Source organism: Cinclus cinclus, chromosome 4 (assembly GCF_963662255.1).
Source record: "Cinclus cinclus chromosome 4, bCinCin1.1, whole genome shotgun sequence".
NCBI lineage: Eukaryota > Metazoa > Chordata > Aves > Passeriformes > Cinclidae > Cinclus > Cinclus cinclus.
In genome coordinates this window covers 43,144,307-43,398,446 of record NC_085049.1, presented here as the reverse complement: position 1 = coordinate 43,398,446, position 254,140 = coordinate 43,144,307, and the positions used below count along the sequence as shown (strand labels likewise).

Here is a 254,140-nt window from a genome sequence, read left to right as displayed (position 1 = left end):
CTGTCTCTGAGTCCTGTCCCTGTGGGTCTCCTTGTGAGATCTCAGCCTTAAATTAATATAACATGGGGAGCGGAAAACTCAGGCCGTAGGAAGTGGCTTGGATGAAGACGGGTGAAGCTGAAGAGAAGTTACATACAATCAACATGAAACAGTGTTGCAGAGTTGAGGTGTGCTGTAACCAAAAAAAAGTGTGGAGAGTGTGAGCATGTGGAAAGAATGAATATAGATTTCTCAGATCTGTGAAAACTCACAGCATAATTTCTTATTTGATGCTTTATGGAGTAACATTTTCAATTACAAATGACGTGATGGGGAGACTGCATGCGGTTCAAACTGGGAGATTAGATATGTGGAAGAAATTCTTTGCTACGAGCATGGTGAGACATTGGAACAGGCTGTCCAGAGAAGCTGTGATTGCCCCATCCCTGGCCAGGTTGGATGGGGCTTGGAGCAACCTGGTCTAGTGGAATGTGTCTCCATTCCTGGCAGGGGCTTGAATGTAGATGGTCTTTAAGATCCCTGTCAGCCCCAATTGTTCTGTCATTCTGTATCTATGGTGCAAAGCTGGCTATCTGTTTGAATGTTAACACTTATTGTTCATCTAATTCACTTTAAAAAAATATTTTCACTACAGCAGAAAGTAATTTTATGGCACCAACACAGTTCATCGCTGCTCTGGTCCACTCTTCATATATAAGCCTTTTGAGATATTTGTGATCATTCCTTTCGTAGCTCTTTGACATAATTTATCTGAGGCTTATTCTTTTTATATGTGCAGGTTGGCCTGCTGCTGCCTTTGACTGCACTGTTTCCCGGTCTTCTCATAACCAAGCTTTGCTTTAGAAAATCAGCAGTGTGCTATACTTCATTCCTAAAGTCCTGTTTAATTGGCCCACTGCCTACAACCCCTCATCTTGCAGAAAGTAGGATGTCACACAGTGTGGTTGCTCCTGGGCTTCTGGTGAGCTCTGTGGTTGCTTCCAGAAGTGCTGGCACTAAGCTGACTTAGTTGGCTGAAAAGCTTGGTGTTTCCGCCCTGTTTGCTCCTTTTTGCTCCTGTTTTCAGACTTGCAGAGCTGTAAGCTAGCCATGCCCAGGTGGGTGCAGCAGAGGCCAAGCACTGCTTGTTTGCAGTAGGTCAGTGTTGTGCCCACAGGAATAGGTATTGAGTGGCACAGCAGGGATTTGGGCTGTAATTGTGCTAAGGTGGGAGCTATTTATTGGGAAAAGCAGAAGAGGCTCTGGCAATGACAATGCTGACAAAGTACAGCAATAATATAATGCTTTGAATTATATTGGCAAATTGTTAGACCTGGGAAAAACAATTACAAGTCAAATGCAAGATGGAACTAGACTCTGATTTAATGTTAGCAAAGGATTGATTTAAACATTGTCTCCTTTGGAGGATAGTGGTAACAGCTTTTTGTCATGAAATTGCTTTAAGCACTCAATAATTTTCCCTAGGAACTGCTTCTTTCCCTCTCCAGTGCATGCATGCACTCCACACATGGCCTGACTTAATTTGGTCATTGCTATGGAGCTTTTCTGGGGGAGTTTTTCTGTTTGAATAGTTCTCTTAACTTTCAATCTGGTGTTATAGCCTCTGGGTTTGTGATAGGGTAGCAGAGTTCTCCACCTTGCAGCTGGGACCTGGCTGTGCCCCAGGTGCACAGGACAGTGGCAAGAAGAGCAAAATGCAGGAGAAGGGGAGACAAGTCAGTACAAGATGGGCTTGGGCAGATGACAGCTCTGGAAAAGAGAGGCAGGGAGAAAAGAGATGCAGAGGGCTGCATTGCAGATGGACCGTGAGCAGAAGATATTTGTTGGCCTCGCTGTATTGCTGGCCTAATTTGACAAGAATCTATATAAATTTTATGTGATGAAAAAGCTGTGCTAGACCCCACCTGTAGTTGCAGCTGCTCGTTTTATGTGACTACTATAAAATAACTATACATTTTCCAGGAGGGTGGTGTTCCATCTTTAGGCACCAGCAGTCTTGACAAACAGCTGATTTTGGGCAGATTATGAAGACAAGTTTTGTGGTATCCTGTTATTAGCTGGGATGTGCTGCTACAATGCTACAAGCTAACATCTGAAGCTTCAGAGCAGTGAAATGCTGTGCTTCATTTGTGCAGCTCGCTGCTGATAAAATATTTAGTGGCACTAAGTTTTTGGCTCTGATGTACGCATCATTTTCTGTAAAGGCATTGAGAGGTTTTTTTAGTGTGTGCACGTTGAATTCTTCAGATCAAAGCCATAAGGAGCCAACGTCACCTGGTCCTCTACTGGGATGCACAAACTTGAACCAAGAATTGTAAGGTTCCTATGGGGAGGATGATTTACCCTCATTGGGTAAATGAGGGCCAATAAGAGAAGCTGAGTTTAGGCTGCCTTTGATTTTGTCTTGGAGTTAGTTCTCTCAGGGAACTCAGGCAGAGTGAATTGCCTCCCATAGTATGGAACAGCCTGATGGTCTCTTAAACATTTATTTAGTAAAATGTCATTCCCAATATCAATGTTGGCTTTGACCAGGGGAATCCAAGTCAACCTCTCCCTCTTCTGGATGGTTATGCAGATGTTCAGCAGAGACTCCAGGTACTTCCTCTGCTTCCTCTCCCCAGCTCTGGATAATTCTCTTGGCAAATGGGGGAGGAGGAGTTAAATTGTCTGAAGAGGAGAAGCTCATCTGCTTTCTGGGTGGGTGCAGCCCAGAACAGGTTCACAGCCATTCATCACTGTGAACAGTGAACAGTAGCCAAAGGGCCACGCTGCTTTCAGCAGGTCAGTGGTGGCTGCTGCAGCCTGAAGCTACAGGTTCTCCCAGTGCAGTTACTGGGTCTGGTTCTTCAGGGACTGGGAGTGATGCTTCACCAAGGACTGCCTGTGACTGCCTGAGACCTCCATATCACCTAGAGATAGAAGTCTAGGAAGACAAGACTTGAAGAGTGAAACCCTGGGTTGTAATACCATGCCTTTGATGTGAGGGTTCTGCATCAGACTTGTAGTGGGAGAGCTGAAGCTGATTTTGCCTCCAGCAGTCTGAGAGGTGTCAGCACTTGTCAGAGGGAATGGGGTGAGAGATTGGGAGTATACTAACAGGTTTAGCTTTCTGCTTTTAATCCCATGATGCAAATCTGCCCAAACTATTTTGAAAAATTGACAGATTAAGTCCCATTCTAGGTGTAGAGCTCATCTCTGAGTAAAGTGCCCGGAGCTCTGCTGAAAGCAAGATGTGTAATCCAAATAAAAGCTGCCTTTCCTTTCTCATCATGCATCCCTGCCTGCAAAGAGCAAGACCAAGTTACTTTAAAGTGTCATTGGATAGTAGCTTTTTAAGGGAAAACCTGATCCTCATTTATTGTTACAGAAGCAGGGAATTAGTACAAGATATCAAGTCTCCACCTCACCCTGTTATGCAATTTATCTACAATTTTGCCTGCAAATGCAATAGAATTGGATATGGCCCATCAGTGATCTCCACAATGAAGTTACACTGTGTGCTCAGGCTGGCTTTGCTTGCAGGACTTCAAAATTTTGTATGCTTAATTTTCCCAGCATAGGAGTTGCCTCAAGCTTCCTGACCTGCTGACTGTACCTAGTAGTGAGAAAAGCAGGAGGCAAATTTCTGAAGTTGTGTGTTACTCAATCTCTATCAAGTATAAAAATAAATAGATATAAATCCTGCTCCAGCCTAGTGGGATTTGTGTCACTATCTAATTTTTCTTGCTATCTCTGTAGACTGAAATGATATCCCAAATCCTTGTCCCAGAAAATGTAAGGCTCTCAATTTCTAAACATGCTGTGGGTGCCTCAGGCTCACCTTGGCTTAGGACTGATTTGTTAAAATAATGGCTTCTAGGTTAGGAATCACTTATTCTAGTTGTTTCTATCTGAAATTATCAGAGAATAGTTTAAAAATCCCACCACCACCTTATTGATGAATTTTAGTATGTTCAAAAAGGAAGTGAAAGTCAAGAGATGGAGCAGTCACAACCTGTTGCTACATCTACCTTCAAAGCTATCCAGGAAAAATATTTTCGGGAGGCTAAGATAATAATACATTGAAACTTTAAGGCTCATACTTCAAAGTGTAATTTACTCACTAAACACTGAGGAATTAATCTGTCTGGAATATTAGTCTTCAAATTAATATTAAAGGGCCTTTATAATTTTATGCTTTTCATGGTAGCATTTTCTTAAGCACTAATTTTTATAAGCTATGTTTGAAATGAGCCAGATACATCTTTATTTCAAAGCTGTAGAGATTCAGAGACTGCAGAGTGTGGGCTTGAAATTCAGTGCAGATCAACAGGTTCCTATTTGAAATTTTTGTACCATTTCTTAATGCATATGATTGATACATTAAACCACATTTTTGCTTCAGTAAAGCAGAAAGAGTGCCACTAGAGGGTGGTATTATTACAAAAAGAAAAAAGTAGTTAGGAATCTCTTTCCAGAATAAAATAATTTATACTCTCCTCCTACACATTTATAAACATGGGATACATTTTACTATTCTAGTCAGATTTGTTTGAGTCTTGCTGGCTTTTTTCCCCACATAGTGATTTGTAGTTCTGTTTTAGCTGTAAACAGCAATAGCAGGTATCTAGTTTCATATCTTAATGTATATATGAATACTAAAATGATGTTGTTTCATCTTTTCTGCAAGAAGCTTTTTTATCGATTGCCAAAAAAAGTTGTAAAAGTGCTTTTATGATATTTTTCTCTTGAAAATTACCCATTCACTTAAACTTGCATTCCAGTTTAGAAAAGATGGAGTAGATTTTTTCTTTACTTTTTTTTTTCTTCTTAGACAGTCAAAAATTGAAAAAAATATTGTTTACCAAGGCTGTGCAGTATGATCTGTTGAAGGGCTCTTAGGGAGCATCAGGTTAGTGTTTAAGCCTAACGTAAAGTAATAGGATTTTGACAGTCTTCTGTGGGAAGAGCCACTGTGGGATATAAGTATAAATACATACAGCATAACAGCGTGTGTATATATGTATGTGTGTGTGGAGTGTGGTATATGTATGTGTATGGTATCACCATATATGTGATAAATGGTTGTAGTGTCCCAGCTGAAGCATGGCCAGACCACTGGGCAGTGGAGGCTGAGGGGCAGGGACAGGGCAGTGGCTCAGGCCCTGGGACCCCTTGTCCTTGTGCTGCTTTGGGGTGTCATAGAATCACAGAATGGTTTGAGATGTTGGGTTGGGAGGGACATTAAAGATCTTCTAGTTCCAAGCCCCTTCCATGGGCAGAGACACCTTTCACAAGCCCCACAAGATGGGTTTGTGCTTGGGCATGAGGGCTGTGGGCAAGTGCCTGTGCCACCCCACTCCATGCCCTTGGCATGGAGGTGGAGGAGTTTTGCCAGTGCTACAGCCTGCACCAGCCCCAAAGACTGCCTGCAGGAGGCGGAGGAGGAGGAGGGAAAGTGGAAGGAACAGAAGGGTCAAAGGAGAAGCCAGCAGGACGTTCTCCCATCTGTCCTCCAAGAGGAGAGCAAGCCATGGCACTTTCAGTGTGATTGATCCACCTGCAGCACCTGGGGGTGTGGGCTTGCTGTGCTTGGGAGTCAGGTGGGGATGGTGTCCCCGGACAGTGACAAGCTCCTCCTAACCTGTTGCATCCTTTTGTGGTGACAGCCAAGCTTGTGCTTCACCCTCTGCCCCCAGACTGGGTCAAACCCCAGTAATAATTGTATTTATTTTCCTTTCTTTGGTGTTGGAAGGCAGCTGGACGTAAGACATTATCTAGCCACAGCCTTTTGACCTTTGAAGTGATCTGAGAAGCATTAGTGTGTGTTTCCCTGCTGCTGTTTTACATCACTGCACAAGACTATGCTGCTGGGGGGCAACGTTTGCAGCCTGAGCTGGAGTATTAAAATGATGATTGCATGGGGTTTGGTGGTGCAGTAAATGCATTCCTGCACCATGACAATGTTGAAATCCTGGCTCTTTGGGGGATTTCAAACTGATACTGCAACAGCATGCGTAGGATGCAAACACAGCATGCAAAGCCACCCTGTGGTGCGCTGGATTAATAGAACAGATTGTCAATGAATCACTGGGAAGATCAAATTTCCTCCTTGCATTTAATCTTAGCCTGATAAATCACTCGGGGTGGGGGGAAACCATAAGTCCAACAGTAAAATATGTGTAATTAGTGCTTTGATGATGAGACAGACTTGGGTTTGGAGAGCTGGTAGTGGCGGGGAGTTTTTCTGGCAGTGTGGGGCTGGGGGAACATGGAAGGAGGTTGGATTACACTACAAAAAGACAGGTTGGGGTGGGAGCAGCAGCAGGGCAGAGCTAAGTGCCCTCATGGCTCCTCCTCATTTGCAAGCTGGTCATTGAGTGTATAGTTAAAAACTAATAATGTTCAGCCAGTTACTATAGCAATGGTGTGGCACGAGTTGTCATGGTGATGGAGCAGAAATTTTCATCACGTTCCTCCAGGGTGATGGATGTCATTCTGGGAGGCTCTGAACCATTAGTATCATATGCACAGAAACACTTGCACCTGCTGCAGTCAGTGAACATGCCCTTCCAGTGTCATTACCTGGGTTTCCATGTGCTGATGCTACATTTTTCTTTCACAATTATAAAGTTAAGAACACTTTGATAAGGCGTAAATTGCTAAGCCAAACCTAATTATGTGCACTATCATTATACAAAGTATGTTAATAAAACATAGTTCTGGCACTGGGGCTGTTCCCAAGCACTTTGTGTGTGCTTTTCGCCTTTGTGTCTGCCAATGACACAACTCAACTGGGGATTAGGCATTCACTTGAGAAAAGTGATTTTGAACTGATTTGCTTCAAATACTCCCATTTAACACAGGAAAAAAAAAGTATGTTCTTCCTTGGAAATACAGTTTTTGCAGGTTTTTTTAAATTGCCTTTGCTTTCTCCTTGGGTTTTAAGAACAATACACTGTCTTTCTCCCTTACTCATGAGCTAGGCATTAATTCCTCCTTGTCAGGGCTTTTTTCTTATAGGTGATCAACAGAACCAGTTCACTGTATGTAAATGATATTGCTTTCAATGATTCTTTCTTTAGGACATCAGGTGTAATGTCTATTTTACCCCTGTAGGAACCAAGAGCATACTTATCAGCTATGTTTCTGCTGTTGTGTAAGAAAGCAACCTCCTAGACTGCAGAACACATCCAGCAATTTGATTTTGTAAGAATAAATATGCATTCAACTTGACTCAGGCTGATGGCTATTTTAAAAGAACATAATATTCTGTTTATTAACTACTATTAAAAAATCCCTAAACCCTTCACCACATTTAAGTTTCTGTACCATACACTTCAAGATGAAGCCTGATAAATGGCAGTAGTGGTGTTTCATATAAGGGCTTACATGTTGCTTCCATAAACACTGATTTGCAGGTACCAGGAAGTCCAGGAAAGGGAGAATATGAATTTGAGGTGTACAACCTCATAGCACCAATATTTTATAAGTGTCTCCAATTTCATTTTGTCCTGTGCTTTTTTGCAGGTAAGTTTTGGGTGTGCCAGCAGAACTGTATTAACTGCCAGTGAGCATAGGAACAGTATTTACTCAGAAGCATCTTGGGATTTGGACCTGTATAGTGCTGGGTAGGAATCTAGGCTGGGCTGGAAGCTGTGTCACTTTGGATTTAGGAGAGTAATCACAGATGTGTTTTAAGTCCTTTTTTCTTTAAAAAGCTCTGATTACTGTGTGCTTCAGCATTCTACTGACATGAGGAACACCACTGGTACATGTCCTGGAGTACTTGTTCTAGTTCCTCTAAGCAAAGTCCAGCTTTTACTGCACCACTGTTGACATCTACAGAAGCCAGGGTTTGTTTTTTTTGTTTTTTTTTCCTTTTACTTTTACCATTGTTTGGAGCTTTATAATTACTCCAGTAAATTATGTTAAACTACTTAATGGAAAGATCCAAGTTTTCAGAAATTCACTTAGCTGTGTGGTTTCCATGTACTAATTTAAGAAATAGAAAACAACAACAACAACCCCCCCAAAAATAAAAATAATAAAAAAAAAAAAAAAGCAAAAAGAAACCGAGGCATCTCAGTGAAGTAAACTCTAAGGTACAGATTATTGAGCTATCACTGCGTGCTGGTTCTGGTTTTCCAAAATTGCCTTGATATATCTAAGAGTCCCTGTTAATGATTAGGTACAGAGCTACATGGACCTGCACTCAAACCTGGTGCAGCCCTCCTTGATTGACTTCTCAGGCTTCTCAGAGCCATTAGTTTTACAAGGGGCTGTGTAAAATATTGGGAAAATGTTGTTCCATCTCATTAAAAATCTGACAAGTGTGGTCTGTTGTATCATCTCATTGTACTACCATTTGTTTGCTTTTCACACAAAATATTCCAAACTTGTGCTCGCTTGAACCTTTCAAGTGCTGGACTTAAATCCAGCGTGTCCTTGGGTTGTCCCATGGACACTAAAAAATAATCACAAAGTGGGGGGTTGGAGTGTCCATCTTATTCTCCTGATGTTGCATCAGCCCTGGAAGCCTTTCAAAGCCTCTTCAGAGAGTCCCTGCTCTCTGCTAGGATCTACTCAATTTACTTTTGTTTGGGTTAATGCAAGTCTGTGGTCATGGGGCAATTACAAATAAATGAAGTATGAAAGACTTCATAGGATCTTTATTTGGATATCTAGTCAGGCATAAACTGTGATGTCAGTGCAGCTGTGTCCCAGATCTGGGGAAGCCAGTGCATAGAGATTTGTAAGCTGTGCTATTGTTCTCCAGGTATGATATTGTATATGATTTTTGGCAAGTGATCTCAAGAAGTCTCATACCAAGGTGATTTTTTTCTACTTTATCAGTCTTCCTGATGATAAAAGAAAACTGGCTTTCGAAATCATGAGTGACTCTTGCATTACACTGGTACAGATTAGAAGATTTATCCCCAGCCTTGTTGAGTGCTCCCACCCCTCTTCCTCCCAAGTAAGAGACATAGTTTCTGTCACTGTATTTTGAGAGAGGTGGATTTAACTGTGTTCAGCTGCTGAAAACCTTTGAAGCTCGATGAGATGAAAGATACTGCTGGAAGTCACACAACTAGAGACTGCTTACAAGATTAGAGGACGTGCAAGTCCACTAGTGAGTAAATTTGGGTTTTATGAACTCTGAGGAAACTTTTCAGTGATGTTAAACTAATTCTACTATATACTGTTAAACCCCTTGTCTTTGGGGAAAGTGTTTATTTACAGGGACAGCATTGGTTCAGAAAATTGTTTTCTTGCTACAAGGAATATTGCTCCAAATATTTTAATCGGAAGTTCTGATGAGGGAATGTTTGTCCTAGACATTTTTACAAGATGTTCAACAAACTATTGCACTTAGTAAGTTAGTAGAGACAATTTTAAACAGAAGTGAAGTTCCTCTGATATGTACACCAACTGCTTCTTTACATGGCAAAGAGTGTTAATGAGATATTGCAGCCTGCTACAAAGAACTACCAAAAGAAATTGGCCCAGTGTGGCCCACCCTTTTTCCTTCTGTGAACAAAGCCAAGTAAGAGATGACAGGCTCTTGATGCTCTGCCATGAATAGACTGCAGAACACTGCCTGTTAGAATGTAAAGTCTAGGAGGGAGGAGATGTTGGCATCCACGAGAAGGAAACAGGGATGCTCATGAATGGATTTTGATGGTGGAAAACACATGCACTGCATCAAAGATGATTTCAACATGGAATGTTGTCCCCTTTAGTCTTCCTAAATATGAAAATATATGTATATTCATAAAACACTTGAGGAATGTTATCCCTGTTTTGTGGGTCTGTCAGCTTAGGAAAGATATTAGGGAAATTTGCAAAAGCCTTGAAAGTGGGAAACACCCATCCTCCAGATTTGGGGTAGGGGTGTGAAACCTGTTTGCATGTGTGTGTTCACATGTGTGTGTAATGGAGACTGGAAACAGAAAGCAAGAGATATTGATTTTGTCTTTGCAGAGATCCAGAAGTAGTTGGTTGCACAACAAAAGGGAGAAATGAAAAAGTATGTTGTAGCAGTTTAATCAAGTGGCTTCTAAAAAAATAAATATGGGGATTATTTTGCTATAAAACACTCTAAGATCTCACCAAGGGACACTTGATGTTATCAGATATATTTCAAAGGAAGAAGTCTCAAAAAGATAACGTTTCTGAAAAGTCGGTGGCTGCAGGACATTTACAAACCATAAATGATTAACAGATGGAGTTTAAAAGGTGGCAAATTTCCATCCCTTCCTGTGGTGCTCACTACTGAAGGAAGCACATAGGAAGGATCCTTAGGTAGGTAAGAGCTGAGACTCGTGAGTATGGGGAAAGACTTGCCACTTATAAGAGTGTTAGGAAAACCTCAAATTATATGACTTATAAATACACCTGAACTCCTCCTTGGGTCCTGCTAAGCCATGGGCAGCATGCGCTGCTGGAGGGAGGAAGAGCAGTAGGGTTTCAGTGTCCTCAGATTGCTGAGCTGAACTCCTTAAATAAAACACAAGGCTGCTAAATTTTTCATCTGTCTCTCTCAAATAGAAGTTCTTAGTCTCACAGCTTTTCCTTTGCATTCTTAAGTATTACTATTTTTATAGCAGTATTTGGTCCCCAGCACCCTGACTTGTACTTTGGGTTTTCTCTTTGTGCCCTTGGGGGCTTCTCTGCTGAGGGAGCTGAGACATCCCAAAGATGTTTGCCAGAACTGACCTGTAATTTTCCAGTAAGTCATCATGCCATCAGGAAATGCCACTTTGTGAAGCTCAGGGTATTTCCTGAAGACATACTTTACAGCAATGTTTCATTCTAGAAAGAGCAAAGCAAACAAACAGAACATAATTTTTCTTATGTTAAAGCAGAGTTGTTTTATATAAGATTTTACAATGAAATGTATTTATCTTATAAGCATGAAAAATGCAGCAAAACATTTCAATAAAATATTTCTTTATGAACAAGTTACAGAGGTTCTTTTGTCCATTTTTATTATGGAAAATATATTTAAGCTTGCAGAATTCACTGTGAAAAGGGAAATACTTCTAAAGCCAGCTTTGTTTTCTCTCTCTGCTGCTTTGCTTTGGTTTATGTCTTGTATTAACAAGGTGTTCAGCTGTGCAACAAATAACATTTTTCTCAGTTTATGGTTGACTTTTTGATTGTTCAAACTTACTTGCTGTATGATATCTTTGCGGTCCAAGCTTTGTAATCTATAACTTAGATATACCATATTTCACAAAGATGCAATGTAGAGTTAATATCCTACATATGGAATGAGAGATGCAGTTGAATTTAACTCTTGAGTCTCTTAAAAGACAGCAGGACTCTCTGGTTTGGTGTTTGAATCTGGAAGCGAGCATGTCACTTATAAAATAGTCAGATTTAAACAGAAGCTACTCAGGGGATGTTGTATAGTTTGGTTTAGGCCTTTTGGAGGATTTTTCCTTTAAAAAATTCAGACAGTATATTTTGTAGTACAAGCCACAGAAGAAGTCTTATGTTCCTGTATAAGTTAACTTGCTGGTGACTGGGATTTCGCTCGAGGTCGAATGCCAGTGCTCCCACCACAAAATGTGCATTCAGCACCCCTTAAAAGGTAAACCCCATGGAAAGCCCACACAAATTATGAGAAACTGTTATGAACTGAGCCATGAATTTTTAATATTCAGTTGCCCTGAGGTACAAGCTAGAGCTTAAAATAAATTGTTTTATATTTCATACTCTGAGTAGTGCGTGCAGCAATATATGAAGGGGAATGAAGTTTCCAAAGGACTCTCTGCCTTGGGTTAAACAGGACAGTTTTACAAACAATCATTCTGGAGACAGAATTGTACCAGGTCTGTGTGTAGGCACAAAATCTGGTGGTGCCTTTCTTTGCCTGTGCAGGTCTAGTGTCTCACCTCCTGCATGATCCGGGCTCCTTGCACAGCCTGGGTGGCCAGGTCAGCGTGGGCTGCCACTCCTGCCTTCAACAACCTGACCCAGAACACAAAATGACTTGTGGTGGATAGGAAGCTTGACAGGAATTCAAGCGTCACTTTTCACCTGAATTATAGTGATTTTTTTTTCCTCCCCAGTCTTCTAAGTGGTGAAATATCTGCAACATCCCCCAGGCCCTGCTGCTTCCTCTCCCTGCACACTCTGTCCTGGCAGACAGGATACCCTGCAGCAAAATATCTCCCAACACTGGGGTACATGAGAGTAAGTTGGACCCAGCTCGTTGCTTCTTTGGCTGAATCTGTTGTCCCCTATTTTTGCCATCCTAGCACAGAATCATCTTCTGCACAGTTTAGGAGCATCCCACACTCGGCTGTCCTGACTCTGTCCTGACCCTGTCAAACTCTGCCCCCAGTGGAGTGGGACACCAGAGGTCCTGGGCAGCATTTCCCAGAGACAGGAGTGAATTACAAAAGCCCTGGAGAGAAGAGCACCGGTCCCACTTCAGCACTATCTCGACAGAAGTTATGAACAAATGTGATTATCCTTCACTCTTACTCAGAGTACTGCAAGGAACCCTGGAAAATATTCTTGCACAAAAGCATAACCTCAAAGTGATTTGTATTTCCTTTTGCAGAATCGCAGTATCTAATTCTACAAGCATTTCTGCCACATACAAATGGGTTTATTTCCCTGCCTGATGTGTTTTATTTGATACTGGAATCTTTCCTTTAGTCAGAGGAGGCATGACTGTTGCTAGTGCTTTGTAAAGTGAATGCAGTGGGGAAACTGAGCCACTGCAGGCAGGCACTGGGGATGTTTGTGTTGGCTTTAGCAGAGGGCAAAGAACCTCAGGGATGATGTGTGGCACTCAGGTGACATATTTACCTCCAGTCCCTGTCCAAGGGAGCAAGGTGTGTTCTGTCTCCTACTGCACTGGAGTGCTGCTTTGCTTTGACCATGACACCTGGGATTCAGAATGTATTAGAGGAGTTGCATGGATTTGAATGCTCTCATGCTTACTCTCATCCAGGTTAGGAGAGGGGACAATGTCCCACTGATGTTGTGATGACCAGGGGTGAGCCCTGGAGGTCACAGTGCAGGGACCAGGGTAGTGCTGCCACTCTGCACTGGCACCCTCAAACAGGCTCCTTCCACAGCTGGTATCTGGGGAAGATGCTGCTAAGTTTGTAAGGCCCAAGCAAAACTCTCTGTTTTTAACTCCAAGAAAAGGAAACATTGGGAAAAGTTAAATTATCTTCAGGAACTGCCTTCCCATTGATTTTATTAACTAAGAATGAAAAGCACATTAAGCATTACTGAATTATTCTATGACTGGTGTTACTGACAGACCTCTAAAAAAATTGAGTTTGCTTTGAGGTAATAATAATTGTACCTGGTACTGGAGATGGAACTGTAGTGCACACAGAAATCACATTGAAATGCTGGAGCCTACTGGCATGCCTATAAATCAGGAAAAAATTTGAACAGTGAAATGGAAAATACACAAACCAATGGCATGTAAACAGAATATCAAATTATTTCTGTAGAGGCCAAGCCAGAGACCAAATATTACAATGTAGGTACAGAAAAAACTCATTTTTGCATAAAAGCTTGTAAATCAGCTGCTGCTTCACTGAAAATGCACATTTTCATGTGCACAGCTCATGGATGTACATGAATACAAATGGCATTTAGGCCTACAGTATGTAAGAAGTTATATTAGTTCTGAACTTCCAAGGTTTGACAAAGTTAAATTTTAATACTGGGAGAATTTTGAAGGTCTGAGGTGCAGTGACAGCATTGCCCAGGGTCTGGTTGGAGAAAGCTGGAAAGAACCTGCTGTGCTGCAGCTTGGGATGCAGGAGAATGGTGGTCCTGTGGGGATGTGAAAATGGGAGCCCCTCCAGTTATGGGTGCCTGGTGTTCCCCACGTGCTGCCCAGGGATGGAGGGCTTTCCCCCTCTAAAACAGACCACATTACCATGTTTTCTTAATGAGAAATAAAACATTCAGCAGGGATTTTGCTATGTATCTGGTCCAATACTTTCAAGAAATGATATATGTATACATATATATTTATTTGTTTTTAATTTGTAATTTTGGGAAGGGTACAGAGGAGAGTTCAGAATTACTATGTGATTTAGCAGCCCCAGATTACCCACATTTCTGTCTCTGATTATAACATTGCATGTAAACTAATTTTGTTCAGAATAACTTTGACTTAAAAATGAAACAAGCCTTGTGATGTGTACGACAAATTAAAAAATAGTCTTCACACTAGGTCTGAAATTAATTTTTGACATATTCTTGTAGTAGCTTTCAGGAAAATAAAAAGTAAATAGCTGAGAAAACTGTCCAGGTGAAATTCAGCTTCAACCTGTGTGTATTGATGGATAACTCTGTTGTATTCACCTTGATGCTGTTTGCCAGGGGTACTGTGGTGCTACTGTAATGTCTGTCTCAGAAAAGACTGTAGGCAGGTAAAAACGTAATTAAAATATGTGTTGCAGTTAGTTGTTTTAAGGTGCTCAGCAGTTCTAAGTTGAAGTCATGAAGGATTTTAGGCATTTTCCACCTTTAACACATTTAAATTCTCTATTCATGACTCTGGTACCAACATCCATGTTAATGCAATTTCTTTGCCATCAAAAACTCACTGCCAGAAGCCTGACCATTTAAATGAGTGTCTCATTCACCTCCAGAGGAGTGCTGGGCTCAGTGATTTGTCCCTCCTGGAGCATAACTCATTCAAATAAATGTAAATCACTATTTTATGTTGCTTGGTCAGGGTTTATAGATGTCAGTGTACACTACTGAAAAGGCACATGGCAGATATTAAGGGAGGAATCAATGCGCTTCACAGAGATGAGAACAGGCAGGGTTTGGTTTTGGTTTATCCATGGTGCTGCACTCAGTGAAGCTGTAATTGATTTTGATCCCGCAAGTGTTTGACCTCCTTTGTACGGCACAACTTGTCTATATTTTATAGCTGAGGTTTTTTTATTTGCTTTGTAATTCATATTCATATTCCATTAGTATGCTACTTGAAAAAAAAAATCAATGCAGTTTGGTAATTAAAAAAAGGTAAATCCTCAACCTCCAACCCTGAATCACTAAGCTGCTCTCATGTGTCTGCCGGTGAACAGTGTGGCCTGACCCTGCTGGTAGATGGCAGTGACACAACTGGGGATCATAGAACGGTTTAGGTTAGAAAAGAATTTTCAGATCATCAAGTCCAGTTTTCAACCCAACACTGCCACGTCCATCCCCAAACCATGTCCACAAGTGCCACATCTGTATGGCTTTTAAGTACCTCCAGGGATGGTGACTCAGCCACTTCCCTGAGCAGCCTTTTCCTGTGCTTGACAACCTTTTCAGTGAAGAAATGTTTCCTAGCATCCCGTCAAAGCCTCCTGTGATTCAGCTTGAGGCCATTTCCTCTTGGCTTATCACTCCTTACTCAGGAGAAGAGACAGACATGGGGCACACTATTTGTGCAGCTGTGGGGCAGAGGCTCAGCTGACCTCAGAGTTACAGTGAAAAGCATATTCCTTGCATTAATTTGCATATATATATTGAGAAATGTAAGAGAAAACTTGCTGACCTGTCCAATTCAGCCAGACCCCTATGATGTCATCTAATTCTATTTAATCTCTCAGTCAGCATCAAATTGTGCGTGTCTCCTTCCAGCCCTTGGGCCTGCCAGCACTCACTGTGCCACTGTGTAAAAAGGTAAGGGAATAGAGAGCTCTTCTCTCTCTTGATTCCAGCTTAGTGCCATGCACAAGTTTTGCTCTTGCATCTGCTGGGGACGATGCGTCAGGTGGGCTGCTCTGAGGTCTGCCATTTTCTGTTTTCCTTTCCATTGCTTTTAGCCTTGCTGATCGGTGGGACGGCCAGATGAGAGGAACCAAAACTGTGCTAGGGCTGCAGCCCTGCTGGGGCCAGGGCGAGGTGGGTATCCAGTGGGGCTGACTGCCAGGAAAGGCCTGGGGGGGGCAGGACCTGGGGTTGAGGTCAAGGCTGCTGCAGTCCAGGTGAGCCGCAGCACTACGGTGGGAGAGTGAGCAACACCTGCGAGCCATAAAGGCTCCCGGCAGGAAAAACTTGCTCTGGTTGGGTCTGCTGGAGCCAGAGTGCTGGCAGAGACTGGTGCTGCCAGCTGTGTGACCTGCAAATGCCCTTGTGGAAAATGCAGAGATGGAGTAGCTGCAGTTACAGTGGCATGTCTAAATGAGCGATTGGTTTGTTTGTTTTATAAACAATAATTGAGCTGGTTCAGCTAAATGTGTTTATAGGATGCTAAATTGTTGATCTGTTTAGGCTTTCATATTATTATAGTGGGAGTTTTTTTCCCTCAAGAGGCAAGTTCATGGAAAAAGCGATATTCCTATGCACAAGAATGGTACCTTCATCTTGCACCATCTCTAGTTAATACTTACCCTTTATCAGTTCCATCCAGACTAATGTCAAGGCTTGTTCCACAGGGTAGCAGTGACTGATCAGAGCAACTGTGGATTCTTCTGGTCAGGGTAAGTCCGTGTGAGCCACAGAGCAAGAAACAAACTGTGTGTCTCTCCCAGAGAGCTTGAAACCTGGCTGGATCCTCTGTGGTTTCCTTACACTGTGTGAGGAGGTGTTTGTGCAGGCTGGGGCAGTGCCACATCCTGGAGCTGCATGTGGCTTAAAACAATGATTTGCAGCAGTGGCCTGAGAGTTAAACACTCTGCTGCCACCACTACTCTTTTTCTGTTCAGCCAATACACTTTTCTCAGTAAAACATCTCATCACCCTTTTGCTTTTCGAGCACCAGTAGAGTCAGCAGTTCCTCCACCACCTGCCAAAAGCTCTGGCTGTCTCCTGTGAGAGCTGGGCTTCTTTCCACTACAAAAACTGGAAGGAAGTTAGGAAGTCAGCACTGTGCAACACTGAAACTTCATATTATAAAACAGGAGGAGACTCCTCTTCTTGTGTTTTCTCCTTTATTTTAAAGCAGATTAAAAGTGACCACATAAGTCCCTCCCTTGACCAGTGAATGATCTGACTGTGGAAATTGGGTTATGCATCCTCTGGGCTGTGTAGGACCTTGAATGAAGAATGACCTCTGCTGTCCTCTCCTGTGTGTCTTAGTCAGCTTTTGTGCAGCAGGGGACAAGTAGAAATGCCTGAAGTAGGTTGCTGGACACTGCGGTGCAGAGGCTGCTGCCGTGGGCTGATTGATGTGCAGTTTTATTGTGGCAGCTTTCTCAGAGAGAGGAGTGACAGCTCTGCTCTAAGATGGGGTGGCTGCTGTGCCCCTTCCCCCACATCACCCCTTGGGGTTGCAAGGCACCTTAAAGACCATCCAGTTCCAACCCTCTGCCACAGGCAGGGACACCTTCCACCTTAAGACCAGATTGCATAAAGCTCCATCCAGCCTGACCTGGAACACTTCCAGGAATGGGGAATTTGTCTTCTTCAGGCACATGGTGGTCCTTAACAACAACCAGAGATGACTGATTTGGGGTCTTTTTAGCAAGGATTGAGAATGCATTTCGAAATAGCTCTTCTGTCCCTAAACATTAAACTTGGGCAGCATGGCAAGCCTATTTGGGCAGCTGTAGTCTGAGCCCAGGAATTGTCCTTGACAGTATCTGACCCATGTATGGCAGAACTCCCTCTCTGCAGCTATCAGCCTGACAATCAGAGATCCCCTGGTTCCTGGAGCCACCTGGGACAGTGTGTATTGCCACCATTTCTCAGATATAAGGTCACTGAAGAGAACTAACCCCACTCCCTCCCAGCCTGACAGCATATCTTCTTTTGTTCGAAGAAATCATCCCCTTTTTGAGAAATGTCCCTTTTAAAAATTATTTTCACTCTGTTTTTTAAATATGCAAACTGGAGTGTTTTCCTCATTTTCCTGTGGGGAGCAGGAGGTGGAGTGACAGGGTATTTGGCCAAGTGGGAGGCAGGGGGTTGCCTCAGCCAGAGTGACCAGACTGACTGCTCTTGATGGGTGCTCAGGTAGAACTACGTGAAATTAGTGGCTCTTCGTGAGGGGTCTTCAGATACAGAGGGACTTTTAAGTTAGGCAAGGAACTTCCCAGGAACAAGTGTTTTTCAGACCAAGAGGGTGATAGCTCTTGGTGCAGTGTGGGGTGTGGGTAGCTGGGGGATGCTGGTGTGCAGGATGCTCCCTTATGTGGGAAGTAGATTGTCAATCCGTGTTGGAAGATACTGTGGTTTCCCCAGCAAAACTACACACACAGACGGAACTATCTTCTTTATTATAAAGATACACTATGAGGAACAAACTTGAATGTATACTGAAGCTTGTAATGGTACATGCCAAAAATGTACAGTACTATACATAAAAGTGCATTGTCACAACAGATTAACAGTACATTTCTCTTCCAGAACTGTGGATTTTCCATGTTTTTATTTGATCTTCAAAAGTGGAAGGAATGCAATGGGAATGCAGCCATACACAAACAGGAAAGGATGCAATGGAAATGCAACAGTACAAGAGCAAAGCTAAAGCTCCTCTAAAATTTAAAGGCACTTTCACATGTACATACTACAGATGTACATTGACACAAGTAGGTAACAGTCAACAAGCAGGAAGCTACCAGTACTGCAATTCATCAAACTTGACAGTAAAGGACAATACTGATTGGATTAGGTGTGCAGGAGTTACCCTTTAGTACGCCTGTAGATTTAGCAGTCTTTCCTGTTACATATCCACTTACTATGCTTTAAAGTATCTATAATAACCATCAAACTACACATTAACTGTGTGAATGCACTAAGTGGATGCATTCACTAAACGCACTGTTTCTAATATTTTCTTTTGCTAACAATTTCTAATAAAAGCATTATGGAGTCCAGTACAGTTATTTAAACATACAAAATTCCCTATGCAATTTAAAGATACAAGTATCCATCTCAATTGTGCCAGGTGGGTTAATTTAAAAATTCTAGACAAAAACTGTATGTAAATGAAAGCTGAAATTCCAGTTTTGTTCCACTGAGTCTAGTAAACTGGGGAACTACTTGAAAATATCTCTGGTCCCAGACAAGTGAGCAGACTCTATAGACCAGCACTGGTCTGCAGCAGGGGCTGGCCTGGCTTGGGCTCTGGCCCTGGCATTAGGACCAGGCACTACAGCTAACAAGGATGGAGGTTTGCTGACCCATGCTGCACAGCCCACTTCGGTGGATTAAGACTTTGCCTCTAATCTAGATGTGTGTGGAGTCTGTGACTGGATTGAAAAGCATTTGCAAATGCCAGCAATAGTTTGGGGCCCAGAGGCAGCTCATGGGATACTTCTCACACCTGGAGCTTCACACTGCATCACCTGTTTAGAAGGTGTAAACCAGAGCAGGAGTAAATTGCTCCTAAATAACCATAGGAAATTACTCCTGCCACCTCAGCAACTATGTCTATCAAATTTTGTCACTACTCTTCTCCTCCCAAACTGAATTTAGTTATACTGTGTTTAGGTGTACTGTGTTGTACAACTTCAAGCTTTCCAAAATTCAGATCTTACAGAGTATGTGGAAAGACAGATCTTAATTACAGCCAGTCATACTTTTATAGGTGGACCACAAGTGATTTTTCCCCCCATGTTATTCACTGAAACCTCTTTTATAGATTGGATGTTTGAAAATATGTTCACAGAAATAATATTATGGCTTACTGTTTCAATGTGCAAAACAGCTGTAGGTTTAGCTCATGCCTAACGAAGTTTAACAACAGAGCACTAAGCAAAGTTGACAGTTGCCACTCGCACAGACATAAGAAAGGACTGATTTCTGTCATTAAAAAAAGGGGAAGTGGAGAGGAAAGGGGTTACGGAAAATTGTAGTCAGCTTGAATCTAGGCAGTAGGAACTCAGCTGCCTGTCCTGTGAGTGACCCCTGCACCACTGGCAGGGGCTAGTCCCTGTTCAGAGTCCCTGTCTTGCTGCCATCAGCACAACTGAGCGCTTGCGCTATGCAAGGCAGTCAGCACAGCTGGGTCAGCTCGAAACTTGGACTACTGCAACCCAAATCACGTCCTTAATTGGGCACTGAGCAATAAAGTCAATGGGATACTTTTCTGAATTACTGTGTAGTTGATCCCTTTAATAGCCCCTCATGCTCCCTAATTGACCAACAGGTTCACGCACTCCCCAGAGCCTGGCTTCTGAACTTCAAACAAATACAGCTTTTGTAAAAAATGTGGTATCAGGGAATGAAGGTCTAGCTTCATGAGAAAAGGTACACTATTACAGAGGGCAGGAAAGGGGTTTCTAGATACTATCCTGGAGATGTGCTTTAGCTGTGTCCTGGAATGCTGCTTTGTATCAGTGAGAGCAATGTGATCTCCAGCTCCATCCAGCACTTGCCTCTAGTGAGACTGCCAACAAGAAAGCTAAAACTTGGTGCCAATTATGAGCTGTGAGGGTTTGGTGATTTTTTTTTTTTTGTGTCTTAAGTAAGAAATGTGGCTTGAGATGACTTAGACATTCCACACAGACACTTAATCCTCACATACTAAACTTCAGTTCTTACTAACCTGCTTGACATTTGGTTTGGTGACCCAGAAATGAGAGACTTCATGTCCCCTGAACCCCCTTCATGAACCCCCTCCCACCCCTTAGTTTTGTGCAGGATCTGTTATTATATAGCTACAGTAAGACTGTGAAGTATGGTAAAATGTGGCAAGCTGTTTGTGATCTGTGTTGGTTTTATTACAAGTGGTGCAGCATCAAGTTTTCAAGTAAGTCTATGTTTGTTTTTTAAAACTATGCACAATTGTCCAGTTTTTCATTTAATCGAAACCATACAAAATACAAATGCCCATGTTAATGTAGCTACTTTCAGACAATACATTCAAAAACACTGAAAAACAAAGCCTCTCCAGTTACAAACATGAACAAATGATGTTACAGAGCCCTGACTTCTATTGTTAATCCATTCCTTTCCCTAGCACACCCCAGCTGGGCACTGTGGGTGGCTGAGCTGCCTACATTGTGCAAGATTTGTCGGCTGGACCCTGGGAAGGAGGAGAAGGCCCTATGCTAGGATTTGTTTTTGGAAGAACAACAGGTTTTGGCCTAAGAGCGGGAGGTTTCATCTGCACTCCCATTCTAGGGGCCACCATGGGCTTGAAAGTACTCATGGTGTCACTGGAAGAACTAGTGCTACGGCGGATCTGAGGCTCGGAGCTCCTTAAAACAACGCTGTGCAGAGGGCTGAGCGACTCTGTCGAGGTGGCAGGGGTGGGGGTGTTTTTCATTTGCTCCAAGGTGTCCAACACGACATCAGGGGCGTGTTTGGCTGAGCTCTGCCGCTCCAGCTCACGGAGCTCGTTCAGCGCTGTGTTCATCGTCTCCTCGATGTCCTGGGTCAGAGCACAGAGAGAGCAGCATGTCATTCGTGTTGAAATTGAATGCCAGAGGAGCAAGGGGAGGGGGAAGGAAATACATTAATTAAATCACCATCCATCCTCTAACAGTTATGACAGTGCTAAAATCAATTTCCACCAGATTTATTTGAAAGACATTACGACTGACAGCACTGGGCAGCTTTGGGTGGACATTACAAACATTTAAACTTGTTCACATGAGAGAATCAAAAAAAGTGTTACACCAAAATCTGCAAGCCAGTTATGAAGTGATTGTCAGGACAAGTGATGTTTGCTTAGCAGTGTTTTAGTAGTGAAGATTTCTATCATCTCTTGGGTACTGACAACTGTCAAGATTTTAGTCCATATGCTCTCTCTTAGCTAACTGCTCTGCTCATCTAAAGACTCAGGTGTTCAGGGTCTGTATTCCCTCACTAGTTTTCTAAGGAATTAAAGTTTGTGTGCCTATCAGTTCTTCTCTCCTCTTGTTTCACTTAGTTAAACAGAAAAAACCTGTAAGATACTGGTAAGTATGCATACCTAAGAAAAACTGTTTTCTTCAGGATTTCAGGCCTGAAGGTTAAAATAGTGCATCAAGATACAAGTTTACTGCTTTGCAGTGGTACTGAGGTACAACTAAGCTTGAAGTATCTTGTGCTCCCTGCCTGCTCACACTGACTTTCACATAGCTTAATCAAACTTAGGGTTCTCTCACTGCCAAATGATCACCAGTCTAGGCACAAAAAAAGAGATAACTTAAGCCAAACAGTGCTGTCTCAGGAAAGCAAATGAATAGCTTAGAATAAAATAAAACAGTAAAAACACTTCTACTTTCTAACCCTAATACATGAGTTCTGACCTTAGCATGCCAGTCTCTCCTATTCCTCACTGGAAGCAGAGTTTGAAAGTGAGCATTATCAGTACATTAAATTTTAAAACATGAGCGCTAGTGTTATTGTAAAATGCATTTGCAATCATAGAGCACCCTCAGGGTGCTCCTAGTAATCATGTTATCCTACCTAGGCAAAATGTGAGTTCTGAAGACAGAAGTATCCATTTACTCAAGAGCTGTTAACAGCTCAGTACAACAGACCAATTTGATGATCAGGGTGCTTCCTACTCCATTCTCTTCACCTTTTCACTGTCAGGAATGAGACTGGTGACTGTTCACACAGGCATAAGATGGCCCACAGTTTATGGAGCTGCAACATCTTGCACATCAGGTTCTAGTATACGCATCAAATCAACACATAGTATGAATTATATGAAAACTATAAAATCCACAAGACACTGGAGTGTAACTCTCTACTTTGAATGGCAATGGTCACTACTAGCCAGTCAGAGCACTTTTCTGCTTACCACAATACTGACTAGGCCATCCTTCAACACACAGCAATCTATGTAGCTGTACTAATACTGTCCTAGTGTTTTGTATGGCAGAGGCAATTTCATTACAGTGTAATGGGAAATAAATTATTTTTACTGCTTCTGCAATGTTTACTCCCCTTTGTGCTTCTTCTATTCAGGATCGCTTAATGCATCTTCCTTCACACACACAATCTGGAAAGCCAAGTAAGATATTCCCCCGCACACACCTTCCCAGCAACGCATGCGCTCTGTGCTGTGCTATTCAATGGGATTTGCTGCTCAAAAAATCAGACAATGCCATAAATAAAAAAGACACAAACCTGAGCTATTGACTCTGGGTCCAGTGGTTTATGGTCATTGAAACCTGTGTACTGCCCAGAAGATGTGGACCTTCTAATGGGAGGGCTATCAATCTTCTTCAGCGAGTCATGTCTGCTGATGTTGGTGAGGCTGCCGTGGCCGGGCCTGCGCCGCCGTTCAGGGCTGTCGGCGTTGAGGTTGCGATTCTGAAGGAGGGCTCTGGGACTGCAGTGAGTTGCCAGGTTGGGAGAGCCCAGCTCCATGGCTGAGTTGGAGAGAGGGTGAGGTGGGTGTACTGGGCAGTGGCCATCACTGCTCCTGCCTGGGCGTCTTAGGGGAGGTGGAGGCTCCGATCTCTTTCTTTGCCTGCACCAGTGGAGAAGTGGTGGTAGAACAAGTTGTAGTGACCCAGCATAAGCACGTGGAGAAGCAATTACTGTGTTAGCTGAGCTGTGAGCAGGACTACTGAAAACATGTTATGCTGAAGCTTACCTTCCTAGATATACATCTGAGTGACGGTCAGTAGGAGAGTTCATATCCTTTGATGATGACTTGTCCTCAGTTATGGGTCCGCTGCTGGCCTCACTGTCGGCTTTTTGGCTCAGTGTATCTGAGAAAGTATCGTCCCTGAACAGAACACAGGTGGTGAGACGAGAAGTCAGTGAGTGAAGTGTGACAGAGCACCTTGGCACGCTCAGATTTTAATCCCCATAGGAAAAGCAGGCATGCTATAAATGCACTGCAGTTCTTGCACATCTCCCAAAACTGTTCATAATCCTTCTGTTTACTGAGCTCTTTGCACTTTGAGTGTATGTAACCTTTCTGTAAAGAACTTTGTCATTCTTGGCAAAGCACATGCCTAATACTGCAAAAAAGAGTTTAGGGCTGCATTTCCCCAGCTCTTGCTATTCTGAAGTTAAAAGTCAGCAACTGCTACAAAGAGATATTCAAATTAAAACAGGTGCAGCAGTATCTGTCTCTTAATGTACTGGGAACATATCCATGGAAGTAGCTTAGCCTGGCCTTAGTTTTTGATGGAGCTTTCAATTCAGGGCAGTAAAGACAGTATCTTGCAGAGAAGGCAAATGTTTAATCTATCTGACCCTTCAAACCACTGACCCATTTGGAAAATACTGCTAAGTGCTTTACACCCTCTCAAGAACCCAGTCACACCAGAAACTGCTTACATATCCTGCACCACTATGTACTGGTGAGGGACAAGGCCATCAATTCCGTTGTGCCTGCCTTCCCACCAGTCTTCAGATGCTCGGTGGTAGAGCAGAAGGGAAGCTCCTTTCTTGAAAGAGAGTTCTCGTGCAGATCTTCCAACATAGTCAAACTTGGCAATAGCTTCTATGGGCTCACACTCTGGGTGGGAAGAACAACAAATATCAGATTCCATATCACTCGTTTTGGTTTCATAAACCCCAATTTTGCATTTTCTCAGTGCTCATTCTGACAGATCAGCTGAAGGAAGGCAGACTTCAGGCAGTGGTTACAATGTGCCCCTTACAAAGAAACATAATCAATCTGTGTTCCAGGTGTGAAACATCTGGGCTGCTTCAGGAGCTGCTGAAAACAACAGCATGCCCAAATGTTACAACTGCCTTTGGGAGAGAGGCCTCTGCCTCCTGCTGGAAGGGCTCCTGCATGGCTGGAGAGTGGGATGGAGGCCAGGCAATAAAGACTTCTGAAAACAAAAAGAACAAACTCAGATGAATAATCAAAGGCCTAGGAACCAGTGTGATAAGAGAAAAGTAAATAGGAGTGCTTTTACCACCTGCAGTGGCAAAGGAAGGAAGACAAGATTAGCCTGAGTAGGGATATGAGTAGTGCATGAATAGGGATACCCTGCCTAACTGGGCCATGGAATTTCTGTCTTTTATGTGACAAGCATGCAGACATCCTAAAACCTAGTGTTTTACACAGCACCAAAGCCTCGTGCTTTATAATCCACTTCCTTAATGCCCTTTTGGAGTGAGACAAGATGGCTCCAGACCACAGCGACAGCTCCTGACTGGCCTCGTCAAGTTGCTTAAAGCAGCTCTGCCTGCTTCAAAATCCCGAGCTGCCCTGGTTTCTGCAGGGGAGGCTGTTTTTTTCTGAAAGCAAACACTGGCTACAGCAGTCCTGGTTAATCCTCTGTCAGAATGCTGGTAAATCAAGCCTTAGGCTGGAAATGGGCTCCATCCTGTAACCTGTGCCAGGATGGAGACCTACTGATACCACCAAAGGGGCCCTGCAGGTATGTCCAGAGCTGTGCTCAGGCATCCTGCAAAAAGTTGTGATTTTAACAAGTTCTTATTTTGTCTGCATAAAACCAAAAGCACCTGAGCTCTAACAGATTAAATTTTGTTATCAAACTCTCAAAAGATAAAGAAAAAGCTGCAAAATACAGGTCTAAAAATGACATACTCTGATGATTCCAGTAACTCAAGAGTCCCTGCAATGACTAATTTCTTTATGTAATTAGAGCAATATTTAGATGGAAATTAACATCTAGGCTAACAACTAGCATAGTAACTTTCTGGCTGGTGCAAATTAAAATTGCTGAGGTTATAATTCCCCAAAGAACCAGGGTGGTAATGAAAGCCACTGTCCCTTTATGACAACATTTTGCACAGGAATGTCTTTTTAAAGTTACATAGAATTAAAAAAACATAATGACAGCACCTTTATTGAGGTAATAGTTTGCAGCTCATTTTTTTAATAAATTGCCCAGCCTGCAGAAGACTGTCTTGTGGTTTTCTGCTTCTGCAGTCATGTTAAGTGTTCCTGTCAGTGACAAACTGCAGTGTGTTTAGAAGTTACTAGCTCAGAAACTTTACAGAGATGGAATAAAGAGATACGGGAAATTCACTGTTACAAACACAAAAGTAATTATGGTGGCAGAAATTATTTCAATTATATAAATACAAATAAGAACCTAGCAATAACAGTATTCATTCCTGAAAATGCATCCGTACTACATGGCTGTAGAGGACCATATTTTCTCTTTTGTTCTTTGTCTTTTTCATCTCCTTTTCTCTTCTGCTTTGTCTTACAGCCCCTGCTCTGGACCATCCACACTGGCAGCAATAATGCGAGATCCAATCACTGGTGTTAGTTTTTGTTTCCTTCTCTTGCCTTGCCTGGGCAAAGCACAGCTATCATATTCTACCCCATACTCTGCTTTGAAGTTTGCTGTGGGAGGTAAGAACTTGTGAGCCAACACGTTTGAATATCAAATGTACTGTGACTTGGGAGTCAGCAGAACTTGTTGTTTGTGTGTTGTGGGAGTTGAGAACCCACTGAACTGTGGTGTACAAAATTAAGGGCTTGCTCACCTCTACTCCTGTGGAAGTCTGCTGTAAGAAATTTAAAGGTGTGTTAGCCAATACCTTTTGAGTCTAAATATTGGGCTGGTGGCCAAAGTTGTGGTGACCGTACAATAAAACGTAAGAGTTTCCTGATATGTGTCCAATGTCTTTGTTCAGCCTGATGTGAACCTCTTGCTCACTGGCATTCCCTGGTGGGTAGGGCTGAAGGGTTTTCTGGTTTTATGTTTTTAAACAAAGAAAATACAAAGTTGACATAGAAAGAAACGTTCTGGAAAACTAGGAAACCTCTAATGGTCGTGTGATATGACATACTACCCTGTTGTCATTCCTACAGTCTCTCTCTAAACAGAAAATGCAGATGCCACAAAACAACTGTAAGGCACAGAAAATGAAAAGAGGTAAAACCAAACATGCCTGTTTTTCTTGCATCGTCTTTAAGAGGGTAACATGAAATGGTAGTATGAAATGGCAATAATAATGTAACACTGACAAAAGAACATAGTTCTTCTTCTCCTATCATATGCATTGCTCATGGAATTTGTTATAAGAAGGATATACTGGAATCAGGTAGGATTGAAAAGGAGCAGCCATTTCTATGAACACTGTTCTCAGATTACAGCTGATTTATGGGTTATGGTAGAGTTGGTCAAAAATACAGAGATAAAAACTCCCAGGCTTTGGAGGGCCAGTCACTCACCAACAGGCAATACTTTAATATGTAAAAAAAAGAAAAAATTAAGTCAACCAAACAAAAAAGTTTTACAGTAAATCATAAAATCCCAAATTTCCTGCACATATTTTCCTTAGACATTCTCTGTAGTAAACTGGTAATGCTCATGAGTACTGGATTGATAGACAAACCCCTACACTGATTAGCTATGGAACTTCCTGTTCTCTGCTAACTTCAACAGACTGTACAGTATCCTGCAGCTGAGTATATAGGCCTTTTTATTTACAAATTAGTGGACTAAACTAGAAATGGTTCTATCTTTCTCAGTGGAATTATGCTCACCTAAGTGTGGTGTGCAATGAGAATCCTGTTTATTGTGTCCTTCTACCACCTGCAAGACTCACATACTTTCTCAGAGGTCTGAATGATGCTGTGCCACTGGAAGCAGCTGTATGAATTGTTGATGTACCCATAATGGATGTGACTTTTTAAACACGTACATCAGATTGCCTGGGTAACAAATTCCACCTCCTCAGGGAGGAGTGCCCAGTAGATCTCATACAGATTTCTTGAAGAGGACAAAAAAATAAGTTCAGACAGGCTTTCCTACTGTGAAAGGGGTGTTTTTGTTTCTTTATACACAGAGATAACTCCTACAGCAAACAGTACTGAGACTGCACTTAAATAGTCATTCACCTTGTTACAGGTCAAGCTTTAACAGTGAAAACCAAAGTACTATGACAGTTACTCCTAGACATAAATGCATTTTGGAAAGTTAAGTCATTTAATATCAAGGTTACTGAATGACAGATGAGTATTTCCAAAGAGCTAAGGCAATGAAAGCTAAATTTGGGATCTGTAACTCAAATTCTGTATGGTACTGAATGTCTAACAGTAAAACTGACAGCTTGGAGGGAAGTGTAATTGCACTGCTCTGTCCATACCTGCAGGCATTCAGCTAAAATACCAAGAAGTACTTGATGGCATACAGGATCTCACCAGCTATCATCTCTAGTGAATGAGGCAATGCTATGGAAGTGAAAAATTAGGACAAATTGAAGAACTGAGATATCTCTGAAGAGTATGGTATTAATTTTACGTATGTTTTCCTAGAACTCCATCTATCTAACTTCCTCAGGAAGTGTTTTCTTCCTTTGCAAACAAATCTAGTCACTCTTTACTATATGACTCCAACAAGAATAAAAAAATCTCCATCAATTTGAAGGTAAAGGAAATATGCTAACAGCTGTTTCAGTAAAACGTGAACAATGTCCTTTGCATCTTTACTGTAGAGACATTTTCAGGTAAAGGTTTGTCTGCAGCAAAATTACAGACAGGTTTTTTTTTGTGTCTCAGCCTGAGTACAAATGTGCTGAACTTCACAAACTGAATTTCATTTCCAGATCTAGGAGAAAGGAAAAACTTCTATGTTTCCCTTATCAGGATACTTTCTGTATATCTAAAAAGCCTGAAAACACCACAGTAAAATGCAGCTCCTTTTCTTTCCTGCTTCCCTTTCCAGTGATCAACTGCAACACATGAACACCTGTAAACTTAGCGAAAAAAACCCACAACAATTTATATGCTTAAAATAAAGCAGTTATTAAGTGTTTATATGCTCATTTATATGTGCTAGCCTTCCTCCCCGCCATCTACTGCATTTTACCTCTGCAGACATAATTAAATTCCAATTCTTAAAGTCTTGTTGTTTTCTAATTGTAATGAACATTTCTAGCACTACTGACACAGCCCCTAGAGATGATTTTTTTCTAATAAGCACAGGAGGAGACACTTGCAGTTTAACTTTATAGCAACAGTAAGTAAAATAAATCCTTTTGATTTTGATCATAGCCTCTGGATTATGTTTCAATGACCCTGTAATTCCTGTGGGTCTTATGTATGTATACAGTATTTTAGCATAAAACTAATCAGATTTCAACATTAAATAAAGCCCTTTAGCATTTACAGAATCTGCTTCTTCCATGTCCTAACAGAAGGAACCATATAAGTACCATGTGTCTGATCAATACAGCAGCAATTTCCCTTTCTTTCTCTCCACATCCAGCTGGCAGTGATGCATCCATCTTATAATCAATGAACTAATCACATTACACTCCCAAAATGCTCCAGACCCTTTGGTAGAAGGGGTTTTGTTATCCACCATGTGTCAATCAGTGACTCTCATAAAGTTCAATAAACAAACTGAAAAATTCTTACCTATTCTCATATCTGGTGTAAATAATATTTTTAAAAGGAATTGTCCAGACCACTAAAACATGAATGTATGTGCAAAGAGAGAGTGCATTTAATTTGAAGTCTGCAACCTACATTAGAAAAATGTGCTATTACAACAGAAGGCCATTTTCATGGAAAAAAATGGATTAGAGCTTGCAGGTTGGGAAGCAAAAACCAACAGTTTCTGTGTGTGATCCAGGCTTGTTGATCTTCAGCTTTGACGCAGTATTTATCTAGCTTACAAATATTTTTGTGCTAACAATTATTTCTCTGTAAACACAAATGTCCGCTTCCTTTTGGCACTGAATTAATTAAAAAGGTGTGATGAGGCAACTAGAATTAAACTACTGGGTGGTCTGGTGAAGAAAAACCCATGTCTCGAGCAGTTAAATCTTTTAACAGAACTTTGTCCTGCTGACAGGTATTCTCTTCAGGGTTTGTCTTCTCCAGTGATGCAGTCACAACACACGTAACACTATGACAGGAATGTAAAACTGGTGTAACAATGCAGTGGTGGGGTAGAGCCCATGATGATTGAGGCGCAAATGATGCATCATGCAATGCCAGAGTCCAGCTTCTCTGTATCCTGCTGCTGTTCTCATCTTTCCTAGGCATGGCTTTGAATGGCTGCTGAAAAGCTGCACTTCTTCTCCACATCCTTTGCCACTCGTGCCTTTGTCTCTTAGTTTGGTCATGGGACCCTGAAGTTGGCCCCAATATATTGAACTGGTGTGTCATCTACACTTCACTTGTTCTCTAAATGAGAGACAGGCAGACTTCCTCAGCTTCCACTCTTGCTTCATACCTCCAATGGAAGGAGCTCTTCTAAAGTATAGCTATACTGCCTTGGAAAAATAAGGTGCAATTATGAGTTTGTTCACACTGTTTAGAAGAGATGTGTTGTAGAAAGATGGCGGGTTTAGTTGTACAGAGCTGGTCAAGAGGAACCCATGCACAGCCTGTCCCATAGAGCTGTTGGTCCACCCTGCTGCACAGGCATAGCTATACACACAGGCAGAAGACCAAGATTTCTCTCCTTCTCTGTTTTTCCCCCTTCTGTAATGCCTGCCCACCCAAATGTCCCTCCTCTCCAAACAGCAGCACCGACAGTCTCTGCCTGCCCCTCCTCACCTTGGCAAAGGGGAAGAGACAGACAATCTGTCACTGACAGCTTGTGTACGTGACAAAGCAGACGGGTACAGCTAGAGTAGAACTATTGTTTACTTTGCTCTGTGTGCAATGGGACCAGTGTAGCCAGGCTTCCTATACATACACCTTCCGGTTTCCCTTCCCTGCAGCAATTGTCCCAGCTCTTAAACAGTATCCTTTATGACATTATTAAAAGAAAAAAAAACAAATCCTTTTCTGTTGTAGCTCTTTTCCTCCCCTTTCCTCTGCTCTGTCTTTTCCTCTTCCTTCCGCCACACATCCTCTGAAAGGGACAATGGGAAGCTTTTGTTTCTATGGCTGCTAAGTGCATGTGCACTGGTTGCTCTGTCTGGGTTGCCTGCTGGCCAGACAGGCAGCAAGCTAACACTGCTGCTCTTCTCTACATGGAGTGACATTCTGAATCCTCCACCTCTAATGGGCTACTAATTCTCACAACAACAGTAGTTATATAACAATTTTGAGATTCTTTTTCTATCTGTTAAATTTGTTTGAAATTTGGCATAAGTTACTGTGAGTGACATCTGAAGGATGGTCAAATTGTCACAATCATAAATGTGTATTTATGACCTGGATAAAACAAATTAATACAATAGAGTTGCATCATTTTTTTCCAGAAGTATATGTGATTGATATTTACAGAAGATTATTACTGTTCAGAAGTTCACTGTGGGGGGTGCACACATGTTTTTCAGTTTTTATAAATACTTTAGAGAGACCAGCTTTTAAATTCATATAAAAATAGAGCATGAATGGCAAATATCCTTTAGATGCAATATTTAAGGACACACTTTTGAAAAGTTTCGTTTTCGTAGACAAAAGCGTAACTAAAAATGTAATGTTATGTCATAAAATAATATGCGCTGACTGAAATAGTTTCTCTCTTGCCCTTCCTGTAACTGAGCAAATCAGGAGAGAACAAGGAAACAGCTGGTCAAACACAGAAGAATCAAGAGTGCAAAAACACACAATCAGAGATTAAAGATTTGCCACAGAACACCAGGACTGAAATTTCCTTCTTTCAAATAAGACACAATTAGGAAAGGCAGAAGGTCTCCTGCCTAGAACACCTGTAGAACTTACCCCATCAAAGGCACAGTAAGGTAATAGACTCACCGTCTTCACTGGTGTGGGGCTCTGTACTGGCATCCTGATCCACCTCCTCTAAGGTACCATGTTCACTGTATGGGCTGTCACTGCAGGCAAGCAGAAGGTTGAGCAGAGAGACGAACCACATACATCAAAAATACACCACCTCCATGAGATTATTTAAAATTATTCTTAAAATGCTACAAAGTTATGTGCAACATAATTATCCTAGTGTGTTATGAACACATAATTAATAAAGAAACCTATATACATTTCCTTGAAACAAAATTCAGACATTAAGAAGACCTCAGAACATTTGATTCCTTTATAAATTAAAAGTCTGTGCATTTGCTGTCAAGGAAGTGTCCTGGATTTGGCTGGGATAGAGTTAATTTTCTTCCAAGTAGCTGGTACAGTGCTGTGTTTTGTGTTTAGGATGAGAATAATGTTGGTAACACACTGATGTTTCAGTTGCTCCTAAGCAGTGTTTACACTGAACACCCCACCACACCTGCAAGTAGACTAGGGGGCACAAGAAGCTGGAAGGAGACACAGCCAGGACATCTGACCCCAAACAAGGAAATGGATGTTCCAGACTATGTGGTGTCACGCTCACTATAAAAACTTGGGACCAAACTGGTCAGGGGCTGCTGCTTGGCCACTAGCTGGGCACCCGTGAGTGATGATGAGCAACTGCACTGTGTATCACTTGTTCTGCATATTCTAATTATTGGTATTTGCCCTTTCTCTTCTGTCTTATTAAACTGTCTTCATTTCAACACACTAATTTTACTTCTTTTCCCCAATTCTCTCCCCCATCCCACAGTGGGGACAGTGAGTGAGTGGCTGTGTGGTATTTAGTTACCTGCACAGTTAAAGCACAACAAAGAAAAGGAGCAGGCATGGTAAAGCTGAAATTTTATAAGGTGGTTCACAGCCAAAGAAACAATTTCCTACCTGCCTGTGTGCTCTGTACACCTGGAATTCTATCTCTGGCTGAACACAAAGCAGCTTCCGCCACAAAATATTCTAGGAAACATCATCATAATTGCCTTTGCTTCACTTTCTTATACTTAACACATTACTGTGTGGACCTAAATGCTCTTCTCATTTATCTTCATACTTCTAACCAGCCTAATGGTTTTGTTTAGGACACAGAAGGATAATATTCTGACTTACCAATAGTCATCTCCAGCCATGCATTTTTCATATACTGGTCCATCAAGTTCTTTCACATCTGGAAAAATAGCCTCATGATGGATGATGATAGTTTTGATTATCTCATTCACATGTGCCTGACAAGACACCTGGTCTTGTATGTCTGGAACAGGCATCAGGGTTGGCCCAAAACAAATAGCCAAGTTGTATGGATCCATCATGTTTTCATCACTGTACTGTGAAAGGCTGTTATAACAGAAAAATCAAGAAAAACTGACTTTTCCATTGTGACTTACCTTATTCTGAAAATCATAGAAAACTTTTTTAATTACAACTTAAGGAATTTCCTGTTGTCATCAACAATCACACATAAAGTAATGGAACAAAACCCCAAGATTTCTTCAATCGGTTATATAGATGATAGTGAGTTTATACCACATATAGATTTATGTATATATAAGTGCTCCCACGCTACCATGTTGAGCGTACGCTGACTTAATGGGCTAACATCAGCTGCTGCTGCTTCTAACTCACCAGTGCTCCAAGTGAACTGGATGCAAAGTGGGTATACATTTCTCATTAGACCTTGGTGCATCTCTTTGAACAGCTGGCTGCACAACTTAGTCACACTGAATTGACTTCTGAAGGCAACTAAGCTCCTAGATGTTGCAAGGGCTCTTGTAACTTTTGGTTTCTGTTTTTACCATACAGCCTAAAATTCCTAAGCACTTTGCCTTCTGCCCACAAACTCCCACAATAGCTTCATTATGGAAATGTCCAAACAAAATTGTTCTTATTAATCAACTCTTGCAAGCTCTCCTTTCTTCCAGAAAATGCAATGTTACTAGTTTTCAATTCTAATGAGAAGATGCTATCTATCCCCTTGTTTAAAAGCATTGGCATTTTTACTGGAAAAGCTGGCTTTTGAATCATTCCATGTGGGGCCAGTCCAGCAGAACCTGAAGTGCAGGGATGCCCTATACTGTGTTGTCCTGCACTCTGACGCAGCACAGGAATTCTGATGTCTGGTTGTGTTCAAATAGAAAACCATGTTCCCTCTAGAAAGGCAAGAGAGAGTTTTCCACATATAAACAATACATATGCATGAGGCAAACCTTCTAAATGACTACCCGCATAACTAGCTTTTAAAATTAATCATGTTCACCCCTTTCTTATGCCATGATTAACTATCCTGTCCTGTGTGTTAATTGGAGACATATTCTGATTTCTGATTCTGATTTTCTGATTCTGATCAGGTGGTTTCAGACTTTATACATACAAAACTCTAAAAAAAGACTGTAATTATCATTGTGAAATGTGAAGCTCTGCTGGTGGCTGCTAATATGCAGTGCTCCTCAGGGCTCAGTAGCAAGGCTGGTACTATTTAGCATCTCCATAAACAACCTAGACAAGGGGATGGAGTGAACACTCAGCCAACTTACAGATGACACCATGCTGGGAAGGGGGTAGTAAATGTGCCAAAGGTCAGACACAGGGCTACCATTTAGAAGGACCTTGACAAGATGGAGGAATGGAAAAATGGGAACTCAATCAAGTTTAACAAGGATGAACACAAAGTCCTGCTCATGGGATAGAAGTCATTCCACAGCATTTGTGGCTGTATTAGGAAGAGAAAAACCACCAAGTTAAGGGAATTAATTATTCCTTTTCCAACTGATGCTTGTGAAGTTGTACATGAGGTTCTGTGGCTAGTTTTGAGATATGATAAACTGGTACAAGCCCAGAAAAGGACAACTATGGAGAAATAGTGGGAGGTGAAGCATATGAATTATAATCTAAAGCAGAGACAACTGGGTTTGTTCAGCCTTTAGATGAGAAGGTTACTGGAGAATTTAGCTGCAGTCTCCTACTACATATAAGATTATTAACAAGAGGAAGACAGACACAGGTGCAAAGAGATGAGAGGAAATAGACACAGCAAGGGAATATTGCAATGAAAGCAGGAAAAAAATTCTTTACTGTAAGTGTGGCCAAGTGCTGGGACTGACTGCCTGGAGAGGCTGTGGAGTTGCTGCCATTTGAGGTTCTTGACTGGCCAAAGCCCTGAGCAACTTGATCGAACTTTGGAGCTTTGACTGGGAGGCTACACCAGGTTAGGTCAGCCATGAGACCTGATGATTTCATGTGGCCAAGCAGGCATAACTGCATATGCAAAAAGCAGAACGGGATTTGCAGGAAGTCAAATAATGGGCATATTTTTCCTATGGATGCACCAGGAGCAATGTGGAGGCAGTAAGGTATTTAATCTGCTTTCCAAACTGCATTCCCGTGGAGAGCACAGATGTAGCTAACATGACCACATAACAAGTACAACCCCATTCAGCTCTGGCTGATCTGTATGTCTCTGCAGAGGAGAAGCTGTGATGTCAGCTTTTAAGATATTTACATGGTGTCATTTTTGGGCAATAGATTCAGTTTCAAATGAATGGTTATTTTTATGAAACTTTATATCTCTGCCCCTCTCTTACATACTGCTTGAAAGTGGTTCAGAAATTGCTAGAATAAGGGAAACAGGAACAGCTGTGACTACAGGCATGAACAAATAATCTGGCTACAAAAGACCCTGTTTCTATAGGAACAGACAGGCTGGATGAAATGGGGAAGGTCACAAAGACAGAATGAATCAGCAAAGGGCAAATTTAGGAAAAAAGAGGAAAAAGGTTATATGAAAACAGATATAACAGGAAATGGACAAATTGACAGTAGAAGGAGAAAAGTTAGAATCAGGGCAAAAAGCACATAAGCAAAATTTTCAGTGAAACCATTGGGGTCAGCAAAACCAGAGAGGGCCATGAAGGACTGGAGGGAGAAATACAGTTCAACTGCCCAACCTGTCTCTAATTTACTCTTACAAAAATAAGTTTTTTTCTGGGATGATGAAGACATGAACACCACTTTCCCTCTCATACAACCTTCCTTCCAGCCTGTGTTTTGCAATGTGAGAACCAAGCTACTCTACATCAAAGCATACACTTTGATGTGTCTTCTCTGTACTCATACTCCTATTATCAGAAAACAGAAGCAGCAAGACAAAGTCTCACTCTGGCAGTTCCTAGCTTCAAGCAGATAGCTTGTAAGCCTATGTTACTTAAATATACTGGGGTTTTTTCCCATCAGGAGAAATCAGCTTGAGATAAGGAAAAGAATTGCATTTTTAAATTGCATAAACTAGTTTTAATGTAGCTATAGTTTGTATTTATTATTTTTCTTATTGGCTTATTTTGTTGCCAGCTTTAATGCTGTAGACTGCACTCCCCATTTCAGGCAACACTTTTTAATCTGTCTTGTTCAAGTTTGGACAAATGGAATTTTAATTTGAATAGAATCCAGTGTTTTCATTCTATTTTCACTGCCAATTAGAAGTTCATCTTTTGTGTTAAATGGAGCTTAAATGTGAGTTCTATATGAGTATGAGCAAACCCAAAGAACTTCAGTAGCAGCAAAGGAAGGCAGAAAAAGATGTGGTACCTGGGGTAAGTACTTACTGATTGAGGAAGGCAAAGAGGTATCTCATCACTATAAGGACCGACCTGGGCAAAGTAAGGAGGAGTTTGCGGATGTGAAGAGCCCTCTCATAGAGATTGTCTATTCCTGCAAACAGAAGAAATTATTTTATGTTCCCTTGTATATGATTGTCTAAAAGAGCATTCAGTCCATTTACTCAGTTTACTTTGAATCTTTATCATCGCATGCCTCTAGTCAGTATTGTCTAATTTTGGCCTGTTAGAAAAACGAGATCTAGAAGTTCTTCTCCCCGTCATTAAAACCACACAGCTTAAAAATAACAGTTTATAAAGAAGATACAAATCTGCCTAAGTCAAAGGCTGGCCACTTGCTGAGCTTGACAGCTCACAAAACCACAAAACCAGTATATAAATAACCTGAAGGAACCAAGGAAAGATGTTAGCCATTCCTTTCAAATGAAGATGCATTTTCTTTATTTGAATGTTCACATCAGATATATAATCCTATCACTAAGCTCCTCTAGCAAGTTTTCCTAATCAAATGTCCAGCTATAACTCTCTTAGTGGCAAAATAGGAGAAAGGCCTTATTTTTTTGGTATGGAGCCAAGAAACCCAAAGATCGTGTTTTTCTCAAATGATTTTATAGCAGTCCATGGAAATTCTTCTCATGCGGAAAAATCATCTGATAAAAGCATCAGTTCCTAATGTCTAGTAACAAGGATGCACTATCTTCTGTGTTGGTCAGAAATACTATGTGGCTGCAAGTGGGGCAATGATGGGACAAAAGCTTGAACTGTTTTTCAGAATAAGCAGTATCTCAGTGTTTTAAGTCAGTGCTTTTCCTGAGTCCACAGTAAATGACACTGTTGGAAACAACCTCAAATTTCAGTAATGCTTATTATGTGAGCCAAGAAAATATGTTGCAATTAACAACTTCTGGGGAAATCTTAGCAGACTGAGAAATCCTGCCCAGTGGCACTAAACATCAGAGTTTCTACAGAAGGACAACAGTCTACCACTGTTTGTATGAAGGAAGCTCATTTGGATTATGGTTTCTACTGCAGGAGCAGAATAGCAAAACTCTGGCAGAAAGTAAAAATGTATTCCCCAGCAGAGACCCTGAAGGCTGGACAGTGTCCCTGGTGAGCTGCTGCAGAGCTGGTAGGAAAAAGGACTGCTGACAGGCTGTATAATTGATGACCTAATGAGTTACTCTGAACCCAAACCAGCTGGAAATCAGTTCAAGCCGTCTCAAGTGGAGCATGGGCCTGAAATTTATTTTTACGTTTCTTGTAAAGACAGACTGCATGAGTCAAGAAGTTTTTCTGGTTACTGGTTAAGAACTGGTGTCCATGGCAGGGACATGCCAAGTCTGGGAGCTGCCTGCACAGTGAGGATCCACAGAGCAACTATAGTTCTCCTTTCCCATTCCAGTATATCTTCCAATACTCCTGCTTCAGCAGCACTTTGTGCTGCATGTGGGAAGCTGGAGGGGAGTTTTGATGCAACACCAGGACTTGCATTACAGCCTTTCTTGGCTAATGCCTTGTACCACAGTCCTGCCTCCTACAGACAATTCTGGAGACTGGCCCTGGGTCAGGTCCAGTCATTGCTGAATTCAAATCAGACCTGAGAAATGCACTGGGCTAGGACCCAAAGTGGGTTTAGCAGCTCCTTTTAGCAGTGTGCTGCCTGGATCACTGCAATAGCTCTATCTAAACCAGTGAGCTAAACCAGGATGGGGCACACTGGCACACAACTACCACTCAGTTGTTATCACACTCTCCAGTGTGCTTGTTGTCTCTGCTGATTACAATTCTTCCAAGCAATTCCTAGACAAGTTTGACAGGCCTAATAGGCAGCAAAAAGATGGCAGAGTGGGTGTAGAGATTCTGGCTGTGTAGTCATGTGTTGAACTATCATGTATTCTACCAGGAGCATGATCAGTACTAAGCACTGGAAATGACCTGAACTCCATGCTGAAGCAGTTACAAGCCATACATGCTTGAATGAGATGTGTGTGCTTCCAGTACTTTCCTGGTAACCCAGACTCAGTTTTCATGAAAATCCCTTTATTGAAAATCCAAACTACTGTCAAGTGGTAAATTTATGTGCTTTCCATATTATTTCAGGAGGCTTTTATTTCCCAGTACTGATTTGATTTAAAGGAGCTAGGTAATAATGTAATGTATTGGCATGCTGCTTTTAAATGTGGAGCTGAACTTCATCATTGCTTGAGTGTATACAGTACATGAGTGTTTGGATACTCTGGAAAGATCTAATGAATACAGAACAGTATTTTTACATGCAGGCAGAAAGAATTTGCAGCTCTGCTGCTTCCCATGCAGAGGAAAGCTAAATCATTGCTTTGCCTCCACCGGCTTTGCTCTTTTAAAGAGACTCTCAGGGCAGATGGGTCATCCAACCTATAATCCGGTTGCTACAAGGAAATACTGGCAAGCTCAATGCTGGAGAACGCTGGACACGTTTCCCCTCTCACAGTACTTCCGTTGGAGACACTTTTTTCATTACTCTGTTTTGTTTTTTTTTACCTGAATGCCTGGTGAGGTATTGCCCATTTCTCAGCTAAGAAAACAGAAGTGCTTGATATTACATGATTTGTCCTAGTAAGGCAATTTAACTGTTGAGCTGAAATAGAGATCAAGGGATTTGAAAACTGGTTCATTACTCTAATGGTATGATGAGACTCATATTCCCGAAGACAAGAAAGAGGACAAGTCTCTGGCAAGGCCAAACACACTGAGAACTAATGTATTTTTTCTGAGTGTGGAGAGATACAGGGAAGTGAGATCTCTATGAAGGACACAGGAATATCAACTACAAATCAAGGCTAATGTAAACAAAATATCACACACTGAAATGGTGATTATTTTCTAGTTCCCAGTTCTCAGAGCAATGCAAAATTTTTGGAGCTCTGGTCTGATACATCTGCCTACCAGAGCCATCTCTGCCATGGGGATCAAACCCACAAGCAGGAGAGCCTCCTGTCAGCAAAATGAGAAGCTGTTTGGTGTGGGAACACTGTGCTTCTGTCAAAGCAGAGCACAGCAGACACTTGTAGAAAACAAGAGGAGGGGAAGGAACCAGATTCTGGAGCTTCATGACTAGAGCACTTTGTGGAAGAGTCAGGCACCTGAGCCCAGAACAATTAATATATTTTCATTAGACAAGAGCAGAACAAAGTATCCTAATAATATAAGGAATTTGATTTTCTGTGTATCCATAACATTACCTAGGCATCTAAGATTCTCAGGTGCTTTGGCTTTAAGAAGCTTCTACCAGTTATCACAAAAAATGAAAAGCAGAGAGCTCAGAGGTCATTTAAATCCACAGTCTTAGCCTCTGACTTCACTTTAATCCCCTCTGAGAGATGTCTGTTCAACTTGTTCATAAAATCCTCCAAAAAGGCAGATCACAAGCTCCACAAAAAATCTGTTGAGGTGCAATCCTGCATTGCTCTCGGAAAATGTTTTATTTACTGATCTCACATGGACTTACTCTGCAAACATTCCATATGCTTGATCTGGATGAACGAATCTAGATGAGATTAATGTCATGAGATGATGAATGTCATGATGAGTCCAGATGAGATTAATTAATTGCATATATTTATCAGCTAGCTGCCTCTCTGTCAGCCACACACTAAGGACTGACTCTCAATCACATGAGATAGACATAAATCCTAGGCACTCAAGTCTTGAAAAGTGTGATCTTCAGTCTCCAAGAACACTGGAAACCTCTTCTGGAGAGGCATGGTCTCTTTCACTTACTGAGAAACAATGAATCTCTACTTTTCCAGTAGAAATAACAGTTTTTACCTCCTGGTCACTCACAATGAGGTTTTTGCAAAGGTAACTCTAAAGTGAAACAGATCAGAAGTGAAAAATCTATCTCAGAAGAATAAAGGAAACCTGAGAGGGGAGAAAACACAATTACTAACAGAAGTCCCCAAACACAAATAAACAAAAACTAAATTAGAAATAAAAATAGAGGTATAAATAGGGGCATATTCATCACAAATAACACTAGGAAAATGTAAATTAAAATTTAATGAAACAATAACTCTTGAGGTAGTGGAGCATGTAAAAGGCAATATACTCAAATATATTGATGCAGTGATGCAGAATACAAGTCTTATGCAAGGGAGCAATTGCTGGTGGTTTCAAAGTATTTTGGGCCAACTGGACAGCTGCATACTACTCTGTTTATTTAATTTAAAGAAGCAAAGGAAGCACTGTACTTGGTCATACACATGGCCTCTCCTGCACTGGAGGTGAGACATGATTATCCACCTGAAAAGGTTCAGCCTGGGAGCAGGCAGAGCTTAGAAACATCAGCTCTGGATTGCAAATGTTCAACCAGCCTTTCTTAAGAGCCAACCTCCAGGGGTCAATCTCAGTATGAAGAACAGGATTGCAAATATTTGGCAAAGGGAAGATATTGATCAAAACATACAGGAGGAGAAACCTGGTGTCAGCAACTAATGAACTGTGTTACAACTAACATCCAGTGCTGTGCAAGGTAAGCATATTTCACAAGCAATGGTAGCACAGAGGAGGAAGGAAACAATGGTAATGTAAGATATCTCTACTTTATAACCACAGCTTTGAAGAATAAAATCCAATGCAGTATCTCTATGTGGGGTTTACTCGCTATTTCCACTTGGTGTGGCACCTACTAGTAACAGAGTGAATGCCTAATGCATATTTTACACACCCTGTGAATGTCAAATGGGACTGAGTTACACTTGCAGATGTAATTTTTACGGTCAATTTGCAGCTGACAAGTTATCTGCATGAATATGTACTAGTGCTGAAGTTAACAATTTTGTGCCTCTTTTCATTCTGGTAGATAAGTCCAATCCAGCTCAAAGATACGTATATATTAACTCAGCAATGCCACTTACAGCTCTTTCAGATCTATTTAAGAAGGCATTACAGGAGGACAATCTCCACTGTCATTCAGGGAAGAAAACACTTTCTATATTGTTGAGATTTCTTCATGGAGAGTTGACAATTCAGGGTAGTTTTCTACTTTTTAAGTAATGGGCACCAGTCTAGAAAAGCAGAAAAATATTTTTCTTTCCATAACATTTATGTCTTTAGGTAAACAGGCACTGCTGGTGGCAAGGGACTAAAATGACAAAAATCAGAAGGAAAAAAGATGTAAGTTTTCATTCATCTTGCCATTTTTGTTCATGAAATTTAAAGCAAGGGAAATGAAACCTAGAAGAACTGTAATGCTCTGTGCAGATGTTAAGCAGTCTGAATAGCTGAGGTGTGTCTGCGGCTGCATGGCACAACTCTCTATGTAAATGTGGACTTAAGTAAGTCATGTGTGTAAGAGCTCACACCAGGAGAGAAACTGCAGTCTCCCAGCAGTGAAGTGAATTACAGCCAGCCTTACTGAGCACAGCATTCTGCTCATTTTCTGCCTCCACATAGCTCCTGGTACAAATACTTTTCTTGTCTTTGGCCCAATCTGTTTCTACAAAGGGGCAGAAAGAAGTGCACTGCAACTCTCCTCCTTCCCACCCCAACCTTGGATTGTCCTCTGGATTAAAGAATGATACTAGGACCAAGAGTAGCCACTCCTTAAGATGAAAATAGACAATTATGGTCCATAATCAGATGGATTCTTTATGTTCTGTTCTACCTTTCATGCTTGCTCTGGCCCAGCACATATAACTTGGCCCAAATTTTATCTAAATTAGATCATAAGTCCAAACAAAAAAACACTGTTCTCATGAGTGTAATTAATACAAATTGCCATAAAAATCACAGTAATTTCACATTGTTTCCACTGTATTGACAACATGGAAAGCATTAACTCACAATGCTCTATTTCATTTGGAAATACATGCATAAATGTAAAGGAATTTCTTGGTGGCTGTACTGAGGAAAGGTTCATTTTGCAGCTGTAGCCTCAATTATGCCTGACATCCATAACTAAGTACTTCAGTTTCAAGGCATTTTTCACTGGCAACACTACAGTTCCATATAAAATGTGTGACATTCTGCCCTTTTACAGTTTTATTTGAACATTAACTTTACAAATTTGCTTTCTCCCTCTCCCCTTCTGTAACAATTTCTGCCAACAACTAAGAAACCACACTGACATTTATCTTGAAAAACTATTTGAAAAGAATGTTTATTCCTTTCCCCACTGTTTTTCAGATCATGAACACAATATGAATTAAGAATATTTAGAAATGCTTAATTAAAGCTGTGAAAGTTTTCTAGACTTTATGTATCAATTGTGATCTAAAGAAATTACAGTAACCTAAATTCACACAGAAAAAGGGAGTCTGGCCGTGCTCCCATTAGCAGGAAGAGCAAGATACATCATATGTGAGGCCACATAAGCACAGAAAAAAGCCTAATGGAACTATGACTGATTCAAAGTCTGAAATGAAGGAGAAATCTTGCTTAGACAATTCTCCTTTTTGAAAGATATCCGGTGTTAAAGTTAGAATGCAGCAGCGGAAATGGTGTTTTAGACTCTCAGTCTATGGACAGTATGTACCATGTAGGTGCTACATATAGTATTTCAAAAGGCTGGTTTGTTTTAGGTTTTTTTTCCCTAACAAAGTATTCTTATTCCTTGGAAGTGGTGCACCATTCAACAAAGCACACAGAATAGTACACAGCTACAAAAAAACTCCACCTAAGGCTTCTCAGATAACCAGAAGATACAGCCACACTCCCCTTGTTCTCAGCATATGGTTCTGGCACTGGCTCTGGATGCAAGGAACAAGAGCTGTTTCTTTCCCCATACTTCATTCACATTCCCCCCACTGTGACAACACAAAGTAAACTCACCCCGGTGTGCTTAAAAGGAAAACCCCCTTTGTCCCACCTTGGTCCACACTTAACTCTCCCCCCCTGTGCTGAAGCCAGCATGCCCCTAATGATAATCTCATGAAAACCAAACCAAGCAACGAAATCATCCCCCCCCATGCTTCTCCCCAAACCTGTAAGAAAACAGATCTCAGAGTCTTACAACATATTATCAGACTAAAATCCCGTTTTCTTGTACAACAGCAATAGCAGAAGCCAAAGCTAGCAAAACTACTCAGTCATTACACCATTTTTGACAAACTGTCACAAAGATGACAATCCAAATTCATGAACACTCAGAGAACACTCAGTCTAAACTAGGATCAGGCAGCAACACCTCTTTCTCAATACACATTTAAAAATGTTGTTGTGAAAAGCAGTGTCTTTGTTGTTAACTGATTTCAGCTCTGCTGGATGATACTATTATTTAAATAAGAGATTGTCAACCCTTTTGCAAGAAAAGAATTCATTGCCTTCTAGGAACATGCAATAGTTGGACATTCTCTATGGAAAAATAAGACCTAGCACTAGGGATCTAGTATTCACAGCCATTTTTCTTGAAGTTCTTAACAACAAAATAAATACTTTTTTCAGGATAACTGAACTAGAACCCTCTTAGACAGTGATGCTCTGAAAGGCTGGTAAATCTCTCCTGTCTATGCAGGTCTGTGCATCTATCTGCTCCATCCACTGAACTTCTACCCCTCTTTCCACATTATCCTACTCCCTCATCAGCACTTTCAACAGTGAATGAGAACTCTGAAATCATCCAGGTTCCTCTTCTTGGAGCACATTTAAAAGGCTGTTTTGGGCAAGTATCTTTGCATCTCCTGAGTATTCACCTGTATAATCTCTGTAAACTGAGCTCTCATTCATGGTATTTTACAATTTAGTTAACAATTGGATTTAAAGCTCTTCAACAGAGCAGACTGCAGTAACATCTTCACATGTAAGAACCACCATTCATATTTTTCTTAATGCTTAGTCAAAATAATGAGGACATAGAGAGATCAAGTGAGCAGAATCTGACAGCAGAAACTTTGAGAAAGAAATCTGGTACAAATGTTTAATGATGAAAGTGATTATTCATTTGAACAACTTATCCAAGAATGCAATAGATTTTCTACCTACCAAAGTCACTAAATCAACAAATTTTTCCAGCAGATATGCTTTGATTCATCCAGAAGTTATGGAAGCCAGTGCAGGATTATTAGGTAAAGTTCTATCATCCCCTGTCATGCAGAAGATCACTCAGTCAAAATGATCCATTTTTAGATTTCAATTCCTATGACTTGCAGAGATTTTCTGGGCTGTGGCACCACAGTCAGTTAAAGCTGAACTGAAGCAAAACCAGCATTATGCTTCCTAAAAAGACTCTGCCCCCTCAGCATCAGGGATCACACTGCTAAACTGTGGTTTTCAGGACTTTTTAAGACTCCTCAGTGCCACCAAGTCTGTAAACAGCAAAAACAGCAACAGCTGCAGAAAATCTTGGAGAAAAAAAAAGAAAAGAAACACAAAATACTGCACATAGATGTGGCCACAGTGATCCACGTATTTGCAACCTCCAGGAGGAATTACTGCAATCCTTCCTGTGTGGGAAGCAAACCACACACATTGTGTCCCCCAAGTAGGGAGCCAAAAACCACACCTGACTGCCAGCCTGGGACACTGTGCACCCATCAGTTGGTGGCCTTGCCTGCTGGGCTGAGACCTCTGCCAAAACAACTGTTTGGAGAGCCTGACCTAATTAATATCCCAAAGGACTGGCTCTCATTACCTGTGAAACTGCCTCTTTCTCCCTTCAGTTGAAGGAGGCAAGTTATCAAGAAAAGGTAGAAAGGAAATTCTTCCTCAAAGAATTCCTCCTCTTCCTCTTCTAGCTCCTCTGACCGCTGTGCCCACAGGGAACAGCAGGTCTACTACTGATGGCTGGCTTGGCCTTGCCCCTCAACATCTGCAGGGGTCAGTGAACTGGAAGAGGTTTTGTGCATGTCAGAGCAATTCACTCATCCACTGACAAATTTCCAAATTACTACAACCTCTCTGTGTCTGGCTAGGAGAACCAGCAGCGCACAGATCATGCGATGCTCTTCAAGGGCATCCCATTACAACTCGTGTGTGGGAAGGCAGACCAGGCTCTCCTGCAGACAACACTCAGCTGCTCCCCTCCATCCCTGCACCCAAGAGTTTTCAGCTGAGTACCATAAAGCTCCAGAATCACACAATGTTGAGCAGTTAGTTACTTATTCACCAGTGCTGACCACAAGCTGTAGGGCATGAAACCTTGGAAAGTAACACAATCCGTCTGCATGTCCATGACTTCATTCACTTCTGTCTGCCTCAGTGCACAGAGGAAAATCATAACGTGTTTAAATTTAACTATCCCTTGTATACCAAAAGATATTCTTCTTGCCCTATTAAAAAAAGAATTGTACTGTACATTAATCCCAATGGAAAAAGGGAACAACCACAGCTGTGAGTATGACTAACAACTGAGCCAGACTGCTACACACAGCAAACAAATAATCTCAGGAAAATCTGTGAAGTTAGCTCTTTTTTCAGGCTACTACTGTGTATCTGAAAGTAAAATTCTATTGAAAAAAACCAGAAATTTCTACTTACTGATACAAGAAATAAGATCATTAAATCTTTCCTTAGGAAAGACAGGATTTTCCAGCCCTCGGAAATAGAGCTTCAGTACTCCAGCAACTGAGTTAATGTCATGGTTACTTTGGTCGTCTGCCAAAGGATTTTCACCTTAAAAAGTAAATAAAGTGAATGAAACACACATCCAGGAGCATTCTTGCATGGAACATTTTTGAGTGACATTTTGGGTGGTTTTTGTTTTAAGTGTGTGGGAGTTGGCAATGCAAGCATTCAAGTAAGATAATAAACACTGATTTAGAAATCCCAGGCTATGATTAAACTAAAAAAAGGCAGCCTAAATAAAGCTTCCTTAAAATTACATAACCAAGTGATCTCTTAGGTCCTGAACTTCCAGCTAGATATTTATGGACATGTTGTGATTTACGGTTAGTAAAACAGAAAAGCCAAATGCTCTTAATTGAACAGAGTTTTGCAGACTTTTCTTTGGAGCCCTACATAAAACAAACGGAGTTTGATCACTCATTGAATTGAAAATGTGTCTTCATTCTTAAAAACATCAGGAATACGTGCAACCATTTGGTTGAAAACCTAACTGAAACCTCAGCCATGACTGCACTATTTTATTGTTGTAATTTTAAAGCCTTAATCTTTATTTTGAAACACTTTATGTATGGATCTTCAAGGGTAACACTGCCTAGAAGGAGGAGTTAAGAATAAGCAGATATAGAAGCTGGAGAATGGAGGGATTTGGCTTCACTTAGCAAGTGAAAACAGCTGCTTTATGTATCTTGTAGAAGAAAAGATCAGGTTTAACAAGATATATATAACTAATACTGGGGAGCAAAATACTTTGCATATCTTTTCATTGTTTTAGTCACAAGACTTCTTGCTTTTCTTTTGTCATTAGGAGATTATCTGCAGAAGTTTTAATATTCTGTAGAAATTAAAACAACCCAGCTTTTAAGACTCGAGAAAAAAAGAATGCAAGATTTAAAAAAATTGTAAAAAGGACTGCTTTAACATAGTTGGAGGATGGCTGGATCCTTGTTTCCCTAGCAGAGCAATCCTAGGCTGGGTGTTACAAGCCACTGATATTGAAAAAGCTGGTTTTACTTCCGGGCATTTTTCATTTAATTGCTCCTCTGGGGCTGAAGTTTCCTTTGGGAATGAAAAATGGAATGACCCTTTTTTTTACCCCCTATTTTCCTGGATCATGATGCAACTTTGGCAGAAGGACCAGAAAGTTGAGCACGTGTATGCTAGTAGATCAAACAACAGAACTTCCAAATTTCATTAAGTAGTCTCGAATCAAATTAGCTTTCTTTTCTGAGGATCTTTGAAATAAAATATACGAAAGCTATTATTTGCAGTTTACCATTAACAAAAAACTAATGTTTATAGTTGATTGAAGAGTCCTAAGTCTTGTCTAAACAAAATGAGAAAAACCCTAAAGCTCCTAGGACATAATGGATGACATGCACATGTCATCATTGTACTTCATGTTTAAGCATGTGATGGTCCAAAGTTTCAGGTGTAGTACACACAGTACAGACAATCTGACTAAACATCAAAGAAAATAAATAGAATTTAAAAGATTTTTGAATGTCAGATATTAAGGTGTTCAAATAAATGAAAATCCAATTACCTCTCTCAAATGAATTTTTAATATCATTGACTTCCACCTGGGAACCAGACACTCTAAAAATTCCCTGATGCTGAAGACCTGGAGAAAAATGGGAGAAAGTGGTGAGAAATTAATTTATTTTTAAAGATACTTTAAATCTGTATTTTAAAAACATAGCTGTGGTGCTAAACGAGTAATGTAAAAGATATATGAAAAAGGACAATAATGAAATGACAATTTCTTTCGGAGCTTACCATATAAATTTATAAATCTGATGCAACTTTCCACAATAAGAGGAATGACTTGCCCAGAATCCTGCAAAAAAAAAAAAAAAAGAGTAGAATGAGTGAGCTGCAGACAAGAAAGAGGAAACCTCCCTGCTATGGGCTCAATGTGAAAATGCACTTTCTTGGTCAATCTACATGGACATACAGTGCTGGCAAAAAAAACACCTAAGGAAAAAAATACCACTAATAACAGAGTTCTCTTCCCATTTAGGGAGGGAGGAAAAATAATAGGCAAAGAAAAGGATTATGGTCCTTAAAATAATTTAATCGGAAAATTCAGTTCTCTACCTCTGTCACCATATCTGGCTAACACTGTATGTAACATCTAAGCTCATGCGTTTTAGATTTTTGAAGCAAAATGAGTAAAAGCAGTAAATTTGCCTCCTAAAAAGATTATTATTTAAAAAAAAATCATGATGAAGATGATCCCTCTGCATCCATTTAAGTGACCTTTCCTTTCCTGATGAAGAAAATCCTATGTGGACCTTAATTATACAGGACCCAATTCCTCAATGTGGGTTTTTTTAGTTGTTTGGTAGGGTTGTTTTTTTTTTCGTAAAAATAAGTTTGTCACAGACAATTTACAAGGCTTTTCTAGATTTGCTGGACTACCAGAAACATTCTTGGAGCAGAGCCACCAAATGACATTGCATAGGATACCACAATGTCTCCCTCCTGACTGAGAGCACTGCTAAGGGCTCTGCTGGTTTGTGTGCCCTACCACGGGGCAGATGATGGCCTGGCAGGTTGTTTCTGGCTACTCTAAATGGTTGGTAATCCCCGGGTGGTGAATTGCAGCTACTTTGAGCTGAGCATGTGGTTCAGCTGCTTCATCTCTATGCACAAGGTTACTGGGAAAGGGAGGTCACAGCCTGTATCTCTCCACCTGCCACTGGCAGAGCTCAGGAATCACAGCTCCTCATCTCAGCAGTGATACAGTATTAAGTCTGTAGCTACATTTTCAGTTACACAAAAGTGTTTTTAAAAATGATAAAAAGCATTTGTCATGGGAGAGGGAGATGACTATACATTAATTTTCAGTGAGTTACTTGTCTTTTTCTTTTAAACTGCTTATTTTCCAAAAGAACCATTGGAAACCTTTTGCTTTTGCACTTTAAAAAATGGTATTTTAACCCAAGCACATTAGTGACCACAAGTTATCAAATATAGATTAAAGACATAAATAATATGATTAAAAATTATTTGGATATATATTTAATTAAAAGTGGGTGCTTATGCTGCAGAAATTACTATTTCATAAATAATCTTAGAATTTCTTGTCTTGGAAGCTGTAATTTTTCTTTCCAAATGAATTTCCAATATATAAGTGCTCAGACAATTGACTAATTCATTTGCAAGTTTAGTATAAAATCAGCCTGAATTATAAGATCATTAATCCAAAAGCACCATGTAATTTAGAATACACACTTCCTCTTATAAATGAGTACTTTGTTTTGATCTAAACTACACTAATGGGAAGTTTATGAAATAAGCTCAAGTAGAAAAAAACAAAAAGTTTGAAAAATAACACACAGTAAAGCAATGAAACATTGCACTTCTGAGGTAAGCTAAGCCCCTAACCATAGCCGTACTCTGTGCTGTTTTAGTGGGGCTTACAAAAGCCTATTATCACTAACTATGCCATTTAAATTGTGGCTTGTTTGTCTTTTAATTTAAAACCTAGCAAAGACTGGCTAGCCAAGAGCCAGCAGTGGCTGGATTAGCATTTCCTCTTTCGCTTGTGTCATGGTTCGGTAGCAGCTAAATAAAATACCCCTTGGAACAGGTCAGCTGCTAAACCCAGAAACACAGTCATCTTCACCAACACCAAGCAGCCTGGCTCTCCAGAAAAGCAGAGTATTAGAAAAAACGCACAACATGCACCCACATCTCCTGTTAGTACACTGGTTCGTGCAAAGAATATAAAGGCTAGGAAAAGACGGTGTTTGCAGTAAGAAATTACAAAAAAACCCCAAAATCCAAATCACTTTCATACCTGGTTTTGGAGAATCTGTTCAGAACTGCACAAAAGTTTGTACTTAAGGAATACCTTGAAATAATCTAAATTTAACAGCTTTGCCCTTTTGGATCTAATCAAAGGAAAATAATTTGAAGTAACAATCTGTGTTGGTGAGTGTCAAGAACAGTGACTCTACTGCTACTGTGAATTTAATCTGATGTGTGTAGTCAGTGAATGTATGTTTGTGACTAGTTACAACTTTTTATGATGCAAAACTCTAACAAAAAGCAGTTTGGCGTGATACTGTATTTCACTAGCTGTGCCTGTCAAAATGTCTCATCCCTATCAGGAATGACATGGTCTTTGGGCAGAGATGCTGCCCTAAGGTAGCTCCCACATCGGCATAAGGCCACCAGCTTTTCTGACCTCTTCCCTTTTGAAAGACTAATTATGTAGGACTCCCCACTTGCAAGTAAGCCCTGTCAGCCACACTGCCATTTATTATAACCCTTTTCTCTGTGAGGGAAAACGATGGGGTACCATTTCTCCTGATTTGCTTTGTCCTTTAGTCTAGGGACTTTGTGAGAATTTCTTCTTCCTTGCTTATTTTCACCCTCAAGCAAGAAACTGCCCATGATACTCATCTATTTTTTCATGTGATGATTTCTCAAAGTCTTTCACTGCATCTACCATGTAACAATAAAAATAATAATAATAACAATTTTCCCTTTAGTTGTACTGAGGATGACTGAAAGCTTGATTCAAATCAGTAAAAACCAAGCTAATTCAGTACAGTGCCACTGAGCACAGAATTTGTTCTGCAAAATGTTTGCCACTAGCTATAGCAAACAAGAAAAAAAATCCCTGTAACATTCAAACCCCATTCACAGAGTCTGCAGTCAAGAATTTTACTACCTGCATTTATAAATATATTTTTACAATTTTTTTAAAGAATTCTTTCCCATAGCTGCGTCAGCTAGCATCCAGATGCACAAACTGTGATATGGGCAAGTCCTTGAAAACGAGGAAGAAAATATCCATCATTTAAGACTATAATCCCTCCAGAGTTCTGCTCTGGTTTAGTTTTGCCTGCTATATTTGCACACTCATTTCTTAATGCAAACTTCTCCCTCCAGGTCTTTGAAAGAACTTATTTTGAGCCAGGCAGGAATGCAACCCGAGAGCAAGGCAGAGCTGTTTCCCTTGTCACCAGAACAATACCTGATGTCTCGTGTGAGAGTTCCTTCGGCCTCGGCTAGAAGCATTATTAGAAATAAAAGTATGAGAAAGAAGATAGTAAATACAGCAAAGATACAAGATCCAGAATAGTGGTAATCACAATTTCACACAATATAATAAATTCCTAAAGTCATAGGAAATCAAAATCTGGATATCAAACCCAGAGAAATACTGCTTCTCCATGGACTTTGAACACTGGATGTTATGAAAACAGCAAGCAGGAAATTGTGGTAAGTTGTGGGATGCACCACTACATCCTATCTTCTACATGAAGCTAAGTTTCCTATTAAAAGCAGACTGACAATACTATTCCTACTTGATTAACACAACTGTAGGGAGGCTAATGTGAGAAATGAATCCCCCTCTTTCCCTTTGACTTCAGGAAGTATTATATTGATCAACCAGGAAAGATGAGTCCCTGGATGGACTTAAACATAATGATCTGCCTCAGCTTTTGTGAGGTGGTGACCATTATAGTAAGAAGTGTTGAGATCAGCCACTGGGGTGGCTGGTGCCAGTACCTTGATGAATGACTCCAAATCACCATTAAACAACTTAGCACTACACTGTGATCGGGGTCTGGGCTTCCTGTGTTTCTGGGGCTTAGGGGGAAGATTTGGAGGCCTAAGGGAAGGGAATATGATTACTGAGCAAGGTAGAATTAAGTCACACAATAAAATATGTCTGTAAGCTCATGGCAAAACAACAGAACATTGTAAAGGGAGCAATAAACACAATACTTATCAAATAAAGACTTTCCATCAAATTTAAGTGCAACACATTAAAGAGTGGAGAATTTCTCTATTAAAAATTACCTGTGGATAAATAATTACATTCTTTATTAATCCCTGTTTTGCAGTTTCACCATATGAATTTATTCCGAATGCTGCACAATCGGAATGGCCTTGTTTGTTGTGGTCATGCATAAAATGTGCATCAACCACTGAAATTCATCCTGCCAGCCACAGCAGAAGACAGGCCACTTGACACACCTCTTATCAAGCAGAAAAGTTGCTTCATATTGGAGAAACTTCGAATGCAAATTAAAGCTGCTCAGCACACTCCTAAGACGCTTCAAAACTAAACTGTCTGCATTTTCAACTAGAGCCAGGAAGGTTAAACAGCTTTAGCCTTGCACATCCAACCATCAACAACTTCACATGTGAAAAGCAACATCTTGCTAATTAGCTAATGGAATTAAAAGTATATCAACTTGAACAAATAAATAAAACCAGTATAACACATAAAGAAGTAAAGGAAGAACACAAAACTTTGGTCTGCAAAATTTTACCTAATGTGTTACATGTGGTGACTACAACTGAAAGAGATTACAGGAAATAAGTACTGTTCTCTAGGCCACAAACTACTTTGTGAATGCCATGCCAACAGCTGCATGCCAACAGTTTCCTTAGTTCCCATGTGCCAGCAGTTTCTATAGGTTTTTTTGGACTTAGCAAAAAATCAAATGTTTTTGGGCAATCAGTGAGAAACAGTAAGGCATAGAGCATTCAGCAGTGGGACTTTGTTTGAGTACTATCTGCTACTTTAAACTCATCTTTAAATATATCCTTTTCCCTTCTACAATTTGACCTTAAAGAACATTTCTGTTTACATGTCTCACAGTCTGGAAACATAACTGGATCTTGGGGCAACAGGCAGGGCACAGCCAAAGCCCAGGAGCTGCTGCTGAGGAACAGATGGGCAGGCCCTACTCCTCAGAATATCTTTCTCTAAATGACCAGCTGTGAGAAGATATGAGGTAAGATGGCTTCACTGCTCTCCTACTTTACTAAGCTAAAATCATTGCCTAAATCCATCATCTCCTTTCAGCAGTTTACGCAGCAGGGAACTTAGGACGATGTGAGCCTGGTGAGTCGCCTGCATTAGAGTCAAGAAAGGATGTTTTTCTCATTAGATATAAACTTCTTGATTTCTATGCATTCCTAGAATGGTAGCACCTGGAGGCAGAGTTAAAGGTACAGTTGTCAGAACTAATGTCAGCAATTGGGAAGAATGCTCTGATTTGCAACCATTTTTCAACTGAGGTCATGTAAGGAAAGCAGTTAAGTCTAACCTTACAGAGTTAGAAAAGAACATGGAGTGGTGGGAAAAAATCTGGTATAAAGTCTGTAGAGATGTCCTGGGAAAATTTGGACCAGGAAAGATGGCTCTTGGAGGCATTGGGCAAGGATGTATTGCATGGAAAGGGAATGGGAGAGTGAGACAAAGAAAACTGGGATGGATGTTTCTGCTTCAGCAGAGCACACTGACTGCAGCAGTGATAAATACAAGTGGCAGCTGCAAATCCAAGCAGTTGCCATTGCCCACTCCTAGTCTGCAGGGGCTGCAGAGCTTATCAGGGTTTATATCTGGAGGCAGCTTCAAAGGTGTGGCATTACAAAACTGAAGAAAAGTACATGCAGCAGAAAGCTGGGAGATCTAACGCTGAATCCCTTCTCTTCTGTGGACATATAGAGCCATTTAAGTATGGAACACATGGATGCTGGGGGAAGCAGGTATTTGTGTCCAGAGCTAGGTTATCAAAGACACTGCCCAAATTGATCTTCCTAACAGGTTCTTTTCACCTGTGTATCCTGACCAAGTAAATCACAAACTGTGAGTCAAGGTATCTCTGACAACTGAAAAAATACTTATTTTCGGGCACTAAAGTGCCCCCTGCAACTTCCAAATTTGATGTGTGATTCACAAATATTTTGAAGGATTTCCCAGCTTGTTCCCACCCTTGACATTGGCCAAAGCACCTCACAAAAATGAGGAAGATGAACGGTGTGATCCTTTACTCATCAGCATGCTGAAACAGAAATGCTGAATGTTAAAACACACAGGGTCTGTACATAATATATACAACAACAGCAACAAGCCTTACAGAGTTGTTCTAAAATTTGTAAAATCTAGGATTTTACCTATTTTTTAATTCTAAACCAAGTCAGATAAAAATATCTTACCTTGTTGTCATGTATTCAGCCCTGTGACCTAGAAAGTTCAATAAACAGGAAACAATGATTTGTAGGTTTTAGGTTGAATTTTTTATATCTGAATTATACTTAGCAAATTATTTTTAGCCCTAACTTTCATACTACCAGCAAAAGATACACAACTATACAACAAACAGGGTACTGTAGTTACCTATTATCTCCACAGTTCCACTTAAAATACAAACACAACCCATGTTATGGAACAACTTTTAAGAAGCCCACCCAAAGACAGAGTGTCCCTTGATACTGTAAATAATTTCAAGTAAAATTTCAAACAATGTCTATTGTTGGTGTCCATATGTTTCAGTGGCTAAATCAGTATGGAAATAGAGCTGTGCCAAGATTAGATTACATCTTCCCCTGTGCCTTGTGCCTAAACTTGTTCAGTGCTGAAAAGGCAGGGCTCTAGACACAAGTAGTTATTAGAAGACTCCCTTCTCTCTTTTCTCTGTGTATTGCAGGGAAAAAGTACAACACTGTCACTGAGAAACACCACAGAGAACTGCAGGGAACTGTAAAGAAGCAAATATCATATTCCAGAAAAGCTCCTTTGCAGATGAACAGACCAGTAAATCAGGCATGACTGACTCATCATAATGAAGAACAAAATAATGAAACAGGAGAAAGATCATAGTATGGTAAGTTCTGATGAGCCCAGCATTGCCAAAGGGAGATTGTGCCCTATTAATTCATTAAAAATCTTTGAACATGTCAGTAAAATACTGGATAACAAAGAATCAGTTCAATTAACTTACTTAAGCTTTCAAAAGCCACGGGTAACTTTCTTCACAGGAGGTGACTAAAGAAACTAAATAGCCATAGATAGAGTGGCAAAATATACTCACTGATCAAAAACCAGCAAAGAAAAGGAAAACCCAGTGGACTTACAATGGTCTTTTTTTCATTATGGCAAAAAATGTAACAGCCATTTACTCAAGCCTTCCCATTAGGACCATTTATGCCATCCATAAAGCATTTCTTAATATATTGAGAGATCACAGCAGCTAAGGAGCCAGAGCACTGTGCAGATGACTGAAATACTTTTGTATCAAATCCTGACAAAACTATGAAGCACTTTGAAGGGTTTAAGTGACACACAGTGGAAACAAAATTCACTATTAACAGGTTCAAGTAAGGTATATTAGGGAAGAATTAAACACTTATACCGTTGAACAGAACGATGGATACAACCTCTGAAAACCACTCTGAGCTTCACTTGGGCTAGGTGAAGCTTCCCAATTGGAAAGTGACACCAAACCAGCTTTTCAGACTCCAGGAAGAATGAATAACAGCGATATGAAAATCACAGTATTATGTGCCAGCACTCAGATGCATGCAAAGTACTTCAAAGTACTGAAGACCCTATTCTGAAAATACATTTTGCAGTACTAGAAGAGGGTGGATACCCTCAAACTGGCACAAAGAAAAAGCTCTGGGAACAATCTCTGACAGTGAGACGTGAATCTTGTTGGCATCTGTTCTAGATAGGTGAAAAAGAGAAATCAAAGAAGACTATGAAAAATAACCTATGACAGAAAAAGAGTAAGCCAGGGACTTCTCCCTGCTCAGGTTACTCAATTCACTGAGACTAAAAATCCCAATAATAAATGTTAGTAAAACAGAAGATGTTACAAATGCTGTACCTGGGGGATTTTAAACACATCTTTGATATTTAACAGTTTAGGGCAAAAGGTGTCTGGGCCTTAGGGCAATTTCTTCTACAACTCCTTCTTTTCTTTCTTGCATTTCCCTTTGCTTTGCTAATTTCTTCTTTCAATAGATAACCTTTGGATTGGGACTAATATGAGCATCAGTGTGCTTCCTCTGTTTAGTATCAATTTCATTTGAGTGTTTCTTATTTACTTTCCAAGTCTGTAGATGCAGGTTCAGCACAGAGCACTTCATCTATCATCCCTGTGCAGATCATGAATATGTATCTGCTGTATTCATAAACAGCAAGACTGTAGTAGGCAGGTGATGAAGCAGAAGAGAAACCAAATGCTGTTAACCTGGTGGACACCAGATTGGAACCTGGATCTATTCAGCCTACATCCTTACACTGTGTAGTTTTGAATAAAAGCAAGAAAGGATGCCAAAGGAAAACTTGCAGTTGAGACAATCCTCTCCTCCCCACATTCTCCCTAGCTTTATTTAACAGACCACACTGTCATTTGTCTGCAGTGTTGCTGACATGGAAGTTTCCAGAAAAGGCAGTTTGAAGGGAGCAAGGGAGCAGTTCATGTCCTACAAATTCATTTCTGTAGTAGCTACAGCAAAAACATTCATAATTCCAGTGCAATTTGATCCTTTCAATCCTCATACAAGAAACCTTCAGAATCCAAGTCCTCCATCCCAGGCACGGGCATCTTAATTCAGGACATGCCTCAAATAAAGGGGCATGTCCTGCAAAAACTAGAACTTTTTAACTTGTAAAAATTACAGGTTTCACTCCAAATACCAGCTCTGAATGTAAATGTGTATGTTTGAGGTACTATTTGTATGTGCCATGCTATGCTGCTGGGACAACAAATAAGTGCAAAACCACTGTGGGCAACACAGATTAACTGCATGGGGGTTACAGATGGCATACAGAAGGGAACTCTTCAAACAAAATAGCCCAAGGACGTCTCGGCATGGCACCAGAGCCTAATAGCAATTTATCAGTTTGGTCATCCTGCTGAGAAGTTTTTCTTTAGGTTTCCTTTCAAACAATTCTTTCCTTACTTTTTTCCAACATGGTTTATGCACCAGATTCTGTTGCCTTTTATCTCCCTCTCTTTCACTGTATTTTTCCAAATACATTTTCAATGAGATTCCAGAAGAAAAACGTCCTCTTTTTATGACTGAAGTCAGCTGCACACTGTTCCATGTGAATAAACTGTTCACCACACACATTCAAAATAAAAATCTATTAAATAAAAACTTCCATGAGAAAGAAAATAACACAGGTATCTGTCTAAAAACAGCTACCATCTTCTACAGTTCAGTTTTGAAAGAAAATGCTGCTTATAACCTACAGCCAACCTCAGTCACTTCCTGGACTGGGGCTTTGTTTGGGTTATAGCCAGTGAACTCCTAACAGCTTTTCAGACACCTCCCAGCGATTTGGGGTCTGGGCTTTTATACTAAAAGCAAGAAGAGATGTGACTAACAACAGATGCCAGGCAGTAAAAAGGAAATAAGTTGACACATCTTTTAGAGTCACTCTTTTAGTGACAAACAGCTTTCCTTTCTTGAGTCTAAACTTTAAATCACAGTCTTTAACCTCCAGGAGAGGATTTTTATTATTTGTGGTGTAATCTCAATTCCTCTCAAATCTGTTCCACTTTGTGGGTCTAGTCCTCAACGTCTGTACTGCAATTCCCCTTTTCCCTTCAGTGCACGAGGAAGTGTTGGGGGGGCTGGTAAGAGACAGGCTGGAGCTGTGCAGAGGGTGTGATTCATTCCTGCCTTAATTTAGCTTTACTTCATTGATCTTTACTTCTGCTGACTTGGTTTAGATTTTAAGACGTACTTTTTAAAAACTGTAGAGAGCGTTCCCAAAAACGGATAATTCTCTGCTATTGTAATTTATAATGGAATAATTTATGTGCAATAATGACAATCAACAGGTATAGAGCTATTAATGAAGTTCTCATTCACTTAAGTTTACAATATGCAAATACTTCATAAAAAACAACACTCAATTAAGACTGTAAGAAACTCATTACTGACATTAGTGAGGTCAGGATTTCACCTTTGACTTTTGATAAATATTCCACTGAGTTATTAGGCTGCCAGAAGGACATTAGTGTTTATGTGTTAGAAATGGTGCACTAGTGAGTTCATTGTATGAGACACATCTTGGATAATTATGTATACTTTAAAAAGATCACTCTATCCCAAGTCTTAAAAAAACCTCAAGTCAACAGAAGTTGTTAGGATGTAGAAACAGTACATTTGTCATAGCTCTAAAATCAACCTGCACTGACTGTGTCGCTCTCCTTTCAGACATGAGATTTTTCATTCAATAGTTCTGTTGCCAAATGGAGTCATATGTCTAAACATATGTGCAGCGGAAATAAATATGTGTTGAAGAAATAAAATCAATTTATTTTGTGTACTCTTACCACTGCACCAAAACTGTGACTGGTAAAAATCAAATCTTGTTTACTGGACAATTAAGTTTTGTAATTTTTTCCTGTGTATCTTTGGCATTTCAGTAGGTTCACTATATAGTTTGGAATCACTTTTGAGTTTATTGTGTGATATTTACCTTCTCCAAGTGTCCTCTGCAGCAAGTCATGTTTTGCTTGAAGTTTTGTGATGAGATTGCTACCTTCCAGATATTCTCTGAATTTCTGTAGAGATGCAGATTAATCTATTACTATGCATGACACATAAATTCCAGGAACTTCTGGATAATGTTTACTTAAGGTGTTTGGTCTGCATCACATGACTGAGGAAGCAACCAACATACCATGAAATAGAATTGCTCTGTTTCCTGCTGGTTAGCTCTTCTTTTTGCAATGCTAGGCTTACTCAGGTATGTCTCAGAGACTGTTGACTTCACAGACTCTGTTGAGCGACTATGCTGGAAACACTCTGACACATCATAATCTTCAATGGTGACCATATCTTGTATTGTCTGCAGGGTAGCCTCTGTTGTTTTCTTAACCTGGTATTAAAAAGCAGAGTTTGCCAAATGCCAGGTAATATATATATAACATACATGTTCATATATACATCTCTTTATATAGGAACAGCTTAGAAAGGAAGCTCATTACTCACAGTAACTCTCTGGAACACTCCCCCAAACTGATGTGTAAATGTGAAAAGTTAGGTGTGCTAGAACAGATATCTATGTAGGTATCCTATCTAGTTCTCTCCTTTATCATGGTCTAACACAAACACAGATATACCCTTGTGCTGGCTTTGTAGTGCACTCAATAAATTGACTGAAATTGGAATTGAAGTGTGACATGATTTGATCAAGGTCCTTAATCTGGGAGGCAATAGAAATGATACAGTACTCTGGAGGGCCAGCTCTCCTAAATGTGGTCAATGTGTTATACTGAATATGTACATCCAGGAGCCTGGATCTGGTCAGAACAATGAGATCTGCTAAGAAAAAAATCTGTGACCCCGTACTGCGCCATGTTATGATGAGGGGCACAGTGATGTTTAGACTGCAGAAGTGGAATACATTGTTGACAGAGAGGGCTCGAGAAGGAACAATTTACACCAGACTGCCAGCCCATCCTATGATCTAAGGAGCACCACTGCTCATAGTGGAAACCCGGGCGTGGATGCTATGGACGAGGGATGCAGTTTCCACAGTGCAATAAAGTGACTGGTAGGATTCTCAAGGATGTCATTTACTTCCCAGTTCTGCTTCAGATAAGAGTCTCTAGTAGGGTCAACCAAATCATGGACACTTCTACACACAACTCCAATACAGACAAATATCCCTCCTGCAGCTGTCAAACATGACTTCTCTCCCTATGCCCTTGCACCTCATTTCACTGAAAGAAATAATCTCTCTTCTTCCATTTCTGTAACCTTCAGAGACTTTTTGAATGCAAGTTTTTTTTGTTTTTTTAAAGACTACTGTACATGTTTCATGGACATTAATACTTTGTTTTAGACGTCCAACATGCAAACTAGAATGAGAAAAACTGGCATCTTGAAAACTTATCAGTTAAGTATATGAAAAAATTAAATTATTTCTATGTTTTCTTTTAGGAACTGATTCTCATGTAAACTGAAAGACTTTAACACTGCCTTGACTGTGATAAACATGCATTTTATTTCCACTGCCAGAGCATGGGAAAGATAATAGCATTTTTTTCCCCCCATATTTTACAAAAAATGCATTTTATTTTGCTAGGTGAGCTGTTCCCATCACAGGCATTAATAAGTCATGTTTGTAAATAGCTGTAGCTGACAGCATAAGAGATCTTGACTCAGCTACCACAAAAGACAATTCAAATTCCTTTGTACTAGAGAAGTAGAAAGTTGAGGACTGGACAGAAGGTGGTCACAGACAATAACTGTTCTCAGTGGCTTTCTATTCACATTAATTTAAAAACATGTGCTCTAACAAGTTTACACTGAAGCATCTGCAAAACATGGAACTCAGTAATGTGACTATATGTACAGGTAAAAGACAAAGTTTCCAAACCTCTGTAAAGAAGGTGAGGATCTACCTTAGCATATATGCCATTATTTGATTTTTAAAATTAAAACCACTTACACAGATTGGAGCCACTTCAGGGTCATTTACATGCTTTTGGCAAGGTAAAAAACACTGTACCTTCCTGCAAATTATGTTCAATGCTTAGCCCTTGTACACATAGGTCTTACCTCCTCATTTTCAATTTTGAGTGTAGCCAATCGTGACTGTAGTTGTTGATACCTAAGCATAAGCTCTGCTTGCACAGTTTGCTGGGCAGTGACCTGGCAAACCTAACAAAGAACCAAAAAGAGCGGTAAGATGCAAGTAATTAAAAAAAAAAAAAAACCAAAACAAACAGTCGAGTCTTTGGTCGCTCTTCTTAAAACTAGGTGAATTCCTACCAAAGCTATTAAAACTTAATAAAGTAGACAACAAAATGTGCCCATCTAAATTTAAAGTCTTTATGTGCTATAAGGTGTGGAAGTATGTACTACAGCTTATGAATAAAGAGCACAGCCTTTTTTGTATGTCTGCTTTTCACTGCTTTTATACTACACAGGAATGCAAACCCCAAAGTTACCCTCAGAAAAAAAAATATGTACATGGGTCATTTTGAATTCCGCTTTGCTACTGGCCTTTGGTGTAGCAGAAAAGGGCACAGCTGGGACACCCAGTATGCTTAAAATCTCCAGATGATAAAATGGGGGAAGAAGAAGGGGAAAAGACTGCATGGCAGCACGAGTAATTTGGAGCGGCTCTGTAGCTGCTGTCAAATAGCACCCACAAACTCTGATGTGAGTGATGCAGGTAGTAAAGGCATAAAGTCACTGCTTACACTGGTGCTGGGCTGAGCACAGGCTGGCCAACAAATTTACAGTCATTATGAGTGACACAATACAGTAACATTTAACAGTTTTTACATGAGAACTTTAAAGCAACAGACAGTGCTGCAAGCTTTGCAAAATGTGACTGCTGGTCCACTGACTTTTGGGTAGCTTTTACCAAACTCTTTGTAGAAGGGTTTGGAAAATGATAAATTCTCTATCCTGGTATACAGAAACAGTCACTGTGGGGATACTTGTCAGTGTACAGACCTCATCACCCATATGAGACTGGAACTCAAATTTCATTGGTGGACAAAAAGCAGTGGGGTACATTTCCATGAATCTCTGCTTGTCACTGCGTGGCTCCAAGCTGTCAACTGCATTTTCAATGATGTCTAATCCCTCATGCCTGGAAGTTTCAAGGTTATACTCTGCAGAAAGGTATGTTCTTAGGGCTCTGTTCAGACTAGCATGGTATCCAAGATCACAACACTAAAAAAACAACAAAGGGAAAAGAAAACAAATTTAAAAGGAAGAACGCCATTCCAATATCACAATCCTGAAACTGTCACTAAAATTTTCTGTCCTGAAATTTTGCTATCTTTGAAGTATTTAACAAAATATCTTCTAAATTAAAATACACTACTGGGGTCAGGACAGTTAAGTATTTAGTATCCTCAATCTGTTGCAAAGATTAATGGACAGTTTTAGAACAGAGATCAAGTGTACATGTGTGACAGTTTGCTTATCAGATACAGAAGTGCAGGCACTGTATTTACATCAGTAAAGTCTAGGACTCCACACACAACTGGGCTTTTCAGTATCAATAGCATCTGTAAGCCCTGAATCACCTATTTAAATCCACTCTATCATCTAAGTTAATGACAGCAGCAAAGTGGACCTGAAGCAATTCCTGCTTACCATGCCTGTGCCCAAAGAAAAACCTCCACAAAGACTGTGAGCATAAGCAATCCACCTAAAATGCTTTTTGATACAACAGGAAGGGTTTAACATCTTTTCCCAATTGTGAAAATGTATTTAACGTAAACACTTATTTCCCATGTTCATAAAGAGCCAGCAATGTACATCATGTTACTAAATGCACAAAGTCATAATTTATGTCTTTTTTTCTTGGATAAAATGGAATGTAATTGAAACTTAATTGGTAAAACATAAAGTTGTGTTTGTTCTTGAATTTTAAATACTCCCAGCTGCATTATTCATGTTCCATTAATATTTTAGAGAACTGCTGAATATATTTTAAAAATGTCATAGCAGTACCATACCAACTGATTGTTTCCTTACACTGTAAATACCTCAGTTCCTGCTCAACGAGCCTCCAGGTAAGGGGAGATGTCACCTCATCAGTGGTACATCAGATTGCTAACAGCTGCATACAAAGCAGCACTTTATTCAAACGGCTGAGATCTGCCCCAAGCAGATGAGATCTGCCTGGCCAGAGCAGTCACAGCACTCTGCTTTAGGGACTCTCTGAGTCCCCAGCCACTCCTCGGTGCCCACCCACAGCCTGAAGTCATCCCTCCCTGCAGGACTCCAAGGTAACTATGGGAGCTAGGTAAAGAAGCGGTTTGGATTCAGTCCTCTGTAGCCTATATGCATACATGCATTGTTATTATCTGAGTACCTCCCTCACAGCTATTACAAACCCCACAGGACTCATGGGATCACATTCCTCTCCCTTTCCTCTTACTTGAAAAAGGAGAGAAGTGGACAAGGGAGGGAGACAGACCTACAGCTGTAAACATTACAGGAAAAGAGCTTTTAACCTATTTCCCATACCAAAACCTTAGTGTAGAAGGGAATGAAACACTTGACACCTTGACTTAGGTAGGGTAATTACTAGTGATGGAGCTGCTCTCTGAAATCTAACAGAGAGCTGTTTTATTCTCAAAAATGCTTCCAGAAAGACTGTTTTCACTCCTAGCAAGTACTCCAGGTAGTGACTGCAGATGGGACAGTGGCTTTCCGAAAAAACAGATGCTGAACCATTCAAAGAAAATGAAAAAGATGTCATGTTCAATCAAACAGACGTATGTTAACCTCGCTCTTTTTCATTTATAAAATGGAATATTGTGTTACTAAAACAGCCATACGTTTATACTAAAGTGCATCCATATTTCAAAGAACACCAGCCTCAAAAATACTGTTTCTAAAAGGAAAAGTCTCTTGGTGTTTTTCTCTTGTTCTATGTCAAATCAAATCTCATATTTAATTTGCTATCTTGGATGAAAAAGACAGATTAAAAGTGCTGATAAGAAAGTGAATTGGGACAGCTGTTTTATTTCATGTGCATTAGTTTCAGAGAGACCTCATGGAAGATTAAACTGAAAAGGAATTAGGAATAGAGGGCATTGCCAGGTTTAGCATTGCCAACTACCCATGTGTTACAAAACTACAGCCTGAATTTTGGCTCTAGTGGATTAATCTGAGTATTACTAGAAATCTTACTGATTTACAATTACAGCTGTGTGAGTTTCTGATGCACCTTTTTTGCAAGCTGGAATATAAGAAAGATTGCAGCCTTTATGCTGTGACACAACTTCATTGTTTAACCCTTAATCTACTCACTGTCACCACGATCATCTCTGGCAAGTGATGACAGCTGAACAAGGTAACAAATACAGTGTCTCAGACGAGAAGAGGATTTTTCAAATGAAGCAGAGTATCCTGCCAGGCTAAGGCATTTGCTTGCAATGCCAATGCCAGCAGAGAAAATAAAAATTAAATGCGGATCCTGAACTAATGCCTTATCACAAGTATCTCTTTGAATGGAATTAAAAACATCTGAATTTGAAATTTTGCTTCAATTACTTATGTAAAAATATAATTTGTATGAGGGAAGTTATTTTTTAAAAGCAAAACTAAACACTCAGTCATCACAACTCTTACTTCTGCCAGACCATAGCCCACTTTCCCCAAAATCTGGAGACTCATAACTGGGACACAGCTCTGTCATAGTATCAACTCTTGGCTACCCAAAAAGAAATGTCCTGGTTTAATCTGCTGTAAAGATGGTTTAGATAAGACAGTTGTCTTTAATGGGGACAGCGCTTCTGGTATTTGCTCATTACTTAGGTCAGAAGTTTAAGGTATTTCCACTAGACTGCCATGCCACCAGGACCACATTGCCTCTGACCACACTTGGAAAAATTAATCATCAACCTTTCTGATGTTGCAAAAAAGTATATATGTATGCAGTCAGACACACAAGCGCATGTATTTGCATGATTTTCAGGAAAAATCAGTAGATTTGTGGAAAGACTTCTACAGTTCAAATAAGCAACCTCACTGTTAGCCAAAACAAACATGAGTGTTAAAGGTTCACTTGCCAACACACCGAGCGTACAGCCAAGGTGGTCATCTACCTATGGATCTGCTACTGGTCAATGGGCAAGAGAGATGAGATGGCACTTCGTGCAGTAAGACATGAAGATGAAAAATAACAGAATGAAGTCAGAGACCACGAATTTGTTTGCCTTCCTGGATTCATAAAGACTTTTGGTTGGGCAAAATGAAGGGAGATGAGTGATGCATTTGGGATATGTGTGAAAAATTAATTTTGTAATTTGCATTTTATTCTTATTTGAAATGAAATCTGAAGCAGTCTCAAGAGCATTTACTGCCTTTATTGTACCCCAGAGTATATTTAGGCTTGAACAAAACAAACTGCAGTGCTTAGCACAGAGCTTCAAACAAACCAAGCTGCTCTTATTTCATTTAATTTTGTTTCAGGAATAGTAATGAAATTCTAATGTCAATGGAGAGAGGAATTAATAAAAAAGGCCTTAATCTCTGAATAAGGCACTTTCTAAGTATTCTGTTACACAGACATCTACATTCAAATCAAAGGTATCTAAGGGTACATACCATATTTATGAGGACTTATGTAATAGACTGTGAGCTGCACACACTTTACCCTAGTTTTAAACTTGGGTTTATGAATGATTAATAAAGAACCTTTACAGAATAAATCAAGTTCACAACAGCTAAATGTTCCTTAACTTTTTAACGATCCAAAGCATGCATACTGCAAATACAGATTCAGAAACTCCATTTCAAGAAAGACCAACACATTAATATTTTATTTATTTCAGCAGCAGAACTACAGTAAAGTTGTTTTGATCACTATTTCCTAGTATTTATCTTCAGATCAGAAAAATGTGCAGTAAATCTGAAAAAGGGTCCTTACCTTCCTCTTAGACAAATTTAATGAATATAAATGAGTAAAAGCATGTGCCATATGGACAGAGGCTGGCACAAACAGCAAGATTAGCCGCAGTATAGTCTGTTGTTCCTCTGAAACTCAAAATCTTAAAAAAATTCTACATATTAGGTGAAGCTTATTTAATTCAGCTAATCTTCACTGTTTTTACAGGTACAAATAAAGAAAATAACTAATTCTATCCTCCACCTTAATTAGATCCCACTCTAGTCAGCAGAGAAGAAATCTTTAACAGAAAATTCAAACTCCTCTAGTACAATACAATATGCAAAGGACAGAAATAAATTGTGCATATCAAATCCTGTTTACCTCTCTGCTTCTTTGCAAATGTTGGTCTCACCCCTCAGCTCACTAAATGCATTAAATCATCCAGCTAAGACTCCAGCAATATCACATATTATAGACATCCAGCTTTTATCACATGAGCTTAAAATGAGCTATATCATAATTTTAAGTCAGAAGCATTGATCTCTGTTAATGAAATGACAGTGTTGAACAGTAATTTAGGATTTTCCATATAAACCTCCTATATGGAAAATGCAGCGAAAAATAGTTGGTTTTTTTTTTTTTTTTAAATGAGTGGTTCCATCATCCTCCCCAGCCTTGCTAGAAAAAAATTTATGGAGCATTTTATTACGTTATTGCATGTATTTATCCCATTTTCATTAGACATATTTTTCACTAACACAGGAGAACATTCAATTTCATTTATGGGAAACACCAACAGCTTGGTGAGTTCTAAATTATTCCATGTTAACTGGAATTCAAACACAGAGTAATTCCCTTCTGTACAGGTAATGAGAGAGAGCTCAAGGAAGCACAGAAGACAGGCTAGCAAAGCAGGACAAAATAGAAAGGGCAATGAACGAAATTGCCACCACTGCTCTGAGAAGTCCAAACTGCACCATGACGTGAACAGATTTACAGAATGAGGTAGTCTTAACTGTTGTAACATATGGCCAATGGGAAGCTTGTCTCACATTCCAATGATGTAACTTCAATGCCCTGCCAAGACTCTTACATTTACAGAAAGAGTTTCCTTTGTCAAGTGGCAAACACTCGTGTCTAAATACCAATGCTTTCACAGCATATTCTGATTAAATACAAACGTCTGAAAGACACTTCATTTAAACAAGCTCACAACTGGATTATATTAGCTCTGAAGCAAATTCTGGTTGCACATGTTTACAGCCTACTCTTACGAAACAGCGATGCAAAGGGCAGCTAGACTTTCCATTTAAATTCCTTAGGGAAGAGTAATTTCTCAAGCCATTTTGCCAAAAGAACGTTATTGTGTACATTGGTCCATGGGCTTCAAAAGGATAGGCAGAGTAGATAAAATTTTCCTTTGTTACTAAATATGGTAGAATGCCTATTTTTATTAAAGACCAGTAGTTAGGAAGCTCTAGTCTTCATGGCTGTGTAAATACCTTTACATACACTAACTCCAATGAGTGTTGGCTCTGTGTGTGCATGGACAGAAAGCTTCACTTCTCTTCCCCTCACAATTCTTTGTAAAACTCCAGGCTTGTGGTTCCTCCCCTCAGTTTTCATTGCTACAGAATCCTTTGTGGACATCACTGAAGTGGATAAGAATCAGATGCATTTTCCAACTTGATAAAGTTTTGACCAAGCAGAAACACACACTAGAGACAATTCTCTGAGAAATGTGAACTCTGAAAGGGAAGGCAGGAGAGGTGAGAAAATGAGCATCTATCCAGCTTCTGAAGAGGTGAGGGTGCTGGAAACAAAAAGAAAGGGACCTTTCCTTCCTTCCTGGATCCAAAAAGAATTCATGAAGTTTAATTGTATGAGACATGCCCTAACTACTGACCAAAAATCTGTCATCCTTCAAGCTATAGCAGAAAATCATCCGTTAGGTAGGGTCAACTTCTCACTTGCGGGGCACCCCAGCAGGTACACGGGTTGTCCTTTATTATCTGCCCTAATCATCCACATATAGGTCCTGGTTAGTGCTTTCACTGCCTGGGTAGCCTAGATGGGTGGAGCAGGTTGTGCAAGTGGATGGATACAGATTAGACAAGGACAGGCCACAGAATAAACCAGAAAAAATCAGGAGTAAACATGCAGAATCAACTAGGAAAGGAATAAAAGAGATACTGAAATAGAGACGGAAAGAAATACTGATAACGCAAAAAAGATTAATTCCCATCTTTTATAGGAAAGAAAGAAATTGAACAAAACCATTTGAAAGGGAAAGGTTTTAGCAAAATCAGGCAAGATTTCATAAATGATAGAAAAACTAGAAATGACAAAAAAACCTGACTATTAGTATTTAGATGACAGATAATAAAACAGGTATATGCAGCTATTTTAGTCCATTAATCTCAAGAAAGCATTTTTCCCTTTCTCTGTGAAGCTTTGCTTCTCCAGTCAGTAGAAATGAGACACTTGTCAAGTTCTGTATTAATTTATTCTACTGGAATCCAGAGCTGTATATGAATGTTGTTTACTACAGTAAGTAACATACGCTACTGTTGCAGGAGCAAGCATATTCAAATATCTAAAATTTCAAATGGGCCACAGAGGTGGACCCACCAAGCTATTTAACCCTACACTGCAAGGGAATGAATGTTCTGGGGTTTGTGTTCACTGTCTCTGTATTTCCTCTATTACATATGAAGTCAGCTTACAAAGAGGGTGAGATGTGATAAGGGTGCAGGCTGCTCCCTTTCCATCATGTAAAAATGTCAGTAAAACAGGAGTCTAAATGCTGGCACAAGTCAACATTAGTGTATAACCTCATTCTTCTAGGATGTTCTCATACAAACAACTTACTGAAAATAAGTAATAAGTTTGTTGACAGTATAGAGTACAGGATTGATTGTGTCTGTTCTTCAAACTGCATGAAGTAAGAAGCTACTACATGTATGATACAATGACTAAATGAATGAAACAAAAATTTTGAAAACATGGAAGAAATTGCTTCTTTTGAATTAAATACAATTAGATGACTACTTAAGAAATTTATCTTGTAAAAAATATTTAGATCCCAGAGATCCTACATAACAGAAACGTTGTATTTTCTAGTGACACATGGGGAGCAAACACAATGTTCAAAATTTAAAGGAATGGGTTCAGCATCTCACTGGCACTTTATTTTGTGGAAATAAGGGAAAAACTGGTTGTATCATACAATATTACAAATAACAAGTGTACTGTAGGCAATCCATACCACTAATATATTCCCTTTAAAACTGAAAAAAAGTATTACTCCTGAACAAAATAAATGTAAGTACAAATGTGCCAATACTTACATCAATTAAATCCGAAAGGTCGTGAATATAATACTTGAAAACAGAAGCGTTAGTTGCTTCAAGGGTGAGCAGGTATTCATTACGGGCCTTAATAGATTTCAGCTTGTTTTCAGAATATTTAGCTTGACGCTAGGAAAGACATTGTATATTAATGTATTTTAATTAAGTCATTTTTGGTATGCAGCAGAAATCGTAACAATTCAAGCACGCATTCCTAGTAACAAGAAGGCATCTTAATTTAGAGCCTGTTAGATATACAACAAATATAAAACAAAGTGAAAACTTAGTATTTTGTTTCAAATGCGACAAACTTTATAGCAAGAATTATATTGGGAATGAAGTCTTCCCCTCTCTGAACTGAAGCTATGTCAAGTTATCTATAACCCACTGCTAGTTTATTATGTGTACCTTGCTTACTTTTATTTCCCAGCTGGATTTCTCTGTCTAATATCATGCCAAAGAATGTCAGAAATGCACTGAATTTATTTCAAATGAAGCTAAATAAAAGGATTATTTACTTTTTCCTTCATTTTTTCAATCTTTTTCACAGAGCTCCGTCTCTGGTGCCTTTCTTCTAGTCGAATATGAAAAACAGGGTCTCCTGACCTCCCAATCTGTTTTTCTTCTTGCTTCTCTGCCTCCTTCAGTTTGCTTTCTGCACTGATGCTTTCTGCATGATACATGTGGTATGTTTTCATGACCTGCAAAAGGCAAGAGTCAAAGGAGAATTGGAGAAAATTAAAATCTAATGGTATCTACAGAAAAATCACAGGGTCTTTGAGCAAAATGTTGACTTACAAACATGGATCTTGGGTAAGTTTCTTTGCCAGAGGAGTTTGAGAATTTTGGTTGCATTTTTCTTTTCTAATTTATTTAACAGTATTTCAAATATGGAATTTTTCTTTCATTTCTCTGACAGGAAAGAACAAAAACCATTCTTACTAGATTTCAGTATTCTTGTCTTAAGCAAAAATTAAAATAATGAGCAATAAAACTAAATCTGTGTCAGTACCAAATCTAGCTGATATATAACCATTTTATTGGCTAAGTAACATCTTGGCTGTGGACACTGAATGTTTGAAAGAAGAAGGATCCCTTCAGCAGTGAGGAAAGGGGAAGGAAGGAGAGGGAATGGGAAGCTTTAGCCTGGGAACAAATCCCCAGAGAGCGGGATGCTTGTCCATGGCCTGGAAAGAAGTGTCTGCACACTGCACAGCCAGCAAACTGGGCCCGATGTAAACCCAGAAGAGAAATGAAGAAAGAGCTGCCTGATCCTGAGTTGTGAAAATGTTTTCCCCATAGACCCAAAGGCATCTTTCCTCTACACCCGTGCTGAGTCTGCAGCTGAGAGAGATTGGGTTGCCAGTATGCAAATACACACTTGCACAGGCCACAAAGAGGAAAAGGGACTGGTTTAGCTCAGTCCTCCTCTTCTTCAAGCAAGAAAAACCTCAGCCTGAATGCTGCATAGTGTACGGCAATCACAAAACCCCCACCTCTGCTGGGTAGGGCTGTCTCTGCCCACTTCCACCAAAGGAAGTGTCTTTCTGCCTTCCCCAGTCTTTTGTTGTTTGTTTCTTAGTGTTGCTGTCTTTAGAGCACTGAACAAAGCAGGAAGGCATACTCAGGCAGCCAGAGGCCTCCTCTCTTCTTCTAAAGGGTGCCAGAGCTCTCACCAGCAGATATTATCTTTGGGTGGAGGCCATGCAAACCATTCACATCTCGAAGGACACACAGGCAGGGAAGAATCAAACCAGCTGCTTGTGTGACCCATGGAGGAGACAGTCAGTTTTGGGAGGCTGCCTTGAAATATTCCCTTGAGAGAGTGTTTTTTTTGTAACTGAGTAGTTAGGCCAGCCCAAGGAGTGGCAAAACAAGGAACACTACAGCTAGATATTACAAATTCACTACAGCACATCTTGGCATGGATCGGCACAAACCAACTGCACATCATGCCAGTGGGTGTCTGAACTGATGCTTATTTCAAGTCCTGCACAACAGAAAGACAGACATTTTCAGCAAGATGCAATTTTGCATAACAATGCATGTTATACACCATAACTGTGTATGCCACTACTCAAGACTGATGCCACTGATATTAAAAATAAAACAGGCAACTCTTCTCCAGCTTCCTGTAGTAAGGTAAAACAGCTGGAGACAAGCACAAAAAAGTGGCCGTTTTTATTTTAAGAAACATATGCTTATAGCTCTGTGGTGGAAAAAATCAAGCTGCCTGGAGCGGGACTTAGTGTTATTGCTGCTGCTCCTCTGTAGCACACTGTGCTCCAAAGGCCTGAGCAGAATGCAGAGCTCCTTGCCCAAATACTGCCTACATCCACTGGGAACAGTCGCTGCCCCACCAGCTCACATGTGCACGGATGAGGCAGAAAACAATCCCAGAGACAAACAAAGCTGGGTTAGGAAGAGAAGGCAAGCCCGCAGGGCTGAGGTCTGCAAGGTTCCCAGTTTAACCAAATAGCATATTCAGTCTCCTATATCCTGCACTGCTCCACAGGCACTCTTAAAGTTGTCGATAATCAGTACCCAGGGAGTTTAACTCATACAGCCACACAGAAACAAAAGAATTACTGCAAAGAGAAGTGGACTTGTAAAAGAAATGGTTTTTAAAATAAAATGGAGAAGCACAGAAAGTGATAGGGCTCTTATTAAAATGACAGGGAAAAGAAATTAAAAGCAAGGTCCCTTTTCCCCAAAATTCCCTTTTCTTTTGGCCTTTCTATTCAAATTTTTAAGTGTTTCTTTACATAAGGCTAGAGGTGTTTGCTTTTATTTTTTATCTTTTGCTCTGTGTCATCTCTAGAGACACTGATTTCTTCTCTATGGTGACCAGTGACAGGTCCTGAGGGAATGGCCTGAGGTTGTCAGGGGAAGTTTAAATTGGGTATTAGAAAAAGGTTCTTCAACCTGAGGGTGGCTGGACACTGGAACAGACTTCCCAGAGAAGCAGTCACAGCACCAAGGCTGACATAGTCCAACAAGTGTTTGAACACTCTTGGGCACACAACATCGTTCTTGGGGATGGTCTTATGCAGGGCCAGGAATTGGACTCAATGATCCTTGTGAGTCCATTCCAACTCAGCATATTCTGTGATTCTGTATCAAATATATCTCAAAGTTTTCTTAATCTCAAAGCACCTAAGCTGTGAAAAAAGGATTTGTTCTACTTGCCAAAAGCAGTAAGCATTGAAGTTTTTAAACAGACTAGCAACTAGACATAAATGTCCTTCTGCAGTGGTGGACACTTCAGCTTGCCTCCTTGTTTAAAGAAGCACTCCTTGAAGGAGTACCAGCGTATCACTGCTCTCACCAATGTCTCCACACTGACTCCACTAGCTTCACATGATCGAGGAGTATTTCTTCCTTTCACTTCTTACTTACAGCACATCCTACCAAATCCAGCGTGTCTCACTCCACACTGATTGAATGGCTTTTGTGGGAGAACTACATGAAACTCATAGCCTTTATGGGGAACCAAGACATCTACTTGAAATCCAAGTTCTCACAACAAACTCTGCGCAAATTCTTGGTATAAATGGTTTCCTAAATAACAAAAAAAAATAAAAATAAGTCCTCTCTCTGTATTCACAGGGCTGGAAATAAATCAGTCAGTCAGTCAGTCAGTCCTACCCAAGCCTCACTGGCCTAGGAATCAATACAGACTCAGTAAAGAGCAGTGATCTTTAGAGGTCACTGCTTTAGAGATCACTAAAGAGCTGAGCCTATGCATGTGACTCCTGTCCAGGTTTTTATACTGATAGCGCTGCTTATTTGCTTATGTCATGCACTAGTGACATCATTGTTTTGCAAGCCACCTGGGAAAACTTTTTCATGATTTTTCAGCCTTTTTCATGTTGTGTCAATGCTTTTTTAAGAGCTGATATTGCAGCAGCTGAACTTAATTTGAGAAAGTATTAGAGACATGTATGGAAAAATAAATGGGAACAAGCTAGGGAGTTGGCTTCCAAGTATTTCAGTGCATACTTCTTCAACATTAGCTTAGAATTTGCAGGCTAAGTTGCATATATGATTCTTTCCCTTAACACTATGTCATCATTTTCCCTTGGAGTTTTTAAGACTGTAAGATATTATTAAACACAGAGACAGGCTTTCCTAAATGGACTTATTTGATGAAAAGTTCTGAGATTTGTAGGTTTCTGACCTGTGAACATGCAACAGATTCACAGATATACTATTCAAACTATGAATAATCTCATGAAACAAGTAATGTTTCTCAAATGTCCACCAAACTGTTGAACTGACAGACCATCCTGTGAGAGTATCCATCACTGAACTGACTTTTGTTAGTCTCCAAAGTGCTTATTGATCAGCCATCAAGTATCCACTGAAAAAAGAGAGCAAGGCTGTAATTTTGCAGATGCTGAACTGTCATAATGATATTTGCTGCATTTATCCACTGTAGTGAACCAGCATTGTTAAATGCATACTAGTACCTTTCTAAAATTAAATATTGAGTTTATCTGCTATTAATTTAGCAGGTTTATTCTGCTGACCCAGTGATGTAAAATATGTATTTCTGTCAGATGACTGAGTCAGACTACAAGCAGATGAAAAAGATTATGCAACCCTAACTATGTACTCTCACATTTGTAGGTGACAGACTGTTCACTTAGTAGTGTAAACATCTCAATTTGTGTGCCAAAGATTCAGCATCATCATAAGAGCTCAGCAAATAGACTTAAGGCAGAAGATAGTATTTATCACAAGGAAAGGCACACCAGAGTACATTCTTAGATAATTATTTTATTTAACCCCACAGCTATTATCTAGGGAAATCCATCAACAAGACAGTAATTAGTGCTGTACTTCTATGGGCTGTAAATTAAGAATGTTCCCATAGCAGGGGACTGGCTTTCCTCCTCTACACGCATACTTCTTTTCTAGAAAACTGAAACAAAGGCAAGACTGAAAGCTACAGAGTTAAAAGATATTGAAATTACTGTGTTACCATGTGCTTTATTTTTATAATAAAACTGCATAATTAAGAGCTTTTTCATAGTGTTTCTCAGGAAATAGGAACTTCCTGGAACAGCAGCTTAACCCCCATGCATTTATCATGTTTGAATTTAGAATTGTCTGCTAAGCTGTGAGTTCTTCTCAGAAGGTGAAGTCGCAAGGGCTTCATTAAATTAGGTTAGTTAGTGCTCTGCACAAGAAATAAGTAAAATCTTATGCCAATTTTACCACATCAGTGGCCTCTAGCAGTTAAGCAGGCTTGGTATGAGCTGTTGTCAGCATCCTGTTCGCTCACTTCCAAGCTGAACTCTGATGTAGTTTTAGGAATTACTACTTATATATTACTATCAATACAGGATTTCACCTTCTTAGATCTCTGATGTGCCACAGTGAACTGAACTTAACCTTTCGAAGAGAATTCAGATTCTGTGTTATTTTAGCAAAGAAAATCTGGCAGCAACTACCTAAAGAAATGAAAAGTCCAAGATTTTAAAGAGTAAGATAAGACAATGGAAAATGCAAGTGGCACAGCAACCCTGTCTTTTTTAACATCCAAGTTGCTTTGGACTCTCCCTACGTTTTCCTTTTTCTGAGAGCTTTACATTTGCATTGCTTGTGAAATGTATGATACCAGTAGGATTAATCTGGAAAGCCAAGAGGGAGACATGAAGACACAATTTTATGAAATGCATCGCTTTTCTCCATCATTTGCCGTCAGCCTTACCACTGGAACATCTCTTTATTTTTAGCAAAATTGTGACATTCCTGAGGTCTTTAGAGGAAATTTATGAATATGTCCTGACCCCTAAATAAGTCCAGTGAAGACCTCTCTCCAATACAAGAAAATGACTGCCCACCGTCTCTTTCCTATCGTTCCCCATCACTCATACTACTGCTATATGCCAGTGCTTGATCTGACAAGGCAATGTATTTTAGCTTCCCAGAGAAAGGGAAGAAGAGTTTGATTGGGGAGTTTTCTATATTGCAAAGGTGATCTATTGCAAGGTCAATAATCTGTTGTCTCCTTAACTCAACATGTAAGATTTCTAAATCAATCAGTTCACAAAACACTACAACCCAAACATCTTCCAGCTTTCAACTTTCCTTTCTGTAAATGCCATGAAAAACTCCTAACTGAGCTCCCCTTTCCCCATCCCCCTCACTCAAAAGGTACACCTCACTGTAGTTTCTATAGCTTCTATTCTTATCTAAAACATGGGACTGATTTCTGGCCTGCAGTGGCTGAAGGTGTGATAAGGAGAGGAGTAAGAGAGGAGTGCAGCTGCTGTGCTGCTGTAGGCCTGAAAATACTGACTGTCTGGCACAGCCATGGAGAAATCAGGCATAGTTGTAACTACTTGCCAGTCACAATTTACTGAACTTGCAAAGATACAAAGTGAAGCTTAGTTATTAAATTGTTTTTGGAATAATGTTTTCAGTGGTTTTAAAATCCATGCATAAAATACTGAAAATTGAAAATATAGTTTTAAAATGTGTTCTTATAAGTCATAAAACATTTTGAAAACCTATGTAATGTAGTATTTAAAAAAAAAAAACTTTACATAGGAGATGGAAAATCAGAAACAAATGTTTCCCTTACAAAATTCTGATTATTCCAGCAAATACGCCTGCTTTGTTCTTATAGTATCTTCTGAAGTTGTGGTTCACCTGCTTCTGTTCTTATTTTTTCAACAATCCCGTACATGAGGTGTAGTTTTAATGAGGACACCACAAGCCAAAGGCCTTAATTTACAGACCTTTGTTGTAAGATAAAGCATGATGAAAGAAATAACCAGATCATTAAACCTTCTTCATACACATTAAAGCTCTGCTAGTTGCCTCCCTCTCAAAGGCTTGAGAGGTATTTAAATTCCAATATGACATCACATTTTAAGTTATACTTCATGAAGGCACCTTTCCTTCCAAAGAAACAGAACTAAGCAGTAGGGAGAGACTTCAATATTAGTATATTACTCACAGATTTGAAATTAATTTGCTTTTTTTTTTGGACACAATGATTTATCTCACAGTAGTAAGATTGATTTTTTTTTTAAACTTTTCCCCCCTCTATAAATAAGGATAAATGAGATCTCATTTTTGAGACTAAGAAATGCTGCTGCCGGAGATTAAAACTGTCGATACTTGTTCTGATCACTATGATCTTATTCTATACACAGTAAAAGTCACAAAGAATTAAAAAAATCTGTGCATGAGGTCCCCATCTGTCTAGATACTGTTCTATCTTTATGTACAAGAGCAGATAGAATACACAGATATGATGATGACCATGCTAAACATGCAAGCAGTGAAACAGATGCTACTCTGCACCATATTGTCACTTTATTAGGTGTGGGCTTTATTTAGCTAAATGTGCACATGTACAGCTGGCCAAGCCCTCTGCAATCAATGAAAAGCTGGACAATGAAGTTAACACTACAGATCACTTAATCTGAAGTAGATTCTTGCATCTGATTCAAGGGGTCTCATCTGCCCATATTAGATTTCCTGGGACTTTAACTGGAACCCAGATAGCATGCTAAGATATTTGTATCTACACTGCAGATATCTGAAAATCAGGTGAAGTAAATTCCACCCCAGGAAACCATCTTGCAGCAGTAGCCTGACTCAAAATGTGGACAAATTCAGAATTTTTATAACATTAAAAAATATTCCCATTTAAAAAATAAATCTTAAATTCTGAGAAAGGAATTAGCACACAGAGGTTATTAGCTTATGGTTAGTAACTGATTAAATCTGTTGGTTATCAGTGTGAAGACACAGCACTAACATGAAGAAAAAGTGAAAACACTTAAGTCCAGTCCTGCAAATTTTCACTGGTACTTCAGAAAAGTATTTCAGCACATGCTTCACTGTTTCCCTACCGTGGGAGCACAGGCACTAATCCCAAGCCTCGCCAGACACGGGAGTTATGCAACTGTTTAACTGAAACAAGACTGTATCTTCAGGGTTATTCAGCACTTAAGTCTCAGCTGTGCCATGGCTCCTGCAGTCACTGATCCCCTGCAGCTGTGTGAATTGTCTGTGGCTATCTCTACTTTGCAGAAGCTGATCCCAGAACACTTCACTGACTACGGGCCTCTGCCAATAAGGCTTTGCAGTATTGCATCCTACAAAATCATAGTAGTTTCAGACAGAAAAAACCCTAAGAAAATCCCAAATTTTTTTTAAAAAAAGTGGTGGTTTAGGAAGGCTTTGGGCAACTGTGTCCATAAAAATTCAAAATAACTCAGTTAGTTATCAGGTGGACATTATTTTTGCAGTAACAAGTTGGGTGTCAAACAAGAAAACAGGTTCAGACCTAAGTTCTCTCAGATTTTCCTATGGATTAGCAGAAGCTTGCCAGAATGTTCACAGTGGTTTTTTTCTTGAGCTCTCTAAATGGTATGGAAAGTCTACAAAACCCTCTGTTCTTCTTTTCATTATTTGCTTATCCCAGTCAGGGATCGGGAAGGGCACATAAGTAACATTCAGACAGCAAAGCACTGGATCTGCAAACACCTATGATTTTCTACTGAGTATAGTCCACAAGTCAAACTAAGCAGTTGGCAGCATAGATAAAAACAAGGCAGAAAATAGAGAAGTTTGCTCTGGTAAGCTCTGACTAGAAATATCTCATTAATAAACAACAAAACTTACAATAAGCTGGCTTACCAGAGTCTGTGAGAAAAAAAGGGTTGAAAGTGAATAGTAATCCTGAAAGCATTAGCACATGTATTTTTAAAAAGTGAGTAGTCTTTTCAAAAAGAGAGTTTAGGCTTTATGAAAGACAAAAATAATTAACTCCACTGGGGGTAACTTAGTTGATGAAAGTCCACTTAAAGCTTACAGAAGTAGTCTGATATGGAATTTGTATAAGATAAGTAAGTAACTGTACTTACTGTGTAAAGCTCGTTAAGTACTTTCATTAAGTCTTCATGAAGCTGAAATGAAATCTCTTTACTCTGTAATTAAAAAAAAATCATTAGAAAAGGGCATGTAAAAACTACACCACACATTTACTTCTTTATATTTATACTCATTCTTCATCCCAGAGAGTGCATGCATTGTTGCTCACAAAAACCATTCTGAATTACAATGCACTAAGAAGAGTGACTCAGGGATGCAGAGGCAGATAAGATCTGGACAGAAGACTTCTAAAAAGAAACCCAGAAGTAATTTAAGATATTTTTCCCAAAAAGCATCAGGAAATTAGGTGCCAACAGAAAGAGTGAAGTTCAAGATTAATGTTTTTAATAGAACAAACTGTGTACTGTTTTAAAATTGCTATGACATATACAAAAATGAAACCATACAGAATGTGATATTCTAGAAGGATATCCTGCCCAATTTTACATCTAGGATAGTCTTTGTTTCTCAGCACATGCAACTATCTAAATATTTATGCAAGAAATAATTGTGGCTCCTCTTTGAAACAGACACCCAAATGCATAATATTCCACAGTGTGCTGCTGAACCAGCTTTGTTTAGCTTTTCTGGACTGTGACTTTACTTCCATTCTAACCCAGAAAAAAAAGCAAATGCTTAGCAGTAGTTATTATCAAAACAAATATGCCAAAACAAGAGTATTTAATTGGAGTCTCATTGAAACATATTCCTTTGTTAGTTTTCCACAGTAGTTCAGTCTGATGAAAATGGTGGCAACTGTGCAAGAGCTGAAGGCATTTGTATCACAGCCTTTGGAAAACAGCTACAGAATAGAGCTATTGGACTTGGCAAACAGCCTGGCTACACTTCTGTGATGCTCAGCATTCTAACATCCATGCTGGAAATGTGAGACTTTTTTTTCTGTGAATAAATTGATAATTAGCCTGGCTTCTAAAAACTCCAACTGCATGACAGATAATGACCTTAGCTATGAGAATTACTTTGTATTTGTATGGAAGCCAAAGGAAAATCCTCAGGGACAACTCATCTCTAAAGCTGCTAATGCATACTTGGCCACCACTAAAACACCTGAAGGAATAATGGTTTCTGAATGAGAATTTGCAGCATAATGTCCACATATTAGGTGAAACCACATCATACATCCCACCCACTGTCTTCCAGGAGGATGAAAAAGATATATACAGTAGCTCAAACAGAAAAATTTTGGGTGTTTTCTCTACTGCTCCTACTATCCTACTTTAATTCTGAGCAGCATTTTAAAGAACCTGTCATATCACTTATCAGAATTCACTGTAATCCTTATATGTGAGATGGTTTTACATTGACAAGAAGCTAGGAACATAATTTAAAAAAATACTTCAGTGAAATTCTTGCATTCCCAAGGGCATTAGCTGTAGTAGCTAAAGCACAGTAAGACGGCTGCTCTGAAGCTGAGGTACAAAGAATTACTGTGAAATTTTCCTTATTGCTTATACTTTTCAAAGACTGGTATTTTCATGAGGTATGCATTAGTTCTGAAGTATCTAGAACACAAGGCTTACTACTTCCATTTCTTTGCAAATATCAGATTATTTTAATCTAATAAAAAGGACAAAATTTCATATATGTAACAGCACACAGAGTGCTTATGAAAAACTGGAAAAGGACTGCAGATTTGCAAGCTGCTGTAGGGAAATGCCATAAAATCTTCAGCAAAAATACTGAGCAGCTTTTCACTGCTTTACATTGGCACCCTGCCTTTAAAAGTCAGCAGCACAGCTCTAACACAGCTTACACATCTCCTCAAAGCTCCAAGCGGAGGCCACCAGTTTATTCTTGGATAGCTGCTTCTGTAGCACTCACTATGAGTGTTTTTTTAAATTACTTTAGCAGAAGAAAGGGCAAAACATACAAATAAGATGTCTAACATTAAGATGAGAGCATACCCATGTGGGAGGTAACACTAGATGAACCCCAGCTTCAACCAATTTATCCCTTTCAGCTGCTGCTTGCAGCCATCTTGAGGCTGATGAGAAGAAGTCAAGCCCTAAATATAGCAACAACAACTCTAAGGCAAGATGCCTTAACCTGGTAGTGCAAAACCTAGTTTGAGAAGGTGAGACACAAAACCCCAAACCAATTTTCTCTTTATGCCTTGAGATTTTACTGTAACCAAAGCACACAGCAGTTGATTGAAGGATGTACCCTTCTTTTCTCCTCATAATGCAGTCCCACCTTAATGCAAATAGACACCAGATGAGCTGAGGATTTGGTGAATGATCACTCTTTAGTAGGACCCATTTCTTCCCTTTGCCCCTTTTGAGCTCTGTCCAGCACTGAAATACAAGCAGTCCAGCCCTCAGGATTTACTGGCTAACATGCACACATTATCTTTTCCAGAGCAACTTAGTGATCAATGGTAAATTTGAAAGTGAATGGAAGAGATCACAATAGAGAAATATACTGTTATAAAAGGACAATAAGCTTTAAACTGGAAAGCAAAAGGAGAAGGAGGGAGGTGATCAGCAAAAAGAGTGAAAATGGAGAAGTGACAACCAAGCAATGCCACACAGTCATAAAGGAGTCATCCTTCTACCACTTCATGTACAGACTCCAATTCGCAGAGGATGCCTGCAGTGACAAATAACATTTCAACCGATTTCAATTCTCATGAAAGATTTTGAAGGAATAGTAAAAAAAAAACAAACCAACCCTCCCCTGCCCCCCAAACCAAGAAATTTGGTTAAATTTAGCAGTATAAAAGGGATTTATTTTTCAAAAAGCAACACATTTTTCATTACCATTTAAGATCAAGAAATACTGACTTGAGTGGCAAGTGATACAGCTTTTAGTGTGTAATATATGGCATGTTAGAGCACCAGTTAAGAAGTGAATTTATTTTCAGTGGTTAATTGCTTTCCTATTTCTTGTTTATGCTACCTACTCTCCGCAATAGGGTTCAGCATGTGTGAATGGTGTGCTCCTCTATGAGCCGGTCCTCAGGGTGCCAAACAACAGAATGTAAGATGCAGCACACATTTTCCTGGAGCTGAGTTGATAGCTCTAATCAGGCTATTAAAACCCCACAAACAATCACTGAAGGTGCTTATTTATTCACTATGTCCCTGAGAAATGCACCTATTAACCACTACCTATTAACCAAAAGAATGAAGAATATAATAAAAATGTTAGAGCACATGTAAATTCCTGCTATAAATATTATATATGTTACTAATCTGTTCAAGGCATTAAGAGACAGTAGTGTATTTTTTTCACCTGATAGCAGCATAGATCATACACGTGCAACAGGCAAACAAATGTACCTAAACCCTCCTTTCAGTATGTGCTCAACTTTCAACACAAGTGGTCCTACTGATGTTGTCAAGATTTGTATTTCTGGATTAAAGTTTAAGAAACTTAACATTTTACTCCACATTAATATATTTTCATTGAAGTCTGTTAAAATTTTCCCATCCATTTCAGTTAAAGCATAATTTGTTACTCCAGCTTTACTCTTGTTTATTTTAACTGAAATTTAAGGGTCAGTCTAGTTCTTCCTGGAACTCTTTAGTGTCTGTATTTAGCATACACAATGCTACTCAGTTACATAATTTAAGGAACATATTCTGTGCCTATTGCTTTTAAATAAGTCTGCTGCTGGTCACTGTGGGAAGTGAAGTGCAAACCCTTCTTTTATGGAGGTTTCATGAGCTGCGTGATACCAACATTGCCAACTCAGCAAAATTTTGTCCCAGACTTGCCAGTCTAAAACCAACAAACAGCTTTGTTATCCTTTTAAACATTTAAATGTTTAAGAAAATGATGCAAAAAAAAAATCTATGTGCTACAATCTGTATAACACCAAACAAGATTCAGTAGGTAGTTATATTCCTTGTTAATAGGCAGATTAAAGAACTAAAATATTTATTGTGCTTGGTTTCTCCAGCATCTTTTACTGTAAACATTAGAACATGTTCATCTTGGTTTATGTAGATTTCTGTCCAAGGAAAATACATGTTTATAAATTATAAATATACAAATCTACTTAAAGATTTTGTGGGTATGTGTTTATACAGTTGATTATTACTGCTGGGGTAACCAGAATTACTGCATGAAATATTCTGCATAATACTTTTCCCTTCTGCTTGACATTTCCCCTTATTAGTTTATTCCTTAATTGTCCCCATGAGGCCAGCTACCCCATCTGCCTAAAGAAACGTGCAAGCATGCAAGGTTTGAACTCCACTACTTTATTTTTGTAATTTTATGTGCAGCATGAAGGCCAGGCATCAACAGCAACCTTACTGCTTTTATATGCCAGCAACTAAAAAGAAGAGATTAGGTGCCTATCTGAAAGTACGAGGCCTGACATAATGTCTTCCAATAAATGTTACAAAATCTCTGTACTAGATCCTATCTTTCTCCTGTATTTAGTACATTTGTACAGATGCCAATTCCTGACCCCTGGAAAAACAGAATGACAAACAGCTCCTGGGAGAACAAAATTAATTAATATTGACACGTTAAGGAGGCCAGACTAGACAGCAAAGCCATGTACAATCAGATACCTGAATACAACACATCCAGTCCCATCAGACTATGTAAGGTAGAGCCAGTAGGGATCATTTTCCCAAAACAATCCAAATATCCAGAGAGATGCACACAAAAAGAAAACCAGAATGATGAAGAACAGAGACTGAGACAAGGACAAAGTACAAAGGCTAAGGGGCACAGACAACCTTGCCACTACATTTTACCAGATCATCATTGGCTATTTACACAGTTGGAACACACCTTTTACAGAACAAATAGAAAAAGGGTTGCTACAAATTTATGGCTTGAGCTGTATTGCACATAGGAGGGGTAACAAAACAATACTCCAGTAGTAAGCATGGCCAGAAAAGAAGGAAATTATTCGATCTTTTCTTTAGTACAATTCAAGCTGGAGTCAGTCTTAAGATACAAATTCAAGCCACACTCCTCTAGAAAATGTTGGGCTCACTTAATGGAAAAGTTTTGTTTGAGAAGTAACATGCCTATCAACAAGATGGAAAAAGTCAGTAATGTCTACCATTGAGAAGCAGAATAGGACGTTCCACCCTCTTGAGAAGAGAAAGGGGGAGAAAAAAAAAATAGAGTAGAAAAAGTCAAGAAGTTCAGAGTGATTATGACTTTGCTGTTGTCTCCCCTTATTTTGCTTGGGGCAAGCCACTCTGAAACACTTTCCCTTTCTGCAGCAGGAAGACTGGGGGTTTCAGAGCAGCACAATGAAGATCTGTTCTGGTCATGGACTTGGTGTATGTACTTACTTTCCAGACCTGGAAATGGATAAAGCACCTTGCTGCTGCAAGTCTGGTGGAGAATTAAAACAAGGTAAAAGTAGTGACATGTAACACCATTAGATTAATAAGCTGTAAGATATATAACTGAAAGATATAATCACGGAATGTAGAGAAGCTTAACTAACTAGTATTCGAAAATTATAGAATCACAGAATTGTAGACATTACATGCTCTCACTGTGACAGCCAACAGAGTACAGCTATTTCCTGCTCTTGACCGTGGACTGCAGTAAGACACTAAGCATGTACTTGTACGTCTATTTATAAAATCTTTATATTACTGCTTTTCTTGTTATTTGTATTTATTACGTAGAGAGACAGTATATATTTCACAGAACAGTATGATCAGATTCCAGAGTAAAAGTATGTGCAGGAGATGGTTTGTCTCTGCTTTAATCCAAAACCTGTGAACAGCGAACATATTCCATATGCTTTCATAGGGATATAACACCAATTGAGACTGATTATACTTTTCTCTGACAGTTTTATTCTAAATACATTTTTTTTGAAAGTAATTTGCAGAATCACAGAAATTGACAGAAATTGCTTAAATATGCTATTTGATGTTTAAAAATTTCCAACAAAATCAGTGACATTTTCTTCAGGGAGAATACAATTTTGATGAAAGACACTGCTGGCTGTCACCTTTCCCACTCTAAGTGCACCTTCTCTTTGCCCCGTGACCTCATTCCTTCAAAGAGAACGGTAGCACAGGATATGTCTTTTGCATCTGATTTCTTTGTTGCCCACTAAGCATCCATTATACAGTTCTGTGAGTACCTTAAGTTAGACCACTCACTCACATCTGACACAAATTATCATAGGATAATGGAAGGGCTTGGGCTGGAAGAGCTTCATCATCAGTTCTGTACCTGGGAACTAACAGCAAATAAATCACCGGTACTTTGCAGCAAGCACTACAGCAAGAACTGTGCACACTGGCTCAGTGGAAATACCAGCCTTCTGCAACAAGTACTGAGACTGACAGAATGTCTTAAAAATCTGTGCTCAGAGTTGATACTGGTGAACAAGCACTGCCACATTCAATCCACATGCCCATGAAGCTCTCTTATGCCATGTTGAGGTGCTGCATGTCTTCCTGCCACCCTTCCCCTAACATGATGGGATTGGTTCAGATCCCTGTACACAGCTCTGCTTAGCTCATTCTGCCCATGTTCCGCCTCAGCTAACAGCTGTTTGACACAACACCCCCACACTGAGTGTCAGCAGGCAAACCCTGATAAAAGGTAGGAAAGGGCTGCTGAGGATCAGGGCTCTACTAGTGTGACCTTCAGGTTATGCATGGCAAGACCACCTCCATTTCCCTGCTCATCTTTACCCTTTAGAAAATCCAAGTTAGGAATAAAAAGCAAGAGCAGCTGCTTGCTCTTCTTCAAGAAGCTGTGCTAGAAAGAGAAAATTGGAAATGTTGCACCTGCATGAGTACAACATGGAGGACAGAGACAAGGTTATCAGGCAGATGGGACAATATGCTCCTGCTAACACACTGAAAATATCCACATATTTTCCTCCTTTTGAGAGAGAAGCTGCAGCAATCTCCATTAATACATTATGAGTGAATACAAAAGGACACATGCATCTCCACAGAAAACTTCAACAATATACCACTGTACAGTCAACCTGGACAGAAGGGAAGGAAAAACAAAATTTCTAGTGCCAAAGAACTGAACTATGCTGAAAGCAAACAGGCTTGTCTAATAATACATGCCTGTTGAAGAAGATATTTCTGAGATAAGACACAAAACAACTGGAAAACTAATCCAGATTCAACAAAAAAAAAATTCTTCTGGTTTGCAACTCTGAGATATCCACAGACAATACTGCAGCCTGTTCAAAGCACTATTCTCATTACTGGATCAATTTCTATCTTCCATATTACTAAATGAAGTGGTTAGTTAATTATAGTTTTACATATTATATGAACAACCCATTACTGATTGAGAAACTATAATCTTCAACTCTGTTCCTGTTACAGGTTTTAATGCATACTAGGTAGTTTGATTTAAGTTTTTACTTTTATTTCCTCCAAGTACAACCTATGTACTCCCTAAATGATTCTTCTTCCCACCCCAGTGCTATCTAGGAATTATGGTCAGGTATATGTGAAACCAGTTCCCTGTTTTGAAAACATTACCTTGGGTACTGTTGCTATCACTTCATCCACAATTTATATCTTTTAACCTTTACTCTTCTTGAACTCTTTTTGTATGCTTATTGTATACCAGCATTTCACTGTGACTAACAAATATGCATTTATAATGTATTTTTCTTTTTGGAACATTTTAACAACAATAACTAGAAACACATTATGTAGATCTTGAGCTAAGGTTGCATAGAGGGCTTGCTTAATACATGAGGGATTTCCACATTGAATGTGTTATGAAAATAAGTAACAGTCATGGACAAGGACAAACATGTACAGAGACAACACTTAAAGGATCTAACAGAAATACTTATGGTATCAAAAGTGTATGTTCATATTTAATATTAGGAAGAAAAGGAAACACTTTTAGGAGAACTGCAGCATATGCTACCAACTTTATGTCAAGGGACTTCAAAGCAAACTTTTGCTTTGTCTTCAATCTGTTTCATTCACAATGAAATTCTTTTTTACAAATAATTCATTAATACAGCATTTTGGGAGTCCTAAGAGAAAACTGTTTCCTTTCTGCATGGATAGACAAGTGTGCTTTTTAGAGAAGGACAGGCTTTTTTCCCCTGCTTTTTGGATATTTGTGATTCAGCTCTTAAGGTCACCAGCATTTACAGCAGGATCCCAGGCATTTCAGCACTAAGTATTTGCTTCAAGAGAACAGTCATGAAGAATTCATATGTATGCTAAAACAGATTTTACGCTGTGTCTGCTGAATCTTCTCCTCACATACTATCTACTAGGACACTTTTGCCTCCCTCGTGCATCTTACAAGCCCGGATAGAGGACTGCAAGAGAGGCATTACCTTCTTGAACATTCTGGTGGAGTCTTCACTTATCTGCATGAATCTCATGATCACATTGTTCAGGTAGATCTCACTCAATGTTGCATGGTCTTTGCTTTCCCTTCTCACTTGGTTCAGGAGTAAGTACCAGCAATTCACTGGTGACAAGAGGTTCTGGTCTTTCCTGAGGAATGAGATACACACATGTATAATGTACAGAAATGAAAAGGTTATGTTATGAACTGAAACATCTCACTGACATCTACAGTCATAACTTGTTACATAAAAATAGCTGCTCCTGAGCAGCCTATCCACTCCTGGAATAACTCAGGTTAGGCAAGCCTCAGATGACTTTTAAGACACATTCAAGTTTCATGAGGCATGGATACCACCTGAAAGTACAAAAATATCTTGCCACAAAGCTTAGAGATGGAGTACATGTAAATGTTCAAAATCAATAAAGGTCACTCCTGGAAGAGGAACAGTGATTAATTTCTGACATTAGAAATAAACAAACACTGGAAGCACAACCCAAATCCTTCATGAGCAAAATTGCAGGTGTAGCTGTTTCACTGCACTGGATTTGTATAACTGATGAAGTAGAAGAAAAAGTCTCAAGCATCCATATTCTGTGAGCAGTGTTCGTAAGTTCACAGAATTCATAAATACACTGCTACTGCTAGTCCTAGATGCATCAATTACAAGACAAAGAGCAGGACTGGACTTTTGCCAGTGATCCAATTCTGAATTCTCATGACAGACTTTTTGCAATGTAGGCCCACTCCCAGCTTTAATGTAGCAGAAAGTCAAATCAAAGATGACTTCTCATTTTTTTTTCACAAGGCAAAATAAAAATACATGTAGTTCAGCAACTATTTCACAGACAAAAAAAAATATTTGTAAGATTTGTCTTATGATTTTATTGGCATTTTAGTATAAAATTTGCCTTTCAACTAACTGCTCCAGAAACTTGCCGCTCTTTATTTTTAAAGGATTCTCCTTTAGTTAACAGGATAAAGCACATGAGGATAAAACAGGCAGAAGAGGTGATGAATTGAGGGAGAAACTCTTCCAACTCCTGGCAAACTCTTCTAATAATTAGCTATCCTTTGTTAGAAATATGGCCTTTAATTCCCATCTAATTGTCTACTTTTAGGTCTCACCCTCAAAATCAAAGCCACAAGGAATGATTAACAGACAAAAGTATTTTCTTAATCATCAGTGCTTTGCTTTGCTATGAATCAGGAGTTCAGAAAACTTCCTCCATTTGTTTCAGAGAGTCATCTTAACAGTGTTACTTCACAACAAGGGGTTTTATCAACCAGTTCAGACAACATGAGCACTCTTGAAAGGCCATGCTGATATTACTTGGTCCTCACTGCTTCTGCATTTCCCAAAGCTGATTCCACAGACCTTCCTAATTGCTCTGGGAGCAATGGTGGGATCAGCTCAGGGGACCAACAACTAAAGCTACTTTTGCTATAACCTCTTCTCAAAGCAGAGAACTGCAAAGAACAAGTTCTGCCAAAGGCAGAACTGAAGTTGCAACCCTCATGCACAGCTGCCAATCTGGATTTAACATGTTTAAAAACAAGGAAAGATGTTTGTACGCACAAGGAAAAAATATTTTGCCACAAGCAGAATAAAAGGCAGGGTGCTCTCTGAAGCGGTGACATATGCACAAGTTGGTTATTTCAGAGAATCACTGAGTCACTATAACAAATTTTAAGAAATATATATTAATGCTCTTTGAACTGTGCAAGCTGTATTTGATTAACCTTTCCTTTGCCAGATGTAATTGGAAAAGACTTTTGTTCTGAAACAACAGTTCTGTGTATCTCAAGCACAGCACTGAGTGAACAGTGGGAAGATTATTTTTTAGTTTTACAAACACAAAATACTGTTCTAAATCCCTAAGCATAACAGGGCCAGACACATGCATTCATTAATCAGCTCAAGTCAGGAAAATAACCACATGAGTCTATGTCAGCAAGTGATGCACATGAAGCATTTCAGAAAACACACTGTAAACATTAAGCCCGATACTACCTGACCACGTGTTTTGCACAGAAGATACTATGCCATTAAAGGGATACATTAAATTGTAAACAATGTGTAACATTCACATCATCTTTATTCTTCATAGTGGTGAAGACACAGCAAAGTTCACATACAACAACAAAGCAAAATAGTTTTATTTCTTAAAAGTCTTTTTTGGCCAAAACTGTCTTTTTTGTTGTTGTAATGTTGACTGACCTTCACGCAGATACATCAAAATCCTACCAACTCCACTAGAAATGAGCACACAGATTTTCAAGCTTTGGGGCTCTGCATCTCTTCTAGATACTGGCTGCATTTTGGGTGGTTTAAAAATCCATATGGCAGATTAGGGATAATATTTGTGCAACTTACCTTTTAAGAAACTGAACCTACTTGTCAGAAGCTGACATGAGTAACTGCATAGAGCCACATCAATGCTAGTATTTAGGAACTCATCTACCTTCAGCTTCAGGGAGAACTGCTACACTGCTAAGCAGGAGTGGAAATTTTAAGTAGGCCTTTGAACCAGCAACAGGTTCAACGTGGGGGCGATGGGCAAGCAGGTTTCTCTTACTTGTACTGCTGATGATCCTTTGTACTTCTTGTTTTTGCCATGAACCTCTCTGCCAGTTTTTCCAGGTTTCGGGAATACTCCATCTCTATTTCCGACTTCTTGCGGAAGAAATCCTGCAGATCCTGAAGAAGCTGCACTCTCATTTCAGTCTGCTGCTCCAGGCATTTCTGCTGCTCAACGAGTTGAGCTCGGATCTCTAATGAGAGAAACACATATCCACTCAGGTCAGTGAAAGCAAATTAACTGAGCATTACCAACCAAAATTACAAACGCTGTGGCGTACTTCAGCCTCACAGCTACACCAGCTGGAGCTGGATTTCAGGCCCCGTGGTGGGACAGCAGTGACAGCTCTCACTTCTGCTACCACACACCTAGTGCCAGCATCCTGACACCTGCTGTCTGCCTCACAAACAGCTGTGGCAGGGGCTCAGGTGAGTTTCCATCTTTCTCTCCCATCCTCCTCCTGGCCCCTGGCACTAGCACAGCATTCAGCTTGGAGTGATCTCCTTGCAGAAGGTGGTGCTGCCCTGAAGAAAGGCTGGATAAACAAGCACCCTTTGGGCCAGGATCAGCCTGCTGACTGTCAGGTGTTCTATCATCATGTACACCAGGGAAACAACCTTGTAACAAACCCTGGAGGCATTATCCACTGTAACTGCGCACAGGTGAGCTTCCATATCTGCCTTATCTCTGCCAGGGAGGGAACCAGCATACTATACATGCATTCAACAATGTTTTACAGAAAATACAGAGGAAATCATATTTAGAGACAACTATTTCAAAATCTGGACAAGGTTCCAGAGACTATAGTCTATTTTTAGTATTAAAAAAAGTCAGTTTAAAAGAATCTCAGTTTAGAAGAGAATGTATGCTCACAGTTCTCTTCTAGAGAAATAGGGAAAAGCCCTCAGATTTCCTATCACTTTTTGCCATATGCAAAATTACTATGTAATAGGGGTTTTACTTTAGAGATTTCTGGGGTTTTGATTTTTTTTTTAATTTTTGTTGGTAATTTTTTATCACTTTTATTTCCTGAGTGCCAACCAGTTAAACACATTCAGAGAACACTTAGTCTAAAAAGATCTCTCCAGTTCTTTAGAGTTCATTACAGTTTTGTCAGCTGCCCAGGCACACTGTACTCCAATACTGTGGAGCAAAATGAGGAGTAAACTTTCTGACAATAATGTATGTGTATATTTTTACACAATTTAATGCTGTAACAAGGATTTATCAATAGCAAACACCCAGAAGTGATGTCCATGTAAATGCAAAAATGTTGTGAGATTTTACTTGATTCTTAATGACATAACCATGCTGTGGGCAAAAAGATCCTGGGAATCTTCAAAGCCCACAGCATAGTTTGAAATAGAAGAGCATTCTAAAAGTCATGCTAACATCACATGAAACTGCAAACCACTAAGTAGTAATAACATGGCAAAAAATCAGCTGATGCAACTAGGATCTAATGCATCCTTACTGATCTTAGAGCAGCTATGAAGGCAGAGATCGACTCTGCTGGGACTCAAATGTGTATAGATAAATAAGGAAGTACCAGCACAGAAAACTGTTTAATTTGCTGGAGGAGGGAGACACTGCAGTATTTTCTTCCAGATCTCCTGTGAGCTACCAGCTGCTGTGTTAATTATTAATGAGACCATCCATTTTTATAGTCTGGGAGGTGAACCAAAAAATTCATGGTTTGGTTTTCACTTCATTTCAAATCAGTTTGCTGGAAAAGAAACTGTGCCTCCAGCACGGATGAGCCACTTTAATACAACACTGTATCAATGACATTCATATACACAGAGGAGAAAATCACATCAGAGCTGGAAGGTTAACAACAGCAACAGACACTCAAGACCACTTTTTTGGGTGTCTACTGCTGTTAATATTGCAGTCATGGAAAATTCCTGTGTATGGGAAACCAGCTGTACAGATTCACTGGTTAGAAGCAGCAATTTTGTCTGTAAACTGGAGTTTTCACTATCCAGATGCATGTATGTGGTCCCTATACTTTGGCCATCTCCCTTTCTCACTCAAGATTTTCTAGCAGTTTCTTTGAAAGCAGCATTTTGTATGGAGCAACTATGTTCTGATTATTTAATAGGTCAGTGTATCTTGCTGGTATAATTCTTCTTTTTCAGGTAGGCTTTCACCATAGCAACAGGAATGTGAAAGATTTTAGAAACAGGAATATATTAATAGAAATACATGAAACAATGAACAAGGGACAACAGATAAAATATGAGAAACTGGTGTGGCTTTTTGATGCTGTCTGGATTTCCAGTGGACAATAGTCCACTAATAGTCCACTTTCCTTCAAACTTGAAGTTTAGAAAACAAAACTGAAGCATGATCTATGAAAGCTGATGGAGATGTACAAGCTCTGAGGAAGGCTGATAAAATTTGGGGGTCAGGAGGCTGCAGCTTTATGAAGGAAGATTTTTAATTTCTGGTTATTTGAATCTCAGCAAAGAGAAAGAACATGTTGACTCCAAAAGGCTGAACCTGTGGCCTCCTGCTTGAGGAGAAAAAGGGGAAGATGTACATCCCACTCATGCTATCTGACTACAGTCAGTCCAGAAGTGACATCAGTAGCAGTTCTCCTTCCAGTCTTTCATGTCATTCTGCTCCTCCATTTTTTAATTCTTCTTTTACTAATAACATGTGTAATGCCATACTGGCAGGCTGAGGAGATGGCAATGAATAAGAAATCAGATCAGAAAATGTTGTGATTTCCATTTTCTGACAAGAGCAGTGGATTTAAAAAACAAAACAAAACAAAAACAAACAACAATAAACCCACAGCACAAGTACTGGCAAAACAGGCAGGCAGCCTGAGTGACTTTGTATGACAAAATCACAACTGGCCAGTTACTATTAACTGTAATAGACTACTCATTACCTACTGCTGCAGAAAAATGCACCAAGGCAAAACTATTTTCTTTAACCAGTTCACATGTGTGATTTCCCTAGGGCTAGAAAGAGTGTCATGGAAAATTGCTGAACTGTATTTGAAGAAAAAAAAACAGTATAGTCCAAACTTCATAGATACAGAGACAGGTGCAGCAAGTAAGAGAAGGATGCCTGTCTTTACTCTTATTTTGCTGACACATTTAAATTTGAAGTCGAATTGGTACCAGTTGTAATAGACAACGACATTGTCCTATTCTGCTCTGCTGAGCGGCTGATGTCAAATTGACAGGCTATTTTGTGCCAGGAAAAGACCCATTTAGACCCTGGATGAGTTAGCACCTTCTCCTTCTTTCTCTTGGCAGCTTTGAGCCATGCTCACTGGTTTTCTGGCCAGGGGCTGGCTCAAAAGGAATCCCATCCATTTGTATTGCAGCTTGAACAGACTGAAATCACATCAGTGAGAAAAAAAAAATTAAATCCACCCTACACTTCGTCCAAGATTTGCACGCACGATCAAAGTGAGGAAGCAGTTCATTTGATGGCAATTAAGTCAATAAACCAAATAAAGTTCTATTTCTAAAAATTTTCATGTAAAAAATTATTTTAGCTATGCCCTCACAGATACCCTCCACTAGAATTACTGCATTGACATTACTGCATTACTAACCTTTCAACAGATCTTTATTTCCTTGATAAGTGGGTAAATCTGTGCACCATGAAAAATAAAGAGACAAGATTATAGTTGCTTTGAAAGTTAAGTAATGAAGTGAACTACTGACATCACCCAAATCACAATCAGAAATAACTCATCAATAACTCTTTGCACACAGTACAGTATTACAGTGACTTACACAGCACTGCAGTGCTATAGCACTGTATTACTCTGAAGAACATGCATGTAAAAAGTGACAGGCCAATGCCCCCCCCCCCCCTCCCCCCCCCACCAAGGAACCTGTGGAGATACACACTACAATCATAATGCTGGCCACACACCAGCATGGAAAAAAAGTTCTTCACCTTCACTTCCACACACAAAAGCACCAGACTCCATCAAACATCCCAAAAAAGTCACAGGAAACCCCCCTCCCAACCTTAGTAGCTCACAACTTGTAAACACATGGTATTACCCAAATTAACCCATGGACAGACCAGCACTGCTGCCCTGCTACAGAACTCCCCACAGCAATGCCCAACCCATCCCTGCCTTGCAGTACTGCAGTGCTCCAGCCATGCTGCACTAGGTTATGCCTAGCCTTTCAGATCTTGGAGACCTTTCAGACCACCACCAACTCTCTAAGCAACTCTCCAGCAAAGCAACTCTAAAGAATGCTTCATGGTGCTATCAACACACCTGCCTCAAGATGCTTCCTGCCTGAGCCACTCCAAGAGCTGCTACAGCCTGCCACTCTTAGCTCCCACTTAAGTGGAACTAACTTTTGTGCTTGCAGAGCAGCCCTGACATGGGCTTTGGTTGTTTATTGAAAGCTCTGAAAAATGCCACAGAGCAGGACATGTCTACCCAGTCACCCCCCTCGGCTGCAACACAAGCCTCCCACCTGCTGCCTCACCCTGCCTGGCAAGGAGCTATATTTAAGTCATGATTACGATATACAAACTATGCAGACATATTAATCCAGTGGTATTACTGGATAATCATACCAACAGCCTCGGGGCCTCACCCTTCAAAAGATCACACAAACAAGTAATGCAACAGAACTCTTTGAGAGTACAGAAGGCTATCACAAGACATAGTTATGTTTGCAGGTTTTCTCTCTTGGGGGACCAAGAGAGCCACATCACCTCCCATTTTTCTCCAAATGTCTCCTTCACAACAAACAAACAAACAAACAAACAAACAAACAAACAAAACAAACAAAACAAACATACCAAACAGACTACTTTTAAAACACTCAAAAATGTCTCATCAAATGCAGTAAAACTAACACATGGCATCTTAGACTTTGCATTTCTAAACCATTACACTTAGACTTTTTTTTTACCCCAATAAGCTATCAACACACCTATCCCTCATTGTCATGCCAATGATATCGAGATCATATTTAACAGGAAAAGAGTCAGACCTTAAATTCAGCCTAGCTATAACCTGGCGACCAACATGCACTTGTAATTAAGCAGCTATTGCAGCATTAATCATCTTGCAGTTCCTCCTTGAAGACACTTGAGTCTTATATGCCTCTCATTGTGCCCCAGTTATTGAGCATGAAAAATTGCTCATGTCTACCCCTGCTGCTAGAGGTTGGGGTGCTGCATGAGGGGACTGATAATTTCAGTTTCATTCCAGCCACTGCTTTTGTAAGGACTTGGTTTTGGTTCTTAGTCAAGATGAGCAGAACTTTGGTCCAGCTGTATGCAGCTGGCTAACATCTGCAGTTTAGGTTTCTGTTTGAGGAAAGCACTTATCTCCAGCCCACTGAAGATGCTGCCAACAGAGAAACCACAGCAGGAATTACTGAGAGGAGCCTGGAGGTGTCTCTGGGCACATCCAGTACTCTTTAATGCCATGTCCCATCAGCGCTCCTACACTTCCCACAGGCATTATTGTTCCTCTCAACAGACAAGACGATAAAGATCATGAGAGGCATCAGATCCACGGTGGGTACTCAGAGCCAGCTGCCAATACTCATCTCTGAGATACACAGTCTAAAGATGCTAGTGCTGGAAAGTTTTTATTTCTCAGACACTTGGCTAGAAAACTATTTAAGTATTTCTATGACAAATGGCAAGGGAAGCTCTGTGGTCAGCAGGGAGTCTGGCTCACACTTTTGCCCAGGTCCTTGTTGCCATTTTCTTTGACCACAAGCAGGCAAATCCACTTTGAAAGCCAGGAAATTCCACCAGACTGACAGCTAATGAGAGATACTGGGGTAAAGATCTTGGAGGCTGCTGCAAAAATGCCTTTAAATAGACCATGAGCCTGTACCACAACTTTAACCTTCTATGACAGACTAGGGGAATCACTTCACTGTGTTCAGTGAAAGAAGTGTGGCTGCAGAGGCAGTGATGCCCTTGAGCTTCTATAGGCAGGGCTTTTGTGGATTTTGTACTACCCTGATCCCCACCAATTTCACTTAGTATATTGAGCATACAGCTTTATACATGTCGCCACTTGAAGTGCAACCTCTGTCATGCACACCCCAGCATTAAACTTAATGTTTGACTTTGTGATATTTTCCAGAGAATAAATTTCAGATTGTTTGTTTCAGGATTTTGGGAGATGTGGTTGAGGTTGCCTGTGACAGATCATGGATGGGGAGTGAGAAGCATGCCTGCTGCTATCTGAAGGGCTGTACAAAGAGCCAGCAATCCGAAGCTCCTGTTGACATCTGTCAACCTCTTCAAAAACTGTAAACCACGCTCATTCAAGCACGTTGGCATCCTTAAAGACAAAAACCAATCCTTGTGCAGCCATTAGCAAGAAGGCCGGTGTAGAAGCCATTTGCAGGATGCAGACAATTGTTTATGGGTCACTTCCATTGTCCTGCTCAAACAAAGGGAGCAGACAAACAATGAATCCTCTCCTTGAACCTGCAAATTTCATTCTATACATTCATGCAAACCAACTCCTGTCTACTGCAGTCACAGACTGAGCAACAACATGTGCCTGTGCAGAATCCTGCAAGTGGGGGATACCAGTGGACAGGATTAAAAAAGGGCAGCTGCATTAGGGCACCTTCTACCTTCCAGATCGTTTTGAAATGACAGACATGTCTGGATGAGCCAAAAAAATTTCTAGATGTAGAAGAAGCTTTTCTTCTTGTTGTTCTTGGACTAATGCCCTCCTGCTATTCACAGCCACAGCTGCTGGTCACTTGGCTGCCTACAGTCCAAGTCTAAATGGAGGGCAGTATGCCAGCTCATGACTTGGCAGGACCCTTTTGCCACAGTACTGCTGCCAAGTGACCATGAATTTAAGCAGGCAGTCTGCCTGCACCACATTTTGAGTGCCACTGCTTTTGTGGCAACTGGTCCTTTGAACGCATAACTAAGTCCTGGCACTATGTCCTACCAAACCTTGAGCTTGGCATACTCTGTCCTTGTAGTCATAGGAGCTGGGACTGAGGACAAAAAATTCTGTCCCTCAGAGGAGAAGGAACTTCATTTTGCTCAACAGTAAAAGCTCAGCTCATCTCGAAACACTACCAAAAGAATAGAGAGCAAAGGGCAAGATGCCTCCTCTGCGTCAACAGTCTCATTCAAGGTCTTTCACCAGACTGATCAGCCCTTATCTCCTGCTGTGGGAGCAGATACTCTCCTTAAATCCAACTGCTCCACATCTAGATGAGCAAATCTGCTCTGCAAAGAAAGACACAGAGAGTGAGCGAGAGAGGGAAAGGGAAAGAGAGAGAGGAAAAGAATCTGTGCAACTGTCTGCCAAGCAGACAGGTAATCATAAGGTAGGTGTCTAAAAACCCATTTAGGGCATCTAAAGATGTCAAGATCTATGGGAAAACTTATTCTGAAGCTTCTTAAGGGCTTCAATCATCCTTTTTTAAATGCTTGTTGAAAATACCATGAGCCTTTCCTTGCAGTCTTAAATTTTGGGCACATGAGAAAATTAAAAAGAAATCACTATGCCCAAATCTTTCTTATCTTCTCACCAGTGATATATCTACCAATAGTACAGGGAAACGACTCACAGGTCTCCTTGGAAATATTCTTTGTACAGTGACAGGAAGGCCTGATTGGCATTAGCACTCTATGAGATAAAAACACCATGCAAACCAGGGGGTCCAGCAGTAAAGTAAACCCAGTTTGTCAAGATTCAAACAGTAATGAAAACCTAACACTCTAGCTTCCTTACTTGTCAATTTGGTTATATCAGGTTGAATTCCTGCCTCAGCTGATGCAAGGCTGAGCAGGAGGCTCAAGGCTGAGGATGGAGCTGCCTCTGAATAGTGCAGCAGTATCCACTCTGCAACATCATTTGTCCACCAACACTACCCTGAAATTAAATCCAGTCTTAGTACAGGCACATATCCTTTACCTCCACAGTAGCACAAACCTCTTGACCAATAGAGACATGAGTACAGATTGCATCCAGACCAGCACCATTTCATTTTGTTAAGCTCTACATATTTGTCACAATAAAACCCTTCCTTCCTTCTTAGTATCTCTTATGGAGACCTGACAAGTGAAAACATCTGAAGGCATCTTCTAGAAATGAGATGTTGAGAGATGTGCCTTTTCTTAACAAAAATTAATTCTTCTGAACCTCTGGCAGGTGACATAGCTCTTAAGATGAGAGCTATGCTGGTGGAAGTGCAGGCCAGGAACTCTTAAGTGCAGCAGGATAAGCAAGAAAGCATGAAATCTGCACATCAATCAATCTCCTGTACATTGGTAACTATCACTGTTATAAGACTCAGAAATTAATAACTAGTGAAAATTCCTCCCTATATCCTGTGAAAATGACTCTCCATGCATGGCACATCTTTAGGAGGTCAATAAAACATTTTTAGGATGACACACACCCTGCTGCATGTCATAAATAAGAGCATGCATTTGACCCAGCCATGACTTTCAGTGACAGCTCTTTAAGTTCCAAGGTGAAGTAACAGTGCAGTTAAGCACAAAAAAGGAAACAGTAATCTGTGCTGTGTGCCAGTATTTTACTCACACCACTTTTCAGTCCAGCCTAACACACAGTAAAATACTTTCACTGCTGCTCATTTAGCTTCGATATATTTAACTCCAACCCCCCCAACTTAATACATTGAGCACATTTGCGTTTTTCTTCTAAAATAAATTTGTATTTTTTTTTCTGCAACAGATCTATGATGCTCCTCTTCCTCAGTGAGACAAACAGCTATGCCACTGAGATGCCTCCAAGACCAGTTTTAAAACTTTATGTACATATCCCATGCTAATTACTCACCTGAGTACACCCTGGTAAGTTACTTAAGGCCCAGTGTACCCCAGCCAGCCAAGTGGGGCAAAGGAATTGCCTTAGACAACATGCCAGAGCTGCAGAGTCTGCTTTGGATGCTGGTACACTTCTGGGCAGAGCATTAGCCCCTGCCCATGAACACCCTGCTCACCAGCAGCACAGACCAGGGACGGTCCTGCATTGGTGAGGCAGCAGTGGGATCAGAGCTCCTCACCCACCCACTCAGTGCTGAGGGACGATGGCATCTGCCACCCAGCCAATCCTTGAATGAGATGCTATCACCATGCTTCATACTTCTTGGACATGTTTAACTGTAAAAGTGAAAGTCTGGCTGAGGAGTATGTCTGTCAGACCAGATGGACCTTGATCTGCATAATTTTTTAGTAGAGACTTGGCCTAAGTCTGCAAAACCAAAGCCCTGGTGAGGGATTACTGGTCTTCTGAGCATGACTGTGGTATTATCCAAAAGTAAATTTCAGTGTCTCGTCTCATTTTCACATAACAAATAATACTGCATTTGACTCAACAGAGGATTTAAGAAACAGGACATCACATTTTGGGAATGGAAAAAAAAGTTCTGTATGCCAAACTTTGAACAGAAAATTTGTATTTTTACTAATTAAACAAAAGAACAACCCCTATCATGATGGGAACACTTATTCTGTCTGTTGGAGTACTAATAAATGTAAAATACATAATCAGATAATCACCATGCTGGTTGATTATAGCTATTATATGAGTAGTAGTAACAGACAGGTATTTTTAGAGGTCACCTAACAAGATTAGATAAATTCTGCCACGCTTCAAATATATTTGTCTATGTATTGCTCTGGTTTGGTAGAAGGTGTAATGCCTAAGTGAGAAAATAAAATGCCTACCTCAAAGGATGGTTTTGAACCCAATTACTCAGAGCCTCAAATTCCACTAACAGCAGCTGGGAAAAAACAAATCCTTCAGGGTCACAGAGCAGATCCTTCCTGCTACAGAGAAGTATAAATTGGATTGTGGACCACATTTCATTAAATTTATCTTCAGTCATTACAGTAGCAGGAAAAGAAAACCCCCACCACCCCAGGTTCCTGCTAATGGGAATAGAAAAAAATATTCTGTGAGACTGTAGGCAACTGTTGCTTACTCACTCAACAGTAAAATGAAGAATAGTATCTGCTAGTAAATGAACTTCAGACAAAAATATTTTGCATATTTGCAGGTCCCCTGGAAACAGTCTTCAATCTGTCAGAAGTTAAAGAAACAAGAAAAAAATATCACTCCCTTTTTTTAAATGAGATGAAGTATCAGAACGAACAAAATTTAAAGTTGATGATTTGTAGAACCCAGTATCAGCATTAATTCACTGTTTTGTGTATTCTGCAAATGTTTCTCTCCAACAGAGATATATGGGTGATTAGGGCTTCCAAAGGGCTCTGGTGACTGCTCAATGGAAGCCAAGACACCAAAAACAGCTGTAGGAAACAGATATGCCACATAGGGCACCTTCACTGAATGGCCAAGGGATGAATGTTTCACCTGCTTAGTTCAGAATTCCTTTATTTAAAAAAAGGCTATAAACCCCCTATTATTGCCTATGGTTTTTCCTATCTCCATTTGGAAACAGACAAATTCTGGTAGCAAAAGCTGCCTTGGAGTGAGTAAAGGAGAATTGCAATGGGCAGGGCAGTAGCTGTAGCTCCTAGGCCCTTTCCCTGGCTAAACTGTAATTGAATCTTCATGTTTTGTAAACTAAAGTTGCAGCTCTGAGAAGCACATCAGCAGCTACAGCAGCTGGATGGCAAAGTGGAAACCTGCAAAAATAGTTATCCTTTTTGTTCTGGGAAAAAAAAAAATTGTTTGGAAATTCATAGAAGGCTGTACACAGCTAAGTGAAGAAATTAAAGATGTGACATCTACAATGGAGAAATCTCCATCCTGTAAGAAGATCATCATCCAATCATAAGCAAAATACTAGGGAAACCTTTTCGGAAATAATAAATGCATTAAACACAGACACCAATTGGGGAAAAAAAGCAAGCGTAGTTGGAAGAACAAGCTAGATGTGCCAGAAAGCAATGTGAGTCTCATGAGCTCCTGACAATTTACCAAAGGAAGGCTTATCCTGGGTTAAGTTTCCTTAATCAGGAATACTCTGAATACTCCTGGTACTGGTTCCACAAGGGTGCATAATTTCCAAATGTTTATCTTAGGGACATTTTTTAAAATTTTATTAAAAAAAAAAAACAAACAAAGATCAGTTAGAGTCAGTCAGGAGTACTGGGTGAAGAGTTGAAACAGAAAGATTAAGTAAAGACCAAAAAGTCATACGTGTGGCAGTGCACACCATGAACCCAGGATTGCAATGGCCAAACAGCTGACAAGAATCCTCCCCCTTTGCCTAAAAGTGCCTGCTGTGACCAAAGGGCTGGAAAGCATCTCCTGGAAAGGGCAGGGGAGCAGAGAGAGATGTCAGTGTGTTCTAGGCAAGCAAACTGCTACTTCTGCATTAAATAAGTCACTAAAGTTCTCATCAGAAATATTTATAGAACAAAGACAGGTAGAGAGATAAGGAGAAACCAGGTCAGTTTCTGGAAAAGAAAACTACGGTGACAAGCCATTGGAGTTACTTAAGCTTATCAACAGACAGTGGATAATGTAAACCCAGATGACCTTCAGTTTCAAGTTACCAGCAATCCTTCTCCTCAAGTTACCTGCAGTCCTTTGCTCCAAATTATTCTATTCCTTTTCCATTTAAAATCTATCAACACACCTTAAAGAGCACAAAAATACAGATAAAACAGTAGAAAAACATTTATTTTTTCCAGTTTCTGCAAAATGTGCATTTTCACTGCAACTTCCTTTCTGCACCTAATCTGTCAAAGTACAGCGACAATGCTTACTTACTGAAGCATCAGTCCTGTCCTCTCTGCCTGGATAGACATTTTCTTTTTAGCTCTAATCTACTGCTGTGTCACTTGGGTGATAATCTGTCATAATCCTGTCATGTGAAAAATCACAAAGGAAAGAAGACTACCTTTGCATGGAGTTCAAGTCATCCCAATTGACTCAGTCTAAAACTGTAGATTACTCATGTCCAAGCTAGGTATTATCTAGAAGGCCTCATCTGTGGCTTCTCTGTACAACAAAGATCATTTCACACCTTCCTCAGGACAGTCACCAATAACCCAGCTCCTGCATCAAATTCACCATACACCCGCTGTGCTGAACACAGTGCCAAGTTCAGACAAGACTGCAGGCGACATACATCAAATGCTAATGGTGAAACCACTGCACTCTGGGGGTGACTCCCCACTACACAGGTGCCATGGCCTGTTTCTGGGTATGTCCAGAAATACTGGTCAGCAAGGTACAAGACTACTACTACAAATGTCATTGCACAGGCCTGCAAACTGTATGATCCTGGTGTCCCACGCTTTTTTTCTAAACATGAATAGCAAGGTCCAAATGATGGGAGTCCAAAGGCAAGTTACAAATTCTAAACAAGTGGTGTAATCAAAAAGCTCGGAGATGTATTTTTACTTGTTTACACAAACCTTCAGGCTATGAAGAACAAGAATAAGATAGCCAGCAAGATTAAGATAGTAGCTGTGAAAGGGCTTTGAGTAACATTTACTTTTGTGTACTTTGAAGGAGCAAAATGCTGATAGAAGCAAAAAAAAAAAAAAAAAAAAAAAAAGCCCGAACTCTTTACCTAGAACGGAAAGACAGTAAATGCTCAGTACTTAAATGTCCTGCAAGTTAAGCCTTTCTGATGCACTGTTCCAGGTAATGATTCTTTCCCTATCTGTAAAACCCAGTTTCATTGCAAATTAGTATTGGCTTTAACCAATAAGGTCAAAATCTGAGGAAATAAAGAACTTTAGGCATGAAGAAAGGCTTGTCAGAAGACTCAATAGAACTGTAACACCCAGATGAGTGCAGCTAAACTCAGCAGGAATCCCCTCTTCCAACTTCCAAACAAAATGAATTTGCTTGGAGAACAAACAATCCTGCCCAAAACTGTCAATTATGTGGAAACTGCTTGCAAATACAGAAATCTACCAAAGAGTTACAACTAGATTTCTTTTTCTCCCCTAGAGCTCTATTTACAAAATTGCTTTAGAGACAGGAGTAGTCAAAAGCCTCCCTAGGTCTGGAAGATCACTGCACATGGTACCGAGCCAGGCTGCTGAGCTCAGCCTCCTTCTCCCAAGGAGCCAAGCAAGCTTTTCCTACTTTCCATAGAGTCCCCTAGTCACACAGGTATATGGCACTCTCCAAGGAGAGATTCAGATGAGAAAAGCCAATAGCATGAACAGAAAAAGCTGGTTGTAAGCCAGCTTGCTAGGAAAAAGTTTTCCAGCAGACCTACAAGCAGCTCACACTCAAAGCCAAACAAGCTGCTTGAGCTCCTCAGAGTGGGCGGAAAAGCCACCCAGAATTAGCTCAGTCTCTGACAGAAGCAATGTGATTAGATGGTAACTGAAGACCTATCTCATGTCCTTTGAGTGAGAAGCACATCTGCAACATTTTGATTCTGCTGAATAATAATTTCTTGAACCATTACTAAGGCTAGACATAAAAACAGCATTTTGATAAAAATGCACCAGAGTTCCACTTCAGGGTAGGACACTTAGAACTTTCAAAAAAGATCCTTCCTCTCAGAGCACTCCCTTGTTGCTGTCCTGCATCAAGGGTGTCAGCTTGACTTGCCTCAGGTGTTTTGCTGGGAACACCAAGCTGGAAAGCCTGCCTCTCCTGAGCACTTGCTGCACTCACTCCTGCAGAAGTACCATTGGCAGCGCTGCAGGTCCACCCACATCGTGCAGGAAAAGGAAAGATACTTCCAAAGCATATCTTTACCCACAAGGATGCAAGCACCATTCAGGCAGAAGTGATTTAAAATTAAAAAATCAAAACAAATCAGGAAAGCCCTTAAGCATTCTGATTTAACAAAGAAGAACATATTCCAATTCTAAAACATCTAATGATTTTAATTAAAAACTTCCCTCCTCTGCAAAGTTTCAGTCTTTTAATTTATAAAAACCTGTAATTAAGATGTAAACAAAAGTTCCAAACCTTGCCATTTCCTGCACTAATGAAATCCTGATTATTTTTTTTTACTATGTTATTAGTCAGTTCGATTTTGACAGAAATTGTATCATTTAAATCTCAAGTAAAAAGATCTAAACAAATGCTGCCAAAGGAAATTTAAGGCAAGAAGTAAAAGCTTTCAGTGATATAACAATAGTGGATCCAGGAGAAAAAGCAGCCTTGCAGAGACTGCATCTGGCACAGGAATACTTGAAAAGGCTGTCAGCACTCTCCTCAGTGCCAGACTTCTTCCAATTTGCACCTTCAGACCTATGCATTTGTTCACAAAGATATAATAAGGAAAAGTGCCATCCTTGTTCCTTGTCTGCCACACAGTACATACTCCACCAGCTCAGCGCAGTGACATGTCTCAGACATTTGGTCTTACTAGAAACCTGCACTCATTAGCTATGCAAGAGAACACACTGTCTGGCCACTCACTGCTCCTATAATGTCAAATACATCTGCTTCTGATCTGGGCTGGATTCACTACCACCTGCATCCTTCCTCTGGATTCCTCTGTGCATGGGTGACTTCAGGATGGTGCCCCCAAGCAAATGAATTCAAAATTACCTTGGTATCAGTTTCAGGTCTCCTTTGGAAAATGAGTTTTTGGATGTACTCACGGTATTCCCACTGCCCTATATGGACATCCTGATAAATGCTGCTGTTGCTCAAGAACCTCCGCTGATGTTCTCTGAATGCAGGGAGGGAGGAAGAACCTTAATCGTTTTGGGGGTAAAACAAAATACTTCCAGTATCTTTTTACACAGGCACCAGCCAGCCATGTACAGTACACTGGTTTGAGGAGGCTCCTCTCTATTTACCAGGATGTTTTACTTTGCAGGCATATGTTCCCTCTGTACTCCCCATATGTTTTTGTGGTTTTTAAAAAATAAATTTGAAGGAGCAGAATCATTTGCTCCATTGCAGGCAGCTTACATGGCAAACATTTGGATGAGCATCAGAGGACAGAAGAACCTGCTTTGATGAATAAATGAGATTTTGAACTGAAAGACTGAAAACGTCTTTTGTACAAACACAGAACAAGCCTTTGTGACATTAATGACATTCCTTGTTAAAGACTGTAGACAAACATCTCAATACAGGTGTGCTATTTCTGAAGAAATACAGCAAAGGCCAGGACAGCTTAGATAACTACCTTTTCTGCATAAAAATACAGAATCCTGCACGGTCTTCAATGTGAGACATCCAATGTTAAGGTCTGGTCTAGAAAGCCATTTACAGCTCACAACAGCAGCAGTATTGATAAATGAATGGATGCAGTCGTGCTCATTCTTGTGCAGCACAGAATGGTGACCTTCCTATCAAACATGTCCATCTAAATATCAAACCTCTGTTTGACAAATGCTGCATACAGAGGAACAATGTGGGTTTTGTGTGGCATTAAGCATTCCATGCCAGAACTAATGCAGGAAAGACAGGAGCTGCCTAGGTGAGGGTGAAGACAGTACAAACATAACACCTGGGGAATAGGGATTTCATTCTCAGTTTCTGCTAGATTCTCGTTTGATATAAGAAGATGTTTTACCTTCTTCTGTGATGGAGTTCAGTAAGGCCTTCTTTAGAAGAGAAAAAGAGCAAAGAAGTAGGATGCTTAGTGTTTTTAGAAAGCAACATTCCAGTAGGAAGTTTGATTGTTACAGAGGACTAAAAGTACTTTTTTAAAAAGCACTTTTAAATGAAGGAGTATTATCTCACTGTGAAGCTCTCTAAAAGCAGTTGCTGTGAACAAAAGCAGAACCTTCCAAGTTTGACAGGACTGTATTTGCCACGGTTTCTCTCTCGTAGGCCACTTCTCACTGCCTAAAATCCAGCTGACCTCAGACAACAGCAGGGAAACAAACCCAAACTCTGACATTCAGGTTAAGCAATGAAGAGGGAGGATGAGCACACGTTTGAGTTCTGGAAGCAAGACCTGAGCAGTTCTTTGAGGAAGAAGGAAATACAGCAGAACAAAAACCCAACAGACATCCTGTTTACTGCAGGCACTATCAAAATTAGAATTGTTATTAATAATATAGTAAATTTGGTGTTACAAGAGAGCAGAAAGCTCACTGCTTATCTCTGCACTTGCTGTTAAGCAGTCTCCATCTGACTGCCCTTTGCACACTGCAGAGGTGCAACTTAAGCTGACCTAAGCTGGATCGAGAGCAGTGCACCTGTGCTAACGTGTTATGCATGCTTAGGGTGTTGATCTCACTAAAAATTAGCAAGATAAAAAAGATTATCCTTCATATCAGCTCTCACTGCAACTACACCACTGCCATTGTGAGAGGAGGAAAGCAACATACGATGGGGGGGCTAAGAAAGCTACTGCAAACCAGAATAGTCATGGGATCTAAAGTACAGATGGACTGAAGCTTTGGCTGATCTCTCTTAGCTGATTAGCTGTGGGCTCTTAAGGAAATATATGGGCCCACCTTCCCTCCTCTCCCTGGTTGCTTACCCCCTCATCAGGTAAGATACACGAGGCTGCATGATCTGTCAGATCAAGGCCTGAATCCAATCAGGAAAAAAAAAAATCAGGTGAGGGAATTGCTGGTAACAACGATTGTTTTCCATCCAGGTGGGTTCCCTTATGATAGGTTTACATTATCATTCTGGCCTAGGAGAGTTCATGTTCCACCCTGCTTCTCTTTCAGCCAGTGATTCAGAGCAGCAGCCAAGTGCCTTGCACTCTGCTGCTACTCTCTCCATTGCTGACAGAAGGAAACCAGAGAAACCACCCCCTTGACAAAAGGGCATGATGACTCTAAACCATTAGTTTCCATAGAATCTATTTTTCACACTGGAACACAGCTCTCTAGCACCTCATATGGGAACCAGCAGCCTCCCATACCACAAGTCAGGGAGGGGCAGAAAGAACAACTGCACTCAGGCACAGTGGTGTATGAACAAAAATTCACCTAAATTAGTCAGGTATGTGGTTACACATGAAAGGAAAGAAAGAGTAAGAAAAGTCTTGTTTGCCCTGCATGATACACTGTCATCTGATTATGTGCTGTGCCATTTCTCACAGTGCCAAGCACAGGCACTGTCTTATCTGTCAGCTGTGCATTAGACACCCTGGTGAAATACTTGCAAGGATACATTTCCCTAGAAGTGAAATTCAGACACCTTGGCAAGAGTAATGACACTAATGCCAAGGGTTTGCTGTCTTCCAGTCCAAATCCTACAGCACAGGCACAATTTCTATTACTGTCAACCATAAAGTACAGTGGATATTGTCAAGCACTTAAGCAAAAATGTGTGTGTAAAGCGTTAACAAGAAGGGTGATACAGCTTCCTCCTTGATACATGACTCTCTTGCCTAATGCCTGCAGCAGGAACAGCCACACATTTCACTGTATTTCCTGTGGAAGATTTCCTTTTTGTTTTGTGGATCAAACCATCATTTAACACATCCACCTCACTACTGGAATTGCAAAGGCGCAGAGCACCAATCCACAGGATTCTATGCCTCTGGAAGGCAGGTGTTCATGTTAAGTAACTAAGATACAGGAACTAATTCAGGAACCTAAGACTCCTCATGCAGGCAACCACAAAAGAAATCCTCCTGCAGGGAATTCAGAGCAGCTACAACTCCCAGAGTGAATACCTCATCCACCATCTTTGTGCAGGTTCCCAGTCCTGAGGATCCTGGGACACCTGTGACAAGGGACAGACTAACAAGTGCTGAAAGGACATGGGAATGTGAAACAATTGAATAATGGAGAAAGCTGGGGAGGAAACTGTCATACAATTGCTTCTTCATGTGTGCATTAAGCCTGAAGCACAGAGGTGTCAGCATGCTATTCACTGTGAGGAAAAGGAAATACTTTATCCTGTAGATCTCATTATTTTTATTGGAGAGGGAGAAAACACTCCCATGACATGAAATAGCTCTCTGAAACAGCTAGTCTCAGGGAGGTAGGACATTGATCCATGACATTGCTTGGGGCTTCTCCCTTTAGTGAAAGATTGGATACAACATTAGCCTGTGCATCAATGTGAGGAAGGGATGGATTTGTCAAGTGGGAGCTTGGCCAGGTCACCCGCTGGCTACTACAGATATGCTAGACAGGGACACATACTGCTGCTTTCTGAAGAAGTAGAAACATGCCTCCTTGCTGTGCACCAAATGAGAATAACTTGAGACAACCTCTCCTGTACCAGTGGGATACCTTTTTGACTACAGCAACACTTCCCTTAGTGCTACTGGTCTTTCCAACTCGTTTTTTCTTCTGTTAGGGATAGAATGCAATATATTTGACATTCTAAGTAAACTGCTTAAGAGCTCCATGGAAGATGATAGCCAGCACTTACTATGGATCAGAGGCACTTAGCTGATGTTGGAATGCCAAGTGCAGATGTTGGAATGCAAACAAAAGAAGTTACAAATGCCTACAAACATACAAGTCAGAAAGAGTACAATTATGGCAATTAAATAAGGAACAAAAGCAAATATCCCCTTTGTTCAAACTGACTTAAAACTATAAAACAAATATATCAGAAAGGAAACGTTGTGGTAAAAAAAAAAGCATTCGTAAGAACAAAACAAGGAATTGTCTCAGGAGAAAGGAATTATAATTGTTATGTCACATCAAATGCAACAGATAACTTATTTCCACAAACAAATGCATTTGAGGGGATTCTACAAGGAACTGAATCCTGTGTTAATGCTTTCCAGGTGTAAGATGATAGCTAGAAAACCACAGTAATGACAAGCCCATAACTAAGGCAGAATGAGAAGCTCTAATGGGGTGATAATCTTCCCAGAATTGCCTCTCCACAGAGCTCAGCTGGCCTGGCTTGATTTCCTCTATCATTTTCAATCTTAAAGAAACACCACCAACTTCAGTTCAGTCAATCTCCAAGCCATCAGAGGGGCCACCCTGTGAATTGAACTTTATGGGCTTTGGAGCGTTTTATTGACATTTAAAAATATATTACCCAACAAAAGATTAAAAACTCCAGGGAAATCAATGCTGTAAATGACAAGAGAAAACTAACTAGGAAAGAAATGCACAGGGATCAAAAGCCAAGAGACTGAAAAGCATTTCACTCTCTAATCTTTTGAGCAAAGTGTTTTCCTCAAAGATTCACTGCTGTTGTTTCCAGGTGACTGTCATGACCTCACACTGTCTGCTGCCCATCAAAAGTGGAGCATGTGATGGACCCCCAGCTCAGACCTAGCATATTCCAGGCTCAGATCTAGCATATTCCAAACAGCCAAGTGCCAGGTGGTGTTACACTGCTGATACTGCCTCCCTGTTATTCTTCCTATCCCTCGTATCCTCACCTTTCTGTGCTCCAAAGACGCTGTCTATCTTGGAAGCTCACTTTTCAGTCCTTTATGCCCCCCATAATTTTTTATTCCTTTGGCTTTTCTCAGGCTACTGGGTATGGTGAGAGTTGGGGAGAAGGGTTAGACATGACAATTCATCTCCTCCTGCCTGTCTGCTGTGACTCACAAGTCCGCTCTTATTAAAACACATACAGTTAATACCACAGTGAACTTCTACACTGTCTTTAAGAAAGCACTGTACAAAGTCAGACAGCTACTGGTATGCTGGTGCACTGCCCAGGGAGCTAAGGCAGGCATGGGGAGGAGGACTTGTCTGAGGTCCTACCATAGGAATCACGGGCACAACACTTAAGAAATGACTGAGTAGCAGCAGTAGGAGCTGTCAGAGTGGTTCTGACACCCAAACCAGCTCCTCCTGTGAGCTACAGGCTTGACCCCATGGCATGCTGACAAACACAATGCCTGGTTTTGATGGCAAAAGAAACCCAGGAGGAGTGAACAGTTTGATTAGAGAGAAATCAGGAGCCATGTTTACCTGAAAACTAGTAGTACTTTTGAAACATCTCATTTAAAAGCTGTGCTGTGAGTGTGCATATTAGTAACTTCCTCCTGCTCCTTAAGGAAAATGTTTTGTTCTGTGTGTCAAAAAGCCCATTTCTACAATTCAAATATGCAGACATCTGTAGGATGAAGAGAGGAAATTGTGTGAATGCTGCCTTCAGTGTGGAAACCAAACATCTGTGTTAGTCACTGGCTGTTTACTGTTGAAGTTCACCAGCAGGAGAGCCCTACAGCGCTCTACATCTATTTCCAGCAGCTGGGGCTACTGCACGAGGTTCCATTACAGATGGCAAACAGTCTGAAAACAAAGATGGAGGGAGGCAGGAAGGACACAACTAGACAACAGCCATGTAAAAATACCTGAAGTAAATTGGGAGGCAGTATTTCAACCCAACTACATTTACAGTATAATTTGCTTGTTTGTAACTTTACTCATCTTCAAAGGGTCCAAAGTGAAGCTGTAGCTATTCTGTATTATCTTGGCTGCAAGTCTAAAATTCTAACTAGAAATCTAGATAACACTTTTTAGATATATAAATATATAAAATATTATATATTTATATATACACTTACTACAATAGTAAGAAGTTGCCTTAGCATTTTCTGCTTCCTGTCTGAAAAACGCTGTCTGATCTGGAAAATAGTTTGTGCATATATAAGTGAGATGAAAAGCAGCAGTTAAAGACAATTATTATTTACAAATAAGATTTATTATTAAAACTGTACACCTGAAACTTTTCAAGTTGTCTGAAGAAACTCAACATGGTGATTGCATTTTTCAGAGTGGAGAAAGCATTGTGGAAACGCTGAATCTCAAATCCTCAAGAGTCACAGAAAAAGCCATCTGTGACTCTCGATTAAAAAGTGCCTCTAAAATGTAGGGTGCTACTCTCATTGCCTCCCATAGAGGAAAAGCATATTGCCTTCAAAAGCAAAAGGCCATTTTTGTGATTACAAGCCTGTCTAGTGACTTGCACTGTAGCAGGCAGCAGGGCTAGCTCCTAGGTCATTTGCCATGGTACAAATAAGCTTTCCATTCACTTACTTCCAAGTCCACTGCATCTTTATATCCTAAAACTCCTATGTATTTCTTACAACAATCAGGGTATTAAATATGATTCCATTTTAGAAACACAATTCCCTTTTATAAACTCTTATCTATGTCAAGATATCCAGAACTAAGGCTAGTCAATGCTCAGCAGAAGCATCAGAGCAAATGACAAAAGTGAAAGTGGTTGAAAAGACATTGAAAAAAAATTTCTCTTAGAAAATCTTGATCTCACTAAACATAACACAGGAGAAGACTGATTCAGTCAAGGCTTTTAAAAAGACATTATCAAGATGTTCTATTCTGATTTTAGATCTTTCAAATGTTATGCTGAATTTTGACTGTACATGGATTTTGTTCAATACACTAAAAGGCAGAACTGCCTGATCTTCCTGTACTGTGGACAGTCATTTCTACAGATGCTGATATGATGAAAAAGAAAGCAAAACCATCCAGGATCCCAGGCTCCAGATTTGTAATAAAATTGTGAAAACATCCAGTTTTACTTGTAGTAAAACTAGGATCTCAAATTTTAGAGGCATCATGCTAAATAAATTAAACATCTTTTAAGACTTATATCATCTACAGCTGGATGTGAAATCCAAATCTGTTAGTCTAGCACATCATTATGGGAACAAATGCCTTAACATAAACCGAGACAGAGAAAAGCAGCACTGCTCTAAATCTTGATAGTTTCAAATAGAGAAGCTTCATGTTCACTCCAACTCCTCACAAAGGAAGCTGACCTGAATTTTCAGAAAGAGAATCAATCAGTTAAATACCTTTCACCATATGGCCTAGACACAAGGACATGAAGATTTACCTTTAAATTTCATCTTCGGAAACTAATAATGTTATTCACCATTAGACTGAGGCACTTCTTACCCTTTACTCTTCTTCCTCCACAGAAGAGGTAAAAGCTTTTCTGTAATTTTTTTGCATACACATTAGTGAAGTCACCATAGTGAAAGCTATTATATTGTTCTCTGACACATATCTTCAGGAAAAGTAAAGCCAGAAAGCATTATCAATATTTGATATGGAATCATATGAGTTCTATGGATTTCCAGTGTAAAAAACTAGATGTTTTATTATCTTTATCCAACATATGTTCATATGCCTAGTATACAGAGTGCTGAAAGCAAAAGAAGTAAGACTGTTAACACAGAGTAAGGATTCTGATTTAGCTCATTATCATCACACGAATTTCCTAGGAGGCCAGCTAGGAGAAAGTGGGATGGAAACACATCTAATTAAGAGCCTGAAGAAAATTTAAGTATCTGTCATCTGGGAAGAATTAAATGGCTAACACTATCAGAAAAGAGGTCATAATGGGTGGCACAAGTGCTTTCCAGATAGGCTTGAGAGGATCATTCTGGTGCTTAAACTTCTGTCAGCTTCCCAGTGTACATCAGGTCTGGCTGGAAACCCTGAGGTGCAAAAGATGGCAATTTTTTTTTCTATGAATTCTGCTTCTTTGGTTTTGAATTACTTGAATCACAGAGATAACGCTGCAGAAGGTATTCACTTCTGTAATGCAAACTGGAACCATATAAACTTAAAATGTCACCTCCAGATTTCTTTTTAACTATAACATATTTTGGGAGTGAGGCCACCCAGTACTGACTCATACAGCTGGGCCAAATGTCCTGGGTACCTAGTCACAGTCACCCGTGGGCACTTTAGAGTTTCAGTGAAGCACTGTGGGCTAGGCTTGCAGTGTTGACAAGACAGTTTTAGGTGTTTTTTTTTCAGGAAGCAGATGCTATGGAAGACATTTGACAACCCTCAGAAGCAGAGACAGATTTAAATTAAAAACCTTTGGGCCTTTCACTCCAGAAGAGTCCAAACTCCACATTATCAGCATTTTACTAACAGCATTTCCACTGGAGGATGAACAAATCCTGTTGGTGGAACAATGCAATTAACCTGAGTATAAAAACATAAAATCTACTCTTCAGAACAAGAAAAGCAGGAACTGGTAAATGCAAACTTGATGAAAGCCACCCATCTGGCATGGGGTATTTTCTGGTGTGTAACTTATGTTTTACAACAATACACTTACAAAAATTGAGATTTATTTTTATGCTGCTACTCTCGCAACAAGACTGTAGCAACTACATCAGAAACATGGCTTAGCACAGAAGAGAACTAAGCTACCACATTTCCTAGAAACCATTAAATATTTATATGCATGTTAATATATTGCACCTGGAAGTAACAATCTCTGCCCCAACCTAGAATAAAACTCAATTTTTCCCAGTCAAGTGAAAATAATGTACAGTCACTGCTACAGTAACAGGTCTAATAATTTCCTTAGGCTGTCTCCATTCTCCGTATGTTGCCTGTGCATAATTCATAGGATTTGCCATATGTTGCCTGAAGTAAGTATCCCTGTAAGTGCTTGTGGCTCTACTCGAAGGCATGTCTTCATAAATTACATTGTGATATATTTGATGTTAAAGAAGAAACCCAAACAGGGAAAACAATTCAGTGAAAAATTCAGTGAAAAATAATCTGCTTAAAGTTTACCACTCAGCCATGTGTTGAACATTCAAGCGATTAGCTCCCCAAAGTACAACTTTTTTCTCAGTACATGCAGTCTGCTTCTGCTGGCAGCAGTTTCAAAGGCAAGAAACAATTTATCTTTCTCTCAAAATAAGGACTTAATTCAGCAATCTTTGCAAACACAGATAGCTTCTGCTGGCTACTGAGAGCCTGAGCATACAAACTAGAATTGTCTGTAGAATAGTTACTTGAGTAAAGGATGGCAGCATTAGACTTTCCACTGGCTGCAGCCTTGTAGCAGAGAATCTTCACAGTACAACCTGGGTTTCCTGTTTCCTGACAGACCTCACAGCTTCAATGACTTTTCTGACTCCCAGCTGGCTTCCCTGCAGCATCTTCAATAAATTTTAGGCAAGCAAAGTTCAAAAGATAAGCAGCTGTGGAGCAAAGACAGTATTGGTCAAAATAACAGGATGACAAACAACAGGATCTCCCAAGAGAGTGGCATTGTTCAGAGAGGGGAAACAAATGGCAAAAAGTATAGGCAAGGGCAGAGGAAAGGGAAAAATAAAAGCAGAAGTGATGTAACCTGTTTGCTTCTGTCTCCTGATAGCTAATGAAAGATGAGCTAATTAGTACACCCCCAGCTGAAACAGGAATAAACAAACCCTCCTTTCTGCAGACAGTGATGCATATTGCAAAGGCTCTCAGGGGCATCCTGTCTCTCAGACTGCTGACCCCCTGACCTGTGTGGCTGAGACCTGCCCTCCAGCAGAAAAGGTGCTCGAGAGAGGAGGGCAGGCAGCTGAACAGATGGACACAGCAGGATCTCGTCGTACATCTTTACTTGGGAAAACAGGATAAAAATCTGAACCATAAATGAATACAAATATGGAAGTTCCTTTTATGCTGAGAGAAAACAAATCATCATCTGAAGCTTTTAGGAGGAAAATGGGAACTGGGTGGAAGAGAGGCAAATTGGAATGCTGATGGATAGCTCTGCATATTTAAGAACTTCAAATTTTAGGAGAGCTTCTTACTGTGTCAGCATAATTGTGTGTGTAGAATTCCACTGTATTGAGGAAGTCAGAAAAGCAAGCACTAACTTCAATGCCAAAGTGATGTCCACTTTCCAAACCATAATTTATTTTTGATGCTCATAACAGTGGTGTCATCAAATTTCACTGACAGTTACCACAACAAAAATTTCACACACAATATAAAAATTTCTTACACAGCCACGACCCCATGAAGAGACATATACTTCCAGCATGAATAACACAGCTATACTGGCACAGTGGGAGTACAGGCACTCCCGTGAAACAAGCACTACTCTTTAGCTGGTCAATGACTCAGGAAAACCTGACCCCCACAAAAAGGAAAAAACCACGATCCCCAAATCCAGTTCAAGAGGGGGCTCCAGACTGCAAACAGAAATATTTGGGTTTTAAGAGAGCTATGTCAGCATGATGCAATGTGAGCAAAGAGCCAGACTTTCAAGTGTCCCAGGCAGCACTGTGTTGACATTCTTATATTTAAAAAACATACTACATAAACCCAGAATAATTTAAATGGTAATGGCTTATTTTGTTGTAAGTTTACCTTTAGGAAGAGGAAATTTTTTCATGTGTTGGGATTTAGCTAATCTCACAACAGATCACCTAAGCATCTCAGTTTTCATGTATGCAGAAAAACATTTAATATCCACGACAAGCAATTCAGAGAAACAACAGGTCTTGCAAAAGGCACCACTGACAGTCTAGTACAAATACAGTGCATGATTCTTCCAACATTTCAAAGATGTTTACAGTTTGATTTTGGGTTTTTTAAATAGCTCTATTAATTGTTATTAAAAAATTTAAGTATAGAAAATAATGAAAACTAAAGCCAAGACAACATGTAAGAACGAAGAGACTACTATTCACTTAAGATCCAATTTTGCATCAATGAAACCAAAGTAAGTTCTACTGCCACCATTGCTGAAGGAGGTAAGTCCTCACTTGTGGTTCTTCACCTGCACACCTGGTACAGAAACAAGTTCAAGTTCCTAAGCTCTAGCAACACCCAGAACTAGGTCTTACCTCTGGCCATTAACAGTATAATCATCATTACCTTTATTTTTCCTAGGCAAAAAGTGACGAGAAAGGAGATAGAGAATCATAGATGTGAACACATCAGTTACTATCAACCAACAGTATGCTCTTTGGAACTCATGGAAGACAGAAAACACTTAACACCTAAACATTTACTGTCAACAAATCCAAGTCATTACCTCACATATGAGGAAACAGCACAGCCAGAGGCACTTCAGGGGCAACTGCTGAATACAATCAGACATTTTAAGTGGAAGAAGAAAGAGACTCAAATGGCTTCTACATCTCTCAGTGATTTTTACCAGCTAGGAGCTGATTTTCTACAGGAAACAACCATATTTCAAAGGGTTCGGCTATAACTGGAGAATCATGAAGCCCATCACAAAAGTTCCAAATATTGCGTTAGGTAACAGCACAGTAGTTCCCAATTCTAACGTTATGGTAGGCACACAGCCTTTAATAGGGGGAAAGGGTGGAACTAGTGGTCTCCACCTTATGGGAAACTTGGTCATTCCTGTGTCTGCAGAACGTGCCAACTTTATGGGCATTCCCTGTGAGCACTGGAGTTAAAGGGCACACTCTGGGCATGTGTACATGCTTCTGCCATTAGATCCTAACTTCCTCCTGTTCAACGCTGGAGAGCTCCAGGAGGGTGTTTGGGCATAAACAGCCTGTTGCCAACAGTAATCTGTTGGCAGTGACTATTTTTCCTGAGTGTCCTGCAGCTATGACCAGTTTTCATGGAAATGTGTTCATCTTCATCTTCTTTCCTGAGGCGTGCGCTCCTTCCCCTTCTGTACAATTAGGACATTAGAAGATGTTCAGTTTGGGTATTAGGAACAAATTCTGCACTCAAAGTGGTCAAACACTCTAAAAAAGTTCTCCAAGGAAATGGTCATAGCCCCAAACCTGTCAGGGTCAAGAAGCATTTGGACAATGCACTTAAAATATACGGTTTTACTTTTAAGTTACTCTGTGTGGAATCTTGGGTTCCTTCCAATTCAGGATATTCTGTGATTCTATAAATGGCAATTATGCATGAGGACTGTCTTTATTTCTGTAACATGATGGAGATGAGCTGGTTGCTTTGATCAGAGCAGCTAATCCAACCTGCACTACACTCCCAGTATGACTCTGAAAAAGTAGGTAGAAGAGAATATATACCACAGTGGTTGATCTGATAAAGGAGATACATGACTTCTGCTGTATTTTACAACACAACAGCTTGATATCCTATTATTATAGAGAGGAAGAACTGGGTTTTCTTGATGCAAATCAGCAAGAGGCTTTCTCTAAAGAATGTCAATACTTTCAAAAGAAGCTTGATTTCACTCTAATCCCCTGAAAGATTTCTACTGCACTCTGTAATTAGGAGGTTTTGCTTAGTTCTGTCAATCAGAAAAAACTATAGCTCACCTGATTCGTCAGTGCCCCCTGCAAAGAACATCTCTGATGTGAACACTCTGGGAGTGCACCAATACTGACAGCATCTTGATGTTATTTTTTCAATGACGTTCATGAATATCATTTAATATCCTAACTCTGTCCACATTAGAGGACTAAAAACCCTTTCTCTTTCAAAGCAGGTTTTGAGTGTAAAAGATTTGGTGGGATATTTCCATGCAAGGCATATGTTCTTCAGTACTACAAAGGCTAGGTGTATTAAGTCTGTTTCCAGGGCACAAGAAAACTTAGCTGTCATCTTCATTTTTGAAGATGTGCATAGTTTAATAATTGAAGTAGAAAAAAATATTCCTTAAGCATAAAAGCTCCCAGAAACCTCAGCTGAGAACAAACCCCACTGTGCTAAACCATATGCAAATACAGAGTAACACAACATTCTCCTGAAGTTTACTATCAGCAGAATCACAAAGAAAGTACCATCCCTACTTTACATTGCTCAGACCATGCAGCTGAGCTGAGAAAGAAATCCAGATCAGCAAAGACCTGATGCAACAGCTTTAATCACAGCTGCCTGCCACGGCAGGATGAAACTGAGGTCTTACCTCACTGAGTGCTCTACTAACACTCATAAGGTATGATCTCCTTAACCTCTTTTCCCCTTGTGTAGTCAGCTTGCCGACCCACTTTCCTTCTCCTCCTTTACCTTTTTTTTTTTTTTAATTGTAGCCCACTAATGAGTCATTTGTCATTTTGGAGTCACCAAAAGTTTAACCTGAAGTGGTCAAGTGCCTCATTAAATTCTTCCCTACTTAACATTAGCATATCATAAATTTCACTGTGATTTTGTCACGTTCTGTTCTAGCTGCAAGTGTTTAAGCTTTTGGTATGAGTGGCTCCTTTCAATGGTTATTAATGCCCATTTTATTGGAGATGATGGAAGCAGTTTATCAGTGGACATAGGTCTCAAAATATTCCAGTAGATGCAAAGATCACTCTTTGTTTCTACAAGGACAGAAGTATCACAAATTTTGCGAAGCAGTTATGAAGAAAAACACATTGTGTTGTTTGAGTCCAACACAGTTAAGAGAAATGCTGCAATAGGATCCTATTCTGCCCCTGGAGTAACATCAACACAGCAGCCATAATTCAAAAGATGGATAATAAAAGCTGTGAAACATGATACACAATAAAGCTATGAATAATAAGAAGGCTGCTATGCAAAAAAAATAGGTAAGGCATTGCACCTAAGCCAGGCTGTTGAGATTCCTTACCTCAGCATTGTCTAATAGAGTGGTTATTGTATGCTGTAAAGCTGAAATTCAGTGGGGCTGTGGGAAGAGCAAACATGGAAATACGATGGGTCAAGCTGTTAGTCTCAAGGAATTTGTTTATCTCCAGTTAGGTGCAATGTTACCTTACACAAGCTGGCACAAGCAGACCAAAGGCTTACCTGACAGGATAAACAGGGCATTGCAGCAAAGAGTGGAGGAGCTGACAGAGGTTCCCAAGTGCCAGCACTCCAAGAAATGTAGCAAAGACGGAAGCTCCAAAGAGGGATCTGAGATCATCCAGTGCTGGCTAAACCTTTAGTAAACATGCACTACATTTAAACCACTTTACTGTTTTCAAAGCCAAAACTTGCATAGTACAGGTTTTGTTCTAAATCCAGAGTGTTTTTGCGCCAAAAAGACCAAAATTACACTGTCTAGGGAATAAATTAGGCTTGGTGAGGAAATCACAGCCTATCATTGGAGGACTGAAACTCGGGGTCCCGCCTAAGAGTGGGAGAGTTTCAAGCTTCCTTCCGGAGATGGAGAGGATTAAAGATCTCCTGCTCAGAAAGCATGACTGCAGATGCCAGGAAGGCACAGGCGGGCTGCTGCCCACCCAGCAATCAAGATTTTTCAGGATGTTTATTTTGTGGCATCACTGAACCATAACAGCACCACTTGAAGCCAGAAAAATGAGCATACAACCAGAATGAAGTCTGCTATAAATAAGTGTGGAGGTGAACTAACTAGCAAGACCTCAGTGTAAACCAATGTGAAGAAGAATGCTGGAGCTACAGCTTGTAAATCCAGACAAAACCAATCTTCTGAAGTCAAAACTACCCCTGTTGCCATCAGAACTGGGGACATATAAATAATTTATGCAACTAATTCAGTCAAGCAATTTGTAATGTTTATAAATTAATCAATAAGGTGACACTGACATCCCAGTACTTTTAAATTGCAAAATTACCATGTTCTTCCCATTAAGAATCAAGGCAGAAAAGAATCATATACTTAAAAAGCAGAGTTAATAATCCAACCCAGTTCTGTTAATATTGAGATTCACTGAATCTTATAACTCTGCCAAGTAAATTGATGGCCTATGAGCAAGTTAGTGAAATGAAAGATTTTCCTCTGTTGGACAAGAAGACTGTCATCTCACAGAACATAAGTCCACCATTGCTACTGGTAAAATAAAACATGTCTATTAAGTCACAAGCATTTCCTCCCATTATTGAAAGCAAACATATTCTTATGCAACTTTGCTTTCTTTTCATGAGCATTTTGTTATAAAGCTAAAATATTAAATGGTACAAGATGGTACAAGGTATTTCTCTGCAAACGTCATGCTATTTATTTGCTTAAACTGGGCAGGGATATCATTACAAAAGGCATATTAGAGGTATTTATAGAAGCCTCATGAAAAGCTATTTCTTGCTCTTGTGTTTTGCAGTTCTACTATGAATGCCCAGGGCAAAACAAATAATCCATTCCTATCAGCCAAACTCCAAATTTCTGCAAATGACATAGAAGGTATGGAAAATGCAGATTTTTTTTTTCCAGTTTCATATAAATAAAAAAATAAGGTCAAATCAGTTTATTCTTTCACAGAGCATGGAAAATCAGCATTAAAAACTAGATTTCTGGAACAAAATAAATTCTTTCCTTGAAAACTTTCCAATCATTTATTAGGCTTGAATTAAGGTGGCATAGATTTAAGAGTATCATTAACTTCAGTGAAAAGTTTCAGCCTTGTTCTAAGCTGAAATCATTATTAACACAAAGGCAGCTAAAGATATCATACAACACAATTATGATGGTGCCAGCAGCATTTGAAAGGCACCTAACTATGTGTTTTAAGGCAAAATTTAAAATATTAGGGATACCTTGCTAATTTAAAACTCAGACATCTCTTGTTGACATTAATGGCTCTAAACTACACTGATTTTTTTTGTATACCAAAATTGCATAATTTAGATGTATAAGCATGAAATCTAGTGGAAAACTACATAAATCCTTCGGTATTAACCTGCATTTTTATGGGCATAAAAACATCTCTATCGTTACACCTCATCCTGTCACTGGGGAAGTGATGCAAGACTCAGACATCTGATCTGGTCTATTCTATAAGAAGGCATTCTGCTTTCCCACTATGCTTCCTTCTTACAACCACCATCCCAGAGAAAGCAGATGTATCCCAGCCCTCTAGGAACACAGCTCTAGCTGCCACCTGTTCCCACACAGACCTTCACTCCCTCTGCCATTCTCTTGCCAACCTCACTGCTGGTCCTGCCTTGGGCTGGCCTCACCTGGACAGATGACCCCTGTACAAAGCACCATGTCCCCACTGGAGTCTCATGTTCAATGTCTGCCATGGGTTCAGCAGGGCTGTAGAGCCGCTCGGTAACTGGTCCCCAGAAACTGCTTGTTGGGGCATTTATGGAGCATCAGGAAGGCTGCAGCAGCAGAAGTGCATCAGCTTTAAGCATTCAAACAGCATGATCTGCAACCTCTTATTAACATCGGCATAAGCACTCTTGAAGATTCTCTTAGCAGAAAGTTAAATACAGCAGCCAGTACTGAGATCTGATTTGTTCCTGAATGTAAAGGATATCCACACCACAGAAAAACGCCCAATGACTTTATCCATTTGTTTTACACAGAGCTCATCAGCCACAGACCCGGGAAGCCAGTGACAGCACTAACAGCTTCCATGTCTTTCCACTACTGCTAAGTTTCATCAATACACACCAGACCAACTGATCCAGGCTGCAGCCCAAAGAGACTCATTTGGCAAGGTTATGTAAGAAATGAGCGCTGGACCGGCTGCTTCGTTTCTGTTCATCCACACAAATTAAAAAGTGTGGTCATGCGTAAGTTAATCAATAACAGAAAGCAGCTATCCCCACTTTTCATGCCAGTTGGCCTATTTAATGCTCTCAGTTTAAAAGGCAGCAATAAAAAGGCCACAAAACAGAAGATGTGTCAGATGAGTGGAGGATGGTGACTGGCTGGAGAGTGAAGCCAGGGTGTCATGTCTATCATTACATATTCCCCAGAAACCAAGTAAAAAATTGACAGAAGTTACAGATAAACCTCAAGCCAGGAATATACATTAAGACTCACTTTAAGATTTACATTAAGATGCAAAGCCACTCTCTCGCAAGAAAGCACCAAAAGAAAATAAAAGCAAATGCAAAACACCCAACTACAACTGAGAATGCCATACCCACTATTTAAGTGCTTATAAACCAAAAAGGCACTTGCATCCAGCACAGATCATGGAAATCACGGATCAGGATTTACCAATTACACATTTTGAATTTCTAATATAATTTTTTTATTTAATATTCATGGAAATATTGTGAAATACCTCTTCTCAATTTCTAAGCTAAGAATGAAACAAACACAAACAGCACATTCTTTGGCATATCTCCTGGCTTTGCTTTTAACAATGCATGGTACCCAAAACAGAAATTAACCAATGTTACTTTAAATTTTCAATTAAGTTAAAATTAAAAAAAAAAAAAGAAAAAGGGGAAAAAAACCCCAAAAAAATAAAAGAAGAAAAGTCAGTGCCTCCAGGAGGTAGCCATTACACATGACAGAAGTAGAGAAGCTGCAAGCTGTTAAGACTGTGGATTCATGCCTAATGTGCATTAACTATGTCCATTACAGCTAATTTTTACAGCCATTACATATCCTGACAGCTTACTCTGAGGCTTGCTATCATTATAATGCCAGTCCCGTGCTTGGTGTATGTACTACTATGTAACTTTTTTCAGCAATGAAGTATTACTTTATTCTAAGGCACAGTGTTCTTAAACCATTTAAAAAAAACAAACCACTGAAATGGGGAAAAGGGATTGTTTGGTTCAAAGCCCAGTTATTCAAGATGGAATGTGTCTCCTGGTGCTCACATCTGACCTTAGGGGTTTTCAGGATTTCACTGGTCTCCCTGGTGATAGTTGCTATGAGCACTTTCAGTATGTGTCAGGAGAAATACTTGAAAAGAAATTTTCACTGCTTTCACACAGTCCTTCTAACCTTAGCTTTTATCAATGTTGTTCGTAAAAAATAAGTTGAAAATTCTTCTAATTTTTCTTTTCATTCTTAGTGGGGAATCTAAGCACTGGACAGGGTTCGCCTCCTCCTGCCACAATGAGCCACTTTGAAACCTTTCAATATGAAAAGATTTTTTCTAAAACTTGCCCTCCAGAGAATGAGCCTGAGAAGATGAAGGTGTCTTGTCCTTTTAAGAGACTCAAATCAGGTAAAGTACATCTAGGTTTGATGCAAAGTAAATTATAGCCATAGAGTCATGTTCATCAGCCTCAAACACTGGGCCCTAAGAATCTAATTTTATTTCATGAATATGAACAAGTTGAGTTTCACTGTTTGAGAAGCTACAATAAACTGTATTTCTTTTTCCTTCTTACTGGGTTGAAAATACCAGGATTCTGTATGTTTTAAATCACATAATCCTCCAACCAACAAACAAAATGCTTCTTTAAAAACCTTAGAAGATAAGACCATCTTGTTTAATGTTTACTCTGTAATACCAAGGCAGTAAGATCTTGTTGTCAAAAGTACTGTAGTGTGTGTACTCACGCATGTTAAGTTTTGAGCCATTAAACCTGTTTGAATTGATTTGACACAACCAAACACTGCAGTTCAATAAAATAATTTCTTCCACCTTTTTGTTTTACTTTATACATTTCCAAAGGAAGTTCAAGTTTAATACTTGAAAAGCATAGGAAAACTACACTCATGTATACTTTCTGGTGTAGTAGTAAAGAAAAAATAGCTGGTTATTAAAAAGAGTCAACAACTGAAACCTAATCAAAATAGGTTGGAACATCAGAAGCTGACACAATTCAGAATACACAAACAATGAACTTTTAGAAGGCTTAGGAAACCATGATTAAGGCAATCATTTCCAAAAAACACTAGGGTACAATTCCTTTGGCAGCAGCAGAAACACATTCAGCTATGTTAAGATGCATTAAACATCTGCTTAAAAGCTTTCTGGCAAACTTAAGTGAAAATCAAACTTTATATTGAATGGCAAAGCTCAAGTTTTTCCTATAAGAGACTGTTTTACACACATGAGAGTCTGACAGGTTGTTGGAAGAATGCCTGAAAAACATCCTCACACTTTGAGCTGAAAATATCTGGATTCAAAATGGAACTGTAATTCTCAGAGAGTTGTAATTCAAGTGCTTTATACTTTCCACTTATTGACTTCAACCGGCCTACACTTCCTTAAAAAGGTGGGGGGGGAAATCTTCTTATAATTAGAATAATTCATCTGACAGAGGACTTTTGAGACAAAAGACTTTCATGTTACAATTCCCACAGGAAAACAAAATGGCAACTTGAATGTTTTTTCACTTTTAACTGTGAACTGGAGAACAGGGAAGACACTAGTGTTGTCCTCAGCTGCCTAATGGGAAGGCAGACCACGGTATTCCCACAGGTGCAGAGTGATGGTGGGAGAACCAGTAGACACAAACTGCATGACAAAAAATTCTGATTAGCTGCCCAGAAAAGGTCTTCTCTGTGATGGCAGTCAAACAGGGGAACAGGTTGCCTAGAGAGAGTTAGTGAAATCTCCATTCTTGGATATATGCAAAGCTCAAGTGCAAACAGCCTTGAGCGATCTCATTTAAGGGGCTGCTTGGAACAGGCTGGACTAGATTGCCTCCAGACATGCCTCCCAACCTACATTATACCATGATTGTATACAGGGACTGAAAAGATAAACTGCACATTCGTGAGCAAAGTGATATATCACTTCTTCACATACAGCTACTTCTCAATAAATAATTTAACTTCACAGTCTCAAGTAAAGGAAACTCAGATGAACTCTTCCTTGGACTGCAGACAGTCCTCTAAACAAAGAATTTTGTTTCATTGAATAATATACTAAACTCATTTGGAAATAAGAGAAAGAATTCTCCAAATAAAAATATTGAGTGCCGCTGTGCACACAATTTCCCTTTATCAGGAAGACATCTAGATGTCCCTGAGAGAATACAAAGAGTTCTTTAAAAGCAGTGATTGTTAACTATGCTTATTTGATGTGCAGTGAGGCAGATTAAAAGCCCTTTCAAACATTTTTAATATAACAAGGTCGATAGTCACCGACTCATGCTGCTATGTGCATTACCTTTAGGAAGAAGTGTCATCCAAAACCATAACCATGATCAGGTCAGCCTAACAATACTCAGGATAAAAATCTTTACCTCTGTTCCTGAAAAATGTCTGTGCAGGAATATAAGATAGTTTCAGGCTTTATGAAGAAAATTCTTCAGGAATAAAAATATTAATGTATTCATATTTAAGTAATACATATTCTAAATTTTCCTATTCCAGCATGCAACCAATATACTGCAAATAGCAGCAAAATTACCTAATAAAGGCCAGTTTAAGGAAAAAATAAAAAAAGGTTAAAAGGAAACTCCAGCTTTCTCCTGAAGATCTGCCTTAGAGGACCAGAAGCAGCTCCTTTCAATCTCTATTATAAAGCAGTATTTTCAAGCAATTTGGTGGAATGCTAACAACCACCAAGAAAAGTCAATTTAAGAAACCCATCCAGCAAGTGACCTTACCAAAGTACTGAAAGACTGAGAAAACACACTTTCTTCAAAAAAGATTAAGCTTTTGAATAGGTGACATTTCTCACAGTACAAGGTTTTCCAGCCTTACATACTTGTTTTCATCCTTGAATTGAATATTCTCTTCTTAGTAAGGAATAAACACGGCAAGTCAGAATTATATCATATTCACTGGGCATACAAGTTTTTTTCAACTGGCGGCTGAAATTCTTGCAGGTTGGCAGATGCTTTCTAGGTTAAAGATCACTGCCTCTCACTCTAGACACTTCTCCTGATCCTGTGTATGCTCCAGGAAGAATGTGTTCCAGAATGTTACTGCTTCAGTCATTCCTAGTCATCTTTCCATTATCTTAATTACTTTTTTGACTTCAGCAACACATAGTTTCCCATCTTCCTCCCCAGCCATTTGTTCCCAGGTCATCTAGAAACCCCTTTGCACCCAAGTGGTTCCATGTATCCTGTACGTTTTTAAGTATGTCAACTTTGTTATAAAACAGAGAGATTATAATTATATACAGTGTTTAATAAATTCTGCACCATCATTTTATATAGCAAACTCTTTCTGATATATAACATACTATTAACATAGAACACTTACAAAGAATAAATCAAACTGGAGCCATAGTTTAATAGCTTAATCCATGGTTTAATCCATAGTCTATTATGTATTTTACTCTTTCTGCTGCTCCTTTTAATATGCCTTGGATTGTTTCCTCATTTTTATCTACTTCCTCTCTGAAATATTATAATGGGAAGTGAGGGTTCTTTGGGAGGCCTGTTCATTTAATGAGAAAATGGAATTAAAATGCATCAGCTATTGCAATTCTTCAGCATATAAATTGTGAATGATACAATACAAACACAATAAAAAATCAGAATTTTTCTTGTGGGTTCTTCAACAAATTCATTTGTACTTGACCATTATTTCCACATCATACCTTTTGTGACTTCTCCCTTGTATATAGATAAGTAGATTTTTTTGGACATTATTGTTTTCCTGACATCACAGCAATCCTCATCTTCCCCTATAGTCTGCATCATTATCACCATTCTGTTTTATAAATGATGGCATATTTCCAGGATATTGGCTGTATAGTCACTCATTTTCTATCCACATGGACTGAGGCACCTGTTGATATAATTGACTTATTAATGCTATTCAGTTTCACTGTCCTTAAAGCACAAAGCCATTATTCAAAAAGTGTAACCTGCTGCTATTCTGACATATAAAACAATACTCAACTCTGGAATATTCACTGTTAAGATATCCTGACTAAAAATCAAGACACTCCAATCCATTTGTATTAGCTTGTAAGGGTCTGACATTTGCATAAAAGCACTTGCAGACTGAGTGTTGGTTTGATTATCTGTTTTTATGTGCTCTGTTTAAATAAGACTGTTGGCTTGTTTCTTGATAAAACCTGGTAATACTTGTGTTCTGATCAGACATTTTTTTATATTTTCTACCATGATAGAGACAACATCCAAAAGTACACATTGTTTGCATTCATTTAGTTTTCCAGGTCGTTAGGTTGAGAGATGACTGGGTAGAGAAGCAAGAGTTACTTGCTCCAACACAGTATAATGCAAATGCAATTATGGTGCTTCAAACTCCTCAATGAAGATTTTTGCCTCCTACTGTAGTAGGATGGTTACCCCACCAAGGGACTTGGCAGGCTTTATCTGAAGCTTAGAATCAGCTCCCTGCATTGAGATACACACTATAACAATAACCATGCCCAGATCTGCTACAGTCATAATTAAACATTATTGCACTTGTGAACTACAAAAAAAAACCCAAAAAAACCACACAGCTATTTTGAAGAATGCCATTATGGTTTTAGTAATCAAAAAATAGAGAACACACTTCACACCCTATCTTGAACAAGTAAAATACAATAGTATGCAATGGTATTTTCCTATCACAAGTTCAGATAAAATTTAAGAGTAGGTCCTCTTCACCTTCCTCATTAAAAGCCTGCTATAGGTCAATATATGACCTATATATATAAATTAATATATAAATACATGAATTTTTAAAGTTGTATTGAAATTGCATTTGTGATTTCTGTTCTTCAAAGTTTCTTAAAATTGATGTAGCTCAAAATAATGTATGATGAAAGAAAATGAACAGTTGAATAACAATTTTTTTTTCATAGCATTATTAAGGTTGGAAAAGACCTCAAGATCATCAAGTCCAACCATTAAACAGCATTGCCATCTTCACCATTATACCATGTCCTCAAGTGCCACATTTACACGTTTTTTGGTGGAACATTTTCAAGGATGGAAATTTCACCTCTCCCCTGGGAAGCCTGCTCCAATGTGTGAAAACTCTTTTGATCGAGAATGTGGAGAATTTTTTCCTGATAAGCAATCTAAACCTCCCCTGGTGCAACTTGAAGCAGTTTCCTCTTGTCCTATTGCTTGTAACTTGAGAGAAGAGACTAACTCTGACTTCAGTACACCCTCCTTTCAGGTCGGTGTAGAGACCAGTATCCCTGAGCATTGTTTTCTCCATGCTAAAGAACCCCAGCTCCTTCAGCTGCTCTTTACAAGACTTGTGCTCCAGACCCTTCACCACCTCTGTGCCCTTCTCTGGACTTGCTCCAGCACCAAAATGTCCCTCTTCTATCAAAGGACCCAGAACTAAACACAGGATTCAAGGTGCAGTATCATCAGTGCCAAGTAGAGGGGGGGGACAATCACTGCCCTAGTCCTGTTGGCCATGCTATTTCTGATATGTTTCCAGGATACCTCCAACTTTTTGCCTACAGCAGAGGTGCTCTAGATACTCTTCCAGTACAGAAAACATTCTGAAGAAACAAGTGTTAAGTTCCATAGCTTGTAGGCATTGCTGTAGGCATTCCTGTATCCAGATACACAGCAGCCACGGCAGGAGACGCAACTGGAAGGGACTGTGATTGTGATTACCAAGTGCCCAATGCAGGTGTCTCACACATGCATCTGTCTGTGTGGTAAGACATGTGTACAGCATACGATGTCAGAAGCCTCAGCATTCTGATGGCAGCCAAGGTGAAGCAAGTCCCCTGGGACAGAAGGAACCACATCATAATCTGTGATGACTCATTGTGGTCTGCATCCTACCCTCCTGCCTGATCCAAAAGAGAAGGTGAAAGGCACAAGCTGTGGACTCTAAGAATTGCTTTGGTAAAATGACTACTCCTAAACCAGAGCATTTCTAGAAGAAAGCTTTGTATCTCTTTTAAATAAGCAGTGTACCAGAAGATGCTATCCTGCCTGAACTGAATGCAATTAAAATTTTCTCCAGTGAGTTCACCTGTACTTTGTGACTCCAGCTTGCTGAAGAGGTTTTGGCACCTCACAGGCACCAGCTCCCTGAAGATGCACAGAGAACACTTCATTTCATGTCATGGCTTCATCATCAATCTGACCAGACAGCCAAATCTAGTAACATCTGTGACCAGCTGCACCTGCCATTTGTTATTTATCAAATTGTGTGCATGTGTGTGTAGGATCTAGCAGAATTTATGGGGGCAATCAGTGGTGAAAATGGAAACAGATATAGATGGTGACCCTGGTCTACTTAAACAAGTCAAAACTATTGACTCTCTAGACAGATTAGCAATTGTTTTTATTGAGTGTCGCAATAACAACTCAGTAAAAATGCAAAGCAAATAGAATACAAAGTATTAGCCCAAAGTAATTAAATCCTTATCACATACTCGGAAATCAAGGACTCCCTGTTCAGTAATACGACTTTTCCTGTTCTGCATGGGCACCAAACATGCATCACAGTAGATACACAAAGAGATTCTTCTTTCATCATTTCACCTATCATTAAAAAAAAAATCCAGTTTTAATTTTGGCAATATGTCCTTACTAATCCCTATATGCTACTGTCTTCCATTAATCATCTGTAAGTACCTGCACAGATGGAGTTGCTAGTAGACTGACATATTTATTGCTGAATCTTTCTGTTTACAACCAACATGAAACAACCACTGCTACTACAAAGTAAAAGCCATGATTTTGTATTTTTTTCAAACTGAAAAGGCTTAAAATTACATTTAAAATATTTACTGTCTTCTTTCCACTGTGTCTATTCCATAACATTGATAAGCATTTCTTTCCTGGGCAGATAACTGTGCTAGTGTACCTTTTCCAGATGGGCAACAGTGATAAACTGTTTAACAAGCAAGAAGAAGAGTAACTATCAGATTGGTGTCTTTGGCTTCAACCAAAGTTTCTTTTGTCTTCAAAAAAGTAGAGAAAAACACAAAAAAAGGTGAGCTGGAATAATATTCAGTTCAGACCTGCCCTTCAGTATCTTCACAGCAAGCATTAAACATATTCACCCAGTAACAGACTGTCTGATACCAAGAAAGGCCAGAACACATCCCACTGTCCTCCTCACAGCCTTCAGGGATGCAGCCCTCAGCAGGCATATACAAATAATGTCAAGAAAATGCTGACATACCAGACTTGCCATATGAATCCCAAGTACATAAGATTATTTTTAACTGGTTTTCTGGGCTACCACAAACATAGTAAAAGGTGACCACATGTTTAAAATGCCAACCTCATACTAAGAATCTCATACTATATATGTGTGTGTGTGTATATATGTGTGTGTGTGTATGTATATGTGTGTGTGTGTGTATATATGTGTGTGTGTGTATATATATGTGTGTGTGTGTATATGTGTGTGTGTGTATATATATGTGTGTGTGTGTATATGTGTGTGTGTGTATATATGTGTGTGTGTATATATGTGTGTGTGTATGTATATATGTGTGTGTGTATGTATATATGTGTGTGTGTATATATGTGTGTGTGTGTATATATATATATATATATATATATATATATATATATAATCCCACACACAAAGGAATGCATGTTTTTAAGTATCAATGGGATTATGGGTAGTGTCTCTGAGTAAACAAATGCCACACAGGAAGGCCACCATAGCAATCTGTGTTTCACTCACAACCTGCAGATGCAAAAACATTCCTCACAACTCATTCATTCATTCACTGAAAGGAAGGCCAGTGATGAGAGTAATAAGGACTGATGTTCTGCATAAATTTAGTGTCTGTGGTAAGCAATATATAGCAAAATTTTCCTTTAAGCCAGTACGACATGCAGGTTTATACACACTGTGTAATTTCAGAGATCTCCCTTTAGGTTTTATCAACTCTGGGATGTTATCTCATTATTGCTAAGAGCAAATTATCACTTTAAAACTACTTTTACTTCTTTAAAGGCAAGTACAGAGCATAATTATCACACTATCTTAGTACAGAATCACAAAACTTTACACTAAGGCCAAATTGCAATTCTGGTAACAGCATGCCAAATTGTACCTGGCATTGCTCACAGAATTTCAAAACAGAAGCCAAGAAGCCATAAATTGAAACATGGGCTACTCATGTCTTCCTAGCATGGCTAAGTTTTACTAAAACAGAAGGGTTCAGGAAATACAGCATAAATGCTTAGATGCTATCCTACAGACCAGATAAAATCCATTACTGAAGTTTAACTGCATTATTATAGGTGACTAGCAAGTAAAAGAAATGGCTGCCTGAGGAACAGTGCGTGGCAGACCCATAAATACTGCATTTTAGTTTCAGTTGTGCTGTGCAATATAAATATCATTCAGAGGATATTCACCTGGTGAATGGACATGTGATTCCTTTGGAGACCAAAGAAACAGGATGCATGGAAATGGTGCCCAAAGTAGTAAGACCCTTGGAAGGGTTAAGAAAACTTTATTCTTATCAATTAAGTACTTCTAGGACCTACCCTAAGTTGCCAAACTATTCCTGCTGGGCCAATACACCCACAGTCTTGCTGAACAGTGTATGCTACTATCCTCACCCTCATTGTAACATGCAGTATGATATGAAATCTAAAGGTGAAAAATCCATTTGATGTAAAGTTGAAAAACTACCTCAGTTCCCACATATGCTGCAAGATATATAGTATTGTTATGTTGCTGTTACTCTAAAAGCCTATGATACCCTGTGTTTCAAGTAAAATACATTTTGAAAACATCTTACCTTTCCTGTATGCAACCTCTATGCAACTCCGAATAGTTGCATATATGTGAATATATATGTATATATCTATATTATAGGGAACTCAAGAGAGATCAAATTCCCTCGTTAACTGCCCAACTCCAGTAGTAAGAAGAACGTTTATTCAAATAATTATCCAGGGAGAATCTGGGGACTGTGGAAAAAGAGAGGAAAAAACACATTGCATGTGGTTTAGGAGTGCCTTTAAATTTTGCCTTACTTAACAGATCATCCAATTGAGTGGAAACATTCTGATCTATAAGTTTTACTTGCTTCTGCAAACTGTTTAAATACCCATCTGTCTGCAGAACAGTACAGTACTCTGGAGTCACTTTCAACATAAGTACACAATCAAAATATATATAAAATAGCAGAGAAAAGTATTTATGTAAAACTTACACAAAAACTACTTAATAGTTTGCCTCTTATGATTTTGCTTTAATATTAAAATATTGTATCAATTAAATGAGACACAATGAGGGACTACTTGGGTCTTGTATCATAAAAAATGTAAATCCTGACTCAAATAAAGCCCGAACTGCAGAGACATCATATAGAAACAGCAGAAGTTCTGTGTTGGTATGTGTAATAAGAAAGTATGATAAACAGGACTGTACTCAAAAACAGGTTGAGTCCATCCATACAGGCCTTTCATACATACCTCTTATTGGCTTTCATGACATTGAGGCCCTGCAGTACCAGACTAAGAATACTGTGGAAGAAAATAAAGAAGTACAGAGACTCTACTAAGCAGAAGCACTCTAGGTTGGCCATGAGATGACTTCTTCCCCTTTGAAAAAGTGCTCTTTAAGGTAATATGTCTCAGAATTGCTAGAAAGCAGCAGTATCATTCCAGGTGTAAATCCTTTTGCTTCTTAGACCAAAAAAAAAAAAAAAATAAAAAAGCACGGGCATGAGCACAAGCAAATCCGCATGACATTAAAGCAATACAAATAAGACTATTGAGTAAAAGTAAAAACTATAAAGGAATTAATCTGTCTCCACTGTGAATGCTGTATCTGGGAAGATGCACAGAGTCACAACAAGCAACATGAGTCAGTAAACAAACTCTTACCCATACTCCATGATGACAGCAGACTGCTATTTGGACTAAAGGAAGAATAAGACTATCTGAACAACTTGAAAGCACTGAACCCAAGTCAAGAACTATAAGGAAAGCTCTGGGTTCACCATTAGCACAGTCAGGAGGCTGCTTGGTCAGCTTTTCTCTGGAGCAAAGTGAGCTTGCATAGTACCCTACACAGTGTGAGCACATCTAGATGACTTGCCATTATGCACAGGTTGTTAGCTCATTCTCTGAAGATCTCTAGCCTATCAAAACCCATTGCATAACTCCAGCCTTCCCTGTGGTTGCAGCAGGAAGCTCGGGAGACCCTCCCAGGAAGATAATGCTGCAAAGGAACAACAGACAGGAAAACCAGGGCATTTTATTTAACTAAAGTAGTATAAAATGAAGTTTAATTTCAGGAAGAATAAATATTTTCTATGTTTTCAGAGGCAAAATCCAAGTGTTGTTCTGTGTCTTTCCCAATTTATCAACAGCTTAATTAATTCTGAATAGAGCAAAAATACTACAAAAAGACACTGAAATCTAAGGCAATATAAGCATAATTTTTTGCACCTTCATTGAGATGGAATTTTTAAGTGCACAACTCTTCCTTTATGAGTTTGAAAGCGTTACCAGGATATATACAGGCCTTATTGTGACAAAGGGAAAAAATTTGCCTTGCAGTCCTCTTGGCATCACAATGTATCCATTAGCAATTGCTGATGTTAGCTTTTAACAGGGACTACAGCCATATCAATTCATGATGCTGACCTCTGTTTTTCTGAATGAATTAAGAGGAAGAGAAAAACGTGGCTTCCACTAAGCTTCCATTCCAGCACAGGAAATCCTGTGTGGTTAGATACAGTATGTGTTGCGCTCAGAGATTTCATTCTACTCCCCTTTAAAAAGCCAACACGAGCAGCATGTCACAGGAAATTCTTCCTTATTTTCAGTAGTTCTCAGGACAAGGCTTCTTTGGAAACAAGGTCAGCATGAATAGAGCATTGCTTCCTTATCACTGCTAAGCAGCTGCGTTGAGGATGCAAGACACAACGCTGCACCCTGTGCCTGAATACCTCTTTTCATAAACTTTAAGCATATGCAGCTCAAGCAGTTAAAAGTTCCCTTGAGCTTTTTTTATTTTGAGATTTTTACATCACACACTTTCAAAAAATATTATTTTAAATGTACTGACCAACTGTAAGGTTAAATTCCACTTAAAAAAATTAAAAAATCATACTTCAACTGCTTTTAAACAGACAGCACCACACAGCAAGGCTTGACAAAACTAAAGCACAGAGTTTTGGCTGACTCTTCAGGAAGTGTGGGGCCCAATTCCAGCTCCCTCTGCAATGTACCATTTTCAAGGTGCAATGTACTGCTTTCAAGGTATTATTGTAAGTCTTTTACTCTCTGCAATTCCTCAATTTTATTTAAAGCTCCAGCTGTAATTAATAATTTAACTTAATATGCAATTTATGCAGAAATTATATGCTTAAAGACTCAAAGCAACTCCCAGTTTTTCCTTATATAAAGCACTTACAAAACATGCAAACACTTTCCCTCTCCCCATACCCCATGCCAGTGAGACTACCATCATGTATACTAATGAGTAAGGTGTTGCTAATTTCCCTCAAGAGAATGTCTTGAAAGGTTTGCATTGATAACAACAGCAGTACACAAAATATTTGCATTATTTTTTGCATATTTCTGAAAGGGAGTTAAGGGATGGAGGGAAAGGAGCTTTCAAAGTATCAGCAATTTGTCTAACTGGTGGTAATACCAGTTACCCCAAATAGCAGACACCCCAAAACTGCAGGAAGGCATTTAAAACTAAGACACTTAACCCCTCTGTGGCCAGAGACACAGAGTGGGCAAGGTCCATCCACCACAGAAAGACAAACATACCAATTAAGTGCTCCTGGCACTGAAATGCAGAGGCAGTACAGTTTTCATGCTTCAGACTCTCTGATTAAAAATTTAGGTGGAAGAGCTCAGAGGTGAGACTGCCAGCATTCCTCAGGCAAAAGGGTAGCAACAGCCACCTTTAAGACACAGAATGCAAAAGGAGAGAACATAAAAGAAGGGAAGCATTAAAGAACAAAGCAAAATGGTCCTAGCAGTTAAAATAAATTGTAGGCTGAGGCATACAGTGATACACTGTACCCTGGCTGCACTGCATTTCAGTCCCACTTGAGCTGAGCAACTCCACAAGTATTTTCCAGAAGAGATACCTGAACAAATATAAACCTGTTAACTACAGATTTTTCTTCCTAGTTTTCTGGCTGCAGAGGTCTCAAGTGTCCTCAGACTGAAAGCTCTCATGTAGCTACAGCCCCAAGCTGATGAAGTCTAGGATCTTGTATGCTCCTGGCTAGGCTGGAATGCTAAAACATCCCTCAGGCTTGTAGACAATGTGAAAATGGTCTGGGTGATTAAAATTACCTGAGGTAGAATCTCCCATTCTCTTTTGAAGAAAAGCCATAATGCAGGATTGGTTATTGGAAATCAGTGTCACAAAGCAAATGGTAATAACCAGCAGATAGAACACTTGCCAGATATTTTAATTCTGTCATAAAACTTGATACCTCTCTAGAGGTCATGCAGGTGCTTTCAGCTATATCATCAGGTAAGGTAAAAAAATCTTATACTGTTCTGAGGTTCATTAACATCTAGAAGAAATTTTAAAATCTACAAAATAGTTACAATAAAATCTGCTATATGTGGGATTGCATACTTGATTTTACAAGCATCTTCTTAAAGAAATTACATCACATAAGAAAGCAATGTGTTTAACCACTAGTAAGGAAGTACAAACCAAGAGTTTCTGAGAATTTAAGTAGATAATTGGTATAATATTTCTATGAAACTAGGACAATGTAAATGTGTTTAATTTTGCAGTGTAAACATTGGCTTTCCCCCGAGGTGCAGAGTAGTAATTCCTCACAAAGGAGGAAGAGTTTTCTTCAAGCATCCAAACCTTAATCCTCTCCATTTCTTCAGGCTATTGCTGGTATCTTAACCCTCAATACAACTTATACTGCTAGTACAATTTATGTAATACCTTAACACTTGTGGGATAACTAATAAAATAGATTTTCATTTAATACCAATGTAAGGCTAGAAAGAAAACACCATCCCCCACACAACACCTGACCCCTTAGATCTTTTTTAACAGTTTATTGGGATTTTCTGTTTCATCTAACTTAAAACTGCATTGGAAACCAGACTAAGAAGGTACAACTGGTCCAGATGTACCAGGAACTACTCCCTCAGCAGAGCACACTGCCCTTCAGAATTTTTCCCTCTACCTTTATTCTTAGAAATCTGACTCTGTGTTACAAAGCCAGAAAACAGTGTCTTGAAATGAAACATGGCCAGTATTTGTGTTGGCACAACCTACGGACCTGTCTTTAAAAGACCTGTTCTCTGCCTGACTCCAGTGCATTTGACAGGGCAAGATCTTGATTTCTTTCTGGATGTGAAGTTAAGCTGAAGCTGAAAAGGGAGGATTAAGTGCTATTTCTGCTCTGACAGAGACTATAGAAAATCCAAACCAGTTCTTTTTCAGTATTACTCAAATTAGTATATAATTAAACCTGACCAGTTCACTGACAGGTTGTTTGTCCATAGTTGGTAAGGTCCCAGAACCAACCACAGTCAGAAAAGCCCTTCTGCATATCATGTAGGAGCAGAGGGTGCCAGGACTGGCTGGCACAGAGGCTGCTGAAGCGGCTAGAGCTGGTTCCACCTTGCATTGGAGGGGCCAGGCTACAGGATCCCATCATCCCAGTGTGTCACCCCCACCACTTCCTGCTCCCATTCCTCACAGCTCTACGGACCATGGGCTGGAGAGGCCAACTGAAACTTGTACTGCTTGACTCAAGTACATTTACTGCTTATTTTACTAAGCACCTGACAGATCAGAAAGAACAGGAAAAAGCTTCTGCCTGAAAAACACACAGCATGAGTTACACTGACATCATAATAGCTAGCTATGAGAAAGGAAACCACAAGCATCGAAACCATCCATCAAACAGGACACAGCTTCCAGGAAATCACTACTGAGAAATTCTAATAATTTACATAATATTTGTTTAAGTACTCATTTTCATGCACTATACTCCAAGGCAGAAATGAGAAAATAATACCAGAGCTGAGACTAAGCAGGGCAGCAGAAAGCATGATCACAGAAGCAAGGACACATTGTTTGAAATCATTATGAAGTACTAGTCACACAAGTGACTCAGCTTTAGGTCAGTGTCAAATTCCTTTAAGTTATTGCAAAATCTGAAAGTCATCAATATTCATCACTTTCCTTGCAAAAAGTCTCATTCTTGAGATTCCCTTGTTAACAGAATTATCAAGCCAGAAAGAAGTTGGAAGTTTCTTTCTCTGATAGTCAAATACATCCCTCTGCAAATGGTTTTCATTTTATGGGAAAAATATTCCTTTTTATCAGTTCCATCTTTGGTACAGAAGTATTTCATTCTCATAAAATGCAAATTTAAGTACATTAACAGCTTCCGCACCTCTCACATGTAGAAATGTACTCTTCTGTAACTTACACCTGTCCAAGGCATTTCATGTAGCTACAGACTGACAGGCCAGATGAAGAAACACGACAAACAAGCAAACATTCATGTACTCAGCTATGAAATTCCAAAGGCAAAAGGCAACTCAAAAATTACTCAGGGACTTAGTGGGCTAAAAAACTCCACTGTAGCACAGGAGACTAACCAATGGACACCTCCAGTGAAATAACGGGCATGGCAAACCCATCCCAAAATCCCCATACTGTAGTAACTAAAGTATGATTTCTAAACTGTACTTCATTATTACTCTGTACTTTGTTATGGGGTGAATCATTCAATTTGTGTCCACAGAATCTTGCTATTTCCCATCCAGGAACAAGCATCCATTTCATCGCTGTGGTCACTTGAATCTTAAAGGTTCCTTCACCACTGGTAAAAGTATCTAGAGAGGCCACAAAGGATCCCATACAATATGAAACAGCTTTATTGCTTTCTATTGTTCTTTCAGGCAAGAACCATTTTAATCTCACAAAAACTTTCTTCAGTCTGTTAACAAAACAGGCAGGTCATTTGTACAGAGGCTTTCACCCCCACCCTGAAAGGAAGAAAAGGTACTTGGAAAATGGTAGTAGGAAAATGGAAAAAGCAGTTCTGTGTAAAGACAAAACAAAAAGCACATTTACACTGCCAATAAGAAAGGCATGGAAGATTTATTTACTAGCTCCAAAACTATCCATTTTGATAGCATGAAAAGCAAGATACTTGGTTAACCAAGTTACCTAACTCAAAGAGACAACTGTCCAAGTTCCTACAACGTATGTAAGGACACTAACATTTGAGGATTAAACACAGAAATGGAGCAATTAAGGCCTCTGATGTTTTTAAAGGCATACAGTAAAAGAGATTTTCTTCTAATGGAGTTATGAAACAGAAACATGCCTACTTTAGGAAGCTCACATTTACTGCTTGACAGCAGTAAATAATATTGACGGATTAGACTTCCCAGTACAACCATCATGCAAATAATCAATGAAAATAACTTGCAAAATGCCACTCTGCTATTAGCAGCTACTCAACCAAGGAAAGTTCTCCAAGTTTAGGAATAAGAGTAGCATTTTTTAGCATGGAAACTGTTTTGTCAACAACCATTCTTCTCCAGCACAAAACCTTTGACAATGCCAGCTCACAGCAACACTAACCTCATTTATTGGCGGGAAAAAAAGGCGTCCCTTTGTACCATCAGTTTTGTGTCCTTTCAATAGAAGCTCCAGCAGTAGATTGGTGTGGACAATCGCAGTGACCATCTGTGACTATGAGACAGTTTGATAACTGCAAGACTAACACAGGTTCAGCATCACATCTTGCCCTGCTGAGTCTTTCATACAGCCTTGAAAAACTTAATGAAAATGGATACATTCAAAGCTGAATGAAAAGAGGTCTCAACAGGCTTGACCTTAAACCTAAACAATGAAACTGTAATGCTGACACCATTGTATCAACACGACAGATGTAGGTCATGCTAGCTTTCATCTAAAGCTGTGACCAATAGCTTGCAATTTGCTGACAAGACATCTAGTTTCCATTTTCATCTTGTTTGTAGGCACAAATTTCAAGGGTTCAATTAAGATGGAAGATGCACCTCTTCTTTTTTTTTTTTTTTTTTTTGGTTGCTTACAGAAAAAAATCTTGCAAATACTACAGTCAGCATGTGTCAGTAACCTAGGACATTCTTGCACTAAATCCACCCTACAGAATTAATTCTAAAATTACTCGGGCAAGAATGGTTTAAAAAGTTTATAGAGGAATATTACTGCTTAACCAAAAATGTTAATTCACAAAGACCCATAGTATTAGTGCAGTATATAGTTTAATTGCTATATACTAGTATTTTTCCTGGTTGATTTTATCATGTAATCTAAGTTGTATGAAATTTTGTTAATAAGCTCCAGAAATCCATCCATCGTAAGTACACATTCACTGCTGGTACAACCACACCATGTGATCTGTCTCATTTGGATCAAGGTGAGAAAGTGATTTTTACTGGAGCTAGGGAAAAACAACCAACCAAACAAAAGCTCCTAATACACACAGGTTACTTGAAGAACACTCACAGGAAGTTTTATAAACAACATATTATTCTCTTTTCTTCTGGACAGTGCAGTTTCAGAAATTACCTAATAGCAGCTGGGACAGCTCATGCTAGAAATGCCCTGCTTTGTCAAAATGTATCCAGAAGAGCACAGAAAGCCCTGACAGCAACCAATTCCTGATTATCCTGAACTAGCCACCTCCTTTCTCTGTATACCTTCTGTGTCTTAGTGGGTGAGCAGGTGGAAAGTTGGCAGACCAAAGGTCAGTAGATACAGAAGGGCATCAGGAAAGCTTCCTGGAGCTTTCTCCTGTAGGCAGAATAAACAATGCAATTTTTGCACAGAAACCTTGTCCAGGCTGAAGCACGTAACATCCCAATGGACATGAGTGACGTGTGGTGTCCCTCAGGGGTCCATACTGGGACCAGTGCTACTTAACATCTTAATTAACAAGATGGACAAAAGGATCAAGTGCACCCTCAGCATATTTGCAGATGACACTGAGCTGAGTGGACACACCTGAAGGACAGGATGACATTGAGAGAGGCCTGGACAAGCTCAAGAACTGGGCCTGTGGCAGTCTCAGGAGGTTTAATAAGGCCAAGTTCAAGGTGCTGGACCTGGTATCAACACAGGCTAGGGATGAGCAAATCAGAGCAGTCCTGCTGAGAAGGGCTCAGGGGTGCTGCTGGAGGAGAGGCTGGACATGACCCAGCCATGTGCACTCACAGCAGAGCCAAACGTGTCCTGGGCTGCATCCAAAGCAGAGTGGACAGCAGGGGAAGGAGGGGGTTCTGCCCCTCTGCACTGCTCTGCTCAGGTGAGACCCCACCTGCAGTGCTGCATCCAGCTCTGGGGTCCCAGCACAGGAAGGACACTGACCTGCTGGATCAAGTCCAGAGGAGGCCACCAAGATGATCAGAGGGATGGAGCACCTCTCCTATGAGGGAAGGCTGAGAGAGTTGGGTTTGTTCAGCCTGAGAAGGAGAAGGGTTTGGGATCACCTAATTGTGGCATTCCAGTACCTGAAGGGAGCCCACAAGAAAGATGGAGAGAGGCTTGCTACAAAGGCTTGTAGTGACAGGACAAGAGAGAATGGCTCCAAACTGAAAGCAGATTTAAATTATATATAAGGAAGAAATTCTTCAGTGTGAGGGAAGTGAAGCATGAGAACAGGTAGCTCAGAGAAGTTGTGGCTTCCCGAACCTTAAAGTGTTCAAAGCCACTGAAGCAACCCGAACAACTTGGTCTAGTGGAAAGCGTCTCTGCCCATGGCAGGGGATTAAAACTAGATATCATTTAAGGTCCCTTTCAACCTAAAGCATTCTATGATTCTGCCAAAATGCTACCACCACATAGGAAGAACCCCTGCACCCAAATCTCACATAAAACAGTGGAAAAAGGATCTTTGTTCAATGCAGGAAGGAGAGCTTTTAAACTAAAATTATGGGGGGGGGGGGGGGGGGGGGGGGAGAGAACTACAATCCAGTGAGGAAACAGGATGACAAAGGCCAGCCTCACGTGGAGAAGAGAGAGCTTTAATCAAGAGGGTTGAAGGGGACCACCTCAGGTGTATGGATAGAAATAAGAAAATACCTACAGGAATGGTATCGGGGAAGCTCTTACCTACTCTGTGAAATCAGCATGACTGGGATACTTCTTCTGACACACCTGTACACTAACATTTGGAGGGTGGTGATCAGGAGGAATTAAGAAGGTTGACTGCAGTTGCAGGGCTACAAATCTCATCAGGATCACAGAGATGTAAGAAGATGGCTCACACAACTGGACTACAATGAACAGATACAGGCTCTTTGGGGAATGACAGGCCAGGACAGGGGGGAGAGTGAGTTGCCTTTTACATGAGGAAGGGATGGGAATGCATGAAGCTCTGTCTTGGGATAGGCAGCAAGTCAGAGTCAGGTGGGACCTTTCAGCTCAGTACTAGTATGCAGACTAACATGGACAGCACTGTGATGGGTGTGCACTACAGACCACTCAATCATGAGGAAGTAGAACACAGAAGCCTTCTCCGCACCTGGAAGAAGCCTCATGTTTGCAGACTGCAGTTGTCATGGAAGAATTTAACCGTCCAGGCACCTGCTGGAGGGGCAAGCACAAGCAATCCAGGAGGTCTCTGGAGTACCCTGATAATAGCCTCCTGACATGGGTAATTAAGGAGCCAATAAGAGAAAATGGTCTGTTTGATCTCATACTTACAAATCAGAAAAAAATGGCCAGGAATGTGAAAGCTGGAGCAATCAGGGCTGCAACGACCACGAGATGATGGAATTCAGAATGGCTTGAAGAAGGAACAAAATAAACAGCAGCACAACAGCCCTGGACCTCAGGAGAGCCAACCCTGGTCTCTTCAGGGACTTGCTAGCAGCAGGACAACTGGTTGGTTTCCAAGGATCACCTCCTCCAAGTTCAAGAATGCCCTAGTTCTGCCCCAGTGAGCAGAACATCAAGCAAGAATGGCAGGGAGGGTAAACAGATGAACAAGGAGCTCTCGACAAAACTCAAACATAAGGAAGCATATAAGAGAAAGCCCCAGAGAGAGCCAGGAAAAACACAAAGACATTATCCAAGAATGCAAGGAGAAAACTGGGAATGTCAAAACTTGTCTGATACTGCATCTGGCTAGGGACATGAAGGACAACGAGAAGGGCTTCTGCAAGTATATCAACAACAAAAGGCAGATGAAGGAAAAATATGGGACTACTGCTGAATGGATCAGAGAACATAGTGACTAAGGACAGAGAAAATGCAGTGATGTTCAATGGCACCTTCACTTTGGACTTAAGTGGCAAGATTTGGCCTTCCCATTCTCGTGTTCCTGAAACCTATGGGAAAGTCAAGAAAAAGCATGAGTTACCTTTGGTACAAGTGAATTAGTCTAGCAAACACTTACACAAACTGGACATACCTAAGTCCACTAGACCTAATGGAACATACCCATGAATGCTGAGAACTGGTTAATGCCATTACAAGGCAATTCTGGAATATCTTCACAAGGTCATAACTACTGGGAGAGGCTCCTCAGGACAATAGAAAATCAAAGGCAATTCTTATAGTCAAGAGACAAAGAAGACAGACCCAGGAACTAAAGTTCAGCCAATTTCACCAGGACCCAAGGGAAGGTAAAAGAGAAAGTAATTCTGGAAATACCTTCCAAACACATTAAGAACAAGAAGGTAATTTCAAATAGTCAGTCAGTAAGCAATTATGAAAGAAAATCAGGATTGACTAACCTGGTAACCTTCTGCAAATAGATGAGTCCCCTGGGTGAGAGAATACAGAATATTGCATATCCTGATTTTAGTAAGGCTTTCAGCACTGTTCCTCTACAATATCCTCATGGAAAAACTGATGTAAGTATGAACTAGATGAACAAACACTGGGGTGGACTGAAAGCTGACTAAACTGTCAATCTCAAAGATTTACAATCAGCAACATGAAGTCCAGCTAGCAGCCAGTCAATAGTGGCATACCCCAGGGGTTGATACTGGGGCCACTACTCTTACATCTTCATTAATGACCTAGATGATTGGTAAGAGGACATCCTCAGCAAGCCTACTAAATACAAAACTGAGAAGAACAAGTTGATAAAACAAATGGTTGAATCAACTTCAATTCAAAGGGACCTCAAATGGCTGGAGAAATGGACAGATGTGAACCTCGTAACATTTACCAAAGGGAAGTTCTAAGTTCTGAACCTGCAGGCAGCAGTACACAGTAGAGGCTGGGAAGCAGCCTGACAAAAAAAAAGTCTTGATGAACACCAAGTTAAACATGAGTTCACAATGTGTCCCTTGTGGCAAAGAAAGCCAGCAGCCTCCTAGGCTGCACTAGGAAGGCATTGCCAGCAGGTAAAGTAAGATTTTTTGTCTCTATTTAAAAATGGTAAGATCTCATCTGCACTGCTGTGTCCAGCTCTGGGCCCTCCAGTCTAATGAGAGTACTAGAGTGAGTTCAGCAAAAGACCACAAAAATCATTAAAGCACTAAAGCAATTTTCATCCTAGAGAAGAAAAGGTTCAAGGTGGCTCTTAACAATGAGTAAAAATATTTAATGGGGGACACGGGGAAAGAAGAGACAAGAGGGAACCAGACTCTTCTCAGCAATGCCCATTGAAAGTACAAGAGGTAACAGACACTATTTGATATTCAGGGGGAAAAAAAGACCTTTTTGAATTTCCACTCTCAGGTTACTAATACCTCCCTCGGTATTAGTTACTGTACTGATCCTTGTGACAAACAAGAACCAGTCACAATCAACTCAGGCAACAGGAAGAGCCCTTTAGTAGCACATTCTATAAATGCAACACAATATCCCTGTCTCTCCTTCCGGGTAAAGAATCCCATATGCCAGTTGAGTTGTTCCAAGGGGAGGGAGTACAATAGCTTTATTTGGCAAATAAATTACTCACGTGGGATGTACTAAAGGGGGATGCAAGATGAGGGTAAGGGCAGTAGGTTTCAGTAACTTTCAAGTATACTGCTATTATGAAGTATTCTTTGCACCTCCACAACTGAGATGCTGTTCTGTACCTTGGAGTTTACCACTTACCCACTAAAACTGGAATATTTTTCTAGAACATTCCACAAAATAAAATTTTGAGCAAAGAAGATCATATCAGTTATTCAACATAAAGGGCCTTCCTTTCCCAAAGTCCAGTGAAGTCACCAACTGCTTTCTTCAGAATTTAGCTAATTTGGTTAGGTCCTTTAAAGGGACATGGATTTTGCTCTGGAAAGTGTTCTCCTGATAGGACTGAGCAGAAAACTGTAAAATACCCAAAGAGACAGGTAATTAGGGAAATGGACAACCTTGAGACATGTCTGAGATCTCTTCTACCCAAACAAAAAGTAGAATCAATTGTTTCCCAGACAACGGCAGTCTTTTGTCAGGGTTGGATTTGGCATTTAAACTGCAGAGGAGGGGCATAAGACAGGTGATCAAATTAATCATCAACATCTTTCTGAGCTTTTCCTTTAAAAAATTCATTTAAGACAGATTATTCCATTGTCTCATCGTATATAACAAGCCAGTAAACTTTAAATAAGCGAGTGCAAAAGAAAGCCAGCTTCAAACCTGCTAGGCTTCCTCTTACCAGTGTCTGATTGAAAGAGGAGACTAGTTTGTTGGGGTTTTTTTTGTCAGAGGTAATTTCAGAAGCAAGCTATTAGGTATTTCCTTAAAAGTGCCAGTTTTATGATTTATTGCACACTGGCAACTTGCTGAGGCTGCAGAGAAGGTTACTTACTGACTTCAAGACTTCAACAACACAAAGCAATGTACACCCCAGAACACACCAGAAAAGATTACTTATAATTTTTTATGTTTAAAGGAAATACTGCATTGTATTTAGGTCACATGAAGTAAGTACAAAGTTGAGTAAGGGAAGAATGCAATTACAATGCAAGTACCAACCTAACCAAACATACTAGAACCATGTAAACATTGCTACAAAAATTATATTGCAATAAAGGTATCGCCTGAACGAAAAATCAAAGCCAGCAAGAAATCCAAAAACCACTGAATAAGCTGAAAAACATGTCAAAATATCTTGACTTGGATGCTGTGGGACTGGGAGAAGGCAAATCCTATTTTAAGAATTTCCCAAACAAAAATTACATTTATTGTAAACTCCATATTTAACTTTGTAAGTAGATGTGCTTCTTCCGAACTTCCTTCTCCCCTCCATTGTTTTATTTATCTGATTCAATGAAAGTTTTTCTTACACAAAGCACTTTGCTTTGAAGAATGCAATTGAAACTCCTATCCTAATTAAAGGTTTCCCTGTTCCATTATGAATCTTACTTGACTGCTCAATACTATTGCTCAGAAGAACAATACATATTTAAATCTAATCCCCACAAGGGAAGAGAATCCATTTGGACTTCTGCAGTAACTATAACAACCTTGCCTGGGGATAAAATACTGTGAAAAAATATGTGGTAAGATAAACTTACTTCCTGTCTCTTAACACTCCACACCCTGTAACCACAATCTTCGAATTTTTAAGAATTTGTACACTTAAAGAGTCATGTGCAGTTGCCTCCTGTACCAGTTCATGAGGTTTGAACTGTGGAGAGGGTGGAAGTACAGACCATTATCAGTCAGAGTTACTCAGAGTTAGGTATAGTGTCACAAAACACCACAGGATTTGCACTATACCCATGAGACCTTTAGATACAAAAAGGACCTACCTCCACAAACACCATCATCTCTCAAACTCTAGTCCTGGCAATCAGTAGGAAGGCATTTAGGACAGCAGCTTTCAGACAGGCTACAGATTTTGGACTCAAAAGATAAAAGTGACCAAGAATTTCATTTCACTCAGCTGCAAAATTTCGTTTTCCACTTCGAATTTTTGTGGACAACGTGCAAATATGAGCCTGCAGCCTGCAGGATGGTAAAGAACCACAATACCAATGTCACTCAAACTCCATCAGTGAGAGCCACTTGCTGAACACACCATCTTGTTAGAAATTTGCAGATGACTTCTGAAATGGTGATATTCAGTTCTGTTTGGGGACATAATATAACCCAAGAGGTTCCCAAGGGAAATCACTTATAGCTCCTCATTCATCTTCTGACCAAGCATATTACTATCCTAGATGTAATTCCAAGTACAGTCACGGTACATGCAAGTATGCATTCAGTGCATTCAGGACAGCATCTGTGACCAGTCCCCAGATACATAATGGGGTACATACATACATACCCTAATTACATGATATGCATTTCATGTCACAAGACAACAGCAGAGAGAGGGCATGCATGTTTGTGAGGAAGTGCAGTACAGTAAAAAGCAAGATTTTGGTTACAAAAAAACAGCCTAACCAACCAACCAAAAAAGAAAAAAAAAAAAGAAAAAAAACCAACAACAACAACAAAAGAACCCCACACCACCACAACCCCACCCACACAAAACCCTAGTAATAACTAGGCCCACAGCTTGCCCCAGAATCCTACCTGGAGCAGCTCTCTGATGGAGGTGATTCTGGCAGCGTGGATCTGGTCTAAGTTGGCTATGTCTGTTCAAGGCTACAGAGTATCATCACAATGGATTCAAGGACTTGCATTACAAGTAACAAAAAATCATCACTTTCTGGTTAGAGCTCTGAATTTTATATACACACCGATGCATCATGTTCAGCAATTCTACCACCAAGATACTTTCGTTATGACAATGTCTAGAGAAATAAATAATTTAGGGAATAAATAATATATACCTGTAAAGCAATTCAGCAAACTTATTTGAAATACAAACTCAAAGCTTTTTAATATTAATACAACTTTTGTTCATGAAGCAAAAGAATAAAATCATTCTTGTTCAATATTCTATGGAACTTTTTTCCTTCAATATTGCAATTTCAAGGCTAAACATACTAAAAGGGTCATAAATATTCAGATTATGTAATAAACACAGTGAAAGCAGATGATAAAATGCTGTTAACATTCATTTACAGCAGCTGGGAAGGCCCTGCCAAATGTTGCTTTACATAACAGGTCGTGACGCTCTGACTACATTAAGCTTTCTGATCACTCTTCCTTTATCTGCTATGATTTTGAAAACAATACTGGACAGCACAGACTAACCAAAGGATTTAGAAGCCCTTTCAAGCACACCACCATTTCAAAGGTTTAAAAGATTAAAATATCAAAATGAGCCTTGTTACTACGCTTGTGCTTTTGCATTTTATACTGCAGACATGAAAGTGATGGTCACATCATTCTCCATTACCTCCGCAATTCAGTGCCTCCAATAAATTTTAGAAGTGACTTTATTTTATTGTGCCATGTTTTAGTTAAGCTATTTGCAAAAAAAGGAAGCAACAGTCAGTAAATAGAAAACATCACCTCTACAGTTTTCACAAGGCATCTTGAGTACTACTGAAACATTCTGTAATGTATGTATAATCCTGTCTACAACCTATGCTGATTTTACTGTATGAATTGCATCTGATTCAAGTGACAGTTCTTGCTTTCCTTCAGTATATTCTGCATTACATTTCCTTTGTTTCAGAACAGTCTCTCCTACACTGAAGAAGTCAGGATTCTAAAAGCATGGATCAGATCCTGCAAGTTCTCAGGAAAGTATCAGCCAGACACATTGACTGTGGGACAAGGTCTGACTGTCCTGCTACAAAAATGATGACTCATAGTTAGATTAATTTGTTTGGCACATTCCCACGCCAAAATTAAGCCAAATCCTTTAGACATTATGGAGATTAGTAGCCCTAGGAAGGTTAAGAGTGAGGTCTAGTGAGGTCAACAAATTGATGTATGTGAAGTAAGCAAGGCTGTCCTAACAGGACACATTGCAACTATTCTGCTTGTAAAAGCAGTCCCACTTCATTCATCCCTCCAACCTTGCATTAGTTAGGAACTATTCAGTGCACTGAATGCATTCACAGCCTATTCCATTAACTGACTGAAATTTTACTGCAGTGGGTCTCAAATTCCTCCTGTAGCCAAGGCACATTACAGAGCACTGACATGTCTTTACACAGCTGAGAAGTTTCCTCAGCACCTACTAGCGCCAGCTCCACCCCATCCACATAGGGCACTGTTTCAGCAAAGCCCACCTCATTGTTTAGGAAACACCTAAATACCAGACCTGAGCAAAAATCTTAGCCATTATAGGAAAAATAAATTCCTGAAGAGAAAAATCAGTTTCATCAATATTCATTTACTATTGTGAACAAGGAACTTGGTGCTCCACTTTTGATTCAAGTATAGGTACCTTCACTACACTTCAGGAGACTCTTGTCAGTCCATTCAGTCACCTGGAATTAAGATGTCTCCTCATTTTAAATTAAGTCTTTTTGCTTAAGTTAGAGCAGAGTCTTGGCCCCAAAACAAGCGAAACCAAAAGCTTTTTTTTTAACTAAGTCAGGTTTGTTTGCACAAGAACAATGCAAGAGGCATGTGTTCCCAAAATTACAGACTCTTCAGATGATATTCAAAGGGGTAATTCCAAGGTTATAAACACACTGTAATAGAAATAATGGCCTGTATGATCCTAGTAACAGGTCTGAATCCCCACTGCACTACACAGGGTTTAAGCTGTAACCTGAGAAGCTCTTTTCCAGAGCCACCTTGCTACAGACCTACAAGTAAGATGGGAGTTTTCAGTGGTCATAGCTAACCCCATCATCTCCCACACTACTGATATTTTACTAACAGAGAAAAAAAGTGATTTCAGAGATGGAAGTAAAAAAAGATTTATTTAGTAAAATAGATTTATTTTCAAATATCCTAACACAAACAATGCCAAGCAAAAACAAAGACACATAATGTAAACAGCATGTGCTTTCCAAGTCAGATATTACAACTAATAAAATAACAGATTAGATGTAAATAGTTAGGGAAATAAAATTTCTATTAAGTCTTCACATATATACTATGTTCTTATTTACAATATCTTCAATACACTTACAAGCATACTGTTATTCAGTAGGAACTGCAACTGATTCATAATGCATTTGCTATTAATTTAACACAACAGTCAATTACAATCTTAAAAAATTAATCACATGAATAGTTACATAAATTATCAGATAACTGAATGGAGTGCAGAACAGAACTAAGAACAAATTGTCCTTTCCAATGCAAAGCACACCAGTCCACAAGTTCAGAAGCATACCTGGAGGGTCATTTTAAATCCACTTTTAAATTAAGTGGAAAAGAATTCAGACATTTTCACCTTCTTGCCTGATTCTCAGCTATGAAACTTTGCATACAGCTGTTCAAACAACCTGACCTCACACATACAGCTGCAGCAGTAGAAGCAAAGAACAACCCCATTAATACACCAAAGTAAAGCCCCAAATCAGTAACAAGTAGCTTGGATTCTTGAAGGACTGTGTGCTGCCCTACAAAACAGTTCTTCAAAGGAAATAACTTGATCAGCTGTCATGACTGATAAAGAGTTCTTCATTTTTCCTCCTTAAGGCTATACTAAAGCACAGTCCTCATTCATCTCTAGTCACTAAACCCCAAAACATTCACTGTTATTTGACTAAAAACTGCAGGTTTGCCTTAATATTTGCAGACCAACTGCCCTTCTTTCCTGTTTAAACATCAGCTGAAGTAATTTTTCTGCTCTCAAAAAAGAAATAAAAACAACAACAAAATAAACAAAAAACAAAACAAAAAACCCACACAAAACAAACAAACAAACAAACCCCCTACTCCTCACAGATATTAAGTAAGTCAGGAATATTTGCTGCGTAAGTTTCTGGTGTCTGGAATAAAAAAAAAAAGCTGTTTGTGAATCTGCAACTCAAGCACCTGGGGCCAGAACTGCCATGGGACCGAGGGCTGACTAGGCTGTATGGAGGAAGCGCTGCAGGAAGAGTCATCAAAGTAAAGGTTCAAGCAAACAGACATTCATTTGTGAACTTGCAAACATTTCTTTCACAGATTAGCTGCAAAACTGGAGACAATGTGCCAAAAATTGTTGCAGATCCTGGAAGGCCTTCAAGATTAAAAACCATTACAAAAGAAAGAGCTGGTTTTTTCTGTATACTGTGATAAATAAATAAGGTTTCCACTGAACACTCCCCCCTCCAGATTAATGAAGTAAGTATTCTCAATTTAGAACGGTCACATAATTGTCTCAATCCTTCAGTACTCCTCCTTTTCCATTTCTTTAAAAAAGCAGATCAGGAACACACTCTTGCTGGAATTTACATAGAGAACCTTGTCTCTCTGGTGCCTGCTCTACCTACCAGGCAATGGATTCATAATCACCCTGTAAATAATTAAATATTCATTAAGTCTGGGAAAGAGCTTGAGAGCTTCAACAAACAAGAAACCAGGGAGACTTGTCCAAGTCTCAGTTCCTTAGTTCTCAAAGCAATCATTTGCAATGTGGGAGATCTGTACTGAAGACTCAATTTTGAGTAAGATAAAGATAACAAAATATGGAACTGAACTCCTCATGCAAATTCTCTGATCACTAGAAAGGATGCACCAATCAGATTCCTGAAGCCACAATTTCATACATATTCTCACATGGCTCAGCAGAAAAAGCAACATTTTTAGGTCTACTCTGGTGGCAACTCAGATGACATCAGCATGGATGAAGTTGGCACTTTGTCTCTGCCATCTGGAGGCAAGTCAGTTTCTGGTCTATAAATATTAGAGATGCTGCATTTCAAATTATACTACAGAATAAGCATGTAAACTAGTATGTGCAGTCACACAAACATACTAACTCCTCAGACCTGAGGCAGCAACCAAAGTGGAACTAAATGTGGCATCTGAAAGGCAAACACAAGAGCCAGAATTCTTTTATTAATTTAATCCCATGGGATATTTTACACCCTAACCTCTTTGAGCCCTCATGGAAGACTTGAAAACTGCTACTGTAGCCTGAAAGTCTGTCCTCTTAGGCTTGAGCAGAGACCCCAGCCTACCCCCCACAATTATAGAGGTCATCCTGGAACCACCAGGAAACAACACAGAGCTATACTGAACTGCCAATCAAGCCACAATCAAAGCATGTGCTTGCAGTCTCGTTGAACAGTCCCTCTGAACATCCATACCCTCTTACCAACAACCCACTGGTTTGTTTGTCAGGGAATATATATTGGAGGAATTACAGTTTGGCTCTTGTTTTCATTGACTTTTCCCTTTTGATATGCAGAAGAGGGTTTTTCCTGCTCAACATTATGGTTGTCCAGAAAGGTTTCCCAGAGATGTGAGCCTCTCCCCTGTACTTATCTGGACCATACAGTAGATCCTCCTGGAAGTTACGCTAAGACAGGTAGAAAATACTGTGACTGGTGAACACGACTTAATAAGGGCAAACTGTGCCTGAGAAACTTGGTGGTCTTCTGTAATGCAGGTTATAGCACTAGTAGGTAAGCAAAGAGCATTATGTCACATACCTTGACTGGTGTTAAGCACTTAATGCTATCTCACATGACATCCTTCTCTCTAACCTGGAGCCACATCGATTTGACCTGAAATGTGTGCCTCTGCAAACCTCATGAAGTTCAAAAAGGCCAAGTGTAAGGTCCTGCATGTAGGTCAGGATAACTCCAAGGACAAATACCGGCTGAGCAGAAAATGCATGGAGAGCAGCCCTGAGAAGGACTGACAAGAAGCTCAACATGATTTGGGCTGCATCAAAAGGAACATGGCCAGTGGGCCAAGCGAGGGGATTCTTCCCCCCTACTCCGCTCCAGTGAGACCCCACCTGGAGGGCTGCATCCCACTCCGGGGCCATCAACATAAGAAGGATGAGGACATGCCGGAGGAAGTCCAGCGTAGGGCTATGAATATGATCAGAGGTCTGGAGCACCTTTCCTATGAGGACAGGCTGAGAGTTGGTGCTGTTCAGCCTGGAGAAGAGAAGGCTCAGGGGAGACCTCAGAGCAATCCTCCAGTACCTAAAATGAACAATAAAGCTGGAATTTTTACAAAGGCATATAGTCATAGGAGAAGGGGTAATGGCTTTGAACTGAAATAAAGTAGCTTTCAGTTAGATACAAGGAAGAAAATCTTTAAGAGTGGTAAGACTTTTTTTCTCATTAAGACCACACAAGTTCACAAGGTGTAGTCCATTGCACCATCCCACAGGTAAAGTGGGAATACTGCTTAAGAAGGACAGGATTTGACCCACAACTACAATATCATGGTATCAGAAGTGGCTGGCAATTAAAGGATTACAATGCAGTCCACAATAATCCGATGAGCTCAGCTGCAGATGCACATAGACTGCTCATTGCAGGCTGCTGGGAAAGAAGTGATGCAAGGCATGCACAATGGTGCTTGCTGCCACCCTGGGCAGAGAGGAGCACCTAGCAGGTGGGGACCTGCTACCTACACTGGGCTCCCTCATCTCTTCTGAACCTTGTGGAAACCTTCTCCCACTTTGCACATGGTTCTGAGTTTAATGAAAGTATAAGAGCAGACTAACACTTTGATTCTATTTTCTGACATTATAAGAATCCCACTAATTTTATGCACTGTTATTTGGAAATTAAGAAGGCACAAATGAAGACAGCCCCCCAAAAAGGTACATAATACAAACAACCTCAAGCAGCCTGCCAGGCAGCAAGCACAGCATAGTAGTCAAGTTCTCAAACATAGCAGTTATCCGCATGCACAACACACACAAAAGCTAGCTTTCTACTACACAGCTGGCTCCTCAAGGAACTAGTATTATTTAAGTCAAGAATTAAGACATCAATATGCAAAATACATGAGGCACCTATGGACAAGAGCTTATACACTTTCATTTCTACTCACTGGCAAATCAGTGATTAGCAAGAGGTAGAGCTTGCTGTGCTGTCTAGCCACTTGTAGCAACCTTGGTGTATTAAGAATCTTATCATAAGGTTAAGAACTTTTTTCTTTTTAGCAGGCCTTTTGAATGCCTGCATAGATACTCTCAAAGAAATAAAAGTAATTTTATGCCTAGCAACTTAGTCACAGCAACTAGTCACAGAGACCAGTACTGAAGTGTAGACAAAAGGGAAAGCCTTTCTGGGGTGGTTTTGCTTGGTTTTAGTAGAACAAGCAGCATAACAGATAATCCTGATCTATATTTTAAAAATTCAACTAAGTAACTTTTAATCTTTTCAGTTTCTCCATTATTGTGTAAAATAGTAACTTAATTGTTGACTTAGAAAGTTTAGTTGAGATGCCTGCTTATCTTGGTACTGAATGAACACTTACCTTCCCTCTGACCTGATACTTTATATTGTTTATCCTCTCTCTGCTTAAAAAAGAATCAGAAAGGAAAAGCAAAGAACAGCAAGGTTGGAAAAAAGGTTGTCGAAAGAACAGAGCTATACAAGAGTTATCACCGAATCTTATTAGACTTCTGGCGTACTCTGTACTTCATAAACATGAACAGATTCCTCTGATTTTCAGGAAACAGATACTCGAACTAGCTAAAACAGTAGAGACTGCTTTCTTTTCCCATATGAAAGAACGTACACTGCCAAGTGAAAGGGGATCAGCCTGTCTCCTTATTTAGTTTCACACACAGAGCAAAGTCAAAAGTGTGCACCACTCCATTTGTGACACCCTGGAAGAAACAAGCAGCATCTCAAAGACTCCTCACAAAAGACAGCACCAACAAACTGCTAGCAGCTTTTACATGCAGAGTAATTCAGATGAGTAAGCACTGAGTCAGTTAAGGAGTCTGGATAGTTTACATGAATCTCTAGTCAGTTTTGTTTCCCACAACAGCTAATTATGTAAAGGGTTACAATCATTACTTCCTGGAAGTCATCATCCAGTAAGCCAGCTGCATTTGCTTTTTATTCCCAATATAGCTAACAAGAAATACTGCACCATAAGTGTTCTAATTATACTTTTTGCAACTTCTGTTTTACAATAAAAAACCATTTAGGTCTAGTATATTTTGAGAATGTTTTAGTTAATATGCTAATACAGCTTCCTTGCCTGCTTGTCAGCACTTCTGCATCTATAAAGCAAAGTCTCAGGAGGTTGCAACTGAAACTAAAGCATGTTTTATTGGTCAATAATAGGTAACATAACAAAGTTAACAGGAATATTCTAACTGATGAATCCCTGGTCATGCTTCTAAGCAAGTTCTATTAAACATTTTTTGAGAAAAATAGACAAAGTATTCTTCCCTTCTCACCACCTCAATCAAAAGCAGCCGCTCAGATGTTATGATCAAGGCAAACACTGATAAAGAACCCACATACCTTAGGAGAGACTTCATTAAAGACAGATCAGTAGCATTGTGCTACACTGGATAGAGTTTGGAGCAAATAACACAGACCATCTTTAATTTATCTCACAGATATGATTATTAAAGAGTCAAATCGTAAACAATACACTTCCTTCACAACATTTTCTTAGAGCATTTAGTGGGCTTTCCCTTCCTGCCTGCAACACCTACCTCATTACCATGCATCTAAAGAAGGGATTATTTTATTGGGCCAACTATGAACTAAACCAAGCACTTACACCTTCCAGAGAAGACAGGAGAATAACATGAAATCATGGCCATCCCTACATACAAGCCAGTTCTTGGAAAGAGAACAACAGATTTGCTTGAGATTATTTCCAAAATGCTCTTAATTTTTCATAATGACATTATACCTCAATCACAGGATTTATCAGTCACCTCTAGGTAAAATTCAGGTTTCCAGTGGGTTGTACAATCCAAGACTGAATACTGCACTTCGAAATTCATACAGGTATACGCCTGAGAAATAGTGACAGTGGTGAAAAAATGAGAGGGAAAGAGTTCTTAGAGAGATCTTCCTTCATCAGTTACAAAACTGAAATTAACAAAAAATATCTTGAGACTATGAGTGCTTTGCCTGGACAAGATGGATTAGTGGGCACAGCACAGGTAAAAACACCTTTAGCCTACTAGGTGGCTGCAGCTCACTTGTGACACACTTCAATGTCTACTAGAAGATGACTTCCACAAGCTGCAGAAAACAGTAGATTCCAGAGGAAGTAGTGCCTCAGGATTATGGCTCCATTACAATAGATCAAAGTGAACTGTTTGTCTTCGAGCACTCCCACAGGACCAAGCCACCGGACAAACTGCCAGAACAGCCTGCAGATGCTTAAGTCTTGGAAACAAAGGAAAGAGCAGTGATAACCAACTCCTTTAGTTTTGGTGCCAGATATAGCCTTGGCAATGTAAAAGATACACAGCAAGCAGTTTTCCTGTGCAGACAGTTCTGTCTCTTACCCAAGAGATTGATCCATGCTCTCACCAATGGCCCTCTGAACTTCATCCCAAGTATCTGCTACTGCACAGCCCACCAGGCTCATCCCTGTTAGTGGTACATAAGCAGTGATGCCAGTCATTGCACCTTCAACCACTGCCTCCAATTCTCAGCTTTTGCTCTTCTTTCACATGCATATATATGTACCTACACATATAACCTCACAATCTCTTGAACCTCAGGGTGTGTGGCACAGTGCTCAACAGACAAAAAGTGGAGAAAGAAAAGACAAAATTACTTCAGGAACAAGATGCCATTCATGACTCACAGCTCCCAGACTCAGACTAACCCAGCACAGCGTAAGGTCAGCCAGCCTTGCCTCAGAGATGGCCAGCACTCAATCACATCAACCCAGAGAGCTCACAGCACAGAGTACAGGGCAGATCCCTAGAAGAGTCAGGTCCAGTCCATATGTGGCAAGGTGGGAGAAGCCACTCACAGAGGAAATGCTGCCATAAGACTAACTCTGCAGGAAGCAGAGATGGCAGCTCCCCGAGCACAGGCAGCCCTGCTACACATTTAGCCTAATCGCTCACACACAAACAAACCCCCACACTCCAAAGCCTATCTTGCCCTGTGAAAGCTGAGCAGTAAGAGTAGATTAGACTCTAATAGGGATTAATACCAGTTAAGGTAGCAGCAATTTCCACTAGGGAGACCAGAGAGATTAGATGTGGGATAGCATGACAGGTAGATGTCAGAAGGATTGGGGAAAAAAAGGTAAAGGGAAGAACAAATACCACGGGAGCTTGCACTGACACCTCCCCTGCTCGATTTGTGCTCTCTCCCATGTCCATCCCTGTGCAAAGCAGAGATCAGACATGCTGTACTGTCAAGTCATGGTCAGTGATTTCTAACAGGCTGTGTAATGGTCAGGAGGCGATTTCTTATCCAATCTCAACAGCACTGACCCAGTTTTTTCCAGCACTGTCATCCATCACCTCTGAGTGACAAGGAGACCAGTTTTCACAAAAGGCAAAACCTAACACAAGCAAAGTCTGAAGCAGAAAATGGAAAGAAATTCAGATCCCATTCTGTCCTACTGCAGCCACTTCAAAGCTATGTTTAATTTTATTAGTAACTAGAACTCCAGTTCATAAAAAAGTGACCAATAAAAGATAATGGCAGGAAATTAAATGACCTTAGCATGATTTAGAGCATTGCTGTGCAACAGCAAAACTGAACAAAAAGTATTCTTGGAAAGGCAAAAAAAAGCCCCAAAGAAGTGATCACAAAAAGTTTCCAAATTGCTTCAGAGTCAGAAGCAAGTTAAAACTTCATGTTAGAGACTAATGAAAAGGTGTATCATCAAAGCATATGAATTAAATATGCAATATGATTTCCATACCAGAAGGAAACACTGTTCAGACAATCCATTCACTACCTACCTTTGCATGTGTGCAACAGTAATCAAGACTTTATTCACCTTTAAATTCAAGTAAAATAACAAATGTAGCTTCACTGTGGTGCAGGAACGCAGCAGCTACAGTGTGTGGTCAAACCAGGAAAAAAAAAGTGTACTTTCCTCACTCTTGATGATATTTTCAACAAGGCATGAAGAAAAGGTGTTTTTTCTTTAATTGTACATAAAAACTAAGAAGCTAAAACCTCTCAAGTTCCTCAGTCGTGACCTTTGGGAAGCAGGCATTTTGTAGGGCTCCCCCATGCCCCAAATACTTTGGTACACAGCATAGTAATAATCCAAGTCCCTTAGTTTTCATTCCGAGAAAGTTGTGGAAGAGTAAGAGTATTGAGTATGTTGGTTAACAAAAAAAAATAAAAAAAAAATTAAAAAAAAAATCAGAACAAGACAAAACCCAAAACCAATCAAAAATCTGTTCAGTTTATGACTGACCTGTCTGAATCTGCAGATACCGCTTTCAGCTGCATAGTCATCTACAAACTCATTAACATTTACCTGGACAACCAAGTTTGTACTCTGAAAGGAAGGACCAGAGAGCTGGGAGAAAATGGTGGGGGAAAAGAAAAGAAACTTCATTACACAACATAACTCCAACTGGAAAATAGCATGGAGAACAATATCCTTTCTGTATCAGACAAAGTCCTGCATGTGGTCAAATTCTTTGACTAGAAAAATTTCTGCTAAACCACATTTGATAAACTTGAACTTTGAAAACTGGCATCTATTCATCAGATGTTTCTTTAAATAAACCTCAAGAATTCTGGCATCATCCAAGGTACCAAACATTTCATTACAACGGCTTTATTCAAAATAGCTACCAGTTTACTAAAACAGCAGTCCAATTTGTATTTCAAAACTCAGCCTTTTCTCAGAGAGGCTTCTTCTGTTCTTTTAATGTGAAGCTGAAATTCAGTTTCACAATTCAGAATTTTCATTTCCATAAAAATTAGTTAGGCAATGTAATACAGACTGCTACCAAGTTCTTTCTGATGAAAAATAGGAGTGCTCTGTTCTGAAGAAGGCCATGCAAATACTGATCCTGGGGAAGTGTCTTCCTCTGCAAACTGCTTTTGGGCTTGCATTTCCACTAGGTCATTTTCAACTGAAAGATGAAGTTGGAAAAAGGAGGGATCTAAGCAGCTCTTCCCCCAGCCCATTTCAGTTGGAGAAGCAGCTGTGTAAGACGGCTGAGATTTAAACTCCAATGATTCTCAACAGTTCACACCTACAGAGGATCTCTCTGAAGAGACAGGCCCAATAGTCAATACACTGCTTACCTAGTCAAAGCACATTTCTCCTGTGCATGGAAGACCAGTTACAGGAGTAAATTTCCAAACGGAGCCAGGTACTCAAGATCTCATCAGCATACCCTTTACCATAGTCAAGACACCCTATCACAGACATCAGAGGATGCTCTATTATTTCTTCACTACTGTGAATTGCTCAGTTACTTTATCAATAGACATTACTTGACATTATCAGCATTACCAAAGAGCAACTGGTCCTCAAAACATAAAAAATAAGATAGGCCACTGTAGAAAACTGAGCCTTCAGTTAAGGCAAGCTGTCTATAAATCTAATAGGGTCATACATCAGAAAGTTAATACTTGGCTCATAACTATACCACCAGTCTGCTGCTGATCTAAAAAGTATTCCTTCCACTTTCTAGCTCTAGTTGTATCCCCCACCCCAGTTGCAAGGTTGGTAAAATTACCTCTAAAGACTTCAGAGTACAAATAAAATTACCACATTCTTCAGAAAAACACAGATACAACTGACACTGTGAATGACCAGCTATGTTACTTTCCAGGTGCCTTTATGTCTACAAAGTGAGGTACACATGCCATCATAATATTCTTACATCCCCCAGATAACAGGTATAGGCATCCAGCTAGACAGATCTAACTTCAGTATTAAAACATCCTTAAGAAATATTCTTCTGCCTTCTATACAACGTGCAGGGAAGTAAACACACCTACCTTATTGATTCAATTGGGGCAGTTCTTGACAGAAGGTAGACTGAAGAACAAGGATGTTGCAAAAAAAAAAAAAAAAAAAAAAAGGGGCAATAAAATGCTTTGCCCGCAATGTCAGAAGTACCTTGTTTACTTCAGCCTGACAAATAAGTAACATTTACAGACTTCCTGCTGTTCCTGTATGACCTCTCCTAAATCGATAGCCAATCTAGTAATACTGCTAAGAATCCAAGGAGAAGATGCCAGTTCACACCTCTCAGGAAACAGGCACGACAATTAACATCTGTTACTGCTTCCTATGTGAGGAGTTAAGAGCAGAAAAGCTATGCGAAGAATCGCACTGTCAAATCCTCATTTCCAAATATGGCACCATATACATACCCACCAGGGCATGTACCCTTCAGGCCCCTCTTCCTTCAGTATTAATATTCAGACATTTTAGGGCACAATTTACAAATGCACACATCAGTGGCACGGTTTCTGAAGCACTAGGGCTGATGCTCAGCAAGCCGGGCTCAATGCAACCTCACAACAAGGAATGGGAGATACGTGCTGCTGCACTCCTGGGCACACACCTGTCCAGAGGACTTCAAATGGCCAGTCTGCTGCCCAGTTGTCCACATCCTTCAGCAACTAAACACATCAGCAGTGAGAAATCAGCTAGCCATTGCAAACACCAGAAATCACAGGCAGCAAAAGCAATTTGGCCACACCCTTTCTCCTAACCTAAGAAATTCCAAGCAGTATATGGGGATCTGACTTTCCTAAATCTACATTCCCTTAAAGCTATCTTGCTGGATAATTAGGGCTGATTCTTCAGGCCTTGAAGCCTCAATATCAAAAAAGATTTTCAAGGTATCACACAGTGATATCACTGCTTTTTTGTAGTATCACTGAGCTGGTGTCAAGAAGAATTATATCTTAGCACAGACAGTTCTTGCCACCTGAAATACAATTGTAGTGATGCTGTTTAAATAAAAAGCGTCTCTGACTACAATAAGCCCAGAATACCTTTTCAAACAGCTGCTAACCAACAATTCCGGCAAGACAGCTGGGTGGGACCAGACTGCACACACCCCAGATCACCACAAAGAAGCAAGGCAAGTTAAAATTCCTATTTAGCTGTATCTACAAATGCCACCTCCCTCTGCAATTATGATGGGGGACCATGGCACCAAATGAAATCCAGGTTATCAACAGTACTTTATGCCTTATTCTTTGGTGTCTTTTGAAAATATACAATAAATATAGCTGAAGGGCATGGCATTTTTTCTTCATTATTCAAAAGAAAAGACTGGTATATATAGCAACTGGCAGCAGAAAATAAAGGCTGAGCCTTTAACAATCAAGTTAGGAGGAGGCAAAGAACAGTCTGCACAGTGTGCAATGAGTTTAAGATCTCAAACATTTTTTATGCTCTATGACCAAGACAAATCTGCACCATGCCCACAGAGAGGCAAAAGCGCCACACCTTCAGGGACTCAGTGGCAGTGAACACATCAGCTATGTGAGAACTGTCTTGGCCCTGCCCATGTCAGACAGACACTTGAAGCATGGCCTACCTGCCAGCTCAGACCCCTCACTGCCCACCTCTCTGGCAGACCTCTTATTTTAAGCATACTTTCCTGGACACAAAGACTTTCAACAGTGACAGGCGTTTTTCACAAAAAGTTACGCTTAAGAAAAAATAACCCCAAAAACTACCTCTTTACTTCTAAGAGGAAAAAACCCAACAAAACTACAAACCAGTGCCTTGAAAAATTGATGTCCTAGGATCAAGTGAGAGGAAAATATATTGTGCAAGTACACAAAGTCAATAAATCTTTCAACATCTGAGGAGTGGTCCCTCCCACCCAGTTCCAGACGCTTCACACAGAAGGTCCCCAGCCCTTGCCTGCGTGGAGCAGGAAGGCTGTTCCTGAAGCCCACGGACATGCATGAGGACATGGTCCATCTCTGCACATCGCAGACTATGGACAGCATCAAGGAGAGAACACCCTACCGATGTAAGGAGCATACTAGCATCATTTTAAAAATCAGAGTTCAAGGTGTTGCATACCTTTTTAAATGCCGTGTTTCAGGTTCACATCCATCCCTCGATTTATCACAATTTATATATTATGCAATATTTTTCCCAACAGCACCGAGAAGGATGCGCACCAAGAGACCCACACCCCACTGCCATGTGGCTACTTTCCCCATCTCTGTTCCGCCCAAGACACTGGCAGAGAGAAAACACTAGGCGAGGAAACTCGAGGGCCTGGAAGCTCCGGTGGCTCAAGCCAGGATCTGCCAGCGCTGTCCTTGGCACAATAGTTGGACGCGATACAGCCGGGCGATGCGAGGCTGAAATACTTCCTGGGATGGCTGAATGGGCTCATTCAGCAGTCAAGGGTAATTCTTTATTAGCCATCTTCTACAGCCCAGCACAGAAACTACAGCCCTGAGGAGAGGGTGGGAGAGAGCAGCCATGTGCCTGAAGAAAGGGGTATGGCTATGGCTTAGCATTGTCTCTCGCCTCAGTAACTGACAAGCTTTTTTTTTTGTTTGTTTTTTGTTTGTTTTTTGTCCTCCCTTTCTCCTTCCCTTCCAACCCCCCCCTACACCCCCGGGCGCTACCGAAGTCGGTGGAGGAAGGGAAGGTGCTCGGCTGGGGCCGGGCTGTGGAAGAGCCGCCCCAACTGCCGTCCGGCTCCGGCCCCGGCCCCTCGAACCCACCGGCGCCGCTCGGAGCACTGGGGGTGGGGAAGCCTCCGCCGCCCTCTCGGCGCTCCCTCCCGCTCCGAAGTTCGGGCAACTGGGACCGGCCGCCCCGCCGGCGGTGGCGGCTCGGCCGGCAGCCGGGGGAAGGGGCTGGCAGGACGCCCGGCACCCGCGGCGTCTTTCCCGCTGCCTCCCCGCGCTTACCTTTCACTTGACTTTCATACTCCGCTATAATCTCTTTGTCCTTTTTGAATCTGCTCGTGGTTGACATTATCCACTCGCTTCTTCCGCTTCTTCGCCTTGTTCTAAATTATTATCACTAATTATTCTTGTTTTTCTGGAGGAGCTCCCAAGTTGTGTCGGGCGGCCGCAAGCCCGAGAGAGAGCGGCGGCCGAGGAGGCGGCGGGCGCTGGCCCCGCGGGAGCGCCGCCGGCACCGGAGGCGGGGAGGGCGATCAGACTAACCCCGGCGCAGGCACCATCGCCTCCCGGCACCGCCGCCGGCAGCAACGCGGTCCGCGGCCCGGGGCCGCCGCAGGGCGGGGCGGCGGAACAGCGGCCGCGGGGCTCTCGCTTCCACTAGGCGAGGGCGGGGGCCCGGCGGCTGCGCCCCACCATTGTTATCTCTCCTCGTAACCGGGAGAGGGGAAGCAGGGAGAGAGAGGCGGACGAGAGGCGGGCGAGAGGCAGGCGGCCGCGCTCGGTCCGTACGCCAGAGACACCGGTTACTGCTGTCGCGGCGCTCGCCTGGGTGGGAACTCGGGGCCGGCGCCCCGCCGTGACTAACCCCGGGCGGCAGCGCCGCGGCGCATGTCCCAACCTCGCGGGGCGAGCAGTCGCCGGCTCAGGGCGGCTCCCCCGCCGCGCCCTGGAGAGGTGTCTCCGGGAATAAACTTCTCCCCGCCCTCTCTCCGCTGTCTCCTCCCTTCCTGCCTGCCCGCCCGCCTCTGGTCTTCCCTCTCCTTGTCTGCCCGCTCCGGCGCCCCGCCGGCAGTTGCTCACGTCCCCGAGCCGGACCCGTGCGTGCAGCCCCCGCTCGCCCCCGCCCGCCTACAGCCGGGAGCCCAGCAGGCCTGGAGGGGGGGGGGCTCGGGCAGGAGTGGGAGGAGGGAAGTCCCCGCCCCGCTCCGCCGCCCCCATCGAGCACATGGTGGCCGGATGCTCTCGGGGGACTGGGGTGTGAGGTCGCCGTACGGTTACAGAAGGCTCTTGATCCGGCGGGGAAAGTTAAAGCCCCGCGCTGCCGTCAGCGCCAAGCCGCTCGGAGAGGGCGAAGCCGGAGGGGACAAGTGGCCTTTGGGGACCCCGTGTGCCTCCCCATTCTATCCGGAGGCAGGGCACGGCTGCACCGGTGTGGTGCCGGACGCCGGGCACCAGAGCATGGCCGCACCCAAGGGCAGAGCTGTGCCCTCAGCGCAGCAGGTCGTGCTTCCACCGCCCTTGTCCGCCCGGTGCTCCCCTGCGGATGCAGCTTGTTCTCGAGGGCATTGCCTGTATGGGGCAATCCTCGCATCTCCTGCGGGAAACAAGCGAAGCTTGGCGGGAGGCCGCTCAAAATGCTGCTCCCTTGAGCTGCTGCACGTGGCACGCATCGGGGCTGGTCCTGATGTCTGACAGTCGCGTTCAATGTCAGTCTTAGAAGGATGGATTCCAGCCCAGCAAGCAGTGGTGTACAGCCTCGCAAAGCTGGGAAAATGGAAATAAGATCATCCAGAATGGCAGGAGCAGCTGAAATTTGGATCACAGGGCAAGTTGTCAAAAGGACCTAAGTGACCCTGGCATGCCCTTGGTCCAGGGTGCCTCCAGCTGCGGTGGGGACAGCCTCCTCTGCCTGAAGAGCTGGAACCTGGTTCAGCCCTTGGAGACTGGAAGATGAGAGCTGGCTGCCAGCTCTGCAGGTGCAGTGAGATCATGCCTGCCAGGAGTCAAGCATAGTGATTCACAGACCTGGTAGCCGTGCTTCACCGAGCTCCCTAGCTGTAAGGCTGGGAATGCAGAAGGGCTCAGGTTGTACAACCCATTTTTCTTTTCTGCCAGCTGCTCTGAAACTTTGCTTTTGTCAGAGAAGAGCTTTCTGGGAAAAAAAAAACCACTGAAAAAGCAGAATGATTGACACTGCTGCCTTGCGATGAACAAATAATGTGTCTGTCATTCATGGGTCAAAGCCAAAAGTCAAACCAAGACACAGCTTCAGACTTTGAGCTGCAGAGAGGTCAGCTCTGAGGAGGCTAAAAACAGGCAGGGGACATTCTGGAGACAGAAGGCTCCATTGATATCAGGTATGTCCGGGAGTGATTAAGCATAGATGCACACTATCTAGAATGAATTGCCAAAGATAGTGGCTGTATAATTTGTGTGGTGGAACTTCCCAGAGATCCTGTCCTGGACAGCTAGCTCTGATGCTGCAAGGACCTGACTCTTTGGGACAAAAAAGTGAATTGTGGGATCATCTGCAATTGGGAAGGTTCAAGGTTCAGCTGCCCAGTGAATTGGCTGGATTTGAGTTTGAGTGCTATGGGGACCTGATGCTCAGAGAGCAGTGGCACAATTAACTGTACTCACGCAGAGATTCTTGCTTGTGTTTATATTTAATTATTATAATAATCACGTTGCCTTGGTGTTACAGTTGCTCACTTCCACACCTCTGCATTTCAGCAGAAAGTGTACATCTGTCCTTTGCAGTTCATCTTTCGTTAGGTATCTTGGTCTTGCTGCTAGGGAATGAGGGTAACAGGATTCCTGTTCCCTTTTCCATCTTCATGTTTTGTTTGCTGTAGTTTTATTACATTTCTTCCTCTTGCCCTCCCAGCGCAATCTTTTTCCACTCTGACCTCAGTCCAGATCACCTAACACTGTCTTAGTACAGGGGGTTATTGTCTAAAACCAATTTTAAAATTTAGATTGGATAGTCAAGTTACATCCCTTGAATAAGAAGCCCAGCCTCAAAAGAGCAGTCATCTCTGTTATCCCAACCACTTTGATTTTCATCTCAACCTTTGATGCCAACATCTTGCCTCCTGGGTGTTCATCCTGGAGTCCATCTGTTTGGCTGGGGACTGGCTGATTTACAAGACAGTGGGCCATGTTCCCTGGGAACACGAGTCACTAGCTGGAGATTAGTTATAAGTCTGGTCTTTCAGAACACTGTTTCTGCAAACAGGACAGGAAACAGTGCTCAAGTCCCCTTGTGTTCTGTGTGAGGTCATGCAGAACGGCACTTCCAGCCAGGACAGTTTTTTCTCCGCTACCTAGGACTTGGGCATACAAACCATGTCCAAATGTGTTTGAAGGTGTAGAAATGTTCTGTGCATCCTCTCCTGAGTCCTGAAGGATGCAGCCCTCTCTTACCACTAAACCTGTGCTGGAAAGACTGTGAGAAGAAGGGTGCAGAGATAGGCTGAATGCCCATGCCTATGCCATCCATCCCCTTTGCACTAGATCCTGCATCCAGAGGATCAGCCTGGCTCAACAATGTCTAAAAAGAAGCTGTGGACAGATTATGTTACTGTTTGAGAAGATGAAGAAACCACCTTTCGGCTCTGAAGACTGACCTCCTTGTACTCAGCCACTCAGCTCAGGGCTGTGTGTCTGTGGCAAGACCACTGAGGAAGGATGGTCCAGGGCCTCAGCAGGCTTGAATGTGCCCGGCTCAGAGCTGGACACCCAAGATTCTGGATCCCTGACTTAAGGTCGGACTCCAGGACAACCAGGATTGAGCTGGCTGAGAAATCTGATTCTGGCCCCTGTCCCTGTTCTCCCCCGCCTCCCCGCTCTCCCTCCTCTTGCTCTTTAGGGATTGGCAAAGGATTGTGCGTTATTACATGGGTGTAATCTTCTTTTAAGATGTTCATGGCAGCTCAAGTCTCCGGACTCAATTCCGCACTGATTTACACAGCCCACAATCCCATTGTGAGTATGGTGATTGCACAGGAACAGATCATGCCTGGGCTCTGCAATCCCACGTTTGAGATGACTTACAGGATCCAGAAGATTATTACAGAAATGCCTGTCATTTGAGACCTGTTTCCAAAGATCCCCACAGAGTTCCCATGAATTTTGAGAGCAGCAAGTGCTGTAGCAGTCGAACAGTCCTGTTATATAAATCCCTGTGGACTCATGAACGATGCTTGAGAAGTCATGTTTATCCAGTGTTCTGTGAACTCTAACTTACTGCTTGTAAAGCATATCCAGGTCTTAGCAGGGAGGATGCTATAGACATTTTAAAAGTATTAGGATAAAGCTGTATGTTGTTGCAAGAGACCAAGTTGTATCAATAATGCAATGTAGTATAGTACTGTTGTGGTACAGTTCTGGTGCAGGGTTTGTGGACTATACCTCAGTGTATGGAGTTAGATAATCTACTCCACTGGGGAATTTGAAAACCTGAATTATGTATGATAGAACAGAGATGTGTTTTTACAGAGAGCAGTTCCTGCAATACTTCATACACTTAGTGCAAAAAGGGAATAACACGGGCATGCTTGATTCTGCTTGCTTGAGAACTGCATTACTGCATTTCATTTACACAGCTTGATGAGCTGTGCAGTATTTGCTTTCTTCTGCTGCTAATAAAAATAGTCCATATAACTGGTTGCTGGCGTATCATTGAGCTATTTTCTATGAGTACATAATAAAACACATTGACCCCCTGAAACAATAAAACCCTACACTAATTTTCTTTAGTCTGAATAGAAGACACATAATTCATCTTGCTTTATAATTGCAGTCAATCAGTCATTTTACAATTGGACAGTAAGTCTCTAAGTGAAAGATCAACTTTAATTTAAACAATGAAACATTTGATTGTTATTGAAAAATCAGTAAGAGACACCATTCAAAGAGCTTGTTCAAATGTTTGTCACTGATAAGATGCACATTTCTAAAGAATCAAATCTATTTGCTTTGGAATGAGATTATTTTAGCAAATACAGTTGCTTATCTAAGATGTAAAACCAGTGAGGCTTTTTTCTCTTCCCTGCCCCCAACCACTGCAGCGCTTAATGCTGCTCCGTGCTTATAAACTCCTGAAACATGGAGATGAAATCTGGGCTTATGGGGTTTGTCACAGGATGCAGAAGAGCCAGGACTTCACCCTGGCTGACCTGAAAGTGTCTCCAAAGCATTCAACCGGACCTTTACAACAATGGGAGCTGCCCAAACGTTAGTAGTTCAAGAGAGATGTTTCCCTTACCTGAGTTTCTCTGTGAGCCTAAGTGGTCACTCACCTTTTATTACCAGGAACAGTACTCTGCCCATTGGCATGGGTATATTGTTTGTAAGGACAAATGTACACAATTTCTTCCAGAAGCAGGAAGAAAAGGCATCCTTGTTCCACTGTAAGACCATCTACATGTGGAGTATGTAGAATTGGTAACATGCTGTAAGTTCATGCTCTAGCAGGGTCCATGACCATTTTCAAGCCCTAAGCTTTACTATGTACCCCCTCAGGTTACTTTTGTTTTTGCCCATTATACTGAGTTTCTTTAGAATATAATGATCAGAATGTCAATTTTGTGAGCTTCACGCACCTTAATTTAGGCAACTGAAGTCATACGCCCAATTCAAATGAGGGCTCCTCAGTATAAAAGAGACAGAGCTCCAGGAGCAAGTCTAGTGGAGGACTACAAAGATGATTAAGTCATCTCTCTTAGGACAGGCTGATAGGGTGGGGCCTGTTCAACCTCAAGAAGAGATGACTGAGGGGGAACCTCATCAGTGTCTCTAAGTGGCTGAAGAGGGGGTATCAAGAGAATGGAGCTGGGCTCTTCTTAGTGATGCTGAGCAATAGGACAAGAGGCAACAAGCAGAAACTGATGCTCAGGAAGTTCTACCTAAACATGAGGAAGAACTCTTTTACTGTGAAAGTGACTGCAATCCTGGAACAGATTGCCCAGGGAGGTTGTAGAGTCTTTTCTGGAGATGCTCAAAAGCTGTCTGGACACAATGCTCAGTAACATGTTCTAGGGACCTTCTCTGAATGGGGAGGTGGGACTGGATGCCCTCCAGTGGTCTCTTCCAACTGTATCCATTCTGTGACTCTTTAATTTAACCAAGTCGTTTAACCTCCTTTAAAAGTCAATCAAGAGAAGTGGACATCTGAAATTCACTTATTTTAGACACTTAATTTAGTATAGATTTTGTTCCCATTTCCCTTAGTATCATAACCAGAGGTCATATAAGACAGTAATGATATCCTTTTCAAAACCTGAAACCTTAAAGTGATATGCTGAATCTCAGCAACAATTAGGAATATTTATCACCCTGTGCTGCTGAATAAAATGCTTAGCTAAGGGTATGCAGACTGCATCTGCTCATTTGCTAACTGCAGTCACATTGGAAAATAATCCTCTTGGCCAGTCATCTGAAGGAAGATTCAAGAAAACAACCACTAGGTAACCTTTTCTATATATGTGTGTGCATGCATGTATGTATACAGCCAATTTGCCATGTTCAAATGTGTGCAATAGTTCTCTCAGCATGAGATACATCTGAATCCAGTGGTGAATTGTTCACATCGCAGAAAGAAAAAAAATCTTCCAAGTGAAATCATTGACTTGAAATGTTAAGAGATCCTTCTGGTTCAATAAGGTAAGATTTCAGTCCTGGAGGACTGAGAGAGTCTGAGATCTGAACAAGAATTGTGTTTCTTCAAAAAGAAAAGCACCAACTCCAAACCTTCCCACATGATTTTCATTGCTATTTTGTTTGAGGAAATTAATGAAGTGATTGATATGTTAATATTTAGTCCTTTGGTTTTGCAGTTCTGAAGTGTGTTTTAATGTTTCCTTGTTAACTTGTTCATTTTGAGCAGTGCTAATAGGACTAATGACATAACCAACATATAGAAAGTGATGAAGTTACTTTATGCCTTCTGCTGTTGTTAAGAATATTATCCTTTTTTATATGGTATTGCTATTCACTTTCCAATTAGTAATTACAAGGAGGAATGAATTTCAAGTAATAACTTTCTCACTTAATGAGAAGAGACTGAGGCAGACTTGCCATTTGGAAACGGAGGAAATATAGAAGTAATTGCATCCTCGCTGCAGGGTTTGTGTTCTCTGTGGGGCTACTTTTATTCTGTTGGTAGCCTTTGAGACGCTAGTATTCCACTTCTGAACATAATGAGCTGAATGCTTAATTTGTAAGCTTTATGCACCTTATACCTGCCAGCTTACTTGCACTAGCATTATTCTGTATTCTTATCTTACTTCTTAAGTTTAAGAGTATATTGTCCAGAGAAGCAGGAAGGTTGTTATTGGCTTGGCTTTTCCTTCTAAGCCTGGTAACGGAACACCACCATATTTTGAAAGAATTCTTCCAAGGGAGCCTAAGGGGTTGTGTTAGTGGTATTTAAAGTCTTTGATGAACAGATAATTGCAACTCTGATAAACAGCTTTTGGGTTTAAATATTCTACTTGCATTGTTTGTGTTTGTTCTGTCCATCCTCATCTAAAAATGAAATACTTCTGATACTTTATTACTAATGACCTTCTCATACTAATGGTTTTGAGTGGAGAACATTAGAAGCTGAGTTATGTTTGAAAGGAGAAGGAACTGCTTGAAGCAGCATCAGATAATTAAGAACATCACATTTTAAAAAATCAGTCCTATGTACTTCATCATGCTGCTGTTATCCGAATTTAACTGGAATGCTTCTATGAATAAGGCTGCTGGATTGTACCCTCAGGACTTAGATAGGGGAGCACAACTGCCAGTCTTGCTATCCTTATATGGCCTTCATGGGCCATCCAGATTTCCCATGCAGGAATCTCAGCTTTCTGGGCTGCTCTCTCTGTGCCAGTAGCTTAAAGGCTGCAAATTGCCTTCATTTATCTTAAAAGGGCATTAATTTTGAAGGCCAGCAATGACACTTCAAATATCAGCCTTGTTCATTTTCTCAGAAGCATCCAGCTAGTCTGCTTATTCATTAATGTGGCTGGATGGGTGGGAACAGCTGCAGTCTATCCAGCTAAAAAAGTGCTTGGCTATTAATGGTCTATGCAGCATGCTGTCATTTCTCTGATTAAGCCCATTGGTCTACCCTCTGGCTGAGCCCTTACTTGAGAGAAAGGCATATGTGGAGAGAGGCAAGAATGGAAAAAGAAAGGCTATGTCTGTAGCATTTTATCTCTTGATTATTGATGTTGCTTTCATGACTTTTTTTCCCTTAGTTACTTTTGCCTTCACAGTTGGAAAAAGACAAATCAGACTCATGCAGGAGGGATGTCAGATGGCTAAAGGTGGCAATATTTGGGACACAGTGGTCCTTGTGGGCCCGTCCAACTCAAAATACTCTGTAATCCTATACTGAAATGCTAATGCCAAGATAACTGAATCTTAGACTGTGAAATAGAGGTAGGAAGGGATACCCAGCTCCCAGCTGAGTCTGAGAAGACCCAGTATTTCTACATTTTGCTTAATACCACTTGAACTTCACTGAAAATCCCAGCTGCTAGCATGGCCTGAGAGCACTCCAGTGTGAGCTGGGTGGTGTCAGTTGGAATGGTTTCAGGCTGCAGAAGGAATTTAATCCAGACCTGCTTCTAGGGCTGCTGTCCGCCTGTATTAAAATACATCGGGATGTCCTTCTTCTGCCACTGAATCTTAAAAGACAAGGACTAATTGTTGAATTGAATTGAAAATTGTTCTTTTAAGTATTTGATACTAGTGTGACTTTTGTACAGGGAAGGTGCTCCTTGCTGCAGTCTCCGTCTCTGGGTGAATTTTGAGGTGCCAGTGATTCCTCAGGCAATGCCCAAGTCTGTGCTGCAGAGGTGTGGAATCATTGGGTGCTTGAAGGTGCCCATGTCCTTTGTAGAACCTGATTTCTGTAATATCCTGAGGTTGCAGCTGACCCTCTCTGCACACCTGGGCTGCTGGCTCTCATCAATAGGAGACACACAGTAGCTCAAAGATAAAATATAATGATCTTAGCCTTACAACTGTGGCTTCAAAGTAAAGCTTTTACGCCAGTATCTAACAAGATACATCCCACATGGAAGAAAATCAGTAAGGAGTTCAGGAGCAATTTTTTCCTTTCATTTTCTGGCACGTGATTGAACATTTCTTAGTCATAGTTCCCATTTGTTATTTCTGTTCAGCCACCCAATGTCACAATAATTGGGTGTGCAATGTTGCAAACTGTACACAGGCACTTGTCTCCAAATGAAGTTATTTTTATAGAGTCTGTTTCTCAGACACATATAACCAAAAGCTTTCTGTTAATATCCACTGCTTCAACAATTCATTTTGACCAAAGATAATATCTGTTTAAGATGATTCATAGTTTTCAAAAGTGATAAGACTGAAGATGTGTAAAAAATCCTTCCTGGAGGCCTCCAGGGCAGTTTCCAGCCGTGGCTGTAGATGTATTTGAGATGTCACAGCTCCCTCCAGCGGGCTACTTCCAGGAGGTGGATTCTGCAGGCACCAACCCAAAGCTTACAAACCTCAGACAGAAAATATTGAAATCATTTTAAAAAAACCATTTATTTCCTGTTGACTGCCGTGTAAATACAGTTTTTCGTTTGGATTAGGGTGTCATGGCCTATGAAAACAACATCTGAGATCTAATAGGATAAGGAAGGTTTCCTATGTTTACATTCTCCAAGTAATCATTCTCCACCATCAAACTACTGCAACAAGTCCAACACAAATGAATGCCATTCATCTGAATGTATGTGACTCCATGTAGGTTTGTTTTCATAATATGGATTCCTGGTTCTTATGAACCTTCACAGGAGCTGATGCCTTCTTTTATGAGTTTTCAAGTGTGACAGTGGATGAAGCCATGTCCATGGGAATGACAAAGTCTAGTCCAGGCTAAGTAACAGATCCAGAATGGAAATGTGTTCTTTCTTTCCAAGAACCTGAAAACACAGAACAATTATTTTGGGAGATTTCCAATAATTCTAATTCTGAGTGTCATTTTTTGTGTGATTTTCATACCCTTTAAATCTTTCTAGCTTCTTGGGAGATTATGTTTTATGACATAAGCATTTTATAAATCTTCCAATTTTCCCAAATACACTAAACCTCAACATCTATATTAATAATTTTTAGATTGATGGTTTATTATTATTTGATATTAAAAGCAAAGTAATGAAATAAATTTAATGCAGTTCATTACTACTCCTTCCCAATCAATTTTTGTTCACATTGCTGACTCTTCAGTAGTGATTCAAGCTGTAGGTTTAAAAATGGGCTTGGAGCTGATGGATAGTGCTGGCAAACCAAGGAATGGATTCTGCACGATGATTATAGATAGGTGGTGGCTGAGCCTATAAGAATCTGCACTAGGTACAGTGGTATCAGCATCTGGAGACACAACAACAGCACTACATAAATCATGTGCAGTGTTATATGTTCTCAAGTATATAATATGTTGCCTGGCAACTGCATGTTTCTGGGCTTGGAAAAGTAACTGTTTCTAATTATGTTCCTGTGATACTGTATGACCACAGAATTAAGAACACTGAATCTGCCTAATTGCTTTAAAAATGACGTTTATTAAAAAATAAAGCTCCTTTTCTGAATCATCAATATGCCTTGCCTCAATCAAGCATTCTGTGCTTCTGGTGTTTTTCCTAAGCATACTCTACAGTGTTGCAGTTCAAGGATAATTATGCAGAACCTGTTTTATTTGCCTTGAATAGTTCAGGATTTATAGAATTTATAATTCCTTCTTGTAGTCAGAGACTACTGCTTCTTCTTTTTTTTTTTTCCTCTGTTGGAATGTGCTTACATCTCTCAGCTCACAGAGACAAGAAATTTGAGCTGTTTTGCTATCCTGTGGCTTGGACTTTATGTTGTGTAAGGAAAGGCACTAATATACAGACTATCTTGGCACATATCAGTAGTTTACAACATCCTTCAGCTGGATTTAGGTAAGCTAAGTACACCTGAAAAGCTAGATCCCATATATATACTACATTCCCGGGTTTCTGGAAACTGTAATTCCTGCACTATGTCTTAAAAAGACTAAGACTGCACCACATTAGCAAAACACTTTGCAAAATCGTGGAACTGATGCATGTTCTAATCCACAGTTTTCAGTGTACTATCCTCTGTGAAGAACATACCTAGAGAAGAAATTGCAAATATCATCTCTCTTTGCAGGTCCAACCTCAGTAGAAAAGAAGTAAATAATCCCCTGAAGCACACTGCCTGGGACACCCTGCAACAGGGGAGTCACCCCTCTATTCAAACCCGTTTTGATGGAGTGGATTAGGAATAGCTCTTCTATTATGGGGGTGAATACTCGAGCCAGAAGGTGGGTTATAGGAAACAATTTTACAACTCCATTTTGTGGAATCCTTCCTATTTGAGGGCCTTAAATAAACTCTGAGGCAGCTGTTTGGACTGGATCTCTTAAGAGACTTAAAGAGATGCTTAGTGCTTGTAGGCAATAAATCCCAGATGCATGGGAAAATTGAGCTACACCAAACAAATATTTTCAAGTGGCATGGACAAATTTCTAGTGAGGCAGGATGCCTCCAGCATTACTGCAGAGTTCTTTGAATTGAATTCTTGTACACAGGTATTCAGTTCTACCTTACTTGTATATTTTATCAAACCCCAAATTTATTTTATTGATTTATTTTTATATATGTTCCCAAGTGCCTATTGAGATTGTGCTCTTTTCATGTTTTAACACCTCATTTTCCATTAAGAAACCTTCAAGAAAAAACTGAGTGCTAGATTACTCCTTCTAAGAAAATAGCCCTGGCAGATCATCTATGAGACGATGGCATTAAGAGTAGTCCCTCATGTCATACTCAGTTCTGTACAGCTCTTTCACTGTATGGTTACATAGGAACAAATATTTCCTCAGGTACTATTGCTTCATACTCAGAACATTGGACATTAATTTCATATTACACTTTCTGGCTTTTTTTTTGCTGTTGTTGTTGTTCTGTGTATGGAGTCCTTACCTAATTTTATAAAATGTAAGAAATGCACTAAACATAATATGAATGTGAACATATACTTTATTAAATTCAGCACTGGCACAGGTTGCCCAGGGTGTTTGTGGAATTTCCATCCTTAGAGATAATAAGAAGATACTTGAACATTTTCCCAAACAACCAGCTACAGGTGGCCCTGCTGGAGCAGTGGAGTTGGACCAGATTATTTCCGGAGGTCCTTTACAACCTCAACCATTCTATGATTCTGTGAAACCTATAGTGAAGGGAATCTGATCAGAAGACTCAATTACTACCTGTCTCTCCCTTCCCCCAAACCTTCTCAGCTAATTTGAAAGTACCTACAGAGAAAAAAAAAATCAGCATCAAACCCCAAACCCATGGCAATAGGACATGGCTCAGAAGTTGGCAAGTTCAGTGGAGCAGAAAGAAAAAGCCCCTCCTTAAATCCAGAGCCTTATAGACAGTTTCCAAGCAGTCACACTGAGCTGGGGGACCAGCAGCTGGGGCTTCCCACCTGGCCAGTCAGGTCAGAGCTAGATAGAACCATCTAGCAAAATATATATATTTTTTGTTGGACAGTTTATTACTTTGGTTTGAAATTGTATTAGACTGGGAGGATTTTATATTGCTTTTTGTAAAGAGAACTATGAAGAATAGATTATCAGTGAACTTGAGAGATTTTCTTTACTATTCATCACATTGGTCCAGTGTAAGATTTTAGTCCCTACAACTCAAGCACTGCAGTGCTTAATGCCATATGCAGACCTAGCTGTCCATGTCCCTTTCACAGTGTGTGGGGAGAAGTGACTGCCCAGGAAATCCTGTGTGCTGTGTGGGATCTGCCTTGTGTGGGCCAGAAGACATAGCAGTGGGAATAAGCCTGGGATCCCTCCTCAGCTCTCCAGGGTGTGAGTGGGTGTCTTGGAGAAAGCACACCTGCCATAGCCCAGAGAATTCACAGCCACATCTCTTAGTGCCCAAGAATGTAACCTAGAAATACTAGATCACAGGGAAGTAGTCTCTGCCCCAGACATTAAACTTGTGTGGCTGCTCAGGCATTATAAGATTCACTGAAGAATAAACAGGCAGGACCACAAGAGAGAAAATGAGAGCAGGTCTTCCTCTACAGCAAGACTGGCAAAGAATGAGGTGGGATAGATATAATAGATAGATAGATATCCACATAGATATAATGTAGAGATGAAGTAGAGAAGAGATTTTCTGATTAAAAATGTCTTCAGTGCTGAGGACTTGGAGGGCAATTCAAGATTTAACTTTGAAAGTAAGTGTCCTGTTTTGTACCTCTAACTTTTTTGCAACAGCAGCACATAAAGGGAAACTTGAAGTTACAGATGAGCTTTATGTTATTTAGTAGAAGTAAAAACACAGGCTCTTATAATCCAGGCTTAACTGAAATGCTCAGTTCCTGAAAATAGGTCACAGAGAGAATCTGCACTAATTAGGAAAAGTTGGCAAAAACAATCATTGCAAGTTAAAAATGTGTGTCAGACCCAGTTTACTTGCAGAGTTGATCTGGAGGTGATGTAATGAACAGGTTTTGTACCAAGGCAGGACATACTGAAGAAGATGACTCAGTTCTGGGAGCCTCAGGGAACAAGTTACATCAGGTTCACTTTGCAGAGCAGCAGCTTTTGACGACTCCTCAAGAACATCAAGCAGCTGCAGCTTCCCTAAAGTCCCCATAGCATACTGACATCTATCCATGCAGTTAAAATTTTTCTCTTCCTAGGTCCAATTTTCTGTTTGATGGATTTAAACTGCTATTTCCCTTGGCAGAATTCAAGAGAGGACTTGAGTGCTGCTGAGTCAGATAATGTACTGGCCTTGAAGCATTTGGGATGGAAAACAGAATCCCAAGGCTTGTGACAGGCATCTCCCAAGTTTGCACAGGTAAGAAGCTGTGCCTGTGGAGAATGAATTATATCAGGCTGGAGAGCTATAAAACTGATGTGTGAGCAGGCCAACATGGGATACATAACCTACTCTGGGCATTCAATATGAAGCTGTAGGAGGCTCCTGGACTCCATTTTGGGGCCCAGCCATTCAACATTAATCCCTGCAGTGCATAAGTTTGAGATCTTTGTGTAAACCGTAGAAATTAAACCCTCTGTTTCCTTTTCTTCTTTCTCTGGGTATGCAGCTTCTGTGTTTTGGACTTGTTTAATTACAGGCCCAAACCACTCATGTACAAAAGCAGGAATGGAGGGGATCATCAAGCAGACAAGTGTGTATGCAGCAAGGTTAGGCACTTGGCCAATGGTTTAGTCCTCTTCTAGGTCAGGCCTATGTCCAGATTGGTATTTAGAACTAGACTCTGTCTTTTCCTGCATTTTTATTACTTTGCTAATGAAACAAAGGACTGATTAATTTATCTTTAGTGTTAAACAAGTATTTTACTTACCTTTTGCTAGAACAATGCCCTGGATAAGTAATCATGCAGAGCAGGTACCAACATAGAAAGAGAATTTTAATTGGTCTTTATGTGTGTGTTCCAAACTGCTGAACTCATCTGATATAAAATTACTGACTTCAAGAGGCTGTAGGATTCTGTATCTTGGAGAGTATCTGGATGACAGGAGAGGCTCTGTTTCTTTTATTAACTTCCAGCATTATTTCACTATGTGAATCATTTCAGTATGCAAAGCTGTCATGAAAATTTGCAAGCCTAGGCTCATAGTCCTACTCACCCTATGTTTACTATGATGAAAAAAAAATCATACCTTACTCACACATCAAAAAACTGATTACCTCAGGCAAACAGAATCTCAACCAACTTGTTTTCCATTAACTCTTTCAAAAAAAACAGACATAGTGAAAAAATTCTCTGTCGCTTTTCTTTTTAGCAGTTTCGATGTTATCTTGAGTCAAGCCAGGAACTCACTGAATGTGTGGCTACAACTTATCTTGAACTGGGAAGAAAGGACTTGATACTCCTATTTAGAAAGGAATACAATAAGGCTATATCTAATGTTTAGAAAGCATTTTATCTAGATGTTTCTCTCACTGCCAGAAATCTCATCAACCTTTTTTAACTAAAATAATAATTGAGTATGAAATATTCTGAAAATTAACATTTCAGAGTTCCTGTATTGCACAACTCAAACTGGGGATGTTTGTTGTTGTTGATTGTGCCAAGGCAGTGTGAAGTTAATGCCTTTTACAGAAAGCAGGCTCTCAAAGGAGAGAAAATTAAGTTCTGGTGAGAGCAGTTCTCTACTTGTCAACATTCTCTATTCTTTTTGCTAAGAAAAACATATTTCCCCTCTTCTGCTATGGCTAAGAGTTAGTAGCTCATTCACTAAGATATTAAACCAGACAAATAAATGGTATCACAACATCTGAGCCAAAGCTTATTTTCAGAACAGAGCACAGAAGCTGATGTGCCTCTGTGAAGTGTCTTTGCTGGATCAGGGCCCTTGTTCCATTTAAATTCAGTTCAGTTACCTGAGACCTCACCTCATTCTCAATCACTGTGTCCTGCTGCAACACTAAAATTCTTTTATTGCTTTTCATAATTGGTCAAATTTTTCCAAGTCTTACTCTTACATAGAAGCCAGAAAATATCTTTCTTTCATCTTAAATCAGATTAAGCAGTAAGCCTTTTTAATTCTTGTTTTTCAAGATGAATTCCTGGTAAGTGAAACGAAGTAAGAAGAAGGACATAGGTCCAGTTCTTTCCAGCACTGCATTTCCTCAGTGGAGGTAAAAATGTGTAGCTCCTGGAAGGCCAGGATGAGAAGGCAGGAGGTAGCTCTTGTAACTCTGATACATCTCTCTTCCTTCCCCCAACACCATCCCACTGAGGAGCAGAGCCCAGCTTGGCTGTAGCCTTCTGGCCCATGGAGAGAGAGTGTTCCATGTCCACTTTACTGCACCTCTGCAAATGTCCTGCTACCCTTAAACCTTCCTGTCACACTGTGCCCCAAGAAATTACCCCACCACTAAGCCACAGTCAGTCTTGCCATCCTTCTGGATTCCTGCCTGTAGCTTGGACCTGTCACAGTGACGCAAGACATCCACAGACCTCTCTTCCCTCAGATCAGCTAAGAACAGGGCTCCTGCCTGTTTGGGAGCCAGAAGAGCAAAGGACTAAGTGCCAAGTGGCTGGATTCCAGCTGGGAACTTCAGGAAGTTCCATTGCCTGAGCAGCCACCTCATGGGTAAGATTGAAAGAGATGGTGGTGGTAGTAGGCACGTCATGGAAGCCCAGCTCAAAATGCTGTCTTGTCTGAAATTTTGCAGTGCCATGAAAAGTGGCTTAGATGATGAAAATTGAAAGTCCTTTCTTGCTGAAAGTAATAAAAAATGTAAAAAAATACCAGAATCTGTAATTTTGTTCCTTTTTTTTTTCAGTCCTCAAAAAGAAGAAACTAGAGTTTCTTCTTGAGAAGAAAGCGAAGAATTAATGGCTGTACTGCTTAGACACTTGGACCGAACCTAGCCAGGCAGATGAGGCATTAAATGAGCAGTCACATTTAAAAAAACCTATTCTGCATAATATATGACAAAAAAAGAAATGCGTTTCAGCATGGTTACTAACTTTAATGAGAAGACAACACATATGCTTTAAAGAAGGAATTTCTCAAGGTATAAAAATAATTGAAGAGAGGGAGTTCCACCCATAGTCCTATGGCAAAGTTTTTAAAGCTTGTTGCATGTTGTATTCACTGTACCCTGTAATAATCTCAAGATGAAAGTTGTCTGATGATAAAAACATGATGTAGATGAGTAATAAGGTCTTGCAATTCAATTTAGAGAAAGAGAGAGCCATGACTGTTTCTGAGATTTTGATAGTTTCGGCCTCATGTATCAAAAATAAGCAAAGTCTCCAGTGTGCTTTTGCATAGACTTGCTGGAAGTCTTCATGCACATGTATTAACTGAACTTTTGGAAATGAATATTCATTATTTTCTTGTTTCTCATGATCTTTGGGGAGCATGTAATCAAGGACCATATAGGAGAGAAAGGTAACTTTATTCTCTCTTTCTTCAAGACCCTCATAAATGGCTTCAAAGCTAGATGAAAATGCTTTTCGCTCAGTCACTGATAAGTTTGGCGCCACTGTGTTCAAAAGGATCCTTCTGCAAGTTAAGCTTCAGCTCACAGAGGGGGCAAAAGTCTCATTCTACATAGGTGTCATTAATTATGGCAAACAGACGCAATAATCTCCTTTATTGTTGATGACTCATACCTTGAGAATAAATAAAATAAATTTCCTCACAGCAGTAGGTAAGAAGAAAAGACTGCAGTGCCTTAGCTAAAAGTTCATTAGGATATTGGTGTAGATTTTAAAAATTGAGCATACAGTGATGTATGTGCTCTATTCTAGCATCTTTTCATATTTTAATAACTTCCTTCTGTAGCGTGAGGAATTAAAGAGAAAAACCCTTTGAGGGGAGGCTGCAGCATTAAACTAATAACAGTTCCCCTTCATCCTGAGAATCTACTTCACCTTTCTCTGTGCTGCTCTCCCCCTGTGTATTTTCCCTTTTTGCAGGGTGTTTGTGCCTCCACGGGCACTCCCCTGCCATTTGACCTCTCCAAGTATGTAATAAGCCCAAGACACCAGGTCTGCAAAGTCAGTTCAATCCCTCTTCTGACCCTTTCTGGCCCATATCTGCCCCACCACACACCTACCCTGTCCTCTTCATTCACTGTGTGTTACAAAGAACCATCCTCCCCTGGGAGGAAAGGAAGCACCTTCCACTTTCCAGCAGTAAACGAGGTTTCCTGCTAATTGCACCAAGTTGTATCCATCACTGCACCAGCTGCCATTCCTGCCTCAGCAGTGCAGGAGCTGTGAGTAGGACAACACGACTGTGCTGCTTTGCTGTCCTGGCTAGTCTGGTGTGCAGAGGTTCAGCCAGCTCTGCCAGGTACAAATCTGCAGAACCAGAGCATCCACCAACTCAGGGGCGTTGAATACACCTGTGGGCCAGTGTCATTCTCTGCTGGGCTACCTTAGTTGCAGGGAGGGTCACAGCAGTCTCCTTTCTCTGGTCTATGGCACAGAGTGAGGCAGAGCATGATAGGGAACAGGACTTTTGGCTAACTGCAGGCTGATGCCCTGAGTTAAGGTGACAATGCAGATGTACCCAAAGTGTCCTCCAAGTGTCTCGCTAGGAATTACAGGGATTGAGGTGGAGCGGCACAGGCTTTGTTTATCAGAGGGCAGGGCAGGAAGCACATGGATTTCTCTCCTTACTGGGAAGTGATGGCACTAACCAGGTGATTAATGCAAACTTCACGTTTGAGAAACAGCTCAGAGGAAGCAACAAACCTTTAAACATAAGGAGGAATGGAGATACTTTGTGTCTGTGGAATTTACAGGCACTTACCAAAGCACCTCCTGCGCTTCCGAAGCTCTTTAAGTGGCGGTCCTTGCTGAGGTCTGGTGACAAGAGACAAATTCTTCAATGCTCCATTTAGGAGCAGCAGTCAGAGGCACAGAAGTCCTGTCTTCAGTTTTAGTTAGTGCTTTCACCCCAGGAGGACACCAAGCTGTCACTGTGTGGTTTCTGCCTGGACCGAGGACCTGTCAGCCTGGCTGTATCATGTTTGCTGTACTGAAATTTAAACGTGGGTCAAATGATTTACTGGCCCGCACTGTACCTGGCACACCTGGGGCTGGCTGAATTCACACTGCGCAAGGATACCCCAGTCCTGTGCTGGTGTTTGTGTTTCCTTCCTGACAAGCTTGGAGAGAGGCTGTGTCAGAGTCACACTGCATGCTCATATGTGAATAATGGCTTTGTTTACACACATGCAGTCTAATCCACACTTCAGATTCAAAATATACCAGAACATATGTCTGCATCTAGCCACTTCTAGCTTGCTTTGTAGACCTTGAACTCCTGGAAAGAAAATTAACCTATTGATTAGGATGAACAGCCTGCACTGGACTCTACAGGAGGGGTGCTAAGAAGAAGCATCACCCAGCCACACAGTGGTCATCTGAAAGTCAGAGCTGGAAGCCAGAATTTTGGTAAGCAAAATGTTACACCAACTCTAATTTCTCAGCTTCTACATGATGCAGACCTTGTTTCCAGTGGCTTTCCAGAACTCCGCTGATTTAGCCAGCATCTATTGCCACCTGCTATCTGCTGGTTTCTGTCATCCAGGAGGGATCGTGAACTTGGAAAGGTTATCCTCTTTCAAAATCTCCTTTCCATGGATGGGCTTGTAACTTCTCTGATGCTATGCAACTTGTGATACAAGAATGAAAATTCACTGAGGAAAAAAAGAACAGTGAGGCTTCCTCGCATATCAGGTCACTCAGAGCAGCTTTCCATCCAGTGGCCTCATCTTGTCAACAGTCTTGAGGAAGGCAATATAACCATAACCTAGCAGATGTAAGGGGAACCAGAAAGGAAAGATACATTTTACATCAGCTTCAGAACTAATTGTCTGAAATAGATAGGAAAGCTGACCCAGTACTCATGCTGTGAATTGGTTTTTCCTTTCATCTTGGCAGGGCTTGTTTTGATCACCTATCCTGAGCAAAGAACTGCATAGATTAATTAGGAACAAAATGTCATCTCACTAGAAAACCACCTGCCATGCAGAAAGTTGTGCTGTGGAACAACATCTATAACATAAATGCAGATTTAGCTGTCTTGATGACAGAAGCTGAGAGAACTGGCTCTCTCTCAATTGAATAGCTACAACAAGCCAGCCCAGGCTTGTATTAGTAGTACAGTTGTACTTGGTATGTGTAAATTATGGAGATCCTTTGACAGAACCCCAAACTGTTGCCAAATCTGGGTCTCTCTCCATCATCCCAGTCTTCCTCACAAACAGCTACAAGACTCTTCCCTGTGCTTAATTTGACCTTGTTTGTGAAACAAAAAACTCTCAATTGCCAAAAGGCTTAAACTTCTGCAAACACTGATTAAGGCTGGAGTTTTGACTTCTACTTCAGTGGCAGCAGGTTTGGGCTCTTGAGCAGTGAGCCATAAGGGAGTGAACAGGATGATCTAAGAGAAATATGCTTCATCCTTGATATGGCCAAGGCTGGAGGCCAAAGACTTTTAAGCATTGACGTGTGTCACTGGTAGATTACACATATCCTGTCATAATTTACAGCATGCTTAGAGCATTAATCTCTAAAAAATACACAGCATGAAGAATATTTGTGAAATGAGGAAATCTACTGAATTTCTCTGTTTATATCATATAAATAAAACATTTTTTTTTCATTATCCCATACTGCTGAAAAATAGTAATGATAAACTGACTTTTGAGCCAGTTTTTCCTCTATAGAGATACAACAGCAAGGTACTGTGGTGGTTCCTTAGTGGCTGAGAGTAATCTGCTCTGATCACCACAGCTGGGCTGGAGATGCTAAGGAAAGCATCTTTTTCCTGCAGCTGCCTATGCACAGTCTGATCTCATCCATTAAGCACAGTTAGTAAACCAGCAGAAAACAAGATTAAAAAATAAAAGTAAGTTTTAAAAAATCAGTGCACTGTTAAATATACCGTTGCTAAGATACAATAAATACTTCTAAAAAGTTTCTTCCAGAAAGGACATAATCTTTTTTCTTCCATTTCAGGGTGACTTGACTTTTCCTCCCACGAATGTCATTTAAGAGACCCTGCTGAGCAAGAATTGAATCTGAATACAAAAGCTTAGAGCTCACTTTCTTCATACCATTATCAACATGGTCCTGGTTATTTCAAACAGCTCAAAATGAATATTTCATAGAAAATTTTATTTTATTTTATTTTCCTGTGACTGGATTTAGGTAAAACTGCATCTGGAAGTAGAATGGATGAGAAATATACGTGTTGTTTGTACAAGAGTCAAGGGAGTATATCTGACTGCACTAAGTAGCACAATAGTATCTTCTAAAACAATGGTTCAAAAGTTACAGACAAATGAAAGAGCATTTGGAGTTTTGACTACCTGACCTGGTTGATTGATAGACACAGGAACCTGTTTTGCCAGCAGAACAAAATCACCAATTCTACTAACAACACTACTAACTCCTTTTGATATTTGTCTGTAACAGTAATGATCACATGTTGCTGATTTAATGATTTACTATAGAATCTAGACATCTCAGTGCCCAACCAGGATGATAGCTAGTTCATTCTCACAATGCTGAACCTAAAATATCAGACTGAAGTATTTTGCTTTTCTTAACATAGCATATAGTTTCTAAATGTTTGTTTAAATCTCTGGGGACCTGATATTCTGTCTTGACCGGGAATAAAAAAAACTTAAAGCTGTCAAAGAAGACCATGAAAAGCAAGCAACAGATGAGTATAGGTTCTAGAGCAGCTTAACACTGTGCCAGCTCCTTGTTCATTTTTGTGAATATGCTGTCTTATGGTCCCTGGGATTACTTGTCAATAGAGTATTGACTACCTGCATAATTCCTTTCATTAGTCTTACTTATATAAATTTTTTTTTTGCCATGATATGTCACATCATCTGGGTGTTAAAAAGATTGCTCTTCTCTAAGTAAAATGGAGATTTTATATAGCAAAATGTAAACTGAGCACCTTCTACTAGAGACAAATGTACATAAAAAATTTCAAGCATTACAATTAAACTACATTTCTGAAGTTTAACTTACAGAGTTTCCACTGAAAATGTCAAGTGCTTGGGCATATGGCATCACCATTAAATTATGACACTTGCCTACATTAATTGTCATAGTTATTAAGTCTGAGTTGCTAAGAAGTCACTATGGATCTCCTAGGTTGATCTGCTGCATTATACAGAGCAGGGATTTCAGGAACGGCTGCTTCAGGTCTCATAGTTCAAACTGAAACAGAATGTGTTTTTCAAAAAAAGGTTCAATCTTGATTTTAATACTTGCAGTGCTTGAACCCCTGCAAACCCAGACAGGTTTTTTTCTGGGAGCAGTCACCAAGGTCTGCAGAACTGGCTGAGATTCTGCTCCACAACAAACAGTCTCTTTATGGCCAAAACAGTCAGTGTAACTTAAACAACTATTGCTTTTTTATTACACACTTTTCTCCTCTCCTTTGCAAGATGAAGTTTTGACAAGACTACAGTACTGGTTACAGTATTTTGCTAGTTAGCAAATCATCATTTACAATGCTGAAGAATTTCAAGGACATTTTATTCTGGCTTTGTGAGTCTTTTGTTTGAGTTACTGACATTGAAATCCTTCACAGTGTTCCTGATTTTATTCCCTGCATGTTACCAACAGCTGTTTATGTACAGGTGGTCATGTTTACCAAAGTGATATACTGGTCTGTGGCAAATATCAACATGCAAAGCTCTTTCTGCCTTCACAGAGCAGATGAAACCATGGATATTTATTTTCATGCTGTTAGTAACTTGGAGAGAAAAGGTCACATGCTCTCAGGCAAATGGTGTGACTCTTGGGGATGTTCTGTGCAGGGCTGAGAGTTGGACCTGAGGACTCCGCAGGTCGCTTCCAACCCAGCACATCCTATGATTTGTTGTTTGACACACAGAGACCTACACAATTTTCCTTTTTGCCTTCTCTGTATTTCTTCAGCAGGCTGTGGGATGCTGTTAGTCTAACCATCCAAATCATCCTACAGGTCTGAAAAGCCCCAAGGAGCTAGAATTTAAAGCTGTAATTCCCCTTGCAAATTTTTTCTTTGTTTCCTTTATATTACTTGGCATCTGGGTTAGTTCTTGTTCTTGACATCCTGAATTCAGGTGCAATTGGTGCTAATCTTTACCTTTTTGCCAGGATGCTATGGAAACTGGGACAGGAGAGGAAAGAATCAGGAGTGTCCCCAACACTGACTGTGCTGCCAACAATTTACATCCCACAGAGACTGACTGTGAATGGGTTTAATCTTTCTCTGATTACAGAGGCACAGAGTAGTCAAAATACTTCAAAGTAGTCTCAGTATTCCCCTGCTTCCCACACTCCTCCGAGGGCATGGGCTATCCAGAAGGGCCATGGCACACAGCACACCACCAGCACAGCCTCTTTCTCAGCTCAAAATACATTCAGCCCTGCCTCAGCCAGCCCTGAGAACCCCTGAGCACCCTTCTGCTATCTGCTCACCTCGCATGGGATGATTTACTTTGCTCTTTCTCGCAGAACACATACCCCAGTAGAGTTCTCCTGCTTGATTGGCAGCAGTTCTCAGTGAAGCCCCATACAGAGTTTCCAGCTCCAGTATCCATGCTGGACAACCCGTATACATCTGGCAAGGCAGATGCTCTGCTCTGCTCTCCCCATGACTGACTGTGTCCCATGTCACGAGCTTACCTGGTCAGCAGTACAGCCAGCACTCAGCCTTACTCCTGTTTAGTTTAATTTAACTGCTTAGTTTTCAGATATGAAGGGTAATCTCAGGCCTTATTGAGCAGACCCATCAGATTTGCTACATTTGATCTGGTCAGGTCTTTTTGGTCCACTGTATGGATGAGTCAGTATCTGCAAAAGCCTTCTGAAATAAAAGGCTTGAACTTATTATATAAATATGTATTAGACAAACAAAGTTTACACCAAAATATGAATGGAGAGAGGTTTCCCAGAAAAAGACACATAAAAAATTTCTTTTGAAAAGCACCTTATCATAAAGTGCTATTTCCCTCTGGTGAAGAGGTGCCATATGAAAACTGGCCTGGCTACACACCTTTTTTTCCTAAATATTCATCATGGAACTGCTTTATTTGAAAATCTGAAAAGAAACCCAGATCAGCTTCAATATTACTAGTTGATACCAGTTTGTAACCACTGAAAAGATGTCTTTCCTACTCATCCCATACGGAAAAACCTGTAGTCCAATATCCTAGCAGTCACGGGAATTCCCAAAAGGACAAGAATAGTACAAAAAAAATTCTCTCCTGATGTGTATTTTCAAATTTTTACATCCTATTCATAAAATAGTTCTGAAGATACCCTTTACATGAACTAGAGAGGTTCCAGTAATAAGCCTCTCCTTGTCCTATCTGACCCAAATGGCAGGGTTAGCATGTGTTTGTGTTCCTTAAAAGCAATGAAGGCAGAGAACATACCTCCCAGCATTTGGCAGAGTGCTCTTGATACCATGGGCGTGTGTCTCATTAGCTTCCCAGGAGCCAAACATTAGTAAATGCCATCATCAGAGAAAAATTACATACCTGACTAAATGGTTCCAGTCGTCACCTCTGCTTTGAGGAAGGCATTGTGCTTATCAAAAAGAGAAAAATTAAATTCTCTTTTTAGGACAAAACAGCATTTAAGGACGCAAGGTGTTGCTTCAGCTGTTACCTGTCCATGCAGGATCTTCACCAAGCATAATACTGCTCTGACTAGTCTCAGCTGCTCAGGGCATCACAGGAGAACACCTCTGGACAAATCCAGAGTGAGTCCCTTCCTGCAAGTCCCTTCCCGTTCCTATTCATAGGCAAGTGGCTGTTGAGGAAAGATCACAGACCTGAGATAAAGAACAGGTTACCAGTGTGGAGACAGAGGACACCTTGCAATGTAGAAGCAACTCATACACGTATGGCCTGGAGGATAAGGAGCTGAAGAGAGCTGAGCAAAGGGGTGCTTGAGAGACAGACCTGTAACTACACAAAACAGTAGTCCATAACTGCCAAGTGCTCTTTGCAATACTCCTCTACAGTGCTGTGTTTTATTTTCCGGCATGGCTAACTTACTGGGATGAGGTGATGAAGGAGAATAGATGCTACCAAGCAGTGATGGCAGCTCCCCATCTTCTGAGAGTACTCCTGTGTAAAAATTCCCACATGCATTTACTCAGGGGCACAAAGAGGGGACTGGAAAGCCAACTCTAACTGCACTTCCTAAAATGGAGAACTCTGCTATTTTCAGGAGGTAATAGTTGTTCTGTGAGATAAACAATATATATTTCTCTGATTGTTCCTGTCTTAACAAATGTAGCTCTTCCTGGAATAAAAAGGGTTCTACCAGATGATTAAACCACATAGTTGTCTCAACTTGCTTTAATTAAGGATTGCAGTATTGTTTTTTTATTGCTTAAATAAAAAATAGTTACAGCTCTGCTCTCTGCAGTTCGTTTTTATTCTATTTCTCCAGAAAAGCAGTTCTTTCTGTGAAAACTCAGCAGGGGAGGATCAGAAAAGGTAAGTAGTTCATCTACTTTCAATGAAAGAAATTAAATGTGATTTTAAACAAGAAACCTCTAAGAACTTTTCCTCCTTTCTGATTCCACTTTTATTGGGAGAAGCATGGACCAGAATTACCAGCCATAAGTACAACAGGAACAAGAAGCTTGGATGATGAACAGGGAATGGATGTAGGAGCACAGCTGGCATATTTTTTGAGGTCACACTGCTCCCTCAGAGACTTGCTATGAAGGACTTACAAGCCTGTGGTGTGCACAGAGCTGCCCATGTGACCAGTTGTCCATCTGGTTGATGTACCTGCTGATAATCTGGACTGATTAGTCTAAACCACTAAGATCTCATATTGTGAAATGTCTAACTTTTCCTTTGTTGTTCCAAGTGTAGTTTGTCCTTCTGGTGCCTACCAGGGAGATGTTTAAATTGTAACAGGCCTGGATCTGTGGAGCAGAAGAACTTAATGAATTGAGTCAAAAGCTCTTGCACACAGGGTGTTATGATTAGTTAGTAATGCCTATTCTGGATCACTGGCCTTCTCTAAATGCCATTATGTTCACTGCAGCCTCAGTGGAGTCAGCTTTCACTGAACAGCAAGGGATGATATGGTAAGACTAGTCTTTTTTCTCTCTCTATTGTGATGAAGAGACACACTTTTGGAATTATTGCAGTATAGCTTCTCTCCAGAATATCTTGGAAATCACATCTGGCAGAGGTGAAATTCACATAATAAATGCATTGAAGCAAAAGCTCTTCAACTTTCTCTAGTTGAAATTAGATGAATAGCAGGCAGCCATGAAAAGCAACCACTGACCATTAGAGTAAAGGAGGATGTTTGGGGAAGGTAGACAGCACATGATGTACTGGCTGTGACTGGGATAGAGTAAATGTTCGACAGCAGCCCACCTGATGTGGTTTGGGTTTGTGACTAAAACAGTTGACACCACCAGTACTATGTCCATTAATGAGCAGCGCTTGCAAAGTGCTTTTGCTGTTCTCTTTCCCACTCTGTCCCCTTCCTCCCAGGGAATAGGATAGGAGTGAGTAAAAAATCTGACCCTGTTCCTGACCCAAACTGTCCATAAGGGTATTTCCTGTGAGATTATGCCATGCTCAGCACTAAAAAATGGGGGGAGGGAGGGGGAGGGGGGCAGGGAGGGAAGGAGAAGGGCTTCTTCCAAATCAATTTTTGCTCTGAGACTACCTTGGCATTGTTCTCTTGTGGGAGGTGATGAATGAATGCTGCTCTGTTACTTGTTTTTCCTCCTTCCTTCACTTATTACACTGTTCCCATCTCAACCTAGGAGTGTTCTTGCTTTCACTCCTCCTGTTCTCTCTCTTGTCCCGATGAGAGGATGTGTGGGTGCTTAGCTCCAGGCCATGGTCAACACACAGTAACTGTCCATGTCTGCAGTTCTCTTCATGCAGATGTATCAGGGGGTGCTGAGGAGTGCTTACCTGAGACATGGGGTGGCCTTTAGATGGTTGCAGAGCTCCCTTCAGAGCCTATGGATCCAGCTTTCAGCCGGCACAGCATAGGAAGTGAAGCACATCTGGGATAAAACCAGGTAAAAGCTACTCAAACCACGGCAGTTCTTTTGTCTCTAGCAAGAGTGCATTCACACCACATTATTGAGTCGCTTCACAGGTGACTGTTGAAACAATGCTCTCCAGGAAATACACTTAATGGGAGTAGTACAAGTATCCCACTGCTGAGTTTCTTACAGCAGGGAGTGAAGCTACTGCCTTGGGCAGTGCTTGAAGGTGTTTGAAGCAGAGAATGCTACTGAGCTCCCCAGACCTCATTTCTCCCATGCTGTTCCAGCCTCGGGTTTCTGTCCTTCTTTCGCTCCTTCAGTCTCTTCCCTTTGACCCATCCATGTGAAATGGAAGCTACAAAACACTATAAAAAGAGTCACCAAAACTCAGACTGCAATTTGATTGCGAGCGATTTAAGAACTTCATATTTAATTTGGTGCAGCAGTATATATTTCTTAGCAACTTATATGATTCTTTGTCAAATGTAGTTTCAAGTTCATATAGTACTCAGTGAGTGCTTCTCTGCCTCCTGAATTGTTTTAAGTCAGCCATTTAGCAGACGCTTCACGTGAATGTTGTGTTACTCTTGCTACATTAAACAGCCGACAAATTGTTACAAAGTTTTTTAAAGTTTTGTACTTCTCATATTGAGACTAGGTATATTACAGTGACGTGTAGTCATTCCAAGATGTCAGATACTAACAAAATCATCTCTCTCTTCAGGATCATCTACAACCCCTGTTTGTAGCAGAAAGCAGCAAAAAGATACCCATGATGATGATCAGTCTTGCAGTCTGAGGAACCAACGTTATTCAAAGCCCTGAAGGAGAGGAGCAGTTTCAAATGAAGTATCAGAGCAATCAAGATGCTAAAGGGAGGTGGTGTTACTGCTAGTTGTGAAATCAACAGAGAGAAGCTATGCTTCTTTGATAAAACAATTTAATGTTCAAAGGAGGTTCAGTTAATAACTGAAATAATATCATTAAAATCAATAGAAAAACAGGGTAGTTGCTATATCCAGCAGAAATGTCTTGTTGATTATAGACCCAGAAGCAGGTTAAGTGCTTGATTTAAGCATTAAACAGAAAAGTATTATATCCAGATGTCAGCTGTTTAAGAAAAAATATTTTAAAGGCTTTTGTAAACAATATATAAAATCACAATCAGAAAATACTAACCAAGTTTAGAAATTGCTGGGATATTGAGAGCAAAGCATATTCAAATTCCCCAAGTTTCAAAATGTATAGCTGTCCAACACAAGGACTGGGGAACTTCTTATTTACCTGCATATGAGGAATATGCATTTACAATTGAGAAACAAAAAAAGCAACAGTTTTAAGGACCACTTTGTGTTGTTTCACAGCTCACCAGCAGGCCAAGCACCACAGGCTGTCGAGCAATAACTGAAAGCCCTGGTCCTTTGGACAGTCAATCTAAGCAGAACTGCCCTGCCCTAGACTTTGCCCTGGATAAGAATATCCTCTGGTGGATTTGGCCCTTGGTAATTTATGTTGGGGAGAACTGAATACAGATTCCAGAAGTCATGAGCCAGTGTCTGAGACTTTGGTGTCAAATACCATAAGCTGTGTTCAGGTATCTATAGTTGCACATAAAGTCTCATTCAGGGAATGAGGAGCATTCCTTGCTGTAAGATGGAAAACTAAGGGATATTTGAAGTTAGTCCTCTTTTTTTCTCCTACAAACAATCCTTTCTACTGAACTCTTGATGCACTCAAAAATCTTAAACAACAAACTAAATGTTTAAGAAACAAGCACTCAGAAGACATAATATCCTATGGAGAGATATTTTGGCAGCATGCTGTGAAATAGCTCGAGTTTTGCTACAGTAGGAATTCGGCAAAAGCCTAATTACATCTACTCTGAGACTGGGTACCCAGTGAAATTCTCCATGGGTACAAGGAAATTATATCCCTACCAGAGAGAAAGCAATTTTCTCTAATCTGAAAATAACAATGTAAAAAGAGGGTCAGCAAAGAAAAGAGACACAGAAGAAGAAACAGTCAGAGTCTGATTACAGAGGGGAAGGAAGCAAAACTGGTACAACATGGCATAAGGTACAGATCCCTGCTTGTGCACTCATCAGATGGAATACTGTCTTCAATTTCAGCATTATTAAGACTATTTAGTTTTCACTGTAAAACAGTCATGATGCTCCACAATCACCAGCAAAGGGTTGCATTGACAGAGATTGATAAAACACTACTAAATTAATAAAATGAACCCTCCAGCAAAAAGGGATATGCAACTAAAGACTGAATACAAGAAAATACACATCACTGGCAGTCTTAAAGCTATGCTAGCATTTGAAGGAAGTGTGAAGCACCATTTAAATTCCTACAGCAATTAATCAGTACACTCTATTTCCCCTGGGGGGAAACAGAGCTGCCCTTAATTCTTCATTTCCCTATTCAGTGAGAATGGAGGTAAATATCCCAGGAGCCTATTATCATCCCATCCCACACCTGCCCAGCCCCCTATCAAAAGCAGGGACAATGAGATTCAACACAGAAGCTCCCTGTGGTTGGGTTTCTGAAATGGCAGCTGGGCAGCAGCAGTGTCCATGTTGGATGGAAGGCCTGAACCAAGGTTATTTCACGTGCCAGAGAAGTCCATGCAATAAGATATACCACCGTGGTAGCCCCATTGCTGACAAGCGCTGTCACAAATATAATGTTTTAAATAAGCAGCCACAGATGAAGATGTTTCAGCATCTGCTATGAAAATATTATTTAAAGTGGATCTCCACTCAAGGCCACAGACTACCTTTATTCTTCAGAAAAGAACTCCATTGCAGAGGAAAAACATGAAAATAATCACATATGTAGAAACCTTACATTTTGAGCCTTGAGCAAAATCCCTTTGATACAGCAAACTCAAAATACAAATATGCTGTTTGAATAACTTAATCTGAAAAAATCAGGCTAATTTTAGTCATTCCAAGATTTATTTTTCGTAATTTGTGGCCACCTGCTCAACTTGCTGTCTTTCAATGGGTTGTGTCTTCATCTGGATCTTAGTGAATGACTCATTTCTGTTTGAAGCATTCACTTTGCATCTCATGTCTTCTGAAAGCACATACTTAATGAAACTGTGTGTAAGACTTGTTTGTTTGTTTTAAAATGTAGCCCAAGCTACAAATTATAGATTCCTGATGAGAAAAAAAATTAACATTATAGGAATGGTGAATACTGTCATGTGAAATCCAGAAATTTTGCACTGTCAAATGGGACTGCTGAATAGAGGAAGCAATTTGAGGATTTTTACCTCAAGCAGTTCTTCTGTGATTGAGCTGGTGTAAGAGTGGCTAAGAGAATGAGTCATGTTATTTCATGGCATGCTTGACAAAGCACATCTGTGTTGTGGGACTATGGATGAGAAATATCTTGCATTCTACTATAGTAGCATTCATGAACTTGCCCTCAGGATCTAAGAGTGTTCAGGGAAGAAAATATAAATACCAACAACACCTGTGCTGCCAGGACACTCGACACAATGAGATAAGAGATGGTACTGTACCACCACCTCCCAGGGTGGCCAGCTTCTCAACACCAGGCACTGGCTTTTGGGTACTGAACTACAGCAGTGTGAACAGGTTCTTGATTCTCAACATGTGTAGCAGTTTCCTCTGAAGACTGAGGCCTCTTAATGGGACTTTGAATCAAGACACTTAAAATAGTAGCCAAACTGAACCACCAGACCCTAGGGGGCTAATGGTACACACAGCCTGTTTAGAAAATTTTTGCTTTACCATCTTACTGCCATGTAGTTCTAGTCTAAAATGGATTTTGTCTTTAAATCCTTGAATTAAATAAATACAAAATCTAAATATATATAGGCATTAACCTCTCTCTCTTTAGCATTCCTCTTGGTCCTCAGATTTTACCTCTAGTGCCTTTCCAGCTTCTACATTCTTTAAAACTAGTCATGTGAAGAAATTTTAACACTCAAATCAGTTCTCCATGCTCAGATTAGTAGCAAAAGGAATTTACATTGGTAAGATATATTGAAAACCATTTACTGTTTTTTTATTGAAGAAATCCTGATATTTGACCCACCCAAATAATTTAAATATCGACTGCTAACATTACCTTTTGCAGCTGTTTCTTTATCAAGAGGATTATGACTTATGATTCATGGACTGGTAAGGAGTAAGAATTCCATGTAATTCTTTGTAACTGCAAAAACTGCTGGAATGAGATTTTAGATCCACCGTCACTTCTACTGCACAGCATGGTTTTTATAGCATCACTTTGGAGTGATCCCTGAAGAGTTTTTAGTAAAAACTATTTAACTTTGTGGACTCAGAAAGCAAAAAACCCCAAACAACAAGGAGTCTTGGGATACAATGCAAACTACACATCATTCTTTCAGGCACATTTTCATCAGGTCAGCTCTTCTTTTCATCTTACTCATCAAACCCTTTGTATAGCATTCACAGCACTACATACATAAACATTAAAGCCCTTCTTAGCTATTGTCAGCCCCAACATGCCTCATGCTAGCAGTTTTCTTGGAAGCAACATTTTCTGACAGCACAGTTGGAACTGCATTTGAAACACTTTTGCCTCTCCCAACATCAGTCTTTATGAACAGGCCAAAATAAGCATAATCTTGTTCAATTATCCTTCATTTTTCTGATCACAGTAGGAAGAATTCTTGTAACTATTTCAGGACTCAGTAGCATGGAAGCTGCTCCTGAATTTGCCCAATTCTTGGTGGCTATTACTAACGTACAGCATTTACCAAGGAGCAACAGGATGTATTTCTCTGTTTTTGAAAGTGTTTTGGTGAGGGCAGCAAGCCAAGAGAGAAACTGGTGCTCCAGCATGCAGTGATCCTAATTCAAACTTAGTAATTGCTGTGAGAAAGGCTTCTAGAAACCTCTCCATTTTATCACTCCTCATGTAAGTTTCAGCCATGGAAAGATGGTAAACCTAACAATTGAAATACACTATCACAACTTAAATATCCAAAAATAGTAAGCAAATGGCAGATGGGTCCTTTGCAAGCCACATCCTTATCTACAGGATTACAAACAGTTGTGAAGACTGGTTATGTTTCTTTAGAATCATATTGCTCTCTAGAAGCTGATCTTTTAAACCGTTTATGCCATATGTTCACAGCCTGGGCTCAGGATAATGTAGGAGAGAGAGAGTTAGACTAAGGTTGGGAGAAGCTGGATTTCTTTCTTCTTATAGCAAGGCAATTCAGCTTAATTTGTGAAGTCTTCATCAGCAGGAAATGCTTCTGATAATAAAACTGGTAGAGTTTTATACTCCACACACCAATCTAAGCATGATGCAAAACACCACATAATTAGCAGTCTGTCTAACATTTGGAGCTACAGTTGGCATTCCATCTCCAGACAGCCTCGGTTCTGTGCATCTCTCCAAGAAACACCAGGCACAGTTAAAGAGGTATTGTTCCGTGCCTGGAAAGCAGTTTCATGATTCAAGTCTTGAACCTGAGGGCCAAGTGCAAAACCAGAGTATGCATTCTCCTCTCAGTATTAAATAACTGAATTGGTTAATCATCTTCTGACAGTAGATGCTGTCTACTCCTAGGTGGATGTCACACACCATCTTTTTTGCTGGTGGCTTAACCACCTCCCTTGTTTTAACCCATTTCCTCTACCACTGTAGGACATGCTTTCTGATTTCATGCAGTTCTCACTGTCTTTCCTCCCTTAGTTTCATCCTTTCTTTACCAAGGTCCCTTTTGTGGTCTTGCTCAGCTCTGGATCTAGAGCAGTGTTGCAATTTCTTCCACAAGTTGGACAGTGGAATGAGAGAACAATTAAAACACTAGCAACCTACCTAATGTGTTAGGAATCCCTTCCTTGACTTCAAGATGTTTTGCTCCATTAACATTACAAATAGAACATAAGAAAAAACTCCTAGTGCCAATTCCTGCTGGACTGGAAAAGGTGTATTTGAAGTGTCAACAATCGGTTCAATAGATAAAATAATTCCCTTTTAACTCCTAATGCAGGCAAACAGCTGCAAAGTGAAATTCTACTAAAATTTTGGTACATCTTGGCCTCCCTTAGCATACAATTCCCATGAGTTTGGAAAAACTCACATTTACTTAGAAATGAGCACATCGAGAGCAGCATCTTTTTTTTTTGCTGATGACCCAAATAACACACTCAACTGTTTTTCAGACTTCAACCTGCAAACCATTACAATTTTTATAGGAGCTGCAGCCTCTTTATAAGAGCCTCAGCTGACTGGTAAGGACTTCTCAGAGGTGTTTTCTGCAGTTTCTTGAGCTCCTGCAGGAGTGCCAAGGGATCTCCTGCTCACAAGTTAAGAAACACTGCTCTAAATGATTGTTCTGCAGTTTTGTAGCTTATTTAGAAAGAAAGATTCTACTAGAGGAAAAATACAGCACTGAGGTAACATTATTACAGTGGTGAGACACAGGAACAGGTTGGCAGAAAAGATGCAGATGATTCTTCCCAGGCTAGATGGGGCTCTGAGCAACCTGGGATAGTGGGAGGTGTCCTTGCCCATGGCAGGGGTGTTCACGATTTTTAAGGTCCCTTCTAACCTAAAGCATGATTACTGCAGCTACTCAAGCTTCCTCTAACCCTGGAGTGCTGTGTACTGCTGAGGGGCTTCAGATCCTAAGTGTGGACATTTGTTGTGAATTTGGTCTAACAATGTCCACCTGTAAGCAGCACTCATCAACTCACTTTGTACTTCCAGTCTCAGCTGAATGGAATATGTTTGGATTGCACTGCAGCTGCAGGCCACTTAAGATGAAATGGGTGGATATAAGTCACAGAAGTTCATGTAAGACAATTTAGATTACCCACAGAAGTGCCCTTGTGTGACATGTACTCCAGAACTAGACAGTATCAGCAAACAAGTAAGTACTTCTTAGCTGTACAGTTGCACTGGCCTTTTAATTCCTGCATGAGAATGACCCCACATGCCATGCTGTGGTCAGACAGAAGTGGCTACTACACCCCTTTGGTATGACAGTGATGTGTGTGCAGTCCTCTTGCTCAGCAGAACATACTGGAGGGAACTGCACACACTTAAGAACAGGAACGGATCCCTTTGGCTACATTTAACAAAAAAAGCATTGAAACTGTTCATGGTACACATAATACCATAAACATGCAGTATTACACTTCTGCCATCTTTTGGCATTGACAAGTTGCAGCAGATCTTAAGGAATCAGATAAGCTACAACCAGGTTCACATTTAAGGCTCGGTGTTCTGAATGTGCAGCTCTAACTACAGGTAATGAAAGAACAAACACAGAAAGGTACAGCCCAAGACTAAAAAGAAATGAAATAAAGTAATTCTAATATCTGAAGTTAAAGATGAAATATATTGCTATCAAGTATCTTCAAGAAAGAGTTCTCTATTTTCACCTTGAAATATACATTTTTATTCCATAGTCTTTAGCTTTATGGTCACTTTGTTGGAAACAAAATGTCAATCAAGTTCATATTTTCAAAGTATGCACTTACCATAATATGCTAAAACTGGCAATTCTGTCATAATACTTTTCTTTCTTAGTCTCCCTAATAAATTACCCCGTACTATACAGCCTCCATTCTCTTTTCTTCAAACACAAGTGATGCTCTTGTGTTAGATTTTACCATGCTCAAATGTATTATCCTTAAAAAAATTTATCAGGACACACAGCAACATAGAAATTGTGAAAATAGTAACAAAACTGTTGTTATCCTTGTACCATCCTATTACGTCAACAACCTCTTTGAAAATCACTAAGGACGGAGGGCCAAATGTAGCTCTTGGCCAAGCTTAGAGCAATTCCATTGACTTTAAAAGGAATGCATCTGTCCTGTGAGGTTACTTTTAAGTAAAAGATGCCTCAGGTTAATGGACACTAAGCTGTCATCTATTATAGATTTTCAAACAGGACAATTTATCCTTTATCACTGGGCAAAAATGAATTTTCCAAAGTATTAATGAATTTTTGTCTCATCCATGCTTTGAAATTTCGATACCATTCTAAAAGCTTTTTTCTCCTTTGAATCTTTTCTTGTAAGCTCATTTTTTCTTCTTTTTCTAGAATAGCAGGAAGCTCTTTCCAGTTCTTAATAAAGATAAATGGAGCTCCCATGATTTTTAATAATTGCAATGGAGCACTGTGGTACATTGATGAATTTCCGCAATCACCCGGTGTCATTACATCCTCTATAACGGGCAGAGATCCATATGAACAAGCTTCATAAATTCTGTAACATTCTGTATTTATTCCCACTGGGCACAATGTCAAATCGCTCTGCAGCAAGGCATCTTGGTAGTTTTTGAAACTTTCATTTGTTTCTTGAGGCTGCCACCTAGGAAAATAAATGGGGTGAAAATTAATATTTTCCTCACAGGCACTGCAATGAAAAAATAGAGATATGCTTTAATTTCTATTATTTAAAAACCTGAAAATGCTATCAGTGTAAAAAATTAATATTACATACACAGTCAATTGACTTTTAGTTTTAACTGCTCTTAGAAGTCTTCTGAAATTTATTGAAAATGTCACTGTTAAAAATAGATTGTAATATGTGTCCCTTTTCGGAAATTATTAATACTAAGAAGTGCAAGAAACAAATTGAAATGCCACTTCAAATCTTGTGCATGACTTGGATGATGCAAATGTCAATTTACTGCACTGCCCAGTTTAGAAACAGACAAAAAGGGAGACACTCAATGGATTTTTTAATGACTTTTTTTTTGGCCTCAAAAGAAGTTTGCTCTTCAAAAGCTAGCACGCAGAGCAATTCGTTTAAGCTGAATTCATCTACTTGAAGTGCCTCATTACATCTGGGAGATAAGAGTTTATGTCACAGATACAATCTATCTCCTGAGACTCTTCATCAGGGCAGCTAAGGTCTACCTAACCACCACTGCGCCTGGTATCCAACATTTTATAGGTGTTACTTTTCAAAGATAAGAAATATAATCATAACCCTAATCTTGTTAGTAAAAAACAACTGTGCTGTACAGATTAAATCCACTCTCATGTGGAACACAACAAAATATGGCTGTCTTCTTTCTTCTACTAAAGACATTAAGCTCCACAAAGTACAAGTGTTTATTCCCATAATTAAATATTTTTAAGAAGAAAACCAGATGGACTTTGATAGTTATATATATGGGAGACTTTTCCATATTAGATTTAAAAATATGACTTTGTAAAATATAACAGAAGGGCAGTTATGTTATGATGACCTAAACAAAGAGTTTCTGCAATATTCCCTGACTTAATGACTTATTATTTGTACTATTTATTAACACTCAAGAAAAGATTGGTAATAACGAACCAGACAAAAAACTCTAAATATTTTCATGAAGTTAATTAAAGTCTTACTGTTCTCTGGCTGCAATCCAGCAAAGTTTGTCAAGCCCGTCCTGTTTCAGAATTTTGATTAGGGTTTCTCTAGAAGAATTCTTATAAACTGTTCCTAAGAAATTACATAGATATGGTCTTGGATCATGTAGCATTGACCAGCTGGGCTCCACAACTGGAAAACTTCTGTAGCTGTAAAAACAATGTCTAAGTTAGACAACTATATCAAAGGAAAACCTTTTGCAGCATTTCATTTTCAGTGCATCATATTTTAAGACTAAAATCACCTACTTGTTTCCAATCCACAAGTAAACCAATTCAAGTCCTGCCTTAAAACTATGTCTTTATTCCCTTTGCCCCCCATCAGTCCCTTCACAAAGTTTCCAAATACTTACATCTTGTTTCAACATCAGAAATATTATATGTGCATACTACAGAATGTCCTTTACTAACATGCTTTTCCAAAGAAGCTATTATTGATGCAATCACAAATTTTAACTGAAATGGCCAGTTTTATGGTAACTGTGGCACATAAGTCTCACCTACCTTAATCTCTGGATATGCTCATCTACTGAAAATATGCTGGTAACCTCTCAAAGCAAAATCTCACTTTGATCTGAGTGAATTCAATAATCTAATCTTTTGCTTACTACATAGCTTGTTGTACATTATTTGATGGAGCAGTCTTTTCCTCATTCTTCTCCTGCGTAATGAATGTTAATTCACTTAGTTTTATAATAAGCATTTGTCCCTTAATGACAAATATTTCTGCATCATTCCACATCTTAATTTTCTCTCTTTACTTGGAAAACCTTGAAAATTTTCATGCCTTTAACACCATTTTTTACAGCCATTGTATGCAAGTGCTAGAAACCCCATTTTGATACCTAATTTATCTTCCTCCACCCATGTTTGCACCCTAGTTTATTGTTGTGAGTGTTGTTGCTTTCTCTTAACTGTCACCTTAATCCCTGCAGCTCAATTTCTTTTGACTTAGGAACTACCAATGCCATGAATTCTCTGACACCATCAATAATGCAAATTTAGCATATTCCAGAGACACTGTGAACAATTTCAAACTGTATATAAAAGGTTCTGTAAGAGTTTTTAGCTTGTTGAGCAAACTGGATCAATACAGGATATTGAATTCAAATTCAACACAAGGTATGAAAATAATCCTGTATTCCTTTCATCTTCTGTTACCCTACTAAGTAGCTAAACCGCTATCAACTCTGTTAATAAGAAATAAAAATGCATCTAGCTGAACCAAACCTTTATTTACTCCACATAAATAGTTTGAACACTTAACTATAATAAAAATGTTCTATTTTTAAACAAGCAGTTAAGACAGCTTACACTACTGTGATATTGGAGTATAATAACTCCAAATGGAAAGCCTTTTGAGCCATAATGGAGGTTAAAAAAAGTACTCTTTCCTTTCCTAAAAAATAGTACCTGCAACTTTCTTACATAAATATCTTTTGAATCTCCACATCACTGGTATATATTACATCAGCAGTTATGATAAATCTCAAGAGCAAATCTACTGAAGAAAGAATAAACAGAAAACCTCAGGAGACGCAGGTTCATTTTCCTAAAGTTTTAACCCTAAACACTAGTATTCTCTTCCTGTTATCATTTTTATTGCTAAATGCAACTTTCAAAGACCCAGTGCTTGATTTAGAAAAGGACTGATAGGTTCATGTTCTGCAATTTACTTATTACAATTGTTTTGGGTATCAGCAGTAACACTGAGTCGTATTTTCCATACCTTGTGCACAACAATTAATTAATCAATGGCAACTTCTGTCTATAGCACTTACGTAGCAACTCCTAAAGGCCACTGGAAAATATCTTCTTCATTTACGAGCGCACAGTCGTATGTAACAAAGAGCAGATTTACAAATCCCCCGTTCCGTTTCAGGTATGGCTGAATCCAGGCGTTGTTGCACTGCTCGTTGCCGAGCAGCACGACTGCCACGTGCTGGATTCTGCGGGTCTCCATCAGTGTCTGTGCGTAGTGCAGCCACTTCGTGGCGTAGGTGATCTTCTCCGGCTCCCTCCCGTTCAGCACCAGCACCACGTGCTCCGCTTCCACCGAGAAGTAGCCGGGAACTACAGATGGGCCAGTGAGGAAGCTGAGAAATACAAAATACAACACTAAGCAAAGTAAGAACTTATTTACCTCAATCCTCTAGCTAGTCTTACTTCACAGTATACAATCCAGAGATTATTTTTTTCTTCAATAAAGGAAATGCAGTATACTGCAAAATTATTGTGTAACTATTACCACTTCTATTGTTAGTATCTACTGCTTAGCACAGGAATAAAGCTGCTTTCATTTTTATTCAGGAAAATGGTGATTTACTTAAATAAGGTATTTTGTCAATAAATCAGAACTAGTACCATACCCAAACCTCAAAAGGTGTGTAAATCCACCACGTTTCATAAAAAGGATGCACTTTAATGTTCACTAAAGGTTCAACATTCTCTTAATTCCAGTAATAACCAATTAACGCTGTATTAGAACACAAGAGGGGCCTTCCTAAAAACCTGAAGACTATACTAAATCTGGTATCATTAAGAGTTAGCTACTCTGGCATACTATTCTCAGTATTTTGGTTAAACTTCTACTGAGTAGAACTGATAACACAAGAAACATCTATCTAAACGTAAACTTAGGTTGGTTGTATTACCCAGGTCAAACTTGAGGCTCTGTTATAAGGTAGTAAGCACACACATTTTAGTTACAAAAGGGCATTTAGGGATCTTGCACAGTATATTTAACAGAAGACTTTCAGTCATGTAGCAAAATCATTAAATCTTTAATCATTTGCAAGTATCTGACAAAAGTAATTTATGAACTGCAATGAAACAAATCAGTATTTGCCAGCTCCTGCTCTTCAGTTGCCAGACTGTTGACTGAATGCAAAGAAGTAGCGGTTACACTGCTTGGGAAAAAGTGAAGGGGAGAGAACTATTTTTTTTTTCCCTAGGAGTCAGTTAAGTGCTAGTTTTCTAGGTCTGCTGCATTATTGTTTTTTCAGTTACCAGTAGAACTTAATTTAGAGTGCGCATGAGTTTTACCTCATGAGGTGCTGAGACTAACAACTAGTTTCAGTTCAAATACACTTATTGAGGAAAAGAACCCTCACAACAAAAGCTGTACGAACTACTCCGGTGAAGTTATCCGAAGTAGACTGAGCTTAGACAAGTGTATTTTAACCCTGAGTTAAGCCATGCTGCTGGCTTGGTGGGAGTTGTATATTTTGGGGCCAAGATTGGTAAGACTTGTGACTTGGAATCGAGACTTCTAATACATTAAATGTTAAGTCAGATCAAGACTTAAATCCCAAGTTTAACAAACAATGAGAACAGAATCACTGGGATTCCTAAGAGAGAATACCTTGAGCTTTGGAATGCCTAAAACAGGGACTAAATATGTACATGGTCCAGTGATCACCTTGCAAAGAGGCTTGGGGAGAAAGGTTTTTTCTGACACAGTACTTTGAGGATAACAGCTTTACAGGAATAACAAGATGTACAAGTTATGAAGCAATAATCTGCGTGCAGGAATACATGAAGTTGAACAGCATAAGATTACGGTGGGGGTAAAAAAGTAATTCTTAAAAAGTGCAAATCTCATAAATCCCATACTTCAATAATTAAAATGTCATGCTAGGGTTGTGCTATTACCTCTCAATCAGAACACAGCTGGGACTGGGAAATGGAAGAGACTACAGAAGCTGCAAAATTAAGGGAGAAGTCCTAACAGTACTAACTATTCACATGAAGGCTAGATCAAAGATAATATGGGAAGATTACATTTTTTGGACTAAGTATGTGACTTGTGTTCCATAAAGTCCTTGTTTTTCCTTACTAGTCATAGACAGTCATACAAAAAGATGCTATTTTAGACTGGGTCTTACACTGCCCATTCTGAAGGTGTTAGCCATTCTGCAACAGCAATTATTAAATTTAACACTTGCAGCAAGAGGGATCGTAATAAATACATTCAGCATAGACATATTCCATAAGCAATAAAGGAATTACATAAAAATGAGAAAATCAAGAATCAAGGAGGAGTCCAAATCACAAGAAGCCTTCAGCGAGTTTGTGGACTGTTCAAAAACACTGTATCAGAAGCATACTGGGTGCTTCAATCCACAAGTAAAAAAGTAAATACAAACCCTCAACATCCCATATGGCTTAAGAGAAAAATAAGGAAGATTCCCATACCTAACTTTGCCGCTTCGGCAAGAAATACATGGTTGAACACTATAAGTATGATATCAAATGGAGGATTTGAATCTGGATGGCATTCACCTGAGAGCTTTGAAGGAACACAAACACAGAATTGCAGAACTGCTGGCAGAGGTGTGCAGTTGTCATTATGAAGAGATACTATGCTTAGCAAGTGACTCACCATGTTTTGTAGACTCCCATCTACAAAAACAACTTGAGAGGACTCTGGAGAAACAGTGAGTATTAATTCCCTCTCTGAAAAAGTCTGTAATAAACAGTAAGACCACTGAATCTTATCAATAGGTAAGATCACTGACCACATATATGGATAAGTACCACTGTGAATGAGTAATCCTGTTTCACTAATCCAATAAAGATCTATGAGCGTGTCAATAAGAACACAGATGGAGGATCCAGCGTAGTGCATCTGGATTTTCAAAAAGCTTCACTACAGGGTTTTATTAAAATTAATTGCCAGAAGCTACCCCAGGTGGAATCCTTTGATAGACTGAAACCTCTCCTAGTTGACTGAGGGAAGGCAACACCTAATGTTTATATAATATAGAGGGTGTGACTTGGGGGGAAATAGAAGTTTAGGAAAGCTCTTACCAAACAAGAGGTAAGAAGTTTGGCACTCTGTGCTCTGCAACATCTTCCCAGATGACAGGAGAGAAGGGTGTGAATTGTTTCAAGCCAGAGAAAGTGTTAAATCCTGCTCCCTTGCTTTTTGTTTGAATACGCCAAGATGGTACTAGAATCCACATCTATGAAGTTCCACCTCCATTCCTGTTTTTAAATACACATCACTACATTTTATGGATATTTTATGTATTTTTATGGCAACTTCTTTGGTGAAAACATATACCCATCAAAATCTGTATTAGAGATGTGTATCCTCCATCATAAATATATAGAATGGGCTTATTCATAAAACTGTGTTCAAGTGGTATTTTTGTCTCTTCAGATTTGGTACTCTTTAAAAACATTCACCAGAGGTCTATTTTATAACAACCATTACACTTACCACAGAAAACTGCAGAGCAGCACATATTCTCCAAATATGTCACCTCAGCTAGCTCCCTCTAGCCTCATCTAGTAATCAAATGGAGATAGTTTACCTCAGCCAGGCAGTAAACAATTCTAGAAAATCTTATAAACCAATGAGAACACAAAATCACACAATTCTTCTCTGCAACATAAGCTAGCATTTCTAAATAGAGTAAAAAGTAGCTATTTCAGAAGCCTAGTTGTTAAAATAACAGTTATACTGCATATTTTCTACACTTTGCACAACAAGTTTCTACTAGCCTGTCAAAAGTTAACCTTTCTTATGTTGGTACTAAACTTAAGCTTTGCATTTTTATAGGATCTAGCATCCAAATTGAAATTAAAACAGAGACTAGTTAGCCCTGGCTCATCTTGACATAACAAGAAGATACTTAAATGCAAGTATAGAAGTCTGTCTTTGAGAGATGCATACCCTAAGGAAACGTGAGGTTATTAAAAAAATCATCTGAAACAGGCACACTAGAATGAAAACAACCATAATCAGTCTACTGAGACTCATAAAATACAGCAAATTATTTTCATGTTATAAATGTGGAAAGCAAGAGCTTGAAGAAATGCTCATGTCAATACCAGGAAGATAACCTATCATGGCAGAGTATCATGGATGTCTATAGCTTCTAAGATTTTTAACTCTGGAAACAACAAAGTCTTTTACCACTAAGACTGCGCTGTAGGCACTGGTCCAATATTCAAAGAAAAGACTGTATCCTTTCTCTATTATTTGTGAATTGGAAGCTCTATAGCTCAGTCAAGCAGACTCCCAAGATGCAGTAGCATCATTCACAGTTGATTCTCTAAACTTGTAGGATTATCATTTATTTGCAGACAAGGAATATAGCTTTTTCTGTTAAAGAGTATATAAAGTCATCTATTTCTTCTGAAAATATTCTATGGCCTGTACCATATTCCCTGTTAGATACTTTGATAAACAACTCAAAATTATTTCAAAAAGTTTTGTGATCACTTAAAACCTTTCAATTCACAATCGTGTACTTCAAATACTACCTTCAAATATTTCAACTAGAACGTTTTATGCAAGGATAAAACAGCCTTCTGAAGCAACACATGTTTCAGAAGCTAAACTCACTTAACTGTGCAATTTATGTACTAAAAGAAAACTTTTTTAACAGTCCTGGTGCAAGTGACTAAATGTTGCAGGAGACCTACTTCCATGGACTGGCTAACTGGCCAAATAGGCAAAAATACCTTCAGCTTTGACTGTATCTTCATAGAAAGCATTAAAATGCTATTAAATAGGGACTCAGAGAAAATCTCTGTATCATTCACTGAATAATATAAAACATTTGATAACAGTCTTAAAACATACATGATCACAGATCAAACACCACTGTTAAAGCAAGCACTGCTTTAAGTGTAGTCTTCCTTTCTACACAAAATTTTGGTTTGCAAATCAAGCAGAAGCTTAGATAGACTTTGTTACAAAAAGAAACAAATTATGGTTTTGAGACATTCCTATTTATGAACAAATGAGCCATGTCCCTTTTCCTTGAATACAGCAGAACCCAAACAGCAGAAGACATCTTCCTGCCTCACATATGCATGCTTAACTTCATCAACTATGAGCCCTCAAGACCTAGTTCTTAACACTGTTCTCATGTTGCATCCTGACCCCGGCACTGAGGTCTCGTACAATGCTCTTCCTCTCGGCATTGGTAAGGTTTTCCATACTTTTTTAATAACAAAAACCATCATAAGCCAAATCAAATTACTCCCTAGTTTTCTATTTTTTAACAGTGACATGTTTGGTCTAGAATTGGTTAGATTTATCAAGTATGTGTTTCTGTCTATAAATGATAATTTTGAATGAGAAACTGTGTGCAAATTCCATAGTTATGAAAGCATTACAAAATTTAAGTATTTGCAACTGCATTAAAATAACCACAACTCTGAGATTGACAAAATAATACCTGAGCAGTGCATCATGTACTTTAACCTTCCAATGCATTATTTGTTCAAGTTCACACAATTCAAATCAACATTGTGAACAATACCTGAAGTATGTTTTTCCTGCTTTTTGGCTTCCTTCTCTCCACTGTGCAGTCACATCAGCTGGCTCAAGGTGCCCTCCAAAAATATGCTGCCAAAGGTAAAGACCTACATAAATGAAGACATGACGGAGAATGTGAATGTACACATCTTGCCTACTCTACAGTCCTAAAAAATATTTCTGGAAAACGAAAAAGCATCATAACACAAGAACTTGGGAAAAAAATGTCAGAGCTTCTTGCTTAATATGACTTGAAATTTGTTAAATTGAACTTTTCCCAATTGGCATTTAAAAAGATTCTTTGCCTGACAAAATATCAGCAGATGAAGATACATATTACTGCTTCTGTTAGCAACTCTTTCCAGCACACATACTACTAAAAATGAGTAAATGTTAACTGGCATTTTAAGGACAAACATACTTCTCTTAAGCTTTTGTGAAATGCACCAATTTTTGTGACGGTAATATACCAGGTAATATACTCAAGTGCTCTACAATGCTGCATGGAAGTTTGATTTGTAAGTTTGTCTTCAGCAGTAAATAGCTTGAGAAGACCTTGGTTCCCTTGGTTTGTGTAGAGGGAGAACTCAGTATCTTGCACAACAGAAGAATTTAAAAGTGGCAGTAGTACTACAGTACACTAAAATACAGAAAATGTTATATTTCTCACTGTGTGATGCTTTATTTCACTACGTCTAAATGTGACAAAAATAATCTGGTTAGGCAAGTAAGAGGCCTCTCCTGCGTCATACTGTGAACTAGACTGGATTAAAAAAGTAACTGTGTTTCTTTGCCATTTGAGACATTTTCCTTAACAGATGCAGAAAAACAGCCTTGAAAGGAACTGATACAAAGAAACTGGAGTTCAACTATTCTTATATTGCTATGAATTTGAGTAACAGCCAACATTTCCTTAATACCCCTCATGTACAGACACACATACTATAGAATCATATAATAAAGTTTAGTCATTAGGAAACAGTGCTAAACCAGAAAGGTTAAATAACCAACAGAAATTGACTACGTCTGCTTACCAATTGCTGCTTTGCCCCAAATCTGTACTCTAAGACTGGTCTGTTCTAGGTGAGACCTCGCATATTTTATAATTTTAAGATTAGCTTCATATCTCTGCTGAGAAGCAGCCAGCTCGTTTTTCTCATCTGCATCCCATGGATTCCACTCTTCATTTCCCAAGGCAACATGATCTGTGAAACCTAAAGGCATGATTTACAGTTTAAAAGAGAAAAAAAAAAAAAATTCACGTTCACAACTTTAGGAGAACTAATGAATTTTCTCAAATTCGCAGTTTCACTCAGCACCTGACAACCACCCTTCAGCCCTGGGCCGTGCACACCACCACGCCACCACAACCACCGCCGGCCCGCGCGGTGCCACCCGAGGCCCAGCGGAAACGGCCGCGGCCAGCGCAGGCCCCGCTCTCTCTCAGAGGCGCCACCAGGCCCCGCCCGCCGGGCCGGCCCCGCACCAAACCCGCCGCCTCCGCCGCGCCGGCCGCGGACAGGCCGGCTCGCAGCGGCCTCACCGCCGCGCTTACCTCGCGGGCCGCGGCGGTCCCGGTGCGGGCGAGGGGCGGCAGGGCGGCGCGGCCGCAGGAACACGGTGTAGGCCGCGTAGAGGGAGAAGAGGCCGTACGCGACGATCAGGGCGGAGCAGAGCCGCCTGCGAGCGCCCCGCATCCCGCCCGGCGTGGGCGGAAGGCCCGGCGGGGGGAGCCGGGAGGCGGTGGCGGGAGCAGACTCCGCCCGCCGAGCCGGGCTGCGTCCGCCGCCCGGGAGGCTCGGAGCCGCCGGTGCCATGAGCTGGCCCCGGCCGCAGCCTCTCGGGCGCTGGCGGCGCAGCTGTGCGATGATGGGTAGCCAGGTTGTGCACGGGTAGATGAACTGTGCACGGGTTATGGGAATTTTATTATAATGGGGAAAGCTTGGGTAGATCAGTGTCTCAACGTTCCATAGAAAGATAGAAAGACTGTCCACGAGTCCTTCTTAAAGCTGGGCGCTATAGCTTCTCTAAAGCCTCTACCATCCTGTAGACAAACACCACGATCCTAATTGTAGCCAAAAGCACAGTTACCTTAACCTACCTAAAGGAGAAAGCATCTAGAACACTATAGACTGTAATGCACTGCGCAACCCTACAGCCTCCTCTGGGTCTAAGTGGGTTTTTTCTTGATCAGTTTTTTACCATTATGAACACTAAACCTTGCTCTGACCCTGACCTACAATTAATTAAATTGACTGCTGCTTGTTTCCAACTGAGATGTAACTATTTGTCTTAGAGGGCTTTCTGAAACAGGCTTACAGTCAGCCTACTGCCAAATCTTTAATCTAATTTAGTTGCTTATACACTTGCTGAACTATAAGTCTGGCCTGATGACCCACAGTGGCAGCAATCACAGAATGGATTGGGGGTAGGAAGGGACCTCCAAGATCACTGAGTTTCATCCCCCTGCCCTGCTGCAGGCAGCAATACTGCCCACTAGACCGGGTTGCTCAAAGCCATGGGTCGCTTCCAAGAGTGGGACATTCATGACTTCTCTGTCTTGCCACACTCATAATGAACACTGCCCTGTTTCATGTCACTACTAGCCCTGGTAAAAGGTTTTTCTCTCTTTTAAGCTCCTTTTACTGATTGAAACTCTACCCATTAAAAACCTTCATATAATGCAAATAATACTTGTCAATATTGCTGGTAATCTGCTGCAAAATTGCAGGTCAATACACTGTTAAGCACCATGGCCACTTTGCTTTGGCTATAGTGATTTATAATTTTAGGAAAGAAGTGCATCTCATAAATGCTTTCAAAATGAAGACTGAGCTTCTCTTGCCTTTCTATCTTAGTGTGAATGCACAATGAAGTGGTGCAGTCACAAACTTTGGGAAGACCAGCAAAGACCATCTGTAGTGGTCAATATTAACATAAACTATTATAAGTTTTAACTGCAGTCTGTTATCTAAACTGTAACAGTAACTGTATCTGTGTGCTGAGTTGCTAACATTTAAGGAAAATCTTTGTATGAATACTTTAACTTAAAACAGAATATGGTAATGAAAGTATGAGAAACACAGAACCAAAGGGAAATAAAACAGTAGTAGAAATTAATTAAAAAGGGCAAAGAAGAATGAAAAATGTTTAATCATTTGGAAACACAGGCTGCCTATTGCTGCTTTGGATGATGGTTAGACAATTCTCCTTCCCACACACATGCAGCTTATTTCTTATAAAAATGCCAAAAGAGACTTAAAAGAAAAGGTCAAGAAGGATTAATCTGGGAAGAGTTTGGATTATAGACCATCTCAAAAGTAGTATCTTAAAAGTCTGCATTTGATTGTGTGCATTTCACAATAAGAAATTAAGAAGTGAATGTAATTTGAAATAGTGATTTCTGCTGAGCAGATCTTTCACAATACTGACAATAATGTAGTCTTACTTGTAGCAGAGAAGAAAGATATACTCATCAAAGTGAGGTAAATAGGCAATATCAATCAAAGTCTTAGAACAACTGTAGTGGATGGCAATGCCTGATCATTTGGAAAGAAATCCAAACCCAGAATTGAAAATGTGTGAGAAGGAAGAGCATATACTTTCGAGCATAGCATCTTAATCTTATATTTCCTGCCCTTAGTAACTCATGGTACATTTTACAAGCTGCATTGGCTCATTTCATGGCCAAAACATGATGTAAAAAGCTGTACATAATGTAAAAAAGGATTATATAAATAATCCTAAAATAAAATTTTATAAAATTTTATATTCTTTTCCAGCCAGTTTGGGACAGACTCAAATAAATGGTTTTCCTGTAATGCAAACTCAAATCACATAGAAACTAGTGGGAATTAAGAATATAATGTTAAGAATGTACTAAGGGGGAGTGTGTGTATGTGTGAAGGGCTGAACTTAGCAAAATGCCTACATGAATTAAGATCTTGGAGTAGGAGCTTTGTCTAGGGATTATGGGAGTAAGACTTAGAGAAACATTAAACTGAAAAAACACTTTAACCATGGTATTCTCTGAAATAATGGAAAAACATGCAGCAGATACCAAATTTAGGAAATGCCTGAGTTTCATGCACAGTTCCTGTAGGGGCCTTCAGAGCTCAACAGCCTTCCTAGCACTCTATAACAAATTTCTGATTTGTTGTAGAAGACCAAAAGCCAAATGTTATGTCACAAGAAGGAAGGAGAGATCAAAAGGAAGGATCTGTGATGTCTTGAACCTCTGTCAAAGACAAGATCATTATATATCTAGATGGCATTAAGAAGTAGATATCACCTGCAACATAGGAGAGGGTGAAAAGTCCAACAGCTGCAGCTAATGAGACTTATAAAAATCCTAAACCCAGATCTGATAAATCAGGAGGCTTAGATTCTTTCTTAGCTCTGTCATCTTGCTGTGTGATCTTCTGGCAGATTATCTTGTCTCATCAGGCTCCAACTGACCCTTGTAAAATGTACTGAGCTTCTGGACTGTTAGGAATCCTACGTGATATAAAATAGTTGAAGTTTTCTTTGAATGAAGGTAACTCAATAACTCTATATAAAGACAGTAAGAGTTCTAAGAAAAAATGAGAGTCTATTTAATAACATGGATTTTGAGCAGTAAACAATTAAGCTTTACAACTTCTTCTCAGTATAAAGCATCATAAATTAGGAAACAGTTTAAAAATGTATCATAACTGTTGAGGCACGGGAAAAAAAACAAGAACATGGAAGCATCAAGCACCTTCAACAAATGTCTATTCAAGAATTCATTACAACAAATGAAAATTAACCTGGAGTTTCAAAATTAGGACAGAGTGCAGCTGAAAGCCTAAATCAAAACACATTCTTCTGTACATCAGGTAATTTGAGTAAGCAACTGAGAAAGGAAGGATTTTTCTTGTGAAAAGTATTCTTTTTCTGTACATATTATGATAAAAGCAGAATTTCCTGTTACTTGTTTTTACTACTCGTGACTACCTACAATAAATTATTCTTTGGTCTCTGTTTTTCCCAACAAAATTCTTGCAGAACTGCTTGTTATATCTTGTCTCTCCTCACTGGCTATTGGGTTGGAATTGCAGATATCACTGGGAAGTTTTAAAAAGCTGTATTGATCAACATATGACATAGGCAGATCTGAGCAAGACTGAACATGGAATGAAGACAGTTGTTGCCATAATCCCTGCAGAAATTTGTTGAGCTTCAGTTACTGTTCTATTGGTCCTGTTCTCATTAATTAAGAAGTTTGCAGGGTTTTCTTCTGCCACCTGCAGAGCACTGTAGGCAGCCACTGTTAAAATTTGTCTGAAAAAGCGTGAATCTCCTCTTAAGGCTGCAATATACAAAGCTGAGTGAAATTTAGAAGTTTGCAGTGGACAATTAAAGCTGGGAGGCTGGAGAGGGCTCTCTGCTTGCTGCAGATCACACTGCCCTTTCCTAGCCTTTGCAGAGGTACTCTGTGTAGGTCTCTTTTGATGAGAGGTAATAGTCTTTGGTGCTCGTTATTGTGTGAGTAATAAAAGTGGTCATTTCTGCTGGTTCTGGTTTGTAGGAGTGCACCCTGACATCATCCTTCAGGCAGAACAAGGCTCACATTGATTTCATTCATACCTGACACTAATTACAGTGGCTGAACTGCCACTTACAGCAGAATATTGCTTGAGGCACCGACATGATGGTAAGGAACTTCTGATGGTGGTAAAACATTAGGGGTGGTAAACTCTTGATTTTTGGTACTGATGGATCCACCTGTCCACCTGGCCTTCTAAGTTCATAGTTTAAGTGAGGACAGTCTTCCTGAGAAGTTAATACACTGCAGGAATGTCAGAATAAAGTTATTTTTCAGCCTAATAAATTGACAAAACCTACTACCATTCTTAGTTCTATGTAGCTCTCACATTCAAGACGTATCTATCTGAAGACATTTTTAGATAACAAAGGGCAATCCTCCCATGTGCTACATTTACATTTAGAGCTGAAGTCTTTACTGATAACTATTCTATTCCACTATATTCTGTCAAAGCATAAAGCTTCTCAGAACACTGTGTCTCTCCTGAGACAAAGAAAGAAAGGACTCATAGGTGCTGGTTCCTAGATTGTTTCATATCTTACACATTTTTTAATATCTGTGTCGGGACTGGGTTAGACCTTTCCAACAACCAAAATGAGTTTTATGTAAGCCATGCCTAACTAACTGTATCAAACTATTCTTAACCATGCTCCCTCTTGTTCCCTGAACTGTCATACCTCCAGTATTTTTCTAAGTTGGTATATCGTAAAGGAAGGCAGTAAAGTCAGTTCCTGTTCCTTACATTTCTTCGAATGTTTCCACCCAGATAAAAATTTTATGGCTCATTTGCTATTTCAATAGGCTAAATACCCCCTTTAAAAATTGATTGTTTTCACCATCTTTTGCAATCTCATATACAAATCTAAGACAGATAAATGTGCTAAACATTTAAAAAACCCAAACGTTGATCATTGGCCTTTTTCGTAGATCTTCAATGTTTTCATAGTATATATGATTTCGTTGTGGATAGATGGGACTATAGTATCTCCCCACCTCATTCTTACTGAGTAACTTAATGACATATTTGCATGCCACTGTCATCAAGCAGATTCAAAGGGAAAGAATTTGTTCTTACAGGAGGAACTGCAGTAGGTTTTATACTAGCAGGAATTTTTAGCTATAATTTAAAATAAAACTATATTAACATCGTGCACTGTGATGTGAGTCATCTATGTTTCTGTGTCATGGGGAAGGAAGGATAATTAAAAATCTGCAGTGCTAACTGGGGTATTTACAGTGCCAGTTAATAATCACTTGACACTGAAATTCTTGAAAAAATAATTTCTGGAAGGCAAGCAACATAATCTCTCATGGAGGAATTTTAGAGCTGTAGTTTCTGATTCCCTCTGGTGCAGGAACAGCTCTACTGCTGCACTTGATCAGACTACTTTCCATGATATTTGGGTATAGGCCTCACTTAAATGGCAGTTACATGGGTGATAAGAGAAGGAAGGCATGGAAGGAGACTTAGCAAAGTGCAGTAGTGAGTGACCTGTCTGAACAGTTCATGTGAGCTGCAGTTCATTTACTGCCTCTCTCTGGGGATTTATCAGTAGACAGAGTGGGTATGTGTGAAAGTTGTTCAGGCTCAAAGGCTTATAACTAGATATCATGGTGTTGGGTTTTTTTGTGTTTGGGGTTGTTTTTATCTGCAGTAATAAAACAGAAGGAAATGCTCTGAGATGAACCAAAAGAGGCTTCTGTTCTTCCTTAAGCATGGCATTTTCACTCCTCCATGCCTCACTGGGCTAGCTATCAAGAAGAGTACAGTCACAACTCTGCTTGGGTTTCATGTTTTTGGTCAGCCTGAAGGTGCTTTAAGAGATTCCAGGTTACTTCCAACAGTCTAAATCTTAAGAAGATACACAAAGTCAGTTACTTACTGCTTCTTAGCTGAGAAACAGCTAATTTCAGCAGAGGAAAGATGATTTTTGAAACACTAACACATCTTTTTTTTTGTGATTGTGAGCATTTCTCTCAGCTATTTATACCAGAATTACCTAAGGAAATGCAGCTGCGCCCTTCTTCTTAATGTATGCAGTCTCAATCAAATCCTTTGTGTCTATTTTATATTCCTAATTCGTGTATTTTTTTTCCTACTAGACATGGAAATAATAGAAGTCCCGGACTTTCTGAAAATATCCCAGTAGGAAATGAGTTGAGAGAACTGAAGAAAGAAGCTAATCATTAAAGCCGTAGCAAGCAGTATGATTTTATATTTAGAAGCCACCTTTTTATTTTTGTGCATATGATTTTTCCTGTTTAGCTCTTCCATCCCACTGAAAGATTTTATTTGTTTGGCAAATTCTTTTAGAGTCTTTGGGTGGACAGTGGAAGAGTATTAAAAATGCTTTTTAGCTTCAGAACTTGTACTGTTCTGAAATTAATTTACTCTTATTTTCCGTTTCATTGATTCATTATTGGCCATTTACATGGTCTGCCATCTACTGTTGCTTCTAAAGTGGCTTACATGGCCTTCAAGGCATCTGGCTGTGTGCTGAGCTGAGAGACTGTGTGAATTTTACTTTGAAAGCCTGCTTTGCAGGAGGATAATTTATTGCCTATTAGGATGGAATTTCAAGATACCTTATCTTTGCTTATCATCCTTTCAGATGTACTCTGCCACAAGGGAACAAATAAAGTGACTCCACCATTTATATTCCAAATGACATCTATTTATTCAATCTTACAGTTCCCTAATGATTAAGTGAAGCTATTTAGATCAGAAACATTCTGTTCTTTCAATATGGGAGCTCTGCCTGTCCATCAGGTGGGCATGCTCTAACAGAAGAACAAATCTATTCTCCTGTTGAAGTTGTTTAGATGTCCTGGCATGATGAACACTGCCATCTTTTGTACTGGCCAGAGGTACCAGGATCTTTCCTCAAGGCTTGACAAGAAGATCAGATTGAGTGAAGTCAGCTACCCCATTTCTAGCAGTTTGAGGAAAAGTTTTACCATATCTTAATGAGAACATCTTTACAGGCTTCAGGAAGGAGTTAAATTGCAAGTATCCACATATGAATGATTTCAGTTTTGCTAAAGCTGAAGTCCAGTTTAGGTCCTCTGAGAATACTCTGTGTATGTTCCAGAGTTAAATTTTAATCTAGCCTACTGTTCATGAGAAGGTAAAATCCAACCCAGAGTATTGGGTCTGAGGAAGGGTAGTCTCTGATCCTATCGTTCTCAGGTGAAGACAGCTCAGATATACCAGTAGTGCCATTTCACTTTCTACAGGCAATGAGCTATGCAGCCAGCGTGTAGCACCCACCAGGACAGGAACAGGATGAGTGAGTGTTTATGCACTGATTTCTAATCTACTGAAAGGACTCTTTGTGTCAATGTTGCATACTTTAACATATGTTTGATGTATATATTTTTTGTTTCTGATGGTGCATATTTGCTCCACCTGCATATATTTGCTCCATTCTAAAAAACGTTTGGATGGACATGTTGACAGCTTACTGTCAGGCAGTGTATGGTTAAGACAAGGATGGTGCCTGTGGATGTAATGAACCTGATACATATTGAAATACCCACATTTGAATGCAGATTTATAAATATTGGTTACAGAGTTTGATTTCAGCTGTGTATGGGGGTTGCCATGTCCAAATAGCTAACATTGGCAGTGCTTACACTAGTTCGTAAAGGACATTTGCCATTTTCTGTGAGATTATTTGCTTGGAGACTGTGATATTCTTGGTGGCAATATCCATAACCTCTGCTTGCTTCAGGAGATATTTAAGGAGAAATAGATTACGTGCGGTCAGGTTCATGATGTCAGTGCCTCTAGTCTGGTGCCTCTACTGGGAAATGGTCCAGAGAGGAGACACAGGATCAACAATGCTGTCAAGGGAGACTTGGATGAATCTGATACATTTAGGAATTTTTTCCAGTGCTTCATATTTTGGAGTCCTTTGAACTTCTGAGATTGGTATAGCTGAAAATTTGGTAAAAGAGCTGCTCAGTGGTTGTCATAAGAAGTTAAATTATCAAAACCCAAGAAAATTGCATAGCAAATTTACTAAAGCTAGGCAGCCAAGATAGAAAGAAGAGGGAAAGAGGCTATGTTATCACTGAATCTCCTAAGACATCATAATGAGTATGACCAGGAACTTATTTTCATCTATTTAACCCTTTGTTTTTCTCTATGTTAAAACATTTTTCAGTAAAAGAAGAGGGAAAAACTCATTTCCTAGTCACTGTCTTGATCCCCATAACAGCATATATGTTCTTCTTTCTAGGGCACCATAGTCTGCATAACAGCAATCAGCAGCATTTTCTGCAGGAGGAATAGCAGTTGTCTGAAGGTGACAGACACATGGCAGTATGGGGTCAGCTGAGTGTCCTTCACTCATTGCTGGGACTGATTGTTCACTTATTTTCCAGTTAACTTTAGAGCATTTTAAAAATCTTTATTTACAAGATAACAGTTCCTCATAAAAATTCATGCAATCAATATAAAATTCTTTGAACATTTCCATTATGATTAATGGTTTGGTTTTATTTGTATGCAGTAATATACATTTCTTGAGAATTCTATAGAGATTTTCATTTCAAATACAATATCTCATGAACACTCCTTATATTTGTTCTAACAGTACAATGAATAGAGAATAGTACAATAAATTAGAAAAAAAATATTTCTAATTTTTGTCCATATGAAGTTACTGAAAGAATACAGCTGGGTAAATTTGAAATGTTTGGCAATACTGAGTACAACTTGATGATGCTTTTGAATATAAAATCCTTTTCTTCCACATTCTGTGTGAAAAAGAAATCCACCAGGTGATAAGAGAGAAAAAGAAAAACAGAGAGAAAATGAAAAGAGGGCGAGATATTTTTCTTAGAGTTATGTTATGGTTAGTCTTTTGAATTACTATAGTGTGTGTTAGATTGTTAATTCTTTAGTTCTGCTGCGTTTTACATGATGTCTGTACAAAGATGTAATAGGATTTGCTGGGTTGTTGTATGCATCACAATATGCTTCATTTAAGGTAGAGAAGACCTCAGCTGAATAACTGCACAGCAATATGGCAGATGAATTTCAGTGCAAATAAGGGCTATTAATGCTTTCAGTTTGAAAAAAGAAGGACTCTCTAACTAGGGATACAGACTGTCTCTGAATCAGTTGTTATGATACATAAAAGACTTAGAGTTATCACAGCTAGTGTTCTAAAACCATCAAAGAATGTCAAAAAGGACTCACATTAAAGATCATTAGGGAAGAAGTCATTGTGCCACTGGGTAAATAAATGGTTTTATTTTCGAGTCTTGAGAGGAATGACAGAGATCTAATGACTGTTGATAGGTTTCTTAATCAGGTCCCATCACAGGCATTCAATTGCCTTTTATTACAGTTTTACAGTGAACTCCCCAAAATAGTTATCTTACTGCTTATTTATTTATTCTACTTAAAATTAGTCTTTATTATGCCTTGATACTATTCTAAGCAGATTGCAAAAGTAATTATAATGTAGTGAACAGGATTTAAAACTTAACTTTCCAGCATCTCCCTAATACCACATGTCCCGTCCTTACACTGATGACATCTACGTTAACATATGACCTCTACTTCCAAATTTAGTTAATAGTTATAAAATTTTGGGAAGGCCTCTCTTGAAGTAGAAGTCAATATGTTCAAAGGAGGACTGCTTATGTATGGATTAGATGAAAGATTTACCTTGTAAAGTGTCTTGCAGGAGATAAAGGTCACCAGCTGGAGACAATGTAAGACCCCACAGCAGATAAGACCCTATCAAGTTGTCTACAGCCCTCCACAGTCCACCTTGAAAATGAGCAGTATACACATTTACTGCTTCCTGAGCATTTAGTTCTTCCTAAATTCAACCTCAGCCCAAACTGCCTGCAAATGATAACCCTTCCAGCAGGAATGGCCAGGGACTTTCATGGAAGGACCCCGAGCCACTTGACTATCTGATGTTATGACCTCCACTACAGGTAGCCATAGAGCATCAGACACATGTATGGTGCTAGTAAGGATACCCTAGAAAGTGCTGTAGAGCATGTTCTCAAATCCCCTCTCTGCTAACACCCTCATGGTGTACCCTGTGACAGACAGTAGACAGCAGCAGTTAATTTGACTCTGAGGCCATATGTGGGGCTAGCTGTTCTTCACAGCAGAATGTCCTCATGATCCAACGTGATAAAATTCATTAACCTTTCAGCATAAAATGGCCATGTGTCACCTTCTTTGTCGTTGTACCTGAGGTAGGTGACTTCAGCAGCTGTGGTGTCTACACCTGGCAGCATGTCCTGCAAGGAGGCACCCAGTGTGTGAGAAATAAGTGGTGTTTATCTGTGTCTAACTCAGCAATGCAAAGTTTACAGCTTGTCCTGTAAATTGGGTGTGTGATCCTATCTCCTTTGGGTACCACCAAGCTTTGGGAGTTCTGGCCTTGTTTAAGTATTAAACCCACCACCTTCCCTTGTGTTCAGAATAAAAGTGGGAGCTGACCCATGGCACAGGAGCCAAACACTTGCCATGGAAAGCATCTTTAATATAGGACAAGTCACACGAAGTCTTTGCTGATGAAAGCTATGCACAAAGTTCAAATATTTATGCTGATAATAAGGAGACTCTCTGTGGAGATATCCTGGCAGCAAGAAACAGAAAGCTTCTAAATGACTTCTTTTTTTTTTTCTTTTTTTTTTCTTTTTTTTCTTTCACTCATGTCATGTTCTTAATAAACTGTAGGAGCATTACCTTAGGCTGCTGGGTGGGAAACAGGCAACATTAGTCTTTTAAAATAGATTTGTACAATCGCATACTTTAAGGCATAATTATGGAGAGCTTGTTTTGTTTATAGGTATCAACATCTGTTATCCTATCTAGCCTGTTAGCCATGGTTTTGGTTTCTCCAAATAGATTTTAGATATAAACAGAATACAAGAAGCAGGATCCTCTGTAATACAATTTTGACCTTTCTGCAAATAAGATGAAGAAACATTATCTCTTTGAGAGCCTCTATTTAGAGAATAAAAAGCATTTGATAATGACTGATATTGACATTACCATTAAGCGAAATACAAGTTTCTAGAAATATTGAACATGTAATAACCCCAATGGCATATTCATTAGTTGAGAAATGTCATAGGAATGTTTCTGGGGAAAAGCATCTGCCCTCCTGACACGGTTTGCCTCTCCATTGCAAACAATGCAGACCTAAGTCATCCATCCCTCCAACTCTCCGGTCAATACTGTCCACTTGAAGGGTCTTGGAAATCACCAAGCATGTGGGGTGATGATGAAGGACAAGGCAATTGTAGCAACTCTAGTCTGTGAGGCCAGGTGTTACATAGAGTGGGTGGCACCACAACGTACAGAAGGAATTGAATGAGGAAAGGGTGTCTTGGATGCCACAGGCAATAAATATCTAGGACCAAGACAGCTTGGAAATTTGTTTATACTTTAGTTTTACACATTGCATTGGATTTTATACTGTTGCAAAGGCGATGTCTAGTTCATAACTGGCAGTTTATATAGGCTTTGGCTCACTTTTATATATTTGTTGATCAACAATTGGGTTTTTTTTCTGTAATGTGTTGTCTGTGACCCACTAATTATGAAGAAATTAATTACTACATCCTACCAAAACATTTCATTGCCTTATCATAAGACACAGAATTATTCATCAAACTATTATATGGGTCCCCATGGGTCAAAACTCACGGAGATTTGTAACTGAATGGATAGAAAACACTGATAAAGCCTTTTGTCAATAAGTGCCCATAAATTAGTCAGGCACAATATACTCCCTGCATATTAGAGAAAGTATCTTTCTCCCAGACACCTCTATGCTATTAAAAGAATTATGTACCCAGTGAAGGAGTCAAGTTAGGAATGCATATGTGGGGAGTGAGGCCAGCATGGTGGGGCAGTCTGATGTTCCCAACCTTGGTGCAGCACTGCCCATGCACACCAGTACAACTGGTGCCCAGCTTGTTTAGGGAAGCACTCGCTGCTCTGCTCTGGGACACTGCACAGAGCCTGGCTTGCAGCAGCCTCACAGGTGTGGCTGTCACCCGGTGGCCTCTCCCACCTCTGCCTTGCCTTCAGCCTGCTCCGTGCACCCACTGCATCCCAATATGCTTAACAGCCAAAGGATTATTTTTTTAAATACAAAGCTCTGGTGGCTGGTCTCTGATTCAGATCTCAGATCTGCATTTGTAGCAGATAAGGTGTGCAGAGAAGGTGATTTCTCCAGATTTCTGTCTCTGTTTTCCTTGAACTTCCCCTTTTTGTCCCACCTTTCTTGCATGCAGACAGATGCCAAGACGATCCTCCCCTTACTTTCTGCACCTGCAAGAGCTCACTATTATATCCCTACCTGTGTGCATATGCAGGGATGGACAGGGTATTTTCCAAGGATTAACTAGGATTGTGAAGTGAAGGGGACTGCTATTTATTATCCCTGCCTTCTACACTACAGGAACAAAATTATCAGTACAGATCATAGAAAGGAATTTCAGAAAAGGAAAGACTGATCTCTAAATTAAATCTTTTAATGTTGCCTCAAACTGGGTTTGGACATAGAGTTCCTGCAGTTCTCTTTTGCAGGAATAATTTGAAATAAGTTTTCACACACAAATGGTTACTAATTTTGTCATGTTCATTATTGAGTTTCGTTGTGAATTGCTAGGGTTTGATTTCTGGGAGTACTGACATTTCAGAGCCATGACTGATGCTGATAGGAGCTGTGCTTTAAATATGTGAAGTGCTAAAAAGTGCAAAATATTTTCAAAGATCAAGTACAAACCTTTCAAACTGTGCATCCACAATTAACAGATACATTCAAATTTAATCTCATATTAGTGTTCTTTCCCCCAAATACCCACAATTCCATTTCTCCATCTTGAACTGGCCTGCTGTACAGATTAATGCTGGTGCCACACCCTAACAATATAGGAAAAGAAATTCCATGAAAAAAGAACATTTTGCAACCATATGAGGTTACTTGAATAATGTACATTACATTGAATAATGTACTGTAACTAAGACAGGCAGGCCTCATGCAGCAATTAAATAAAGCAAGTGTTCTAGATCCTATATTCAGAGATGGTGGTTTAGTCTGGCCTCCAGTGTAGCACAGGTCAGTTCTTCCCTGAATTAGATTTTGTTTAACTACAGCATCTCTTTTAAAAAGTTAGAAAAATCTCAATTTAAATATTTGTACTATGAGCAAACTATTATTATTTTGCTAAATTATTGGAGTGATTAATTTTCATAGTACTAATACATGCAATTTCTGGTTTGGAATGTCTCTGCTTTCAACTTCCAGGCATTTGATCTTGTTATATTTATGTTCTTGAGGCTGAAGAGCCCTCAATTATCATATTTTTATTCCTCCTAGACGTAATTAGAAAATGTGATCAAGGGATCCTTTAGCTTTTTTGTTAAGACAAGCAGTCTGAACTTCAGTTTTCCACCATGGCAGTTTCCCCAATCCTTTGATCTTTGTCCTGGTTCACTTCTGAACCAGAGAGACCCTATTTATTCCTTTTTTCAGCTGTGGGTGCTGGGACTGTGACCTGCATCTCAGAAGGAAGCTTGTTAGCCCCAGGTTGCATAACCTTTCTAACACTCTTTGGTATTGTTCTGCTAATTCATGACGTGATTGGCATTTTGTTTTCTGTTATACCCTTTTCATACTGCACAAGGAGTTGATCTCCATTTGACTGACACGATGCCCCAATCATTTCATTTACTGCTCCCAACAGTATCTCATTATGCCTGTAATTCTTGAATATTTTTGGATTACAATTATCTGTATTGATGCACATATCATTTTCTTGCAGCAGCTTATCAACTAATTTGTTTCAGTGTATCCTCTTCATAAGTCACATGCACCCCTTGATCAGTAAGGATTCTCTCATCTCTTCCAGAGCATTAATAAAAATGCAAAGGCCAAGAACTGACCCTAGCATGGACTTAAGAATACATGCTCTTAATGAGACCTCATTGTTTACAAATGTGTTTTGCAACCTGTCAACAGCTTTTTAAAATTAATATTCTGTGTACCACACTGCTTTTGTTTTAATTATCAAAATGTTGTATAGTGCCAAGGATTCTGACTTTTCCACATAGCCTGTACTCCCTTTCTCAGTCACTGAAGGCAAGGTCATTATTCATGTATGGAGTGGAGGCATCTGATGGGGAAAAAGGATGTGATCTTTCAATTAGGAGTGTATCAAAATGCATTGAGGACAGGTGAATTAAAGATACTCAAGCCATCATAACTGCCTATATCTAAACTTATGCTGGATTTTAGGCCTTAGTTTTTCTAATATGAAGGGCTTCTGTGTCCATGTGAGAGACAGTTTCAATATAGTTTGAAATATTTACTGATTAGGATATCACTCACTCAAATATAAGTGTAAATGTATAAAATAAATGGCAACAAACTGCATTCCCTGAATGTATGTTTCTTGATGCTCACTAGCAGGAGAGAGAGACACTGCATAACCAGCTCAAATGTAAATGCTGATGTGAGCTGGCCAAGGTCAGATGAGATGAATCCCAAGCAAAGCCCATAGAATTCCATGATGATTCTTGCTTTTCTGTTCTGATAATGAAGTCTATAAACAAATTCAATTTTGTGGAAACTAAGAAAGAGTTCTGAACATTTTGCTTTAATAAACAATGTTTTATTTGTTAATCCAGCAGTTATTTAACAACTGGATTAGCTAATTAATTACCATTCATTTTGACTACAACAATAACTGATAACCTCCTTTGCACATTGTATAACCCCAGGGCCCACAGTAAACAGAGGTATGCCTGGAGAGATCAAGCTGCCTTAGATCTTGGAACTTGGGCCAAAGAAAAGAATGAACAAGTTAAAAAATGTTTAGGGAAAAAGTCTGAATGCTACAGAATATGGGCTTTTCTAATTTTCCTAAAATAACTTAAAAGAATTCTTGAGGGAGAGATTAAAAACAATTGTAATAAAAACCATGTCTCTTTGTCTCATCTGTGGGGATAATTTCTCTTGCAGGGTTTCTGTTTTCACTAGATTGATTAAGGGACAATATCTTGTGGTTAAATGATCTGGGCACATTTGCATATGAATGCTAGATGACATGGCATAGAAACTGATTAGGCCTCATCTATATCAAATGCCTGGAAATAAATGCTAGTAACACTTAGTATATTAAGATTTGGATTAAACTTTAGAAGAGAAAATGAAGTGTAAAAGAACTTTGCTAAACATATGGAACTTCACAGATTTTTTCTCTCCTCTTAATCTGGGTATGAAAGTTCTTTCATCTCAGCTGTTGCTAATTTATATGTTCTTAGAAATAATAATCTTCTAATCACATACATAGTTTAGAAATTATATGAGGAAGATAACTGTTTATGATGGAAAACTCTGTGTCTGACTTCACCATTCTTGTGTTTAGATAAAGCAGGCCATAGGAGTGAGAGCACGGGCTTTCAACAACTTTTCATCTTCAGAAACACAAGGGAAAGTAGGCAATAATTTTCAAGCCTAAGCAAGAAATGCTGATGAGTTACATTAAATCCTTGCTAGTGTGATCATTTATGTCTGATTTAAACTCTTCCTATTTTGCTTATATGAGAATGGTCCTAGCAGCTGATTCTGACATGCTATCAGTGGTCTGTACCACATGCCTTCAGGATGCCTTGGGAGTTTGGCATTTAAAAATTCACTAGACAGGCTTCATAAGAAAGTGCTCAAATCATGAATAAGATAAAATTAGATTCTAAAATTAGAAACATATTTAGGTTAAAATTAATAAAATTAATTAAACTTCACATGACTCATACCAGTGACCAAACTTTACCTCTGCAACCTGGCTCACTGTAAGGACATCCTGTCTTCACTGAAATGAGTAGGACCTCTGTGACCTCTGGGGTTCACCTTCTAAAGTCCAATCTTCTGTAAAAGACCTGGCAGCCACTGGCAGGCCTGGCAGACAAGTTGAGCTGGGCTTGAGGTCAGAAAACTGCATCTCATCCAGCATTTGAGGTGCACATCTGGCATTTATCCCTCTTTCTGAATGAGCTGAAATCCTGTGCAAACATTTGCACATGAAAAGTTCAAGTACAGACAAGACTCATCTGCTCATTAATTCATTAATGAGGTTTCCTCATTTTCTAGCAGAATAATTTTTGCAGCTCAGCATACATGTACCATATGTAACATTCCAGAGCTGAAATGCACTGGGAGGAAGAAGAACAGAAATTGATACAGACTTTGATTATTTAAGTTGTAGCTAATGCATGCCACTGATGATGCAGTGAAGAAGAAAATGCCTGAAGCATCATTAAGTAAAGCTTTAATATCTTGAAGTTAGTGCCTTCCTAGGCACTACTACAGAAGGCACTAACAATATTTTTATTGCAGCAGTTGACCTATTTTGAGCATAGAAATGTATGTTATTTATTTATTTTATTCAGCTACTGGAAGTTATGTCATCTGTAATAGTGTTTTAAGTGTTTTTTAGTTTCGTAGATTCTGCTCCCTCCCCCCCCCCACCTTTTTTTATTAGACCTCAGTCACTTTTTAAGAAAAATGCAGTGTTTGATGTTAATGTAACAGGAATTCATCATAATATAATAGATACCTTTTCTAATACCCAAAAATGTAACAAAGATAGAAGTTATTGTATTACCCAGCCAAGGCTTTTCACAACATAAGTGAGGTTTTCTTCCTGTAATGTCAGCAACTGCCAAAAAGTAGAAAATTCTTTCTACACTTACAGTGTTATGGAAAGACAGTGTTCCCCCAAATATTCACTTCTTATTTTGAAACTCATCTGGTGTTCCTTTGGCCATGAAGTAATCTAAAAATACTCCACTGGAGCAGGGAAAACCTTTCAAGAGCATTGTTCCGCCTCAGTAGCTTTCCTTTAAGTTACCTATTGAAAGCCTATGGACTCCCCAGATGAGTAAAGCAAAACCCCCTAGTCCTGACTGCTGGTACTTTGTGCCATGAGACCACGGTCTCACTTGAACCACCACTGTGTTGTAACTCTCTTTGGAGATTACAGAAGCAAAGGCTCTGAGCAGACTTCCCCATGCTTGCTCCATCTTGTTAGCAGGATGGCAGGGGAACAGAAATAGCTGGTACTAAGTTTGTGATTGGGGTTTTGGACATGGAGCAACATGCTACCTGCCATGTGACAGAAAGTACTCTATACCTGTATTTTCCTGTTGTCATCTTAGTTCTGACAATACATTTTTCCTTGGGTATACTACAATATATTTTTCTTACTTAATTTTTTAATTTCATTTTGGTGCTGCATTATTATTTGCAATAATATAGATCCTTTCTTCTCCTTAAATACACCCATATTTGAGGGGTCTGCTCATCAACATTAAATAGCTATTCATGATGCTAAAGATGTTGCTGGGAAACACATGTAGGAAACTGTGAACCTGTGCTGCCTCTCCCCACTATGCTGCCTTCCTAGACTACTGCAAATAGAGAATGGTGTGGAGCTTGCTGCTGGCGCCAGATCTAGATTCTGCTGAACACAAAGCCACCCGGGGATTCAGTATGAATTCACTTAGGGATTTAAATGCAAACAAGAACAGTTTCTGTCCTGTGAAATAACTTACAAGTCAGGCTTGGAAAATGACAGCGACATGTGTGAGATTTGTTCTCTGTGTCAGAGTTTGTTTTCTGCACATTGACTCCTCCGTTTCTACTGTTGCACTCTGAAATCCCATCTGAGAAGCTGACTTCGTGCAGTAGTTGGGAGAGAGCTGTAGGCAAGTGGGATCTGGTGTTGTTCTGCCTGGCCAGTGGTTGATTTCCTCTAGCAGAGGCCTTCACTCTCTGAGTGGAAGACATGGAATTCATTGCTTGTAGGCAAGAATGCTATTCCTTTATCAAGTTCCAAATACCAGTAGGATGTAATTTGCACTGTGTCACCATAGTAATTCAGCTATTAGGATGGGGGAACACAAATAAAGGACTTAATCCATATCTTTATATTTAAGACTGCCACAACTGACACACTGGGGAATATGCTTGGAAAAAAACAGGCTGTTTTCTGCTTTGAAATATTCAGAGACCCACTCAAAGGTTTCAGATATTGTGGGCTGCTATCTGTACTGGGGACTGAGGCACATCCTTATCAGCCCTGCCCCTTGCTTGAGAAACACTGTTTAGGTAATGCAGGCATAAACGATGCACCACCTCTTTCAACTTGAGGATTAAAAAGTTCACTCCCGCCTTCAGGAAACAAATACTGATCCTTATGGTACACCTGGGAAACCAGAGAGTAATATGTGGTAGGGAGGAAAAGCAAGCAATTGTAGTCTGGGGAAAAAATTGAAGTTTAGTCATTCACAGATGCAGCTTTCCTTAGAACAAAACAGAACATTTTATTGATTTCTCCATCTTTTTAAAGTCATTCTGTTGAATTTCATTATTCACAAGGCAACAGAAAATACGCATTTTGAAATTCAATAGTAAAAATTTAGGAAAATTGAAGCTATTATTCTGTGACCTCACTGCTCTTTGGCATCTCATGATGCATTTCAAAGCTGTACAGAGATTTTTGCATACAAAAATGTATGGAAAAAAAAGAGGGATAAAGTAAACAAAGAAACAATTTTCACAAAAGAAGCAGTGTAGCATTTTTTACGGGCTGCATAATGGATTATATAGTGATAGAAACATTTTCTGAATTCAGCTTTAAATAAATTAGAAATATAATTAGGGAATGGAGTGGGAGAATTTGTGGCTCATTTGATTTCTACTGTCTTGAGGCATGGACTGCTCTCTGAAAATTCGGAATTGTCTCCAGCTCTCTGCCCAGCTGAATCTTGTTTTTTTTCATTGAATCTAGTGATGTGCGGTTCAGCTGCACCTCTGTGTGACTAGTAACATTGACCAAAAGCTGACACCACATTCCCATAAGCAGATTTTAAATATGGTAGTTCTGGGCTTGATTGACATTTATCATGACAATGGACTACTGAAGTGGTTGCCTCTTCTCTTGAGTTTGCACAGCAAGGTTTTATTAGTGGAGGGCCACAGAGGTGGCTTCTGTGAGAAGACACCAGGCACTGCCCCATGTCAGCAGGCTCCAAGATGGACCTCTGCTGGACAAAGCCAAGCTCATTAACAATAATGGGAGAGCCTCTGTGATAAGGTATTTAAGAAAGAGTAAAAAAATGCTGAGCAAGAGCTGTTATGGAAAGAAGTGAGAAAAATGAGAAAAGCAGCTCAGCAGACATCAAGGTGGAGGAGCAGAGATTCCCCTGCAGGCCATGATGAAGACCATGGTGAGGCCCCTCTGCAGTCTGTGAAGGCCAGAGTTGAGCAGAGATCCACACGCAGCCTGTGGAGGACCTTATGCCAGAGCAAGCAGAGATGCTGTGGAGGAAGGTGCAGTGAAGGGTCCTGGCAGGGGACCCATGCTGGAGCACTCTGTTCCTGGAGAACTGACCCCATGGAAAGGGATCCATGCTGAAGTGGTTCTGGAAGAACTGCAGTCCAAGGGACAGACCCATGCAGGACTACCTCATGTAGGACTATTCAGTGGAAAACCCCCAGTGCTGGAGTAGGGTAAAGGTGTGAGGAGGAAGGAGCAGGAGCAGCAACAGCAGCAGCATGTGATAAACTAATTGCAACTCTCATTCCTTGTTCCACTGTGCCAGTGTGGCAAAGGAGGTAGACAAATTTGGAGTGAAATCAAGCTCTGGAAAAAGGGAAGGGTGGGGCTTCTAGATTTATTCTTATTTCTCAGTATCCTACTCTGTCATTAAATGACAATAAATTAAACTAATATTCCCCAAATCAAGTTTGTTTTGCCCATGATGGTAATCGCTGAGCCATCTCCCTGTCCTTATCTCAGCACACAAGCTTTTAATTGTATTTTCTCTCCCTGTCCTGCTAAAGAGGGGGAGTGAGAAAAGTGCCTTGGTGGGCAGCTGGTGGCCAGCCAGGGTGAATCCACTTTGCCTGTAGGGCTCTTCACTCCTTGCTTCATCATTGCCATCCTCTGAGTGAGGGAGCACAGGGCCCTGACCCATGTTCTCATCCACAGCTTTGCTAAAGTCAGCCCTGCCAGTTCCCAGAGTCACAGAAGCAAGGAGCCACCAGCCTAGGCAACAATCAAAGGATTAAATTGGAGGAATATAGTAGACACGCACAATACTCTCATGGCTAATATCTTGATGTTGTGTAGGGTGTGAAGTTAATAAAAATGTTACCTTTATAAAACTGGGAGAATTTGGTTCCCAGTGGCTCATTTGCCACTTTCAATCCAGGCAAATCAAAGGCTGTCTGATTTTAAGCTATTAGCAAGCTCTTAGCTCCATTTGGCTTTATGCCTGATTTATCTTTACAAAATAATTGTTTTGGTAAAATTATTTTGTAACCTGGATATGCATAAGTACTATCCTCAAAAAAAAAAAAAAAAAGAGAAAAAAGTACTATGTGGTGACTCATTCCCATGCTTTTTTCATGTTTCTATGGGAATGATGCAGCAGAAAATGCTGCATGGCTAGATCAAAGATGCCAGAAACTGATCAAAAGAGTGTGTTGAAGTATTTGTTAAAGATCACTTTACTGCATTGCAAAATACCTGAAATGTGGACACATTTAACACTGCTAGATCACCTCAAGGTTTGACCTTCATCCTACCTTCCAGGTATGTTTTATTTATGTCTGAAGACTGAAGATTGTATGAATAATAGTATTTGCAAGTAAAACTGGGTCTTGCTTTTCATACAAGGTTTGTTGTTAGAGTTATTTGCCCAAATTGCTCTGCTGTGATTTTTTTTTTTTTTTTTAGTTGCTTTGCTTTGAGGCAGTCAGGGAAATGTGGCAATTCCTGTGCTATTAGTCAGCTTTGGATCCATGAACTGACCACATTGCTGTCTATCTGTCCCTGAGCAGTGTTTGAATGATAAATATGTGAAAGTATTCTCCTAGTCTTTTCATTTGATTGAGCTAAAACACCAATAAGAATGCAATTCAAAATTATTTCATGAATGAGGGCTAGTGAAGGCATACCCATGTCAAAGGTCAATATTTACCAGTCTGGACAGAGCTGGTGAGATGAATTCTGTAGAGAAAGATGACGTGTCTGGAAAATTGTACATCCTAGAGGAGCAGCTGTTCCGTTTCCGACATCTAAGATGATGTCCCCAGTGACCTTGTCTGAGAAAATAAAAACAGCAAAATGCCTCTTTGTGATGTTTTCATAGAATCATGGAGCGGTTTGGGGTGGAAGGGACCTTTAAAGTTCAGCTACAGCAACTAGTTAAAGGCTCAGGTGGAAATGAAGTCCCTTCCAGCTTAGAACACTGCTCCAGTGACAGCAGGAATATCCTAAGTTGTTGAAGAGTTTTAATTTAATCTCAAGGAAGAAAATCTGAAGCTACACACAGCAGCATATATTATCATAAAATCTTGTTAATGTTTTTTGTACTTCAGAAATGAAAAATAACATCAATAATTAACCAATCTCAGTATCTCTCCAGTGTATCAGTAATGTTCTAATTTCTCAAATAATTTTGAAAATGAGCCGTTTCCTTATGTCAGACAGTATCTTCCTAAAACCAGGAGATGGAGCCCTGTAGCCAAAGCCTATCACCGATTGCTGAGTCTACACCCAGGAGAAACACTTTTTAATTTTATTTGAGGAGAACATGCATCAGTCAGTTCTGCTTCCTTCTGGTGTGTGCCATAATCACTCAGCAGATTTGTGGCTACTGAGTAAGGAAATGGTCTGATAGGCTTCTGTGTTCCAAAGAGGGCCAGCAACTGGAAGACAGAAGGTTGCAAATAGTCTGCTCAATTTTATACAGGTGGCTAGTGCTGGTGTTAATAAATGCTTTGGTAGATGCATGAGAGAAGGGAATAGAGCAATTCCCCAGTGCCAGGTCAGCAGGGGGCCCTGGGGTCACCTCCCTCGGCCCCTGCCACTCCAAGGCTTCTGGCATGGGATGCCTGAGGGGGCATCACGCAGTACTAGGGGGGTGGCACAGCTGAGGCTTCCTTGTCACCCCCAGGACTCCAGGGGCTCTGAACCCAGGCACCTGCTGCTGAAGGCTCTGCTGTTCACATGGTATTTGTATTGGGCCATGCCGTGACAATTTAATCCATTATCAGGGCAATGAGGAGAGGGGGACTGCCTGTGAGCATCTGGCATGGCCTAAAAGCCCTGTGTGTACTCAGTGCTTGAATTACTCAGCTTGTCAAAGTCTGCCAAACCTGGCCACTTCCCTTTTCGTGTTACTAGTCAGTTATTAACAAGGACAGTGCTTAGCAACTTAATTCAGCAACATTAGCCACGATCTTCCTGGAATACAGATGTCTAAGATCCACTCACCACATATGCTGCTTGATTTCAGCACGAGTGATGTACCTCAGTGGGAATCTGCTGCCTACATGGCAGGACAAACAAGGGAGGCTGCTTATGGCATATATAGACATAAAAATACATGCTCAAGTAATCCAGGAAAACTGTTCACTTCATTGGATACACACATGCAAAAGAATATGAGTCTTGCAAAACTGTTTGCTGCCTGGAGTACAAATATTTTCAAAAAATGCAGAGCAGGGAAGACCGCTCACTGCAGTTATTTTGCTTTGTTTTGGCAACACAATATGCTGGGTGCTGGCTGGCTCTCCTGTCAGTCCAGACAAGCACAGGGCTGCTGGAGCAGCATAGAGCAGCATTTCCAATGCCAGTGACCTGCAACTAATTCTGTGCGGATGATTTCAGGGCAAAGGAGGGAAAGGACAGCCCCAGTGTCAGACTCCAAACCAACAGACAAGATTTCAGCTCAAGAATTTTTTATTTGGGTCAAGTTTTGGATTCATAAGTTTAGAAGTACACTTTGGAGATTATGTTGCTGTTGGCTAATTCATCAATTCCTCAGTCATACTGACTTCCTGAATGCCAGCTTCTACTGTGGCATAAACAGAAAACAGTGAAAAGTAGATTGAAAAATAAACATTTGAGTTGTGATGTCTCCAAAACCCAGAACTGCTTGAGTATGATGGCAATGAGAACATTTTTAAGCTTTTCTAACATGTTAAGAAGGGACTCCACTCACTTAACTGCACTAGGGTTTCCAGCTCCTGCAATGCTCATTGGCATATTATGGATAAAAGGATCCGTGGTGGAGAAAGTCTTCCCAAAACCATTTTTTTTCAAGGGCAATGAAATGTTACACTATGTCTGTTGGTGCCCATGCTGGGTATGGAAAACAGCAGAGTGAGTGCACTTCTCCACATGCCATTACCCTCTTCTGCAGCTGGTGAAGAGGGTACATGGCACAGGGAAAAGGATGCCATCCATCCATCCATCCATCCATCCATCCATCCATCCATCCATCCATCCATCCATCATTGCTAATAGAGATATCAATTTATTGCCTCTATCTGAATGAAAGATGTTTTATTAATTTCTTGATACCAGTTGTGCACAGAATCAGACTTGATTTTATTGTTTGCTTTTGACAATTTTACCTAAACTTACAGCCTGAAAAGGGCATTTCCCCTGCAGAGTCGCTGTCAAAGACACCCTAAATGTTGAAATCGATGTTTCAAATTAATTTGGGAGTGGGGAATTGTCACCAAAAAAAATGCTTAAAAGCAATCAGGACATCTTTCCCATAACAACCTGTACTGTCTGGCTGTAGAATAATTAACTCATTAATCACCTCATGACTGCGTACACCAGAATGACATCCAGAAATGACAAGGAGTCTGTGGGTCTCCCTAGATGAGTGTTAGAAACCAGGAGGAGTTTGTCCTCCTATTCCCTGTTTATTTTGGTTGTTACAGACACCACCCAGAAGGATAAAAGCACCCTTAAAAATAGCCCTAACATGGCCAGTTATGCATAAGCAGTAAAGATTTATTGCAGGTAGAGGCTGTGAGCATCTTTTGAAAAGTGCATTTATCATATGTTTAGTGGGGTTTGGGTTGTGAGGAGTAATATCTTTTATTGAGTCATTTTAGACAGCTGGGTAAAAAAGATGAACTTTCGGCATACAAGACCTTTTTTATTTGTCTGTTCCTAAGTTTTGATGTGTCTCTAAGGAAAAAACAGAAGTTTATCTTCTAACAATAGATATATAATGTAAGAAATATGTACTCTAATATATTCAAAGAACCTTGCCTCAGGTTCCACCACTGGAGCATTTTATATGGAAGTTTTGAAAGTGAGAGGATGCTTTAGTTTTCTGGATTTGTTTGGCTTGTGCCTTGCCAGATGTGGGATATTTCTATTAGAAATAATTGGTCCATAAATGCAGCTTCAGAGCATATGGATCTCTTTGGAGAATGACAGAAGTTCACTAAGATTCACTGTATTGCAACTGAATAACTAAATCTTGTGCTTTGAAATTATGAATTTGTCATCATCCAAGAGAAGAAAAAAAAAATAAAAAAATGACAGAGTGGTTAGTTGATACCATGATCAAATGCTTTTCTGTTGCTATTTATAAAGTGACTCTAGCCCTCACTTGATTGAAATGAGGGAGGATAGAAAGAAAGGCCTGACACCCCCCTTGCGATTCCCACAACTTCTAAACAAACATAAATTTCCCTTTGCCTGCCTTGCTGTATTTTCAGCAGGAGTACATTATGTCAAAGTGAACGGCTTTCAGATGAAAGTTGTGGATTTACTGTATTTAGCTGCAATGAACCCTGTTCAAACAAACACAGACAGTGAATAATGACATGTCATGAGGTATTCTGGATTATCCCAGATGTACTGAGAACAAAGATCTCCTCCTTTTGCTAGGTGGTCTCTGGACATCAATTAACAGCTGTTTTGCTTCATCTTTAGAATGAACTGAATAGAGCTCTTTACCACCTCTTTTTGAAAAACCTCATAAAAGTCTCTGAAATTATTTTTGTCTAAAAACCATATTTAAAATGGGTAAATGTCAGTGTATAAAAGATACATTTTCTGTACTTGACTACAACTGATATTACTGGTTCCAACTTTCTTGGCAAAATTCCTTCACACATCTTTCTGAATTACTAATGCCTGTATTTAGATGCATTAGTGAAGATAAAATCTGAGCATGAATATTTTCACGTACTATTTCTGAAAGAGGAAAGCTAGGAAATACAATGCATACTAATGTAGCTAGTACTTGATGCTAACAATAGCAACTAATAACTGCAACTTTTCAGAATACTCTGAAGGAAGATACAAGCCTCCAGCTGAGTTCAAACTGAGAGTCAATAATATTAGACAGAATTTTCAACTTCAGGATTAATCTTTTTTACTTGATATTGATTCTTCTGAGAGAAAAAGGAAGGCATATTCTGGCCAGTAATAGCTGAGTTCAATAAAAGTGGTTATGTATGCAAAGACACTGATGGGAGCTGAAGGAAGGAGTGCATAGAAAGGTAAGATGAAGAATGAATAGTTATGGATGTGGCCCTGGGTTGCTGTATGTGTTTCCATCATGGAAGGATAAGTGCATTGGTTTGATGCTTGGTGAAAGTTTATCCAGTGCTGATTGCCATTATTAATTTTGAAAAGTGTTTCCTTGTTAGTCCATTCACAGCAAAGGTCAGTCTAATGTTCCTTCTGACACAAATTTGGGCTCAAAATATTTGCAAAAAATACTTCAAAAAATTTTATTCTGTTTCTTTGTTCTTGATTTTTTTCCCATATGCCTAGGTCATTTCTGTTGCTGATGTGGCTACTGGACAGGAAGCTACTGATCCCAAGGACAGCTGAGGAACTTGTCCTGGTCGTAATTCTCTCAGCTGAGTGAAGTTCCAGACTTCACTGGGTAAGATGAGTTGCCTTGGTAGCTCTGAGAAAAGCAATGAGTATGGAAATCCTCCTCAAGGCTTGTGAGCAGCTGAGAAGGAGCTGCTGCTGCCTCACTGATTTCTTCTGTGACACTTCTGTGCTGCAAACTGACTGCTCTGAGAGCAGATTTCCAGGGGGCTATTCCTTCAACATCAAGGTTAATTTCTAGGACGTTTATTGCTATTCCATTGGGTAGTAGGGATTGTGAGAGAGTATCCAAAATGAAGGTTCATCCCTCTGTATAACAAAGGTTTGAGGCTGTTGATTCTCTTCATGCAAAGACTTAAAAACCCCAAACAACATATCTCTGGTGGCTGATACTGTGCAAGGGATGGAATATTTAGCAGTTCTTGCTAAATAGTTCTTGTGTATGTTGAGGAATAATGTACACTGTTTTGGAAAACTTCTTACGGTGGGGTTTTTTCATAATTATAAGAATAAAAACCTATCCATCTACTGTGCTGTAGATGACATGGTTTAGAACAATGTTTTTTGTTGATAACCAGTGTGGCACCTTCTTAATTTAATTTGGTTTATTAACATTGCTAAAGCACTGACTGTAACACAAAGAAAAATGTGTCAAGTGTTATATACCTAGGATTGAAACTTAGAGAAGTTTTCTTACAAAAGGGAGGAAAGGTGATAAATCTCTACTTCCTTTTCTTGTCACAGCCTGCAATTCTGACCCTCCAAGTTTGGGAGAACACACAGATAATGAGCTCTGCCAGGCATTTCATTTCACAAATCTACTGGCAAATTAAAAAGACACAGTATTGCATGTAGAGATAAGGATGGTCTAGTTAATTGACTTTTATATGCATTTAATCTACCTTTTATTGAGTTCAATAAGTGTTGGATTAGAGATTTCATAGTCGGAATTATTTCCTCCCAACCTACTTGGATATTTCCTTGAGAGATTTTTCTTACATTGAATGCAATCTGTAAACATTTTTATTATTTTAAGGTAAGACTTAAAGGTCTCACTGATTATTAGGGTGGCACTGAAGAGTTTTCCTGCATTGATTTCAAAGCTCCAGAAGATTGTTTTGTCATCCATCAAATGTAAGTGTTAAAGAACAACAAATTTCCTACGGGAAGCACATACAACAGTTGGAATAATTCTGCTATGCTCTGAAAGTAAATGACATAAGCCTAGCATCCTGAACCTGAAACAAATTGACCATGTCATTACTTGATAAAATATACTAATAGTGTATTTCACAAATTAAAATTATTGTTTATCATTTCCAATTGATTGTACTATTTAATCTTGTTGCTGGAGTCTTCTTTGAATCATATTATGATCAATAAAGCTAAACAAAATGCAGTGTCCCTGTGGACCACATATCAAAACAAAAAAATTCCAAATATCATTTTTGTTGGTTCCCACTATGCTTCCCATTAGGTGTCATCAGTTACTGGTTGATTAGACAGAATCTAGACTAGAGATTATATGCATAGAGAAGGGATTGCACATATATATTTCAACATTAGCCCACAAAACATTACACAAAAAAATTACATTTCATACCTTTTACCTCCTAAAACCATAACTGAATAATGAAACAGCATGTCTTCTACTTTGTCTGTAATTTTTATAAAAAGCTTATAGGAAATAATTTTACAAATAGTGAAAACCAAGTATATATTAATATTTTTGTGTTTATGCTTGTATGCTAGATAGCATAGAAATATTTTAAAAGCTTAAACTTTTACTTTACCAGTAAACCTTTGTCCAGTTTGAAATTCATTTTGAAAATGACATCTCCGAAGAGAACATACAGTGTAATTGGACTTGCCCTGTCAGTTACAAACCGACTTTCTTAAATATAACATTGGCAAAAGGTTGATAAGGAAACGCACCAACTTAGAGAAACCACTGGTTAGCATTTATTCTACAGGTCAATGATAAAATTAATTTGATTTTAAAATACTATGAATCTCATGCACAATGAAGAACCATGAAAAAAGATCTTTCACATTTGAAGTGGGATGGTATAAATTTTATGCACCCCATGATTAAATGCACTAAAATCCCACATACATATAGACTTGGTGTTGGACTATCAGTCCTAGGTGACCTTTCCTGAAACACTCAAAATGACATTTAAAGCACACATGGTATAAATTATATCTTCTGTTTACAAAACTTGCTTAGTTTTCTTGTAAACCTGGAATTTATATCCAATCTGCTGGTGAAGCTGAGACTCTCTGATAACTGGAAAACCATGCTGAGAAGGCAAAGGACAGGAGAGAGAAAACTGTGTCATTTTTGGGTTCCCAATTGCTCCTGTGTGGCTTGCATAGGAAAGACATGATAGAAGAAGGAGGAACATCTGAGGTTGGAGGGATTTGTAGGAATAGGGCAAGACTGGAAAATTCCCCATTGCTAGCACTGTTCACGAAGTGCAAGCAGCTGGAGGGTCTTTGCAAATGCCAGGGCAGAAACCCAGGACTTTAATCTGTCACAACCCACTTATTTTTCCAACTTTAGCTGTTTTGACCAATTCATGTAACTACCCCTGGCTCTGGCTGATAAATCTTGGAGATGTTTCTAATTGAGAGACTGGTAAGGGCATGCTCTTTCCTCTTCTCTCTGTTTCCAGCAACAAAATAACTTTCACTATTTCTGCAGCCTCAGTTCCAAGTGATTTTTAGTGAAGAGGCAGAAAAAAAGGCACCAGGCATATTTTCAAAAAACCATTTAAAAACCCCAACCCAACAAACACGCCTAGAACTCTACAGAGCTGTTGTATTTTGCCATCCTGCTTACAAGAGATGTTGAACACTTGCATGCTTGCAGACACTGTCCTATTTTTGGAGTTGATGTTAATATTGTCATGGCTTTCTGACAGTGAAAAACACTTGAATGTTGTCCTGGAGGAGGACCAGGTGTCCAGTGTAGATACTGGCTCAGCTAATCCATGGGGGAGGGGGGCATATCTCCAGATAATTTTCAATGGGCAGAAGAAGCTTATCCCCAAGGTCACAATGTCAAGAGCTGTCACTATCAGTCGTCAGCTCAGGAGCTGGGCAGGTGGACATAAACCTCCTTTGGAGTCTGCCTTGCAGATAGTTTGTGGTCAAGCGTAGAAGCTGAGCTTTAGAACATCTTAACCAACACATCTCTTGCTTCAGAGAAACTTAATCAAGGAGGAGATGTGATTTTCCTTTGTGCAATAGTTCTAATATTTAATTATGTATTCTGAAAGATGAGGACTTCAGTTGAATTGTTTCTTCAATGAAATGAGGGAAATAAATGGACACAATTGAGCCGGTCCAAGCTAACCAAACTCAGTATGATGACTTCTGGCCTTTGTGGACAAGTTGTATCTGTTGCTTGCTGAAAAAAAAAATAAAAAAATCCTTCCTTCAAATAGCAACAGTATTGCTGAAGGGAAGTAGTGTTTCTCATTAGAAGAAAGCTGTTCAGTTTCTTAGAACATTCTTTTTATGTTTTTATGGAAGAAATCCACTGACATGCATAAAAAATGCTAAAAAGAGAAGAATCAAACATCACCATATGTTGCAAAACCGGACTTCCATTTGTGAAACTTTATGAAGTTTAGTTACGGATTGAAGTGGAGCAAGAAGTAGATCTTAGAAACCCTGCTGAGATATGCATAATTTCTAATGTAGTTGTTATCATATAATCGTGGAATCATTGAACCATAGAATTTTTGGGTGTGCAAAGGACCTTCAAGATCATCTGTTCAAAATCCCTGCTATGGGCAAGGGCACCTTCCATTAGATCAGGTTGCTCAGAGCCCCATCCAACCTGTCCTTGAACACTGCCAGGGATGGGGCATCCACAACTTCTCTGGGCAACCTGTTCCAGGGCCTCACCACCCTCATAGCCAAGAATTTCTTCCTAGTATCTCATCTAAACCTACTCTTTTTCAGTTTAAAGTCATTCCCATCTGTCCTGTCATTCCAGGGCCCATAATGAGTTCCTCTCCAATTCTCTCATAGCCCCATCAGATACTGGAAAGGGCCCTAAGGTCTCTCCAGAGCCTTTTCTTCTCCAGGCTGAGCCATCCCAGCTCTCACAGCCTGTCTTCACAGAAATGCTCCAGCCTCTCCATGGACCCACTCCAGCAGGTCCATGTCCTTCTTATGCTGGAGGACACAGAAAACAGTACTCCAGGTGGGGTCTCACAAAATCAGAGTAGAGGTGTATCTAAACGTCTTCACAAAGGAAAATAGGTGGTTTTTAAGCAGTATATGGAGAATCAATTCAATATATGACTTCAGTGATTTATTTTTTTATTTCAATATTTATTATTGAACCATTATTACTCAGAAACACTTGTGAGAGATAATGAGGCATTTTCATGTTCAAATAATTTTTAAATAGTATTTTTCAAGCATAGCTTATCTTTTCCTTAAGGGCATACTTGAACTGAATTATGAAGCAGTCAGAACTGTGTACAATTTGCTTAGTGCAGAATTGGGTAAGAAACTGTATATTATTAAACTCAAAAGACACAGATACCATACTTGTTCTGGTAAAAGTGCCATCTATCTCTTCAAAAACAGAACATTAAAGCTGGACCAACCAGTGAGATGTAGAGTCTTATTTTATAGGGCTTTCTTTTCTCGTAGAAATTGAAGAAAAACCCATAAATAAAGCACTTAAATCAATACTTATGCAAAAAAAATTAAGAGTCTGAAACAGAAAAAAAAATAAAAAGATGGGTTAGTTTTGTTTGCTTGAGGTTCTGAGACAATAGGACACAATATTGTATCATTTGCCAATTCCACCATTCAAATACTATGATGTTCACAAAATGCTGGTAATCTTTTCTGAATTCTCTGAAAGCTAAGATCATCAGGCAGTCTTTTTAGTCAACAACTGAGGCTTTATAAAGACTATATGATATTGCTGAAAGAGTAAAGATGCTACCTCCAGAAATGAGTCCCTCAAAATAATAATTTTAAAAGTAATAATAATAATAATAATAATAATAATAATAATAATAATAATAATAATAATAATTCGGTACCATCTGGTTTTGCATATTTCTGCATATATATTTTTTGCACTAGGAATAAAATCTTGTAAATCTAGGGTAGCTATCTATCCATTTTAGTTTTTATTCTCAGCTATGCTGTTGGTGATAAAAAGTCTAATGGATTAAAATTATGTATTTTTATTATAAATATATATATATAGTCACAAATCCAATAATCGGTGTTTTGTCTGATTTAAGACTTAGGTAGGAGTTGTCACTAATCCTTAAACAGTTGCTTTTAACTCCCACATTTATCAGTCCAAGCTTACTTTGAAAATACTGGGTATTAAAATTGTATTATTTTCAAAATATTGATGAAAAAAGATGGAAAAAAGTAAGCTAGAAATTTATGTGCACCTTTGGAAAAATGAGGAAAAAAGGTTGCCACATGAAAATACTACAGCTGCCATGAAATAATAGAGTAATTTCAAATTTTAGAAGAGAAATTAAGGGGAATTGAGATGGGACAAAAAATAGAAAACAGTATTTAGCAGCACAGTTTTTCATGAATATTCTTTGGCAGCCTGTATTCTTAATTTTTCTAACAAAAATAGAATGAAGAGTTAAACGACTATGATTTTTTAGATACTGGCACAGACTACTGCTATTTAGTACCACTTCAAAGGCATTGAACTTCAAAGTTACCAATTTTTCAGCCCTCATTCTGGCATCCTTCTTCTTCACTATCTTCTGCTGTTTGCTTGTTCTGCTTTTGAAATAAAAAATAATTCAAAAGTAAAAGGTGGAAAAAAAGTCTGAAAAAATTTGCTTTTCAGAAGAATTCTATTTTCTTGACAGCCTGAAGTGTCTAGAGACTGTACTCAGTAGTTTTAAGACAGTGTTCTGTAGATCTCTGAAGACTCTTAGTCCACTCTGATAGGTGGAGTTAGTTATAGAGGATGAAAATACAGCATGCATGAGTATTGAGTGACCCTTATTTTTGCTAGATGAGCATGTAAACAGGTCTTCCTGTGTACCAGAAACTCTTGCATAACTTTCTTTTGCAGTCTGTAGTCCTTATAAAGCAGGTGGAATTGGATGCAGATACCAAGATAAAATCATATGCAAACACATAACATGACAAAATAGTAGAAACATGAAAACAGAGAGGACCCTAACAATGACATTTCTGTGGCTAGATACAAGTGTCTTCTGCTGGTCAATAAACATGTGAAATCCCAGACATCTGCTCTGTCCTTACCTCCAAGGAGAAATGCAAGCTACTGCACACCTTACTTCCCCTACCTCTGCTTCTGTATACGCAACATCTGTACTTTAGTACCAAAGATCACAGGAAACCCAGAATACTGTGGCACAGGAAAAAACAGGGTGTTCCTAAGGCCTCAAATCCTCCTGTCACTGCAGATCATTGGAGTACAACCCAACTGACATGTGGGTTTATTATAGTAATGCTTACCACATGAAGGATTGTATTGCAAAAGACCAACTACTTGAGTGCACTAGGAGTTATCTAAGCATCAAGGTGTCTGTCAGCTTCTGAGCACCATAAATATGGTAGAAATAAAAGTGTTTGAGGTATTTTTGCATTTAGATGATTATAATGAAGAGGAATATTTTAGTGCCTGAGAAGGAGAAGGATTATCATTGTGCTTTTTGCTAGGGCTGTTAATATAAATATTCAAATAAAAATACTTCAGTCCGTTTGCAGCTTGATATGTAAATGACCTGCCAGTTGTTGTCAGCTGTCTTCAAAATTTGCCAGCTGTTGCCTCCTGCAGCCACTGTGGCTACCAGATTTACCTACCCCTGCTGCTACCCAGGCTTTCTGAGGAAAATTCCAAACTGTATTAGTAATATTTAGATTAATATTCAGTCCAATATTTTGTTTAATGCTAGCCCAAATCCTGAAACTGCGAGATGTTTTAAAAAAAGCCATTGTCCCCACAGTTCTCTTTTTCTTTTCCGTGAGGACTTTGTTCTGGCAAAAACCATGAAAGCTCTAGGGACAGAGGCAGGCTGATGAAATCTTAAGGCAGAGAAAAGAGGCTCCGTGCCTCCATCCCTGTTGGAGGTTCAGGTGCTCTAGGTGCTCCGCAGGCTGACTCTGCAGCTTTCCCTTCTCCACCAGATCTGGCAGACACCAGTTTTGGAAGGCAAGGATGGAATCATCTGGGTTAATGTTTACACACCCACTCAGCAGGGTAAAACCAGCTCTGGGATAGTCAATTCTATTTCCCTAAGAGGGAGTAAAGCAACAACAAAGGATTGGGAAGATCATGCCTGAGGCCAGGTGCTGTGGCCACATCTTACTGCACAGGCACTCAGCCTCTGGGAGTCAGCTGAAGGAGAGCATGAGCCCCTGGAAGGTGCAGCCTGTGGCAGGGAATACAACAAAGGCATTGGGTTAAGCTCAGTCCTCCTACTGCCAGCTGCACCACAGACATTGCTGTGTCTGGAATTCCCCGAGTCATATTTTGTGATGACACCTCATGAGTAAAGGATCAACAACTCAGAACTGGAGATGCAAACCATTTGATGTAAGAAAAGACAAAGCAAAAGTAAAGTAAAATAAGGACAGGTAAAACAAGAACAACAGAACGAAACAGAAGACAGAATGTACTTTCTCTAACCAGTCTGGTGGTTGAAAAAATCTGCTTGAGCAATCTGCAGGGGCTGTTATCAAGCTGTGGCTATATATATGTCCATTTTGAGAAAATGCTTTAGAGAAATGGGGTTTTCTGTCTTTATTTTTCTCAAGATATTAAAGTGTTGTGCTGTTGTCCTAGTTCCCACAAGAAACTGCTGCAAATTTAATGCTCCTAGTATTGGAAATTGCCCAGGCATAAGTAAAATAAGAGCCAGTAAAAGATACTGTCGACCATTTGTCTTCGTCTGACCCTCTCTAAGCCCTCATTTTGTGAGATTGAAAGATTCCTCAGAATGCATTAGCTGAAACATACCTTGAAATGAGGAAGTACCCACCTTCCTTGTGCTCGTGACTTGCTATTTCTAAGACGAGGACTTGTGTCCTAATTGTAGAGGCTCTTCATAGGTATCTAGGTGTAAACCCTCACCTGAAAAAGGGAAGAAGATATAAGGAAATGGAAGCTTTTAAATTTTAGATATATATTTTCACATATTTTCACAAGTTAAATAAATTTGAGTAATTGGTAATGCAAGTTTGATCCATCCCATCCAAAAAAGTGTGACTTCAGGGTTTCTTAAGAGAAAAATAAAGAATAAAAAGAGGATAATTTTTGTTTCAGCTGTAGCTATGAGGACAAGCTGCTCTAAGCTGCTTTAGTGGAGTAGAGCAGACAGTCAGAAGTCAGGAAATTTGTTAGAAGTCCTTCTTCTCTTCTGCCAGTACTGTAGAACATTACATAGGTCAGATGACAATTTAGATCAATCCATGAGGCTGAAATGTCAACAATTACTCCAACAGCACCGTTAATAATTGTTCTGCACTGCCTGCAGTCTAACAGCAACTCTTCCAGCTACCCTCATCTTCACAGTGCTAGGCACTCCAAAGAAAAAACAGAAAGGCCAGCTCTGGCTTGAACAAAGAGCTTGCTGATAATTTCTGGGTTTACCAAGAATCATGGAAATTTCAGGAAAGGCCACAAGATGTGCAAAATTTATTTGCCATTTATTTGTTGTTGGGACTTTACAGCCTGCTGCATGCATTTTCTGCAGCTCCGGAAAATTGAGGACAAAGGAAGCAAATTGCATCTGAACGTTGATTACATTAATTGATATATCAAATCAATTAAATACTACCCCAAAGCCTTTTATCTGGGCTGTACCATGGGCTTAGAGCAGTTTCCAGTTAAAAGCATGAAGTGAGCACTGACAGCCTGCTCCCCACAGAGAGCACAGTGCCCTTTGTGGTTGGTGCTGAAGAGAAACACAATCTGGGATCCAGCAGATGGAGGTTTGGATGAATTTGTTGATGTGAAGAACTTGTTTAATGTGCCCCAAGAGATTGAGCACCTTTCCACTAGATTTATTCACTGTTACCTCTAGGCAGGGCTGAAGCTCTGGATATCCCTGCCTGCAGACATCATCACCACTTGAGGGTCTTTTGGTTTTGTTCATTCTCCCTATTGCAAAAAGGGTGACTATAATTAACCTTAAGACTCTAATGCTAAAAACCAACCAAACAGAAAACAAACAAACATATTTTAAAAAAGTAGTTGAGACCCCATACATTCATAAGAGCCTTCTGAAGTCCATAATGGTTTGTTTCTGCCATGATATATCAAATAAGTCTCTAAGGCAGAAACAGTCTGAGGTTTATGTGTACTACCATGAATGCTCAGTGGTCTAGTAGAGCTCCTGGATTATTTTACCTTTAAGAGATATGGTTTGGTCTGACATTCACAGTGGAAAGGTCAAGTGGCCATTCTGCCAGCACAGTCCCACTGGGTACAAAATTTAGAATACAAAGTGCAGCTTTACTTGATCCAAGCGTGGATGCAGGTGAATCAGAATATTGTTGAGGAGAAACAGTATATCATTTGACTATTTGCTGCTTTTATTTCTGACTTTCAAAGGGTGACATCCTATCTTCTTACAAGGGCCCACTTATATAATAAATCAATAAGAAAAGGGAAAGCACCAACCTCATTATTTGTGTTCACTACAAATAGCCTGGCCCTGGTTAACAAAAAAGTCAGTTGGATGTACAGTTTCAATTTTTCAAGTATTAGTAGTCACAAGGATTAATATTACAATTTCTAAGTACCGTGTGGGGTATGGTAAGGTTTCTCTCTGTAACTGGACAAGGAAACAGCCATAATGGTTGACATATAGATAGCAATAATTAGTCATGGTTTTAAATTTAAGTAATCTAAGTAGTTAGATGGAATGAATGGAATTAGTGGGCTAGTGCTTATCAAAATAAGTAAGGCTTAAATTTTGAATTTCCTTACAGAGTAACTGTGTGCAGACAGTATTTGGTGACCCATGTAGTCACTGAAAATCTAAGCCTCTGCAGCTACTAGAGAAAAGCAGTTTCTGAAGGGCTCAAATTGCATTCAGTATCAAAGGCTCAGGAAAAGCACCTGAACCAAAGAAATCAGTTAGCTCACTGACTGCAAGACTAAGGATTCTGAATGTGACTGTCTGTACCTGCCTCTATCACCACAAGTAAGAAAAAGAGGGATGATGAAACTCAGCCTATTCACAAATTAGTGCAGAGAGCACTCTTGTGATAGGCTGAAAAGATTCAAGTTACAGTCTCTATCAAACATTCCCATTTATTTCAGATTAAAGGTCAGAATAAAGGATGTATATTTCAGGGAAGAGAGAATATAGTTTTTTAAATGCCTTCCATTGCTCAGTGCTGCAAGATACAATAATCTTGTATGACCTTTCTCATATTTTTCTTAGACAAATCAGTGAATGGTAAGAAAACTTTATACTTATAGTACTACTTACTGCCTTTTAAAAAATGGAGGTGATATATCAGCAAACTTCCTGTGTGTTGACTGTTCAGCTACACAGCTTTTTGGTGATTGATGGCACATGGAGAAGGTTCTCTGGGCCTAGTATTGAATGGCAAATTAGAAAAATTTTCCTGTACTAAGTGACAGTAAGAATTTATAGTGGATCAGTCTGACTGCACTATGTATGTATGTCATACAGAAATGAAATTGCTACATTTTGTTTCCAATGCAATAGCCAAATTAATTCAGTTTATCTCATTTCATATTAAAAGAACATTCTCCCAAAATTATTTGGTTTCATTTAATCAGCCTGTTCTAAAAATTAATTCTGATCAACTTCTTTGAATGTCTTCAAAGTCCATTCTTATTAGTGAGTAGGTATATAAAAACATTGAAATGTATTCAATGTATCAAAATCAGTAGTGAAGTCTATCCAAGTAATTAAGAAGCAAGAAGTGTTTATCTTAATATTGGATGTAGGAATATAGAGGTAGCAGATGTTGTAACAGTTCAGTGGCTGCCTTCAGCACAGCTTGGCCATCACTGTCTCAATGACTGAATGTGAAGGAAAGGTGCTTTATGGACAAAATCTCTCATATGACTGTGCCACTGGGAGTCTCTGGAATAAAACTGCTTTTTCATTTGCCCCCTGAGGGTGTCTGATCTCTGCACATGGCCTGGAGAGAAGCAAATACGATGGCCTGTTCACTACCTGCCAGCTGGTTCATTCACAGCTGACCTGGGCAGGGAAGTTCTTCCCATAGAAGGAAGAATAATTATTTTTATTCCATTTTCTCTGAGATTTCTTTAGACATCAGCTAATCGTGTTTTATATGTCACTGTGTCTGTGACAGCAGACGTCTCACCAGCTGGACCTGCCCTTCTTGTGCAGTCTGACAGGAGGGGAAAGTGTTTGACCGTGGTGACTGCTGCTCTGCAGGGTCCAACAGGCTCCACCACTGCCTTGCATACGATGCATTAATGTGTCTGCTTTGGCCTGCTGCACGGAATTCAGGATCCACACAGGAAGCAGTTACTTAATATCACTTTTCCTGCCTTTTTTGAGAGTAACTTAACAGAAGTTTCCTACTTTATCCAAATTAATGCAGAAGTCTCTGTAGTCATTTTGCTCAGTGTTTACTTCATGGCACACAGTCTGATTGATATTTTTGCCCTACAAACTCACTCGTAAAGACACATTACTATTGCATACTGTTTTGCTGGCCATAAAATAATATATCACCTGCTTTTAAGAATACTTTATTTAGAATACTTTGTGCAAAGAATACTTTGTACCCTGGTGTTATAATTCTTCCTGCTTAAACTGCTCCTTTGGGTATAATATTTCCAGACTAAAAAGGGTAACCTTTTCATGGTTCTAATAGAATTTGAAAATACAGAGAAATTACTTATAGCTAGGAGTTCACAAGTATTTTCCTTCTAATGTGATGTCTGAGTCCATTATAGCTGTCAGTCTGTGAGAACAACTGCATCATAATGATGTTACTGGTTTTCTAAAAGACATATTTACAAAATAAATTATCTACTGGAAAAAAAGGTAACCAATGCAAATCCCTTTGATCAAAATTAACACTTTCCAGTTAATATTTAAAAAATTATTTTCATATTTTTATCAGGAAAAGTTTGGATTGGAAAGCCTATTGGCACATTCACCTTTTAACTGATTTTGAATTCTAATAATTTCTGGCCAAACTGTAAAGGTGTCATACTACCTTCTGCTAGGGTATGGACCCCTTCCAGAGACATGTGCCCTGGTTTTTATTTCTCCAAGACACACACATTCCAACATACCTTTAGAAGTATGACCACATCAAAGAGTTTGGCTTTTATTCTTTATTTGAACTTACTTTTACTCTACTGAATGCAAAGTTCAACATTTTTTATTAAAGCAAAAATTTGTCAAGGCAATAACAGAGTTTAAGGAGCTTCAGTCATCAGGATTTTCTGACATCAGCTTGCTTTGTACTCTTTAGGGAGCTGCAACCCATGATGGCAGTTTGACCAAGCAGGATTGATCCTCATCTGTGGCTCCTTCCTGTGGAGGAAAATGCCTCAAAAACTTTGCCTCAGCCCTTGAGTTATAATGATTGATCCCTAACACTTGCTTGTGTTGCTGAGTTGTACACTGGAGCTTTACAATTAAGAAGCCTTCAGATACTGAGAAAATAATTGGGTTTTAATTTTTCAGAATGTTTTCTGAACTTTTTTCACCTCTGTTGGGACCCAGGCTTTGCCAGGCCTTATCTAGCCCATTTTGTAGTTCTATGTGAAGAAGAGAGCAACTCTAGGTAATGGCTGGTGTTAAAAGTTTGAACCTTCACTGTGCAGTTGCAATGACAGAGAGATTAAAGCCAACCAAGTGAGGAAAGAGAGGAGGAAAATTCTCCCTCATGATGAGTAGGAGACCAAACTGTCATTGCTCTAGCACTGTTTGGTTGCTAGCTTCTTTCTGGAACAGTGTGTCTTCTTTCTTCACTGACATTGCAAGGGGTTTCACCACAACCTTTCCTAGTTTTTAGCAGAAGACAGTAGCCTTGCTGCAGTGACTGCTTTGCTGGTCAATGGGCTCTGCTCCCAGGGCTGCAGAGGCTGGATGACCCTGCAGACATCCAGATGTTGAATGCAGTGCCCCGTGCAAAGCATCAATGCTGCATGATGTTCAGGCACAGCTGTTAAACTGGCAGCAACTCCAGGCAGATTTTTTTTGGGCAAAATTACCCCCTTAGCATGTACTTCTGCTTGTGGCTGCTGAAATCTCCAAGTTCTTAATTTTTTGTTATTTCTTCCCTCCTCAGAAGAATTCTTCAGAGCATTACAGGCAACAGTCCTTTCCTGTTGATTCTGTTCAAACTCAGAAGCAATCAGAATGAAGTAATCAAATTTACTGACTGCAGTCAAGTAAAGGTTACAACAGTCTTTATATACAGCGAGTACTCCAATACTATAATTTATCTTATAACTTCTGGATGAACTGAGCTTCAACAATTTGTTTAAAAGTAATCAATGCTTTATTCCTTTGGGTATACTCTGTGGCACAACAGGCCCAAATGATGTTATTAGTCCCAGTTCTGTCATTTTTCATTTTAGTGCATTTTAATGCAAATAGTTATTTTAGAAAGCCTCAGAAGACTTGACTTTGCATGTCTGTAAATCAAAAGGATACTGCTGCATGCTGTTTGATAAAAGTGGGCTGGACCAGAGGTATAAGTTAGCTGTAAGGAGGTTAATTTGGTGGTTGGATTGAAGGTGTAACAGAAATCTTGGTGTGAAAACTAGGAAGGAGATACAGAAATTAAGGAGGACATGGGAGGTTTTATGATTTTACTTTCAGGAACAGCTCAGGGTACATACAAGGCATAAGCAACTGACACAAAACAAACTGGGGTTATTTCAATTTGAAAATAGAGATTTTTGTTTATTACAAAGAGAACTAACCAGATGTTTTACATGAGACAATTCACATCAAGTATTGGAAGTCTTTCCTACCATGAATTTTGATGAAGTATAGAGCAGTATAATAAATATTTATACTTAGACACAGCAAATTTAAAGAATTACCTCTGCTTCAGGGCTGATTGAAAGAGAGTAGAGTAACATTATGAATGTCTGTTTCTAAAAATAGTCACGTGTCTTAATGATTCCTCTTGCAAAATAGCTTTATCCTCCCTTACAAGGTCTTCAAACATTTTAACTGATAAATTATAACAGATGTTACTATCTTCTTGCAAGGACAGTTCAATGAAACAATTTATGGAGTCTCACAGAGCTGGTCATCCACAGTAACTTTTATAATGGAAAGATCTATACTATGTGTAAGTAGTCATCCCTATCTATTTTGTATGTTTTACCACCTCCCAAAACAAAAAGTCTACTTGATGTGTGTAAGGTAATGACACTGTAGCAACACCATGTAATTGGTAACAGCCTGCAAACATACTGGTTTTGTAAATGTTAATGAAAAACAGCCTGATGCCAGCCTAAGTAGGATGAGGAGGAGGAAGGAGAAGGATGATGATGACAGTGACAATTACGATAATGATTGCCAAGTTTATCAAGCTGTAGGTAGGGCTTTGCTTTCTTTTCTCCTGTTCATTACAGACAAAGCAGATTCCCCTCATTTGGTGGCATGGATTTGGAGGTAGGATCTTGGATTATTAAGCGTATAAGTGACATAATCAGGGATTAACAATTGTTGATAGCAAGCTGCCAATTTCAGCAGTATGTTTTACACACCTTAGTGGAAAATGCTCAAAGTCTGTGATGGCCAGCCTTTTGGCCAAGAAAGTATCAATGTTTTTGAGCAGCAGAAAAGGGTCACTTTATGCTTCTTTATGTTCCCTCTGTGGCAGGAGCAGGACATATGCTGGTCCATTCAGTGGAGCAGGGCTGAAGCCCTTCCCTGGGGCTCTGGGCAGCTGCAGGGCTGAGGCTGTCTGGCAGAGCTGGGTTTGCAGCATGATTTTCTTCTGTGCTGCCTACACCAGGGAGGGAGGGTGTCTGTGGTGAGGCAGCCACCACCCAGCAGCATTCATATTTTTCTCCTGGTCCCCATCCATCCTGGGAGGCCTCCAGGAGTGAGCAGCATGGATGCTAGACTTGCAGAATTCCCCGTCAACAGCAACCCAGGTTGTGACACTACTCACCATAAATCCTTTGGAATTTCCAGTGAAATTAATTGCTGCTGCTGATTCCCTAAACCAGACAGATAATTTCGTTACTATTCTTTAGAATCAATTTCAAATACACATAAAAATAGAAACTTAAATATGACCCTTACAACATCTTCCTATTGCCACAATGTATAATACATTTGATCAGTCTGCAATATTATGATTCATAAAGTCACCTGTCTAAATGAATGCAAAGAACATACTTTTTACTTATGACACTTGTTTCTTTTAGTTAGATTTTCTTTGATGATTGCAAGACCAGTCTGAAAAAGACTTGGGCAACCTGATTTAGTAGGAGGTGTTCCTGCTCACAGCACAGGGGGCGAAAAAAATCATTAAGGTCCCTTCCAATTCAAACCATTCTATGATTCTATGGCTCAGATAAATGTAGTGTGTCTTCTAGTCCTTACTGTTAAACTAAGATCCTCATACTCTTTTACATGAAGATGATTGTCAGAATGAGTAATCAAAATAGTCTTAAGTGATATTTTCATATACAAGGAGAAGCTTCCAGAAGTTTCACAGAGTAGCTCCTGAAAAGTGTAATGAATAATCCAATGAGAACTGTAGCATAAAACAAGGAGGCATCTGTACTACCTGGTGAATTGTTGGTTTCATTTTAAAATTAACTACTTTGCTATAAATCAGAATGAAATGTCAGCACTGTAAAATTTTGAAATAAACATCTGGATTTTAGCTGTGCACAGAGGCTCCTCCAGGCACAGCTCACTTTTGTGGAAGCATTGAGTTTGGTTCTGGGAATGTGAATTACAGCACAGGAGCCTTATAAAAAAGGTGGATTCTGCACAGAGTATCTAGACATGTCACCCATCAGCTGTTTTTCAAAGAAAGAGAAAGATTTAAGTGCCAGCATCTAGCAGATTATGGGTGGATATATTTTTATTTAAGTGTCTGAAATTCAACTTTCATATAGAAAATTTCCACCCAGAAATACATCAGAGACTGTGCCTAAATTTTAGACACTGGCAGTATCCAAATTGAGCCCACAAACCAAAGCATTTATTGACATATTCTTCTGAATGAGAAACTCTATTTTTTTCCTTTTTCCATGCCAGCTGTGCTTTCTCAAAATCTTTACTTATTTTTCTGCCTATTGATACTTACATCCAAACATGGACCTGACTACAAAACTCCCTCTGTGGCAATTGCACAGAAAACCAAAACTGATTATTTCAAATCTCTTTTGCTTAGTTTAGAAAAGATGTGGCATAGGTGTCATGTCAGCACACTTGCAAAACTAGACGTGGCAGAACAAAATATGAATCCAAGTACCCAAAGCACAGTGAAGTATTAAAGCATGTGTTTAAATGTAAGAATTGATTTGATGCTTTGCTGAACTGGAATCAAAGCTGGACCTGGGTTAGATACTTGCTAGATCAATTCCTTTTATGGTGAGTGTCTGGCTAAGCAATATAAAAGCAGTGTAATTTATATTATCTTTATAGTATTTTCTTGCTGACCTGGTGGTTACACCTTCTTTTCCACATTACATAAGCTTCTCTTTCTTAGTGTTTGTTCACCATATTTGGCTGAATAGCTCTCTCCTCTACATTCTCTAGTGAAAGGTTCAGGGATTCCTTGCCCAAGAAAAAAATTCAGTTCAGAACTACTCAAAACCAGGATATAGTCAATGTATCAATACAATTTGTAGGATGGTCTACTGCTGAAAATTATTTTCTGGTTTAATTGTCCTAAGTAGACTTAATTTATAAGGAATGACAACATAAAACTCAAAGAATTATTTTCCTTAATTATCTGCCTCTGTTTCAAGGTTGGTGACCATTATTGACTCATACACAGCTTCTCAGTTAGATGACTCCATAAACTTTTCCATGGTGAAATCTTAAGAATTTTTTTAATCCTAAGTGTAACATCATCCCATATAAAAATATTTCAGAAAGTATTTTATAAGTGTTTCTTCTGCAGTCCCACAGTTTTATATTCTGTTATATATACTACGTTTTTTGCTTGAGCTTTATCATCTTCTTGGAAATTGTAATTGAAACAGTTTGTTCACAGCTCAAGACCACTTTTGAAACCAAATCATGGTCTTGACTGTAACATTTGTATGAGTGATGACTGTCTATTTCTCTTGGGAAAAAATTGAGTCCTTCTGACGGTTGGTCAACTAATTTTGTTTTTTTACCTTCCTGTGAATGCATATAATGAATGAAATTTATTAAAAGCATCATGAGAAGTTTTTCTTCTAAGCCTCAGCAATAGTTGCACCAAGCGATTACTTCATTTTGAGGAGTTAGAGCTGATGTCAGTATCCATTGATCCTTGCTGTGCACATGTAATGAAAGACTTCACCCAGATGTCACAAGCAATTGTCATGCTCTAACACTGGAGTCCTTTCAGATGCAGTGGGTTTTTTCCAAGGGCGCACTCCTCAGTAGAGAACAAGGACGTGTTGAGGTGGCATCCCAATGATGCTAGTCATCCCTTCTGTCTGTGTGCATTCCTGAGGGAAAGCACAGCAGCCCTGAGGGATGATGAAAAAGACACCATCAGAAAATGGATGATGTCTTCCCTTTCCTTGTTGACCCACTCCAAGCAGTGGGAGCTGTAGGTGCAAGGGCATGACACTGACTGGAGGAGGAAGCTGGAGACTCCCAGAATGAGCTGAACCCCCTTCCCTACCTTGATGTGTACCAGAGATGGACCTCCTGCTCTGACCCTGCTCAGATTTATCACCTCCTAACAGCCCTCCCAGAACAGCACTGAGAAAAGAGATTCCTTTGCTTACATGCCACACATATCACACCAAACCTGGAGAAAGGACTTTGGTAGAGTAGGTAGAATGTCATTCCAAAAAGGTTTTATTCACCCCAATGTTTCTTTCTGATAGTCATTTTTATGTGTTGCTTTTTAATACTGGAACGATGTGAGATCATGATGGGAAAGAGCAATGTTTATACATTATGTTAATAAAAATGTTCTGAGATAATGCAGCTCTGGATTCTTTCTGGTGTTTCTCATATATCTTGCATATATTATTTATTTGTATGTAGCCTAGGCTGAGGAAATTTCTAGGTTTCTTTCTTGGAATGTGAAACAAGATCATGAAAGTGACAATTATTTTTTTATTGCCTCCTTTAATGTAACTGGAAAGAATAGTAAAATACTGCTTCACACACCTTCTACCTTAGGAGAAAGATTGCCGAGCAGGGGAGGGAAGCAGGGGGATCTGTTACTCTGTATTAATATTGTAAAAACCATGATTTCACATGCAATTCCAAATTATAAAGAGTTTTCTGTAATTTCATCATTGCCATTGATCAAAGAGAATGCTTCAGATGAGCACAACTGTTTTAACTGAAGCTTTCAGGGCTGTGAATATGATTTAAAATCAAATAAGGGAAAATTGCTAAAATGAAAGGCAAAATAAATCTTCACTGAAAAGCAAAGAATCACACAAATTTACTCACTGGAAAATAAAAAGATAAAATTACAGAAACTTACAACTGCTATTCTATTGCTAAATATGATACTGCCTTTGCTAGCCCCGTCTTCTCAGGTATTTGTAGTCTCAGACTACAGCAGTAAAAAAGGATGGATGGAGCTGGATAAACTAAATGGAAGACCAGAATCTCATAAAAGAACTAAACGCTCTCCAGACACAATTGTGAAGTTTCTGTGCTTATGTGTGTAACAGAGAACAGGCTCCAGAACTTCTAGAAAATACCTGGTAGAAAGCTTAACAGGCTTCATTTGGCATAGTGACCTAATCAGTTGTTTGTCAAATCTGTGTTTTCATTTCGAGTTGACATTAAACTTCAACTTGAAAGTATGGATGGAACATGTAGAAACTTTTGGTGCAGCAGCCAGAGCATCTTTGTGCAACTGTGAGTGAGACCTCAGTCCAGGAGGCTTGGGCTGGTCTGTGACAGCTTCAGAAAAGCTGTCACCCTGCAAAGACATTAATTTTTCTAAATACCCTTGACTGTGAATGAACTCATGGCTAAAAAGCTTTGCTTTAAAAAACTCAGTGAAATTTCTGTACATTCTAAGCGCTGGTCTGATCATATTTCTGCCTTTTCTGAGGTCTCCCACTGAATTAAAGGTCCACAGAGCAACTTTGGACAGCCTAACCTGAGAAAGATAATACTACTTTCTTTATAAAATCCTGCACTACCTGCCGACTTTCTTGATAAAATGTTTGTGATGCATTAAATCTGGGATTCTCCTTTGAAACAGGAAGTACAGGCTACTGGGTTAGGTTTTTCAAGTTACCTTCTTCAGCTTTGCTCTCCATGCCCCATTTCCAGCATGGCCTTTGGTGGATCACAGCACTGCGTGGTGCATGCCCAGCATGCAAGGGGCTCTCGCTCACCTGAGTTTGTGCAGTGCTGCAGGTAGGTCACACTTCTCACTCCTGTGACCACCAGCTTGCTGCTTCCACAGCCAAGCACTAAATCTGGACACAGCTCTGGCATCTCAGTGTGCTGATCCTGCTGTACCAGATCCTGCTTCCCTGTTCTAAATTAGACACACCTTCCCCTTCAGCTTGCTGGGGATTTTTGTGCCCTGCATGCAGAGCAGAGAGCCTCCAGGCTCACATAGACAGACATCTGAATGAGATGTGCAGTGGCAGAGCTCTGCTCTCAAAGAACCTGGTCTGCACAACTGTTGAAAGGAAAGCAGCGTATTTTGGTAATGTCAAATGTCATTTTTAACAGGATTTAGTGAGTTGTATGTGGATGCACTGAATTTGTCAAAAGTACTTGCTAGCTCTGAATAAAGTTGTCATGACTGGAATATTCACAAGGAAAGGTCAGATCATTAAATCAATTCTTGTGCTTGTAAGTATCATTTGTCAGAAGAAGATATTAATGAATATCTGTGTCACAGAATAAATTATTACAAAAAATAAAATTAATTCCAATTTTTCACTAAAAATTCATTAATTCAATAGATTATACTTTTTTGTTGCTTTGCTGGTGGGGGTATTGCATATTAGTCAGAAATAGTAAAGCAAATTATGGGTGTCTGTGCCTCTTTCTCATGCATGGGAAAGTTAGGAAAGAACATCCTTATTTATTGTTGGAATAACTTTTTTCCAAAACATCGTATTATTAATTCTCAAAATATCAACCACATTAATTATCTGGAGACACAGAAGAGTTTTACATTCTTTGGATTACTACTTAACTTGACTTTTAAACGAACAGTTTACTGGTGTTCTGTGGTATAAATATTTTGATTGGTAAGTCATGTAGATTTCAAAATTTAACTGGTTACAGTTTGCTTCTTTTCTGAAAAATCCTGCCATGCTAACTAAGTGCTGGCTGACAGCTAGGAATTCAACAGGACAGAGGGCTTCTTCCTGTGATGTTGCTGGAGGACAGTCTCAGGTGGCAGGAGTAAAACATGATGTGATTTATTCTCAAACAACAAATTGTGGGTTCGGGTACTGCCTGGTTTACAGACAGATTTGGGTGACCTACCACTGTGGCAGCATTAGTGACTAGGAGACCTGCAGTAAAATGGGAATTGAATCAGAACTGAGGTCTAACACAGATGTTAATGCTTTCAAGAACAGGGATGTTGTACAAAAACTAGCAACTATTTGCCTAAAACTGTGACCTTGGTCTGATCCAACATTTGTTCCTCATGTGGTAGGATTTAAGATTTTGCTTCAATAAGAGTTGTCATGGTTCAGATAAATGACCTGAATGGGAGCAGAGCATTCTTCCAGGTACTTTTTATTAACTTAAATCTACTTCACTGTTTAAAATAATTTCACTCTTTAAAACAGAAATTCTGCAAGGCTTAAGTAAAGCAGAAATTAAAATCCTCAGTGATATTATTTTCTGCAATCCACATACTGCACTTCCCATTCTGCTCAGTCAAGAGATTTTTTTCTGTTTTAGGCAAGAATGCATTTATGTTTACCACACATATATGTATACCGATATGTTTTTGAATAAAAAGCAGCTTATCATGCTCTTCTCAGTGCAGGATTTGTAGACATGCATGCAGAGCCCAAAATAACCCAAAAGCCACTTTTTTCCCCTTGAAAGCTGGGTGTTGCAAAAAGGTCTTCTTACTGTACTCCACAGAAAGTCAGCAAACTACACATCCTTATCCGGCTACACAGAACACTAATAGACTCACTTGTCTTTATTTGTCAAACATATTGGCAAGAATCTCTGTGTCAATATTTATTAATAAAATTAGCTTCTCAGGAGAACAGCTGGTCCAAATTCCCTCCTTTTTAGGCATCTGAATCATCCAAGCTGCTAATAAAGAAGACTTGAGTTACTCCTCATTGTTTGATTTAGTTAAATAAATAAATGAATGTGCACATTAAAAACATTATAAAAGCCTCACTTTTCTCTTCTGCAGTACCAATAATGAAAATTTATCTATATTCTGTTTTTAAATAAAGGTAGTTTTTTTTTTTTTGCTATTCTATTATTAAGTTGAATATTACTCAACAATACACAGGGTTTTATAAATATTTCCATCTGCTTTCTCTACCTCATCTGTCCCAGTTACCAGCTCCCCTTCATCCTTATGGGCTCATTTTTCTCTAGTTTGGTTTTTGTGTTCTCTTAGCTCTTCTCTGCCTTCTTTTTTACATTGTCATAATTTCATGGGTGATTTAATTTTCCTTGTCTTCTACTATTTTCTCATGAAGTTTGGGAATATGTGTACTTTGATGCTGAGTTGCAAAACTGAAGGAATCTTATTTCTGCTTCATTCACCAAGATGAAAGATTTAGTAATAATATTTCACATTATTGTCTTTTTATTATCTCTTTGTCTTTATTTGTTTTCTCCTGGACTTTTAGATGTCCATAAATACCCTAAGTAACTGAAGAAATTGTTATGTGGAGGTTAATGTCCAGGTGACTAATTCTGGATGTAGTGATGATCACTTAGACCCTCTCTTGAGTTTTTGAAAATCAATTTAATTGATTTTCTAAGGTGCTGGAGAAATGGAGTATATTGATCTTGGTATGAGTCATGTAGGCTAGCAAACATATTCCTTATGTTCAAAATCTGATGGCTATTGAAGTCCACTTTTATGCTTCATTCAAATTATCTTCCTTTTCTTTTTCTTTTTCCAACATTTGCTATGGCTGCCCAAAAATGTTAAAAGGTTTGCCCTTGTCTGTGGGTGCATATGGAGGTTATTTTTAATATTCTCATCAGGGTGCTTTTGATACAAATATACCTGGTATCAGTATCTAGCAATCTAATCTTTTGCAAGAAAGGGCAAATGACAAAAGAAAGAAAAATTTCCCCCTTTCTTACTGATAGGCCTCAGAATGAATATAAGGGTCATGCATGTGTCATCTTTGGCTATTTTTCTTCACTGGTCTGCAAATTGGTTTAATGTAATGGGATACTGCTAGATTTATCTTTGCCCTTATTAATTACTGCTTTCATTTTTAAATCCTTTTTTCTCTCTGTCAGGGTCCCTTAGTCCTTCAATGTTCATAGAAATAAATATATGTTGACTGACTCACTGCATTGTGTTCTACCAGGTTTTCTGGTCTCTGCGTAGAATTCAACGCCACTAGTCAGAAAAGAGGGCTGGGTATTGGTGAATACTGGCATCTATGAATGTGCTGGTACTTACATTCTTAAATAAGATAGCCTTTAGCACTTTAGAAGAAAAGAGATACTCAATATACAAGGCAGATTTTGGTCTGTTGCAAATACTGATATTACTATTTGGTCCCGAGTTATTGAGTGCAAAGGAATGTTTCGCTCCTCCTTACTGTGTTTCACCCTTCCTTACTTTTTTTTTTGCAGTGCCTGCCTGAGTTAACTTGAGGGAATCTGTCTGAATATTCACCGTAAATTAACTTTTCAAAACCCTTGCTTTGAGACATAACTCAGGTCACCTGAACTATTAACCCAAAAGCACAAGTTAAACATAGATCTTTCAAAAAGGATGTGCATATGTATTCTTAGTAATACAATGGGGAAAGAAAGAATGAATTATAAGGAGCAATATGAAATAGAAAAGTGTAACAATTCTGTTTCTATCCACTTGAGTTTCATGCACCTTTATCAGGTCCATATTTAGTGTGAGGAGAGAAATGTATGTTATTCTGTGCTCTTTCCCTCAGATATCTTGGTTTGCACAAAACTGATTCATTTTGGGCTGCCTTTGGAGTTTCTGAAGAGCTGTGTGAAACTAAGCAAAATCCCAGACTTGACTATTACAACTGAGACAATGTAACACTGTGACATTTTTGGTGTGAAAGATTCATCATCCAAATGTAAATGTGGCCATGAAAATGTTGGTGCTCAGTGGAGAAGTGCTAGGTACAGAGCTAACACCAAGGAGACTTCCTATCAGAAGGTTGCTACAGCCCTTAACTTAACATCTTCTAACCTCCAAAAGCTGCAGGAAGAAATGGAGACCCTGGAGCTGGCTCCTGGGGACAAGCATAATGTGGTTATTTTACCGGAGGTTAAGATGTGGCTTATAAACCGTACTTGTTTACAACATCCCTGAGAATTTCCTGAAATGCAAGGGGTTGTGGATAGATCTGGACCAGCTCTACTCAACGGACTAGCCTGTCCTGGATCTTCCTTTGTTTATTGCATGCGTCACTGACAGGCAATGTGTCTGAAGAGATCAGGCTCTATGTCATATACTTGGCATGCAGGTGGTTGGCTCAGCAGCCACACCACCTTCCTGTTGATAGATGTGTTGCATCCAGATTCTCTAATGTGGTTAGTAAATATGTTCTCAATACTATGCCCCTGCATGTGTTCAGACATAGTGATTCCCTCCTGGAAGGATTGCTTCTCATGGAGTCTCAGCTGTTTACCATGCACTCTTCTTTAAATGCCTAGCTACTTATCTCCAGGAGATGAAGAGGTGGGTAAGTATCTTTGAGATCTCCACTCTCCTGACAAACTTGCCATAATTGACCCATGGGTTCCTTTGGGACATAAAAAACCACAGACATGATACTCTACTCTTCCTTTCTTAGCAATCGAGCTTTAAAAAAGCATTGGGTCTCTGGCAGAGATCTCTGGAAGGGATACTATTTTAGGCCACTTTTCTTAGAACACAAGAGCTGAAGTGAAAGAAGTCAAGCAAGGAAAGCTGGAAACCAGATACCCCATTCCTGGAAGTCTTTACAGGCAGGTTGGATGGGACCCTTACCAACCTGATCTAGTGAGTGACATCTCTGCCCACGGGACTAGATGGTCTTTAAAGCCCCTTTCAACCCCAAATAGTCTGTGATTTTATGATCTGCACCAAGACAGATCATATTTATTACTTATTTCAAAAGCGCAATCTGAGCCATCTTTTCTTCTTTTTCCCCTCAGAGTCCTTCTGGACTGCAAACCTGCTGTCAGCTCTGCAGGGAATCCTGAGCGTTCCATGCATCTGGGCTGGCTGAACATCCAGCAGCACCTGTTTGCCAGATCCCACAGGGGACCTCCTTGGCACATGAGCCATTGAGCCAGACTGGGAGGGATGTCCAGGCTGATTTGGGAGCTAGTGTGAAGCAGGGCATCCTCTCTTGGATCCTGCAAAAAATAATTGAGATCCTGTATATGGAGATAGAACTTCAAAACAACCCAGGAGTTCTTGTTTATACTCACTTTGGTCTGAGCCACCAGAGTAACCCAGACAAAGAAACAGAATTTTCCAGGATTAGAGGCCTCTAGATCTTGACAAAATGCATAGCGGATGCTTTTTAGTTTCAGCTGTAACTAATTGTGTATTGTTTATGTGCATACACATTATTTATATGAATTATTTATAGGCAAAAATATGCATATTGCATATATTTATTTGTGTATCTCATGTATACACTTTTATGAAATACTCAGACTGTAGTTTTTGGAAAAACAGAATAGGAATGTCTGTATCATTTTTAATTGAGTATATGAAAGAACAGTCTTCAGTTTCTAATTAAGAAGTTGGAAACTCACTGTGGCTTATTAATGGTTCCAACTTCACTTACCTGACATTCCTTGCCTATGCCTCATCTTTAGCTTTAACATTGTTATTTTGTAATAGGCTATACCCAGCCTTTTTTTTCCTTCCACTTCAGCCAAAGGATAGCAAGATAAGGCATTAACTACCTTGTCAGGAATTAAAGAAATCACAGCTGTTTTCTTTATAT

General features: G+C 39.8%; 2 protein-coding genes across 5 annotated transcripts; both read right to left on the bottom strand.

Moving 5' to 3' along the window:
- Positions 1-20,914: 20,914 nt before the first annotated feature.
- On the bottom strand, positions 20,915-158,741 carry SRGAP1 (SLIT-ROBO Rho GTPase activating protein 1). Of its 2 annotated transcripts, none has more exons than XM_062491168.1 (22): positions 158,505-158,741; positions 87,960-88,155; positions 85,367-85,529; positions 77,061-77,123; positions 68,685-68,867; positions 68,167-68,295; positions 60,916-61,137; positions 60,010-60,111; positions 58,124-58,321; positions 57,920-58,004; positions 53,635-53,662; positions 51,190-51,292; positions 47,437-47,497; positions 47,204-47,281; positions 45,574-45,708; positions 36,109-36,214; positions 32,624-32,848; positions 31,472-31,551; positions 24,151-24,331; positions 23,456-23,590; positions 22,984-23,329; positions 20,915-21,292 (listed from the first exon to the last, which is right to left on the bottom strand). In XM_062491168.1, exons 1-22 carry the CDS (start codon positions 158,569-158,571, stop codon positions 20,915-20,917), a joined length of 3,264 nt encoding a protein of 1,087 aa, XP_062347152.1. In that variant the 5' UTR covers positions 158,572-158,741. The 2 variants fall into 2 exon arrangements, with proteins under 2 accessions (XP_062347152.1, XP_062347153.1); XM_062491169.1 differs by lacking the exon at positions 51,190-51,292 and adding an exon at positions 50,651-50,684.
- Positions 158,742-192,282: 33,541 nt separating this feature from the next.
- On the bottom strand, positions 192,283-203,215 carry RXYLT1 (ribitol xylosyltransferase 1). Of its 3 annotated transcripts, XM_062491165.1 has the most exons (6): positions 203,074-203,215; positions 202,553-202,732; positions 201,523-201,625; positions 196,021-196,335; positions 194,219-194,389; positions 192,283-193,193 (listed from the first exon to the last, which is right to left on the bottom strand). In XM_062491165.1, the coding sequence occupies exons 1-6, from the start codon at positions 203,213-203,215 to the stop codon at positions 192,776-192,778; spliced, it is 1,329 nt and encodes a 442-aa protein (XP_062347149.1). In that variant the 3' UTR covers positions 192,283-192,775. The 3 variants fall into 3 exon arrangements, with proteins under 3 accessions (XP_062347149.1, XP_062347150.1, XP_062347151.1); XM_062491166.1 differs by lacking the exons at positions 201,523-201,625; positions 202,553-202,732; positions 203,074-203,215 and adding exons at positions 198,624-198,707; positions 199,052-199,084; XM_062491167.1 differs by lacking the exons at positions 202,553-202,732; positions 203,074-203,215 and having other exon boundaries at positions 196,021-196,357; positions 201,523-201,623.
- Between the last annotated feature and the right edge of the window lie 50,925 nt (positions 203,216-254,140).

Coding starts and splice junctions, on each gene's coding strand:
- SRGAP1 (XM_062491168.1), bottom strand. CDS start 158,571: ATGTCAACCACGAGCAGATTCAAAAAGGACAAAGAGATTATAGCGGAG. Junction 47,282..47,436: donor CAGATTTATAAATTTATATG/GTAAGCTCCGAA, acceptor ATTTTTCTCCAG/GTCTTCAGCATCAGGGAATT. Junction 45,709..47,203: donor TAAAAATTCATTTGAGAGAG/GTAATTGGATTT, acceptor TTACTTTTTAAG/GTGAAAATCCTTTGGCAGAC.
- RXYLT1 (XM_062491165.1), bottom strand. CDS start 203,215: ATGCGGGGCGCTCGCAGGCGGCTCTGCTCCGCCCTGATCGTCGCGTAC. Junction 194,390..196,020: donor TGGCCTTTAGGAGTTGCTAC/GTAAGTGCTATA, acceptor TTGTTTTTACAG/CTACAGAAGTTTTCCAGTTG. Junction 193,194..194,218: donor TGGATTGCAGCCAGAGAACA/GTAAGACTTTAA, acceptor TTATTTTCCTAG/GTGGCAGCCTCAAGAAACAA.